The 288,358-nt window shown below is 34.8% G+C and overlaps 1 protein-coding gene across 3 annotated transcripts; it reads left to right on the top strand.

Annotated features, from left to right (window-relative positions):
* Window positions 1-161,051: 161,051 nt before the first annotated feature.
* On the top strand, window positions 161,052-285,553 carry RBBP8 (RB binding protein 8, endonuclease). 3 transcript variants are annotated; one of them, XM_051970350.1, is made up of 19 exons: window positions 161,052-161,173; window positions 195,265-195,457; window positions 203,343-203,385; window positions 208,992-209,087; window positions 237,674-237,786; window positions 239,416-239,482; window positions 243,410-243,579; window positions 250,603-250,707; window positions 253,162-253,259; window positions 255,243-255,355; window positions 256,414-257,023; window positions 257,381-257,507; window positions 258,562-258,653; window positions 261,144-261,258; window positions 272,979-273,137; window positions 274,603-274,672; window positions 277,076-277,172; window positions 282,337-282,478; window positions 285,150-285,553. In XM_051970350.1, the coding sequence occupies exons 2-19, from the start codon at window positions 195,349-195,351 to the stop codon at window positions 285,245-285,247; spliced, it is 2,424 nt and encodes an 807-aa protein (XP_051826310.1). In that variant the 5' UTR covers window positions 161,052-161,173; window positions 195,265-195,348; the 3' UTR covers window positions 285,248-285,553. The 3 variants fall into 3 exon arrangements, with proteins under 3 accessions (XP_051826310.1, XP_051826311.1, XP_051826309.1); XM_051970351.1 differs by lacking the exon at window positions 161,052-161,173 and adding an exon at window positions 186,756-187,118 and having other exon boundaries at window positions 243,503-243,579; XM_051970349.1 differs by lacking the exon at window positions 161,052-161,173 and adding an exon at window positions 186,756-187,118.
* Window positions 285,554-288,358: the final 2,805 nt, after the last annotated feature.

Here is a 288,358-nt window from a genome sequence, read left to right as displayed (position 1 = left end):
TGTAAATCATGAGCGCATTTCAACCTTATTTTGATATACAATGTTAGGTATGGGTCAATGCCTAATTTTCTTTATGCTAATTTCCAATTTTACCAACAGTTTTTGACAAAAACTCCTTATCAGCTAGATTTACAAGCTAGATGTCACCTACTACTCCTCAGTCTTTCTCATTGTTCTATATCAATTCAAATAGGTGCCAAATCCTATTGTTTCCACTTTCATCACGTCTCTCATATACTCCAGTCTTTTGGCCACCAATCCTGGTGCAAACCCATTTGTCTCTTTCCACTCTAATCTATTTAAAGTTTCCACTCAGCTGTCAAATTGTTCTTACTAAAGCACAAGTGTGACCATGTTGTACCTTCATTCAATAAACCGCAGTAACTCCCTGTCATTCCCAAAATCAAATGTCCCTTTCTATCCTTTCCCATCTTCTTACACCCATAAACTCTAAATAATTCCTTTGTTGCTTCTCACAAAAGACATTTCACCTCCCAATTACAGGTATTTCTACTGACTCTCTTTCATGCCTGGAGACAACCAGGTAATAGGGAGATAAAATACTTTTTTTCTGACTTTTTTCTCCCTTCAGATCCCAGCATAAGTCCTATCTTCCATAAGAAAACTGAGGGCAATCATGTATTTCTATCATGTATGTGTGTTTACATCAAGTTTAGACGGGTCCTTATAATTCCATTAGGTTATAATCTTGTGAAGAAAGGATACTGGGACTTTGTCTTGTCTTTTCCCAAAGCACTTAGTATAATGTTCCATGAACCTGTCTCTAAATTATGATATTTGTCAATGAAACTGTCCTCTAACTTCAATGAATCTCTCAATGGATTTAATGGTTTAAGCTATATTCACTCGTTACTCACACTTGTGGAATTAAGGAACTTTAGGTAGGGTTCTACCGCTCCCTCAGCAACCCATGAGTAATGAGGAATCAAAAGGAACCTGTGAAATGGGCAGGGCAGGAAACCTGAGGCAACTTGAACAGTCATTGAATTCAAGATATCCTACTCATCTCCAGCCTGCAAATGAATTTGTATTACAAGATTATGAATGTGGAACAAAAAGGAACTGCAGTCACTTCATTTTGCAACTAAGGCCCAATGAATTTGAGTAGCTTCTCAAAGGTCACACTACTAAATATTGGAGAACTAATTCTGTCCTCAGGCATGAATCAGGAATTTAGTGGACAATCCATATAGGAACACAAGTTTTGAAACAGAAATATATGAAACCCAAGGGAAGAATCTTTTCAGGGTAATTAAGAAAATGCTTTCTTGATTCAATAGCTTCAACTGTTAGTTATTTTTAGTCATATTCCACTTTTTTGTGATCTCTTATGGACTTTTGGAGGCAAATATGCTGGAATAGTTTGCTTCTTCAGTTCATTTTACAGATGAGGAAACTGAGGCAAAAAGGGTTAAGTAACTTTCCCAGGATCACACAGTTAGGAAATGCCTGAGGCTGGATTTGAATCCAGGAAGATGATTCTTCCCAATGCTAACCCTAGCTACTGTGCCACCTAACTGTTCTATGGTGTAATATCCAGGACCCAAAGTAACTGGCAAGAAATTTAGCATGGCTTGGGGACAGAGGAAATAAATTAGGGACCTACACTTGGAGGTAAGACTCTAGGAAAGATTGAAGATCCAAGTATATTTGAAAGTAATCAAACCTAAGTTTAAACATCTTCATTTAAGCATCTATTCTAGGAATTCTTATTCTTTTTTATGTCATGAATCCCTTTGGCAGTCTGGTAAAAACCTGTAGCTTCCTTTTCAGAATAATGTTTTTAAAGGTATAAAATAAAATACATACAATTACCAAAGAAACCAATTATATCAAAATAGAATTTTCAAAATATTTTTTAAAATTCATAGACTCTTGATTCAGAATCCCTTATCTAGGCCAACTGAAAAAGTTCTACTCCATAAAGCCATTTCTTGAATGTATAACTTTTTCTCTCATTTAGAAGCAGAGCAGAACATTATTGAGAGATTTGAACCTCAAAACAGAACAAAGATCCAAATTTCAGCTTTGCTGTATACAGGAGATCTGAACATGGGCAAGTCAATCCATTTGCCAGGATGTCATTTTCTTCCTCTGCACAGTGAGGGTGTTGGATTAGATAAATTTCTCTGGTCCCTTCTAGTACAACCCTCCATATGCCTTTTTCCATTTTTAGCACTCTCCTTCAAACAACGTGCTACCATCAAGAGGTCATACTAAAAGAAGTTCCCTTCCAACTCTTTGAATCTTTTTAATCTTTCAACTATTTTCAAATTTTTCAGATGAAATACATTTTATCATCTGGTAATCAATCAGTATATCAGTATATCAGTACATATAGGATATATGGGATGCTCAGGGAAGGCTAGCACCTCTGGTGTGAAGACTCACCAAACCTTTTTCGGGACTGCTTATTTACCTTTGGTGTCTATCTGTTACTCAGCTCTTACCTGTGGCTCCAGAAAGGGGTAGCAATAATAACTACTACATTTCAATTGAACCATCCCAGCAGAAAGACTAAATCCAGTTGAGCTTTAACCAAAAGGTCTCAAAGTAATCCTTGAATTAGTGAGATGTCTACTCCAAGCGTGTAAGGACTTCCCCATCAGAATGGGCAGATTAGAACAATTTGTTCCACTAGCCATGAAGCTGAAGTAGGTGTTGTGGAACATCTGGAGTATCAGGAATCAAAGATGACAAGATTATTTATTGTTTCTCAGACCATTGATAGTCATCTTAATTTTTGTCTTGTCACTAGACTTCAGGGACTGGAAGAGAGAGTCTGAAAACTTTGTGCAACTCTGCCTCACTTAAATCCAATTTACATGCAAGTGAAAACATCATTTTTGATACCACTAGTCCACTTTAAAAATGAAGAATAAAACAGTATACAAGGGAGAACAGTCTGTCTTTGGTGATCCAATAGTACAGCAGCGAGAACAGGGAAATTAGAAGAGCTGAACCAGACGATTAATAGTGTTGGGGCTGGCTATAGACTTTAGTTTTCTATAACCTGGCCGTGTCCTCATATAAACATCCTTTATATTCAAAGCACAAACATATCCAGCTCTTAATAATCTACTTTAAAATGAATGGGGGAAAGAACAGAATGAATCCAAAACCAAGCAAACAGCAATAAAGATACCTTGAAAATCAAAAGTCCTTTTTAAATGTCTCTATTAGTATGGACAGCAGGGTAAAACTAGCTCCAAAAACTTGTTAGAGGGCATGAAAAGAGAAAAATAACAGTAGGAGGATGAATCCATTGCACACTACAAGAGAGTAGAACTAAAAGTTTTAGGATGATGAGGAAAGGAAGAAGTCGGACCAGGTTAATAATAATACCTGAAGATAGGTAAGAGTTGACCATCAACTCCACAAGAGTCAAGAAAACAAAATGTCTAAAGACAGAGACACCACAACTTGTTCTACGGGTGGGAAAAGGGAGGAGTTGGTATATTAAATATAGGAAAGACGGAGGGAAAGAGATTGAACCAGTAATGAAATTTTAAGACAGCAGACAAATATGATTAATTTGTAGGCAGTTTTTAAAAAGAGGAAACAAGGTATAATGGAACTATTACAGGATTCAGAATCTAGGTATCTATTTCATTATCTGAAAAATTAGGAGTGGTCAACTTCAACTCTAAATTTTATGATCCCAGTCTTTTTGGATATTTTATGTTTGGCTGCACAATTTTGGTGATTGCACTTTTTTGCTTAGTTTTCAAAGAGAGACAATACTGTCTCCCAAGGCATTGCGGCCCAAAGAAACAAACCTTCTTATATTTACTCTTTTTCCCTTCTCAATAAAAGAAGATCATCTGTTCTTAGGAAAATTGAAAAACCAGAAGAAGAAGATTCCAGAAATCACATTTGCAGTCAGCATAGGAAGGAGTCTAACAAAAGATTATTTTATCCAATCTCATCTGTCTTTTTCTTTCCTAGTTAATTTATCACCCTCCCAACAGCATCTTAAATTTTATGTTTAATTATGGAATAAAACAAGTATTTCCATAAAATAGTACATTAAAAAGATGATCTGATTGTACATGAAAATGCAATACATTATGCACAACTTACTATTCCTTTCAATTATACAATAAAATTATCAAGTAAATTTCTTTTTTTCTCTCCCCTCACTCTAGAGATGGTTACCACTAAACACAAATAGGTACATATGTATGTTTTACATATACATGTATACATGTATGTATATGTAAAATTATTCTATATATCCTTCTATTTGTCAGTTCTTTCTCTGATTGGAAACAGCTTCTTTATATGTCTTTTACAATTCATTTCAGTAGTTATAACAATCAAAATGACTTATTTGTTCAAAGTTGTTCTGAAAATAATCTTGTTGCCACTATATAAAATGTTCTCTTATTTTGCTCTTCATTATTTCATGCAAGTCTTTCCATGTTTTTCTAAAATCACTGAGTTCATCATTTCTTATAGCATAGTAGTATTCTATCACAACCAGCCATTTCCCCAATTGATGGGCATCCCTGAAATTCCAATTCTTGCCACCACAAAGAGAGTTACTATAAACATTTTAAAAATATAGTTTCTTTTCATTTTTCCCTAGTCATTCTTGGAAATAGACCAACTAATGTATTTCTGGGTCGAAGGGTATAGATAGTTTAATAACTTTTTGGGTATAATTCCAGCTTGCTCTCTAAATGGTTGGATCTTTTCACAATCCTACCAACGATGAATTAGTGTTCCAATTTTTCTATATGCTCTCTAACATTTGTCACTTTCCCCTTCTATCATTCTATCATATTTATCATATCCCCTTCTATCTTCCTCCTCTCTCAACAAGGAATTCCTCCTTCTTTACTGAAGAAGTTGGGGATCTACTCATTTCTACACCTCAAATGCCCTCAACATTATCATCTATTCTGCCTTCCTTTGTTACAATTTCAGAGGAAGAGGGTCTTTTCTTGCCTATACCAACTTTTAAATTGTCTTCTCCTAAGATTGTTCATTTGATCATCCTCTTTTCCTCCTATCTTCAGTCTCTCTAATCTTCAATTCCTCCAGTCCTACAGACTATAAACATGCCCACAGCTTCACCAGCTTTAAAAAATTTTACCTGGGAAACTGAGTGGCTGCTCATCAGTTGGAGAATGGCTGATAAGTATATGAATGTAATGGAATACTAGTGATCAGCAGGATGATTTCAGAGAGATCTTGAGAGACTTACAGGAACTGATGCTAAGTGAAGTGAAGAGAACCAGGAGAACATTGCACATGGCAACAGCAAGATTATACAATGATCAACTCTGATAGCTATGGCTCTCTTCGACGAGATGATTTAGACCAGTTCTAATGATCTTGTGATGAAGAGAGCCATCTACACCTAGAGAGAGGATTGTGGGGACTGAGAGTGGATCACAACATAGCCTTTTGTTTGCATTTTGATTTTGTTCTCATTTTTTTCTTTTTTGATCTGATTTTTCTTGTGCAGCAACTTATTTTGTATTCAGATATTCAATTTTAACATATATTTTTGTAACATGTTTAACATATATTGAATGACCATCTAGGGGAAGGAGTGGGGATATATCAAACATTTACTGATAATAAATCATATAAAAATTTATTTTAAAACTTTATTTTAAAATTTATTTTAAATAAATATTTTAATATTTTCATAATAATAATAAATTAAATAAAAATTTATTTTAAAAATTCTTGGTATTTATATAATTTTACCATTTACTAAAGATGAAAACAAATTCACATACTAATGAAATGAATGTAATTATTTATTTTTATATAAAGAATTAAATCTTGGGGAAATATTTGATAACTTTTACTGTTGCTAAATTTTTCACTTACCCCCATATTCAGTCAGGACTCATAATTTAAGAAACTTTGGTCTACTGCTCCACATGGGCTGTTCCCCAATAATTGGAGGGCTCCCTCTTCACTCCCACTTCTCAGAATCTTTCTACCTCCATTCAAATCTCAACTCAAGTGATAAATTCTTTACAGGGTACTCAAGGTCGTTAGTGTTTCCCAAGTACTACCATTTTAAAAAATGCTTTGTATTTATTTTGCATACATTTTGTGATGCATAATGATTGCATATATTTAACTGGAAAATGTAATTTCCACTCAAAATATCTTTAAATGTGTTAAAAATTTGTCTTCACATATTGAAAACATAAAATAATATTTTAAAAATATTTTTGAAATTAATTTTAAATTAATGTGTTTTCCACTTCCATCCTCAAAAGAATATAAATTCTAAGAGCAGGAACTGATTTGAAGTTGATTCATTGGTTGCTTTTAATTTGATTTCTGTATGACTAGCACCTCAAATAATGCCAGGCTGAAATTTGATAAAGGCCAGTTGAATGAAATTGAGAAAAATGAGCTCATAGTTGTCTTAGGAAAATGACCACCAAAGAAAGACAATCCCTTCAGAGGCTACTGCAAAAAGTCATAAATCTGAAGTAAATATTCCATGAATCTCTAGAGGAGGCAATTGTTAAAAGGAAAGGATACACAAACCCAACTAAGAAACATGTCCTAAGTTAGGATGGTAGACAAAACTGGCACTTTTTCCCCTTCCCATAAAGCCCCCTTTGCTTTAAGCAATCCTAGCATCACTCTCCTTTCCATCACTCAGGACTTAAAAATAATTATAATGATAGTAGCTGTTATTTATATAATACTTTGAAGTTTAGGAAGCATTTTACACATTTGATCTTGACAACGAACCTGGAAGGTATATGTATGTTATTATTATCCCCATTGCACAGATAAAGAAATTGAGACTCAGAGAGGTTAATTGCTTTGCCTAGAGATACAACACTAGTATCTTTGGAATTGAGATCTTCCTGACTTTATCTGGTTATTCAGAACTTTATAGTAGAAAATATTTCTTTGAAAGAAAATGAAAAACTTCAGAGATAAAGATGGACTTTAGACACAAATATATTGTATATTTGTGCGACATCTAACAATTGGTAAAGATTCCTTAGAACTGAGATATGCATGCTCCTCCCCCATACTCATTAGTGTGATCTGAATCAGATTAAAATATAATTGGAAAATATTTAACAAAATAAATTAAAATACAATAGAACATATATTATCTTAATAGACAGGTAGGCTAATAGGCAGGTAAGTGACACAGTGGAGGTCCAAGTCTCATCTTCCTGAATTCAAATCTTGCCTCAGATACTTCCTCTCTGTGTGACTCTGGGCAAGTCACTTAATATTGTTTGCCTCAGTTTCTTCGTTTGTAAAATGAAGTACAGAAGGAAATGGCAAATCATTCCAGTATCTTTGGAAAACTCCAAATGAGGTCATGGTGATTTGAAGATGACTGAAATGACTCAACAATAACAATGTTAATATTTCATTTTCTAAGTCAATATGCAGCTTGTGGGGATCCCTTATGTATAGTCTAGTGGCCCCTCATTTCTATTTGAATTTGAGACCAGAATTTTAAAGCAAGAGTTCTTTATCTTTCTTTGGCAATCTAGTGAAGCCTGTGGATCCCAACTCAAAATATTGTAAATGCATTAAATAAAACACATAAGAAACAAATTATCTTAAAATGCAGTTAACAGAATTTATTTTTGATTCATAGAAACAAAGCTTAAGAATACTTGCTTCCAATCCTCTTAATTCATATTTTAATTTGTTTTGAATACCCATCTTGAAGAACACAGAAGCATAGTGGCAAATGTCCACTAGAGGGAGACTTAAGCCTATTTTTCCCCCTCTTTTGGGTTATCCCAATTTGGTTTTAGAGCATTTCAAGTCCTGTCCCAAAATTCATGGAATAAAAAAACCTTGATAAGTTGCAGTACCACAAAATCAGGAAATCCAAGAGAGAGGAGAATTTTGTGAGGAAGAAGATCAAGAGGTAGGAGGGAAAAGGCAGTCTTGTTGGGTTTTTTGGTTTGTTTTTTTTGGTTTGTTTTGTTTAGTAATATCTGACTCTTCATGACTACATTTGGGATTTTCTTGACAAAAATACTGGAATGATTTGTCATTTCCTTCTCCAGCTCATTTTACAGGTGAGGGAAATGAAGCAAACAGGTTTTAGTGACTTGCTAATATCTGTCCAGATCTGAACTCAGGAAGATAGATCTTCTGACTCCTGGCATTCTATCCACTGCACCACCTAACTACTCCAGTAAGGATGCAGAAAAGTCCAAATAAGAATGGAAAGGGGCAGAAGGGTAGGGGAAAGACAATCATAAACTCTTGAACTATGCCTGAATTATATTAATACTCTTCTGGGTCATGCTTAATGTCTCTATTTTCCTGTAAATAAAGAGAAAAAAATAACTTCAGTGGTTTGCACAATTCATAAGATCCATACATGTAGAACTGGAAGGGACATTCAACTCTCTCTCATTTTATAGATGAAGAAAATGGGAACCCAAGAGATGGGGTGACTTGCCCTGCTACTGTCTAAGAGACTCAGTTTCTGGGTCTTCCATAATCTAACATATTGTCATCATAGATTTTGAAATAAATATGTTTTTCAACAGCCCCTTTGGGACACGCAGAATCCAACATTCAGTACATATGACTGAACACATAAGGAATTGTAAATGTCCTAAGAGGACCACCTAGAATTTGACCTTGGAGAATTTCATGACGTTCAGCAAAATTAAGTGATGGGGAATAGAGATAGGGGAGGAATGGAGAACTGAATTCCTTAGACGTCTTCATTCAGCCATCACTATAGCAATTATCACACTGGACTTCCAGTTAGGAGAAATCTGGATTCAAATCTTTCCTAAATATTTACTAGCTATATGATCACTTAAGCTTTCTAACTCCATTTCCTCATCTATAAAATATAGTCATAAATGCCATTCTTATCTTATAGAGTTATTATGCCATCACATGTAATACTTTATCTCCCATCTCCATATCTTTACCTTGGCTGGTTCAATTGCTAAAACGCTCTGTCTCCTCACCTTTTCCTCTCAGAATCTAGAGATTCCTTCAAGATTAAGATCAAGTTCTACCTTCTCCACAAGGCCTTTCTCAAACCTCCCTAATTCATTATCATCTGTGCAGGTTGTCTCCCCCATAAGATGCTTAAAGGCAGAGACTTTGTATCCCCAATACCCAACATAGAGCTAGGCAGAGTCAAGCACTTAATACTTATTGCCTGATTGCTATATGCATGAAAATTGCTATTTACAGATCAGCTAGTTCAAGGCACTCAATTTGGTGCAAAAACCTTCTTCTAAAGCTCAGGTCCAGTGCCATATCTTTTATAAAGTCTATGCTGATCACCAGTTGCTAGTACACTCTCCGCCCAATTCTTTTGTATTTTTTAGAGCTTGATCAGACACTGAAGACAATTAAGTGATCCACTATATCCTGGTCATTGCCAGTCATCTTGACTTTTGTCCTGTCATTGGACTTAGATGACTTGGAAAGAGTGAGACTGAAGACTTTGTGCTTCACTTAAACCCAAATCACTTGAAAGTCAAGACATCACCCATGACATTAAGGGTCCTCTTCAAAAACAAAAGACAAACAACAATTTCTTACTCTGAATACATGTTGTTCCTCCCATCCCAAGAGGGCAAGACCTGTTTTGGTTTTCTCTTTGTATTCCCTGGCACAAAGCTTGCCATATGGAAGGCTCTTAATAAATACTTTTTGAAGGAATCTTAAGTGAATAAGACTTACTGACCACTGAAGCTTAAGTAATGCTTCAAGAGGGACATAGTGACCTTGCAGCTTATCTTTTTTTGTTGTTTTTCAATAAATCAGACACATACAAGTCTGGAACAGTTTTCAAATCTGAACCTTTCATATGAAGGCCCTCTAGCTTGAGTTTGGGTCTGATATTGGTTGGACTCAGCAGCCTCTCAGGTTCCTTTCAATTTTGACATTTTAAAATTTTTCTGCTTGCCTTAAAATTAGATCTTGAAATAAATACAAATACAACTTCAGTTTCACTTTTAGAGAGCAAGTATTAATGCCTGATTGTAAAGTCCAATGGTCTTCCTTCTATCTATGGTTTTTTGTTTTTTGTTTTGCTGAGGTAAGTGGGGTTAACTGACTTCCCAGGGTTAAATGTCTGAGGTCAAATTTGAACTCAGTTCCTCCTGATTTCAGGGCTGGTGCTCTATCCACTACACCAACTAACTGGTCCCTATCTATAGCTTTTTTAAAAATATTTTTTCTATCTACTAATTGGGGATATTGGTATAGTAGAGTAATAATAAGGATAACAAAAACAACCAACAATAATAGCTAATACTCATATAGTACTTTAAGCTTTACAAATCCTTTTACAAATGGCATCTCATTTGAATCTTAAAACAACCCTATAAAATAGGTGCTATTATTATCTCCATTTTACAGATGAGAAACTGAGGCTGGGGTCTAAGCTTAAACTTTCTTTTCAGACAATTTTGAAAAAAAAATTCTTTTGCTATTCAGTCAACTCTTTCTCTTCATGATCCCATTTAAAGTTTTCTTAACAAAGATATTGGAGTAGTTTGCCATTTCCTTCTTCAGTTCATTTTATAGAAGAAGAAACTGAGGCAAACAGGGTTACACAACTAGTAAGTGTCTGCAGCCAGATTTAAACTCAGGAAGATGAATCTTCCTGACTCTAAGCCCAGCACTCTATCTGCTGTGCCATCTATGTTTGAAAAATTATAGAAATTCAAAAGCTCACTGACCCCCAGTCAATCACCGGATCAATTCTTTTATCAATAAGCTTGCCACATATAAAGAGGATCAAACTTCTTCGTGGTGAACTTTCTCAGAAAAACCTCTACTAATTTTGTAGGAAACAAAAGACCCAGTTCTCAAGTATCCATCTGTTTTACAACTAATAAAGGGAAAGTACTAAAATAAACATATCCTTTTGAAAACCAATTCCAGCTCATTTTTGGACAAGAGCTTATCTCTAATGAGATATCTTTCCCTATGCACTAACTGGAATTAGGGTCATAACATTGCAAATCATATTACACTCTGGTGAAATTAACCCAACTCAACATAGTCATTTCCCCAATGGGAAATTCCTAGACTATCCTGGAACATTTGATCTGGTGTTTTGGAATGGCCTTAAACTTCAGGGTTCTGAAAGTGATTAAAGCAATAAGAGTCTTCATCCAATACTCAAAAAAAGCCATCACTGGGATTCAAATTGCCAGCTGGCGTGGCTTGAGAAAATAGTCTTATATCCAATCTAAGGACATATCTTCAGCTTTCTCTCTCAAATTCATTACAGAGAAATGAAAAATGGCCCTTCTCAGAGTAATGTTTGGCTCTACAAACTTGTATGGTGAGAATCTGTGCATGGGCAGGAGCAGTTGCCACTTTATCAGTTTCTGATATGAACAAAGCAGATCAGGGAGCTTTCAAAGCATGAAAAAGCTTTATGCCCTGACTCAGAGGATCATAGTTTAGAAGTATGAGACCTCAGAAATCATCTAACCTGATGAGGAAATTAAGGAAACTGAGGAAATAGAATTACATGACTGATGTCACACATGCAATAGTTCTTTTTTAAGTTCTAGACCTGTGATTTTATCATTGTAGGTAGCTTCCACCAAGGAAATTCCCTCTATCAATGAAAATCTTCATTTCTGCAACTTAGAATGTTGCCTGGAGAATTGGGTAGTTAAGTGACTCTTCCAAGGTCACATTGCCAACAGGGACCTGAGAGATCATTTGAAATAATGAAACTGGGGCCTAGAAAAAGTAAGTGACTTGCTCAATGTCACAAAGGCAGGAAAAAGATCTGCTGATCGTTTCAGTGTTCTGTCTGCCCCATTCCTTTACTATCCCTCGATTTTATTTCTTAGAGATACCACTTCTCTATGCCCCACTTAGTTTTTCCAATCTTCCCTGGGCCAGAATCTACATACTTAATTTCTGCCATACTTGAATGTACCACTAATGTACAGTATCCAGACTCATCCTTCACTGTTCCGTTGATATTTGTATTCCCTCTTCCTTTAACCCGTGATTCTCACTGCTTCTGATATTTTTTGTCCTATACCCATTAAAGCTTAAATGAACTATGTCCCATCCACCTTAGGCTGAGTTGTCTATGACTTCCAAGATGACAATCTGATAAACTAATATATATATTAATGTGCAAATGGTTAGATTCTACAGGATGGATCTCTCTCCTCTGTCTCTCTGTCTCTCTGTCTCTCTGTCTCTCTGTCTCTCTGTCTCTCTCTCTCTCTCTCTCTTTCTCTCTTTCTCTCTCCCTCTCCCTTCTTTTCTCTCTCTCTCTCCCTCTTTCTCTCTGTGCACTTTTCCTCTAGCCTTCTAGAGATAATATTCCCTCCTTTATCATCTAGTCCATAAGAAGGACACTGGATTATAAGAGTTTAAGATGGAGGAGTTCACTGCCCTGGTAGGATGGAGAGCATTTGGGATTAGACAGTGCTGCCCTTTCAATCCTAAATGCCCCTCACATAACACCATGAAAACCATCAGGTACTTTACCTAATCCAGGAGCCAGGACTGGTCACAATAACTATCAAGTTTAATGTCACATAACTAGAAAAGTCTCATTTAATTTTCCTCCAAATCCACATCATTAACTCATCTGTGAACAAATAATCCATCAGAAGAGGAGTTCATCCATAGGCAAGAAAAAGAAGAAATTTGAATTAAGGAGAAACATGAGAATTCAAGATCAAAGACAATAAATATTCATTTTGTAGCTTGGAGGAGAATTTGTATCAAAAAAATTCAAAGTCCATCCTTTCCTTCCCCCTTTTTGCTCACACTGAAGAATTGGGGGGAGGGAAGCGGGAGCCCATAATGTTATCTCATCCATGTGAATTTCCATAAGAATAAACAGTCCTTTCTGTGTTATTACTATCGCTATTGTTGTTGCCCGACATTTATCGAAAGCCAGATAGGGTCTGGGTGCCCTGGCAAATACAACAACCACCCAGACCCCTTCCCAGGGCAGGAAGCCCAGAGCCATGCTTGGCGTGAGCGTCTGGGAGTCGGGAGACTGAGGTGTGGTTCCCAACTCTGGCAGAATCAATATGTCACCATGTCCCTATCATTGAGCCTCTCTGCTCTCATTTTCCTACTTCCTCTGCCTCTTAGGGACATCAGGGGACTGTTAAGATAATCAAATGTACATAAATCGAGGAGACAAAGTGCACATTACTGCATCTGAGTTTGACTCTGCCTAGGACAGCCTCCCTTTCATTGTGAAAACAGGACTCTTTCTTTGCCATCGGGAAGATTTTTAGGAGGTCCTGTGGATTTTCCTTGGCACAAAATTATAAAGCCAGTGTGTTTCTGCAAAGAGATGTATAAATTACTCTTTGCTAGTATGAAATCATTTCTGAAATGCACTAAAAGAATTCAAAATTTAAGGAAATCCTGTATTGAGAACTTGTCCTATCTGAATTTAATCCCCTTTTGCTTTCTATTTTGGAAACTTGAATTTGCAGACAGGTCTTTGAAATGGTGTCTACATAGAGACAGGATGATCTTGCCCCGGCCATGGTTTTGTTGTTTTGTTTTGTTTGGAGGGAGGCAGGATGGAGGTAAAAAGTGGGGGACACTGAGCAGATATGTAATCTCTAATCTGAATAGTGACTCCATGAAGTTTCTTTAGTGAGAGCTAGAAAGGGCAGCTGTGAGTCTTAAAAACACCTAAATTGGTATGCACACAAATCAGTCCCTAATATGAGGCCATAGGCGGCACAGTGTATAGAACATTGACTTGAACTCAACTGTGATAGAACTGGTTCTCAGCAATGTGTTGATTCAAGACAATTCCAATAGGCTTTGGATCAAAAATGTATCCACATCCAGAGAGAGAACTATGAAGACTTAACTGTGGATCAAAGCATGGTATTTTTACCTTTGTATGTTTGCTTTTTCTTTTTTGTGCTTTTTGGTCCGAATTTTTTTGCACAATCTGACAAATATGGAAATGTGTTTAAAAGGATCGTTTTTGTTAATTTATATCAAATTGCTTGATGTCTTAGGAAGGTGGGACATGGGAGGGTGGAGGGAGAAAAATTTGTAACACAAAGTCTTACAAAAATGAACAGTAGAAACTATCTTTATGTGCATTTGGAAAAATAAAAACTATTGGGGGGGGAAGCAAAACAGAAAACCATTAGGGAGATCCTGTTCATATCAGTTTCCCCTTAGCTTGATTAAAAAACCTTTGCCAGCATTTATGTATTCTATAATGAACTATCACCTAATCTTTCTTAAGTTATGTGGATGTTTTACTAAGTGATACAAAAGGCCTTCTTTAAACCAAAGATAGTAGATAAAAGTTTAATCTCCCTCTATTTTGTATGTACACTTGGTTTTTCTAGTTACAGATGAAAATAGAAGAAAAAAGATGGTAATAGGAGAGAACTATAAGAAAATTTGTTGGAAAATATGGAACAAGAATAAGGAATGAGATTGCAAAGACTTGCAGACTCCACAAAAGCATTTTTTTAAAGATTTTTTTAGATTTTTTTTCCTGTTTAAAATCCTGTTTAGATTATCAGGAAGTACTTTGTCCCAGAAAAGAGTTAAATGTTAGCACCAAATATCATTAGAAAAACACTAAATTGATTCTTTTTTAACAGACAGGAAATGACTCATTACTGATTTGCCTGTTATTTCTGAATCAGTTTGTGTGCAGAATCATAAAACAAAAATCAAAATTAATACAGGGGTAGAAGAATAAAAATGAGAAAAAATGTATGATGTACAATTAAAACTAAACAAGTTACTAATTGCTTTAAATGGGAAATGAAAAGCAAATAGACATGAATTACAATAATTTATTGCAAAAATTGTCCTTTGTCCATTACTATAATAAGGATAACAAAAGAACTTTAAAAATACTTTTGTCAGCAAATTCTTGACTTGTTTGGCAAGTAGAGAGCTATAATATCTAAAGCCAATACTAGTTTGAAATATAACCTCATTTTTAAAAAATTTTATGAAAGAATGATCAAAAATTGTAATCAGTTTTGTTTCATAAAGCAATGAAAAATGGTAGAAGATAAAACTAGATTAAAGAAAGTTTTGCAGGAGACCCAATTAAGCCAAGTAATTACAAGGATATTTAGGGGAAAAAATTGAGGAGGTCAACAAACAGGAGAAAAATAGAAAAGATCTGTAAAAATGTTTTAACAACATTTTTCAATATTTAGAACAACACTTTTCTTCTATCATCCTAGATCCAGATGTGATCATAGAGGAGAATTAAACATGGTAGTAAAAAGAATAAAGGGAGGAAAAGCAGCTCAATTAAACTCCATATATATAGAAAAGACTCATTTTAGAGACAACATAATTGAAGGACCAAAAGGCATCTGAAAAAAAAGCTATCCAAAGACATAGAAAAAAATCTTTGACTAGACCTAAGGAACCATTTGTTTATAGTATGTCTGGCAGCCAAGACATCACGATTGGAAAGCAAGAGAGCAATTTAATTAGAAACTATTCCATATTCACAAGGAAATTTGGTAGTCATCTCTTTTAAGTTTCAGTTCACTTTTCCTAGAGTCCAAGTAGATATGTAAAAAGTGTGAGCAAGTTTAAGATATAAACACGATCTTCCTAGTACTTCAAGCTCACAACCTAGGAACTGTGGTGTATTCCTCATTGTCTATCCCACTCCCCACCCCATGCCCCATATCCTCAGGTTTTCAAAATCCCACTTACACACCCCCTTCTCTCCTCTGACACTGCCATCATTGTAGTGTAAGCCCTCACCACCTCATGCCTTGAGTACAACAGCCTGTTGAAGGGTCAGCCTTCTTCAAGTCTCTCCACTCCAATCCACCAAATTCAGCCACCAAAGTAATTTCCCTCAAGTCTGACCATATTACCCTTCTACTCAATATATTCCAAAGGCGTTCAGAGCCTCAAGATTAAATTCAAAATGCTCTATTTAGCATTCAGCTTCAGCACTCTCCTACTTTTCCAGTCTTCTTACACCATACTCCTCAATATATATTTTTAATCCAGTGACATTGGCCCCCATGTTCCACAAATGAGGCACTCTATCTCTTGGCTCCTGGTATTTTTTCTGGCTGTCCCCCAATCCTGGAAGCTCTCATTTTTGAATTCTATCTACTGACTTTTCTGGCTTCCTTTCAATTCCAACTAACATCCCATCATCTACCAGAAATCTTTCCCAAAACCTTTTAATTTCAGAGTTTTCTCTCTGTTAGCTATTTTCTATTTCTCTTATATATAGCAAGATTAGATTGTGAAGTCCTTAAAGGCAGAGACTGTCTTTTGTCTCTTTTTATATACTCAGCACAGAGCCCAGCACATAATAAGGGCTTAATACATATGTATTGTCTGATTGATTTAATGATTAAGTCAGTTTGCCTTTGGAGAATTGCAAATTTCTCTTAATGACCTCGAACTTCTCCCAGAAACACATTTTAATAACTATATTCTATGAGTATTTTTATATAACTACAATTTATGAAATGGTGGAATCTCCAAAGAATCACTCAGAGGACACTAGAGAAGGGCATAATGAGTATGAGCTACACAAAATAAATTAGAAACTACAAAGAAGAAAGGTAATAAAGCAGAATTTCTTAAATTTTTTCTACTCCCAACCCCTTTTTGCCCAAGGAAGTTTTACATGACTTGGAATATAAAATATACAATAGATATGCAATCAAACACTGACTGATAAGAAATCATAATTTCATAACCCCCACATTCAATTATGAGAGCCCACACAGGGTTGTGAACCACAGCTTAAGAAGCTGGAGGATTAAGGATATCATTAAAGAAATGTATGACCAAAAAAAGAAGACAGGCTCATTGATAGAAGCAGAAGAAGCAGAAGCAGAAGCAGAAGCAGCAGCAGCAGCAGCAGCAGCAGCAGCAGCAGCAGCAGCAGAAGAAGAAGAAGAAGAAGAAGAAGAAGAAGAAGAAGAAGAAGAAGAAGAAGAAGAAGAAGAAGAAGAAGAGGAAGGAGAGGAAGAGGAAAGAAGAAGAAGGAGAGGAAGAGGAAAGAAGAAGGAGGAGGAGGAGGAGGAGGAGGAGGAGGAGGAGGAGGAGGAGGAGGAGGAGGAGGAGGAGGAGGAGGAGGAGGAGGAAGGAAGAAGAAGAAGAAGGAGGAGGAGGAGGAGGAGGAGGAGGAGGTAGTGTGGCCAGTGGATAATTATATGCTCAACTGGTATCCTCATGATTTCAGAAAAAAGCAAGGAAGACCTTGTACACATTGAGTGGACCCTTTGTAGGAAACCTGTAAAAACAATGAAAAAGACATATGAAATGGTCAGATACGGATGGGTTATGACCTGTCTTATTGAAGGAAATAGGTATGTTGACAAGATTACAGATTCCCTGGAGCATTAGAATATATCCAAATGAGAAAGACCGATCCAATAGGGTTTCTTAGAAAAACTGATCTATGAATAGAAAAAATGTTTTAAATTTACATTGCCTACTGGGGATTTCCTCCTCACAACACTAACCACACTAAATAAGTTGATGGTAGATAGTCAGAAGCAAGTCCTTAAGGATTCGATAGTAGGGCGGCAATCCCTGTCTCACTATTTTTGAAGTCGGGGAGGCTACAGCGCCCAACATGAATGAAATCTACTGATCTGGAACAGAACCAGTCCTGGCGGAAACTGGACTCAGAGGAGCAGTTTTCAGAGTAAGACAGTCTTCCTTAAAGAGCTGTACATGCTCAGGCAAGAGGAGAAAATGGCAAAGCATAGACAGCTGCAGCAGAAAGCAAGCACATTAATTCATTGTCTGTCAAGAAAGAGCCACGCGGTGAAATTGCTGCCAGAACCAACTATTTACTCCTCTGATGTGATAAGAGACTCTTGTCAAAGGAAGAGGAGAGGAGACTAGCCCTGAGGTTTGGGGCTATTTTTCTTCGACAGGGACCTGTGATTCCACGGTATAGGGAACTGTTTCTGCCGATACAATTCTGTATCTGCAATGTATATTCTTAGAGAATTGCCCAGGCACTCAGTAGTTAATTGACTTATCCAAAGTCAAGCTGAGCTAAGTCAATGAGCATTTTTTTAATGTTATTCTATTATTAGCATTATTAGCATATAGCAAAATGAGCATTTCCATAACATAGTAAAATAGAAAAAAAAAGATTACATATGAAATTGTAAAACTATTATATACAACTTGCTATTTCTCTTTTAAAAATATACTAAAGTTATCATGTAACCAACAAGCATTTATTAATCACTTACTATGTGCTAAAACTAGGAATAACCCCTCCCAAAAAATTTAAGGCAAAAATATGAGCCCTACCCTCAGGGATTTCATAATCTAATTGAGCATAATGAAATGAAAAAATGGCCCTATATTTGGACACCACCTGTTATTTAGAAGCTTCTGTGGTCTCGGGCAAGCTGTTTCACCTGCGAGTGCTCTATTAAAAGGGGGTAATTCCTGCTCTGCCTACTGCTACAGGTTTGTTACGAAGAATAACTAGTAATGTATATAAAGCACTTAGTAATAAAAGTACTTTGTAAAAGTGAAATATTTAACAAATGCATAAGTGTGCTACCTATGCCCTCATTCACATAGCCAGTACCCATCAGAGGCAAGACCTGAGACCATACCCAATGTCTATTCATTAGGTTATCAGATGCCTATCCCTGAGTTAATGGTTCATCAGTTAGAAGCTCAATGGTAAACTGAGCTGATTATTTATGCAGTGGTAACAGAAAAGAGATTCTTTTCATATTTTCTTCTTGCCACGGGCAAATTTAAAATAAATGGAGGGAACTGCTTGGAAATTAGAAAAAGAGCATTAATTAATCAAGAAAATTAAAGATTTCATTTTAAAATGTTAAGAGACCTGATCTACTAATTAGCAGCTTCACAAAATTAAACATATAAATTAACGTAACATATAAATCTATAGGTTATCTTTATGGACCTGGATTCAGATCCTGACTCCACCATTTATAACCCATGAAACTTTGAACTAATTTCAATATCCTCAGTTTCTCATTTATAAAGCAAAGGAAATAGACTAGAGGTAGCTTCTTTTCCAGCTATAAATCTGGGCCATGATCCCACATCTTTATGAAGTCTCAGTTTCAACATCATATTTAAGCATTCTCAAAAATAAGTTAATAAGACTTAACTCTTCTCAGCAAAACAATGACCTATGATAGTTCCTAACGACTCATAAGGGAAAAGTCTATCCACAGCCAGAGAAAGAATTGATGGAGTTTGAATATAGATCAAAGTATACTATTTTTACTTTGGGGGTTTTTTCCCATGTTTTTTCCTTCTGTTCCATTTCTTCTTTCATAATATGACTAATGTAGAAATAAGTTAATTCTTCATCAGCCTTTGTCCTGATCCAGTCCAACTGTTTGTTTATTCTGTATGCAGCATATAGAGCTATCTTCATACACCTAGAAGCTTGAATCCTAGATTTTTTTAGTTGATTAGCTGTTTTTCAGTGGTATCTGACTTTTCATGAACCCATTTGGAGTTTTCTTGGCAAAGATACTGGAGTAGTTTGTCATTTCCTTCTCCAGGTTATTTTACAAATGAGGAAACTGAGGTAAGTAAACAGGGTTAAGTGACTTATCCAGGTATATATGACTAGAAAATGTTTGAATTCAGGGAGATGAGTCTTCCTGACTCCAGGGCTGGTACAGTATCTGACCTCCTGGATTTTTACAAATTAGTAAAAATACACCCAAGCCTGTGCACTCTACCTTACCCTTGCCTTGGTCCCTTTTTCCCCTAGAGGGTAGCATTGCCCATGAGCACTCTCACTGACTGAAGGATTGAATTACAGGGTCATCTATCTTCAAATACCTAGGGCTGATCAATAACTTCCAGCTTCTCTTTCTAGAAGGTTGGATCCCAAAATCTCATATAGGGAAGCTGTCAAAGAAGCCACCTAAAGGCTAGTATTAGCAAAGAAATTCCCCCTTTAAGACTCAGTAGCAAGTTAGGGTTTAGCCATTCAAACTCCAAAACTCAGGAGACACATTTTCTTCCTCCCAAAGTTTCCATGTCTCAAGCTAAGGAGTTCTGCCTTTCTAAGACTGGGCCAGAAATTTGGGGTCTAGGAACTTTCTTCCCAGGCTGGGTCAGAGAGAGTATCTCTAACTACCATGGGTAGCTAGGAATACTCAGATCTTTCTAACTTTCTGACCCTAAACCAAATAGCCTAGAGGGTCCTAGAGGGACTCAGTCAAAACCCCAAACTAAGGCTCAACTTCTTTTGAGGTAGTTAAATGGCGCAGTGGATAAAGCGCCAGGAAAAGTCAGAAAGACAAGCTCAAATTAGCTGTGTTATCCTGGGTGAGTCACTTAATTTTTGTGCTTCAGTTACCTCTTCAACATAAAGGACATTTCTGTCTCAGTCTCCCAATGGCACCTTAAATTCAATAATAATCAGTAGTATTTATGAATGCATTTTAAGGCAGGCAAAGCACTCTAACACCACCCAGCACCCTCTATTCAGGTTAGACGATGGGACAAAATTAGATACTTGCAAATCATTAAACATTTACAAAAGGGGGTGGTATTTTGCCTTTTGTAGCAAGGATAGAATATGATAACTCCATACAAAGTCCCTTTCCACACCCATACCCCAGTTTCTCCAATTGGGAACACATCTAGTAAAAAACATTATTAGTTCTATTTCCAAAGATAATTAGGGGAAAAGGAAAAGAACATATTTATGTCCAATAGTAGCCATTTCTAGGGTTGGGGGAAAAAAGGAGAAAAAAAAGAAATGTATTTTATATTTAAATTTATTTATTATGGAAATTTATTACAATTTGTTATAGAAATTATATTATACATATTTAAAAGGATAGCAAGTTATATATAATTTACAGTTTCATGTGTAATCATTTTATTATATTATGTTATAGAAATTGTTTCATTCTATAATAATAAAATAAAATAAAATAAAAAGAGTTCATCAGATTATGATGGCTTGCTTGGTATTAGGTATCCACCAAGTCTGAGAGGCTTAGACTTTATGTGGTTGGGACTTTATATACCACTAGATGATCATGACATTCCATTAAAACCAATCAGGGCTTATTAGGGAAATTATTAGGGAAAAAATCCCCATGTTGTGGGTGGGTTTGGAAAGAAGCTGCATCAAGGAAATACTGGTCCTATCACATCCTTATATATATTATATATTTGATCTTTACTACAACCCTGTGAAGTGGGCGATGTTATTAATCTTCATTTTATAAATAAGGAAACTGTGACTGAGAAAGGTCAAGTAATTTACGGTCACACAGACTGTAAATAGGTGAGACAGGATTGTCTCGGGTCTTTATACCATCTGACCTCATTTTCTCCTAAAGCTGTTCCTCCTTGTGTTTCCCTGTTTCTAGCAAGGGTAGCACTTCTCAGCAGGTTTCCCACATTTGTAAAAACTCAGTGTCTTCACTCCTCACATTCACTGCAGTTGTGACTATCACCAGTTGTCTTGACTTATGTCTTGTCATTCTACTCCAATGAGGCTTGGAGGAGAATTAAGTTGATGACTTTGCACAGCTCTGTCTCATTTAAACTAACTATTCACAGGTCAAGATATCACCCTCCTGATCTCATTGGTCCTCAAAGGATGAGCAACATCAACAATAAAACAATTACCTCATCAATTCCATCTTCTACATTTATTAAGGGCCTACTATGTACCAAACCCTGAGGATACAAAGAAAAGCAAAAAATACTCTCTCCCCAAGGGAGTTCATATTCATTACCCTCATTACCAGTCATTTGGACTATTCCAACAGTCTCCTTATAGGTCTTCCCACCCATTTTCCCATCCTTTCTTCATACAATTGCTTGAATTATCCTTCCTACTTTGGAACTATGGTCATTTCACTCTTCTCTTCACTTATTCCATTCTAGTCCCTTCTAGCCTAATTCTATATTATTTCCCTTCACCTGCTTAACATTCCAACTAAACTATTTTTGGCTCAGCTACATACTGCTGTTCACTGAACTCAACGTGCCATCACCTACTTTCATGCATAAGTAGTCTCACATACCTGGAGTGCCCTTCCTCTTCATCTCTGCCTTTTAAGAATTTTTAAAGAATTTTTTCTTCCTTCAGTGCTCAGGTTAAGTGTCACCTCCCACCAAAAAGACTTCTTCAAGGTCACCCGCCATTCAGTTATTAGAGCACATAATAATTGTAGGTTTTTTTTTTATCATGAAATGATAAATTTATTACATCTTCAAACCAGGTGCTTAATAAATGTTTGCTGGCCACTTTCTTCCCTTCCCAGATATTCCTACAAGTTTTGGTCTAATTTCTTTTCTCCCACCCCACTACCTCAACTTTTGTTCCATCTTTTTAATATTCTTATCTCCACAATAGCAAATCCCCCTTCACAACAGACAATAAATTTGAGGGCAGGACTTTTTATTTTTGTCCTTGTTTCTTTGTTGTTATTGTTAAGTAGTTTCAGGCTACAAATTCCATTTGGGGTTTTTTTTTTAGCAAAGACTCTGGAAAGGTTTTCCATTTTGTTCTCCCCTTCATTTCATAGATGAGGAAACTGAGGCAAAAGAGGTAAAGTATCTTGCCTGGGGTCAAACAGCTAATAAAGTGTCTGAGGCCAGATTTGAACTCAACAAATTGAGTCTTTATGACTCCAGAACTGGCACTCCATCCACTGCACCCTCCAACTACATAGAGTTAATAGAACTTGATGACTGATTGAATGTGAAAGGTGAGAGAAAGGGAAGAGCCAAGAGCAAATATTCCAACATGGGTGATTAAAGAAAGAGTGATGCTACTAACAAAAGTACAGCAGTAAGCTCAGGAGCCTATTAGGAGTAGGGATGGGGGGCGCTATCAATATGAATATGTTGCTATATCAGCAAGTGGAGAGCTCCTGTGTTCAAAAGATCTAGAGATTTAAAAAGAAGTCAGGGTCAGAGCTACAGATTCCAGGCTTCTGCATAGAACTGTTGCTGCTATGGAAATGAAGAAGTGGAAGATTTTATCAGCTCACAGTACACTGGATTTGATGTCTTAGACTCCTGGGCCCTGAAACTTAATACCTGTGTCACTTTGAACAAATTTACTTACTCTCATAGATAAAACTAGAAAGACTGGAATAAAAATGGAGGGAGAAGAATTGGTTGTATTATTAGATAACCTATAAATTCTCTTCCAATTTGGTAAACATTTATTAAGTACTTACTAGGCATAGTGCTAAGCATTGGGGATACAACCAGGAAAAGGGACAGTCCCTGCCCTCAAGGACCTCACAGTCTAACAGAGGAAGGTACCCAAAAGAAAGCTAAAATCAGGAGGTAAAAAATGGGGTATGTTGCAGAATCCAGCTTATGAAAAACTGAGTTACCAGGAAGGTTGTGAGCCCTCCATAAAAGAAGGCTTTGGGTCGAATTTGGTTCTGTGCCTACCAGCCTTTCCCTCTGAGGGGAAAAAAACTGAGCATGAATTGAGAAAGTGTTTTTCTTACAGAAGAAAATTGCAGATGATTTGTTTATCCTGGGGGTAGAGGTAGGGGGCAGAAAGGTATATTGTTTCCTGGAGTTGAAACCAAGCAGAGGAGCTGATGAAAAAAGCTTCCAGTTGTAAATCTTCGATTCTATGATACTGTGGTCCCTTTCAGTCATTCGTTGACTTTGGCTCCTTCCAGCCTGTTTAGTTCTAAGAACCTATTATTTAAGTGTGAGGCAGCTTTTCAAAGGTTATAACTTCTGTAAACAAAAATGAAGTGGAATCTTGAGTGAATATTTGTGAATTAAGGCCACAGATTAAAAACAGATCATTCCTGCCACTAATAATTTTATCTTCTCCCCATCACAGTGGGATTTTTTTTTCCAATCTAATTCTCCATATAGTCATCTCTATTTGTTCATATACATGGAAATTAAAATAGTGTTGATCCATCATCAAAGAAGACATCTGGATCAGATAATTAAATAGAAAAGCAGGAGAACCTGCTTGTTACTTGTTACTAAAGAGTTCAAAAAACTAGCTGTTGAAATTCTTCATCTCTTACCTAGCTATCCTGGAGATGGTGCTTTAATGTGATGGAGCAGATCATACCCTGGAAGATTTAGTTCACTTCATGAGTGAGCAGTTTACACCCACAGGGGATAGTTTATAATCATAAGTGCCTCTGTCCCTTTTACTCCACTCCCAGACAATTTGAGCTAAATTGATTACATATTCTGCTGTGAAATTATGCTTGGTTGCCTGTCCTAACTGGACCAGGCATCTCACCTGTAGAAAACTTGACTTCATTCTGCTAGTTATGTTTGAGGTCAGAGAGCTCCTCAATCTAATGAAGCATGGATAATTAATGGTGTAATGGAGAATTGCTACAAAAGTTTTAGCCACCAAGCTAACTCATCTCTAAGAGATAATCACAACTCATCAGGTAGTTGTGGTCTCCTGATCTGCTGATTACTGGTCTCCTAAAAAAAATCACATCTATGGGAGGTTGACTCCCTATAGACATAACATTAACTTGTCATTTCTCTGGATTTTTCAGTCTCAGTTTTTCTTTATAGAAGCCAGCAGAAAGTTCAAGTTGAAATCACCAACCTGGTCATATGAATCAATTCAATTCAATTCAATTCAATCAAATAAACACATCTTGTGTCATCTATGGTGAAAAAGGCTCTTTAATAGATGATGGGAAAAAAAATGGGATTTAGAGTTAAATGGCCTGGCTCTGTGGCTTACTAGCTATGTGACCTTAATCAACCCCATGAATCTCAGTTTCTTCATCTCAGACAGGAGGTCAATACATACTTATTAAGCCTTTACTACACTACCTGGCACTGTACTAAAAAGAGGCAAAAGCCCACTGCTGTCCTCAAGGAATTTACAATCTAAAGGGAGGAGACAACAAGCTAACAATTAGATACAAACAAGCTATATACAGAATAAATAGGAAATAATTAAAAGAGAGAAGATACTAGAATTAAGAGGGACTGAGATCTATAACAGGAGATACTGTAATACTAGGTCTTGAAATAATGCATGTGAAGAACTTTGTAACCATAAAGCAAGACATGAATGTGAATTATTTTTACTTCCATGATACTAGAAAAGACTTATGATTTTATTAGCACCAAGACAGAACATAAGCCCTTTATGTTTTTGTAGTTGTTTTCTAGATTTGATAAATATGATCTCAAAGGTCCTTTTCAGATCTGAATCAGAGCTGGATTATAGCACAGTAGATGGATCCAATCTCAGACACTTCTTAGATAACTGACTTGATGCAAATTATTTTACTTCTCTTTGCTTCAGTTTCCCCATTTGTAAAATGGGGATCATAATAGCATCTACCTAGAAGGATTGGTATGAAGGTCAAATGAGATTATAAATATTTATATTTATAATAAAAAACCAAAACAAAATAGCACAGCACCTGACGCATAGTAGGATCTATCTAAAAGCTTATTTTCTTCCTTCCTGACTTCCATTCCCCTTATGATTTTGAAATAAAGATCTATCTCCAGTTCAGGGAAGGGTTGGGGCCCCAGAAAGGACTTGGGTTATAATAAGCACTGTGTAAAGCTCTCAGATTGTTAGATATAATTGTTGAATTGTAGGGTGAGTCATTAAAGCATCTGGAATCTGAGAAAAGGATTAGGCATTTGGTAATTTAGGGAATTACTCTTCCTCTTTTCAAAGTATTATGCAGAAGTATCTGTAGCATAGTACAGTGAGGGGGAAATTAAAGGACTTCAGTTCAAATTCTGATCGTCTTACTGTGACTTTGGGTTGTATAGAGATTTAGAAACTTCTTATGTGTAAAACAAGTAAGTTGGCCTACATAGTTTCTAAAGTGATCCTTTCTATCTCTAAATCTATGATCCAATGGGACCAAAAAAAAGCCCAACCCCTAATTATCTAGTGGCCACACACCTTTTTATATTTAGCTACACTGGTCTTTGGAAAGCAGACAAATATTCCATCATTTAGAACCTTAACTTGGTAGGACCTGCCTGAGCTCACATGCCATTGATAAATACTTTTAAAAACAGAGGGCTACCTTTATACCACAAAGAAGCATCAAAATAGGGCTTTAGTGGGGAATCAACTGCTTTCCAAAGCTCTTCCCCAATGATCCTACATCTGAAGCTATGCCAAATGGACCACAGACTCTGAAAAGACCTATCTGATGTAGATCTGTTGTCTGAAGATCAATTCAGCTAGAGTGGATGTCTTTCACCAGTTGGCTACCAGATGATGAATTTCTTAGCCCCAGAAACCCTTGCAGGCTGGCTCTTAATTCACAGAGGGATTCTATCCTTGTAAAGAGAGCAACTACACAAAGAAAAATATAAAACAAAACAAAACCAAAGACCTTAGAAATGCTGATGAAACATTTTGCAAAGTCAAAGGACATAGCACACTTTCCATCATTCCTAATTGTTTCTCTGAGCAAAATACATTCTAAGACTCATCAACTCTTCTTACCCCAAAGGAGTAGCTCAATAGCAAGTCTTACCGTTTTAAGCTTAAGTGCAATGCTGGAGTGTTGGACTTGAAGGCAGAGATTCATACTCTTCCTGAGTTCAAATCTGACCTCAGCTACTACCCAGCTCTGTGACTGTGATTTTTTGCCTCAGTGTTCTCATCTGAAAAATGAGCTAGAGAAGAAAATGACAAACCACTCCTGGAACCTTTGCCAAGAAAACCCTAAACAGGGTCACAAAGAATTAGACTGTAAAGACTGAACAACAAAAAACAAATGCTTAATATGTGCCAGCCAGTGCTAAGTACAAGGGATAAGAAAAGTAAAAAGGCAGTCCTTGTTCCTCATGAGCTTACAGCCGAACAGGAAGGAAATGCTTAATTGCTTTGTCCAGTGAAGTGGACAATGAATTGTAGTTGCTACTACTCACAAGAAACTTTGGCCACCACACTGAAAGTGAATATTTTTCCCTTTCTTCCTAACTCCTAAATTGGCCATACCAGTCACTCCCTCCTACTTAGACACAAATAACGAAATAACACTGAAAAGGGAAAATGTCCTTTAAAGTAATAGTGATTTAATTGTGCTTCCTTTCTAGATTCTTGCCACTGGAAATATACCTAACCTTGCTAAGAATACAAATTTCACAGATACCTCTTAAGCACTACATATTATTCATCCTAAGTAAAATTTCGACCCTATGCAGGTTTGGGAGTAAGAAAGAGAAAATATGTATTTTATTCAACAGCCAAAAATGTTTTTTTCTTAGAAGAGGTATTGAATAGAGGGAGCTGATGCAACTTATTTGGTCTAAAAGTCTATGTGGTAATTTAAGAACAATGACTTGGTAGATTTCCTAATCCACACCTCTCACTCTGGAAGCTATCACTCCATTAATCTGCTTTCTGCACCACCCTAGGGTTACCTATAGGAAGGCAAAGTGAAGTAGAAAATGAACATTATCTGATTAATTAATCTATGGAGCCTGATGTGTTTTGGACTGGGGAAAACTCGACATTTTTCTTTCCTCAGCATTAGCTTTTTGCAGAACTGAATTTTCTGGCTAAAAGCCTCCACTCTCTGCCAGTCAGACTAACACTCACCTTTCCTACCTAGACTCAGAGTTGGGCTCAGAAAGGGACGTTTTCCTTGCCAGATTTGAGCTTGTTCAGGTTTTTTCAAGACACACACGCACACAACACACCCTAGAGCCAGGAAAAAGGCATTAAGGAAATAGGAGGTGGGGTGGTGACCAAAGGATGGAAATACCAACAGCCCAGAAAGCCATTTGACAATGGGCCTCTGCTTAAACCAGTTTGTAGGATGTGAGGTTCTCTTGCTGGCTGCCCAGCTCCCCTTCCTTCATATTCTGCCCTGAGCAGTGCTTGTATGAGCTTGTAGGTTGGGAAGTTTTTCCTCCTGAAATCTTCCATCTCTGAATAACCCTGACATCTCTTTTTTTCCCCTGGGGCCTCTGCTTTACCTTTACCCTTCATTATTTTTATTTCCCTGTTTGACAGCTTCCCCTAGATTCAAGACCAAGTCTTTGCAAGAAGATAACCCTTTGTCTTTCCTTTTTCCCAACATGCTCCCTAAAGGGAACAGGGAACTTCAGGGTGAGGGGTTCTTCTCTTCAGCTAGGGAAGGCCTGTCCCCAAAGAAAGCAGAAACCTATCCAATGATAAAGCAGGAGCCAAGGCAGGGAAATCCATTTCTCCCTAGAATAAGCTGCCTCTAAACTCAGAGCTTAAATTGTGTTCAGAAGAGAACTTGCTGACATTATGCTCATTGTCTTAGTGTTCTAAGAGGAAAATAAACCTGAATATCAATAGATAAATTTTAAATATATGCAGAAAAGAAGAGGGTATTGGCTGCTGGGAGAGCCAGGATAGGTCTTTTGCAGGAGATATCATTTGAACTGAATCTCAAGGTAAAAGAGAGAGATGCAGAGACAAATTGAGGAGGAAATGCATTACAGAAATGAGGTTACAAATAGCACAAAGCTGGTATTTTAAAAATAATAATAATATATTTTGAAAAACAAAAAATTATTAAAATATATGCAAAGATAGTTTTCAAAATTAACCTTTGCAAAACATTATGTTCCAAATTTTTCTCCCTCTCCTCTCCTGCCCTCCTCAGCAAGACAGCAAGCAATCAGATATAGGTTAAACACATACAATTCTTCTAAGTGTATTTCTATATACATTATGCTGCACAAAGAAAATTAGATTAAAAAGGAAAAAATACAAGAAAGGGAAAGAAAACAAGCAAACCACAGCAACAAAAAGTGAAAATACTATGCTTTGATCCTCATTCAGTCTTTATAGTTCTCTCTCTGGATCCAGATGGCACTTTCCATCACAAGTGCATTGGAACTGGCCTGAATCATCTTATTGTTGAAAAGAGCCCAGTCCATCAGAATCACATAACATTCTTGTTACTGTGAACAGTGTTCTCTTGATTCTACTCACTTCACTTAGCATAAATTCATGAAAATCTATCCAGCCTTCTCTGAAATCATCCCGCTGGTTGTTTCTTATAGGATAGTAGTATAACATAACATTCATATGTCATAATTTATTCAACCATTCTCCAACTGATGGGCCTTCTCCACTTCTGCTGCTCCTGAGGCTGCTACTACTAGATCCTACTCTTACTGCTAACAACAATATTTACATAATACTTCATTTCCCAGGGGCAGCTAGATAACACAGAGGATGTCAGCCCTGACGTCAGGAGCACATGAGTTCAAATGTGACCCTGAGCAAGACACTTAACTCCGATTGCCTCAGGGAAAAAAATGAAACTTCACTTCCTTTCATCTTCACAGTAATCCTCCAAAAAAAAAGCATACTATTGTTATTCTCATTTTATGGTTATAGAAACTGAGCCTGAGAGAGTTTGAGTCTCCCAAGAAAAAAGAGACCAGCTAAATTATCAAAGAATATGAAGACAATTCTCAGATGAAAAAATTCAAGCCATTTCTAGTCATATAAAAATGCTTTAATCACTATTGATCAGAGAAATGCAAATTAAGACAACTCTGAGATACCACTACACACCTGTCAGATTGGCTAAAATGAGATGAAAAGGTAATGATAAATATTGGAGAGGACTGAGAAAACTGGGACACTAATGCATTGTTGGTGGATTGTCAACTGATTCAACCATTCTGGAGAGCAATTTGGAACTACGCCCAAAGGGCTATCAAACTGTGCATACCCTTTGATCCAGCAGTGTTTCTACTGGCTTATACCCCAAAGAGATACTAATGGAGGGAAACAGACCCCCATGTGCCAAAATGTTTGTGGCCGCCCTCTTTGTAGTGGCAAGAAACTGGAAATTGAATGGATGCCCATCAATTGGAGAATGGCTGGGTAAATTGTGGTATATCAATGTTATGGAATATTATTGTTCTGTAAGAAATGACCAGCAGGAGGATTTCAGAGAGGCTTGAAGAGACCTACATAAACTGATGCTGTGTGAGATGAGAAAAACCAGAAGATCATTGTACACAGCAATAGCAAGGTCATATGATGATCAATTCTGATGGACGTGGCTCTCTTCAACAATGAGATGATTCAGGCCATTTCCAATGGTCTTGTGATGAAGAGAGAGCCATCTGCACCCAGAGACAGAACCATGGGAACTGAATATGGAGCACAACATAGTATTTTAATGCTTTTTGTTGTTGTTTGATTGCATTTTGTTTTCTTTCTCATTTTTTCCTTTTTGATGTGATTTTTCTTGTACAGCATGATATTTGTGGAAATATGTATAGAAGAATTGCTCATGTTTAACATATATTTGGATTACTTGCTACCTGAAGGAAGGGGTGGGGGGAAGAGAGTGAAAAAACTGGAACACAAGGTTTTGCAGAGGTGAATGTTGAAATGTATCCTTGCATATATTTTGAAAATAAAAAGCTTTAATAAAAAAAAGAAATCCATATTGCAAAATGTTTTGCTACAGCCTGACAGAATTATCTAGTAGTTAATATAGTGAGTGCCTTGTCCATCTTAGATGCTTTTTATTTGTTAATTGTATTGTACACCCTAATGGGAGAACAAAAATGTGTCTCAAGATCTCTTTAAATTCTAATGGTCAGATTATTCCCTATGGTCTGTGTTCCATGCCTATGGGTTGAAAAGAGCCAAGAAGTCATCTATAGACCCAATTACTTCTCCCTGGCACTACTACCAAATTTACAAGTTATTAGGGGCAAAGAAAGCTTAATAAGAAACAGAATTTAAAATCAAACTACTGGGAAAATGATTCTTCCATAAAAGCAAGATTAGGACTACTTGCGGATGTCAATTCTGCAATTTTGGCTAAATTATCTGATTAATCCAGTCCAATAAGCATTTTATCTCATTTCTTTTTCCATTAAACTGAGTTTGGAGCTATATTAACAAAATTTAAGTGATAGAGGCAGCTGTTACCTCAAAGAGTTGGCCAGATGACTAGCCCCAGAAGATCAAGTCTGTGTTCTGGGAACTTGCAAGAAATACTGAGTGTTACCCAAAATCCACTAAGGAGAATTCACAGGCATCTCACTGAGGAATTTGACATCAAAGGTCTTTCTGGTGCGACCATTTCTCTCTTTGGCATGGGCAGTGGGAAAACAGGGATTTTGTGGATGCTCTGGCTTCTCTCTCTCTGACTCCACATTGAATTATACCTCTGTTCTCTTCCCAGACAGATGCTTCCAGCCAGGCAGGTGGCCCTGATCTGGTTATCCATGCTTCTCCCAGTCATCAGGTTCCTAGAAAAATAGTTTGATTTCTTTTTTCCCCAAGGAGGAATATTGCAAGCGAGTTATTCATCCCTCATCTACCTACCACTATCAGTGTCAGGTCAGATGCTTCTCTCCTGGACTCTATGGCACAAACCCAAGAAAAGGCTTGCCATGTCCAAGCCTAAAGTGGAGAGTGCTCTGTCCTGATTTCTCTAACAAATGTCTGGGAAATAAACCTCCTCCCTGTCACCCAGCCAATTCACAAACTTGGAGCAAAGGAAGCTCTCTTCCCCCACCCCATCACAGGCATGTAGAAGGACAGGCTGATTGGAAACCTGCAGGCGCTTCCTTAGCTCACTGACAATCCTTTTGGCTAAGATATCTGCCTCCACCCCATACCTAATTTATATAGTGCCCTGATGCCATAGGTGGAAGTTGTTGCAATCCACTTTTCCCCTTTGACAATTTATTTCAATGGCTCCCACACACAGTTAAGGCTCTGAGTCACTGTCTGATTCTTTTTTCCATTGCATAACCCCAGGGAAGGACCTTGCCTCCGCCTGTTAGGAGATTTGGCTTTTTTGCCTTCAAAGCATTTTTGCACCTTGGCTGGACAGTGCTAGAACACTGCTGGAAGGCATGACTTTTTAACTGGGCACCTCACCCATCCAGTCCTTTCTGTGTACAGCTCTGGGGTTTAACACCAGGCTCCTTTTTTGTCCTGTTTTTGGCTCTGTGTTCCTCTGACACATATTTTTTTTCTTTATTGTTCCCATGCTCATGGAACTCTTCTCTGATGGAGAAGTGACAAGAAAACATAAAATAATGTCTCCTGTCCAAAGCTTCTATTAGAGGCTGAATAGCTTCCAATTGAAGAAGTAAGGCTGGTCCAGCCTGTTTCTATGAGAAAACTCTTACTTTGAGAGTGTTGTAAAATTAGCAAAGTTCTCCCTCTGGGTTCACTCTCCCAAGTTGCACCCGTACTGGTAGGTTGGGGTCCTCAGAAGACAATGACTAAAGGTTTTTAAGCATAACCCTTAAGGATTGTGACCTTAATCCTGTTATTCCTGAGATTCCTTTGACATACTCCCCATCTTCAATCAGAATCAATGAATCTCCTTAGTTTTTAGAAAGAAAGGATATATTAAGAAGGAATAATAAGAATAATAGTTACAAAAATCTTATTTCCAAACTGGGAGCATATGCTCCTCTTTACGAACAAATTCCTTGGAGAAAGTTACTCAGATTTAAAGCAATTATGCTAGCATTAGCTAGTGAGGCTTTTATGTAGAGAGAACATGTGGCTGAGAAATACCTTTTGATTCCCAACTTTGGAAATCCTTTTTTTTTTCCTATTTGAAGTTCATGAAGTTCTCATGAAGTTCATCGTGAACTCTTATGAAATCCTCATAATAAATAGCCTTATGCTGGGTTCCAAGAATCAGTGCTTCTGTTGCAGTGGTACCCTGATAAAAGGTTTTTAAAAATGGCTCTCTTAAAACAGAGGACACATTTTAAAGATTATCGGCATTGATAACATTTTCTCCACCACTTCTTAAGTTAATCAGCAAAAAAGTAAATCAAACATTATTTGTAGTTTTTGCCAATTTCCAAGGAATAAATGCTTATACTGAGATTTTAGTATGGGCACTTAGAAACCAGTTTGAAATGTCTCCAGCACACTTTTGCTGTGTTGAATCCACAATAGGTACTTCTTCTCTTTGCTAGAAGAGGTCTCAATTCCTGAAGCTTCTCCATCTTGACTATCTTTTCACTTCTAAAGTCCTCTGTCATCTTCCACTAATGTTCTGGGAACCACAGCTACCACCTCAAGTTGTCATGAGACTTTTGATGGAATCTCTGGATCACTAAAACCAGGTTATCTGGGTCCTCCCATCTCAGGGAAATTAGGAAACAGAGGTTCTATGTCCTCGTGTACACATCCCTCAGGTGGGAGATATGGCAACTTTCTTTCCCAGTGGCCAACAGTTCAAAGCCACAAAGGAAAAAGACAGAAATAGGTAGGTCACATTTTTTGCAACCCAATCCATTCTAGGTCCAAGAAACTCTTGAAGCATCAGTCTTCTGACTCCACAGTCAGAAATGCTTTTGTTATCCCATAGTATCAACCCTTAAGTCACTCATTCAATATTCAGTAGATATTTATTAAGCACCTATTAGTTGTCAGGCATTGTGCTAAAGGTTCTTATTGTTTGTTAAATCAGTTTTAGTTGTGTCCAACTCTTTGTGATCCCATTTGAGGTACTATTGGCCAAGATATTGGAATGATTAGCCATTTCCTTTTTCAGCTCATTTTACAGATGGGGAAAGTGAGGCAAGATTAAGTGACTTGCTCATGTTCAGCTCAAAACTGTTAAGTGACTATAGGTCTAGCACTCTATCCCCTGAGTCACCTAGCTGATAAGGATAGAGGGATACAAATTTAAAAAATTAAAAAAATTAAAAAAAAAAAACAATCGTTGATCTCAAGGAGTTGACAGTCTAATAGAGGAAGACAATACACAAAAGGAAGCTAAAAAGGGAGTGAACAGAGGAGATGAGGATCTTGTTTCCTGGCATTGAAACTAAGCAGAGCTGCAAATAGGAAGAAGAATTTCTATCCTCTATAAAGGAAGATTTCTGGAGGAGTTTGGTACTTTACTCTCCAGTCCTCCAACCAGAAGTAGGTTCATCAAAATTTCAACCTAGTTGGATTGAAACAGGCAAAGAGTATAAATGTGATCCCTAAAGACTAGACCCTCAATAACCACTCCTCAGTACATAGGGATCAATATCCCTACAGAGTAAAAAAAATATTTATTAAGGCCATAGAAGTGGATAGCTGCAAGTGAGCCCAGAGATAACTTATTACATGCCTGGTTTCATCCCATGTCCCTACTGACACTAGTATACCTCATTTAAACCGCTTTCTATTAATTTTTCACATATTTGGTATATATCTTATTTGTGTAGATGTTAGCCGCCTTATTAAAATGTTAGCTCCCTGAAAACAGGGACTGTTAACTTTTTGTCTTTGAATCCTTAACACAACCTGGCTTCCAACTTCATTTTCAACTGAAATTGTTATCTCCAAAAATTTTTAATTGCCAAAAAGAATGACCTTTTCTCAGTAATTCTTTTTTTTTTTACCTCTCTATAGACTGTAACGCTATTGATCAGTCTCTTCTTGATACTTATTCTCTGCTTTAGATTTTTGTGACACTACTGTTTTCTGGTACTTCTCTAACCTATCTGATCACTCTTTCTCTCTCCTTTATTGGGGCTTCATTCAGAACTGCTAGATGAATGTCTCATAGGCTCTGTCTTGGGCTCTCTTTGCTTTTCCCTTTATATTATTGATGTCTTTTGCTTTTATATCACCATAGTTTCTCCCAGTATCCCTCTTCCTCCCCTTCCTAGGCAGCTATCCTATATAAAAAATATATAAATATAAATATATATATATATATTATATATAAATATTTATATTTATATTTATAAATTTTATTTATAAAAATATTTTTAAAAAATATTTATAAATATATATATATATATAAATATATAAAAAAGACCCTTATCCTTTTGCAAAGATGGGAGTCTTTTTTTCCATATCTCTTCTTACAAACAATACTTGTTCCTTATAATCTTGATTCACTTTTGATTTGTATGTGTACAGGGAATTGTTTTTTCTGTTTACATTATTGTAATCATTGTATTTATGATTTTCTTTGCTTTGCTTATTTTAATCTGTATCATTTCATGCAGATCTTTCCATGATTAATCTATAAATATGTATTCATCACTTCCATGATTTCTTATACCACAGTAATATTTCATCACATTAATATGCCACAATTTGTTTAGCCATTCTATTTTGTTTTCAATTCTTTGCTATCACAAAAAAGTTGCTATAAATATTTTGACGTATATGGGGACATTCTTCTTGTCAATGGCCTCCCTGGAGTAAAAGTCCAATAGTGGAATTTCTGCATCAAAGGGTGCCTAAATTCTGACAACCTCTTCAACATTGAGGATCCCCATATTTTGCTATCTTTGCCAATTTGCAAAATTCTCATTTACATTTTTCTTATTGATAGTGATTTGGTCATTCTTTTGATTGACTATACAGTGTTTTGATTTCTTTATTAGAAAAAATGCTTTTCCATATCCTTTACCATTTTTATCAGTTGGGTAGATGGCCCTTTTTCATGTAATTGTTTATAGTTTGTACCCTCTATATTATTTCATTTGGTGACCTCATTGGATTCCATAGATACAAGTATTATCTCTACTCTGATGATTCTCAGATCTACACATACAACTCTGACCTCATTATGGGCCTTCTTTTGCCAATCTCCACCTACCTATTTGACAACTCAAACTCATGTCCCACAGATATCTTAAACTCAACATATCCAAAAACAAATTCATTACCTTCCCCCCAATTCCTTCCTTCTTTTCTAACTCAACTTCCTGGTTGAATATACCATTATCCATATCCTATTTATATGTCATCCTTAACTCTACTCTTTCTCATTCCTCAGATCCAGTCTGTGTCAAGGTCTGTCAATTTTACCTTTGTATCCTGTACATGTGCTTCTGACCTTGCCACCGTCCTGGTGCAAACCTTCCATCATCTCATATCTGAATTATTTTCATAGCCTACTGGTTGACCTCCCTGCTATAAATCTCTCTCCATTTCAATCTACCCTCTACTCAGCTGTCAAAGTGATCTTCCTAAAGCCCTGACCCTGTTACTTCCCTAATTCAGTAAACTCCAATGTCCCTCAATCACTTCTATATATAAAATTTTCTGTTTGGTATTAAGAGTCTTTCATTTACTAATATTGTTATGCTTTACATCCTCCAAATTCTCTCATGTTCTGCTATCCAGTGTCACTGGCCTTCCTGCTGGTTCTCCAACAAGACACTCCAGCTTCCAACTTTGAATATTTTCACTGGCTGTCTTATCTGACTGGAATGCTGTCCCTCCTCATCTCCCTCTTTTGGTTTCTCTATTTCCTTCACATTCCAACTAAAATCCCACTTTCTACAGGAAGCTTTTCCCTAAACCCTTTAATTCTGGTGCCTTCTCTTTGCTTATTATTTCCAACATATGCTATATCTAGCTTGTTTATACATACTTGTGTGCATAGTGTCTCCCCATTAGACTTTAAGCTCCTTTGTATTTCCAGGGCTTAACACAAAACCTGGCACAGGGCGGATACTTAATGTTTATTGACCTATTGAATCAGTACCATTAGATTCTGAACAAATGTTTGTTGATTGAGAGAATGAATGAGAGTGAGTGAATGGTTGAAGGACAACTTCTATCTGATTCCCAGAACTGTCACCAATATCCTCTTCTCCTACCTTTGCCCTTCCTTTTTACCATCTCTTACCTACTACTCCCCATTATCTCTTCTTTCTTGGAAGCAAGAAGGAAAACACATTCTTGCTCTTCCTTCTTCATAATCCCATATGAAATCTTCCCCATTCTTAAATAATATTTTTTTGGCAGGTGAGACATGGAGACTCCTAAGATATAAATGGGTCTGTGGACCAGGGCTCAAAGAATATGATTTCTTCTTTCTCTCTCCTTCTGCTTTGTCATTTTAACTCAGACTTCTACATGGCCTGTTTCCCTTCTTTTTGCCACTGAGAATGAATGATCATGAAGAAGAAAAAAAGAAAAGGGAAAGTTCACTGTAAAGCCTTCATGAGATGGTATGAAATCATGGGAAAAGTAAAGAGAACATGAGCATGTCAGAGGGAAAATGAATAATTCATATAAACCACTATAGATAGGTAAGTAGATAAATAGATATCTATCTATTTACATACACATATATACATGTATATAAGGTGTGTTTTATATATACATACACATTTATATGTAAAGATAGGGTTACAATGTATAACATACATGAAAATATAAATACATTTTTATATCTAATACATGCACACATACAAAGAGAAAAAGTCAAAGTTATACATGAGATGGGGTCCCCAAATTTAACAGTATTTATGACTATATTCCCCATCACCTCTATATTCCAATTTTAATTCAAATACATAGTTATTTTCCATGAATCCTTAGCACACCACTTTCTTACTTACAACAATTGCCATATCTCTCTCTAGACTGATCATAAAATCTTCTTTTTCTCTGTTTCATTGTAATTGCATAGACAAGGTATTCAGTGAATATAGGAAGGGATATGGTTCTTATCTGGGGGTATCATACAGATCTGACTCAGTTTGGCCACCTAGGTACCTGGAAGAGATAATTTAATAAAGAATCACAGAATTTGAATTAAAAAGAATCTCAGAAATCATTTTATCTAGCCCATACCTACACAGTAGTCCTCTTCCCTGCAGACTTAACATGTGGCAATCCAGATCCTACTTGAAAAATTCCAGTGATGTGGCTGTCCCTTCTCATCTTTTTTTTTAATCTCTTTTTTCTCGTTTGCTCTGATTTTTCTCTCCCAGCATGACTCATAAAGCAATGGATATTAAAAATACATAAACAATACATAAACTTCTGTCTGGGTTTCCTATTATCATAGATTTTAAAACTAAAAGGGACCACAAAAGTCATTAAGACCAAGTCTCTTATTTTACTTATAAGGACACTGAGGACCAGGGAAGCTTAGAGTATTGGGCTAGGAATCAGGAAAATTCATCTTCCTAAATTCAAACCCAGCCTCAGAGATACTGATTAGCTGTGTGACCCTGGACAAGTCATTTAACTCTGTTTGCTTCAGTTTCCCCTTCTGTAAAATGAGCTCAGGAAAGAAATGGCAAAGCACTCCAATGTCTTTGCCAAGAGAGCCCCAAATGAATCACAAAGAGTTGTACACAACAGAAAAAAACAACTCCAAGAGCTTGAGACCCAAGTGTGGTAAGTGGCTTCCCCATCATATAGCTAGTGTCTTAGGTGAACCTGGGTCTTCCTGACTCTAAGTCTAGTGTTCTAACTACCATAGCACACTGTCCTTGGAAGACAAAATCTAATCTCTATTGACAGCTCTTGGAATTCTTGAAGACAACTATCATATCCTTCCTCCTCTAGGCTAAACATCCCCTCAGCTAATCATGGTATGGGCTCTAGTCTCCCCACCATCCTGGTTGCTTTCTTCTAAATATTCTCCAATTTGATAATGTCTTTCCTAAAATGCGACACCTCAAACTGAATAGAATTTTATGTGATATGAAGGAAATGAAGAGTTTATTAAAATAAAGTTGAACTCTGAATAATTAAAAAGTCAATGAAAGTTTTCTAGAGGAGATTATAACATGTATTCTCCTCCTCATAGCAGAGAGACAGAGACAAAACAAAATGTTTTATACATTGATAGATGTGGTCACTGTGTGGAATATTTTTGCTTAGTTGTTTTTGTTTTTTATCACAAAGGAGGATTCTGCATGAGAAATGTCCTAGAATTGGCTATGTCTGAAAGATGAAAAGCATTGATAAAATGTCTTTTTTTATTGTAGTAAGTTTATGTATTTTTAATATACATTTGCTTTATTAGTCATGTTGGGAGAGAAAAATCAGAGCGAAAGGGAAAAAAGAGATTTAAAAAAAACAGGAAAAAATAAACATAGCATGTATTGGTTTATATTCAGTCTCCTTGAATATTTTTCTGGAAGCAGATCGTATTTTCTGTCCAAAATCTATTGGGATTGCTTCAAATCACTGAACTACTGAGAAGAACCAAGTTTTTCATAGTTAATCATCGCACATTCTTGATATTATTGTGTACAACATATTCCTGGTTCTGCTTGTTTCACTCAGCATCAGTTTATGTAAATCTTTCCATGCCTTTCTATAACCAGCTTGTTCATCATAAAATGTATTTTTAAAAATAGAAATAAATGTGGTTAGGAAACCTCACATTAAAGACATACATAATTTAACATTGTCAAGGTGGCCAGAAAACATATTAATAAAAATAACATTACCAGTAGATTATTAGCTCCTTTGTAGTTAGGAATGAAGGAATCACTCCCTTGGAAGTGAGGCAAAAATAGAAGAATCTGTCAAAGAAAAAACAAGGCTGTTTTGGGTGGGAAAAATTAAGAACTGTGACTAGGCTGGAATGTTTAGTCTTACAATGGTGTTAGGAATGTTAAAGTAGAATTTGGTTATAAAGTCTTGATGATGTGAGTATAAAATTTGATTGGTTGAAGCATTGATGCATATAGTACACCTGTATATACAGAAGTTATTCTCTTCTCCCCTCTTTTTTATTTCTCTTGAATAAACATCACAATTCCTTAGCAACAGAGTAGACATCAAACAAAGACATTAATCCAGGTTAATGAATGGCTTAGGAATGTCATTAAAAGAGCAGTGAGTCACCAAGGAACCTGAAAATAACCACACAATCCAACATTATGACAACTTGCCTTAATAGGTATCTGGTTGAAGATTTCCAGCTTGAGCCAAGGAAATCCCCAAGATTTTTTAAAGGTCAAATGTCAGTATCATTATAAGATATCACTACTATCCTGGGTTATTCATGAAGTACCTATTTGGGCTGGTGTTTGAGATCTTATACCCTTAGATCACTTTAAAGTAAAAGTGTTCTTGGACCATACTGATATAAATGTAGAGTCTAAAATAGTAATAGCAAAGGAAAACTAGTCAGATTGCTCTGGAATGTTGTGTTGTGTTGATTTGGAGGTTGACACTTTTTAGAAAGGAAAAGTGTGTCCAAAACAGACTAAATCAAAACCATGTCGGAGGAAGCTCACTTGAAGTAATTGGGGATGTGGAGAAATTAAACAAATATTAATATCATACATAGAAATGTGGAATCTTAGAGCTGGAAGGGATGATTTCAGAGTTCATCTATTCAACTTTAATGGCACAGTCAGTAGTTGAGAATAGTCAGGAAAAGAAGAATTCAAATCTGACTTCAGCTTTTTAATAATTTGTGTGGTCTTGCGTCCTTTAAAAAAGTCATTTAGTCTATCTTTGCCTCAGTTTCTTTACAGAATTATTGTGCAGATCAAATGAAATCTTATCTATAAAGTACTTAACACAGTGGCAGCCACATAGTGACTACATAATAAATGTTTGCTTCTTCCCTCCCCATCCCTAACGTTTTGATCCTATAGCCTTTATCTGACCCTCTCAGGGTCAGAGAGTTCTAATCTCACAGGGAAACACATTCCACTTTTTTTGATAGCTCCTCTGGTAGGGAACTCTCTACCTTAAAAGAAATTATATTTTATTCTTTAGCAGTTCTAAACAGTAACAAGTTCTTTATGTCCAGCCAAGTAGAATAAGTCTAATCTTTCTTTGACATGATAGCTCATAAAATAATTTAATATATGTGCCTCTAAAATCTACTCTTCTCCCTTATGAACATCCCAATTCCTTCAAATGAACTTCCTATGGCCAAGTTTTGAGTAACTCTCCTTTAGACATACTTGAATTTATGAATTCCCTTTCTAAAATGTTGCATTCCCAAATCAAACACAATATTCTAGAAGCAATCTGGCCAGTTTTCCTTTGCTATTACCATTTTGTTCACTATATTTCTATCAATTTGGCCCAAGAATATATTCTCTTTTGAGGAAGTCATCCACACTGTTGACTCAAATTGAGCTTACAATAAATTAAACCCCCTTGATCTTTTTCATATATATTATCTAGTCTTGCCTTTGGGACAGCTAGGAGGGACAGTAGATAGAGTACCTGGCCTGAAATAAGGAAGATTCAATATCTTTCTAAGTTTAAATCTTATCTTGAACACTTAGTAACTGTATGACCCTAGGCAAGTCATTTAAGCCTATTTGTCTCAGCTTTCTCATTTATAAAATGAGCTGGGAAAGTAAATGTCACATCACTCCAGTATCTCTGCCAAGAAAACCCCAAATGGGATCACAGAGAGTTAGCCGCAATTGGAAAACTACTGAGCAACAGCAAAGTCTTGTCTTCTCTATTATCTATTTGTGTGTTTGATTTTTTTGAACCTATTTAAAACTTTTCAATTTATTTCTATTAAAAATATATTAGAGAAAGCTATATGACTTCAGTGGATAGAGGACTGCTTCTGGAGGAAGATTCATCTTCCTAAATTCAAATCCAGCCTCAAAGAATTATTAGCTATGTGATCCTGATTGCCTCAAAAAAAAAAAAGTCACATTTTCTTTAGGGAAAATAAAAGTTTTTTGTATCATATAACATGTAAAATCTGAATATCTAGGTTTCCTTATTACTTCATCTGAAACAAATAAGCTGGAGTCAAGTGGTTCATTAAAAGTCAAAGCTTGAAAGCTTAGCTTTTCTCATCATTCCATCCATTCAGTCAGTCCAGGTATTTCCCAGCTAAATGGGTGACATGGAAATGGATTACAGTTGTACAAAAAAGTTCAACCATGAACTGCTTGTCCACTTATACCCATTCCAAATAAATCTGTCCTAGGAATCCACTGTGGAAACTTAAGGAATTTGGCCTAAAATATTTAGCCTATCTGCATGAATTGAATTTATCCTTTCACCCCACTGTACTTTGTCCTTTGTGCATAAAACTCATAGGTTTTCTTCTTTATTTGGGATTTTGACTTTGTTCTGGTTTGGTTTGGTTTTTCCCATAGTTCAAAATTTTAGACAGCCTTTCAGAATATGGATTCCCAGAGAGTTAATTGACACTGTTACCAGAGAGCTCTCCTTTTCTTTAAATGACTTGTTATTCTCCTGTTTCCAAGAAGCCTTGCTCTCTATGTGTCTAATATAACATTTCCAAGCCCTATACACCATTTTAAAACACATATTGATGTTCAGTTGTTGAATTATTTTTAAATCAAGTCTATGATCACATATGAGGTTTTTTTGATAAAGATACTAGAATAGTTTGCCATTTTCTTCTCCAGCTCATTTGACAGATGAGGAAAATGAGGCAATCAGGGTTGAATGATTTGCAGAGGATCACACAGCTAGTATCTGAGGCCAGATTTGAACTCTCAAAGATGAGTCTTCTTGACTTCAGACGAGGCATTCTATCCATTGAACCACCCAGCTGTTTTAACATGCATACTACTGGTAAAATTTTAAAGTATTAAAAACTGGATAGCCCCCAGAAACTTGAAGTATCATATAGGAGAATATCCTTCATTTCCATTATCATGGCATCTCTTTGGGGAAATGTTTTTACTGGGCTTATATCCTAAAGAAATCGTAAAGAAGGGAAAGAGTCCCACATGTGCCAAAATGTTTGTGGCAGCCCTGTTTGTAGTGGCCAGAAACTGGAAATTGAATGGATGCCCATCAATTGGAGAATGGCTGAATAAGTTATTGTAGAGGGCTGAAACTCTTGAGTCCTCGCACTGAGGTCAGTTCAAGCACTTGAGGCTACCTACTGATTGACAATACTCTATGGGCATATGCTTGGAAAATGGCCCTTCCCACTATCTTGTGCTGGCTTAATGATTGGTGTATAGAGGATTGTAGGACGGACTAGGGGGTGTAGTAAGATTAGCCAGGGTCACTTTGGTAGTGGACTAGGGAGAAAAAAAGTTGGGGAGATTCTGTTTCCATCTAATTCAAACCTACCTCTAAAGACCAAGAATAAAGACTAAGGACTTTTGCTTGTCCTGACTCTGGCTGATTCTAAGATATCCTGGGTGCTAATGTAGTCGTCACAATTGTGGTATATGAATGTTATGGAATATTATTGTTCTGTAAGAAAGGACCAGCAGGATGAATACAGAGAGGCTTAGAGAGACTTACATGAACTGATGCTGAGTGAAATGAACAGAACCAGTAGATCATTATATGCAGCAACAAGAAGACTATACGATGATCAATTCTGATGGACGTGGCTCTCTTCAACAATGAAAGGATTCAAACCAATTCCACTTGTTCAGTGATAAAGAAAGTCATATACATCCAGAGAAAGAACCATGGGAACTGAATGTGGAACACAACATAACATTTTCATGCTTTCTGTTGTTAGCTTGCATTTTTGTTTTCTTTCTCAGGTTTTTTTCTTTCTAGATCTGATTTTTCTTGTGCAGCAAGATAAATGTATAGATATGTGTGTGTGTATATATATATATATATATTGGATTTTAACATATATTTTAACATATTTAACACTTATTGGACTACCTGCCATCTAGGGGAGGGGGAAGGAGGGAAGGAGGGAAAAATTTGGAACAGAAAGTTTTGCAAGAGTCAATATTAAAAAAATTACTCATGCATGTTTTGTAAATGAAAAGCTTTAATAAAAGAAAAGAAAGAAGGAAAGAAAGAAAGAAGGAAGGAAAGAAAGAAAGAAAGAAAGAAAGAAAGAAAGAAAGAAAGAAAGAAAGAAAGAAAGAAAGAAAGAAAGAAAGAAAGAAAGAAAGAAAGAAAGAAAGAAAAAGAAAAACTGCTGGATCAAAGGATATGCATAATTTGATAGCTCTTTGGGAATAGTTCCAAAATGCTCTCCAGAAGAGCTGAATCAGTTCAGAACTCCACTAACAATGTATTAGTGTTTCAGTTTTTCCATATTCCCTCCAACATTTATCATTTTTTTCTTGTCATCCTACTCAATCTGAGAGGCGTGTAGGAGTACCTCACAGTTATCTTAATTTGCATTTCTTTAATCAATAGTAATTTAGAGCATTTTTTCATATGACTAAAAATGATTTCAATTTCTTCAACTGAAAATTGTCTGTTTGACCATTTATCGATTAATCCAGGTTAGTTTTTTCAGCAATCCAAATTTTGTAATCCAAAAATGGTAGAACTAAGATTGAGATAAATTATAAGCCTAATTTATTTTACTCCAATATCAATACCCTGGAAAAGGAAGTGGCAAAACACCCTAGCATCTTTGTCTAAAAAATGCTACAGACATTATTGGTTTACCAAGCCATGAAGAGTGGGACACAGCTGAAGGTCTGAACACCATCATCCATCAACATCATCAAAATGATGCTGGAGGATTCTTCTTGATATATCTTTGAAATAATTATTCCTTTGTAAAAGCTCCCTGATATTATTAGGTTAAATGGAACTGGAACTCTAGTAATTGTTAACAATGAGGGAAATACAGCTGGTAAGAGCTTGAGCCAATAGCAGCAGAAGAAAAAAAATGCCACTTTAAGCCCTGAGGGTTCTCTAAACCCTGAGGGGGAAATATCCTCTCCCCAACATCCTAACAAAGGTATCCTTCTAAGGAGAACAGAGGCTCAAGGTGATGGCGAAAACAAGCCCTGAACAAAGATGACTTTGTAAATAATAGTCTGCATAAGACAGAGCCAGATACAAGAGGTTTGACTCTACCCTGTGCCAAAGTAAATGAGTAGGAACAGTACAGTATCTTCTGTGTATGTGCCAGTCACATAAAGGATAGCTGCCTAAAGCTGGTCTAACTTGTGTATTTGACTTGTCTGAAATTGTTCAGAGTTCTTCATTCTTGGATCAGCATTTTTGGTTTGAACCCCAGTGCCAGCAATACCTTTAATTTTGTGGTTTCCATTCATATACTGTTCATTTGGTTGTAGGTGTAGCTTTATCTGGAGAATAAAATACTCCCCAGTTCTGATGGGGTAAATCCAGGTGAAAATCCCTGTGTTGTTGAACTCTGTACTAGTAGTCTCTACTATCCAAAGTTGGCTTAGCCCAAAATAGACTATAATGAAATCTGTAAGATTTCAGAGTGGTCCAAAGTTAGCCTGTTACAAAAGGGCTGTGGTATACTAGGAATCACCCCAAAAGTAGGAATCCTCAAGTTCTATTCCTGCCTGCTGGTGACTCATGGACAGCTAGTTAATGTCTTCAGGACTCCATTTTTCAGGAGATATTAAAATCCTTCCATTGGAGTTCTTCAGTACTTCTCCCAATATGGAGATGAACTTAGGTTTCTGAAGTCTAGGTCAGCAGAATGGAAGATTTTGCAAATCCTAATAAAAGAGAAAGTGTGCAAGTATAGATAATAGACTCTTTGTTTATTATATAGAAATGAGTCTTGCTAAATTCAGAAAATGTCTTCAGCCAAAGGTTGGCTAATAGATAATGAATTTTGATACCAGGTGGTGAATTCTTTTAGCCATAACTATCCACAGACTCTCTAGAAAGGTGAGGAGGAGGTGACTACCTACCAAGGAAGGAGTTGAAGACCTATACTGATAGAATCATGGATCTTTGAAAATTTATTTATCTCTTATTTGACTATGTATAAGAGCCTTTGTCAGTGATGATGTAGGTTTGTTGTCAAACTAAGGGGAGAGAATATTTATATAATATCCACTATATACCAGGAACTTGCTGCTAAATACCTTTTACAACTATTATCTCATTTCATCCTCATAAGACTTCTGTGAGTTAAGTGCTATAGGCTATATTGATTGAAGAGTCTTGACTGAATTAGAAAAGATCAGTCACTATTGGAAAGGTTATGGAAAGATAGGCACATTAATGGAGAGTGGGTAGAGTTATGGATGAGTTCAATCATTCTAGAAAGCGATTTGTAATTATTTAAAGAAAGTGAAAAACATAGTCCATGATTTGACATGAGATTATGTTGCTCTGCAGAGAGCCCTAAGAGATCAATCACAAAAAGAAAGGCTTCATATATATACCAAAATAGTTATAGCAGCACTTTTTGTAGAATCAAAGAACAGAAAACAAAATAGATGTCCATTAACTGGAGAATGGTTAAACAAGTCATGGTACATGGATTTAAAAGAAAATTTACGTTTTGTAAGATATGATGAATATGAGGCTTATAGAGAAGCCTGGGAACTGAATATTCACAACTATGACAATGGAAATGGAAAAAAAATGACAAGAATACAATAAATACTGAATACTCTGAAATTATAATGACTTTTGTTATTTTTGTTATTCAATTACATCTGATTTCATGATCACATTTGGGGTTTTCTTGGCAGAGATAATAGCGTAGTTTGCCATTTCCTTTTCCAGCTCTTTTTACAGATGAGGAAACTGAGGCAAACAGAATTAAATAATTTGTCCAGAGTCCCATAGCCAGTAAGTGTTGGAGGTCAAGCTTAAACTCTGGAAGATGAGTCTTCCTGATTCCAGGCCAGAACTATCCACTGTGTTACCTAGGTGACCTATAATGACTTATGTCGGTCCTAAACAAGATATATGAAAAGGCACTTTTCCTACTTTTTTTTTCAAAAGTAGGGAACTAGAGGTGAAGAACAGTACAGATAATGTTAGATCTTTTGGGTTAGTTTTTCTGACCTGATTTTTTTCTTTTTTAAAAATAGCATTTTATTTTTCCAAATACATGCAAAGATCGTTTTCAATATTCACCTTTGCAAAACCTTGTGTTCCAGATTTTTCTCCCTCTCTCCTCCCCTCCCAATTCCCCAAGACAGGATGCAATCTGATATTGGTTAAACATATAATTATTCTAAATATATTTCCATATTCATCATGCTGCACAAGAAAAATCAGATCACAAGGGGAAAAACACAAGAAAAAAATGAACAACAAACGTGAAAATACTGTTTTGATCCACAGTTCTCTCTCTACATTCAAATGACATTTTCCATCCCAAGTCTATTAGAATTTCCTTGAATCATCTCATTGTTAAAAAGAGCCAAGTCCATCAGAGTTGACCATCGAATAATCTCATTATATATGATGTTCTCTTGGTTCTGAAGGCTTCATTTAGCATCACTTGATTTATCATCTTTGAACTGTTTTTTTTTATTTCTTTTTGTTCTTAGTTTTGGGGGAATGGTTCTCTGAGAGCAGATGGGAACCAGGATACATGGGTAAATATAGATTGTTACAAAACCAAAATACATCAACAATTTTTTTAAAGATCCTTGCCTGTATCAAGGAAGTAAGTTGTCATCATTGGTCTTGTTTGATCCTATCCTTATATACTATCCTTTCAAATTAAAGTCAATTTTTTTTCCAATACTGATTGACAATGTAATAACAAGAGCATTGGACAGAGAAGCAAGAGAGCAGAATTCTAGTCCTAGTTCTTTGCTCTTAAACTTAGTTTTCATTGACTGGCCAATAATAGGTCCCAGGCCAAGCCCTAGTTGGTCATGGTTTGAGTTCAGATTGACTGAATAGTATTTGTTTCAATTTTGGCCAGAAACCCTGAGTGACTTCCCATCCCAAACTGATATTTTTTGTCTGGGTAAAAAAGGCCCTTTTTACCTCATTTCTTACCTAGTCTTAATACCTGAATGTCCATTGCCCCAGACCTGGGGAAAGACCTTTCCTTAAAAAGGCCAAGATTTCCCATTGTATCCAGGGCCATTGCCAGTCATTTTGATCTATTTCCTGCTACAGATGGCTATGGAAGAGAAATTGAGGTGACTTTGCACAGTCCACCCTCATTTAAATCCAATTCCATTGCATGTCATGGCTTCACCTCCCCAGGGTCATGGTCCTGTTCCAGAAGAAAGACAAACAACAACAATCTTGTTGGGCAAGCCTTACCAAACCTCTTCATCTCATTGGAACTCAATATTCTTAGCTAGCAGTCCTGTTAATCTCTGAGGTTCTTTCCAACTCTTAAAAAACAAACAAACAAAAACATGATAAAATGGGAAAACTGCTATTCTTTATATTGCTGAATCATTTTCTAAGGAAATATGTAAACATTTTTAAGGAGAAATATTTTTTGATTTAATTTAATACTTCTCTAAAATAAGCATTAATGTTTAATCAGAAAAAAAAATTCCTAAGACAGTATGGTATGGTAGAAAGAACACAACATTGAGAGTGAGAAAACCTGATTTACAGTCTTACACCCACTAAATTGCTGTGAAACCTTTCGGGTAGGTGCTCAGTCGCCTAATCTATGAGAATATTAGGTTCTATGACTTCTTAGGTCTCTTTCAGATGGAAATCCTATGATTCCTTCAATTCATCTCTATGCAAATTGAAAAACTAAAATTAAAGATGACCACAAGATGGTGCCATCAGTACTGATTTGGGCAATTGGAAGTCAAAAAAAAGACATTTGTTCCTCTAGGTGCTTCTGCTACTCTAAAGAACTAATCTAGTTTGGAACCTCTTCCCAAAGAGTCTGGATCAAGTCAGGTTATAGAATAAACAGTCCAGTTCTTGGACTTTGGTCTTTCTCTTGATTCCATATTCAGTTCCATGCTAGGTAGCACAGTAGATAGAGCATTGAAATAACCATACAAAAAATTTCAATTCAAATTTTGCCTCACTAGCTAAATGATCCTAGTAAGTTTCTTAATTTCTCTTTGTCTCAATTTTCTTATCTGTAAAATGGTGATAATAATAATAAAGCATACTTCCCAGGTTTGTTGTGAGGTTCAAATGAGATATGTATAAAATGCTGTGCAAACCTTTTTTTTTAACTTCTTGAATAAAATTGAATCAATTATTTTTTCAGTTGTCATAGAAAAATTGCAAGGTGAGTTTTGCATAGGACATTGACTGAAAGATAAATTTGATAATCCCAGTTTCTGGTATGTTCCCCTTCCTCATCTTCGAATTTTAGCATCCTGGGCTTTCTTCAAGAATCAAGCTCAAAGCTTTTTTCTGCTATAGTTCTTATCCAGTCTTCCCTGCTGTTCTGCTCCAAGGATGATCAACCATTAAATCTGTATGTATTTGATTTGTGCCTGATTATTTATACATCTCCATTCCCCCATAACCTCTTGAGGTCAATATTTGTTTTTAATTTGCTTTCTAACTCCAGCCTTCAGTAGTTTAACAACCACATGTGTTGTTGGTGATCAGTCATGTCTGACACTCTGTGACCTTGTTTGAAGTTTTATTGGCAAAGATACTGTAATGATTTGAAATTTCCCTCTCCAGCTCATTTTACAGATGAGGAAACTGAGGCAAACAGGCTTAAGTGACTTGCAAGGGTCATACAACTGGGAAGTGGCTGAGACCTTATTATCGTAATCTTTTCAGTAACATCTGACTTTTTGAGGCTTTCTAGACAAAGATGCTGGAGTGGTTTGACCACTTCCTTCTCCAGTTCATTTTACAAATGAGAAAACTGAGGGAAACAGGGTTAAGTGATTTGCCAAGTTCACACAGCTAGTGTCGAGACCAGATCTGAACTCATGAAGATGAAACTTCTTGATTCTAAGCCCAGATCTGAATTCAAGTTTTCCTGAGCAAGGCCTGGCCTTCTATCCACTGTGCCATCTAGCTGCCTCTTTCCACATTTAGTAAGCGTTCAATAAATATCATTAGATGACTACTTAATCAAGGACTTATGACACAGAAGAAGCTATTACATTGTGATGTAACAGAAATAGGGGTAGATTTGGCTATCAAATGATGATGATTATGATGATGATGATGATGATAACAATAATAGTTATATAGCAAGGCACTTTATATATTTCTCCTCCTTTCTTAGCTAGTTGCACAACTTTGGACGTTTATGAATTATCTGTCTTTTCCATCATGCCCAGCATCAATGAACTATTCTTATCTTCCTCTCCCCCCTCCCCTTTACAGCTTTTTTTTTTTATATTTTGTCTTTCCCCATCAAATTGCAAACTCCTTGAGATCAAGGACTATCTTTTTTTTTAAATTTGTTTCTCCAGTGTTTAGCACAATGCCTGCATACAGTAAGCACTTAATAAATGTTTATAGAGTGATTGATTGATTGACAGATATGTTATCTCCTTTGATTCAAAAATATAAATTTGTATCCCTGATACTTGCTATCTTATGGTTTGTGATAAGTCTTGCCATCTCTTCAAGCCTCATTTTCCTCACCTATAAATTGGAGACGTTAAATTAAATAATCTGTAAGTGCCTTTTCATTATCTCTGATGTGCCTTGAATCTAAGAGCTGCAGAATCATGTCTGTGTATTTCTTCTTTTTAACAAATGATCTTAAATAACATTAATTATAAAATATGGGACAAGACAATTTATTTTTAAAAAGAAAAAATATGCTATGAAAAAAGCCATGTAAAGTGCTTTGATAATATTTGACAATAAAAATATAATTATAATTTTATAATCAAAAGAGAATTCCTTTTAAATAGTTTATACATTATAACTAGTAAAATTCTCCTACATTATATGTATGTATGTATAATTTTTTTCAATGTATTTTTCTCTAGATTGGAATAACATACTGCCTTGAAAAACCATCAATCTTGAAATACTATATGAATGCACTTTTGCATATCTTTCTGTGTATATTTCAAAACTTCATGATTTCATCCCTGAGGATACTTTTACCAGGACAGATCATAACCCATCTATGGCTTAGTAAACAGTAAAATGACACACTCATAGAATTTCAAAGTTAGAAGGAATATCTGAGATCACTCAGTCCAACAAAAATGCTGTCCTGAAAAGTAATCACTGCTTACCTTTCTAAGTGTTCACTTAACATCCATTTGTAAGAGAGAGGCTATTGATGTAAAAAGGAGATCCCCATGTAATATGGTCTATCCCTCTTCTGTAACATAGAAGTGTCATTGTATGATTTGAGAAAGACAGAAAAACATCCTCAGCCTTTTCCCTTCTCAGCACCCCTCTCCCTACTTATCCAGGAGAAATTTGTTCTTGTCAGGAGGAAAGCAGGAGTTTGGAACTGGAGACTATAACTGTGGTCTTCTCAAATAGAGAAAGTATTAGGCTAGAAGCATATCTATTTACTCTCTTAAATATTATTGTTCACTCATTTCAATCATGTCCAACTCTTCTTTGACCCTAGTTGGGGTTTTCTGGGCAAAGATATTAGAGTAGTTTGCCATGTCTTCTCCAGCTCTTCTTACAAAAAAAGAAATTGAGGGAAACAGAATTAAATGACTTATTCAGGGTCACAAGCTAGGAGACACTGAGACTGGATTTGAACTCAGGAAGATCAGTTTTCCTGACTCCAGACCTGATGCTTTATCTACTTTGTCCCTACATATTCTTAATCTAGGGAATATATCAGCTAACTTCTGATAGCTTTGTCATTCGAGAGGAAAAGCTTTCTATCCAAGGCTTTACCCCTTTACCAATTACCAATTATAAAATGAATACATGAGTAAGTAGCAAAGAAAACCATTTATCTAAATTGGTAGCAAAATAAAAATCAGAGAAGGTATACAGAGGAGAATATATACTAGACCAAAGCTTCTTAAACATTTCCCATTCATGATGCCTTTAAACCTAAGAATATTTTTATGTGACCCTGGGTATATAGGTATATAAAATAGGTACATAAATCAAACATTCACTGACAATAATAAGCCATAAAGAAATTTATTTTAAAACAATTCTTTGGTTATATGTAATTTTATCACTTTATTAAAGATGAAAGCAATTTTTTATATTAATGAAATGGATGTACTTGTTTATTTTTACATAAAGAACCAAATTTTGCTGGAATATTTGATGCCTTTTGCAATTGCCAAATTTTTCAAGACTTCCGCAATCAGTCTTGATCCATAATTTAAGAAGCCTCATTTTACTCAATACAAAATGAAGGAGCTCTCTTATTGAGAATAAGACAACTTGGCTCAGCTAAGAGAAAAAGTTCTACAGCTCAGCCAAGGGGAACTCCCCAAAATTTGTACTGCAGCTAACTAAAATAGGGACATGATAGAGACTGTCAGGGTTTCTCGTATCGTCCCAGAGTGTTTTCCTTCAGCAGCCAAACATGGGTTTGGCCTCTTTCATCTTCCTTTTTGAAGCTAGAAGACAGAAGTGCTGGGTTCTTGGAGATTGGATGAGAACTGAAAATCTCTCCAGTTTTCACACTCTTGACAACTCTATTCCATTCCTCATGCAGGGCAGAGGCTTTATCTCCATCAATGAGGAGAGAGTCCCACACGGAGGAACTTTGGGACAGGGGTTACACTCTTAATGATACATTTTATAATCTTGTTAAAAATCAGTTATTTTTTAAATTGAATTGTAAGATCCTATATGAGCCAACAGGGTGCAGACCCTATTCTTTTCTGAAAACCATTTGTTTATATTCTTCTAGTTTTATAACACCTCTTCTGTTTTTTACAGTCACTAATAGTGATTCAATGATCACATCTACTTATTCTACTATTGGATAGCTTATCTGATTTTTTTAATTCACTGAAGGTACTTGGGTATTGTCCTATTATCTCCTCACCTGTGTTCTAAGTCATTTTTCATCATATTACTTCTATTCTTCCAAGTCCAATGATAGCTCTCTTTAGAAATTGAAAAGTTCTTTCTCTCTTTTATCACATTCATCCTGAACTGTGATCCTATTCCTTCTCTGTTTTCCTCTTGCTCACAGATAAGCAAGAACTCTGCTCTTTTCATTCAAGAATTCAAGAACTACTATTTTTTCTAGTTAGAAACAAAAGTTAAGCTAGCTGGTACCCAAATCTTTAGGGACAAATCTCATTGATCTCACCATGTCCATATGCAGAGCCTTTCTACATTGCTAAGACCTGCTAAAACTTGGGATTCTAATGTCATAGCTTTCAAGACTCCATGGTTATGTCCAAACTTCAATAATGGATCAGATTGGATTTAGTGAACGTTTTAAACACATTTAGGGTCATCCAGGTGGCACAATGGATAGAGCACTGGGCCTAGAGTCAAGAAGATCTGATTTCAAATCCTAGCCCAGATATTTGCTAACCATGTGACCCTATGCAAGTCATTTCACCTCTATCTTTCCTTAGACCTTACAAAGAACTTCACTAAGAAGGCATCATGGTAGATCAGTTTCAGAATTAGAAGAGATCCAGATTAAGATTCTGCTTCTGACATTTAATATACTGTGACTATGGGCAAGCTACTCAGTTTCTTTGAACCTCAGTTGCCTCATCTATAATATGGAGATAATAATATTTGCATTTTCTCCTTCATAACTGACATGAGTAAAATAAATAATTTTCGCAATATAAATCTTAAAGTACTTTATTAAGGTCATCTTTTACCACTATTTAGAAGTGTCTCTCTAAGGCACTTGTCATATCTATTTTGTATTATTATTTCATTATTATTGCAAATTAAAATAGTAGCTAGCATTTATGTGGCACTTTGCAAAGCACTATACCAATATCATCTCATTTTGTCCTCACGAGCTATTAATAAATGCTTGTTCACTTACTGACTTAAAATCAAAAGAATTCTGAGCTTCTTACCTCATACCCATCAATTTGACAATGACAAAAGATTAGTCATAATCAAACAGTTAACCTTTTTGAAGCACTTACTGTAAAGTGCTTTACAATTGTTAGCTCATTTGATGGTCACAATAATCCTGGCAGGTAAGTAATGTTATATAATTCCTCTTTTACATTTGAGGAAACTGAGCCTCATAAAAGCTAAAGTCACAACAATTCATTGAGTTTCAGAAGCAGATTTGATTTTGAGTGTCCTGATTCCAAGCCTACTATATTATACTACCTCTTTAATAACATTCTTGGTAGGAGCAAGGGAAAAAAGAACCTTATCATCCATCTGAGAGAAAGAAAGCTATCAAACCATAATTACCTGCTTTAAGTTCTTTTTAAGTAGCATATGATTTGCTTGAAGAAACATCCTGAAGCAGGTAGAAAGTCAACTGTGGAGCTAGAAAAGTGTGGCTTCAAGTCATGTCCCTGGCCCAAGTGGCAACAACTGGGCAAGTCCCTCAGCACTCAAGCTCTCAGCTCTCCAGCTACTGTTACATGTCATGCTCTGTGCTAGGTGCTGAAGATACAAAGACAAAAGTGGATTCCTCCCTACCCATGAAGAGATCATAGTCTACTCAGGGAAAACAAGATGTACCAATAAAAACATATACAAAATGGATATGACACAGTTTGGGGGAAAGTATTAACAGCTGTAGGATCAGGAAAGATTCCATGTATAAGATCGGCTCTTGAGGGAAAGGGAAGGAAGGAAGGAAGGAAGGAAGGAAGGAAGGAAGGAAGGAAGGAAGGAAGGAAGGAAGGAAGGAAGGAAGGAAGGAAGGAAGAAAAGAAGGAAAAAAGGAAGGAATATGAGGAGAGGAGAGGAGAGAGGTGGAAAGATGGAAAAATGGAAAGAAGGGGAAAAGGGAGGAAAGAAGGGAGAGAGGCAAGGAGGAAAAGAGGTGCTATGCTAAAATGCTGGCTACACAAATACATAAAAAATAAAGTTAGTTCCTTCTTTCAAGTAACTTATATTTCAAGGCGGGGAGGACAACATAAAAAAGGGGAGCTAAAGGGGATTTGAGGGATGAAGGCACCTGGTAGTTTAGAAGGAAATGAACAGAGCTGGAAGGGGTATGACAAAGGCAGACCAGCCTAGTATCTTTCACAAAATGGATATTCCAGAAAGACTTAACCAATAGAAGCAGAGAGCAGACTTTGTAGAGAGATAGATGTTCCATTGATGGAACAGGGTGGAGGTGCTGAGAAAAGTTCCAAAATGAGACAATAGTAGAAGTGTGATTTTTAAGTTTAAAAGGTCAAGAATAGGGCCAAGAGAGAAACTGAGCTGAGCCCTGAAGGAAAAGACAAGCAAACGCTGAGGAAGAAATGTTTTGTAGGTATGTGAGACACAGAGCAGTAGCCTATCTGCACTGTGAGATCCTTAACAGATAGTCACTGTACCAATGAAATCACAGGTCTGAACCCCTCCCCCACTCCCAAAAATACTTCAATTGATAGTTTTCCTTAATAGCTAAAATTGAATGTCTGATCATCAAAATCCATATTGGGGTAGAGTAATCACCTTCTTAATTAGATTTCCTTTTAACTAAATTATCCAACTTATTTTTATTCATATCCATGAATAGAATGATGTTTAGAAACTAACTTGTTATTAAAAATCTGTTATGTAGTATTATCAAATTTCATAATTCATTAGAAGATAATTAATGTCAATTAATTCTGAATTTCCAGTTACCAGATATATAATTCTAATCACTATTTTCATCACAAATAATCCAATTCTACTTCTCAGCTGGCTAACAGTTTTTAAGAGAATCATTTTTTAATCATGTAAAGCATATTTCTGTATTAGCTATGCTGTGAAAGAAAAAAAGACCAAAAGGAAAAAAAAACATGAAAAATAAGAGTGAAAATAGTATGCTTCAATCTACATTCAAATTATCAGTTCTACCTCTGGATGTGGGTAACATTTTTCATCATGGGTCCTTTGGAATTGTCTTCAATCATTGTACTGCTATTTATTGTCCTGATGACCACAGGCAAGCTTCTCGCCTCAATTTCCTAATCTTTCAAATAAAAGGGATAGAAGCAGTATTGGAGAGTGAAAATGGTTCTGGATTTGAAGGATGCAGACTGATTCAAATCCTGGCTCTGCCCCTTATTTTCTAAACAGGCTTGGAAAAGGCACTAAACTTGGGAAAATTTTAATTTTTTCATCTTTTAAATGAAAACTCTAAATCTAAGATGCTATAATTCTTCCAAAGGCAGGTAGGTAGATAGAGTACCAGTCCTAGAGTCACAAAGAATCATCTTTCTGAGTTCAAATCCAGTCGCAAACACTTCTTAGCTGTGTGACCCTAGACAAATCACTTTATCCTGATTGCCTCAGTTTTCTCATCTGTAAAATGAGCTGGAGAAGGAAATCCACTATCTTTGCCAAGAAAACCTCAAATAGCTTCATGAAGAGTAGGACACAACTGAACAACAGATAATCCTTTCATTTCTTAATCTCTGATTTCTTTTGCATTACCAATTTCAGAGAGATGTTAGAATAAAATAAGATAATTTACTATGTACAATGCATTGTAGACATAAGAGGCTATATAAACACCAGCTGTTATTTTTTGAAATTAAGGAATACAGCTTTCTTTGCAGGTACATATGTAGAAAAGATGTGTAGAAGCCAGTCCTATCTAGTCAGTCTTTCCTCACATTTCCTGAAGGAAAGACTACATGATTCAGAAGTCTGAGCTAATTTATATGTAAGCCTTTAGGGGATGGATTGTGTCTTCTTCCAGGCATATTGTCAGCATTCAACTAATTGGAAGTAAAAACTATGGAAAAAATATATCAGATGATTTAGCCTGTGGCCCTTGGCACTTTGGGGTCTCATCAGAATTCCTGAAATTGTGTTTGGTCTCTAGCCAAGAAAGAGTTGGAGATGAAAGAAGATACATAGGGAGAGAAATGAGAAGGAAAAAAAATAATACCTTGATTATACCTCAGAGGCATTTACATATAATTTACATAAATTGTGTAGTCAACTCCCAAATAGCTTAAATTAAAACTTTATCACTGCTACCATTAAAGTTGAAAATGGCTTCTCTTTCTTCTCATTACCCTGATCATAATTGACCTGTATTTGCTTTATCTGAAAAATATCACGAATGAACCTAAATGATGTCTGGTGACTTTATCCTTACAAGAGGACCGGCTGGGGAAAAAAGCAAAGAGTCCAAATTAAGTTCCAATAAACTTAAAGTCAAAATGGTATACATGAAAATGGTTACTTGCCATGGACAGAAGCAGCTACACCCAAAGAAAGAATACTGGGAAATGAATGTAAACTGTTTGCATTTTTCTTTTTCTTCCCAGGTTATTTCTTACCTTCCGAATCCAATTCTTCCTGTGCAACAAGAGAACTGTTAGGTTCTGCACACACATATTGTATCTAGGATATACGGTGACATATTCATCATGTATAGGACTGCTTGCCATCTCGGGGATGGGGTGAAGGGAGGGAGGGAAAAAGTTGGAACAGAAGTGAGTGCAAGGGATAATGTTGTAAAAAAAAAAATTACCCAGGCATGGGTTCTGTCAATAAAAAGTTATAATAAAAAAAAAATAAAAAAGGGTTACTTGCCTTATATAATCCACTTTCCTACAATTAGGGATTTTTAAGCAGCTAGTATTAAAAAAATTGCTATTTTACTTATTTATTTATTTTGCTGAGGCGATTGGGGTTAAGTGACTTGCCCAGGGTCCCACAGTTAGGAAGTGTTAAATGTCTGAGGTCAGATTTGAACACAGATCCTTTTGACTTTAGGGCTGGTACTCTATCCACTGTGTCATCTAGCTGCCCCCAGTTTCCTAATTCTTAAAATGGGAATAATAACAACTCTTATCTCCCAAGATGGTTGTGAGAAACAAATAAGACAATATATGTAAAATTATTTGCAAATCTTTAAGTGATATGTAAATGCTAGCTATCATCATTATAATGATCAGGATTATTATTTATATCAACACCATATAAACCATGGGTCTAACTTGTTCCAACATGTCACAGGGGCATAGATCAGGTCCACTGTGCCCCTTCCTGATTCTATCACTTTGGTATTACTGAGACTCGGATTTAGTTATAGAAAAATAGTAGTCTGGTCTTTTCCCCAATGAGCAACTTTTCAAATCATTTTCCAAAAACATTTGGCCTATTTTTGCAATGCTATTTCACTGTTAGTCACCCACACTTCCTTACAATAATCTCAATGCCATTTGGCCAAAAACATACAACACAGTTCATATACATGAACATACATATACCAATGTAACAGTCCTCAAGGGCCCTTTCCCAACTCTCAGTAACACTGGCAGGTTGGGTGCCCAGAGGGTATATTGTCCCTTACTCATCCCTTCTCTCCAATGAAATAAAAGAGAAAATTATTCCAACAAGGACAAATTATTCTCCTCATGTACGTTTTTGATAGTACAGTCTAAAATAATCCTGATAAGGGATTTCAATAAAAAAGAAAAGACATCTAAAAACAAGATGAGAGATAAATAAAGACAGATTTTAAAACAATTGTATGGAAGAACATCACAAATTGACATGTAAATGTGCTACAAACAAGGGTTTGAAAACTGAGATCCTAGAATTTGTATAGTTCAGAAGTTACTAGGGTGATAGTTTCATTGTGGGGTAAATAATGATTTTTTTAAAAATCATTCATTTCAAGGCTGAAAGGAAAATAGATACCCCCTCCTTAAAGGCTATCTCAAAAAAAGAAAATATAGGAACTCTCCGATGGGGTCTCTTTCAATAAGAAGTATACCTAGATAGATAGATACATGCATCTGTGTTTTTTGCCCCCTTCAATAAAATGTATGCTGATCTGTCTAGCAAAGTGTGAGCAGGATTTTTTTCACATCAGAGGAAAAAGACCAGTGGTGAAGACCATTCATTAACAGGAGGCAATATCCTGAAAAAGAGACAGAATAAAAACTATGGACTTAAATGCTTATCCACAAAAGTGAAAAGTATGAGTAGTAAATGAGATAAACCAGGAACCTTAACACAAGGAGTGAATCTTTCTTCATTTTATGGAATAGTAACAAAGTACTTATTTCACAAGTTTCCATCCTAGGCTCATCCTCCCTAATCCTTTTCCTCCCCACTCCAATACTCTCTAACCAGTCCCTTAATCTGGTTTAGCCCATCTGCCAAGAGGGTTTTGCCCAGGGTGATGGTATTGCATGTGTTACAGCTTCTGGAAGCCACCGGTGAGTTTTGGGTGAAGATGGACACCAAAGGTAGAATGGCAGCCCTGAATAGGGCTCCACAAGCCCTCACCCCAAAGATGCCAGTCCTTCCCGAACACCATCTCAGGCTGCATTAAGAGACAAAATTTTCAAAATAAGGAGGGTGGTGGCCCTGCTAAATTCTGCCCTGGTCAGATCCCATTTGTAGTATTAAGTTCAGATCTAGCTGCCAGACTTTAAAGTAAGGAAATTGATAATCTGCAGATGATCTAAAGGGAAGCAACCAAAATAATGAAATGACTCATAATCATGTTATCTGACTATCAGTTAAAGGAAATTAGAAATCCTTATTCTGGAAAAGAGAAGGCCTTGAGGGGACATAATGCCTGCCTTCAAGGGTTTGGAAAAGGAAATAGAATTGTTTCACTTAGCCCCAGAGGGCTGAATGAGGAGTCATGGGTGGTAGATTTAGGCATGATGTCAGGAAAACTTCCTCAGTGCTGGAGCTATCCCAAAGTGAAAAGTGTTGTTGGACAGGTTCTTCCTCATGGGAGATCTCCCAAAAATAGCTGGGGACCACTTATGGAGCTGGGGTTCTTACCTGGAGTCCATGAACTTGAGGTTTCAACATATATTTTGATAGTTTTGATTTCCTTTGTAATTCTATGTATAAAAATTTTTTTTTTTCCTGAGAAGTCATTAAACTTTACCAAGATCTTTTTTATCTCTCTTATCAAAGAATCTGTGAAGGGAAGAGGAAAGGGAAAAACCCAACCAAACAAATACTTATTAAGTTTTTGCTTTGCAGTAGGCTGGATAAGCTGGAGTAGGAAATGGTAAACTATTTCAGTATCTTTGCCCAAAAAACCCTCAACTGGGGGGGGTCACAAAGAGTTGGACCCTACTGAAATAGCTCAACAACAACATGTGCCTTAGCAATCTTCTAAGTACTTTACAAATCTTATCACTTTTTTTCTCACAACAATCCTGGGCAATAAGTGCTATTTTTTTCCCCATTTTGGATTTGAAGAAACTGAGGCAGACAAAGGTTAAGTTACTTGCTCATGCTCACACAGCTAGTAAGTGACTGAGTCCAGATTTGACAAACAGAAAAGAAGATATTGTTGGGTTTTCTTCATGCTTTGTTCTCTAAGGAGATCAATGATATCAGGAAGTTGATGTCTTTACTTGCAAGTGAATTGGAGTTAAGTGAGACAGAATTGTGAGAAATCATCAGCCTTCCTCTGGACATTGGTTGGAGTAAATGGGCTTCGAAATCCCCCCTAAATGTGAGCTGCTTTAACTCTGAATCTATGGACAGGAAACCAAAGGCGTAACCATGCTCCAAATCATACCATATGAAGATCAGTTGAAAGAAATGAGGATTGGGGAGGAAAAATATCTTTCTGGAACTATAGGGAGGATTATCATGGAATACATGTTACATTTGTTTTTCTTGGCTCCAGAGCATAGAACTAATAATAATGAGTAGAAAGTGCACATAGTACAAATAAGCAGCAATTAGAGCCCAAATTGGGAAATTAATTGTTGAAGTAGAGTGAAGGGGATAGAAACAAAAAATGTTAGGGAGATGGAATTAATAAAACTTGACAACTGCTTCATCCCTCTCTTGGCTGCACACCTGAATCCCCCAGATTTTGTCTAACATGCCTCAGAAACCTCTTCACTCTAGACACTGTCCCCACTCCTGGAAAGTAAACATTGGGGAAAAAACTTTCTGTTTCTACCATCTCTCCTTTGGATTGGCTGATTCCTCCCAGAATTTAACTTTTTAAAGTGGCCCAGACAACCACAGTTTCATTCCTCTCCAGGAGGCATTCCCTCAGACTTTCTCTATATACTCCCAAGCTGGCTACCTTTTTTTTCCTGCACACCCTCCCTCTCCCCATCCCACCCCCCCCAGTTTTTAGGTGTTATTTCCCCCCTGTAATAGTTCTCTAAATACAGGAGTTTTCTTTCTTTCATCTTGTATTTGTATTCCTGATGCTCAGCACAGTGCCTGGAAGATCATAAGTACTTAATAACTTCTCATTTACTTTACTTGACTTGGCTGGATATGGGATTTAAAGAAGATGGAAAACTTGAAAATGACTTCAAAGTAGTGAGCCTGATAGTTTATCCATCAGAATGTTGGAGGAAAGGTGGTTTAAAAGGAGAGAGGCTGAATTCCATTCCATTTTAATCATGTAGCTAGAAGTTTCAGCAAACAATATAATCCTAGGTCTTGATGATTATGATGGTGATGATAACTGTATTTTATATAACATCTTAAAGTTAGTAACAACTCTGTGAGACAGGTGCTATTATTACCCACATTTTCAGATGTGGAAACTGAGGAAGACAGGTTAAGTGATTATACAGGATTATACAGCTTGTAAGGCAAAATTCAAACTCAAGTCTTCCTAATTTCAAGGTTTGTCTTTATATGTAGATATAAAAACACAGAGATGATCATTGAATCCATTGGACCTTAAAGGATCATCAACAGGAAGACAGGAGAGACCGAAGAGCAGGGACGAGTTTAGGGGGACTCCCGTGGTTAATCTCCAGTAAAAGAGATTAAAAAAAATTAATCAGGAGGACTAGGAGAAAGAAGTGCCATGAAAGCTGAGGAAAGGGAAAATAGTGTGAATAACAAATCTCCTCAAGAAATCACATTCTTTGAATTTGTTCTTTATATTTCCATTGGTCTAGAACCAATCACCATTATTTTATCTAAACTATAACTTTGAATAATGTGAATTCAAATACATATGACCACTTCATGGGATTAATTACTCTTACTCATCAGGATCTAGTTATATCAAGGTGATGGTTAATAGTTTCAAAAGCTGCAGCAATGCCATCACATTTAATGTTTATGAGATTGTCAGAAACTTCTTGCCTAGCCTAGAGGGTTTTGTTTTAGTGGTAGGGTCAGAAATTTCTTTACCCTTTTCACTCGAAAATTGATTAATATATGATGAAGATGCATTGAGTCTAGAGAGCTTTTTCAAGGAGTTTGATTAGAATAAGAAGGAAAGACATAGGATAATAGAAATAGATGATAGAGAATAGATAATAGATAGATATTGAGGTCAGTCCCTCTTTTGACTGGGAAATAGACTTCCCTGACTCTCCCTGTTGTGTTTTACATAATTTTTTATAATTCAGTAAGGCCTTGCTTGTTACCTTATCTTCATATTGTTGTCAGTAACCTCTTGATTAATTAATCCAACAACACACAAGAGAAATTTATTGCAACATGGATCTTCTCCCACCACCACCAAAAAAAAAGAAAGAAAGAAAGAAAAAGAAAGAAAGAAAGAAAGAAAGAAAAAAAGAAAGAAAGAAAGAAAGAAAGAAAGAAAGAAAGAAAGAAGGAAGGAAGGAAGGAAGGAAGGAAGGAAGGAAGGAAGGAAGGAAGAAGGAAGGAAGGAAGAAGGAAGGAAGAAGGAAGGAAGAAAGAAAGAGAAAGAAAGAAAGAAAGAGAAAGAAAGAAAGAAAGAAAGAAAGAAAGAAAGAAAGAAAGAAAGAAAGAAAGAAAGAAAGAAAGAAAGAAAGAAAGAAAGAAAGGAAGGAAGGAAGGAAGGAAGAAGAAGGAAGGAAGGAAGAAGAAAGAAAGAAAGAAAGAAAGAAAGAAAGAAAGAAAGAAGAAAGAAAGAAAGAAAGAAAGAAAGAAAGAAAGAAAGAAAGAAAGAAAGAAAGAAACTCAAGAAAAATAAACTTTAAAAAGTATTGATGAGATCTAGGTTTCAGGATTCTCAGTCAGGGAACTAAATGATGAGATTAGATTCAGAGAACCAAAATGATAAGATTAAGGTTCCTGGTGGTCAGGGAGTTAAATGATGAGGTTAGTGACAAGTTTGGGGTTTAGGGAACCAAATGAAGAGGTTTGGCTCTCCTAAATCCCCTTGGGATTCCTGCAAGGTGGAGAGTTGTAGGAACTCCCTTCTGGAAGCTCAGAGGTCCTTCATAAAGGAATTTACAAACCCGAAAAGTTAGATTGATAAAAAGAAGCTTATTATTGGCATTGGGAAGTCAGCCTTTGTTATGCATGAATCAAAAAGCTGACTTTCTTAGTGGCAAGGTCTGGACAGAGAGATATAAAGTCTTGTTAGGGAACTAGGTGAGGGAGATAAAGAGAGGGTAACGCTGAAAGAGAATATTATTTTGGCGGGCTGAGGTTTTCTTGGCATAGCATAGCATGGCATGGTATGTTAGGTCCTTTGCAAGGACTGAGCTTAAAATTGCCATTTTTATAAGTAAATCTGAGACAGAAGTTTCAACCCAATGAGATTCCCTCAATGCTGTCACTGCCCCCAGGCCTAGATGAGATCACTTACTGGGAATGATTTTGAGCCAACAATAGGGGTCAATAAAAATCTAGATCTCCAGCTAAATGAGATTACTTCAACTAGTCCCACCAAGATAAACCACTTTATCTTGGTTCTTTGGGGTAGGTCTCACAGAGGGTTCAAGGAGAATTTCTCATTAAAGGAATTTTCAGAGAGTTTCTGGGATCCCCCTTCAGTTTCAGGCTCTCCTCTTCAGTATGTTTCAACATGTATTCAGAACCAATCAGTTCTTTCACTAGTTATAAATAGCATTTTTCATCATAAGTGCTCCAGAGTCATCTTAAATCATTGTATTGCTGAGAAAGGCAAAGTCATTCACAGATGATCATCTTACAATATTGCTATTACATTGGACACAGTACATTTCACTTTCCATGAGTTCATGGAAGTCTTTCCAGGTTTTTCTGAGAGCATTCACTCATCATTTCTTATAGAACAATCATATTCCATCATAACAACATATCATAATTTATTTAGTCATTCCCCAATTGATGGGCATTCTCTCAATTTCCAATTCTTTGCCCTGAGAAAAGAGTTTTTACAAATATTTCTTTTACATATAAGTTCTTTTTCTTTTAAAAAAAAATCTCTTTTGGGATACATGCCCAAAAGTATATTATTAGGTCAAAGGGCATGCATGACTTTATAGTCCTTTGGAGATGGTTCCAGATTGCTCTACAGAATGGTTGAATCAGTTCACAATTCTACCAAGAATGCATTAATGTCTCATTTTTCCCACATTCCCTTTAAAAATTTGTCATTTTCTCTTTCTGTACTATTAGCTAATCTAATAGGTATGAGGTAGTACTTCAGAATTGTTTTAATTTGCATTTCTCCAAAAAATAGTGAAAGTATTTTTCTTATATGACTATAAATAATTTGATTAGGTCATTTGAAAACTGTTGGAATCCTAGTGTTAACTCAATGGAATTGATACAATGCTTGTGTTCACACCTTTAGAGAGCTCAGATAAGCAAGAAGTATTTAAGTACTCATTGGAGTTCAAGGGTTGGGAGATTTCAGGGTTTAGTATGAGATATCCAAATTCACACCTCCCATAATCCCTCCTCCGGAGGAGTCAACCTTTGGGAGATCACACATATTGAAGCTCTTAGAGCTTCAACTGAGTTACTTTGGAATATTCCCAAGGGTCGGAGAGGAGCACTCTGGGAGGAAGCCTACAAGCCCTCTCTCAAGAGTCAAGAGAGATCCATTCCATTTTCCACCTTTTTGCTGGCTGGAGGCTGAAGGACAAACCTTTGGATTTGGAGACATTCGGAAGGAGCTCTTGGAACCAAGCAGAAAGATAGGCCTCTAAGAAAAACTAACCGGGCTATGTGGAGACAATAAAAGATCAGAACTTTTAGCACCTGGCTGCATTTGGGTGATTATTACTTTTAACTGAAACTAAGGCTACCTCCAGAAAACCTCCCCAAGAAACCTGCTCCCAAAGAGAACCATTATATTATTATAAAGAAGAAAAACACCACAGAAAACTGTTCATGTCTTTTAATCATTTATCAATTAGGGAATGGCTCTTTTTTTAAAAAATAAATTTGACTGTTTCTATATATTTGAGATATTTACTCCAAAATTCTTTTCACAATTACAATTGCTGACTGTATTTACCCCCATTTATTCTATTCTCTTTCTCTCCTTCCTGTCCCTCCTAAAAAGTGTTTTGCTTCTGATTACCTCCCCATATGACCTCCCATTTATCTTCCTTCTCCTTTCCCCCCTTTTCCTTTTTGTATTCCTTTCCCCCTTCTTGTATTCCCTTTCTCCTACTACTTTCTTGCAGGGTAAGATAGATTTTTATATCCATATTGAGTGTGTGTGTGTGTGTGTATGTGTGTGTGTGTGTGTATGTGTATAATTTCCTTTTTGAGCTAATTCTGATGAGAGTAAGATTTACTCACTCCCTTTCCCTTCCTCCTCCTTCCCTTCACTGTAAAAGCTTTTTCGTGAGTCTTTTATGACAGATAATTTATGCCATTCCACCTCTCCCTTTCCCTTTCTCCTAGTACATTCTATTCCTCCTTCATCCCTTAATTTTATTTTTTTAGATATTATCCCTTCATATTTAACTCATATTGATGTGAATGAATTAAAATTATGTAAAATCACAACAACCATATCCCCTTTGATCTGCAAAAACACCCAGACTCCAAATGCTTTCACATCCTTTTAGAGTGAGATAAGGAAAACTATTCAAAGACAAATAAAACTCCTATTGATCTTTTAAGAAATTACATTCTCAGAAAAAAATTCAGATTCCATTGAGAAATCCTAGACTTATCCATCAAATAGGTCTTTTCTTAAACAATTCTTTGCAGATTTCTCCATTGAGAATAGACCCACTAAGAGAATGCCTTTTGGTGTATAATAAATAAAATCTCCTACTTTTTGTCACAACTTCTGGGGTTAGCAAATTCTTTCTGAACCTGCCCTCTCAGAACAAAAGAAATCGCACTCATTCACACACTTTATCAATGTCAGTGTCCTCTATCTAAAAATATTCCTTCTAATTATCCACAAAAACATTTTAGTACATTCCATGTTTAATGTAATGAAAAAGAGAGAGAGAGAGATCAGTCTCTAAGCATACAAAATAACAGATAACAAATAGGCTTATATTTAGATCTGAGTTTTTGTACCTATATTTTTATAAATGTAAGTTCAGTGTCTTAGGGATTATGAAGAAGAAATTATGAAATGACAAACATTGGGAAAGACCTGATTTAGATAGTCAGTGTTAAAAAGTGGGTGAAGGCCAGAATTTCGTTTCAGAGGAGTTTGTGTTTTGAGTATGAGTTCTGACACTTGCCAGCTTGTGGATTCTAGACTAGTGCTTTAACTCTTTGAGCATCAACATCATTTGTAACACTGAAATTATTATATAGGAAGAGAAGAAGAAAAAATAAACATTTACATAGTGCCTACTATGTACCAGGTACTGCACTGAGCACTTTACAATTATTATCTTAATAAATTCCTCATAACAACCCTGGGAGATAGATGCTATTATTGTCCTTGTTTTCCATATGAGGAAACTAAAGTTAAATGATCTTCTAACAATCACATAGTTAAGCAGCTGAGGTCAGATTTGATCTCAGACCTTCTTGATTCCAAGACCAGTGTTCTGCCATCTCCATCACATGTACCACCATTGTACACATGCTGCAGTCTATCTTCACTCACCATACCTCTCTCTATTGCTCTTTGGGTCACCAATGATTCTGATCCTTCAGAGATTGTGATGGTCCATAATGCATGGCCATTCATAAAGAATGTTATTGCTTTTAAAAAAAATGATCTCTTCTTCTGGTCCAATCTTGTACACAATGCTTAGCATATAGTAGGTAATTAATAAATATATATTGGTTAATTCAATATATCAATATACTAATTCAGGGATCTGCCCATATAACTACATGTTATATAGTTTGGATCCGTTGTCCATTTGTTTTTCCTATATATAAGGTTAGGCCAAACTTTTTTTCCCCCTGAGGCAATTGGGGTTAAGTGATTTGCCCAGGGTTACACAGTAGGAAGCATCTGAGATCAAATTTGAACTCAGGTCATTCTGACTTCAGGGCTGGTGCTCTATCCACTACACCACCTGGCTGCCCCAGGCCAAACTTTTTTGGGTGGATGTAGATCTCAGCTTCTATAGGAAGTCTTGGGGCTTGAACCAATCTGCCCATTGTCATCTACAAAGGGATAAAGCTGATGAATCTCATCTTCTTTACTGGGTCATCATCAGTAGTCTTAAATTTTGAATTGCTATTGTCCATGATCCTGAAGGAGAGGCAGATGACTTAATTCAATGACCCTCTTCAAGAACAAAAGATGAACAATAATCTGTGAGTAGCATTAACTGTCACTTTAAGTTAGGTAGTACTGCTATTTCTTTTCCTTCTCCTTCTCCTTTCTCTCCTCCTCCTCCTCCTCCTCCTCCTCTTCTTTCTCCTATTCCTCCTTCTACTTCTTTCTTTTCTTCTTTCACCACATCTAGTCTCTGTTCACATAGAGAGTCACACTCCTTTATGTAAGTGCTCTGTCCAAAGAAATATAATTTTTGCGACTTATATGTTGTAAAATATCTTGGATTATGGGGGCTAGTTTTTTTTTTCCCAATATCCTATTCATTCATTTTATCACTATTTCTACACACACACACACACACACACACACACACACACACACAAAGAAAACTGGGACATTGTCTTGCAGTTTTCATTTTTGATTTCTTGAAATATAGGTCTTAAAAAACAGGCTTTGAAATGACCATTGTGATTCAAATGGAGCTTATTTGACTATCCCTTTAAACCCAAATTACTCTGGCTTTCATTGAATGGCTAATAGTCTTAGTCTAAGCCTCTCTTACTCACTGTTTGGGTTTTGATGGCTCAAAGTGAGCATAAATAGCAATTGTTTTCTGTAATGTCCAGTAACTCTTGAAGGTCTTCCCCTCCTAGACTGATTATTTTGTGATGGCAGTCTAGGCCATCTTGTGTCTCAGTTCTTACCTCGCTCTTAATCGTTGGATGAGTATTGCCTCAGACAAACTAAGACCTGGGAAAAACTTTAATTTAAAAAGGCCAAGCTCATCCAATTGCATCCTGGACCATCACCCAATCCTCTTGACTTTTGTCTTGCAATAGAACTCAGATGGCTCTGGAGGAGAGAGTCAAGCTGGTGACTTTACACAGTTCTGCCTCACTTAAATCCAATTCATTTGCAAGCCAAGACATTACTTCCATGAGATCATTAGTCCTCTTTGAGAATGAGGTTCAAGCAACAACAATAACACCTTCTATGGGGAGCCACTGTTAAGGGTGAGCTTGCATAGAATTTTCTGATTGACAGGGGTAAAACATCCCTTGCCAAGAGCTATGGTATACTTACTAATATCAAAGCTGGATATCAACCTAGGGACCAACATTGATATTACACATTTAAGGAAGACTTGATTAAAAAAGGTAAGAGAAGGGACTTTTCTATACAGAGGTATAGAGTTATCTGTGGTCATGAGTGTGGAGTTTCATATCCTTACACTGTTTAAAAAAAAAACACAACAGAAAATTATCTACTTTATGTAAGGTGTTAAAGATAAATTAAGCGGATCCCATTAGAACCACTCTAGTGTGGAGTTCTTCCCTGATCCTGACATTCCTGTGGTAGGATGAAATGTTCAGTCCATTGGTGTGTGTCCTAAAGGGAATACTTAAGTTTATATGTATTCACCTATCACAACCAATATATCTGATGTGGGCACTTGATACCTCAGGAAGATGGTGTAGTAAAGACAGGGAATTACCTAAGTTCTTTCCAAACCTCTCCAAATATCTTTAAATAATGATTCCAAGAGCAGTTAGATGGCCTAATGGATAGAGCACTGGCTCTGAAGTCAAAAGGACCTGAATCCTGGGCAAGTCATTTAACCCCAATTGCCTCAGCAAAATAATAATAACAATGATGATGATGATGATGATGATGATGATGATGATGATGATGATGATGATGATTCTAAACAAATCCCAGCATGGCAGAACCCACAAAAAGATGGAGTGAAATAATTTTCCAGGCCAAGACAACTTAGAAGGTTGGCAGGAAAGATCTGTTTCACAGTGCATTGTAGGGGTGCCAATGTAAACAAGACCTCAGCAAACCAGGAGCAAGCCTCTGGTCAACTGAATCAGTGGCGGCAGCAGCAATTTCCAGACCCTCAGCTCAGTAAAGGGGTAATAAGGGGATCAGACAAGAGCTCAGAAGGAGATTTATAGGGGTCCCTTTGGCAACAATGGCAGGACCTTATTGCATTGCTTATACAAGGACCTAAGTTGTAGTTCTGCATCTTGGTCCCAGGACAAGGAGGAGCACTAGCACAACAGAGTTTGTGGCCCCAGGGAGAAGGGACCATGGTCACAGTTTCAGGGTTGAAAAGTGTGGAGTTGGTCACTCACAAATTCTTGTACAACACAGGAGAGTAGTAAACACATCTCTCCCTATCATATTACCTTGGAAAACCAAAAACATACAAGTCCTCGGAATCATCCCTGAAAATAACTACACACAAAAAAAACCCCTGAATCCTGGGATAGTGCCCCTTCCATTTGAGAAGCAGAGCCCTACTTTAGTGTAGAGTTAAAAGTCAAGAAATGGGTTGGAAAATGAGCAAACACCAGAACAAAATTCTAATCATAGAAAGTTACTATGGTGACAAAACATACACTCAGAAGAAGACAACAAAGTAAAAATTCCTGTATCCAAAGGCTCAAAGAAAAATATGAATTTGTCTCAGGCCATGGAAGAACTCAAAAAAGAATTTAAAAATCAAGTAAGAGAGGTAGAGGGGGAAATTAGAAAGAGAAATGAGAATGACACAAGAGAATTATTTTGAAAAAAAGAGTCAACAGCTAACTTACTTTTGTTGAAGTTGTATAGTGATTCAAGCATTCTGAAGAGCAATTTGGAACCATGCCCAAAGGGCTACAAAATAATGCATACCCTGTGACCAAGCAATACCACTACTAAGTCTGTATCCCAAAGAGATAAAAAATAAAAAAGGAAAAGGACGTGTTTACAAAAATATTTATAGCAATTCTTTTAATAGTGTCAATGAATTAGAAATTGAGGGGATATTCATCATTGAAGAATGACTGAACAAGTTGTTATTTATGATTGTGATGGAATACTAAGAAAAATGAGCAGGATGCCCTCAAAAAAACATGGAAAGACTTAGGTAAACTGAGATAAAGGGAAATGATCAGAACCAGGAGAACATTGTACACATAAAAGTAGTATTATATGGTGATCTACTCTGAATAACTTGGGTATTCTCAGCAATATAATGATTCACTACAATTCTGAAGAACTTAGGATGAAAGGTGCTGTCTGTCTCCAGAGAAGGAAATGGTAAAGCCTGAATGTAGTTCAAAGATACTTTTGCATGACTACACACATATAAACCTATGTCAAATTGCTTGCTTCTTCAATGGGGAAGAGAGGAGGAGATAGAGATAATTTGGAACTCAAAATTGGGGGGAGAAAGAATTCTAAATTTGTCTTTACATGTAAATGTTAAAAAAAAATAAAAGAAAAAAAAGGAAATATCTGAATGAGCATTTAGAAGAACTTGTTAAGGAAGAAATAATTGGAAATTTCCTTCCTGTATGAAAGTCCTTGCATCTATAAATGACTGCAAAACATGGTTTTCATTCATAAAGTGCCTAGTTTTCCAGGTTCTATGAGGATTAAAAATTTCCATGTCTGCAAGGTAATTCACAAAACCAAAACTGGTTTATCAAGCATAACCAGAAGTCATTTCTCTCACCCAGAATGGATATATAAATTTCTCCAGCTACACTAATGGTTTCTTTAAAAAAAAGGATCTCTCAGCTACTCTTAAAACCTAGCACCATGCTTTGCACAGAATAAGTACTCAACATACTAGGCAGGATTCAATGTACCAAGTCATAAGATTCAATACATTATCTTCAACACTTTATTTTGTTATTTTTGTTCAGTTGTTTTCAGTATTGACTGATTCTTCATGGCCTCATTTGGGCTTTTCTTGGCAAAAATACTGAAATGGAAATGCATTTCTTTCTCCACATGATTTTACAGCTGACAAAACTGAGGCAAACAGTTAAATGTCTTGGTCAGGGTCACACAGCTAGATTTGAACTCAGAAAGATGAGTCTTCCTCACTTCAGGCCCAGTACTCTATCCACTGTGCCACCTATTGCTCCAATACTTTATAAGCATAGCATATGTATTCAATTTGATTTCTGATACTCCATGACCCTGTCCCAAAGCTTCTAGAAACTAGGCTACAGGACTTTCAGTCTGCTTTTTGCCCTACATATAAAATTTCACCTGTTAAAATTACTCTGCTAGAAACTATATGGCAGGCATTTGGGGTATTTTGTTTATAAATCAGTGATCCAGCTAGAACATCAGTTCCATCAAAAAAGCAGAGGCTACCTGACTCTTTGCTTGACCTCATACTTTCCACTCTTTTCTTTTCCAGAATATCAGAGCCAGCACCTACATGACAGCCTCAAATAACACCGGCTATATGGGGCTTCAGAACTGTACAACCCCCCTTTACTCCCCCCCCCCACCTTTTCTATTTCTACTGGGCTCTTGGCAAGGAGCACCTCGGAGTCCTAGTGTTAAGGAATGCACTTTGAGCCTCTGCCGGCACGGGCATGTCACAGTGATGCTCCTAAAACAAACCAGAGCTTGACTTCATTTCAAGTCTTCACTTGCTTGCAGAGGAAGGCGTGCTGGCAGCTGTGGTCATCATTAGCCTTGTGGCAATGTTTTTTTTCCTTAAGTGTCTTCTGTCTCGAATGAAAGCTTAAAGCTCATTAAACAGGGAGGGACTTTGGATGATGTGCCAATATCAAACAGTGAAGTTTTTCTCTTGCAGCAAACCTTTGGGAGGTTTGGATTTCCAAATCCTTGTCCCCTGCCTCATATAATATTTTAATTTAGATAATGGAGAGCAAACAGGAGAGTCTCCATTCTTTCTCCTTTCTTCTTCACGATCTCCAGCCATCCCCCCTCAGATGTCATCTGACATTTCGAGACTCCAGTGTGTCTTCATTTTATTCCATTACGAGATTATGAGCTCCATGAGAGTAAGGATCCTGTCTTGTCTCCATGTATAGCCCTCCCAGCATTAAACATAGTATGCTCTGAACATATCAAATGCAAGTGTCTATTGAAGGTTAAATGGAAGATGTAAGGTCTTTAGTCACTTGGATTTGGAGAGGTTCCTTGATTGCCTGGGTGGAGTAAGCTATCTCCTCCAGGGTTCTGTAACCTTAGAGAATTTAGGTACCAACAACTACACATTTATCCAACACCAGCATTTTCTGATACAAGTACTTAACATATGATGGCACATTTAGAAGGATGAGATTTTTTTTTAAAGAAATTTGTGTCACTGCCTAATATGGGGAACAACCCCCCAAGTTGCTAATATAATTATGACACAAGAGTTTTTGTTCTTAAGATACATGGTTTTCCATTGTGAAGATTATCAGTTCCCAGATCCCCCCAAATCATTCACACCCTAAAAACTGGTTTACCAAGTCTAGACAGGGGTCACTTGCTTCATTTCCAAAAAACAGAAGCCTTTGGGGGAAGAAGCAGTAGCTGTTTAATAGGTGAACTCCAGCACCAAGCAACAGGTTGGGACAGGAAGCAAAAAATAGCAAATCTAGTTGAATTTGAAAAGGGGATAGAGAGAGGCAAAGCACATTTATCAGACTTGGAATTTAGCCAGGATAATGAGGAAAACACCAATTATACTTTGATTACATGAAGTGTCATATAAATATAATTTAACTGACTTTTTATCTCTTTTGGGAATTCTGAAGACCTGGAAAAAAGGATAAGACATGTCACTAGCTAACAAATTCCCATTGCTGTTGTTGTTATTTAATTTTTTTATTTAGTGTCTCATCCAAGCAAAAAGACTTCTTAATGTAACTGAATTTGTACTGAGGTGGAGTTGAAATCAGTATTTCCAGAAATGGAACCTATCTGGCACTTTAAACCAAACTGAGTGGCTCTCCTGAAAAGTAGATTGAAAGCCTTAGATTTCTCAGGGGAGCAGTGTTCAAAGAGACTGGTGTCAATAAAATGGAAGCTTTCCTCTGATAGATAGTCTAAGAAAGTTAAAGGATGGAACTTGACTGACCTGAAGGTGGGAGAATAAATCAAGTAACTTTCTATGATGATCTTTTCTATTACTTTGATTTTTGGAATCTGGACATTGGGCTTTCCTTCAGTTTTAATGCAGAGGTCTTGACCACAAGAAATGATGGAATGAATTGCATTATTTTGCTAAACCCTAAACTGAAGTGAATCCAAATAATAGGGTTTACTGAACCACAAACAAGTTAAAATTGTTTTAAATGCTTGTGTAAATAGTTGTTAAAACTGGTAACTAAATGTGCATTTTCCCCCACTAAAACCACTGGACTGCAATAAGTAAGAAGAAAAAAATATTCTCTGAAACGTACTAGTAGTTTGTTCGTTTTGAATCTATCAATCTAAACAAAAAAAATCTGATTCATTTATTATTGTTGTTATTTTGTTACTGCCTTAATTTTAATGAGTCTGTTGCCTTCAGGCTACTGGGCACCAAGTCAAAAACATTCATGTGCAAGAGTTCGATTAAAATCCTGCTCCAGCTCCACGCCTCATTTTTTAAAAAGCCAGAATATTTTCTCGACTGTAGTCAGATGCCCTAGAGAGTTCTTTTTTACTCTGGAAAAATAATGAAAAGAGGTTCTAGGGGATTCAGAGGGACAGGAATTCTAAAGATAAATATCTTAAAGAAAAATGAATGTATTAGAAAATAAGACCAACAGAGTCATGGGACATTCCTAACTACATATAATGTGTACTATAAATATATAATGTATACATATATAGTATGTATCTACTAATCTATGAATCTATCTAACTTTATCTCATTTATGCCATTGTTGTTCAATCATTTCTAATTCTTTGTGACCCCATTTGGGCTTTTCTTGGCACATATATTAGAGTGGTTTTCTATTTCCTTCTCCAGTTTCTTTTACAGATAAGAAAACTGAGGCAAACAGTGATTTGGTCAGGGTCACATAGCTAGTAAGTCTTTCAGGACAGATTTGAACTCAGGGAAGATGTCTTTCTGATCCCAGACCTAGCAACTCTATCCATTGTGTCAGCTTGCTGCCCTAATTATCAATATTATTATACCTATTTTATAGATGAGAAAACTGACACTTGGTGAAATTAAGTGAATTCCCTGAAAAGTATCTGAAACAAAATTCAGGATTTGAACCTGAGACAAAGTTCAGCACTTTTGCTATGACATCTTGAAGAGAGAAACTTGGATTCATGGAGTTAACATGTAGCAAAACTTTTCTGGCCATATACACATATCATACCAATGGTCCTGGTGTTAGTCATCTTTCTTCCACCTTGCTCTCTGTCCCACCTCCTGAGCCAGGAATAAAAGCTGACAAGAGGCACCTATCCAGAAAGACGCTATACAAGGAGTATTACTTGGGATGCTTTTTAATATTAGTGCTTTATAAGTGTCCACATCATTATTATTATTTAGGATTCTTGTTTTTAATCCCACTTCCATTTTATTGGAGAGTTCATCCCATTCCCATTCATAGTAATGATTACCAATTATTTCTCTCTATCCTATTTTCTCCCCTGTATATAATTTTTTTTCTTTCCACCCTGTCCCTCCTTAGTAGTGTTTTGTTTTTGACCAATCCTGCCCTCAACCTACCCTCCTTTCTATCAACCCTCCTCTCTTCTCTTACCTTAGTATTTCTCTTAGTGTTTCTTCCCTCCCTTCTATCTAACCCCTCCCTTTTTTATCCCTTTCTTCTCCTACTTTCCTATATGGTAAGATAAATTTCTATACTCAACTGAGTTAATGTTATTATTACCTCTGAGCCAAACCTGATGAAATTAAGCTTCAGACAATGCTCATCCCTTGCCTCCCTTCTTTCTCTTTATTATAATAGGTCTTCTGTGACTCTTTATGTCATCTAATTTATCCCATTTAACCTCCCCTTTCCTCTTTTCCCAGTACAATCCTTTTTTTTTTCAATCTCTTAATATTTTTTTATATAGAGAGTCAATTTATACCCACACTCTCTCTCTACATATGCTTTCTCTAATTGCCTAATAAAAGATACAGTTCTCAAGAGTTACAAGTATCATTTTCCCATCTGAGGATGCAAACAATTTAATTTTTTAAAAATTTTCTTTCCTGTTTATCTTTCTACATTTCTCTTGAGTCCAGTGTTTATAGATCAAATTTTCTGATTTTCTGGTCTTTTCAATAGAAATGATTGAAAATCCCTTAGTTCATTGAAGAGCCACCTCCTCCCCTGAAAGATGATGCTCAATCTCACTGGGTAGTAAATTCTTGGTTGTAATCCCAGGTCCTTTGTCTTCCAGAATATGGTATTCCAGATCTTCTGATTCTTTATTGTAGAAGCTGCCAAATCCTGGGTAATCCCAAGTGTGGCTCCTAGAAACTTAAATTGTTTTTTTCTGGCAGCCTGCAGTATTTTTTTTCCTTGAAATTATAGTTCTGGAGTTTGGCAACAATGTTTCTGGAGGTTTTCCTTGTGGGATCTCTTTCCTTAGGTAATGAATTCTTTCAATGACTATTTTGCCCTCTGGTTCTAGTATACCAAGGCAGTTTTCCTTGATGATCTCTTGAAGAGTGGTATCCAGGCTTTTTTTTTGTATGGCCTTCAGGTGAACCAATAATTTTTAAATTATCTTATCATAAATAAAATCTATTTTCCAGATCAACTGTTTTTCCATTGAGGCATTTTCTTCCATTTTTTTCCCATTCTTTTTAGTTTGTTTGACTGATTCTTGATGTCTCATAGAGTCATTAGCTTTTATTTGCCTGGTTCTAGTTTTAGGTATGATTTTCTTCAGTTAGCTTTTGTATCTCTTTTTCCATTTGATTAATTCTACTTTTAAAAGTATTGTTTTCTTCAGCTGATTTTTTGGGGGGGTTACATTTAGTCAATTGTATTTTGGGGGGAATTATTTTCTTTAATCAATTTTTGCCCTTCCTTTTCCAAGTATTAACTCTGTCTTGCACACATCTTATTTCTTTCCCCAATTTTCTTCTACCTCTCTTATTTGAGTTTTTAAAATCCTTTATGATCACTTCTAAGAAAGCGCTTGGGCTTGAGATCAATTAATTCCTCAATACGATTTGAGTTGGACCGAGAACCCCTTTCACCCCTTTACTGACCTTTTTTAAAGTCCTTCCAATCTTGAGCTGGAGAATAATTTCATCCTGTCTTTATAGGCTCTGTCATTCCAGACTCTGTTCAGAGGCTTTATTTCATATGGTTTTCAAGAGAAACGAAAAGCTCAAGCAGCTTCCTGGTTTCATTCTACCATCTTGACTGGTGTCTCCAGTTTCTCAAGTGTCCATATTATTAATGCCTAAAAAATTACATGTTAAAGGTCCTAAATCTTTTGTGGATACAACACATAAGAGGGACGATTTTAAAATTCTACAACAGGACACATGAATTATTTGTCCCACATCTGTTCACACAAATGTATGGAGATGATCTTATATATCCTTTGAAAGAGGGTAGGATAGAATTCAAGCAGTTAGCTATGTTTCAAAATCTTTAAATTATATAATTGTGAAGTGCTGCTTTGGTCATGTCTAATGGAGGAATCTTAAAGGCACTCTATATGCTAGACATGGCTGCCTGACATTCATGACTATTCCATTGGTCTCACAACTCAACTGTTTTGAATCTGCTATATTCTACCATAATATAGTCCACATCTCCATATTTTTCATAAAAAGAGCATGATTTTACCAAATAATTTGTTTAATTTTAGGAAAACCATACCTGGAATACTTTATGTTTAACAACTTAGTGATCCAGTTCCTCCTCCTCTCTCCCCCCCCCCCCAAAAAAAAAGGAAATAAGAATAACCTAGTATAACATACTATTGATAAAACCAGGCTGGTTTTTTGTGTGCATTATTATAATTTCTAAATGTTCCTTAGTAATACCTTAAAGAATTTTGCCAGAAACATAAGTAAAAGTTACTATTCTATAGTTTGCAAATTCAATTCTTTTCTGTTCTTTAAAAATGATAGCTAAATTTTAATCCCACTTCCAATAACCAATCAAAGATTAGTTCTTCAATAACATCTGCCAGGATCTTCTAGTATCTAAACTATGTGCATCTTTTCCTGATGACACCCAGGACAGATAGACAGGTTTTGTTTTTTTTTTTTTTAAGATATCTCAAGTCATCTTGGGCACCAACTCTCTACATTAGCAATTTTTGTTCTACCCTTTCCAGGTCAAAGATAATTCTTCCTGCAAAGAAAATGCATCCTATTCCTCCCAAGGAGGTAACTGGATTATGCTATGGATAAATTTCTGGATGTGGAGTTGGAGAGAGCCAAGTTCAAATCCAGTCTTGGACAGCTAGTAAGCAAGTCACTTAATTTCTATCTATTTCATTTTCCTCAAATGTCATAATGGGAATTAAAAAGTACCTACCTTCTAAGGTCCTTGTAAGAATCAAAAGAGATAATTGTAAAATGCTTAGCATAATGCATAGCACATAGTAGGTGCTTATTCTCTTTCCTTCTTTCTCTCCCTAAGCACACCAACTCATAGTCCTATCATTTCTTCCATCCTCCTTTTCCCCAATATAGCTTTTAAAATCTCACTCCTTTTTGTTATCATTAGCTTTCCTAACAGCATTTGTTCATTGTGATCTTTATGACTCCTAATGCTATTCCTACAATATAAATAATAATTTCCCACAGCATCTTGTTGCATTTCTGTCAATTATTTGCTTTTGCTTCCAACTTTTATACCTAACCTTTTAAAAATGTGGTTGATAATTTCCCTATACAATTATATCAATATCTTTAAACAAAATCTTTCTTATTGTTTACAGTCATTCCCATCTCTTCATGATCCCATTTTGTGTTTTCTTGACAAAAATACTGGAGTGGTTTACCATTTCCTTCTCCAGCTCATTTAACAGATGAGGAAATTGAGGCAAATAGGGTGAAGTAACTTATCCAGATAAGTCACTTATCTGGTAAGTATCTGAGACCAGATTTGAACTCAGGAAGATGAATCTTCCTGCCTCCAGACCTAGAATTCTATCCATTGTACATCTAAATCCCCAAACAAAAAATATTTCTCTTCAACAAAATTATTTTTCTTTGTGACTCCTTTTGTCAAGAATTTCATTCTTGAGAGATTTATATAACTTAACACTGACTTTCTCTCAAGAAATTTAATCCTTGAGACCTTATATCCCCTTCCTCTGAATACTTTTAAACATGTTTTTCCCCAAATCTAGGGTATGTGTGATTATGCTCAGCTTTCCACTCCCCTTTTATCACAAATTCTAAATTGGAATGGTCACTCTTCACCAGGCTTCCCAGTAGTTCTACCCTAATAAAAACCTCCTTCATGTTGGTAAGCTCTTTGAAAATTTGCAATATTAATTTCAATAGTTTCATAGGTTTTTTTTTAATTTGCAATGTTATAGTTATTATGTATTTGTTTTTTGGTTCCACTTTGCATCAGCTCATGTGAGTTTTTCCACACTTTTCTATATTCATCATATTTAATATCTCTTTCAGTTTGTTAATAATTCATATGTACTAGTTTGTTTAATCATTTCCCATTAATAAGAATATACTCTGCCTCCATTTCCTTACCACTATCAAGAGTACTGACATAAATATATTGGCATATATGGAGCCTTTCTTTTGTCATTAATATTCTTCAGACATATATCTATCAATTGAATTTCTAAGTCAAGGAGTCTGGGCATTTTAACCACTTTATTTACATAATTACAAATTATTTTCTACAGTCAATTAGTACAGCTATTCTGGAAAGTATTTGGAATTATACAAATAAAGTTGCTTAAATGCCTAGCTTATTGATTATTGATTATATAGATTAGATATGGTTTCTCTATTTAGATAAAGTTATCAATCATATAGATGAAATGTAAAATGCTAATACTACTTGCTGAATTGGGAACAAGATCCAATTTGCATAAGTAAAAGGTATGGCACTAGCTACCATATCAGAGAGAAGGAGATTTGACTCAGGATGGAGTAGCACCAGCAATCAGAAAGCAATACATTAGCTGAGCAGAGGCAAGTCAGGTAGACAGGTTTTAAAAGTAAGATCAGTTCTCAATGATTTAAAAAAAACATGCATGAAATAATGAAGCGCAAAATAAAAGGAACCAAGAAAACATTATATATAAACAATATTGTTTTAAGAACTACGTTGACCAAATAAGTTATTTTGGCTATTATAAATATCCAAACTAACTATGAAGTTCATACAAAGAAAGACTATCTGTATCCAGAGAAAGAAATGATAAATAGAAGTATGTGTAGAACAATTATATATATGTATATATACATATATGTATGTGTATATATATATATATATATATATATAGAGAGAGAGAGAGAGAGAGAGAGAAAATAGATAGATAGATAGAGAGATAGATAGATAGATATTTGTGTCTAATGTTAGCCTTCTCCAGGCAGGGTGAGAAGGTGAAGGGGAAAAAAAGACATTTATTGTTGCATTTTAGAAAGAAATATAGCAAGTTGTGAAGAGGGGAGAAGTAAGAGGAGTTTTGAAAATTTATCTGAGTGGATAAGAATTGTCCAGCAAATAGTAAAATTTTTTGTCCAGTAAAACCATAGAGTAGGGAGAAGCCTGTCTAGAGTAGACCCTAAATTTGAACTTTGAAGATAAAATTTTACTTCGAAGATAAAAGGCAGCAAGGAAAAAAAGAGTTTTATTTGAATAGAACAAAAAATAGAACTAAAAAGTTAAATAAGGCGTAGCATCACCTTTAAAAGCCTGAATTTTATATGAAACTAAGTTCATAGAATAAAATCATTATACAAGATGCCTATAATCTGCCTATTTGTAAAAATCCAGCATGAGACAAAATGATGTAGAGAAATGTATACTTATATTATATTTAATTTATACTTTAACATATTTAACATGTATTGGTCAACCTGCCATCTGGAGGAGGAGGGGGGGAAGGAGGGGGAAAATTGGAACAAAAGGTTTGGCAATTATCAATGCTGTAAAATTACCCATGCATATATCTTGTAAATAAAAAGCTATAATTTAAAAATAATAATAATGTAGAGGATTAAAAAGACAGCTTGGATTAGAAACATCTCTGTTTTAGTCCTAATACATACTAGCCTGGTGGCCATGACTCAGTCATTTAGTTTCTCTGTATCCTTAGATAACTCTCTTAAATTACAAAGGCATAGGGTACTGGGTGTAAGAGGATCTGGGTTCAAATTCTGATTCTGATAGGTCACTAATGGGTGATTCTGTGCAAGCCATCCTTCCTGGTTCTCAGTTTCCTTTTCTATCAAATAAGGGGTCTGAATTCCACGGCCTCTAAGGTGTATTCCAGCTCTAGTCCTAAATTTTAGTGATTAAATAATAGATTAGTTGCCCATTTGCATCAATGGAAGGAGCTTCTACATAAGTACTGATGAAATCACATGTCCAGATGAAAAAGAATTTATTAATTTCTTAGAATGTTCCAAGCTGTGTGCTTAGAAATAAGGATACAAATAAGAAAATGAAAAGTGCTTTCTTTAAAGGTACTTGCCTTCTCATGAAGAAGACAAGACATCTTAGACAGGAAGAGATATTTGGGGAATGTATAGGAATGATGAGCAAAGCTACAGTGATTAGTTTGTGACATCCTTTTCAGGATTGATAGAACTAATTGACTTGATTGTGGTTCCAGAACTGGAGCAAGGAAAGGAAGAAAAGTGTGGAGTAGGGATATTGTGGCAAGATGATCAGGAAACAAAAGGAAAGATACCTGGAGCCAAGGCTAGATATCAGTAGTTAAAGTGAGACAGGCAGAACAATGGGATGCCCTTGGGTCAGAGTTCCATGGCAGAAATGATAAAAGGATTACTCCAGGGAATAGTTTGTGACCTAGTAGGTAAAATTATTGGCAAAAAGATGGCTGGGAAATGACATCTCTGTCTATTTGGCAAATTGAGATAGAGAGGGAGAGGGAAAGGAAAAAGGAAAGAGAGGGGAAGAAAAAGAAACAGAAACAGAAACACAGAGAAAAACATGGAGGGAGGTGGAAAGAAGAGGGGAAGAGAGAGAGAAAAAAGAGAGGGAGAAAGATAGAATAAGGGGAAAGAAAGACAGGAAGAATGAATGAGAAAAACAGTGAGAGAGAAAGAAAGACACAGAGACAAAGACAGAGGGTGAGGGAAGGAGAGAAGAGAGGGAGGGACGGATGGAGAGGGGAAGAAAGAGAGAAAAGGAAAGAGGAAGAGAAATAGAGAGAAAGCAAATGAGAATGAAAAAGACAGGAAAGAGAATGAGAGAGGAGAGGGTGAGAGAGAGAGAGAGATCAATCTATCTATCTTTGGATACAGGTTATATGTGTAAATATGTGAGTTATAGTGTTTATGTACATGTATAAATAAGTCGTGTGTGTGTGTGTGTGTATGTGTGTAATATGACATCCTTTCCAGGATTGATAGAACTAATTGATTTGATTGTGACTCAAGAACTGGGGCAGGGAAGGGAAAAAGAGAGACCCAGAGACAGAGATAGAAGGAGAAAGAGGAGAGGAAGAGGGGAAGAGAGCATTAAAGGGAGAAAAAAAGGGAGGGAGAAGAAAGTAGAGAGAGTGAGGGGAAAGAAAGGCAGCTTGTACTGAGTTGCATATATGCATATATCAGACCTAGCTAGGTAGTGCAGTGGCTAAAAAGCTAGTTTTGGAGTCAAAAAGACTTCAGTTCAAATCCAGCTTCTGATGCTTATCCACTGTATGATTCTAGACAACCTACTTTACCTCTGTTTGCCTCAGTTTCCTCATCAATAAAAGGGGGATAATAAAATCACTTTTTCAAATCATTCATTTGTTGTTTTTTTCAATGAAATATTTGTTGAGCAATGAATTGATTCAGACCAATTGTTCAGTAATGAAGAGAGCCATCTACACCCCGAGAGAGGACTATGGGAACTGAGTGTGGACCACAACATAGCATTTTCATGCTTTCTTGTTGATGTTTGCTTACATTTTTGTTTTCCTTCTCAGGGTTTTTTTTTTTTTTCTCTTTCAAGATCCGATTTTTCTTGTGCAGCAAGATCACTGTGTGGATATGTATGCATATATTGGATTTAACATATATTTTAACATGTATTGGAAAACCTGATATCTAGGAATACTTACATGCATGTCTTTTGTAAATAAAAAGCTATAACAATGAATATATTTGTTGAGTAATTTATTCATTTATTTCATGACCACGGGAGAAGGAAGATGACATTTCCTGTAACTTTGTCAAGCCAAGTAACACATCAAATAGAGAACTGGAGTTTTGGAGCAAGGGCGAGTGGCAGAGCCAGAGCCTTCAGGGTCCCCTGCCAGACAAGATGACATTACTGTGCAGCAGAACACTGGCAGGAGAACAGCACCACAAGCATTCTGCCCACACTTCCCCAGCTTTCCAATGTTTCTGTTGCTGCAAGCCCTTACATTCCTTTAGCCTACAGCTGTCTTGGGCAGGCCAGATTGATGGCTGGATTTGCCTAGGCGTGAATCAATGCATCCTGAAATTTGCAGTGGAGGAGCTAGGTTTGAAAGGAGCTGATTGTACATCTTGTCCCACATCCCACTGGAGTTGTTCAGGGGACATATGGTGGTGACAGAGCCCATGGTGCACACTCCATTTGGCTAGATTGCTTGGAGTAATTTGGCAATGAAATCAGATTCATCAGCCTTCACACAAGAGGTCTTCTCAAGTCCTTCTTGAAGAAGGTGCCCTAGGGACTAAAACTGAAAGAATAACATTGTCAGAGTCACACTGGCATCAATTGTTTGGAATATCCACTTCCTTGGGGGAGTAGATGGGGTGACTAACAATCATATTTTTAACTACAGGTAATTTCCATTTCCAGAAAGCAGAAATCTGTTAGGAAAGCAATGCCTAAATCCTACTTATTTTCATTTCCTTCAACACTTCTGAAGTAACTGACTATATAGAAAGGGGAAGGTGTTTCTTTATGCTTTTTTGTTGCTGTTGTTTTGATGAGATTACCTGTGACTGAACTGAAAAGATTTCCTTATGTGAGCCCATTTTTCCTTTGGAAGAAAGCCTCAATATTAAAGTATAATAGCTTTGAGGTAGAGGTCTCCTGATGAAAATATCATTGCTTGGTCATAAAGATGATGATGACATGTTTGAAATGGTCAGCATTTATAAGAAACTTGAATCAATCAGTCAATTATTGAGCATTTATTAGACCTACTGTGTGCAAGGCACTATATATATATATATATATACTATATATATGTATATTCTATATATTTCAGAAAGCTGTATTATATACAGTAGGGGTATGGCAATTAGCAATTAAGGGTTTTGAGGAGAGATCTAGATAACATTTTCTGAAGGAAAGAAACTTTATTTTAGCTTTGAAGAAAGCTAGGGATTCCAAGAAGTGGCAATAAAGAGGGATTGGAAGATGGAGGTCAAAGAACTGTTGTAGAGTTGTCTTCAGTCATATCTGATTCTTTATAACCGCATTTTGGGTTTTCTTGGCTAAGATACTGGAGTGGTTTGCCTATTCCCTCTCCAACTCATTTTATAGATGAGAAAATAGAGTCAAACAGATTTAAGTGGCTTGTCCAGCCTTAATAATCACACCTTATCAATACCTTCTGCTACTCTTGATTGTAGGGCAGGGCATGAGCTCCAAATCTTCCATTTGGGGAGAAGGCACAGGACAGGCATCTATTTCCCACCTAGATGTACTTTTGATTTACCATCATACCCTTGCACCAGGTACCTTCTTTTTCCTACCCCCCACCTTCAGCTTCCTACTTGTATCCCCAGCACTTCGTACACTACTGGCACATGGTAGTCACTTAATATTTATTGACTGACTGATCTGATGGATCATCTGGAGTTGAGGACATAAATGTGTAATGTGGGACAGATAGAATTTGTGAAGATTTTTATCTACAGCCCAATACAAAAATGATATATTTGTTTTTCGGAATAGAACTCACAAAATGCTTGCAGCTCTTTTAAGCAACCTGATCATATCAGCATTTACTTAGTCAATCTTAATGAACAAGACTATGACAATGACATTGTCAAGGCAAAAGTTTCTATCACAATCCACCCTCCCCCCCCAAACTCTTTTTATTTTTTCATCTCACTGTCATTTATTAATCATTTCAGTATTATTTAACTCTTCCAGATCCCCCTTTTAGAGCTTTCTTGGCAGAAATAATAGAGTAATTTGCCATTTCCTTCTCCAGTTCATTTTATAGAAGAGGAAACTGAGGCAAAGTCATTTAACTATGACTTGCTCAGAGTCATACACCTAGTAAGTGTCTCAGGCTGAATTTGAACTAAGGAAGACTAGTCTTCTTGATTCCAGGCCTGGATCTCTATCCACTCAGCCACCTCAGGAATGAGCTTTTTATCTTGTTCCACTATTATATATCTTTGTCTCTAGTGCCTTAGTAGCAATGAAGAAAAAACATTATATTTACAATTGTGCCAGGCTAATTCTGATCCATTAAAAGCAGCTACCATCCAATACAAACCTTCATTACCACCCACATTCATTATTTCAACAGTCCTCTAACCAATAGGCAGCTCTAATCACAGAATCTCAGTATGAGGCTATCTAGTTCAATCCATACCTGAACAAAAACCACAATGAGAAACCCATCTCAATACCCAACCAATGGTTATCTAAGAAAAACTCCAGGAAGGGGAAATAATTCTCTCTTGAGGAGTCCCTTCCATTTTTGGATAACTCTAATTTATAGAATCTGAATAGGACTTCAGAAATCAGAGGTCATATAACCATTTCATTTTTCCAAAGTTAAACATTTCCAATTCCTTCAACCAGTATTCATGTGGAATGACTTCAAGGTCCTAGTAGCCTCTGGTTTCCTTTCTCTGGATGTTTTCCAGCTCTGATGCCCAGAATTTAAATATATATATATATGTATATATATATTCCAGATATTATTATACTTGGACAGACTACATCAGGATGATGATCTCCCTTATTCAAAATGCTATAATTCTCTAAATATAGCTACTATCACATTGCTGTTCTTGCCCTCCAAATCACAATTTTGCCTCAAACTGATCGTGTAGTCTACTACAGGGGCAGCTAGGTGGTGCAGAGGATAGAGCACTGAGCTTCAAATCAGGAAGACTCATTTTCATAACCTCAAATCCTCAAACACTTCCCAGCTGTGTGATCATGAACAAGTCACATAACCACATTTCTCTTAGTACCTATTGTACAAAATGAGCTAAAGAAGAAAATCCCAAATAGGCTCAGAAATTGTTGGATACAAATGAAAAACAACTAAATAAAAATGTATTTATTAAAGAACTCAGGTCTTTTTTTCAAATAAACTGTCATTTAGTCACACCTCCATCATCTTGTATTTTGTAAAGTTGATTTTTTTAAAACAAAGTACAAGACTACATTTTCCCCTATAAAATTTTATTTTACTACAGTATTCTACACTGACAAAAATCTATTTGCACTAGGCTTTCATCACAGTGGGTTGGCTATTCTATTCAGTTTTGTGTCATCTACAAACTTGATAGCCATGCCATGTAGTCCTTTATCCAAATCATTTATTAAAATATTAGACAACAGAAGGACCAGTACACATATTACTAGGATTATGCCACAATATTTTACGAAACTATTAGTGACTTTTCCTCATATCTTGCTTTTCAACCAGTTCTAAATGTATCCAACTTACATCATCATTTATAGTCCATGTCTCTTCATGGGAATAGTATGAAAAACTTTACCAATATTCAGATAAAATCTAAGTAAACTACATCTACAGAATTTGCTTTATATACTTGCCTAGTAACCTTATCAATAAAAAGAAAATGATCTTATTCTGGTGTGGCCTCTTCATGATGAAGCCATGTTACATCATTGTGGTCACTGTTCTGACAATTATAACTTTCTAACTTTCTAACCTTGCTCAATAACAAGGTTATTATATTATTATTATATATTATTACATATTGTTATTATATAATATTCAGATAGCATTTTAAGTCTTGAAAAGTGCTTTCAACATATTATCTCATTTTATTTTCATAACAATCCTCAGAAGTACTACTTTTTCCTATTTTACAAGTAAGGAATCTGAGATGGAGTTTGAATGATTTGCCCAGGGTCACACACCTAATTAAGTCTTTGAAGCAGGATTTTAACTCAGTTCTTCCTAATTCCAGATCCAGTACCTTGTCCACTATTCCACATACTCTAACAATACTATAGCCCACTTCTGTCAAAATCTTCTCTAAGAGAGAGAATAAATAGAGGAAAGTGACCTGGATGGTTAAGAGCTTTAAGTTTATTCATTCTGCACGTGTAACAGTTGAGAGACCTGGAAATATTTAGCCTAGAGAAAAAAATTGGAGAGGTAAGCAGGAGATGGTAAATCTTCATTTACTTGAAAGGTTGTCATATGAAAGAGGAACTAGTTTTGCAATTAGTTTTGTTCTGTTTTGCCCCTAGCAGCAGGTGGTAAAAGTTTCAAAGAGACAAATTTAGATTTGATGTAAGGAAAATCTTCTTATGAATTAAAATTTTTCAAAAATAAAATGGGCTACTTTAAAATCTGGTGATATTCGTTCAATGAATGTCTTCAAGCAGAAGCTTCATGATCACTAGTCAGTTTGTGGTGGTCTTTTTCAGGATATAGGTTGGACTACATGACTGATGATGTCCTTTTCTTTGATTCTTTTCCCTATCCCTTGTACATGGCTCTTGTGTTCCAATTTCCGTACTTTTCTGATGCCATTCCCTGAGCTTAGGATGCCTTCTCCTCCATTTTTCAAATATTACCTCTTCCACGATCCCATCAGTCACTAATGATATTGCTTTCCTCTGCCCTCCTATAACATTTTGCACCTCTCTTGTGGTCTCATCCTGTGTACTAAAACTCTTGTGCAATTACTGTAGATAGTATAGAAAACTTCCTCCACAAAATTCCTCTTCTAGTGCCTCATCATGTCACCATGGTGACCCTGGGTTTTCAATAGTTATGTCAAAAGAAAGCCAGCTCAGGCAAGTTCAACAAAATTGGGAAGGCTTTGAATTTGGTCTCAGGGAAAAACTATTGAGAGTCCATCTGGAACACTGGATAAAGTGTTAGTGTTGCATCAGGATATCTGCATCTTCCTGCATTTGGTTTCTATACCTGCATCTTCCTGCATTTGGTTTGCACACTTGCTCTAGGAGCTTGTGCAAATCTTTAACCTAGTTATTGTCTCAATTTCCTCATAAGTAAATGGAAGTAAGAATATTTTTACTCCCTATATGGGGTTATTGTGAAGAAAACACTTTGGTCTAGTGCCACAGTTCTTAACCTGAGATTTACAGAACACAGCAATTGATAGATGTTAGCGAATCCATCAAATTGGATGGGACCAGGGGATGGGGAAGGAGAAGATACCGATTTTATTTTCACTAACTACTGAATGAAATTTTGCTTTAAATGTAGGTAATGCACCACAATATAATTAGACCTCACTAGACTTGCATGACACAAAAAACCCAAAGAACCCCTGGCCTGATATTAGCTATCCAGCATGATATCCCTGCCATACTCAGATTTAGGGAGAACTCAGTTCAAAATCTAATTATGATGATAATTGTTATCCCTTCAAGTTCAAAAAGGACCAAAATGACATCGATATATTAGGATCAAGGTACAGTGTATCCAATTATGGGTGATCAGTTCAATAAGAGCTCAGAAGTCTCCCCCACAGGTCACTCAGAAATAGTCTATATGAATATTTGGGGTGGAGATGTCTCTAAATATATGCACCTCTTGTTTCTTTGGAACTACTGCAATTCTGCCTTTTTTTTTAACAGAGGATAGAGTCTTTTTTGATGTGGGCACACCATGCTGGGTGGTCTTATGCCAGTGTCTCCCATGTCTCACAGTTGATTCCAAAGTTCTTCAGTAAGAACTCAAATGATATTTACTGGCACGGTGACTCTAGGAAAAACACTGACTTGGTTCTCGAAATGAAAAAGTAAATTAGATAGCTTCTGAGGTCCCTCTCAATTTAAATCTATGATTCTACTATCCTTAAGGAACCTTATAAATGCCAATTATTATTATGTCTCTGCTCTCTGAGGACCAGTTTGGAGAATGATTAGGCACCAGGACAATATTTTGGTCACAGTGATTAGTGAAATTGACAAAATCACAAAATTCCCTTTGTCTTTTTAGAGACATCAAGAATCTCTACAAGTTATTTGTCATTTCCCTTGCCTCCTATTAGCAAGAATTTTTAATAATATTTATTTATTTTTCAATTAATAAGCATTTAATTTCTCTTTCACTACTCCCTGCCATCTCTATTGTAAAAAAAAAAAGAAAGAAAATGTTTTAACAAATTGCATCATCAAGCAAAACAAATTTACACATTAGCTATGTCTAAAAATGTGCCTCATTCTGTATTTTTAGTTTATTACCTTTCCATCAAAGGTGGAAAACATGCTTCATCAGTTATTGGGAACTATGGTCATTGCATTTATCAAAGTTCTTAAGTCTTTCAAAATTGTTTTAAAAATATTGTTATTGTATAAATTGCTATTCTGATGCTCTTTCCTTCACTTAGTATCAGTTCATGCAAGTTTACCCAGGTTTTTCTGGAAATGTTCTTTCCATAAATTTTTCCACAATAGTATTCCATTATATTTTAATTTGTTCAACCATGTCCCAATTATTGGTCATGCTTCTGAGGAAAAAAAAAAAGAGCTGTTATACATATTTTTGGTATGTATTAGTCTTTTTCCTCTTTTTAAAATTTCTTTGGAGGTATAGGTTTAATAATGGTAATGCTATATCAAAGGATATGTGACTTTGAAGCCATAATTCCAAATGAATCTCTAGCAAATGAGGTTCCTTTCTATTCTTCAGGCACAAAATGAGCACTATTCTTCCCAGAGTGAAAGTAGTAGAGTATCAAGAAAGGGAAATGTAAGTGAAGAATCACACTGCTCTTAGACCACAAAGATTTCCTTAACTTATTACTTTAAGGTATCATCTTTATCCTTTAACAGTGAGTTTTTACACTACTGGAGGAAGCACACCCTGAATGACATTCTCATTATGAAAACAAACAGAAAACATGAAGAAGATGCAGCTGGGGAAGGATGTTTCTCAGGTGTTCCCCTAATAGGTCAATAAGTGAGTTGTCCTGTTTCCTCCACCATAGTCAGTGTCCAGGGTAGTGGAGAACCTAGCTCTTGAGTCCAGGGAAAGTATCCAGACAGTAACTGTAAGGAGAAATAAGGTATGTAGAGATATAAGGACAATTAGCTAATGCTTTATATCCTTGTATCTTAAATGTTTCTAGCTTGTGTGCTTGTCCAGTTTTTTTCTTTTTTATTTGCTTCTATCAGATAAATAAATTAAGGCTTCTTCTCTTCTCTCTTCTCCTCCTGGGTCCCACATATAGGAAGCCCAGTTTCAGAGAAAATAAAAGAATATGGACAAGAGCAACAAAGTGATTGAAATAAATAGATCTTAATGGATAAATGGATTTCATCAAATAATTACATCTCAACAAGTGATAGTATTTCATCTTTTACATATTCTGATTTGTCTGTTTTTGTTCTCAAAATAGATTAAGCCTCAAACACGAGGAAGAATAAAATCTGTCTTTTAAGGAAATAAAGGGAAATATTGGGAGACTGGCAGCAACATAAAACAAAGTAGATGGATCTCATTAAAACATGGGGTTTAATCTTCTGCCTAGTGTTTTGAGCAATTGTGCCTTACCTGAGGCTTAAATTAAGCCTTGACCTTTATATGTGAATATAGAGTTTAGTGGCCAAAGAAGCAAATACATCTCTCTAGTATGATGAAACAAGATAAGCATATTGCGGATTCACATTTTCTTTAAGAAGTTTGCTCTAGCAATTAAGAACAAGGATAAGCAAATTAGATAATAAAAGGAGGCATTTTGTTTCAAGTGAGCATGGAAGACAAGGAGAATTTTCCAATTATTGTCAAAGAGCATTGCTGTTTGTTTTTTTCTACTGATATATAACACCTATACATGTTCAATGTTCACGCTAGCCTATTTATAGAGATATATGTGAAAGGATTGAAGAAATAATATCTACTTTCCAGATCATCAGGGAGAATGAAGTGTTCCATGAAAGAATGAAAGGAAAAAAACAAAGAAGAAAATGGATTTAAGTGAACAGAGCAGAATTCCCATCTGTCTAGAGATGGGAGGGCAAAATAAGGTAAGCCAGAAAAAGAAGAGAATTCAATCCACTGAAACTCTAGGGCTATAAAAAGCATAAAAATTTGTGGTATAAAAAATTATGGTGAAAAGAAATAATGGAAGAAACCTTACATCTTTGGAGGAAGCAGTTTATTGTTCTCCAAGGCATGATGAGGCAGATCCAAAAGTATTTTCAGGTGAAAGGTCATCCATTAATGGAGAAAGGAAAAAAAAAGATAAATGGCATCAGTTGTTGATTCATTGTTTAAGGATAGTAATGCAGCAAATTTTAAACAATTTATTAATCAACAAGCATTTATTAAATGTCTATTATGGTGTTATGCACTGGGAAGATAAAAACAAAAATGAAACAATTCCTGAGTTCAAAAATTAACAGTTTATCAAGAAAAACAGCATGTACAAATACACACACACACACCACATATAGACATATAGACACACCACATATGGACCAATCTGTAGTTAAGTCCATCAGAATGAGGAAAAATAGCCACAGGAGTCAGGTGGTGTCTAAGCAGCAACCTTGAAACGGATATGTTTAGACAGCTTCATTGAATCAATCCAAAATATAAATTAGTTAAAGAAAAGTTCTTAATCAGTTTGAGTAGAATAAAGTGCTTTGATCCCTGGACAAAAATGAATGATACCATATAGAAATCATATTGTAATTGGGGAAACCCTGGAAAATGCTCCTGGACCAGTATATAGAGTCACTCTGAAGGAGTATAGTTGAATGCCAGGGAAAACTAGTAGTAGAACTCTAGCCAAGTCCCTAAATGGGAATTGCCTGGCTCTGTGTCTCTGTGTCTATCTGTTTGTCACCTGTCTGTATGTATTTCTCTTTTTGTTCGCTTATATCTATTTTTGTCTCTATCTCTCTCTCTTTTTCTCTGTCCCTTTCTTTCTCTGGTTTCCTCTCCTTTATTCATCTCTGATGCTATCTGTCTCTGTCTCTACCTTTACTTATTTGACCCATCCCATGCCAGATGATCATTCCACACCAGGAGTCCTAATAGTGACCAGTCTGTAGTTAAGTCCACCAGAACGAGGAACAATAGCCACAGGAATCAGGCAGTGTGTAAGCAGATATGTTTAGACAGGGACATTGCATAATCTGGAGAGATTATATGTGAATAAAAATAAGGAGAGAATGTCAGAAGTCATAGAGAAATAGTTTAGCATGGCAGCGTTCACTGATTGATTCTAGCAGATAACCTAACCTAACAGATGACTTGTCAGGAAAGTGACAAGGGAATTGTTGTTCCCTTTTGATGATAATAAAGTCTCTATTAAGGGACTAGATTTCCAATAACCAGGAATTGTGAGTTATCATACTTTTGCCACCTGAATTCTCTACATATGTCTCATTATTGATATGGTTTTGTGGAAGAATATAACCTCAGACTTTGTGAAGGGAAGGGAAATGGTTTGGTAACTATACCTTCTCAGTAATGGGGGCTCTTAAGCAACAGTGTGAGAAGTCACAATCTCTCAGAACTCTGAAAGAAGATGTGTTAGTTCTAAGGAACCCAATCCATGAGTGAAAAATGAGAAACTGTTCCAGAGGGGGTACTACATGAAATAAATACAAATAGAGAGAGGTCACTAGAAGATGAGGGGAACAAGAAAGATTTCATATAGAAGGTGGAATTTCAGTTGAGTTGAAAACAAAACAAAACATTCTAAGAAGTAGAGATGAAGAGTGATTGTATCATAGACCTGAGGGACAGTACAAAGATACAGATAGAGGAAATAGAGGGTAACGTAGGAGGAAGAGCAGGAAAGTCAGTGCTATAATTCTTGGGCCAATATCTGAGACATGGCAAAGTCTACACAAAGTTGTCAACTACTGATAGCTGATATGGACAAGTGAATAAATAATGTGGAAATGTGGACAACTGATCCCACAAGAAGAAAACTATAATAAATTGCTAAGAAGGTGGCAGAGCAGGGCAGCAGACCAGTTGAACTCTCCCAACATTACCCTCCAAACAACTTTAAAATAATGCCTTAAATCAGATTTGTAGCAGTAAAACCAACAAAAGTTTGAGATGAGATAATTTTCAATCCAATGATAACTTAGCAGATCAACACATAAGTCTGTGACATTGGGGTGAGAGTTTGCCAAAAATGTGTGTGGAAGGCAACACTAGCAGTACCACCAGTGACTTTTCAGGATAGGAAAGAGAGCAGGGGTTCTGGTCACAGTTCCAAGACAAAGATATGCATCACAGTTTAGGGCTGCAGAAAATCAGGGAACTTGGTCACATTTCCAGGGATAAGAGAAGTACTAGTACTTTCAGCTGCAGGGGAGTGGGGGATCCTTCCTGAATAAAGACCAGAGTACAGATAAGAACAATCATAATATCTTCCCATGGGTCATATCACCTTGGAAATACTAAAAAATTACAGATTTTCAGAACTACCTCTGAAAACATTAGCTCACACACACACACACACTAAACACAAGACTCAAGAGAAGCATAAAAAAGCAGGCATAACAGAGAATCCATGAGGGACTCAATAAAATTGATCTGTTTCTATTCCTTAAAAAGTAAATTGATAAATTGTGAAGGATTACAAAGTTCAAAATGAACATACACCACACAAATGGTATATTCACCACTATTACTGAATAGAAAGATAACTTGGGAAAGTAAACCATCAGCTAAGAAGATAATGGATTATGAACAGTATTTTCATTTTTTAACTTAAAATATTGATGGGGAGGGTTGTAGGCCAGTGACACACTATATTAACAAGGGACATTAAAAGGATGCCCTCAGTGAAAGAATGAAGAAATAATATAAAATTGTCCATAACAACTCACTTATAAAACAAATGGCTGAGAGGTACAAAAATGATTATATTAAATTTATGTAGTGTTTAAGATTTATAAATCACATTGTATTCTATCTCATTTCATCTTTATATCAACCTTGTAAGGTAGATTTCTTTGCTATTTTAATTTTTAAAGTACACATGAATCAGTACAGCAAAAAGCAGCCTTAAAGGTCCTTCTCAAAGGGGAGAGAGTAATTATATCATTCCCTTAATTAAAATTATAATAAAACTTTATGAAATTTGCTATATAAAATGCCCTCTGTAAGTACAAGCAAAGCTTCTCATATTGATCGTGAGAGGTTACTCAAAGATAATTGTACTTGTTACATCAAACCCTAAAATGTCACAAAAACCATCTCAATGAAATCCATGCTTATTCTGATTAGCCAAACTGGAAAAATTAAGGAGATAAAAAATTCCTACTGCCTAGACTATGATATGCCTATCCAGGCAGCTTGTTGAGTTAATCTACCCATAGAGCTCTATCTAGGACAGTTGATAAATTGGATAATTAACCAGATCCAGAATGAAGTAGGAGGGCATGAGGTGGTCTCACATTTGGGATACTATACAGCACTTCCAATTATATCAAGCTGTTTATGGCTACAAAAGGGCACCTCTTTAGCATTCATATTCTCTCTGTAATATCTTAGTAAGAAATGATAAAATAAAAATTGAAATTTCAAGTCACCCAAAGGATAAGTGAAAGATTTGTGTTGAAAGTAAATAGATTACAGAGCTCTTTCAGCAATGATTTATATTCCAGAAGTGATATAATTTGGATTACATGTGACTGGAAGAGGAGTGTGCTGGTTATGAATAGTGAAAAGAGCACTGTCCTTGCTATTAAGAAATCTAGGTTCAAAACCTGGGTTTGACATTTACAATTGATACAATTATAGACAAATTACCTGACCTCTTTACACCTCATTGAAGACAATTATGTAGTATTTGAGATGAATTTACATTTTGCAAATATTAAGTAGTATGTTGATATTGTATTATTACTATGTAGTAAGAGAGGCAACAAATAAAATAGTGAATTGATAATTCCAAGATATAAAGGAGAAAAAACCTCCAAAGTGTTGGGTACATTATATATGAAGTTTTAAGGAAAGATATGGCTTTGAATCACCAGAAAATATATCTTTAATGATTTTTATTTGTTTTGATGAAGGGAATAGCCATATGAATTGAATCATAAATCTAACCAAGTAAGTTGTATGTTTGTGAATTGTCATATTATCTTTACAATGATTCCCTCCTCTGTACTCTAAAGTGTATGAGGATAAGGACTATCTTTCTTAATTTTATTTGTAACTTCTCCATTATCTAGTATGATATTTTGTGCATGTTAGACATTTTAAAATTTCTTTAACAAATGAACACATTCCTCATTAGATTAGCCATTAAAGTGGAAAAATTCAATCATTTCTATAATCTAATATATTAAATGACAATCATTCCTTTGACAAAACACAGTTGCTTAAGTTTACTACTGAGTTTAGAAACTAATTATAATATAATATAGGTTTCAATATAAATAACCAACATTTATGTAATTCTTCAACGTTTATAAAATATTTTGTAATGCTGATTTTATTATCTCCATTTTGTAGATGAGGATTCTGAGGCTCAAAGAGGTTAAATTACTGAATCATTGACAAAATGGTTTAATTAGTTTGGAGTTATGACATAGGTCTAATTTTCTCTTTCTAAACTCAGTGTGCTTTATGCCATACTACATTGTCCCTAAATATTACAAGGGATCCCCAAATTGTTATTAGTCTATTTACTTTTTTCAAAATTCTAACAAGCCTTTAAACAATATTTAATGAGATCAAGCCTAAATTTAGTTGACAGTGAAGCCAGGCAAGGAATACAATTTAGCTAGAGATTGAGGAGTAAGTATATTAGAATCTCCTGACTAGTTTTTGTAAAATTCTCATGAAAAAGAAATAGTGGTCAGCATTCACAAGAATCAGTGGGGCATCTGAATAAATTTCCAAACCTTAAGTATTGGAGATTAAATAATTAAATAACAGGGTTTAATTTGCTGGATGATAGAGTTTAATTTATTGACAGCCCCATTTATTAGCAAAAGACCAACTTCTTCTGACAACTGCATTCTTTATCACTATAACTAAGGTTTGTTTTGTCCTCTTAGATTTAACAAAGAGAAACTTGTTATTAATAAAATTATTATAATGCCTTCTCAGCACTGAAAATAACCCTTGATAGAGACGATTCTAAATAGTATCTCACCATCTAGAAGTGGTGCCTGCAAGGAAGAAGGTGTTGACAGGGATTACAGTAAGGAAGCCTTGACAACATCACTGTCGTTAACTCAAAAACAGCCTCCGGTGATCCTCTGCCATAGGTTTCTTTCTCTGCCTAGGAAAACTCAGAAAGTTTGTGGCTCAGCAGTAAATGTTAGGCAGATGTTCCACAAGTTTCCTGGCAAGAATGTTAAGTTCTTAGTGGGTGGGCTCATCAAATAGAAGTAATAGCAAACCGAGATTCAATGTTTAACCAGACTATCTATCCTTGTTTTTGGTAACATTGGTCCTTATAATGTTTTCAAGAAAGACCAGCAATGAAATCTCATTGAAGATAATGGAAATATCATTGTATAGAATAAAATAAAAATTTTAATGATTGCATTTCTGTCTGTTTCATATAAGAAAACAGATATACAGTGTCAGAATAATGGATAGCCTATTTGGAAAAACTTGTAGACAAGGGTTTAATCTGTGTTTGATATAGTGGGAAAGGTTGTATCTATTTCCTGGCAAAGATCTCAGAACATCTAACTTATATGAAAAAAGGAAAACTTCTTACGAGCCATGCCAAGCCATAATCATTTCATTTAGCCCCTCAGGTGCTTGACACCAGGTTTTAATTGTCATCTCAATGTACAAACGTTCAAAAGAAAAAAATTCTTCAAGGTGTGTCCATATTCCCTACTTTATTTAGGCAAATCCTGATGAGATGGCAAAAAAAAAAAGATAAGTTGAAATCAAAGTTATTCAAATAATCAACCTAGTGTTTAATTTCTATATGCAAAAGTGCTGTTATCCTTGACTAGTTTCCATTGATTTATTTGTTTATAGGCATATTTCTAAGGTTACAATCACCATAGCGTCTCTGCACCAAATAAAAATTTAAGAATGAAAACAAAACATCATACCACCCAGAAGAGTACCAGTCTCTGTCAGCTTTTCTTAGCTGCCAATCTGTAAGCCAATCAAATGATCATTGATAAAAGTGAACTTTATAACATGTTCTGCAATTGCCAAATTATGAAAATAACAAAGTGGTTTGGGGATTTTGAAATTGGAATCTTCCCTTGGACCAAATGGAAAATCGAATGCTTCAATGAATACACCACTGAATACTCCCAATTGGAGGCAGGCTATTTGTTGTAATTACATATGCGATATCTCAACACTTCCTGATGAAGGAATGGAAGACTCTCACTTTCAATATCCCTTGTGTTTTGACACTGTGTTCAGGATTGTGGAGATATAGGACTTTGATATAGGACTTTGCTTGGTTGGGCAAAATTCCCACTAAAAAGCTAAATAATTTAATTGTCAAGTACTAATCAAATCAATCAGAAGATACAGAGTTGAAGGCTATGTCAGCCCACATTCTTATCTCTTTCATAAAGATGGAGTATTTTCTGTGAGGAACAGCAAAAGGGCAGGGTCACTTGATTGTAAAGTATGTGGAGTAGAATAATATGTTAGAAGACTGGAAAACTCTACAGAAAGCTTGATCTGAGACTCTACCAAGCTATATAATCACAAGAGCATTATTAGATGTAACTGGAAGGAGGATAAGGAGATAGAAAATAAAAAATAATTTGCCTACATTTCTATAATGATTTATTTAGTGAAGATAACAGATCTGCACCCTAATTCTCTAGAAAGCTATTCAAGAAAGATGAAATTGGTCATTAAGAAGACCATATCAGGAAGAACAGATGGACCAGACCAAGTCCATGACAGAAGCAATACAACCTTAAAAAACTTGAGGAAATAAGTTTACAAGAGAAAAATATCAAAGGAATTAAAAAAGCCATGGATGAAATTATTACCTAGAAAAGGTGAATGAGAGATTGATACTCTCTTGCTATTGATAATAATTGTCAATTCTTATATCTTTTTCAGGCTTATAAACTCTTTATATATATGATCTATACATGCATTCAGCATATACCTATAAAAATATGTAAAGGAAATAGGCATATTTTTGTAAAAAAAAATTTCAGTAGTTGACTACATTTTTATAGTCATACAATTAAAAGAATAAGAGATTGCACTACATTTATCAGTTACAAAATAGTTACCAAAAATACACTTACAAGGAACTGGAAACTGAGTAGATGTCCATCAGTTGGGGAATGGCTGAACAAGTTATGGTATATGAATATAATGGAATATTATTATTCTATAAGAAATGATCAGCAAGATAATTTCAGAAAGTCTGGAGAGACTTATATGAACCTGTGCTTAGTGAAGCGAATAGAACCAAGAGAACATTGTCTATAGCAACAACAAGATCATGTGATGATTAATTCCAATGAATATGCCTCTTTTCAACAATGAGATGATTCAGACCAATTCCAATAGACTTGCAATGGAAAGAGCCATCTACATCCAGAAAGAGGACTACAAGGACTGAATATGGATGAGAACATAATATTTTCACCTTTTTGTTGTTGTTTGCTTACTTTTTAAATTTCTCTTCTTTTTCTTTTTTGATCTGATTTGTTTTATGCAGCATGATAAATGTGGAAATGCATGTGTTTAATTTATATTGGATTACTTGCTGTCTAGAGGAGGTGATGGTGGGAAGGCAGTGAGAAAAATTTGGAACACAAGGTTTTACAAGGTTGAATATTGAAATATCTTTTCATGTATTTTGGAAATAAAAAGCTGTTCTTTTTAAAAAGCACAATAAAATTTTTTTAATTAAAAAAATAACCACTTAATCTGGTAGAGCAAAATGCAGTCTTACAGCCTTTCTCCTACAAAAAAATCTCTTATGCATGCAAAAATCATAGACTATTACTTGATAAATATACCATCAGATAGGAAAGATGTGTATATGGGGCATATGTGTGTTTATGTATGTATATATCTCTATATGTATACATAAATATAATTTTTCTTTACTGTAGCCTGCTTGGGGTTGGGGGGAGAGATAAATGGGGAAAAAATAAAGTAAAAAAGGTGAACAATAGAGAACAGAAGAACAATTTACAAGAAAATAAGGAAAAGACAAACACTCATGAATGTAATTTCTACTAATATATATACTTTCTTAAACTGGCATTTGTTGTTATATATTTTGAATTCTCCCTGATGTTCTGCTGGGTATATGATAATGTTCTCTTTTATTTTGTTTCATATTGATTTTCTGTTTTTTTTTTCTTATTCTGTTTCTTCAAATAAAATAAATTTGGAAAATTTAAAAAATGACTACACTCTCAATTAAGGCATAGAAAAGAGAGATACATGGTCACCAAACTGCTATGGCAAAGACTATATAATAATCAATTTCTTAAAGATACCCATTCTCCCACTGAAATTATAAGAATGGAATTCTTATTGTCCTATAATTTCTGATGAGTCAAAGTTGCTAGTAGCCCAAAAGACAATGGAGAAAATGATGCTGGTGGTCCCAAAAAGTGATAGCATGCTTCCCCCAATGACCTATCTGCAAGAAGTTGCATAAAGGATATCTCCGACTCAGGTAGTCAGTCAATAAGCTTTTGTTAAGTGGTACTTCTGTGTCAAGCACTGTGCTAAGTTCTGGCTATACAAAGAGGAACAAAAGAAGTCCCTGCTTTCAAGGTACTTACAGTCTATTGGGGAAAACAACGAGCAAAAAGCTATGTAAAAACAAGTTGCAGATAGAATAAATTAGAGACAATCAATATAGAGAAGGTACAAGCATCAGAAATCAAGAAAAGCATTTTGTAGAAGATAAACTGTTAGTTAAGACCTGAAGAAAGGCAGGGAAACTAGGAAGCAGAAATGAGGAGGGAGAGTATTCCAGGCATTAGGAAGTCAATGAAAGTGTCCAGAGTCTAGAGATAGATTGTCTTTTTCAAGAAATAGCAAGAAGTCCTGCATCCCTGGATCAAAAACTAGTTTGTGGGGCAGGAGGGAGGAGCTAAGGAGACTTATTCTCCGAAAAATAGGTGGAATGATTCTATAGCAAGAGAAGATCATCCATGGACTACTCAAGGGTTGTACCCTAAAAAAACCTTCAGCATCGTGGGTTGAATCTCTGCAATCTATAGAAATCTCTGCAATTTATAGAAAAATCCTTAACAAGTATCGCAGATGTTGGCATTTTGGATAGATTATAATATGCACTGTTGGGAAATATCCACATAATGAAATCACAAATCTATTGATGTATGAGTCCTTAATATTATATTAAGAATCTAGAGTGAAAAATCAGAAAACTGTTTTGAAGTTTTCAATATAGCATTTCCCTTCCAACCCTAAGTATCAAGGATAGCCTCTGTATCATTTACAAAGACCTATAAAAATATAAGCAGAAATGCTGAAGAAGCATGTTCTTTTTTTTTTCAAAGTGAAATTGCAAGGCTACATGGAAAAATATACAGAGCATTACTGTTTCATATTTCATAATTAAGTTCAGACAGTTCCATATGCTAAATTGTTTGAACAGGTTATATCTTACAGGAAGAAGCAACAATGCACACATTGTGAATGTGATGTATTTTTTTTTTATATCAGCAAAGCATTAAGCAGATAGCTGCATTTTTTTAAAATCACTGTCACTAGAGAAAATGGAGAATGCCGACTCATATCATGTGATGAAGATACTTTTTTTTTATTGGTGATTTTTCCCCACAGAGTGGATAACAATCCTCCATGAGACCAAAACGAGAATGTCCACATTGCTTGTCATAAAAGCCATTAGACTAATGAACCATTGAAATGGCTTCTGCATTTTACCTGATCTTTTACTTAAGTGAATTCCAACCACAATAAACTAGAGAAAATGGGGATTAAACAAGAAACCTAGAGAATCTGAGTATAAAACATAGAAACTTCATTAACATACAAGTCAAGAAAGGAGATACTTTGATGCAAAGTTACATCAATTACTCTTCTATGAACTGAAGAGATGAAAACTTTAAGCAAATGCACCCTTTTTGTTTTTCCTTCTCAGATTATAGGTTGCTCCATATACTCTTAGCTCTCTCCAGAGAATAGAAAGAAAGTGATAGTTTGGAACATAAAATGAGGGTTCATGACCTTGCACTTGGTAAAGCAGAGCCAGTCCCCTGACCCTCCGTATCAAGCCTTCATGCTTTAGGAATGCCAGTGTTTCGCCTTCTCCCCGCCCCCACAGCCCCACTCAGGAAAGAGTATCCTGCTGTACATTCTTTCTGGGGCTGTAGTCAGTTTCATCACACCTCGGGGAGTCGAATCCACATGAGTGTTTCTGTGCTTTCCAGCGAGAGGTGGGAATCAAGCATCCCAGGGATCAGGGGTAGCCACTTCGGAGAAAGGCAAATTGACCCAGAAAGATACTCAAAACAAAACAAAACAAAACAAGAACACAGGAAAAAAATTTGACTTTGACCTTGACCTGAAGGTGCCCTCGATTGTGGAATGGAGCAGTGCTACCAAGGCATAGGTTATTCGATTATGGGTCAGCCATTCCCAAGTTATGGATGTAAATGTGTAAGCAAAAGTTAGTGAAAGGTGATACAGTTGCTTTGGGAATCAAATAACTTGCCAGTAAGGGGAAGGGGGGAGGCAGAAATGGTGGCTACATAACAGGGACTCACCCACGCTGAAACTGTCTCATGAAAAGCTCAAAGATGGTTCTGGTTGGGGACAGCAGAGGAACACACACACACACACACACACACACACACACACACCCTAAGCTCTCCAGTATTCACATGTACCATGCATTTATTTTCAAACAAAGAACAGATAAAGCTCAAGCTGTGGGAGGGGAAGTCTGTTTTTCAGAGAAAATATGGACACCTGTAAGAAACACAAAGGGCATTGTGCTCAGGAATGAAACATGTGATCTAGGGAAATGCCAGTTTATCCAAGCCTTGGCTGCTTTGTTGTGAGAAGGGACATATTTTTGAGACAACTGTGATTAACTGGAGCTTAATGTGCCTTTTTTGGTAATTACCTATAATTTTAAAAGATTACATTGTAGCTTGCAATTCTCATTAAAGAACAAATCAGGTGATCTTTTCAAAATCGGAGCTCTAACTGTTGTCATTTTCCCTTTCTTCCAAGAGGGACAAAAATCTAAGTTCTGAGAATGAAGAGAGATTGTAAAAAAAAAAAAAAAAAAAAAAAAAAAAAAAACCTGGCTCCATTTAATTTCCCAGAGACCACATAGAGCAGTTCATTTTCTCACAAGGTCAGGACAATTCTGAAAGTTGAAGGTAATCACACTAATTACCTAAAACATCTACCCCCGCACAAGAGTAATTTCCCATTAGCTTATGTCCACCTACTTTTCTTAGTTTGAAGTGTAGGAGGTAAAAGAATTTTTCCTTTACCCTCTAAAAGCTCATGATAGTCATTTGCTCCCCCCCTCCATGAACTATGTGAGTCACATAAATTAGTATATGAAATAAAATTAAATGATTTAGATTTTGTATTTGGAGATAGATGGAAAGAGTAGTTGAGGGGGATTTGGGGAAAGGGGAGGGCAGAAGTTAGTGTCAGATCCACCAAAGTGAAGTTATAGCACTTTAATCAAAAAGTGCTGCAAAAGAATTTCTGTCTTGATATGATACTAAATTTCTAGTATTGTTAGTTGGTCTTTGTGTCATTACTAAACAGAGATCATTGTAGAAGTTTGTGGGGGGGGGAGGGGAAAATGTGCTACTATTTCTGCCTCAGCTAATTAGAATTAAAATATTTCTTTTTTTCTCTTTATAATGGGGGCATATGGATATTTGATTTCTATGTTGCAAATAGTCCAGTTAACAAAAAAAGCAGAAAAGAGGTGCAGTTCAGTCATATGTTACCAGCAAATATTTCTCCCAAGATGTTCTCTAGTCATTGGATCTTAGACTTCATTCACTTTCAATACTAGTTGTATGAGGATTGTTGCATATTTAGGAAGATTAAAAGGAATAAATAAATTAAACGAGTGAAAGGATATTTTAAAATTACATCTATCTTAAGCATACTTACAATAGCAGAATTGTCTAATGTGAAAACACAGATTTGTGTGTAGGCCAAATGGTCATATGGGTTATGCTGTGTCAGATCTCACCTATGAAAAGGACTAAGACTAACTTTGTTAGTGATTAAATCAAATTCCAGAGGATAGGCTAATCTCCCTGGGAGAGAAGATCACAATTCAAATTAATGTCCAATCTTTTATAAGCCAAAAGATCAGGGTAAGTTAGGAACCTTGTTTCATCAAAGTACAAAAAAGGAAAGCTGAAATAGAAAAAGAAAACTGTTTAGAAAAAAATTCAGGCTGAGAGTTCAGTTAAAAGACAAAATACAGGGACAGTTTGGTTTACTCAATTTGGCAACCAAATCTTTGGCTTTTTATAGCAACTACTTGTGTTCCTTTTCTGTGAATTCAAGATACATATTATGTGAAGGAGTGAGACCACCAAGACTTTGCAGTCCCTGTGGCTGTCCACAATGTACAATGTCACACATTATCTCCTATAGGAAGATCTAATATGGTTAGATTTAGAGTAAGCAGGTCTTTTATAGGCTAAGTGTGGTAGCCCAAAGTAATGGAGTCTCAAGGAAATAGGAAACTGCTAATGGATAGAAGGATCATAATAAAGCAAAAGAAAACAAGTTAAATCCAGGTATTTTGCCAATGCATGACTCTAGTTTGTGACATGGAGACACTTTCAAACTGCAAAATTAGAAAGTTATTACTGGGGCAGCTAGATAGCAGAGTGGATAGAATACTGAGCCAGGGGTCCCGAATTCAAATATGGTCTCAGACACTTGACATTTATTAGTGTGTGATCCTAGGCAAAGTCACTTAACCCCAATTGCCACACACAAAAAAAGTCACTGTTTCAATTTTCTCTCATATGGGTTTTTAAATTGAAAATAATTTTAATACAAATCCCCTTAAAGGGGTCTATGAATAGATTTTGAAGGACTATGAACATGGAGAGGGAAAATGAATTAATTTTCACTAGCTTCTAATTAGAATTTAACATTTCATTCAAACCTGAGCATATGAAACAAACCACAGTAGTATTAGACAGCTATGTAGCACAATGGAGAGAACAATTATCAAAACCTGAGTTCAAATTCTGCCTTAGACACTTATTGGCTATGTGACCTTGTACTAATACCAATCTCTGTTTCCTTCAGTTTACTCATATATAAAATGGGGATTATAATAGCAACTATGTCCTAAAGTTGTTTTAAGGATCAAATGAGATAATATTTGTAAAACATTTTGCAAACCTATATAAATTAAATATAAAACTATATAAATGCTGGCTATTATTATTATCAACTTCTCCAGATTGCCAAGGGGTTCATGCACAAAAAAGGTTAAGAATCCTTGTTCTAATTTTAGACTGATTTTAGAAAGGCCTGGAAAGATTTACATGAACTGATGCTGACTGAAACAAGCAGAACCAAGAAAACATTGTACACAGCAACAGCATGATTGTACAATGATCAGCAGTTGAATGCTCCAAGGCAACGCCAAGAAACTTTGTATAGAAAATGTCATCTGCATCCAGAGAGAGAACTATGGAGAGTAAATGTAAATCAACATATGCTATATTCACTTTTTTTCCCTTTTGTTCTGATTTTTCTCTCCCAACATGATTCCTATGAAAACATATAAAAAATGAATGTAATGTATGGGGATAAACTAGAATCATTCCCAATAAGATTAGAAGTGAAACAAGGTTGCCCTCTATCACCATTACTATTGTAATTAGAAATTGTATTATTGTATTAGAAATGCTAGCTTTGGCAATAAGAGCTGAGAAAGTAATTAAAGGAATTAGAGTAGGTAATGAGGAAACCAAATTATCACTCTTTGCTGATGATATGATGGTATACTTAGAGAACCCCAGAGATTCTACTAAAAAGCTATTAGAAATAATTCACACCTTTAGCAAATTTGCAGGACATAAAATAAATGCACATAAGTCATCAGCACATCGTTATATATCACTAACAAAATCTAACAGTTAGAGTTACAAAGAGAAATTTCATTTGAAGTAACTACTGACAATATAAAATATTTAGGAATCTATCTGCCAAGGGAAAATCAAAAATTATATGAGCAAAACTACAAAACTCTTTCCACACAAATAAAGTCAGATCTAACTAATTGGAAAAATATTAAATGCTCTTGGATTGGATTGGGTGAGCAAATATAATAAAGATGATAATACTACCTAAACTAATCTATTTATTTAGCGCTATACTAATCAGACTCCCAGAAAACTATTTTAATGACTAGAAAAAATAACAACAAAGTTCATATGGAAAAACAAAAGGTCAAGAATTTCAAGGGAATTAATGAAAAAAAAAAATCAAATGAAGGTGGCCTAGCTGTACCAAAACTAAAATTATATTATAAAGCAGCAATTACCAAAACCATTTGGTATTGGCTAAGAAATAGACTAGTTGATCAGTGGAATAGGTTAGATTCAAAGGACAAAACAACCAATAACTTTAATAATCTATTGTTTGACAAACCCAAAGGCCCCAGATTTTGGGATAAGAACTCACTGTTTGACAAAAATTGCCGAGAAAATTAGAAATTAGTATGGCCGAAACTAGGCATTGATCCACACTTAACACCGTACACCAAGATAAGGTCAAAATGGGTTCATGACCTAGGCATAAAGAATGAGATTATAAATAAATTGGAAGAGCATAGGATAGTTTACCTTTCAGACCTGTGGAAGAGGAAAGAATTTATGACCAAAGAAGAACTAAAGATCATTATTGATCACAAAATAGAAAAATTTGATTATATTAAATTGAAATGTTTTTATACAAACAAAACTAATGCAGACAATATTAGAAGGGAAGCAATAAACTGGGGATGTGGGAAAGCTGAGACATTGATACATTGTTGGTGGAATTGTGAATACATTCAGCCATTCTGGAGAGCAATTTGGAACTATGCTCAAAAAGCTATCAAACTGTGCATACCCTTTGACCCAGCAGTGTTACTACTGTAACAAATAACATGAATCAACCTGAAAATTTATACATGTCCATAAATCCTAGAAATAGTCCAAAAGGATTCCATTGTCCATTAGTTCATATGCCAGGAATCCAATAGTTCCTGTAAGCTCTGAAGTACTACAAAAGTCTCATCAACAATTTTTTCATCTTAAGGAATCCAATGATTCTTGCTGGTTTTTTTCAAGAACTAAGACAGTTTCATCTTGTGTTAGGAAATCCAATGATTCCTGAAGATTTTAAAAGTCTTTTTAACAGTCTCATTGTCAGCCATCTGTGGAAATATAAGCAGATCCTCTTCCCCAAGCAGTTAACCTAATTCCCTTCTATTTACCAAATTTGGGATTTCTCCTCATCATCTGGTAAATACACTGGAGCTGTTTGCACTGGATATTGCCTTGTTGTCTTAAAAGGCCTGTATTCTTCCCAACTGTAATCCTGATTGCTTTTCTGTTGGTTAATGACATCAGAGTCCTGAATTTCTAAAGTCTCTCTGGGTGTAACCTCAGCTGCTATCATGCCCCACCTGTCCTTTGATTGATACTTTGGAGCTGGGCCCTGCCTCTCATTCCTCTGAGTCAATATACATTTAGAGGTCCAGTGAAAGCCTCGATTACATTTTGGACATGGGGTTTTGGGTTTTCTCTCACCCTATCTTCTCACTTTATCTCCATTTCTACATTGGGCTCTTAGATGTCCAATTTTTCCATACTGAAAACATCAAAGAGTTGGGATATAAAACCCAAAGAGATTTTAAAGAAGGAAAAGGGTCCTATATGTGCAAGAATGTTTGTGGCAGCCCTCTTTGTAGTGGCCAGAAACTGGAAACTGAGTAGATGCCCATCAATTGAAGAATGGCTGAATAAATTGTGGTATGTGAATATTATTGTTCTGTAAAAAATGACCAGCAGGAGGATTTCAGAAAGACCTGGAGAGACTTACATTAACTGATGCTGAGTGAAATGAGCAGGACCAGGAGATCATTATATACTTCAACAACAAAACTATATGATGATCAATTCTGAAGATGAACCAAATCAGTTCCAATAGAACAATAATGAACTGAACCAGCTACACCCAGGGAAAGAACTCTGGGAGATGACTATGAACCACTACATAGAATTCCCAATCCCTCTATTTTTGTCTGCCTGAATTTTTTATTTCCTTCACAGACTAATTGTACACTATTTCAAAGTCTGACTCTTTTTATACAGCAAATTAACTGTTTGGACGTGTATACATATATTGTATTTAACATACTTTATCACATTTAACATGTGTTGGTCAACCTGCCATCTGGGGGAAGGGGTGGGGAGAAAGAGGGAAAAAGCTGGGACAAAAGGATTTGCAGCTGTCAATGCTGAAAAATTACCTATGCATATATATTGTAAATAAAAAGCTATAAAAAAAGAATGCACACGTATAACCAAAAAATGTCATTTTACATGTAACTGGGGAAAATAAAAATTAAAAAAATAATATTTGTTCTAGAATATGCTGTGGGTTATGAGTTTTAAGAAAGAAAATATTCAGCACTGTATTCCATTCATTCATCTTCTATGGTAATATGATATCATAGGGAAGAGAATTACTTTAACTAATTCCAAAGTATCAACCATGAGACTAAAGCTATCAGAAAGGGTAAATGGCCTAAATTACATAAAGAGGAGACTATAGGATCAGTGCATCAGAATCTAAACGATGTCATTTGGTAATTTGTGAATATCTGTTAAGATACTTTTCACAAACAAATATAAAACTCTCATGACACAATTTGGTGCGAAAAAGAGGAGGAAGGGAAGAGTAAAAGCACTGTTATCCAGTTGTTTTTCAGTTTCTGTGATTCATCTGGGGTTTTCTTGGCAAAGATACTGAAGTGGTTTGCTATTTTCTTCTCCAGCTCATTTTGCAGATGAGGAAACTGAGGCAAATAGGGTTAAATGACTTGCTCAGGGTCACACAATTAGTAAGTACCTCAGGCCTTTAAGGTCTTTGTGACTCCAAGCTGGCACACTACGTACTATGCCACTTAGATGCCCTAAAAAAACATTAATAAATGTTTAAAGTACCTACTATGTTCCAGTTACTGTGCTAAGTGCTTAACAGATATTTTCTTATTTGACCCTCATAACCATCCTGAGAGATCAGTGCTATTATGATCTCCATTTTATAGTTGAGGTAACTAGCGCAGACAGGGGTTAAGATACTTGCCCAAAGTCACAAAGCCAGTAAGTATCTGAGACTGAATTCGAACTCAGGTCTTCCTGAATCCCGGCCACACTTCCCATCTGCACCACTTAGTTGCCCCAGGCTAATTGTAACAAATGAGGCACTGGCAGCTCTCCATGGTTCTGAGATTGCAAGGAAATAATTACGTTTCCATAGCACAATCTTTCTGAGTAGCATTAATCCTGCCAGACCAAAACTGTGAATATGGGTTTATAAATTGTCACTATTTGTGTTTTTCATTCCAAACAAGTGACAGAATTGACATACATACTCTTAAGTGAAAAGGATTTCAGGATCGCCTGACAAAGCATACATTATCCCATTCTCTTTAAAGATTCTAACCAGGGTACCTTGTCATCTTTCCACTGACTTATGCAGTCAGTACTGTTTGGTTTAGTAAGATACATGTTTTGCCTATAGTTGATTATTGAAAGCAAATTTGAGTAGCACAGTACTAATATTCCCTCCTCTTCCAATTTCAGCCAAGCATTGGAATGGTTTTACTAGTGTTAAGTTTCTTATTTCCCTATTCTTCATCTTTATTTCCCTGCTCTCCATTCCTCCCTCCTTATTAGGTAATTTAGAAAATACTTTCATCTTACTGGACTTATGGAAAACAGAGTTGTCTTTCATTATTATTCTATTGGCTCTTTGTCTCAAATGACATATACAATCAAGTCTTGACAATCTCTGAAACATCCTGGAGCATGGATAAGTTCCTTTTCCCTCCCACTGTGGGCATGGAGGCCATACACTGAAACTATCATAGCAAGAAGTTATTTTCTTCTCTTATGAGTAGCAAAAGAGTTTGTTAAGGCTGACTCTGTGGAATGGTGCTTTTCATTTGGATCCTCATGAACTACATCTATTAAAAAATCTATCTAGGCTCAGCTTCAAGATTTATGTATAAATCTTAATTTGTGCATCGAAATCTCTCTAATTACCTTAGATGAGAATGACTTTTCTCTCCTTCATTTTTGCTGCTCAGATGAACCAATTAAATGTCACTCATCACATATTTCTTTGTATTATAAATATCGACTGTGTGTCTTCCATCTCCTACTAAATTCTAAACTAAATTAAGACTGTCTTAGTAACTATCTTCTTGTTTGTCGCAGAACCTACCATAAGCTTAGTAAATTATTGGCCTCAGTAAATATTTGGTTAATGAGAAGAAATCTGTAACTAGCTTGCAAGATGCAATCAACAATTAGTCTTTCCAGAAGCTTGGTCAAATGGGTTTGGGAAAAGCCACTACTTGTCAAAGAACCCTGTTTGTCTGTAAACAATGTACCAGTCACAGGGTAACACATGAAGCTAGGGTTAAAAATCTTACTCTCAAAAGAAAATTTAAAAAGATTTTTGGAATTATGAATTGAGTTGGGACCTAGAAGATCATTTTGCCTGACCCCCAAATAAATTTCCATACTATCTACCACATCATTGACAAGTCTCTACCTCATTAACTCCAGTGATCAGCCAATAAAAATTATATTCCATGCGTATAATGTACCAGGAGAAAAGCAACATATTCTAGTGAATAGAAAACTGACTCTGAAATCAGGAAAATCTAAGTTCAAGTCTCATCTTTGATGCACACTGGCTGTGTGATCCTTGGCAGGTCACTTAACTTCTTAGTGAGAGTGTCCTAGAAATTTATTTAAGATTATAAATTACAGATAAGGTGCTATCTTGAATTAATATAGGGAGTTTCCTTACCAGAGAAGTTTCTCATATCATTAAAATCATGGAACTCAGTCCCCATCCTAAGCTCTGCAAATAGAAAGACGAAAATAAAACAGTTCTTTTTAAGGGAGTTCATTATCTCCCAGCTTGTCAATGTCTCTTCTGAAAAACAACTTAAAACTGGATTGGATACTCTAGTTATGATATGACCATGAGAGAATACAGCTGGATTATTATTTCATTCAACCTTGATGTTATTTTTTTTAATTTAACAGTATGAAAGTACTAGGTTTTGGATTATCATAGCTTGCTCCTACTGACAAATTTTTAGTTTATAATCAACTAAAATCCCAAAGTATTTTTCACATGAATACTTTTCATTCTCCCCAAACTATTTGTATGTTCAAATTAAAAAAAAAAAAACTATGTGGGGGCAGTTGGTGTGGTGGGAAGAGCATCAGCCCTGAAGTCAGAAGGACCTGAGTTCAAATATGACCTCAGACACATAACACTTCCTGGTTATGTGGCCCAGCCAAGTCACTTAACCCCAATTTCCCCAGTAAAAAATAAAAATTATGTAAATGATTTTTAAATGAACCACTATTAAATTTCACCTTATTAGCTTCAGTCTATTATTGGGAAAGATATTTTGGACTCCTCATTCTGTCATCCAATTTGTTATGAGATTGAATGATAAGAATTCACTCTCACAAATCAGATTACTGAATTCTGGAATTGCAAGATAAAAAGGGATATCTAAGGCATTTTAGTCATCATTGTTTGCACTCAAATGAGATAATAAATGTAAACTATTTTGCAAATCTTAAATGTAAATACTAACTATTGTTTTTTATTGCACTGTTGAAATAAAACAAATTGCTAGTGGCAAAAATTTTCTGTGGAGTCTAGAGCCTAATACTAGGAATAACAGTCTGGAAATGAAATCTAAAGGTATTGTATGCTGTAATCTACAATCATCAAACAAAGATCAAATAAATGAATGAACATAAAAAAGCATTTATTAAACACTTACTATATGCAAGGCACTGTGCTAAGCACTAGGGACACAAATGGAAAAGTAAAACTGTGTCTGCTTTCAAGATGCTCACATCCTAACGAGAGAGATAATAAATTCATATGGAAGGTTTCAACTGCAAGACATATGGAAAGATCCCATGGTCCTTAAACTATAGCAGCAAAACAGATGCCCCTTCTTTAATGTCATTTCCATTGATAACAAGATGTTTCATATGATAATATGATTGAATCATTTGTCAGTACTAAGGACTCTGGTAATGAGGATTTTCTTTTTAATTCATCATTAGCTGCAACTAAAGAATTTCTAAGCACTAGCTTGGAGACATTCTCAAAACCATTGGATTCAGGGTCTTGGGCTGTCTTCAATAGGAGTAGTCAAGATGGTGCCTTCAATAGATAGTCTTCAATAGGTAGTCAAGATGGTGGTTTGGTTTGACAGACTATTTCCTCTCTCTCCCTCAGAGTGCCTTGCTCCTTCAGTTAGACTGGTGTACCTATGCTGTGAATGACAATTAAATAGCTATTGGTAGTGATAGATTTTCTCTTCTCCACAAGTGTTGGTTCTCTGGATAATGAGTTTAAGGGATGTGTTGGTAAAAGGACCAGTGGTCTGAGAAGTATTGTCATTCCCAAGACTCCTGTGTTCATTTTCCTGTTGGTGGCAGTATTCAAATGATTGTTTGGGGAACAGTTTGTTCAATAAAAACCCATCAAACCAGTGGAAGACTCTTTTCTCCAATTACCCAACCTGACCTTCACATATCCACAGCTCACCACTAGATAATGGAGTGCACCAGACTAGAATAGAACCTCTTTCTCTCAAGTTGCCAGACTAACTCCAGACCACCTGGATTTCTCATTCCTAAGGGTCTGAGTCTGGGTTTCTTTGCTATTGGATTGACATAGCTATTTTTATGCAATTCCTTTAATGAGCAGGAAGAAATCAAATATAATCCTTTCAATGAGGTGAAGGTCACTAAATTTTACAATCTCTTCCATCAGATCTTAAGAACCAATAGGTCTTATTATCTATCCTGCTGCTGTGCCCAAGATCTACTAGACCCCGTCACTTGCCTTTCTGTTGTAACCTAAGGTCCACTAAGCTTTTCAATCTGCCCTGCAGGTGAACTATCTCATGTGTGTTATCTTCTCACATAACTCTTAGAGAGTAGGTACAGCCTCACTTTTCTATCTGTATTCCAAGTGTTTACCTTTGTACTTAATACATAGTAAATGTTTGATAAATACTCTTGCATTCCTTTCCATCATCCATACTCATACAAAGAATTAGTAGCAGCACCAAAATTAGAATCCATGGATTTTTCCTTGTGATCTAATGTTCTTTCTTCTACACCTGCCTGACTTATCAAGGTATACTAGAATCAATTTGAATCAGCTCAGGAAGAGCAATTGTTACATTTTCATTGTGAACATATATACCTCAGAAGCCAGCAAACTCTACAAATTAGGACTTCATTATTCATCATTTTGTAGATTGTATAGACAAGAAAGTGATGGAGAAAATTGTAAAAATTAAGAATAAACTGATGTGCATGTCTTGTTTTTAGGTAGCAGCATTTTATTTGAATAACAGAGCAGTAAAGAGTAACAGAATAGAAAAGATGAGCTCTATCTAAAAGTTGTGCCCCAAGTCAAAAGCTTGTCCTGTGCCATATGCTAAGTTACTATTGATTAGGTAATGGTAAATTGAAATAACTCTGAGGTACCACCTCACATCTAACAGATTGGCTAATATGGCAAAAATGAAAATGATAAATGTTGGAGAAGATGTGGGAAAATTGGGTCCCTAATGGATTGGTGGTGGAATTATGAACTGCTCAAACCATTTTAGAGAACAATTTGGAATTATGCCCAAAGATAATGAAACTGTGCATACTCTTTGATCCAGCAATGAAACTATATCCCAAAGAGATCATTAAAAAAGGGAAAATGACCCACATGTACAAAAATATTTATAGCAGTCTTTTTTGTGGATACAAAGAATTGGATGTGAGGGGATGGCCATCAATTGGGGAATGGCTGAACAAGTTGTGGTATGTGAATGTAATGGAATACTATTGTGCTCAAGAAAGAATGAATAGGCAGATTTCAGAAAAACCTGGAAAATTTTACATGAACTGAACTAAATGAAGTGAGAAGAACCAGAAGAATATTGTACATGGTAACAGTAATACTTTATGATGACCACTTTTGATAGACTTAGCTCTTCTGAGAAACACAATGATCAAAGACAATTTCAAAACACTCATTATGGAAAATGTTATCCACATCCAGAGAAAGAACTGATGGATTCTGAATGCAAATTGAAGTATAACTTCCCTATTCCTATGGTCTAAAGTCCAAACACAAAAATTCTAATATGAGAGTTTTGCTGACCATGGGAAGAGATGAGTCAATCTGGTAAAAGGATGTTTACTCATCATGGGACTTTCCAATGGATGTCAGCCATGGAATGTTAGTCCACCTGATGAGGAATATTAAAATAACGAAATGTGAGATAATGTAAATAGAACTAACTAATCAGGAGTAACATTCATCAGTATAATCATTTTGTAAATGCTACAAAAAGATTGCTTTGATTCAGATGGATCCTGTCTACTGAATGGTCTTGTGCCTCATTTATTGATATTTTCTAGCTACGTTAGTAAATTAATAATGCTTGAACTTTATGTCTTAATTTCTCTTTGTTGCAGATTTTTATCATTAGAAAAGACAGTTTGGCTTTGTAAGATTAGTTTTATTCCTTCTGGCAAGATAAACTGCCCAGTGGACAAAGCAGTACTTGGGTTCAAATCCTAACTCTGAAACTTACTATATGTGTCACCGCATATAAATCATGTCACCTTTCTGGCAATTTCTTCATCTGCAAAAAGAAAGGGTATTGAAATAGTTGAGCCCTTTGGTCTCTTCTTGCTTTAAATCTATGATCCTATGTCAGAGAAAGCTCCTCAGCCTTTTGTGTTAATTTAATATACAGCATACTTAGTGTAAAATCTTCTTTTTATTATCTCTTACATTTTCTTTTCTTTCTTTTATTTGAAAAATAGAGTAAGAAAAAAGGAAAAACAGAAATGGAATATAAAATAAAACAAAAAAGAATATTGTCATGTGCCCAGCAGAACATCATGAAAGATTCAAAATATGTAACAACAAATTACCAGATCAAGAAAATATATATACATATATGTTGGTAGAATAAATTATATTCATGAATGTCCATTTTTTTCTTTACTTTCTTGTAAATTGTTCCTTGGTTCTTTGTTGCACACCCTAATTACTTTATTCTTTTTCCCTTCCCATTATCCACCCCCCGACTCCCAAGCAAGCTACAATTAAGAAAAAATATATTTAAGCATACATATGTAATAGATACACACACACACACACACACACACACACACACACCACATACACACATATGGCTTTCCTATTCCTAGTTATTCTTTAATTAAATTCTGCTACATAACTTACCTTGCTTATACTTAACCTCCCCAACTAAAGAATCTCTCCCTTGTCTTCTTCATTTACCCATTGCTTCCTCATCTACTCATTCCTTCCCCTTTATGTTTTTATAAATTTTGAAGGGTGCTATACCCTTCGTGATACATATGTATTGTTGCCTATTGAATCCATTCCTGATGTAAGTTTTCAGAACTACAAGCTTTTCTCCCCCCTTTAATGCCTATGTGTCTATTGTTCCTCTGCACATCATTTGTATAACATGATTTTATTTTTACCTTAATTCCAATACTCATTCTTTTGAGCTATCCTATTGTTGATGTGAATCTTAAACATATAATATACATTTCCTATATAAAAAACAATTTGTCCATGTTTAAACAGTTTGTCCATGTTGAGTTCCTTAAAATTGATCTTTGATATTGGCTCTTACATGTTTAATTTTATATTAAGTTCAAGTTTGGTTGATAGAAAGTCCTAAAAATCTGCAAATTCATTGAATATTCATTTTTTCTCATTTAAAATTATAGATAATTTTACTGGATATGATACTTTTGGCTGCAAGCCTAGTTCTTTTGATTGTCAGTCCTTTATTGTGGCTGCTGATAAGTCTTGTACAAGTCTAATTGTAGCTCCAATGTATTTGAATTGGTTTTTTCCTGTTTCTTCCAAATTTTCTCTTTGATCTGGGTGCTTCAAAATTTACTAATAATATTCCTGTGTGTTTTCCACAAAGAATCTCTTTGAGTTAGTGATCGATGGATCACTACCGGTCTATTTCTACTTTCTATTTCTACTTTCACTTCATGTTCTATCATTCCAGGACAATTTCCTTAAATTATTTCCTGCATTATTGTGTCAAGATTCTCTTTTTGGTAACAATTTTCTGGAAGTTCAATTATTCTTATATTTTTCTCTTCTTGATCTGTTCTCCAGATCTGTCATTTTTCTTATGTTTCACATTCTGTTCTATTTTCTTATTATTTATAATCTATTTTGTTATTTCTTGATCTCGCATAGTTTCACTAACTTCCCCTTGCCTGATTCTAATATTCAAAGCATTATTTTCATTTTTGAAACCCTGTGTCTCCTTTTCTACTTGGTTAACTTTTTTTCATAATCTAGTTTTTCTTGGATGGTTTTTATTTTTTTTATTTTGTAGTTTTTCCTCAGTGTCTCTCATTTGATTTTTAATTTTTTTTTTAGTTCTTCTAAAAACTTTCTCTATGCCATTCCACATTACTCTGGTTTATTAAAGTGTCCTCCTCTGAAGATGAGCCTCAGTCTTCCCTGTTCCCATAATACATTTCATTGGTGGGATTTTTTCTTCTTTGCCCATCTGGACCTGCTCACAGGAAGAATGGTACCAGCCCGAGTACTGATCTTGGGTGAAGAATGCTAAAGTGTAACTCATGAGGATGGTCAAACAGGAGTTAATTTATTCAAAATGTCCTCAGCCTAATATTCCCTATACTTTTGTAACACACATAACTATAAATGCCTTAACTATTATAAGATACTGCATATGTGGGGCCACATAAACAACTTGCTATTGGGTGCAGATGCTTCTTTGCCATGTCAGCATAACTGCTTCAAGTACAACACAAGTTATTGTTTCTTAGGAAGGCCCCTAGGGAAAATGGGGAGCCAAAGCAGACATGTAAGCAGAGTTCCACAATTCCCCATTATCTGTGGCCCTCTACATTTGCCAGTTCATTATTTTTTTAAATAAGAGGTATTTTTAAAATAAAAGGAAAATACACAGGAATATTATTGGTAAAGTTTGAAGCCCTCAGATCAAAGAGAAAATTTAGAAGAAAGAAGGAAAAAAAAAAAAAACAATTCACATACATGGGAGTTAAAATTAGAATTGTACAAGATTTATCAATCCTAATCATAGGATGGGAGAATGGTGCCTCAGGCTTCCATTCAGCTCTCCCCTCTGACCAGGAACCCCAAAGTAAGAGCTTCCCCTTCCTGCAAGTGCCCACAACTAGCAGAGTCCCTGCCCCATTGCCTCTACACTCAGTGGGTGCTGGTTCCTTCTTACCCAGGACCATGTTTCAGCAACACGCCTGGGCCTGGTATTCTGAGATTCACTCAATCCTCCCAGACTCACACCCCAACTAGACAAATAATCTGGGAGGTGAAAGTCTCTATGGTTCCTGTAGAGGTTCCAGCCACACCCATCTAGCCCGAGGGGTCCCCATTTGGTATTTCTGTGGAGTCAGCCTGGAGGTGTTTGCATTTCAGACAGGTTAATCCTTAGCCCTGGGTCTTTCTTTAGATCTTGGTTGTATCCGGAGGATACCAGTTCCGTTCCAAGTCTTCTTGATTTTTTACCAGTTTATGTTGGCACTGAGGTGTTCTATTTGTTCTATTTGTGGGGGAAATTGGGAGAGCTTGAAATTTACCAATCTACTCCACAATCTTCCCAGAATCCTTCCCGTCTCTTATATTTTCACTGTAGAAGTAGCTTGGCATAATTAATAGTCAAATTCAAAACCAGAAACACATGAATTCAAATATTGTCTATGAGATACTGGCTATGTGACCCTCAGTTAAGTAACATAATGGCTCAATGCCCTAGGCATCTTTAAGTCTATAAATTGCTGACCTGCTTTGAGACAGGAAGTTTCATTCTTTAGAAGAGTTCCCCATACCAATGTACAATGTTCACACAGGATCTTTTCTTTTTCTATCCTCTGCAATATTCCTTTTGAGATTCTTGGAAGTTACATATCTAGGTCAATGATTTGCACATTTTTTTGAGTCTCAGGACCCCTTTACATTCTTGAAAATTATTGAGGAGCCCCTCCAAAATTTTTCATTTGTGTTGGTTATAACCATCAACATTTATATGTAAAGCATCTTAGTAATATTATGAAAATAGTTTCAGTCTTATAGGCCAATCTTCTAAAAGGGTCTTGGGAACTCTCAGGTGTGCCTGCATCACACTCTTAAAATTTCTAGTCTAAAATTACAAGTCATTGACAAAGTCCATTGCAGTAGATATTTCCTAAATATACATTTACCTCAACAATTTTTTGTTTCTCAAAATTTCATAAAAAATGAAAAAAAACTATTATCTTTGGATAAGAAATTACTATGGGGTCTCTATGTAAATATATTGGGTTTTGCATACCTTTTTGTTTGTGAGGAAGTAGGCTAGGGAGGAACAAATTGATCACAAAAGTATTTGTAGGATCATTAAGTTTCCTTTTTCTTCTGTTTTAAGTTTGAGGTCCTAGGTAAAATGGGCCAGACAGCTTGCCTAGTTCCAGGTTATTCATCTATTGTTTTTCTTCAAGAATAAAGAAGCACTGGAATGTCAAATAAAAACACAAATGTGCCACATATTATGCCTTCTGAACAAGGATGCTAATTCATTAGCTATATCCACAATTTACTTTAGGCCAAGGTCTATCACAGAAAGCCATGAAAAGGTAAATGGCAGACAAAGAAAAAAACTGGTCAAGGGGAGAAAGGATGCTAGAAAGAAATCTGAACTAGATCTTCTCCCCCATCCTTCATCTGAATCATTGGTAAACAAATAGATGCTGTCCACTGTTCCTTCCAGTTAATCTCTTGTCTAGCATGTAGGCCTCAAAATATTTTCATATATGCACATGTGTGTATATATATATATATCTTACAATATTACAGAATCTCAGATTTGGAAGGGACTTTAGAATTTAAGTCCAACCATGTTTCATTTCGTTTAACACATTTAATCAGAATTTCCTGAGAAGACATCCCCAACAAGTAGTACTAATGGAAAAAATGAGTTATAGCCCAAGAAAAATTCTTTAACAAGATTAATTGAATTTCTAGAAAGATAGCTCATCTTGGACTATGAAACATTTTCTTAAAAAATTTAGTTGTTACTGCAAAGAAGATTAGTACTTCCCCACTTCTTAAAATGGAAAAATCATGAAAATTATAGAAGAAAAAAATATCCAAATGAATGTGGTTTTAGAAAATTTGTGTTGTATGCCAAATAAAAAGAAATGGATCTCTGCTTGAACACAAAAAGTAAAAGATGTTTTCTTAGCTTGATATTGTTAAGGCAACCCCTGGATTTCTCATCAAGTTCAGTCCTGTAGAAATGTAGGGCAACTATGCTCTTTCCTAAATCTGGCCTAACATACAAATGGTTCTTTTATTAGAGAGCTCATTTATGGCTTATTCAATTTTTTTCTAAGGTAGGGTTATTTAAATATTGTATATCTTCATCTGTTAACTTGAGCAATTTTTTTAACACTTTATTTTTCCCAGTTACATGTAAAATAATTCTTTTTACATTTTAAAACTTTGAGTTCCAGATTCTCTTATTTCCTTCCTCCTCACCCCACCCCCATTGAGAAGGCATCTGTGAAATCATGCAAAATATTTCCATTATGTTATGAAATAAATAAAACATAGATCTCTTCCCCTCAAAAAAAATCCTAAGGAAAAATAAAGGTTTTTTGGTTTTTGGGGGTTTTTTTCTTTAGCTATCTTCAATCTACATACAGATTCAAAAGGTTTTATGTGCTTTAGGCATAGATCATATTTGTCGATCATTTATCAATTGGGGAATAGCTCTTTTTTATATGTAAATTTGACACTGTTCCCTCTATTTTTGAGAAATGAGGCCTTCATCAAAAAAACTTGCTTCTAATTTTTTTTCCTAATTACTATTGCTAACTGTATTCCCTACCACCACACCCCTTTATTCTATTCTTTCTCTGATTTAACCCTGTCCTTCCTCAAAAATGTTTTGCTTGTATCTCTACCAAATCTGTATCCCAAAGAGATCACAAAAAGTGGAAAGAATCCATATGTGCAAAAATGTTTGTAACAGTTCTTTTTGTAGTGGCAAGGAACTGGAAACTGACAGATGCCCATTAGTTGGAGAATGGCTGAATACATTATGGTATATGAATGTTATGGAATGTCCTATAAGACATTATATGGTTATGTCCTATGAGAAACAATCAGCAGAGATGATTTCAGAGAGGCCTGGAGAGACTTACATGAACTGATGCTAAATGAAATGAGCAGAACTTTCAGTTTTATAAATCTCTTCTTTACTTTTCAGGATTTCAATTTCAGTGTTTAATTAGAGATTTTTAATTTATTCTTTTTCTAGTTCTTTTAGGTCCTTATTTAGTTCATTGATCTGTGTGTTCTCTCTTTTATTGATATAACTGTTTAATGATATAAATTTCCCTTTAAATACTGCTTTGACTATATTTCACATATTTTGGTATAGTCTCATTTTTTATGAAATTATTATTTCTATAATTTATTCTTTGATTTACTTATTCCTTAGGATAATATTAAGTTCTCATTAATTCTTAGTCTGTACTTGCTATAACCTTTAGTGAATTTAATTTCTATTGCATTATGATCCAAAAATGATACATTTACTATTTCTGCTTTCCTATTTTTATATATGATGTCCTTGTTTGTTCTTTACGTATTTGTGACCTTTACATGTTAAGTTTTTTGTGAGAGAAAAATATATACTCCTTTCTATTCCTATTCAATATTCTCAAGATTAACTTCTAAAATTATATTCATTCCTTAACTTATTATTTTGTGATTAAATCTGTCTAAGTCTAAGAGGGGTATATGGAGATTGTTCACTAGTACAGTTATACTATTTCCTCCTATAACTCATTTATCTTTTCTTTCAAGAACTTGCATGCTCTGCCATTTGGTATAAATATAAATATACACATATATGTATGTATGTGTGTTTATATATGTATGTATGTGCATGTGTGTGTATGTGCATGTTCCATATTAATAGTACTTCATTGTCTAAAGAACATTTTAATGAAATGATGTTTCCTTATCTCTTTTATTTAATCTATTTTGCTTTTTCTACGTCTAATTTTTCCAGTTTAAATGTATTTATTTTGTTTTTGCTATCCTCATATTCACATATGGACTGATAAATTATGTTTGCTAAAATGAACTTATATTTATGAAAAAGTCTTTGTAACAGTTTTAGCACATTTTATCACCTTAAAATTTCACACTATATAGTACATGATTAGGAACCTCTCTTTTTTTATTTCAATTGAAACATAATAGATTCTTCTTCAATCCCTTATTTTGATTCTATATGTGTTTTTCTTTTTCAAGTGGGTCTCTTGTAAATAATATATTATTGGATTATTGTTTCTAGTCCATTCTACTATCTACTTCCATTTTATGGGTGAGTGAATCCCATTCACATTCACAGTTATGACTGTGAACTATGAATTTTCTCCCTGTTTAATTCTCTTCTGTTACACTTCTCTTTTTTTTTTACCCTCTCCCCTCCTCAAACATCTATTTAGCTTTTGATCATTATCTCCCTAAATCTTTCCTCCCTCTTAACACCTTCTTAATTTTCTTAGTCCCACAACTCCTTCTCTCTACCCTAAAACTGAAACCTTGAATTGGATATTTGGCTACAGAACTGCCAAATGTTCCTGCTCCTACATCCAATGAAGACCCATTGAAGTCTCCTGGTATCTCTTTCTGACCAGAGCCTCCAAGACCACAATTCATGCTTCTTCTATTGCTACCTGCAAATTGTACCCCAGCCAGCCACTAATCTGGTGTCCATAAACTTCTCTTTCTATATATCTCTTTCTATATATCTGACTAGAATAATGACTCACTCTGACTTTGTGTTGGCTTTTCTTGCTCAGAATTAGATTTGGTATTTTCTATGGTCATTTTATAGGAAAAATTTTGAGGAAGTTTTGGCAGTTGAAAGCCTTCACTCCTCATCTTGATTCTACCCCTCAACACAATTATCTTTTTAAAAAAATTTAAATAATAGCCTTTTATTTTCAAAATACATGCCAAGATAGATTTCAATATTCACCCTTGCAAAACCTTTGTGTTCCAAATATTTCTCCCTTCCTTCTTTCCATCCTCCTTCCCTAAACAGCAAGTAATCCAATATAGGTAAAACATAACACATTTTTAAACTATTAAATAACATCTAACTATCTGACATGTTCTTGATACCAAAGACTGTAGAGGGCTGAAACTCCAAAAAGGTATGCTTGAATCAGACAGCAGAACATTTAAGACTAATTACCTATTTGATGTGAGATAATGACTCTATACACATATTTAGATGAGATGGTGATGTGATGGCTCTCCTTACCATTGGTGCTTGTTGAATGTTTGGTGGTGAGATAATTGTAAGCAAGGATTGGAGGGCGGGGTGACAGAAATCAGAGAGACTTGGCTGCAGGATAAAAAGGAGAGAGGCTGGAGACTCTGGACTCCAGAATCAAGGATACATCTTTGACAAGATGTGTGGCAGCTTGCCTGTCTCCTTCACTCCTCTCCCTAAAGACCAACAACTTTGATTAATCCTAACTCTGACTGATCCTGAGGCCCTCCAGGGAGCTAGTCTGGACATTACATTTGCACCCCGACATGGACTAAATACCATAATTTCAATGAAGAAGTCCCTGTGACCAGGAAATAGGGTGAGTATTAAAATAGACAAATAGGAAACTTTGTTAAAGGCTAAACTAGTAACTTTCATTTTCTAGCTGAAATGGGGCAGATATTAGGAAAAGATTCTCTCCCATCCCCACCCCCACCCTCACCCCGAGGGAGGTCTATAGAAAGCATACTTAGACTAATAAAGAAGCAAAGTTGGCTTGTAAATTGGGAGCAGATTGGACTCTTGGAAACATTAGAATGCACGTTCCCTTGGTTCTCCAAGGCATTAAAAATAGAGGCAGATAATTGGAAACTAGTAGGAGACCAACTATGTGAATATTACAATGATAATGGTCCTGATTCAATTTCTAAGGAAATATTCTATATATACAACATAATACAATTGTCCTTTAAATATCCCACAAATTCTAGAAAAAAGAAAAGTTTTAAGGAGAATAGCCAGACAAGAAAGTGGAGAAAGAGGAAGAGAAGGAAGAGGGTAATGAAAATATCACAGAAAGCCATGGGGAGTTAAGTGAACTTAAAGGGTGTAGTGATTCTCACTCTCACAGCCCAGCTTCACCTTTGCCTATCCCCGAGCAAGCTCTTGACCCTCCCCATCAACTTTACCTTCCTGGGTAGAGGGAGGAGGAGGAGTGTAAGGGCAGTGATATCACCAGCACCTCCTCCCCCAGCAACTACCCTTCTCCCATGACTCGATTGCAAAAGGCACTACTTAAAGCCAGAGAGGAAGGGCAAAATACAGCTGATTTGAGAACAGAAATTTATTCTGTGATTGAACAGCTTAACTCTTCAGGTCAAGAAAGAAGAAGATATACTCCTTTAAATCTAGAAATTATCAAAGATCTGAAAAAGGCTTGCACTCTTTATGGGTCTACATCATCCTATGTTACGATGTTATTATAGAATTTGGCTTATGAAAGTTTAACCCTTAGTGAACTGGAAATCTATAGCTTAGAACCTAGACAAAACTTGCAGCTTTCTGAATATAGTGAACTCTGTAGGATACAAGCCCAATGAAATAGGAAACCTGGAGTTAATACGCCAATCACCTGTGACCAACTAACAGGTGTAGGTTCTTATGCAGACATTTCAGCACAGATTAATTACCCCATAGCAGCATTTGAGCAAATTGCTTCTGCTACTTTTTAATCAAGGGACATCCTCCCAGAAAGGCAAGATAGAGGGGAAGCCTTCACGAAAATAGAGCAAGGTCCAAATGAACCTTTTGCTGATTTTGTGGGATGTCTGCAGACAGCTGTAGTAGGAACTATTGGTGAAAATGAAGCAACAGAAATTATGATAAGACAACTTGCTAAAGAAAATGCTAATGAGGTTTGCCAAAGAATTATACTAGGACTACACAAGGATGCTCCTTTAGAGAAGATCATAAGACATTATGCCACAGTGGGCACAAATACCTTTTTTAGCCAGGCTATGATGCAGACTTCCCAAGATCCCAACATAGGAAGACAGGGTCCCTTTTGACAAGGGGCTTCCAGAGAGACTCATCAATGCTTTCAATGTGGTAAAGTAGGGCATTTGAAAGTTTAATGTCATGTGATAAAGTAGGGCATTTGAAAGTTTAATGTTGTTATAAAGACAGAGTGAGAAAACAGAGTGGGAGAACAAGACCCAAAATCCCATGTCCAAAATGCAACAGAGGCTTCCACTGGGCATCAGAATGTAGATTGATTCAGGGAAATGGGATGGGGGGCCCAAGGCAAAAAACACTTGGGGCATGATGGCAGTTGATGCTACACTCAGAGAGTCTTTAGAAGTTCAATACTCAAACATGACCAATCAGCCAAGAAATAATCTGATGAGAGAATGGGATTACAATTGGGGAGAATAGAGTTGTATGCAGCTGGGACTACTGAGATACCCCCTGGAGCTATCTATTCCTCTACAGACTATGGATCCCTTACCTACAGGCACAATAGGCTTGACCATCTCATCTCCTGAGAGTCCTTACAGTGTTTGTCCATACACTGATGTGGGAAACTGGGGAATATGTAGATAATATCCCAGTCAGTAATACAGATAAACAATGTATGACTTATCACCCAGGAGAAGTAATAGCATCAGGTTTACTGATACAGACTCCTAATAAGCAATCTGGTGATAGTTGCCCAGATTCTGACTCCAAGCAATAGAATCCAGGAATATTCTGGACAGCAATTGTGATAGCTGACCATCCTATGCTCACTATCTATATGAATAACATACCATTAGAAGGATTGGTAGACACAGGTGCAGATCATAGAGTTATTAGAGGTGCCAGCTGACCCAATCACTGGCCAAAGATTAAGGCAGACATCTACATGTCTGGTGTAGAAGGATGGATAGCAGCTGAAGTTAGTGCTATCCCTTTGAGATGAACATTTGAAGGCAAAACAGGAGTTTTTACTCCTTTTATTGCTGAAAAAATCTCCATCAGTATGTGGGGAAGAGACATTTTACAGTAATTAGGAGTACAAATGAGTATTTTGGTTTTTTAGGCAGGGTTGTTGTTGAAGGCCTGTCAATACTTTCACCTGTTCCTATTCAATGAAAAACTGACACACCAGTGTGGATAGAATAGTGACCTTTAGCCGGTGATAAAATTCAGGCCTTATCCAGATATAGTACAGGAGCAACGTGACCAAGGACACTTACAACCTTCTGTAAGTCCTTGAAATTCCCCTGTATTTATTGTAAGAAATAAATCTGGAAAATGGAGGATGTTGACTAATTTAAGAAAAGTAAATGAACAGATGGAAACTATGGGAACTCTTCAGCCTGGACTTCCATCTCCTACTCAATTGCCTAGAGAATGGCCTCTTTGGGTTATAGACATTAAGGATTGTTTCTATTCTATCCCTCTAGATAAGGATATAAAAAGATTTACCTTTTCAGTGCCCAGATTAACTTAGCTGAGCCTTATAAAAGACATGAATGAACAGTTTTGCCACAGGGAATGAAAAACAGCCCTACTATGTGTCAAATGTATGTTGCTGCTGCTCTTACTCCAATAAGAAAAGTATTTCTAAATGTTATGTTATTACATTACATGGATGATATACTGGGATGTGCACTTGAAGAGCAAATGTTAGAAGCATGTCTACAAAAGACCATAGAAACACTAAAAAACTAAAAATTGCATATAACTCCAGGAAAAATTCAAAGACATGCTCCTTTTCAATATTTAGGATATGAAGTATACCCTAAGGTGCTTACAGTACAAAAACTTTCCTTAAGAACAGAGAAGCTATACACCTTAAATAACTTTCAGAAATTGATAGGAGATATCCAATGGATGCATCCAGTGTTAAGCTTGACTATCTATCAATTGCAACCATTGTATGACATTTTAAGGGGAGACAGTGCTTTAAATTTACCACGCCAGCTTACAAAAGAAACTCAAGAGGCTTTGAGAGAAGTTGAACTGTCTTTATCCAATGTGGGTGAAAGAGTCACTCAAAAACCCTTGGAAATATCAGTTTTTACTATAAAAGAGGCACCCACAGCAGTCCATCAAGGAGCCAGTGTGATAGAGTGGGTGAACCTCCCAGCACAACCAGAACAAAACCTTATTCCTTACCCAGTGCTTGTGGCTAGAATTTTATTAAAGGCCATTAAGTGAGCAGTACAATTATCTGGGATAAGACCTGACAAGATATACACCTTTTATACCAGTGCACAAATTAATGTATGCTGTGAAACCATCCCAGAGTAGCAAATTTTATTGGCCACAACTCCAAATTTTACACACGGGTCTCCATTAAAGATAACCCAACTATTACATAATTGGCAATGGATTTTTGAAGAAAAGGTTTCTAAAGTTCCTCTTAAAGGACCAATTATCTTTATAGATGCATCCAAATATAACATTTGTGCTGTATACTCTCATGACAACTCTAAAGAGAGTAGTCAGAACTCTTTTTCAGTTCACTCAGCAGAATGAATAGTATGCAATCATTCTCGCTTTTACTTATTGTCCAGGAGATATAAATATAATATCTGATTTGGCCTATTCAGTAGGTGTGGTACAAAGAATTACCACAGCCCAAATAAAATTTGTAGCTTTTAATATATATCAGCTCTTTAAGGAACTTCAAGAGGAAGTGAGAAAGCAAACAGGTAAGATTTATATCATGCATGTCCACTCTCATAGTGGATTTCCAGGTCCTATTTTTGATAGTAATTTAAAGGCAGATAGCCTTCTAACCATGTTAGCCAATACTCCTTTATTTCAGGCAGCCCAAGAATCTCATTCTAAATATCATCAGCCTGCTTGAGCTTTACATTTAGTTTGGAATAACAAAAGAGGAAACTAGGAGCATAGTAAAAGCCTGTACAGCTTGCCTTCCTTTCCATGCTCCTACGCTCCCTTCAGGGAAGAACCCTCATAGTTTGAGACTCAATGAAATTTGGCAAATGGATGTGACCCAATCTTTCAGTCATTTGTCTTTTATCCATGTTGTGGTCACCTTTTCAGTATTCATTTTTGCAATACCAGCAGCAAAAGAGACAGCCTGAGTGGTCATTGAATTCCTTATACAATCATTTGCAATTATGGGTATGTCACAAGGAATAAAAATAGATAATGGACCTGCATATTCTTCTAAATATTTTGCACACTTTTGTGCACGGTATCAGATTTTACACACCACTGGCATACCTTTCACAGGCAATAATAGAGAGGAGAAATAGAGACATCAAGATTCTCCTCCAAAAACAAAAGAAAGGGGGTGCCACAGGCAACCCTAGAAAACTTCTAAATTTAGCTCTTTATACTATTAACTTCTTGATTTTTGATAAAGATGCACTGGCTCTAGGAGACAGGTTTTATAACCCATTGGAAAGGCAGTGTCCCGTGCAAGCAGCTCCACTATCTTTAGATAATCGCCAGGTGATGTGGAAAGATCTAGAAAGTGTTGAATAGAAGGGACTAGATGGGTTAACTGCTTGAGGGAGAGGGTTTGCTTGTATCTCTACAGATGGAGAAGGAATCAGATGGATGCCAACGAACCATATCTACCTTGCCCATCAGAGAGAGATGGAGAAGACCCTTGAAATGAAGGAAAAGACCCAAGAAATATTGGGTGGTTCCATTGCTGACTGTACCCACCACTGAAAGAGCATGGAAGTTATGGAAATTGACTCATGGACATCAAAAATTGTTAATGAGATTGATACAGGACTTCAAAACCCTCAGGAATCATTGGATTCCCTAATACATAATAAGACTGTTGCAGGACTTCAAAAACTTGCAGGGATCATTGGATTCCCTAACACATAAAGTAATGGACAATAGATTGATTTTGGACTATCTCTTGGCTGCTGAAGGAGATGTATGTGTGATTATTATTTACATACCCTCCTTCTAGGATTTCTGGAAATCTTTTACAACACCATGTTGATTCATATTGTTTGTTATATCATGACTTGCATATACAATTCATGTTTGTTACACCACATTGAGCCTACACCGACTACGGGGAGAGTCACCACTAATAGCCTGTGCTATTGCTATGTGCTTGTGTAATACCTCCCATGCTGATGAGTTTGTGTATACCTGTTTCTAGTAAGACCCTTCAGCCCAGAAATCCACTAACAATATCTGGCTTGACTCCAGCTTCCCTGTGGTGTTTTTCATCTCTCTTTCTGAGAAGTCAGAGAGGGCGTGACCACCTGTGTTCTAAAAAAACAACAACAATCAAACAAAAAAAAGCGGGAGATGTAGAGGGCTGAACTGAAAAGGTCTGCTTGAGTCATTAAGGCTAATTACTTATTCAATGAGAAATAATGGCTCTATATACATATTTAGATGAGATGGTGATGTGATGGCTCTCCTCACCATTGGTACTTGCTGAATGTTTGGTGGTGAGATAATTGTAGGCAAGGATTGGAGGTCGGGGTAGGAGAAGTCAGAGAGACTTGGCTGCAGAATGAAGAGGAGAGAGGCTGGAGACTCTAGACTCCAGAATCGAGGATACATCTTTGGCAAGATGTGTGGCAACTTGCCTGTCTCCTTCGCTTCTCCCCCTAAAGACCAAGGACTTTGATTAATCCTGACTCTGACTGATGCTGAGGCCCTCCAGGGAGCTAGTCCGGACATTACAAAAGACCATATGACCTTTTGAAAGAATCATAATTTGCACTCCTGAGGCAATCTAGCATATTGTAGGCATTTAACAAATATTTATTGATCAAGTTTTGATGTTATTTCCCTTTTACTTCCATTTTATTCAAATTGATGGCCTAAAGGAATTTTTAAAGTAAAGAATACAGTCCTGTGATTTCAATGGTATAGGTAACTCTCTTGTTGGAAAACTCCCTCTATCAATGTAAGTCATCATATTTTCCACAGCTGATAACCTTACAAAATTTCCTAGAGCATTGTTAAGTGACTTGCCCAGAGTAAAACAGCAAGTCCAAGACAGGATTTGAGCTAGCTCTTTATTCAATGCCAAGTTGCCTCTCAACCCAATAAATTTAAATGTATTTATTTTGTTTTTTCTATCCTCATATGCTGACATGGGCTGATAAATTATTTCTTTACTCAAGTGAACTTATATTTATGAAAAAGTCTTTGTAACAATTTTAGCACACTTTATCATCTTAAAATTTCACATTATATAGTACAAACTATACAGTGATTTATACAAATCGCCAAAAGCAAATTGAAGGTGATTTGCACTGTAAGAGAATAGACTTTATTGACCAAGTACCTCTTATTTCATAACTAGCTAGCTATATTTGTAGTTGTAGAATAAAACTGAAATAAGGACGTTCAGCATTAACTATTAACAGAGATCACAGTATATTTTCTAAATTACAAAGGTCAGTCCCTATGTGCATTTTACATAGCAATAAATCAACCAAAAATCTTTGAATGATTGTGTACTAGCTCTAGGTCATTTACTGTGGAGGACATGGAAGATCAATATAATTCAAGTTAAACATTTCTTAATGTTTTCAAGTTTGGTAGCAGGACATAGTGGATAGAATGTTGGTCTTGGAATTAGAAAGGCATGATTTTAACTGCTGCCTCTGCTATTAAGTCATTAATTCTGTGATTATAAGTCCTTTCTGTGACAACTGCCTAAAAATTATTTGTAAAATATTTCTAAAGTGAAGTTTCTACATTCTTGATATGGTATGATCCACAGTGTTGTGTGAATAATCAATGATACAGTGGGTACCCTCTTTATGATAAATATTTTGACAGCTTATCTCTAATACAACGTTACATTACTCCCCTATTCCTCCTTCTGCTACTGTATAACCTCCCAATCTGTCCCCTTCTGTATTAAATGTCAAGCCATAACCAACTTGTGATGCAGGCAACTGTATCAGTGGCTCATATATCATTTAGAAAATCTCATTCTCTGCTCTCCATTATCTCATGGTTATGGCAGGTAAACTACAACAGATTCTAGGCTCCTAGGGCAATAACTAAAAAGCAAGAGTCCTCTTGCCTTTCAATTTTGGTGGAAGTAAAGCCCAGGAAAGCAAGCATGAATGGATTGAGATCTTCATCAGAGATCCCAATATCTTTTCCCCCAAATCAATTACTCTTCCGAGCTTCCCTGTTTTCTGTAAAGATTAGCACTAACTTTCCACTTAATTATGTTTTAAATCTTGGTGTCATCCTCAACTCCTTACTCTCACTAACCCCATATATTCAATCTTTTTTCTACATTTACACTATTTTTCAAACTTATTCTTTCCTCTCTACACATACATCTGTCACCCTAGCATAGGCTGTAATGGTCTCTTGTTTGAACTATTGCAATCACTTCCTAAATTATTTCCCTCTCTCAAATATCTCCCCTCTCTAGTCCATCCTCCACACAGCCACCAAGATGGTTTTCCTAAAGTGCAAGTCTAACATGTTACTCCCCACTCTATAAGCTTCAATAACTTCAATTAGCTCTAAGTGCTAAATATGAATTCATTTGTTTTCCTTTAAAAACTCTTCAAACTCTGACCTCAAATCACTTTTTCAGTTTTACTATAAATTACTCCCTTTTTTGCACTGCACAGTCTAGTCAAACAGGTGATCTTGTTTCTCCATTCCTTTTCCCATCCCTATTGCCATAACTAGAATCCACTCTCTCCTCCTCTACCTCCTGAAATTGCTTATTTCCTTCAAGACTCAGCTCAACCCCTACTTTCTACATGAAAACTATATTGATTATCCATCCCCTGTCCTTGGTTCCTGGTAATATATTTATTATGTGTCCTTCATATGCTTATTTATGTATATATTGTCTCCCCTGTCCCCAAAAAAGAATATAACTTCTTTGATGGTAGGAATTATTTTCATTTTGTTCTTTGCATCTTTATAGCCTAACAGTGCATGGCACATAGTAGATGCTTAATAAATAATTAATGCTTATTTATTGACTGGTCGATTTTTGGAAGGAATTTCCAAATTGATCAAATAAGAGCTCCATTTGGATATTTGAGATTTTGAGAGGTACACTTATTTCATTTCAATATCTAATTAGCCAAATCCCCAGATCTATTCAGCAAATCAGAGGAAGAATAAATATGTATGGGGAGGAGGGTTGCTTGTTTTTTATGTTTTCCAGCTTAGATTTTTTTATTTTCCCAATTACATGCAAAAACAATTTTAACATTGTAAAATTTTGATGTTTCTAATGCTTGTGTTATGATTGTAATGGGCTGAGGCTTGAGTTGATGCACTGAGGTCCCAAGCACATGAGGCTAAATAGTAATTGGACCATACTCTATTAATATATAAGCTTAGAGAAAGAATGGCCCCCGCCCACTCTTTGTGCAAGTCCTGATGTGTTGTATAGGAAATGACAATTTTGGTGGGTGGAGGCAGGGGAGTGGAAAAGGAAGGGGAGGGAGAGACTGCTGGCTGGTGTCTTGTCACAGCTGCTTACATTGCTATTGGGACCGCCCTTCACCTCCCATCCCCCTCTGCTAGCTGGCTTCCTGTCGCAGCTGCCCATATTGCTATCGCAATCCCTTTTCACCTCTATTGAGAATAAAGATTGAAGATTTTTTTCTTAACCTGAATTCCTGACTCTGGCTGATTTTAGATACGCGGTCATCACATTTGACGCCCAACGTGGGGCTCTGGTGTCCCCAGATTCAGCAACACTATGTATCCAGCTCTTCTCTTTCTGCTACTTGCCTTCTCCTCCATCCCAGGAAAGACACAATATGCAGCCTTCACTTCTGCACCTCTCCAAGACGAAATCTGAGAACTAGAATGTGGTCGACCTCTTCGCCAGGACCGCGTTGTGGGCAGCTCTGATGCACCTCTTGCAAAGTGGCCTTGGCACGTAAGTGTCAACAGACATGGAAGGCAAATATGTGGCGGCACCCTCATCTCCAAGTCCTGGGTTGTCTCTGCAGCTCATTGTTTCGTATTCAGATGCAATTTCTTTCCCATTCCACCAAAGCAATTTAATGTTGCTGTGAGTGTGTACTCTCAACTGTCTTTAATGCTAAACCCAAAGTTATCAGCTGGCATGCATCAGATAGTGAAAGTGCCAGATATTCTGGTTCATGAGAATTACTTCAGAGTTGACCATGGAAATGACATTGCTTTATTGGGTCTTGCTGAGTCTGTCAACTTCATAGAGTATGTGCAGCCCATTTGTTTGCCCCGAGCCAATCACAGTTTCCCCTCCTGGAGCTTCCTGCTGGACCACAGGTTGGGGAAATGTCCAAGAGAGAGTACCGGAATCCCTCCAGTCAGGCTTGATACTCCAGCAACTGGAACTGAAGATCATTGGACCCAAAGAATGTCAGTGTCTCTACAACTCCAATGGTCCCTATAATTTTACTGAGAAAATGTTACCTACTATGCTCTGTGCTGGCTACAAGGAAGGGAAAAGAGGTCCCTGCCAAGGGGACTCTGGAGGCCCACTTGTCTGTGAGGAACAAGGCCTCCTGGCTTTTGGCCATGGCTGTGTAAGGAGGAACCAGGGGTCTTTGCAAATGTGGTGGCCTTTGACGACTGGATCAGGGATCGAGTGGAACGTGCAGCTTTCCCTGAGCAACATAAACCTATCCCAAGGCCTTTGGTAGAAGACTCTGACAATTGTACTATTGCCTCGCCAGACACCTGGTGACTGGCCCTGGAAAGCTGTAATAATTACTCCAGCATCTACGCCCTGCCATGGGGTGTTGGTGGCAGAGAAATGGGTTCTTGCACCAGGCAGCTGCTTTCTGGGCCTAAAAGACAGCAGTAGTTGGCATGTGATGCTTCCACTGAAGGCACAAAGGATACCTATCCTCAGTGTACAATTAAATGTCAACTTCACATACGATTATGAGTATGACCTGGCCCTCTTGGAGCTAGTAGTACCAGTGTCTTTTACTGAGGATACAAGGGCCGTGTGTTTACCCCGTCTGCCTCACTACTTTTTGCCCAATAGCCAGTGCCGTCTGATCCAATGGGGCCGGGGAAAGCCAACCCTGGATTCCCCAGCCCTGTTGGAAGCTGAAATGACATCTAACTGGTGGTGTTATTGTGTATGTGATTCGAAGATGGACGTGGTATCCGACCCCTTGGAGAATCCCAGGATCCTGTGTGCTGAATACCATGAAGAGGAGAAAAATGGCTGTTGGATGGGAAGCCGCTGGGGCCTCCTGTGCAAGGAATCGGGATCCTGGTTTCTGGCAGGTATTTCAAAGCCTCCAGAAGATTGTCTTCGGCCTCGGGTCTTCTCCCCTCTACAATTTCAAAGCTATTGGATCAAGCGTACAGCCCTTTCCTCCTACATGGAGGATCAGCTCAATTGGGACTTTACGGCTGTGAGGACTTTATCATTCTGTCCCTCCAAAACCACTTTTGGAGCTTGTGACATTCAGTCATACAAAGATAGTAACCCATGGCCCTGGGTGGCAGAGGTGCACAATGCTAGGGATGAAGTTTGCATGGCCAGTCTAGTGAGTCCTGGTTGGGTCCTAACAGACACTCATTGTGTGGCCAGTCATGGCTCCATAGTATCTTGTCTACAGGTTAAACTGGGTAGAACATGCTTTTGTATCCCAGACCAGGTGTCAAGATGCCAGCCAGAAGTCTCTCTTTCTGCTTCCCTTTCCACTCCCCTGCCTCCACCCACCAAAATCGTCATTTTCTATACAACACATCAGGACTTGCACAAAGAGTGGGTGGGGGCCATTCTTTCTCCAAGTATACATATTAATAGAGTATGGTCCAATTACTATTTAGCCTCATGTGCTTGGGACCTCAGTGCATCAACTCAAGCCTCAGCCCATTACAATGATAATACAAGATTCCTTGATAAATACAACTAGAGAAATCATTATTCAAAAATCTGACAATTGTTTTTAGAAATCAAATGAAGTAAAAAAGGGAAATATGTATACTTGCCAAAAGTATTTCATTGTCATGGAAGAGTCTTATTTATGGATGACATGATATTGTGTCTAGCCACAAAATATTTCAGTTTCCTCAACCAGATTTATGATTAATAATAATGGTTAATATGAGCCTAACTATCCACATAGGAAAAACTTTCCCACTAAGGTTGGAAAATACCTGTTATCCAGACTATGATATGCAATATCATAGCTGGTCCTTTATTACATACATTTGGGACAGATACTGCTCATGGTCAGAAGAAAAAAGGAGCAATTATATTTGGGAAATGGAATAGTACTTTCATAGGATCACAGAATTAGAACTGAAAAGAACCTGAAAAGGTCACATAGCTAGTAATTGTATCATAAGCGCTTGAATTCTAGGTCTTCTCTTTGAAGTCTTTGTCACAAAAATTATTAAAGTAAATCTGTACATTCTCTACAATGACATATTGATTTTGTTGTGAGTCTCTGAGAAGCAGAAAAGAGGTCATCTTGTCTAAGCTCCATAATTTAACAAGAATGAAGAAATAGAAGCTAATAATAACAACAATGGTTAGTATTTATATAGTGTCTACTATGTGCCCGACACTGGTCTGTGCTTTACAACAACCCTGGGAGGTAGGTACAATTATTATCTCCATTTAATAGATGAGGAAACAGAGGGTCACAGAGCTAGTAGTATCTGAGGCTAGATTGGACTTCAAGATGAATCTTTGTGATCCCTGACCCAGCATTCTTATCCACTGTGGCACCACCCAGCCGCCTCAAATATCAGTGACTTGTTCAAGGTCTTGTAGGTCAGAAATAGCAAAATAGAAGTCAGGCCCTTTGACTTCACATCCAGTTTACTCTTTACCCTGAGTCTCACTGCCTTTCAATGGCCCCAAGCTTGGCCCTGTCGTGATTTCTTTAGTGTTGATATTCTTCCAGTAGTGCTAATGAAATACCACAATCCCCAAAGAAATAAAACTGCAAGGGTAGCCAAAGGACAATAAAGACATGCATGGGACATGTAAATAGACTGTAGTGTATTAGTAGAGATAAATGGCATGGAAAAAATTACATAAAACGTAAGAAAGACATAAGTTCACAGATTTAATCATACACAGGGTCTCAGAGGTAATTTAATTCAATTTCTTCAGTTTAGAGATGAGGAAAATGAGTTTTCAAGAATGTCCCTTAAAAATAATTATTCACAGCAACATATAGGACTTACAATAATAGCTAGCATTTATGTAGCCCTTAGTATATTCCAGGCATTATGCAAATTGCTTTGCAATTATTAACTCATTGGATCCTGAGTAGGTGTTATTATTATTCCCATTTAACAGATGAGGAAACTAAGGCAAAGAGAGTGACTTGTCTGGAGGTCCCACAGCTAGTATCTGAAGTCCACATTTGAACTCGAGTCTTTGCAATGTTCAGGATAGCTTTCTGGAGGACCTTGGAATCAGCCCGAGTCCTTGGTCTTAGTGAAGAAGTGATGAAGGCAGGACAGCCACCACCAGACTGGTCAAAGATGGAATGTCACATTTCCAGTCCTTCTCAGCCCTTATATACCTTAGTACAATTATATTCTTACAGCATACTGAATATGTGTGAACTAGAGAACCATTACATCACCATGCTAAGTACTAAGTACATATGTGAACTAGAAAATCATCCATCTCATCAATTCCACTGAGTTAATGCCTTGTTTCAAGTATACTTCTCTAGATTTCCGGCCCTCTACGGGTCTTTCTGACTCCAGATCCAGTGCTCTATTTACTGTGACACCTACTTACAACGGTATTATCAGCAAATGTTTTTTCAAGCTTGGAAATTGTCAAATTTCAGCAAAAGAAGGTCATTGTATAGAGCCACAATTAGTTCTATTATTTTAAGTTGGAAATTTTCAGGTAGATCAATTATGTTGAAATAAGTGCTTGAATTCTAGGTCTTCTCTTTGAAGTCTTTGCCACAAAATTATTAAAGTAAATCTGTATATTCTCTGCAATGATATATTGATTTTGGTGTGTCTGAAAAACAGAAAAGTATTCTAATTTGCTTTTGCCAATTCAATTTGTAATCACTTTAATTTAGTTTCAAATTATTTTTTCTCTGAAAAAAAAAAAGCAAGCAAGAAACTGATGTGACTTTTTTCAATTTGATATTAAATGCTTGAGAAGTGATATGTAATGTCAAATATGAATGTCAGGTGTCCAAGGCACAGAACCACTCAGGTTTTAGCCATCATAATGAAAAGTTATACTGTATTTCTCACTTCATAAAGCTATCCTAGCACATTCACTTGGTTCAACAGTCACATTACACAATAATGACAGCCAATTGTTGTTTTAAATATTTTAATAGATCTTTAAACTAGTGCCTTTGTAATTCTTTTTTTTTCCTAAAGAGGTCAATGCATTCTATGTATTACATTGTTCAGTCACCAGGAAGACACAAACACAAGTTTTAATACATCAATAATATACAATAAACTTAAGTAGTAGTCAAGCAAAGTTGATCCATTTTTTTAAAAATAGGGTAATTAAAGTTCCAGAGGTGTATAGAGTTTTCAAAGAAGACTAGCATCTCTAGGATGGGGCTTGGTGATCCTTTTTCAAGGGTAAAACCATATTGGCAAATGGGCTAAAACAGGTTGAGGGTAACCAAAAGACCTCAAAACTATGTGAGTTAAGGGATGTCTACAACAAGCACATGAAGACTTTCCCTAATGGAATGGACAAATAAGCACAATTTGTTCCAACAGTTATGAAGGCAACTGAAGCAGGTGCTGTGGAGCACTTAGAATCTGGTCAGACATCAAAGATACTAAAGTCATCTAACACATCCTGGTTCATCACCAGTCATTTTGACTTTTGTCTTACCCCTAGACTTAAATAACTCTGAAAGGGAGGATGAGGTTGATGATGTATAACTCTGCCTCACTTAAATCCAATTCATGCACAACCCAAGTTATTACCTATAATGTCATTGGTTCTCTTCAAAAATAAGGGGAAAATAGAGCAATAATGAATTGAACCAGCTATACCCAGAGAAAGAACTCTGGGAATGTTAACATAACATGTCCCTTTATGGGACATAAAAAATGAAAACAAGTAAATTAGCATTTATTCAATACAATTTAATTTCCTACTAATGTTAATATTTCTTATGTATACTTGTGAAATAAACTGCTAGTTTCAGTTCATTTCCATAATTTATAGGGAAGTAGTCATGAAAAAATAAACAATGTAGAAAAAAAAATAACACAAACCATGATTTTCATGCAATCTGCATGGAGGAGCAGGGAATAAACATTTAAAGAGCATTTAATGAACATTTGTTTTTCTTTTTCAAAGGGAGAGGGAAGAAAGGAGGGAGAAAATGCATTTTTTTTTTATTTATTTAATTATTATTATAGCTTTTTATTGACAAAACATATGCATGGGTAATTTTTCAACATTGACCCCTGCAAACACTTCTGTTCCAACTTTTCCTCTCCTTCCCTCCACTCCCTCTCCTAGATGGCAGGTAGTCCCATACATGTCAAACATGTTAAAGTACATCTTAAATACAATATATGTGTACATATTTATACAATTGTCTTGTTATACAAGAAAAATTGAATTTAGAAAGAAGGTAAAAATAACCTGGGAAGAAAAACAAAAATGCAAGCAAACAATAACAGAAAGAGTATAAATGCTACACTGTGGTCCACACTCATTTGCCAGTGTTCTTTCACTGGGTGCAGCTGGTTCTGTTCATCACTGATCAATTGGAACTGAATTGGATCCTCTTATTGCTGAAGGTAGCCACTTCCATCAGAGTTGATCCTCATATAGAAATACATTTTTCTTAATAAACCCTTTTTAAAACAAACAAAAAAATTACTGAGAACATACTTTTGAGATAATAGATAATATACTATACTAGAAGTCAGGAAAATTAAATTGAAATATTGGCCCACACACTTACAATGATACAACTTTTGTGGCTTCAAGCACTTACTAGCTCTGTGACCTTTACTGAGTCACCTAAACTCTCTCAGCCTCAGTTTTCTCATTTGTAAAATGTGGTTGCTAATAATAATGGCTTTTGTGAGAATATATATGCTTTTTGCAAACCTTCAAGCACAATCTCATCAATACCAATTAATTAATTTAATATTATTACTATTGACATAGAAGGAATTGTGTCACTTTAATCTCCCAATTTGGGACATTTTCACTGGTTGTCATCTATGCCTAAAATTCTCTCTCTCATTTCATCTCTAACCCGCTGACTTCGCTGGCTTCTTTCAAGTTCCAGATAATATTACACCTTCTAAAAAAAACTTTGTAAATCCCCCTTAATTCTAGAACCTTCCCTATATATATATATATATAAAATATATTATTATATATATTCCCTGTATATATTTTTATTTGTAAGACTTATTTTGATAATGAACAAGACTTTCCTTCTATCTAACAGAAAACAATCTAGTAGGGTGGGAATAAGACATGCTCACTAATAAATAGGATAGCATGGGTCAAGACGCATAATAGAAATATCACCAAAACTATGAGCATTCAGTAAAATTATGCTACATCTGGCAGAAATCTAAACTCATTTTGAGAATACTTGTGACCATGGGGAGGAATCCCTTGATTTCCTAAAGATCTCACTGGGTTATTTGTGTGGAAAGTGCTTTGCAATCTTTTAAATGCTATTTAGATGGAAGTTGTTATTTTTATAATGAGGTCAGATTTCATCAGTGTAGGGAATTCTCAATGCGTAAACTCACTGTTCTACAATTTATTTTTACTGTTATGTTGCTCAATCATTTCATTTGTGTTCCACTCTTCATGACCCCATTTGAAGTTTTCTTGGCAAAGATAATGCAGTGGTTTGCCATTGCTTTCTCCAGGTTATTTTTCAGATAAACAAACTGAGGCAAACAGATTTAAGTGACTTGCCCTGGGTCACATAGCTAATAAGTGTCTGAGGCCAGGTTTGAACTGTTTTTCTGACTCTGGGTCTGGTGGTTCATCCATTGTGCTACTTAGCTATCCCTCTACAAACTACAGTCTTAGAGAAATTAAATGACTTGGCCAGGATCCCACCGCCAGTATAGATCAGAGGAAGAACCATGTTTTCCTAACTTGCTTTCTTAACTGTTATGATTACCACCAGAAAGTCCTGTATAAAGTCCTAATCCACAGGTCTGCTATGTCATCCTCCTACTTAATGACTTCCACTGACTTTCAGTTGTTTGCAGGATTAAATTTGGCATTCAAAGTCCCTCATAGGCAGACTTCCGGCCAAGATGGCGGAGAGGAGGCGCACAGCTGTGTAAGCTCCGCATTTTCTCTCAGAATCCATTTCATTACAAGCCTCTGAATTAATGCTTGACTGAAAAAAACCCCACAAATAGTTACCAAGAGAAGACAGCCTTGAAATTCACCAGGAAAGGTCTGTTTTTGCTCAAGGGTGGGGACGGTTTTAGATCGGGCACAGGCTGAGAGCAGGCAGTGGCAGCAAGACCACAGGAGCAGTCACAGCCAAGCAGACCAGAGTGGGGTGGGGTGTGATCTCAGCTGTCTCTGCAGGGGGAGCTTTGCTACAGGATTGGATACTTTGTCCTGGCAGCAAGTCAGCAGCCCAGCAGAGAAGCTAAAAACACCAGGGGTAAAGAATACAACCCCGAACAGCTGGAGTCTCTTGGACCTGGCCATCCCTCCCCAACAGTGTCTCAGCACACTCTCGGATCTCAGAGCACAGGCGCAGCACAGTCCTGCTAGTTACTCGCTGCTGCCCCGCCGCAGTCTGTAGAGGAAGCTCGGTAACACCACCCAGCCCCTCCCCCCAAAAAATCAGACTCCATTTAGGGTTTTTTCTTTTTTTTCTTTTTGCTAGTTTGTCTTCGATTCTTCTCTGACAAAATGAGCAAAAAATTGAAAAGGACCTTAACCCTTGAAGCTTCTATACGGATAGAGAGCAGACTCTAAACCCTGAGGAGACTAAAAACAGACTGTCTCCAGGTGAATCCCCAAAGGAAGAGATCATCTGTTCCTCAGCACAGATGAACCTCATAGAAGTGATTAAAAAGTCTCTCACAAGAGAGCTAGAAGAAAAATGGGAAAAGGAGAGGGAAGTTTGGCAAGAGACTCTGGAGAAGTCATTGCACTCATTTAAAGACAGAGTGGATAAAGAAATCAAATCCTTGAAAAATAGGATTAGTGAACTGGAAACAGAAAATAGCTCTCTAAAAAATAAAATTGGCAAAATGGAAAAAAATTCCATAGAACAAAAGAACTCAATTGGACAATTAGAAAAAAATATTTAAAAAGTGAGTGAAGAAAATACTTCATTGAAAATCAGAATCAAACAAATGGAATTGAATGACTCGAGGAGACAAGAAGAATCAGTCAAGCAAATCCAAAAAAATCAAACAATGGAAAAGAATGTGAAATACCTTCTTGGGAAAACAACAGACTTGGAAAATAGACCAGGAGAGACAATCTGAGAATTATTGGACTCCCAGAAAAGTATGATGAAAAAAAGAGCCTGGACACTATTTCCCAGGAAATTATCAAAGAGAACTGCCCAGAAGTCATAGAAAGAAAGGGTAAAATAGACATTGAAAGAATTCATTGATCACCTACTGAAAGGTATCCTAAAATCAAAACACCAAGAAATATAGTGGCCAAATGCCAGAACCCTCAGATGAAGGAAAAAATACTGCAAGTGGCTAGAAAAACCCAATTCAAGTATCGAGGAGCCACAATAAGGATCACCCAGAATCTAGCAGCATCCACATTAAAGGATCAAAGGGCCTGGAATATGATATTCCGAAAGGCTAAGGAACTTGGTATGCAACCAAAAATAACTTACCCAGCTAGAATGAGCATCTTTTTCCAGGGAAGAAGATGGACATTCAACGAAGAAAGCGAATTTCACCGATTTTTGATGAAAAACCCAGAACTTAACAAAAAGTTTGATCTACAAATATAGAACTTAAGAGAAATCTAAAAAGGTAAAAGATTAATCTTGGGAACTATATTTCTGCTATAAAGATGTATGAAGAATACATGTATACCTTGTTCTAGAAACTAAATATGGAAAGGACATTGTACCAGAAAAAGGGTAAAGTGGGGTACTACATCTCATGAAGAGGCAAAGAAAACCTAGTATATCTGAGAGAAAGAATGGAGAGGGATGAATATAGTGAGTATTTTACTGCTTTCAGAATTGGCATTAAGAGAAAAATTTTAGACATATTCAATCTATGGTGTAACTTCTCCCACCTCATTGAAAAGTGAGAAGGGAAAAGTGAAAAGGGAAGGAATAAGCTAAGCAGAAGGGAATACGGAAACTGGGAGGGAAAGGGGTAAGATAGGGGGAGGAGCTCTAAGGCGGGGGGAAGGGATACTAAAAAGGGAAGGCTGTGAGAAGCAAGTGGTGCTCACAAGCTTAATACTGGGAAGGAGGGTAAGGGGGAAAGAAGGGAGAAAAGCATAAACAGGGGTTAACAAGATGGCAAGTAATACAGAATTGGTCATTTTAACCATAAATGTGAATGGGGTAAACTCCCCCATAAAGAGGAAGCAATTAGCAGAATGGATAAAAAGCCAGAATCCTACAATATGTTGTTTACAGGAAACACACCTGAAGCAGGGAGATACATGCAGGTTAAAAGTAAAAGGCTGGAGCAAAACCTACTATGCTTCAAGTGAAGTCAAAAAAGCAGGGGTAGCCATCTTGATCTCAGATCAAGCTAAAGCAAAAATTGATCTAATTAAAAGAGATAAGGAAGGACACTATATCTTGCTAAAGGGTAGCATGGATAATGAAGCAATATCAATATTAAACATATATGCACCAAGTGGTGTAGCATTTAAATTCTTAAAAGAGAAATTAAGAGAGCTGCAAGAAGAAATAGACAGCAAAACTATAATGGTGGGAGATCTCAACCTTGCACTCTCAGAATTAGATAAATCAAACCACAAAATAAATAAGAAAGAAGTCAAAGAGGTAAATAGAATACTAGAAAAATTAGATATGATAGATCTCTGGAGAAAATGTAATGAAGACAGAAAGTAGTACATTTTCTTTTCAGCAGTTCATGGAACCTATACAAAAATTGACCATATATCAGGACATAAAAACCTCAAACTCAAATGCAGTAAGGCAGAAATAGTAAATGTATCCTTTTCAGACCACAATGCAATGAAAATTACATTCAACAAAAAGCCAGGGGAAAGTAGACCAAAAAATAATTGGAAATTAAATAATCTCATATTAAAGAATGATTGGGTGAAACAGCAAATCATAGACATAATTAATAACTTCACCCAAGAAAACGATAATAATGAGACATCATACCAAAATATATGGGATGCAGCCAAAGCAATAATAAGGGGAAATTTCATATCTCTAGAAGCCTATTTGCATAAAATAGAGAAAGAGAAGGTCAATGAATTGGGCTTGCAACTAAAAATGCTAGGAAAGGAACAAACCCCCCCACCCAGTCAAACACTAAACTTGAAATTCTAAAAATAAAAAGAGAGATCAATAAAATTGAAAGTAAAAAAACTATTGAATTAATTAATAAAACTAAGAGTTGGTTCTATGAAAAAACCAACAAAATAGACAAACCCTTAGTAAATCTGATTAAAAAAAGGAAAGAGGAAAATCAAATTGTTAGTCTTAAAAATGAAAAGGGAGAACTCACCACTAACGAAGAGGAAATTAGTGCAATAATTAAGAGTTACTTTGCCCAATTTTATGCCAATAAATTCGACAACTTAAATGAAATAGAAGAATACCTCCAAAAATATAGCTTGCCCAAACTAACAGAGGAAGAAGTAAATATCCTAAACAGTCCCATCTCAGAAAGAGAAATAGAACAAACTATCAACCAACTCCCTAAGAAAAAATCCCCAGGACCAGATGAATTTACATGTGAATTCTACCAAACATTTAAAGAACAATTAACTCCAATGCTAAATAAACTATTTGAAAACATAGGGATTGAAGGAGTTCTACCAAACTCCTTTTATGACACAGACATGGTACTGATACCTAAACCAGAGGCTGAAAACAGAGAAAGAAAATTATAGACCAATCTCCTTAATGAATATTGATGCTAAAATCTTAAATAAAATATTAGCAAAAAGATTATAGAAAATCATCCCCAGGATAATACAGTATGACCAAGTAGGATTTATACCAGGAATGCAGGGCTGGTTCAATATTAGGAAAACTATTAGCATAATTGACTACATCAATAACCAACCAAACAAAAACCACATGATCATCTCAATAGATGCAGAAAAAGCATTTGATAAAATCCAACATCCATTCCTAATAAAAACACTTGAGAGCATAGGAATAAATGGACTTTTCCTTAAAAGAGTCAGGAGCATATATTTAAAACCGTTAGTAAGCATCATATGCAATGGGGAAAACTGGAACCTTTCCCAGTAAGATCTGGAGTGAAGAAAGGTTGCCCACTATCACCATTATTATTCAATATTGTATTAGAAATACTAGCCTCTGCAATAAGAGTCGAGAAAGAGATTAAAGGAATTAGAGTAGGCAATGAGGAAACCAAACTATCACTCTTTGCAGATGATATGATGGTATACCTAGAGAACCCCAGAGATTCTACTAAAAAGCTATTAGAAATAATTCATAATTTTAGCAAAGTAGCAGGATACAAAATAAATCCCCATAAATCCTCAGCATTTTTATACATCACCAACAAAATCCAACAGCAAAAGATACAAAGAGAAATTCCATTCAAAATAACTGTTGATAGCATAAAATATTTGGGAATCTATCTACCAAAGGAAAGTCAGGAATTATATGAGCAAAATTACAAAAAAAGTTTCCACACAAATAAAGTCAGACTTAAATAATTGGAAAAATATTAAGTGCTCTTGGATAGGCCGAGAGAATATAATAAAGATGACAATACTCCCTAAACTAATCTATTTATTTAGTGCTATACCAATCAGACTTCCAAGAAAATATTTTAATGATCTAGAAAAAATAACAACAAAATTCATATGGAACAATAAAAAGTCGAGAATCTCAAGGGAATTAATGAAAAAAAAACCAAATGAAGGTGGCCTAGCTGTACCTGGTCTAAAATTGTATTATAAAGCAGCAGTCACCAAAACCATTTGGTATTGGCTAAGAAATAAATTAGTTGATCAGTGGAAAAGGTAAGGTTCACAAGACAGAATAGTCAACTCTAGCAATCTGGTGTTTGACAAACCCAAAGATCCTAACTTTTGGGATAAGAATTCATTATTTGATAAAAACTGCTGGGATAACTGGAAATCAGTATGGCAGAAATTAGGCATGGACCCACACTTAACACCATATACCAAGATAAGATCAAAATGGGTCCATGATCTAGGCATAAAGAACGAGATTATAAATAAATTAGAGGAACATAGGATAGTTTATCTCTCAGACTTGTGGAGGAGAAAGAAATTTGTGACCAAAGATGAACTAGAGACCATTACTGATCACAAAATAGAAAATTTTGATCATATCAAATTAAAAAGCCTTTGTACAAACAAAACTAATGCAAACAAGATTAGAAGGGAAGCAACAAACTGGGAAAACATCTTCACAGTTAACGGTTCTGATAAAGGCCTCATTTCCAAAATATATAGAGAACTGACTCAAATTTATAAGAAATCAAGCCATTCTCCAATTGATATATGGTCAAAGGATATGAATAGACAATTTTCAGATGATAAAATCGAAACTATTACCACTCCTATGAAAGAGTGTTCCAAATCACTACTGATCAGAGAAATGCAAATTAAGACAACTCTGAGATACCACTACACACCTGTCAGATTGGCTAAGATGACAGGAAAAAATAATGATGAATGTTGGAGGGGATGCGGGAAAACTGGGACACTGATGCATTGTTGGTGGAGTTGTGAACGAATCCAACCATTCTGGAGAGCAATCTGGAATTATGCCCAAAAAGTTATCAAACTGTGCATACCCTTTGATCCAGCAGTGTTATTTCTGGGCTTATATCCCAAAGAAATACTAAAGAAGGGAAAGGAACCTGTATGTGCCAAAATGTTTGTGGCAGCCCTATTTGTAGTGGCTAGAAACTGGAAATTGAATGGATGCCCATCAATTGGAGAATGGCTGGGTAACTTGTGGTATATGAATGTTATGGAATATTATTGTTCTGAAAGAAATGATCAGCAGGCTGAATACAGAGAGGCTTGGAGGGACTAACATGAACTGATGCTAAATGAAATGAGCAGAACCAGGAGATCATTATACACTTCAACAACGATATTGTATGAGGATGTATTCTGATGGAAGTGGATTTCTTTGACAAAGAGACCTAATTCAGTTTCAACTGATAAATAAGGACAGAAGCAGCTACATCCAAAGAAAGAACACTAGGAAATGAATGTGAACTATTTGCATTTTTGTTTTTCTTCCCGGGTTATTTTTACCTTCTGAATCCAATTCTCCCTGTGCAACAAGAGAACAGTTCAGTTCTGCAAACATATATTGTATCTAGGATATACTGCAACAAATTTAACATATATAGGACTGCTTGCCATCTAGGGGAGGGGGTGAAGGGAGGGAGGGGAAAAATCGGAACAGAAACGAGTGCAAGAGATAATGTTGTAAAAAAAAATTACCCTGGCATGGATTCTGTCAATAAAAAGTCATTATAAAAGAAAAAAAAGAAAGTCAAAGTCCCTCATAATTCAGCCCCTAGCTATTTTTCCAGTCTTCTTACACCTTATTCCTTTCCAAGTACTCTTTCATCCAATGACATTTGGCCTCCTTGCTGTCCTATGAAATAGAGCTCTTTCAACCCCAGAGATTTTTCCTTCTCCTTTTCTCCCTTCTCCTCTTCCTCTTCCTTTCCTTCTTTCTTCTTCTCTGTCTTCTAATCAGGGTTAAGTAATTTGCCCAAAGTCATATAACTAGTGAGTGTCTGAGGCTTTATTTGAACTCAGATCCTCTTAACTCCAGGGTCAGAACTCTATCCCCTCCATCATCTAGCTGCCCTCTTTCTTCTTCTTCTTCTTCTTTTTTTAACACAGAAAGTGAAAATTTTTTATTTAACTTAAATTTGCTTAAATTTATATTTAGGATAAGTAAGTATAAGTCCCAGTTAATCAATTCATTAGGCTGGTCAAGGCAAGACACTTGAGCTCTTGTAATCACAAAAATGGCATTGTACTCTGGACATCCCTATTTTTTCATAATCTATTATTTTTAATTTGCAATTTTTTGAAAACCATAAAAATAGGACATAACCAAATTAAGGATATTTGGCAGACTTTTTTGAAATCCTTGGGAATGCCAGCTATTTTCCAAAACAACCATTTTAAACTACAAAAAGAACATAAATTCATATAACATGACAATGGATATGACATTTTTCAAGTAAAAAAGATCAGATCTTTCAATTTGCTACTTCCCTAGCCCTCAAACATGACTAAAAATAAAGTTACCAAGTAGTTATGCTTGCAATTTTAAAAACAATTAATGGGAGGAATTAACCCTTTAATTCCCGAATATATAGTATTCCAAAACATGCCAACATTGAAAGACTGTCTTGCATCAAGGTTTTCTAAGAAGTTCAATGAGGCTGTAAATAAAGCATCTGGTCTATATTAACAGCACGCTGTCTTCAATTCAGGTGTTCATTGGTGCCTATCACACTGCTCTTTAGCCTCAACTCTAACTACATCACTAGGTTTCTCAGCTTTCTGCAAATCCCAACTAAAATTCCAGCTTTTACAGGAAGCTTTTATCAGTCCCTCTTAATTTTATTGATTATTAATTACCTAATTGATCCTTCTGCTAATTATTTCCTTTTTATCCCATATATAGCTTTCATTGTATATATTTGTTTCCTTGTTGTCTGCCCCATTAAATTATAAACTCCTTGAACGCAATGACTACCTTTTGCCTCTTTTTGTATCCCTACTATTTAGCACAGTGCCTGGTATATAGTAGGCATTTAATAAATGTTTATTGATAAGATATTCTGATAATATCCTGAAAGTTGTGTTTTGAGGATTTATACTTCAGATATTTCCTTTACATAAAACTAGTTCCCCTTGGTGATCATTTTGTATCCTACTTTGCAACATTCTTTTTTTGTCCATTTTATCTTCAGGGTGAGATATTTTTAAAGAATTTGGAGAGATTGGGCCCATTATCTTAATTTATTAGTTAGAATGCTGATCAGCTTTTAATGACCCTAGAGAGGTATGTTGCAAACCTTCTGCTATGAATACTTATAGATAGGAATGTTTGTTCAGTTTTTCTGCAAAAGCAAGCCTGTACTTGCACCAAATGGATTGCTTTCTACATGTGCTCAATGCTTCTTTCTGATGTTTCTTCCTGATGGGAATTGTCTGCTAATGTTGACTAAATTGGCAGTGATTTCTAACTACACACTAGCAGTTTACTTCAATCAGATTCTGAAAAAATTAACCAAAATTAGCTTTTTTGGTTAAGCTATGAAACTAGAAGTATTCCAATAGACAGCCCTAAAGGAGAATATAAACTCCTAGAGGACAAGAATTGGGTAGGGTTTTTAAAATATTTGTTTCTAGCGTAATAACTTGTATATAGTAGATTCTCAATAAATGCTTGTTAAATTAATTGATTCTAGCTCACACATTGGGTAAAACTTTTATTTTTCATCAAACCCTTGAATTCAATTGTGTATAAAACTCCAGAGAAGTGGACTCCCAATGCCAAAGCAGATCTATTGGGAAACTGAATATAATTAGACCATAGTCACATGCCAACATATAAGAGGGGCAGGATTTGAACTCTGATCTTCCTGCCAAGAGGGCTCAAACTGATCCATTTGCTCACATTGCCTCTCAAAACCCTAAAAAGTCATCAGATAAGTTTTGAACTTTTTAAATTATCACAATCAAAGCAAATTTGTAAAGTGAAAAAGATATATTAATAATTGTGTTTGAGGACAGGCTAATAATAAAGAGAAATAAATGCAATATGGACCACTTAAAAATAAGAAAATGTCTTTAAATATATTGAATACTTTAAAAATATTTATTACTTTCTCATTTCTCATTTTTTTTCTTTTTGATCTGATTTTTCTTGTGCAGGATATTTGTGGAAATATGTACAGAAGATTTGCACATGTTTAACATATATTGGATTACTTGCTGTCTGGGGTGGGAAAGAGGAGGAAAAATTAGAGCATGAGGTTTTGTAAGGATGAATGTTGATTCATATATCCATGTACATATTTTAAAAATAAAACCTTTAATTAAAAAATAAAATAAAATATTTATTACATTTCCTCCAAATTAGCTTGAAAATTTATATAAATTATAGTATAGAAGACACATTGTAAATTCTCTTTTCAAGATTTCTAATATTTTCTTAAACCATGTTTTTCTTTCTGCCTCTCAGCAGCAATCTCTATTTTTGCCAAGTTCTGTGGAATGTAGTTATTTGTAGACTTCTAGAGTGATAGCATGGTACTAAACAATGTCAATTCTATCTAGTTTAGTTTTTACTGCTTGATGGACTAACTGTAGCACTACAATGAGGTATAGAAGCAATTGCTAAAAATAAGATTAAATAAGAGCAGAGGCAATATGAGACTAGAAGCAGCTAGATTTGAAAATACTTGATGTTTCTAGAAATTATAGATATGATTAAGAAAATCTTTAAGGATCCAAATATTTTGTAATTTTCTCAGAATTATGTGTCAGAGTCCAACTAGTCTCTGATCTGAGCCATCTTCTCCTTCTATTATACTGATCTCTTCAGCTCCCATGGATCTTATCATCTCTGTTTTGATGATTCTTAAATTGACTTATCTGTCACTTTTGCCACATCTCTTAAATATGCCCCCTTCTGTCTTCTGCCACCACTCTAAAGGAAATCCTTATCATCTCCTTATATTAGTATACTGCTGATGAGTCTGCCTACCCACCAGACTACACCAAAGGAATCTCCTCTCCAATCCATTTTCCATTCAACTGTCAAAATGATTTTCCTAAACACATGTTACTCCCATACTCAGGAAACTGCAGTGATTCCCTAACCCCTTCAGTTTTAAGCACAAAGACTCTGTTTGATATTCCAAGTCCTTTATAATCTAATTAATCCCTCCCCTCCATCCTTCCAGTCTTCCTACACCTTATTCTCCATTATGTATTCTTCTGTCCAGTGACTTTGGATGTCCCATGAACAAAATACTCTATCTCTCTGGGCATTTTCTTTGATATATTCCTTGCTGGAAATGTTCTCCTTCCTGGTCCCAAGTCCCAAATGAAATCTCAACTTCAATAGGAAGCTTTCCCCAATTTTTCTTAATCCCAGTGCCTTCCCTTTCTTATTTTCTATTTATTTTATATATACCTTGTTATATATAGCTTCTTTGTACATATGTGTTTGCTTATTGTCTCTCCTATTAGGTGATAAATTTGTGAAGCACAGAGATTGTCTTTTGCTTTTGTTTGTATCTCCAGCATGTAGCACAATCCTGGCTCAGGATAAGTGTTTAATAAACATTTATTGACTAATTGACTGAAATAAATTGACCCTGGTCCTTTGTGCCACAGAGTACAGAAGAAAGAGCACTAGTTCTAGATTGAGAAGATCTAGATTGAAATCCTGCTCCTGACCCTCCCTGAGAATAATCTTAGGGAAGTAACAACCTCAAAGAGCCTCCTTTTCCTCATCCAAAAAATGAAATTCTGGTCCTATTATTGTGCTTTAGTCATTTTAATATACACTATTTGAAATCAACCTTTTGTCTTTATTGACTCAGCTTTGTTCTGTTCTGTGACTGAAATTTAAAAGTCCCAGATGTTAATCCTAGTGTTTCCACTTCTTAGCTATGTGACTATGAGAAAGCCATTTAGTTTCTTTGGGTTTTAATTTCCTCTTGTATAAAAATCCCAGAATCTAAGATCTAAAAAAGCCCTCAGAAAGCATCTAGTTCTGTGGCATCAAGTTCAAATAGAAAACAGGACCGATAAACAAACACATAAGGATGCCTACTGGCAAGATATTAACTTAGTTTAAAATGTAAGTTTATCTATGTTTAATTGTATTTTTATTTATTTCGAGCAATACTTCTCACATTTTAATCTGGTTCTGGCCACAGAGAGTTTGCTGGCTAAGTGTTTATTGACACTTCTGATTTAAATCAAGTTCAAGAATTCTTTTGTAGAACTTATAATTCTTTTGTGTATCCTGATAAGTCTTCATCCAGCTGTTGATTGTACCTCCAGGGAGAGGTCTTCTCTAAGAGACTTCCCAAATCACTTTCAGATACATCTCTTAAGAAGATTTTCCTTAAATAAAGTTGAAATTTTTCTTTTTCCTATTTCTATCTACTGCTCCTAATTCTGCTCTTTTCCATCTGGCAGCCTTCAAATACTAGAAGGCAACTATTAGATTCCCTTGGAATCATCTGGCTAAATGTCCCAAATTCCTTCAAAAATCTTGATACAGCATGTTGTCCTGTCCTTTCATCATTCTGTTTACTCTCTTCTAAAATTTTGCAAATTGTCAATATCATTGAATCAATATCATGAATTTCCATTCATGAGCCCATTTCACTAGAGAAAATTTTACATGACACCAGGTATATAGGTATAGAAAATAGATATACAAATCAAACACTGATAATAAATCATAATTTCACATTTCTCACATTCAATTATGAAACCCATATGGGGTAGTGAATCACAGTTTAAGATCTAGCCTGAGCAGAGCACAATAAAGCCGAATTATTACCTCCCTTGTACTGGAAATGATGTATCTCAAATCTAGATAATATCCTTTTTGTCAGCAGATTCATATTGAACTAGCAGTCCAATATTTTCCCCATAATTTTTTCATAGGAAGCTGTCTAGCCATATTTGCCTTATTTGTGATGATAATTTTTAATCATGTGTGTCAAATTATGCATTTATCCCTATCAAGTTTCTTAATACTTGATTTATCTTGTTGAAATGAGAGCTTGCTCAAATTACATACTTAGCATCTCATAATTCTTAGTCATGACCCTTCTCTTTCTGCTTCCATTATAGGTTGTATGAATAGTGGAAGTCAACAATTTACTCACAGGTTATGCTGTTAGAGGCTGTAATTTGTTGGAAACATAATACTTCTTCCCCACTGAAACAATGATTTGGTCTTCAAACCATGCTACAAAAGCTTATTTAATATATAATGTACACAAAATATAGAGATGTGCTGCTAGGAAGGAGACATTAGCTATTTAGCTCCATCCCAGAGAAAGGGATGGAGGCTACCATCAGATAAGAAATTTAATGAGACTAGGATCTTCCTTCAGGAGAAAATCTCTTAATAACTTCTTCTTGTAAATGGTCAATTTTTTAAAAAATTTCCCTTCAGCTTCTTTTTCAATTCTTTCTATCTCTTTCTTGCAACCAGTGATCACCTATTCATTCCACAAGTATTTATTAACTACATATAATATGCCTGGCACTGTACTAGTGCTAAGCATATAAAGATATGCGTATAAAGTCCTTACCCTTAAGAAGATGGATTCCCAGTCATGGGAAGTGCTGGGGAAGGGGAGAGAAGGGAGGGGAGACAACATATATGGAGTAAATTTAATAAATGAATGGAGAAACATTTCTTCAGTTCCTACTCTATTCCAGGTTCAATATAGGCAAAGTAGTTTAAGGGTTGGAGTATATATTTGCAACTGGGGAATCAGGATAAACTTCCTGTAGAAAGTGACACGATCTAAAAATAGAAAGAAGTTGAGGATTCTACAAGGTAGAAGTGAGGAAAAAGTGTATACCAGGCACTGAAGGAAAGTCTATGGAAAGGCATAGGAATAGAAGAAGGAATGTCATATACAGGCTAATTTGGCTGGAATGTTAGAATGAAGTAAAGAGCATAGTGCAGTAAACCTGAAAATATATTCTGTAGCTGGGTTGTGAAGGATTTTAAAAGCTAAAGAGAAGAGTTTATATTCCAACTTAGAGACAACAAAGAGCCACTGGAGCTTCCTGAGCCAATGACTTGCCTTTGTGGTTTAGGAATATCAATGTAGCAGTTTTGTGGAAGATGGACTGAAGAAGGGAGATTGAGGCATGAGGCAGAGAAACCAAGAAGCTATTGTAATAGTTATAGGAAAAGGTTATGAGAGACTGAACTAAAGTTATGGTAGAGTATGACTAAAGAAAAAGGGGTAGATTTATTCCATAGTGTGACAAGACTTAGCAACTTATTGGAGGTGAGAGATAAGGAAGGGTCAGATGGTCACTAAAGCAATATAAAAGGAAGAATAGTTATGTTTTCAACAATAATAGGAAAAATAAAAGGAGTGCTAGGAGAAAAAAATAATGAATTCTGGCTTAGATGTGTTTAAGATGCCTATAGGATGGATCATCGTCAGCTGAAAGTGTACAAAGTACTGGTGATGCAGTATTGGATGGAATTCAGAAGGGAAACTCAAGATGGGTATATAAATCTTGTAATCTTTACATAAAAGTGATTATTGAACCTATGGGAGCTGATGAGATCACTGATTTAGTGTGGAGAGAGAAGAGATCTGGGTCCAAGACAAAGACCTGGGGCATATTCCCACAGAGACAGAAAGAAACAAGGATGGTGAACTCCCAAGAAAGACCAAGGAATGGCTAAAGAAGACAATAACCAGGAGGCATATCACAAAAATACAAAAAAGAGAGACTAGTCAGGAGTAAAGAGTGTTCAACAGCATGAAATAAAAGAGGTCAAGTAGGCTGAAAATAAAATCATATTTGGCAGTTAAGATAGCTGCAGTATGTTTGCAGAGAGCAGTTTTTCAGTTGAATGAAAGTCACAAGTCAGGCTGCAAGAGGTTGAGAATTATGAGGTAAGAAAGTAAAGACAATGAGTATAGAGGATTTCTACTTCTAGACACTTGAAAATGTCTGATTTTGAACTCAATTGTTGGTTTTATATACCAAAGGCTACGAATGAGTATTATTATTTCAAAGTTTTATTCCACATGTATAACAATACAATAAACTGATGGTAGAGAAAGTTTCTCCTACAATCACAAAACATTCACTTGAAAGCTCCTCTTCAGGGGGAAAAAAAGGCTCTTTAACTCCACATCACCCTTCAGCTTTATCTTGATTTTAATTTTTTTTTTTAATACAAGAAGAATTTGATGAGTCAGTCATCTGAATTTCAATCTGGGTTCTTCACCTCTTTATTAAAAGACAGAGAGAATACATTGTGATGAAAGTGTTGCTCTGTAAGCATTTAGATAAGATGAAGAAAACCCATGATATTTCTTTTTTTTAAATCCAATCTTACAATAAAGGTATTTATCAGTTAGTAAGCAAGAAGTGAATAAAGATTCAAAGTGGTAATTTGCTTTTTCTTCTAATTGATAGATGCTTACAGATCTATCTGTAAACATACATATAAATAAAAACATACAGATAAATATAAAGCAAGTGGGTTTTAAAACCTCCTCAAGTTTTTAGAGTGAGCATTTTTTTATTTTATAACTAATTACTAAAGTGGGACTATGTCAATAAAATTCTAACCAGTAAATTCAATGTAATTTTTTTTGGCATTTGATTTATTCATTTAATATTGCCCACAGTTACATTTTGAGCCATGATTTTTTATTTAATTTTTTAAATTTCTGAATTCTAGGTTCTCTCCCTTATCTCACCCCCCAATGCAATGCATCTTTAAAGAAGTTCTTTGTCCTTAGTATTTGAGAGGAATTGAAATAGTGTTTTCACTATTCCTCTGGGATGAAGGAATTCTTTATAGCAAAATAAGGTTGCATGTCCTCTTCAATGTAAAAATCACTCTAATTTATTAAAAAGCATAAATAGTTATTATCAATATCAGCTCCTTTTCAGACCTTTTACAGTAAATTCATAAGTACAATTCTCAAGTATAGAAACAGGAATGTCAGACATCTAAATACAAAATGTTCAAATTTTTTGTCTGCTTTAAAAATACCAATTTTTTGTCTGCTTTAAAAGCACCAAAATAGGGGTAACTAGGTGGTGCAGTGGATAGAGTACCAACCCTGAAGTCAGGAGGACAAGAGTTCAAATCTGATCTCAAATACTTAACAATTCCTAGTTGTGTGACTCTGGGCAAATCACTTAATCCAATTAATGTAACCAAAAAAAGTAAAAGTATCAAAATAGAATTCACAAACATAAATCTAATAATAGTTGACAAAATTGATATTTATTTTTTTTTAAAAACAGCAATTTATTATTAAACTATTACAAAAAATGACCAAAATGCACCAAATTTTTAAATAAAAATAGTCAGAATTTTAATTTACTAACATATATATTTAATGTCATATAGTTAAAACTACCATGTATCAAAAAAAAATCAAAACATAAAATACCTTGAAACCTAAATTGCACAGTCTAGGTGGTCCTCAAAATGTAGTCCAAAGAATTGTTGGGGTCTCTGAAACCCTTTCAGAGGGTCTACAAATTCAAAATAATTTTTTATTTCTAATATAGTAAATAGCTATAAATATAGCCCATGTGAACAGAAACTCTTTGAACAGATCCTCAATAGTTTTTAACAACATGAAGATACTGAAAACAAAAGTTTGAGAACTACTGGTCTAGGAATACAAGCTTTAGGATTAAAAAAATATAAAGTATTACTAACAGGTTATGCTATTAGAGGCTGCAATTTGTTGGGGGAAAAAAAGTTTGTACCCAGCACTTTGTTGAGAAAAACTGCTTGTTCAACTCTTGATTTGTAAAAAAAAAAAAATTTCTGGAATTTAAGCAATTAGCAAAATCTTTATTATATATGGCAGAAATCTGTTTTTTCCTATTTTGTTCTACCTCTGCTTAAGAATGTATTTCTCCAGATCTTTGATCAATTCAGTCAACTATCTGATCTGACATAATCTGAAACTTGTCCTGTCAATACCATAGTGGTCAGATTCTATACAGTTTGGGATCTATATCTATCACAATGCCAGCTCCTAACTTCAGGTGGTTTCCCAATATGTCTTGAGTTTTTAAATAATTTCCAGTATACCTCCTCTGATATGTCATTTTACATCAACTAATAGCAATCATTTTCCTCCTATTTGTGATTAACTAGGTTTTTCTTACATAATGTTTTTGATTAATAGGCTTTATTCATATGTATTTAATTTCCTTGTCTAGACTCTCTGAAATTAGGTAGGGATATGAAACAGCCCACTTCTATATAAATTTGTATAATTTATACAAAATGGTTTATAATTTGTATAAACATATTTGTATATATATACTTTGCACATATATGCATATATGCTTCTGTATATATTATATATGTGTTTGTGTGTATGTATTGGTGGGGGGGAAGAGATAGGGATTGTAAACCCGGAATTTCATTTCCATAGTGAGCTCTGGGATGAGGAAACTCTTTGTAGTAGAATAAGGTTGCATGTCTCTTCTGTAAAGGGCAGCAACTTTGAAAAGGTATACTTAAAGCTCAGTATGATTGATTTAATCCAACAACAAGATATTAACTCAGTAGAATTAAGATAATGATTCTCTAGTTTACATGTACTTACTACTTAGTATAATTCTATAAATTGACACCTATGGTGATGTACTTATAACAGAGGACATAAGAGTCAACAAGAACTGGAAGAGACATTCTATCTCCCACCATCCTGGTGGCTCTCCTGCCTCCTGCATTCCTCCACTGAGACCAAGACCCATCTGATGGCCCTCCAGAAAGCTAACCAGCACATTACACTCTTCAATGTAAAAAATATTCAAAGGCTAGGAGACTTGCTCAGGATCACATGGTCTCTCTAAATCAGAAGAGGGAATGAATCCAAAGTTTTTCTGGCTTCCGGACCAGTCCTTTATTCACTATGCCATGAAAAATAAATACAATGGAACTTCCAGAGATAGAGCCAAGATGGCAGAGTAAAGCCAGGAAGCTGCTCAAGTTCTCCCAGTTTCCCTCGAAAACCACATGAAACCAAGCCTCTGACCACAGTTGGATGGAATGAAATCACTCTCCCCTCAAGATAGACTGAAAAAACTTCAAGAAAGGTGAGTCTTACTGGAATTAAAAACTCAGACAGACCCTGGGAAAGCTGGTGAAAGAGTTTTAATCACAGCAAAGAGGCAACTAAAACCTCAGTCCTGGTTCAGTAGAGAAGCAGACCAGGAGAGCAGTCTCCAGTCTCAGCTCAGAAGGCAAACTCTGGGAAACCAGGCTGTTTCCTGAAAAGAGCAGACAAAGCTACCTCTGTAAACACAAGGGGCCCCTGTGTTCAAAGCCAAGGCTCAGAGCTGCACAGAGCCTCCTTTGCCAGAGAAGCAGAGCTCAATCATAAAAGCAAAAAATTATCAAGAAACAGAAAAGAACCTTGACCATAGAAAGCTACTATGGTGACAGGACAGACCAAAACATCAACTCAGAGGACAAAATGTCTACAAAGAAAATCTCCAAGAGTGATATGAATGATAAACCCAAAGAGGCTTCTTGGGAGTACTCATAAAAGACTTTAAAAGGCATATAAGAGAAGTAAAAGAAAAAAGGAAAAAGGAAATGAGAAGTATGCATGAGAGAGTCAACATATTGGAAAAGGAAAGAAAATTAAATGCAATATAATTTCCAAGAGGAGCTAATAGCAAGTAAAAGAATGATGAAAGACTTTATGTTGGAGATGGTATTTAAGCTGAACACTAAAATAAATTCAAGCTCTTAAGAAGCAGAAGTCAGCAAGCATACCTTCCAGGAAGACAGACTGTTGATATGAAGGTGAAAAATGATAGTCTAGTGTGAAGAACAGCAAAAAAAAAAAACCCTATTTGGATAGACTTTTAGGGTGTTTGAATGAAAGTACTGCATTATCTAATTTGGACAAAAATATAGTTTCAAGTTGCTTTGTAAATGTCAAAGAGGAGTTTATGTTCGATCCTAGAAGTAACAGGGAACCACTGGAAGTTTACTGAATAGGGAAATCACATGGCCAAACTCCTATACATTCTGATATTTTAATTGTATGTATTTAGTTTCTATTTTTCAACATTTCTAAGTCTAAGTACAAGGGGTATAATGGATTACCCAGACAGCCACTAAACTGCTTTCTTCTACAAAGGACAAGTACAATTATCATATATGCATCCTAGATTTTCCATGCAGGCTCTATTTAAAGAAAGTTAATTCCACAAAAAGCCTTTGAAAAAGTGACAACCTTCCTTCAGAACATGTTTAGCTATGTTCTCTCCAAAGGTAAGCTATGAGTAATCAGTAATTAGGTATTGAATATAAGGTTAAATTTAGAAGTTTGTCAAAATGGAAATTTGATAGGTAGCCTCTATGGGGAAGAATCTTAATTTCTTTAATTCAAAGATATTAAAGCAGTACTCCCAAATGGCCTCCTATACTGTTAATTAAAGGATAGTTCCTAGCTTTGGAATCACTACTTCCTAAAGGCAACTTTTCTTTCTATCAACATTAGTATCAAGCTAATAGCTTAGCCCACCCCAGCTAAATGCTACTGAAATGGACAGACACGAGATAGACAGCTCAGACCAGATTATTTAATGTAAAGCATCCTTTAATAGCTGGCCGGCCAGGATTGACCTCCACTAGAGAGGCTAGAAGGCTAGAAGGCTAGAAGAGATCAGCCCAGAACCTTTAGTGAGGTACACTTTTAAGCGCATTTATCACATGTGGGTACAGCCTTGTCGTTACAGATTTGGGAAATCACTGATATAGTTTCTCATTTACCATAGGGAAATGTCTGGATGGGAGTGAGCACATAACGGAACCTGTCGACATGTTTTGCAATATTGTCCTGACTCTGTTAGGCACACACTTCTCAGAAAGTCTGGGACTTCAACCATTTTTCGGAAAATCTAGGGTCTTATGTGTAATGGGCTGAGGCTTGAGTTGATGCACTGAGGTTCCAAGCACATGAGGCTAAATAGTAATTGGACCATACTCTAGTAATATATAATCTTGGAGAAAGAATGGCCCCCGCCCACTCTTTGTGCAAGTCCTGATGTGTTGACAGGAAATGATGATTTTGATGGGTGGAGGTAGGGGAGTGGAAAAGGAAGGGGAAGGTGAGACTTTTGGGATTGCCATTGCCACGGTTGGCTCAGCTCACATCTCTCTCGGTTAGCTGTTTGTTTCTCTTCTTTTTGCTTTTTGCTCTACCCACTGCTTTTTGCTGAGGCAGTTGGGGTTAAGTGACTTGCCCATGGTCATACAACTAGGAATTGTTAAGTGTCTGAGGCTGGATTTGAACTCAGGTCCTCTTGACTTCAAGGCTGGTGCTCTACCCACTGAGCCATCTCCTCCCCTTGAGCCCAGAAACCTGCTAGCAACCCCTACTTCCCTTTGGTGCTTTTCACCTCCCTTCCTGAGAAGTCAGGGGGGTCGTGATCACCTCCTTTTTGGTGCTTTCACCTCCTTTCCTGAGAAGTCAGGGAGGATGTGATCACCTCCCCTTGGGGGCTCTGACCTCCCTGAGGAGTCAGGGATGGCATGATCACCTGTGTTCTAAAACAAAAGAAAGCGGGAGATGTAATGGGCTGAGGCTTGAGTTGATGCACTGAGGTCTCAAGCACATGAGGCTAAATAGTAATTGGACCATACTCTATTAATATATAATCTTGGAGAAAGAATGGCCCCTGCCCACTCTTTGTGCAAGTCCTGATGTGTTGTATAGGAAATGACGATTTTGGTGGGTGGAGGCAGGGGAGTGGAAAAGGAAGGGGAGGGAGAGACTTTTGGGATTGCCATTGCCACGGTTGGCTCAGCTCACATCTCTCTCGATTAGCTGATTTCCTGTTGCAGCTGCCCATATTGCTATCGCAATCTTTCTTGCCTATATTTGCTATCGCAATCTTTATTAACCTCTTCACTTGAATAAAGACTGAAGATTTTCCCCTTAACCTGAGTTCCTGACTCCGGCTGATTTTAAATACGCGATCATTACACTCATGAACTGGGGGATGGGGCCCCAATTGAACATAACACTTCCCTTAATTTAGTTTGAACAACGTCTGCCTATAAGCTTGAGGCCCCTTGACTCAGGGGTGAGGGAGCCCAGTCTTTTGTCCATTTCACTATCAGTCTAGTGATAATGATATCATATAGAATTGATGTCTGCAGGCAAAGGGAAGAGTCACTCAGCCTTACCACAGGACTGATTTGCCTTTTTCAAGTTACCTTCTGCTTTCCAAATCTTTCTGTATCTGGAACCCAAAGCATTAAGGATAATTTTGTAGGACAGTTTCTATAGATTATGTTATCATTAAGTTTGGTTCCAAACAAAAAATAGCTATGAAGATTTAAGAAATCTTGGTACTGGACTAACTTTATTTGTGAGGACTGTATATAAATGCAATTCTATTTAGTTTAATGAATATTTAAGCTTGAATACCTGGGTGTATATACCATCTCTGTTGTTTAATCTGTGTCACCTTGGGCAAATTACTTCATTTTCATCTATAAAATGGGGGGGGGGGGAAGTAAATGGTTATCCTAGGCTTGTTTCCTAGATTCTTCCAGTTACAAATAAATGTTTACATGATTGTCCCTGTTCCCGTAGTTTCCATTATTAAAGAGACAGAACCTAATGACATAAATTTATAGATACATTTTATTGGATGCTTGTTATTTTATTTCTTGAGAAATTTTAAGAGATGAAGAAGATAGAAAGAAGAAAGAAAATCAAATAGATAAACAAAAGAATAATTAAAAAAGGAAGTATAAATACAATAGGGGTTAGAATTAGATCATGTAATTCTCTTGGTATAGGAAATGCTCAGTAAGGGAATTTGCAAGGCAAATTCTCTGCATCTTCTCTGCAAAATAGTTATCCCTTCCACACAATGACTTTCCCCATTGCCGTTTTAATATATGACAGGTTGGCTAAAGAAATTAAATGGGATTGGGAGGGGGGGAGTTTTGTGGAAGCCACAGATGACATATAAAGGTCAGAAGAAAGTACAGAAAAAGTTTTAGAAACTCAAATGCATAAAATAGAAAAAAGAAAAAATTCAGGTTTCTTTTCTGGTATAAAGAGAGGGCCAAAACATTTTATGTGGATTTTCCAGATTGCAGGGAGTACTATGCCCCAAATTCCTGCAATGTGGAGGGGATAACTATAGAATCTTAAGAGAGTTGCCAAAGTTTTACTTAACAGTTAAGCAAACAGCATCACACAGGTGGTATATACCATTAGCTCCACAGCTCCATTTGAACCCAGTTGTTTCTGGCTTCAAGGTCAGTTTGCTATTCATAGTATGTGCACACACACACACACACACACACACACACACACACACACCTGTGTAATATGCCAGGATAAAAGCTAGATTTGAAGTGGACTTCATTGTTCTTCATTTCTTATATATTAATGTTCTAACACCCCATTATTTTACTGTTTTCCAGTATCCACATGTATCATTAGTGAAGTCAGCAGGGCACTTCCTTTGAGTTTAACAGATTAAAAAAGACCCATGAAACATGTATTAATTCAGAACAGGGCAGTCACTTCACCACAAACCCCTTGCTAATGATTATTGTTTTAAGTCCCCCAAAGCCTATGGACCTGGTAAGTGAAGGTGATGGTTATACATTGATATTTTCCAGAAATATTATTTTCTTTTCTAGTCTTTTTTCCTGATTAATATTTTATTTTCCCAAATACATGCAAAAAATAGTTTCCAACATTCATTTTTGTAAAACTTTTGTATTCCAAATTTTTTCGCTCTCTCCCTTACATCCCCCCTCCTCAAAACAGCAAGCAATCTGATATAGGTTAAATATGTACAATTCTTTTAAACATATTTCTATATTTATCATATTATGCAAGAAAAATCAGATCAAAGGGGGAAAATCCATGAGAAAGGAAAAAAACACACACACACAAGTAAACAAACTACTAAAAAAAAAAGTGAAAATAACATGCCAGAAGTAGTATTCTCTAGTTATATTCTTTATGAACTTTCCACTAATGAAATGCCTGCCAAGTTATGAAGATGACCTGGAATAGAGGTTATTAATGTGGAACTTATGAACTTATATTTTGATAATATTTCAATATGTTGGTTTGTTTTGTAATCCTATAGATTTTATTTCAGGCATTTAAGAATATTGTACTAAGGAGCAGTTCATAGACAGGGATATACTGGTAAATGTTTAACAACCACTTGGAACAGGGGGGAATGTAAAAAGCACTTTAAAGTTTCACCAGCCTTATTAACATTTCTTTTACTTTGTTTGAATCTAGAAAACATCTAGAAAATAACAAAACAATAAATCAATTTGCAATTTTTGAGGTGTAAATGCTCACACTAAAAATTTTAATTAATAATTGCTCTCTTCCAGTTTAATTAAGCTTCAGTACATCTCTATATTTACCACACTAACTTAGATTCCCTTAAGAACCTCAAATGGATTCTTGGGTGTCTATGCCAGCAGAGAATATGGTCTCATGACCTGTCATGTTGAGTTGGGACAACTTCAAGTAAGAGTCTGACAAATAGGATCTGTTCAAGTAGATAGCCCTGGTAATTTTCAGCCTAACTAAAATTTCAAAGGCTCGTCATCAGAAAGCTGGCCACCAGGTAATAGACATTTTTGGGACATTCTGCATGTGTTTTATATGGAATATCTTGTGGAATATATATACACGATACCCACAACCATTATACACATAGGATACCCACAACCATTATACACATAGGGTGTTCCATTAGGTTTATGTGCAATTTTAAGTGTTAAATTCTTTCCTAGTATGCAAAAATTTTGCCATTATGGATCTGATATGACATGAAGGTCAAGTCAAAAGACAATAAATATTACACACACACACACACACACACACACACACACACAAACACACGCACGCACACCCACATGCACACACACAAAAACGGTTGGATCACTTGGAACTCCATTCCACATTTCCTGCTTCTAGATCATGTAGATACTGGAGACTTTGGGAATTAAATACATTTAAGCTTTCTCATGTATATTGGGGTGGGAATGGGGTTTGGTTTGATTTCGAAACTTCACATTTCTATCTCAGAGAAATCCCAAATAGAAGCCAGCTGCGAGGAGGAGGAAGAATGAATGAAGATTCTTGAGCTGGCTCAGATCTCTCAGAGTCCCTAAAAACTGATCCAGATCTCTCCCTACAAAACTGGTCTAAAATCAAATACAGCATATGGGGAATGAGGATGGAGGCAAGGAATTAATAGTCATTCATTTTACTGAAATTTTTTTCCCCTATAAATTTTGGAATACCTATTTCTGTGGACCTAATCACCGGGGAGCTACAGCCTATTTTAAAATGTCATCTAGCCTAGAGGCTATAGACCACTTGCTTTAACTAAAAATAAAAGTTTACAACAATGGGATATTGCGGTACTTGACACAGCTCTATCCCACTCCCCCTTTTTCTTTGTGAATTATTTTGCTGGAGGCTACAACATTCTAGTTGAGGAGTTTGTTGGGAGTGGACTGGGAGGCGTGAATAATTCACCATCTATGAAGTTGAGCTGAGCTGAGCCGCTGCAGCATGTTGGGCTAGCCTTTGATGCAAACTGGTTGAACAGGTTCCGGATCTACTGAAGAACCAGTTTGACTGGCCTGTTATGCCAACAAATTCTGGTATGAGTCCATGTTCCGCAGACTGTAGAAACCTGCCCAGCCAGTTAAATGAAAGGCATATTAGGTTATCCATTGCAAACTGAATATATCTTAGATGCAGGAGACCTCCTGTGCACAGCAGTAGTTTCTCAGCAATCTCTAGTGTGGTCCAGAGTGGTGGCTTCCTCCACTGATTTTATGTTTGAAGTTTATAGCTTCAGGGGAAGTCAACAGTAAAGCATTCTCTACCCTTGACCAAGAACAGAAATTTTCTAAATAAAAACTGAAGGGTAAGTAATTTTTCTATATTTATTTTCTGTGTATTCATAAAAGCCTATAAAATTATATTTAAACATAATGTTTGATAAAATGCACTAATTTTTCCTTTAACTTTATGCAAGTTAAATATTAACATTTTTATTAGAAAAATAGTAGATCTTGTATCTATGTATTGATTTACTTAAAGTAAGGCTATCTGGTATAGAATAGACTTTTGGTTTTTTCTTATAATCTTACAAAACTGTCATTTATTGCTCTGGAGAGAATAAGTTCATTAATATTCATCATCTTAATATCTAACTTTAAGAAGTTACCCATTTCTCTGATAAGGACATATAAATATGTCTATATGATATATGCATAGATATATTCCTATTAAATCCAAGCTATGATAGAAATAACTTCAGAAAATGCTTACAATGGGGGAAAAAAATCTTGATTTACTTCGAATCATAAGCATACCTAGAACAGTTGTTCCTATTTAAAAAATTAAAGAGTGTGAAAAACAAAGGCTATGGAATCTGGTAACTGATTAACTATTAGAACGCAAAAGCACTTGCTGAGCTGAATAGAAAGGAATGAAGACAGGTTTTGTCATGCCTGTTAAGTCTGAAAAACTTTAGATTAAAAAAAAATCTTCCCATCAACTCTATTAGTTAAAATTTATTCTGTTCCCTCTTCCCTTTTATAGCAACCAGTTTGTTTAGCAGATGTCACAATTCAGTAAACTAACAATCACCATCCCTTACATTATTTTGATTTAGTAAATTAGAGTTCTTCCCCCTTCTAGCCACTTATATGAAACAGGATTGAATATCTTCAATGGTTTATGTAGCGATCTGAGAATTTGAAGTCCTACAAAATGTAGTATTTAAACTAAATAATGTCTAAATGTGAACTAAACAGTTACCTACCAAGTATGTTTTGCAGGACCTTAACTCAAATTGAATAAAACCATTCTTGTTCTATCTATATAGAAAGGATGCTCTCTACTCATTAAGGGAACATAAACAGATTTAATTTGTAAGATCAGAAAAATGAAATAGTTTTCAGTGTGAGATACTTCCACTTCTGCATATAAAACTTTTGGTAACCTTTAAGTCTTCTAATTCTTTATGACTTTTAAGAAACTAATTTCTCAAAAGACATGCTTTATCTACAAAATGTCAAATAAATTGGTGGATCCAGTTAACAAAAACAAGCAATAACAACAAAAAAAATCCGTTCAATGAAAACACTGCATTGAAACTTTGGTCATGATGAATTTTGGTCACTAGATGAAAATCTCTAGTTAATGGAGTTTCTCACTTTAGTAACATTTGTGTATATGTGTGGGTCACCACAGAGTATCCTGGTTTGGATACTTTTTATAGAAAGTAATTTGATTCTTTAGAATAAGCTCTTCTAAGCAACATGGTATCTAAGATACTTAGAATATAATAGATTTCAAACTGAATAAGATCTTGCAAATCTTTTACTTAAGAAGTCATCTTCCATAAGGGGAAATCAAGGCCCAGGAAAGTAAAGTGATTTATCCAAGGATACAAAATAGTAAATAACAGAATACTGAATCTAGGTCTCTGGCCCAGAGAATATTGCCTTCTTCATTCAGGACTTCCACTTTATTCCATTTTTCATGTTTATGATCTAAGGAATATTTGAGAATTAATTTAGTTTATATTGTTATCTCAGGTTGAATTTAGAGCCCAAATCTCAAATCTTAAATACCATAACTCTAAATTCTCTGTAGTTTTTTGTTTTTGTTTTTGTGGCATATTTCAAATAAACTATGCTATTTAAAATATCTATTAGAAATAGCTTGTTTAATGGTTCCTTTTATTAGTTATTTTAGAGCATTTAAAATAAAATTGATATATTTTTTAAAAGCTAGGACTATAAGATTTCTGAATGAATCCATTGTATATGAATAACTATGTATATATATATAAATATATATATGTATCTGTGTATGTATATAGACATATGTATATAAAAAGATACACACACATACACTCTCTCTCTCTCTCTCTCTCTCTCTCTCTCTCTCTCTCTCTCTCTCTCCCCAAAATGTCTCTGCCTAGACAATTTCCCAGATGGAAATTTTATTTTTCTTCAACAGTTCTCCATATCTTGAAAAACTGCATTCTCCCTAACTCGTGATTAGGTTATTAATTTTTCTTCTAAAATGATTTAGAATTTAAGCACCACAATGCTGAAAGACACCTTAGAGATTAACTTCTACTTCAATACTCTTGTTTTATATATGAGAAAATGATAATCACTGATTTATATAGTATTCCATAGTTTACAAAGTACTTCTTTCCCAACAGCACTATGAAGTAAGATGGGCAAGTATGATTCTCTCCATTTTGCATATAAAGAAACTGAGGATTGTAAAATTAGTCTTGAAATCCAAGTCTTCAATTCACAGTCCAATAGTTTCTCAATAGCATCAAACAAGCCCTTAGAGGGCTTCCCACTTTGCCCCCCTTACTAATTGTTATAATGGAACTCCAACTTAAGTAATTAATGATATTTCCATTAGAGTAAAATGTATTGTCTTCATTACCCATTAGAGTAAAATATATCATCTTCATTGTACTTTGTAAGATAGTTGATCAATTTGTAATTGGTTCTAAGTTATATCTGCTACTTTGTTTCCATTGATGTGGCAAAAAAATTATACTTAAAATACAGTGTTTTTCAATTATATAGCATGTATATAACTGTATTTTTGTTGAGTCATTTTGCAGTCATGTTCAAATCTTCTTGACCCCACCTGGGATTTTCTTGGCAGAGATACTGGAGTAATTTGCCTTTTCTTTTTTCTTTCTTTTTTTTTTTTTGGATCATTTTGCATATGAAGAAACTAAGGGGAAAAGGGTTAAGTGACTTGCCCAGGGTCACACAGATACTAGTATCTGAGGCCAAATTTGAACTCAGGTCTTCTTGACTATAGGTCTGGTACTATATCCACTATAACACCTAGCTGCCCCAGTATGTATAACTGGTATTCAAAAGAACGCTATACAATACAACAGATTCTCTATTGTAAATATAATAAAACTGAAGCTCAGAGAATTATGAGACTTTCTAAGGACACAGAACTAGTTAAGAGGTAGCAGAGTCTGGACTAGAACCCATGTCTTCTCATTCTAGATTGAAGGTATTTTCTACTATTGCTTCCTTGCCTTCCTGGTTCCTCTGTATAATATTTCCAGTTAACTTTCTTGGGGCTTTTTACTTTTCATTATCTAAATTTCTAATGCTCTCATAAAATTTTTCTACATTAGCAAAGTCTATCTGCTGGCATTGTTTTTCTTGATTATGTAATGGAGTCAAAAGAGTGAGCACCCCATAATTTGTAAGACTTTAGGCTATTTGAAGTGAGCCATCTGTTGTGTAGATCAGGGACAATGGAAGGGAAGATTCACTTGTTTGCCATTATAATAGGGATAAAGAGAGAGACTGGACCTGCAATGTCATTAGACTGAGAACTCCAGGGAGAGCAAATTCTTTTTACCAAGGCTGGTCAACAGGGTCATCCTCAATTCTTTCCTCTAAATTATCTCACATATGTAATCAGATGCCAATTCTTGTCATTTCTATTTCTACAGCATTATTTGCATACATGCTTTTTTTTTTCTTTTTTCCCCAACCCACAGTTTTAGTGCAGGACCTTACCATATTTTTCTAGTTGATCTTCCTGCATCAGATCTCTCCTTATTCCAATGCTTCCTAGCAACAGTAACCAAACAGGTTTTCTTTTCTTTCTTTTTTTTTTTCAAAGTGGCTTTTCTAATGCAAAATTCTGACCATCTCAATCCTTACTCAATTCCAGCAAAACTCTATAGCATGTGCAGTGGCCACATCCCAGTATAACTATCTCAACAGACAGGCCAAACCAGATGGAAGGTCACTAACAAGCCCCAAACCCACTGGTGAGGTAAGAGATGTCCGCCCCAAGCAGGTGAAAATTTCTCTTGGTGAATGGGTAGATGAGAACAATTTGTCCCAGCAGTCAGGAAGGCAGCTGAAGCAGGTAGTGTGGAGGGCTTAGAGCTTGGTCAGACATCAAAGATGCCAAGATCATCATCATCAGACCATTCCAAGTCATCTTCAGTTTTGTCTTGCCTGTGATGTGATCTCCTGTGATGTCATTGGTTCTCTTTGAAAATAAAGGAAGAACAATAACAAAATATAAATCCCTCTGACATTGAGAGAAGTCAAAACTTGACCCCCTTTTATTTTTGCAGCATTATTACACATTATTCCCCTCCACACATTTTATGTTTGTCCCTCTATTACTCTCACATTCCATCTTCTGTCTCCATACCTTTGCAGTGGCTGTCCTTCACAAATGGAATGTACCCTATGGTCTCTACCTATTGAAATCTCTGTTTTCCTTCAAAATGGCTCAAGTGCCACCATTTACCTAAGACTTTTCCTGCTCTCTTCTAACTCCTATGCTCCCCCCTTATCTTATGCTCACCAATTAGGTGATCTATATATATATAGGCATGAGTGTCTATCTAGTTGAGATGGTTTCAAGTATATTCCAAGAAAACTATCTTGGAGATATTATTACACACTATTTGATTTGACTCACTTTGTTTATATAAAATATGGGCTTAAAATTTGAAAAGATCTTGGAGACCATGTAATCATCCATTACTTTACTAAAGAGAAGACTGAGATACACAGAAAGAGAATGAGACTTGTCCACAGTAACATTGATTGATGGAAAATAGAAGAAGTACCAAAGTCTTCTGTTCCACTGTTTTTCCTATCATGCCTCAAAGCTATCTAATTAATAATTTGAAATAAAAAAAAGCCAAACACTAAAAATGACTTAAACTTTGATTTCTTCATTTTTTATGGAAATATAAGTACAATCTCTAAAATGGTTGATGTATTCCTATTTGCATTATTTGAAGTAACAATTATGTAAAGTGTGGTAGTTGGTTTCAGTGCAATGGAAATATGCAAGACAAATTCAAATAATGCGACCATTTCAAAAGATTTATTATCTGTACTTATCTGAAACCTAGCTGTATTAAAATAACTACTACATTATGTATTTAGTAATGAAATTGAATGACTGCTTAATGAATAGCTAATCATGAAAAGATTTCATCATAGAACACATCTTTGACTTCAACAAATTTGTAACTAGAAAAAATATCCAAATCTCTTTTTCACTCTCCAAATTTGATAAATAAATGAGAAAATTTAAATCAAAGAATCTCTTGCTAAGGTTGTACTCAAGGATTAGAATTTTATAGATTCAGAAACAATTTATAAATCATTATTTTAAACAAATACTATTTTCTAATTTATTCTAAATCTCAGAAATACTTTTAAGAATTCCCTTTTTGAACTACCTTTTTGAAGTGCTCAGATGTGTCCTATTAAAGAGAAAACATGTATTCAAAATAGATATAACTATGCAATTTTTTAATATGAAGCTAAATAATTTTAAAACAAACTTAGATATTTATTAGATATAACTCAAAGAAATGATAATCTATCCTATACACATGTGTATCTTACATTGTACTAGAAAAAGCAAATACAAAACTCAGTTTCTTACTTATCTCCCTAATTTATTATATGATTCAGGCAAGTCACATCTTTTCTGGGTCTCACTTTCATAGACTCATATATATTTGGAACTGGAAAGTACCTTTGAGAGGGAGTTGGACTAGATTATTTCTAAGACTCCATACTATAATATTCTATGTTTCTAGAGTGAATAAATAGGTATTTTCAACTTGAGTACTAATGATATATAAATTTAGGATAAATGAAAATATGATTTTAAGGCATAAATTATATTATTTGTAAGTCTATAAGACCCTACTCTAATGTCTTAATATGGTATAATGTGGACACTACTTTTTCAAAAGTATGCCAGTAAAATACAAGGTCTTGACTGTCAGACTGGAAAATCTTTGAATGCGGGTCTGATAGTAAACTATATGTCTACTCTTTAAGAAGCTATCTAGTTTTAGTATGAAAAGGCTTGTCACAAGAAGGTTGAAAAGGTTCTCTGCTGGGTAAGTTTTTGGTAGGAAATGCCCTGTACAGTTCATGAAGATCATATGCAAACATATTACAGATAATATAAATGACCAAAAATGTATAGTCCTATGGAAAGAGCAGTACCTATATGTAAGGAGATGGTGCCCAAGTGAAAAGAGGTACCACATGTCATGAGGGAAAAAGAAGAGGAACAAGGGAAAAAGAAGAAAGAGGTACAGGTGAAACAGAACAAAGAGGAGGAGGAGGAAGAAAAGGAAAAAAGAAGCAGAAGATGAAGAAAAAAAGAAGAAATGACATTTCCCAACTTCTGCTCCAGTTGGCAATTTGGGTCCCCAGAGAACTGTTACTAACTATTCTCAGGGTGTAGAGGTAACTGTAGGGTTTTTTTTTTTCCTCCTGGGGCAGGTGGGGGTGGGGTGGGGCGAGTTAGATTTTTGTAGTGAGTTCAAATGTTGGAGTTCTTGTTCTTCTCAAAACGCAGCTGGTTTAGCTTAGGGCCCTCCGAATATCTCCAAATCCAAAGGTTCTGTCCGTTAGCCTCTGCCTCTGCTTCAGCCTCCAACCAGCACAAAGATGGAATGAATCTCTTTGTTCCTTCTCTTGGGGCTCGGCTAGCTTTCTGGTGAGTCTTTCAGACCAGCTTGGTCTCAGTGGGGGGCATGCAGGAGCCCAGCCACCTACCACAGTGGTGTGAGATGAAGATGAATCTGGTTGTCCACTGAACTCTCACTCGTAGCTTTATCCTTTGAAAACTCTTCGTCTGCCAACAGCCAGCCAAGTGGAATATATTCTGCCTTGCCTCGGAGAGAGGGCTTCTGGCGTAATTCCGCAAAGTGCTCTCTGTCTACACCAGAGTCGCTCCTCTTTAGTCCAGCTGAACTCTCCTCTGCGACCAGCCAGCCAAGTGGAAAATGTATTCTGTAATAGCTTTCTCTCCTCATTGGCCTTATATCTGAATCTTCTGAGAGAATGGGATTATGGATTTTCTCCCATAGTGCTCTCTGGCCCAAAGAGCTTTAAGGGAGGTGTGAACTCCCTTGAAGTTAGAAAGTTTACTTTGTGAAACTGGCATACTTGTGAACTCCAATGAGTAAAGGTGTGAACACAAGCCTTGTATTAATTAGTTCTACTTAGTACCTTGTTTCAGATTCTGCCCAAAACATCTTCTTGTAAGATTAGATCAACTCTAATGAGTTAGCAATTTGTAAAGATTCCAACAGATTTTAAACAGTTTTTAAAATTTTATTTATTTTTTAAAAAGCTGGAAGTTTACTTTTTGTCCTAGGCTTCTTTCATTTATGATTTCTTGAAATATAGACATGAAAAAGCAGTCTTTTAAAAGGACCATTTTGTTTCAAATTGAGCTACTTAACTACTCTTCAAACTCAAATCACTTGGCTTTCATTAAACGGCCAAAAACAGCTCCCAACTCAAGAGTTTGTGGTTCACAGTTTAAGTTCTGAAGTCTCAGAACAAGTGTAAATAGCAGTTTTCTTTTCTGGCCAAAAACTTTTGAGAGTCTTCTTCTTCTTGATTGATATTTTTTATAAAAGTAAATTAGGCCATCTTTTGTCTCAATGCTTTTCTAGCTCTTAGGCATTGAATGGGATTGCCTCAGACAATCTGAGCCCTCATAAAACCTTAATTTAGAAAGGGAAAGGTTACCGACAATATCCCAAGCATCACTAGTATCTTGCATTTTGTCTTGTCACTGGACTTCAATGACTCTGGAAGAGAGAGTGAGATTGAAAAATTTGCACAGTTCTGCCTCTCATGTCTAAGTCAAATGAAACTTAAAACATCACCTTGTGATATCATGGTCCTCTTCAAGAACAAAGGAGGACAACAACAATAATCAAAAAGTTTTTGTGTATCTAAATGGAGTACAACACCTAGAAAAATATGATCCTTAAAGTATTAAAGACAATATATTAAAGGTAAATATTCACCCAATTAACCCAGTACCATATCTGTGAAACCTCAATTTCATTTTGCATTATATATAGAGACAGCTTAATACTAGCAAGCCAGTAAAGGATGGCATTTTTATTTTTAAATGCATGCATGTATTAAAGTCAGAATCTTTTTATTTTGAAATCCTTAAGGGCTTTTTGAAGTGAAAAAGACTTGACAAAAAGATTTTCCCTAGAAATCAGTTCCAGAAAGGTCATTCTTCATATACACCTTACCACAATATTTAAGCTCAACTTAGATCTACTGAAACTCACTACTTTGGGGAGATAAAACAGAATTCAAGTCTAGACATCATTTAATGATATCAATAATTTAGCTATAATACCTATATCTTAAGTTCTCATAAGGCCTAGAGCTAGAAGGGATCTTAAATATTATCTGATTCCAAATTCTCCCACTAAAGAGGAGCAGTTTACAGGATTTGGCTAAGACCATATAGGTAGTGTGTTGTTTTTTGTCCTTGTTTTTTGAAGAGGACCAGTGATCTCATGGGATGATGTCTTGACTTGCTCATGAATTGGATTTAGGTAAGGCAAAGGTGTACAAAGTCATCAGCCTTACTTTACACCTTTCTGAGTCATCAAAATCTAGTGGCAGGACAAGAGTTGAGAAGACTGGCGATGGCCTAGGATGCAGAGGATGATTTGGTGTCTTTGGTGTCTGACAGAGCAATAAGTCCCTCACAGTGTTTGTTTTAACTGTCTTCATGGCCAGTGGAACAAATTGTTCTCATCCACTCATTCAGATAATAAGTTTTTTCATGCTTAAGGTAGACCTCTCCAAACTCACCAACAGATTTGAGGCCTGGGTGATCTGGAAGACAGCACCTCTGGTGTGAGGGCTTACCAAACCCTTTTCAGGGCTGCTCATCAATGTTTGGTGTCCATGAGATTCACTCTGGCTCTCATTGATTGGCTAACAATAGGTCCCAAGCCAAGTCTTAGTTGGTTATTGTTTTGGCCCTAATTGACTCAATTCTGGTCCTTTGACACCAAATAAAGTGTTTTGCTTCTGTGTCCTATTCATTTCCCTGTGAAGAGACAAAGGTTATGCATCTTCCACAAATATACTTGGTGTCCATGAGAAAAATGGGAAGAAAGCTTTTGTATTAAAAAATAGGTCAGTAGTGCGTAGAGAGGGAACACATGCAAACAAGACAATTCATACTTCTTGTATTAAAAGACCTCAGTGGTCTTTCCAGTTCTTGTGATATTAAAAAAACTTCCCTTTATACTAGACTATTTCTTTCATACTCTGTTCTTACTGCCTTTATAGAAACCTGATTCCCTCTGGAAGATATTACATTGTTGACCATCCTCTTCAGTAGTGTATGCTTTTGTCATGCTCTTCAAAACACTAGGGAAGGAGGGCCTTTTTCCTTTCATGTTCATTGTAACTATATCTTCCTTTCTAGATCCTTGCCAACCTAAAGATCACTCTTTCTCTTTGCTTTTTTTGGATTCATGTGATCAACTATTAAGTGCCAACCCTGCACCAGCTAGCATGCCTGACAACAGATATATGAATATAAAAAAAGAAACAATCCCTACTTGCAAGAAGTTTATATTCTAAAAAGGAAGACAAGAAGAATCTACAAATTATGTATAAGGCCATGTAGTAGAATAAGTACATCCTGATCTTGTAAAAATAGTGCCAGGAATGCTAAAATTAAAGAAGATGAGAAGATTTTTTTTAAGTTACAATGGGAGGAAAAGGAAGATCAAAAAAAGGATAGGAGTTTTGCTTAGAATAAATGGAAAAATGATGATAAACAACAGAGAGAAGACAGATGGTCATTGGTCATTTCTTACTTGGTTTTGTTTTCTCTGTAAAGAAAAAGGCATTACATTTAATACAACAGAACAAAAATGTTTAAGAGGAAATTAATACTTAAGACACGTAATGAAATATAGCTGAGGGTAGGGGGTTTTCACTTGGTTGCTTTGATGAATTCAAGACATCTGGCCATGATCTTGAAAGAATTTTCAGGTAAGTGGTGGCTGAAATATGAAAGATCACTGAAAATGGGAGTATTTGTAGTATGAAGTATGGAGAATGGAGAAATGTCCTCATTTCCCCAAAAAGAAAGAAATTGGAGTCTGCCAATTCTAAGTTCTAGATCTAATTCTAAGCCTAACTTCAATTCTAGGAAAACTTAGAACAGTTAAAGGGAGTGGTTGGCAAAAATTTAAATAGGGGAGAGGTGCATAAAAAGAAGTAGCATAACTGTCAAGAATAAGTCATAGAAGACCAATCTCATTTCCTTCTTTGATAGGGTTACTAAATTAGTAAATAAGGAGAAAATTATAGATTTAGTTTTCTTAGGTACTAGCAAAGATTTTGATAAAATATTTCATACTGTTATTGTGCAAAATAGAGACAAACATTAGATTATGATATAATCAGATGGATTAAAAAATGGTTGAATAACTAACTGGACTCAAAGAATAGCTGCAATGGTTCAATGACAATGTGGCAGAAGGTTTCCAATGGTGTGTCCCAGAAATCTCTTCTTAGTCTTATGCCATTTAAAATTTTTAGCATTATCTTGGACAAAGGCATAGATGACACGCTCATCAAATTTGCAGATGACATAAAGCTAGAAAGGACAACTAATACAAAGCTGACAGAGTCAAGATCCAAAATCATCTTCACAGGTTAGAACCTTAAATTGAAACAATTAGATGAAATTCAATGGGGATTAATATATAGTCTTTCATGGAGATAAAAAAAATCAAATATTAAATTCTCAAGCATAAAATGAGAAAGGTAGGATTAAATAGTAGTTATTTTGAAAGAGACGTGGGAGTCACTTGGTAGCCTACAAGCTCAGTATGAGTCGAGTATGACAAAACAGCTAAAAAAAAAAAAGCAATTGAGATTATGGGCTACATTAAGAAGGACCAAATTTCCAGAATGGATAGATGATGATTCCATTGTACTCTTTTCTCATCAGACTTCATCTAAAGAATTGTGTTCATTCTCTGGCACTACAGTTTAAGGGCCTTAAGAAATTAGAAGGTCCAGAGGAGGGCAATCAGGTTGGTGAAGGGCTTTGAAGTTCTTGTCGTTACAGAATCAGTTGAAGAACTGAACATGTTTAGCCTGGAGAAGAGCAGGGAGGGATAAGGCAGTTATTTTCATGTATTTGAAGAGCTGTCTTTGGGGAGGAACTAGATTTGTAGTGTTTGACCTCAAAGAACAGAACCAGAAGCAACAGATAGAAGTTATAAAGAGGGAAATTAGACAATGTTAAGAAAAAAATTAATGACTTTAATAATTAGATATTAGATTTAATAATTAAGAGTTATGCAAAATTGGAACAAGCTCCTTCCAGAGGTAGTCGATTTCCATTCCTTAGAAGTCTTTAAGTAGAATCTAGCTGATAACTTGCCAAGTATGTCACATGGTTTGGACTAGATGGCCTTTGATTTGAGGTACCTTCCGATTCTCTAATTCTGTGATTCTATTTAGCAAATGCTTTATAAACCTGACAATTCTATATGAATATTAGCTATAAAATATAATATCATCTAAATTTAGAAAGGAAAATTGATTGAATTTTAAAAAGATACAGATAGTAACAATAATTATATAACACCCATATATATATATATATATCTCAGAGTTGGTAAAATATAATAGAAAGAAAAACAAAAAGTAAAATAAAAAAGGAAATAGAGGATTGGTAAGATTGCTGAAAAATTAGGGTGGAAAGACTTATAGCATCTATTCCTATTCAAAACAGGAACATTAAGGAATATACTTTTTTTTTCAGCAACACATGGCCCAACTTTGCAAAAAACACAGCACATACACAGGGCTCAGAGAAATGATAAATAAATAATAAAAAAACAAACCTTAAACACATTCTATAAGCTTTAACACAAATAAAATGATAATTCATGCAATAAAAATAAACATTAGAGACCTAATGGAGATTTCATAGTGACATAAGAATCAATGACTAGATCAGAAAAAACAAATCAAAGAAAAATAAATACTATGGGACAAAATATGATAATGATTAGAAAATAAACCAAAATTTGGGGAATGTAGCTAATGCAGACCTCAGAAGAAAAAAGTGTGCCTCTGATTATATACATGAAGAAAAGAAAAAGGGATGACTATTACAATTTAATATTTACAATTTAAATAGTAGAAAATCAATAAACCCCAAAAAGCACAAACAACTTCTTGAAAATTAGAAGGAAAATAGCTAAAATTTTAAAAAAAAGCTTTAGAATTGATAAACAAAAATTTTTAGCTAGTCTGATTAAAAAGAGGATTAAATTAACAAAAGAAAAATAAATAAGGCAAAATCACAACACTGAAGTATATATATCAGGACATAAGTCAATAAAAAAGAATTTAAAAGAAAATGGGAAGTTTATTTACCCCACACTGGAGTTCTTAAATCACCCAGTTTCAGAAAAAGAAACTAAACTAGCCATAAAGGAACTACCAAAGAAAAATACCATGGTCTAGATGGATTCACAGGAGAATTAACTGATTTAGAGAAGAATTCAATCGCTTTTTAAAAACCATTAATATATGATGTCACACAAATTATACTAATCATTAAAAAGAAATTCATTACCCATCACTTTTTTGTAGGTTTTAATCCCTAAATCAGGAAAAGGTGAAATGAAGAGAACTACCCAACTTTATTAATGAATAGACATTCAAAAATCGTAAATAAATCCTTGCCCCCCCCCCAAAAAAAAAAAAAAAAAAACTATGGAAATAGATCTATCTAAGAACAATTGTTCACTATGCCAAGTGAGATTTACATCAGGTATATAAAGGGTTCAGGAGCAACTAAGTGGCAGAGTGGATGGTGTGCTGACCCAAAGATAGGAAGACTTATACTTCCCAAACTAAAATTTAATCTTAAAACACTTACTAGCTCTATGACCTGGGGCAAATCACTTAAGCATGTTTGTCTTTTCTTCATCTGCAAAATGAGCTGGAAAAGGAAATGGCAAACAATTCTATTATCTTTGCCAAGAAAACCTCAAATAGGATCACAAAGAAGGCATGATGAAAATGATTGAACACACACACAAACACACACATACAACAAGGAAGATTCAATATTAGGAAATTAAAATAATCATATCAAAAATAAAAATACCTTGGGGGGGGCGGGGTAGGCGAATAAGAACCACAATTATTTCATGACAGATTAATAGCATAGAAATTCCCCAACCAACTGATGGCCTAATAGTGGAAAGTAAGTAAAAGTAAAAGTGTAACAAAATATTTAAAGTAGAAAGTCTCATTCTTTGTTCTAAAAGCTATCCGTTGTTGTCCTTGGATAATAGACACCTGTAGCCTTGCCTCAACCCTGAAGTTTTGTCTAAAAGAACTTCTTTCACAGTTGTAAAAATATTTGGTCACCTCATCTAATCTCTTGCCCTTGAACAGAGAATGTCTTATTATGATAACAAATCCTGCCAGCTGCAAAGTAAATATGAAAGGACCCAGAAGTCCCTCTTTTCTTCCTTAAATGATTTTCTCTTTCTATACCGTCGTTTCTCCTTTGAAAGTTTACTACAGAATTCTGCTGATTGACTATGTACTCTAAATGAACCTGAAGGATTATAAAAACTATTAGCTGTACCTTAGGAAACTGAAGCTGCTATCCAGCTGTTTTTCTTAGCATGAAAATACATTTGTTTTTAGTTTGAACTCCTCGCTGATTCAAAAACCCTGAACACCCCTTCTAAGAGGGCTCATCCTCGGTTGAAAGAACTCCCTAACAACCTTAATATCAATAGCTTCAGAAGGGGAAAAAAGCCTTTGACAAAATACATGCTCATTTATGTTTAAAATCTTGTAAAATATGAACATGAGTGCAACAATTTTTAATATAATAAAAAGTATTTACCTAAAGGGAAAAGTCAGGATTTTTTGAAATGGTAAAACACAAATATTTAACTTAAGAAATATTCAAACAGTATCAAATCAAATTTGGATTGCCCAGATTTTACTTTCTGATATGAGAGCTATTTAAACAATGCATTTGCATTTCATTTGACTATTTCATGTCACATGGAAGACTATCCTAGATTGTGACTAATAGACAAATGTTCAAGATTCTTAGTTCCTGTTCAATAATGCCAGTATTTTTCCTCCCCCACCCCCACCACTTTTCTTTTGGAAGTGTGGTAGATGTTTACATCTTCTAATGGAAGTGTGGTAGATGTTTATATCTTCTATATGAATGACATGTTCTAGTTCTACCAGTAAAGTTTAAATGGAAACGATTAACAAAATTTTCAGTAGTTTCTTAAAATCATAACTTAGATTTTAATATTCGAGCTAGGACCAAAAGCTAGTATTTCCTCAGGGGAAGAGCCAAGTGACTATGAAAAGACAAGAAGATATTAGAGGAAGATTTCCCTTTTATCAGATGCTCCTGATTGTGGCATGTCATCTCATTGGGTTAAAAACAGCATTACTAAAACCGAGGTTTATTTTATAGGTAGGCTTGTTTCAATCCATCCCATAACCACAGGCTATCCTCTTAAATCTCCAGTATACCATTGATCAGAAAATAAACAAGAAAGAATTGTGGGTATCCTAATGCAAATCCATCACCAGTAGTGGAAAACAACTGGAAACACAGTTCAACTGATAGTATTAATAAGGTCATTTTTATTTACAAATGATAGCATACTATTAATATAACTTTTCAGTCCATACAAAAGTACATTTCAAGTTTAGTTTTCAAATGTTAAGTGTCTGAGACCACATTTGAACTCAGGTCCTACTGACTTCAGAGCTGGTGCTTTATCCATTGTACCATCTAGTTGCCCGAGATACTTTTTTAAAAAGTCATTTTTATTGATGTCTTTTGTTATCATATTAGAGATAATTTTTGATATTTTCCATTTTCTTTTTAAAATTTTTCAATAGCATTTTATTTTTCCAAATCCATGTAAAGATAGTTTTCAACATTTGTTTTTGTAATACTTTGTGTTCTAAATTTTTCTGTCTCTCTCCCTTACTTTCTCCCCTCCCCAAGATAATAAGTAATCCAATAGAGAGGTTAAATGTGTATAATTCCTTTAAACAGATTTCCATATTTGTCATGTTATGCAAGAAAAATCATACCAAAAGGAGAAAAAATCATGAGGAACAAATAAATAAAAAAGTGAAAATACTATGTTTTGATCCATATATAGTCTCTATAATTCTCTCTCTGGATGCAGATGATATTTTTCCATTCCAAGTCTATTGAAATTGCCTTGAATCACAACATTGTTAAAAAGAGTTAAATCCATCACAGTTGATTTTCACATAATCTTTTTGTTACTTTTCACAATGTTCTCTTGGTTCTGCTAGCTTCATTCAACATTAGTTCATGTGACTCTTTCCAAGCTTTTCTGAAATCAGTCTGCTTATCATTTCTTATAGAACAATTATATTTCATTACATTCATATACCATGATTTATTCAGCCATTCCCCAACTGATGGGCTCCACTCAATTTCCCTATCTTTGTCACTACAAAAAGAGCTGCTACAAACATGTTTGCACATGTGGGCTCTTTTCCCTCTTTTCTGATAAGAGGGACAATGGAGTTTAGATTTCTAGGAAGGACTCTAAATCCATGACTTTGGATGTCACTTGAACTTCTTTTCATCTCATATGGCATTAATATCATCAATTACTTTGATCTATTTTCTAATCGACAACTTATCTCTGAATTTTAACTTATTAGCTACATTGTCAAAACAGATTTTTCAAGACATTAGGCAATTTTACAATTTTAAAGCTCAGTTTTAAAAGTCTTTTTGTGTACAACTATAAAAACCTGCCTTTGCTTGCTAGATTTGATCCATTCCCACAAAACCTGAGAGGCACTGAAACTTGATCATCTGTGAGAAAGTTCTTTTCTGATGTGATCTACCATTCACAACAAATAATCACCTCCTAAGCTTGTTTGCTGATTGTTAAGGAGCTGAGCCATAGCATATTACATTAGGGAACATATATTCTAAAAATACAGTTATTTCTAAAACTGGTCTCTGTGGTTTTTATTTACTTATAAAGGAAATGCAACTGAAATGAAAATAAATTGACTCCATTGAAGCTTCTTGGATTAAGTCTAAGGACATTTAGCTAAAATCTCAGAAAAGTTATTTGTACCATGAGTAACATAGCCTAATAAGATCATATTAAAAACCATGCACAAGTAGTTAGGCAAAAAATAGAAAAATTGAAAATGCTGTTCTTTATATATATACATACATATGTATATATATATATGTATCATAGATATACATATGTATAGCTGTTCTTTATGTTTTTATTTAAGTAATTATCATATTTACTCACAAAATTGATGTTACTTTTAAGAAGATGATCACAAAAATCTATATTAAGCCACAATTTCTTTAATTATTTAAAGTGATGTTAAAAATAAGTTCTCTAAAAATCATAATCTCTTATAAATATTTATGAATGGATAAAGGAAAAGACATAGGGTACAGGATTACTACAAGTAAGTCCTATAAGGCATATTTCATTATACAGTGATAGACATTTAGAACCCACTCTTGCAAAGAAATAAACATCACAAGTTTTAATCAATTTCCCCTTTACTTTTAAAATCCAAATCAGATTCCTGCTAGTAGTATAGGCCTTGTCTTTTACATTAGGAGTTAAGTATTCCAGAATATAGTTATATAAATGATTTTTAACTACTTAGAACAACCTGAAACAAATGAACATATAATATGTGTTTCTCTCAGCTTGAGGATGAAGGGTTTTAGATCAGAGAGCCTTTCTTAAAAGTCCTGAGGATTAGCCAGATCACAGAACCTAAACTCAAAAAAGAACACTATCTAACTTTTAGATCAATACTCTTGGCAGTAGACCACACTGGAAGATTCCAGAGGGCTCTAAGCTGAGCCAGCCAGAATTGAGAATTCTAGAGCCTAAAAACAAGTCATAAACTCCACTTCCTAGAAGGCTTCTGCTCTAATAATATCAGCTAGTCTACCAATCTACTGAATCCAAGACTCACTGTGGCAGAGTCAACAAACTGATGTTGCTTAGCAGACTTAGTTCACTCTTTTTAAACTTTCTGGCCTCTTAACTTGTTCCTTTCCTCCTCCCTTCAACCTCCCACAACCCCATATACTCCCCCTCTTCATCACCCCCTCGATTTCCTGCCATACTTCAAGTACCACCACTTGCCAGAAGCCTTTTCCTCAATGCTAGTGCCTTACTTCTTACAGAAGGACAAGGCACTAACATTAGCGACTTCTTCCACTTTCAGGGCACCTAGGTAGCATAATGGATAGAGTAAGGGACCCTAGAGTCAGGATGACTCCTCTTCCTCCATTCAAATCTGGCTTCAGATACTTACTAGCTATGTGCAAATAACTGAGCAAGTCACTTAAACCCTATTTACCTCAGTTTTCTCATCTGTAAAATGAGCTGGGAAAGTAAATAGTAAACTTTTGTCAAGATCTAGTCATAAAGAGTCATAGGGTCATAAAGACTAAAATAACTGACTAAAATAACTGAACAAAAACATTTCCAATTTATCCTTTATATATAGTGTATGCAAAGTTGTTTGTTAGACAGTTTCTTTCCCCTTAGAATATGACCTCTTTGAAGACAGGGATATTTTCTGCCTTTCTATTATATATCTCCATTGCTTAGCAAAATGGTTAGCACATTATAAGCACTAAACATGGACTTGTTGATTTGAACTGTTAATTGTGGAGACACTAGTGTTTGTTGTTAGTTTGTACTCAGTTATCAAATGTAACTTGAATTCCTTTGAAGGAGAGAAAAGGAGTTCAGGAAAAAAACAGCTTCAATTTTTTTTCCTTTTTACCATTATTATAAGTGTATACACATTTATATCTATAAAAATTTAAATTTTCATATTAACAAGCCCAGTAGAGTAAGCATCCAAGATTAGTTCAAATTACATACAGAGATACCCATGAAAGCATCCAGATAGAACTCTGTTAATGCCCCCAGCCAGACTAAGAGAACTCTATTCAGTTTTGTACTTAATCAAAATGGGGCCTCTGAAATCAGAATAACATCCAAGGGGCTGATTAATTATGTCTTACCATGTAAATATTTCTGTAATGTGTAAGCAAATGGAGGCCATAGATAAACATGCTTCTGGTTAGTAATCACTTTCAGTTATTCATTTTTCACCTACTTAAGAGATTCTTCCTGATGACACATCTCAAACTAATTGTTAAAATGAAATAGAAACTGAAATGGTACATTAAACTTGCAAAAAGGCTTCTTTGTGTATTTATAAGATCTACCTCCTGTAAAAATCAAACATGAAGGGTATTCCACTGTAAGTGATGTCTGCAAGGGACAAGCTAGAGAAATAATATCATTGTTTCATAAATATTTCATATTTGCTCAATCATCAGATATTTACTGAGTTTTGAATATTAAAGCAATATTAAGACTCTATACTTGATAAAGCAGCACAGAATATAACCAGTACATGTCTTATTGCACTGTCTCCATTTGTAGTATATGACAGTCAACAAGCATTTTTAAGTCATATTTTTTAGTATGTGTCAGTCAACAGGCAATTTTTGAACACCTAGTATGTGCCTGACATTGTGCTAAGTACCTAGTAGGCAAGGAAAAGAAATAAGTATTTAAAGTACCTTCTATATGTCAGACATCATGCTAGGTATTATGATCCCCTGTAAGTCTACCAACTTCACAAAGTAGACACTTTTATTACTCTTTTTATTGTTGAGGAAAGCTCAGTTGAGGAAACCAGGCAAACAGAAGCTAAGTGACTTATTCACATAAGTAAGAACCCGAGGCTAGATTTAAAGTCAGGTTTTCTTGATTCCAGGTTTAGTGCTCTATCCACTATCTAGCCACCAAGTATCTTCAGTACCCTGCCTTTTTATATAAAGAAAGGCAAACATAATCTTTGGTTTCAAGGACCTCACAGTCAAATGAGGGAGACAATATGCAAATAATTCTGTATAAACAATATACCTCAAAGGTATATTGGGGATAATCAATAGAGAGAAAGCACTAGCATTGAGGGAAACTAGGGGCAAAGGCCTCTTGCAAAAAGTGGGATTTTACCTGAGACTTGAAAGGAAATCCAGAAGATGGAGATGAAGAAAACACCTAGACCTGGGGGAAAGTCAGTTTTACCATAGTAGACAAAAGGACTGTCTTATTTTAGGAAGTTCAAATAAGCCACTGGTACTGGATTAAAAAGTATATGGAGGGAAGTAAAATATAAGATTTGAAAGATGGGGAGAGACCAGGTTACAAAGGAACAGAAGATTTTATATATGATTCTGGAGATAATAGGGAGGCACTGGTATTTAGGAGGTGACTTACACTTACAGTTTATAAATATCACTTTGATAGCAGAATGAAAAATGAAGTGGAGTGAGGAAAAACACAAGGCAGGGAGAACAACTGGAAGGCTATTTCAATATTCTAGGTGTGAAGATGATAAGGGTCTACACCAAGATGTTGGTGGTGTCAGAAGAGAGAAGAGAATGTATACAAAAGAAATGAAATCAACAGGTCTTGGTAAAAGATTGATATGGAGACTTAAGTGTGAGGAATAGAGAGAGGATAACAATTAGATTGCAAGCCCTATTCAGTAATAGGCAAGCTAAGAAGAAGGGAGAAATTTAGAGGAAAATAATGAAGTCAGTTTTAGATAATGTTGAATTTAAGATGTTCATTCATTAGGCAGTTGGAGATCCAAGACTTGAGGTCAGAAGAAAGGTTAGGACTGGATAATTAAACATGAATATTATCTGTATAGAGATGATAATTGAATCCAGATGTTACCTAAATTCACATAACTCTTATGGAGATAAACATTTCAGGTTACAAAAGAAGAGTTTTAGAGCTTCTTATTTTATTAATCTAATATCTTCCAGAAAGATAGAAGGATTTAGATACCATCTTACAGATCATTAATTTTGTTAATTAGCAAGCATTAATTTTCTCCTCTTCCCCTCTCTCTCCAAGTACAAAGAAAAAATTCTTATAAGAGAAAAAAACCTAATCCTTGTAACAAATAAGCATAGTCAAGAAAACCAAATTCCCACATTCTTCATGTTCAAAAAATGTACGTTTCATTCCATAACTTGAATTCATAATCTATCTTATCATCTGTCCTTTGGTATCATGATTTGACATGATTGCATCAATCAGAGTTCTCAAATCTTTCAGATTTGTAGTAATTTTTCCCCCTGATTTTTCAAGTCTAGTTTTCTACTAAAAGACCATGGTAACAATGTTATTTTTAAGAGTCCACAAAGAACAAGATACACATTAAAAAATATGAATGGGAATATGATTTAATTTCATCATTCAGTATTGAGCAATTGTACTAGTATGGCAGCTAAGAATTGAAACAAGTAAATAAAACCCAGGAAGTATTTTGATTGAATTTTGATCCCAAAATATGCTAGGAATGACAATAACACATTGTTTCCTTAACCTTTCAGCCTGAATAATTTAATCAGAAAAAGCAAAGGACCAATTTTTGAAACCAGGGTATAATTTTTCTTAGTTCTTTAGAACGGGTTGAGAGAGCAAGAAATCTGTGAATATTTCCTATAATGCATATGGAATACAAATTTTGTGTGTGTGTGTGTGTGTGTGTGTGTGTGTGTAAAACTTTAAGTTCTAAGTCAACTATGAAAAATAACAATTAGCAAGTAACAACATTGCTTTTTAAAATTATTACTTCAATATTTTAAGGACTCATGATTTCATATTTGAGATTGTTCTCATTCCACCATCATAGATACAACTATTCTATATCTTTATAGCTGTGTTACTGTAAATTAAAAATTAATTATTGATCTGATAATGATGAAACTATCTACATAAAATTAATTATTGATCTGATAGTAATGAAACAATCTACATTTAACTAGGCAGCTATGCTAGTCCTCTGAAAATAGTTTACCACTCAATTGAAATTCTCGAAGTCTTTTCAGCTTAGTGAACTTGTTTAGAATTCATATTTGATGATGGTGTGGCTTTTGAGAACTCATGGTTATTTCCGTGCCACAATAGAATTCAAGCAGAATGTTAGTAAAGTTTAAATGATCATCTTAAAAAAAAAAAAACTACATTAAAAAAGAACTGAACCTTGAAATAATGTGCTCTTGTGACTGACAATTTTAATAACAGAATTTGAGAATTAGAAGAGACCTCCAAACATGAAGCAATCTTATCTCATTCCCAACAAGTTGTTGTCCTGAAACCAACTTAATTTGTCTTATTGAATTGCCATATTTTCCAATAATAGTAGACTTGAGGTATGTAGGAGGTTCTGAACAAATCAAGGATGAAGCCCCACCCCCGCCTCAGCTAAACATCATTTATTATTTCTTCTCCCATGTGACTGTCCAGTCTGTTTAATAGAAGCCTCTAAAGAAGCTTGAAGTCTTCTTGAAGCAAAACTTTTTGAACAGCTCACACTATACTGAGAACCTAGTGTCAACAATTTATTCCTCTAGTTCATCCTTCAATATTCTACTCCTTATCCTCTATACACTATTGCAAACATTGTTTATGTAGCTTCTGTTATAACATTACATCCTGAAAGATAGTGTTCATGAGTATAGGAAAAATATAGGAAGTGGGAGTCAGAAAAACTGAATTTGAATCTTCACTTGTTATAGAACAGTTATGTGACAATGGGTCTCAGTTTTCTCATCTGTAAAATGAGTAGTTAGTCTACATGATCTCTATCTGCTTCAGAGTCATCATCCTAGAAACTATTTCTAGTTTCTTCTCACTGCCTCAAGTAATCATCCTCTTGTCTTCAATAGTGACTGCAATAGTGAAATTGTCCTAGTGTATAACTCACTTTAGGACTAATAGTTTTGTCAGGAGATAAAAAGCATTCATTAGTTTCTCTTATCTTGCCCTTAGGTCATAGTCTCTTAGATACCTGATTTAAAATATGAAACAAAACCCTTGTAATCTAGTAGCTCCTCCACTGAAGTCCTACTCTAATGCTTCATCATGTTCTGGATGGCATCCTGAGTTCTCAAAGGCTATGAAAGCAGAATACAAGTTCTGGCAGATTTCTTCAAGCTGGAAAAGCTTTAAATCTGGCAGATGACAGACCATAATCTATGGTGGATCAACTAGCTAGGCCAAGTTTGAAGGCGAACTTTTTACCAGACTAGCCAGAAAGTAATTAATTTTTTTTTTTTTTTGCCTATAACACTTAAAGACCATCTATGAAGTTAAAGAGGGATGCAGTCTAATAATAATGATGATGATAACTAGTATTTATATAGTTCCTACTATATGCTAGACACCCTGTCAAGCTTTTTATAAATAATTATCTCGTTTGATCCTCACAACCAACCCTGAATAGTTTAGTTGATTCAGTCATGTCTGGTTTTTTATAACCCCATTTGGGATTTTCTTGGTAAAGATACTGAGGTAGATAGAGGATATTATTCCCAATTTACATTTGAGGAAATTAAGGCAAACCAAGATTGTGGTTTATCCAGCATCCCAGAGATAGTTAAGTGCCTGAGGCCATATTTGAATTTCAATCTTCTAGACTTCAGGTCTAACCCTCCTCTGTACTACTTCAATGCCTCAGTCTGCTTTAAAGGGTGGGGAAAGTTGGGGTGGAGAATAGGATGGGGCAAAATCATGAATTGAAGTTAATACAGTGTGGTAAAGTGATTATTCAAAATTAATTTATTATAAGGACATAAATTTACCCGGTGCAATCTGAATTCAGAATAGTTAGTATCTTCTGTATATGTATATGTTCATATAGACATACGTATGTATTTATTTATTTAAATGTATGCACATTTATAAGTATATGTATTGTTTATTTTAAGCACTAGGTATTAGATCTAACTGCTTAAATAAGGCTTTTTCACTATACCAGTAACTCCCAACTCTTCTCTGTCCCCAAGAGAACAATTGCCTATACATGTACCTCCTAAATGATAAAGGGGGATATTGTATACTTTTATTTTGGGGGAGAAGGGGGTAAAAAAGAAGACAAGAATTAGTTATAATTATACAAAAGGAAAATTCATAAAGCTGAAGAACTTTAGCTATCATTCTCAAGTTCTGAGTTTTAATGAAAATTCACCAAATTTGCATATTACCTAATCTATCTGTATCTTAATACTTTTGTTCTATTTTCCCAAAAAGATTACTGATATATGTGAATACATACAGAGTTATCTTTATTTCTTTAATTAGTACTTCATTTGTTCATACAAATACTTTATAGTCATTTAATGTGGTGGTTAAGCTATAAAGCATCCTTTTGAGAGAAGCTCAGAGGCAAGTTATTTAATCTATTTACCCTAAACTGGCTGTAATTATAATTCACATCTAAATTCACTGAAATTTTGGAGTCTATACCAGTGACCTGTAAGTTACTTTCACTCTTGAAAAGTTAAGAAACTTCTTACAATGAATTCTCAAACTCCTTTTTTTTTTCTGACTGTGAAAAGTCATAAAGAATTTAGTCCAAGTTAGATGACATGACAAGCCATCTTACAGAAGATGCATAACATTTCTGTTAGAGTATCTGCTAGATAAATGTACTTGAGCTTTATGTTGCTATCCAAGCTAAGAAAGAAATTATTTCCCTCTCCCTCAGGAGATAAAGACTCTCAACTCTGCTATATAACATATAACTCAATTGATAAAAACTTTGCTTTCTGGATGTATTTTATTCCAGGCCTCAAAAGCACTTAAGGTTTTGATGCTTTTCAATTTTGCTTAAGTTTAGCAAAAATAAGTTTTCCATAAAGAACAAAATAAATAGTATTTAGTCAATATTCCTTGACTTAAGTTTTGTTATTCTTAAAGACAGAAACTACTTTCTCCATATATAAGGTGGATGGAAAACATTAAAATACTTTAAGTTTTGCCAAAAGTGAATGAATATTTTGGATCATGGCATAGGATTATAGTTCTATAGCTAAAATTTTTTAGCTTTTCAATACAATATCAATTTCCTTAAGATTCTCCAGTTTTCCTCAAATTATTTATTTTGTTTTTAGCAAAATTTCTTAGGTTTAGAGATGCTGAAATTCTACTGAGTTCTGGTTTTTTAAACAACTTAATTCTTCTCTGATTTTTAAGTGTAATAGTTCCAGATAATGAAAATTAAAAAAAAAACCCTCAAAATTAAGACAATTGTGTCCAGTAACATATAGTGATTATTTCTTAAATTTCTACTTAGTATTAAGCTCATTTTCTCTATATTTATGTAAAGCGATATATTGAATTTAGTCAGATTATTTTCTAAAAGAATTCAAACATCTTTAGGGCTAAAGTTCAAGCAAACAGTGTATCGTAGTGAAAAAAAAAAATGAATGTAAAACTCTTTTAAAATTAGGCTCCAAACTGCTTTTTGATTTAGCTAGTAATCACTTTTACACTACAAATTGACCATCTTGCTCTTCCTCACACAAGAAAGAATTTCTACAAATTGTCCCCCCAAAGCCTGGAACAATTCTCTCTTTACCTCGACCTTATAGAATGCCTAGTTTCTTCTCATACTCACGCCAGATTATGGTAGCAAGAGGTTTTTCCTGACAACCACCCTACCCCCTTTTTATTACTTTATAGGTTTGTGTATATTTTGTACTATAATAATGTACTATAAATGTTATTATATATACCTATTTATGTATTTACACACATACATTCACATTACACACAAATTCCTTGAGGGTAGAGACTGGTTTTGTTATTTTGAAATTTGTTATCCTCAGGATTTATCAGAATGCCTGATACCTAATTTATTTAATTTGGAATCAAAACACCTGGGATCACAATCTCATTCTTCAATTTCCTCAATTGTAAAAAGCATTTACTTCACAGGGTTATTATAGGAAATCAAATAAGATAACGTATGTGCATAAAGCACTTAAACCCTAAATCTTCTATCAAAATATCATTTTTACACATAAACTTAAAAAACTTCTTTCAGCTCTAAGACTCTACAATTCTCCTCAAGCAAGGGTTCTTGATCTTTGTGTGTGTGTGCTACAGATCTCTTACGGAAGTTTGGTGAAGCCCATGCATCCCTCCTCAGAATGACTCCGGTTTAAAAAAAAAAAAGTTTAATTCATAACTGTAGGAAATGCTAAATTTCAGTTTAACGGTTAGTCAACGCGAAAATGTTAAGCTTTTTGGGAGTTTAATTTTTTTCTAATCCAAATTCATGTACTACCAGAGAGCTTTCTACAGATTCCGCATGAAATTCTCCTGTTATGAGGAGTTATAAAAAGCATTTAACAAAATGCTTCTGCCATGCCCTGCTTCTGAGCGAGCTACTAAGCCCCACAGCCAAACCGTTAGCATTAAGACAAAACACTGCATGCCGAGAACTAGCTCGACTGGGAGTCTCCCTGCAAGCCACGCCCTTTTATAGAGGGCCAAGAGGCGGGGCCTGGCGCGAGCTCAGGGAACTAAGCCACGATGGGTGTACAAGGGAAGCCCAACCTCGTGACGTCTCGCGGCGTCCCCAATGAGGGGGCGGGGCCGGCTCTGGCCGGCTTTTAGCAGCTTGTACCGGCAGTCTTTCCCTCCGCCTCTTCCCCTCCCCTTCCCCTCCCCCCCCCAAAAGCGCGGGCTGGCCCCAGGGCCGAAGTTCTGCTGGCCGGGCTCGGACGCCGGGGGAGGGGGGGGGGCAGTGAAGAGAACGGACGTCTCACTCCAGCGCCCGGAGGGGCTCTCCTCCTTTATTGGGACTCCTTCCTAGTCTGGCAGGCGCCCAAAGATTTTTGCGTAAAGTCCGGCTGCCTCGCGTGTCCCCGGTGTTTCGATCCCTTTTTCCCGGAATTCCCTCCACTTCCGGTCGGGCTGTGAGCTATCCTTCCCTCCTAACTTCCCCCCCATCTCCCCAAGAGCGCGCGAAGGGGTAAGTTTTGAGTCAGGATTGGGAGTGAGCGGGAGCGTGCTGGGGGGGAAAGGCTGGCGAGTGCTGTAATGGTTGAAAACAACCACATAGAATCCACCCTCTGCTCCTATGCCTTGGTTTTCCAGTTTAAGGAAACTGAGGCCTGGAGAGGGGCAGGGCCTGGCCCCGCCCCCTGGCTGTGTAGTCTCCTTATGTGAGAGAACTTAACGTTCCTCGGGTCCCTTTTTCTCCGCTTGTAGCTGAGCGCTGGGGCGCCGAAACCCGCTTATACCTCACTGGGACTAGCAGCTAGCGGGCCACCTCTTCGGGGAAGGGAGCGACTTGTACCGATTAAGCTCTGAAGTGTCCCAGGAATCAGACCCGGGGTCCCACGCTTGCATGCAATCCCTGTCTTTGCGTGCTCTCGCGCCTGGTGCCAGCCTGAGTGCGGAAAATGCAAAGTTTAGGATAAAGATAATCTATCGAGACCGTTTTCCATACAGAATTACTTTCTTTCCCTTCTATTTTTGACTTTGTTTTCCTGTGTAAAGATTCATTTCTCTTTTTCTTTCCTTTCTCTTCACTTCTCTCTTTTATTCCCCTTCCTTCTCTTCCTCTTCTCCTTGCCCCATCTTTTTTCTTCCCTCTTATTCTTTTCCCTTCCCACTTCTTTTCTATCTCTTCTCTACTCTTCCTCTACGCTTCCCTTCCCTCTTTCTCTTTTCTCCCTTTCCTCTTCTCTTTCTCTTCCATCCCTTTTCTCTACTTTTCCTCTTCCCTTCTCTTTCTCTTCTTCCTCCTTCCCCATCTCTTCTTTTTCTTTTCTTCCTCCTTCCCTCTTTCATCCCTTCTCTTCTTTAATATTCCCCTTCTCTTCCCTTTCTTGTTTTCTTTCGCTTCTCTCTTCTCTTCTCCCTTCTTACATTTCTTCCATTCTTTCTCTTCTCCTTCTCTTCCTTCTCCCTTTCTTTCTCCTCCTTCTCCCTTCTCTTCCTTTTTCCCCTTCTCACTTTTCTTCCATTCTTTTGTCTACTTCCCCCTCTTTTCTTTCTCTTCTTTCTCTGCTCTCCATCCTTTCTCTTCTTCTGTTCCCTTCTCCTTCTGTCTCCCTTTCTTTCTCCTTTCCTCTTCTTCCTCCTTTTCACTTTTCTTCCATTCCCTTCTTTACTCTTCTCCTCTTCTCTTTTCTTTCTCTTCCTTCTCTCCTTTCCTTTCTCTCTCTTTTCTCCCTCTCCCTCTTCCAGTAGCACAGTTTCAATTCAGTAACTTAAGTCCCCTATCTATATCCAGCTCTACATTTTTGCCCTGAGTCTAGTTCTATGCAGGCTCTTCCAAAAAACCTTATTTGTAGTTTTAAATTAAACTGAAAAGACTTTTGCAAAAATATTTTCAGTTCTGGTGGATGTCTTTAACGCCTAAATTTCAATATGTTCTAAACTGATCTCCAGATCCTGACTCTTAGAACTGCTTTTTCTAATTAGTTGCCAAGTCTTATAGATAATGCCTTAAGCAGTATCTCCAAGAATAGTTCTCTCTAACCACACAAATTGCTACTGCCTTAGTTCAATGCCACCCTTCCCCCTCCTTTATCTGTCTTAATTAATCTACCTGCCTTTAGTCTGTCACTTCTTTAATATAGCCATATATTTGCTAAAATGACCTTCCTCATGCATTGATCTGATTTTGTCATTCTCCTTTTGCTTGTAGACACAATACAAACTAATTTACCTATTATTTAAAGAATTTAATTCAAGAATCTGATTCCAAATTAACTTTCCTACTTTATTTCATTCTATTCCCATTTACTCAAGTTTAAATGCCCCAACCAGCTATAGGCATAAACTTCCTCCCCATGTCTAGAATACAAGAATTTATAGATTTCTTGTTCACATCTTTCAAGATTCATTTGACTCAGGTGGCACATCTGTGAAGATTTCTTTACCTAGGAGACCCAGAACTCAAAAGTGATCCATCTACAATTTTTTTTAGCATTTTCTTGAGAGCTTCCATATGAGATTTAGTATTTTAAAAGATCTTGAAGATTTAGTTCAATTCTTATTTTTAAAATTATTAAGTCTAGACCTGGAAAAAGAAACAGCTCTGAATATACATAGCTACTAACCAACAGAGCTGAAATTTCAAATTTTATTTTGTGTATATGTGTGTGTATGTGTATAATATGTGTGTGTGTATATGTATATGGTTTATCAAGTACTATATATGTGTGTTAATATATACTCATATAATTTATAAAGTCCTTTATCAAAAACAACCCTACAAGGTAATTAACTATTTACAGCAGAAATAATGCTGTATCAGTCAGAGAAGATGAATTTCAAATGCTGTGTGATCTTGAATATATTACTTTTTTGAGTTTTATTGTCTTCAGTAATTACATGAGGGTGTTAGATTAGATAACCTCAAAGATCCCATCCGTCCCCAATTCTATGAAACTCGGATCCTCATTTTATAGATAAGTTCATTGACCCAGCTAGTAAAATGTTGGAGCTGAAATAGAACACAGCTCTCCTAACTCCAAGCATTAGCAACTCTTCATCATATCATGCTTGCCTCTTGAGTGTAAGGCAAGGGGTAAATATCATGTACACAAATTGTTATTCTCTATTGTCTTATCCATCACATTAGATTTTAAGTTCCTCAAGGACTGAGACTTTCTTTCATCTTTGCCGCCTAGTGGGTCATAACATGTAGGCTAAATTGATAAAGTTCATAATTAATTTTAATCTCAAGGTAATAGCTTAGCACAGTGCTAGGAAATATAAGTATTAGACACAATATTTGTCCCATGAGGAACTTAAAATTTAGTTGGGAAAGAGGCATCACATGTTATCTGCCTACAATAATTTGATTAGGTAAATGCTATAGAAATTCAGAATAGGAATCATAGATTTTAGAGCTGGAAGGGAATATATGGGGCTTTAAAGTATTTTAGAATTTTGTGAAAATAAAATAAGTTACGTTGGAGAGAAGAGCACATAATTATGTTTTCTCTGTAGGGTTCTTATAAAATAAATAACTCTCTTAGGGTCTCCTATCTATTTTAGGCTACTACAGTAAAGTTTTATCTCTCATGATGATTTCTCCTTTTTGAAAGCCCAAGGCTTTATCAAAGTGTATTGTCTCACAGTTTATCTTTTCAGTTCTCTTACCTTAAAGATATGTTGTATCTTTTAGAGATACATTGTAAATATTAGTCTATCAAATGCCTAGTACAGACATTGTGTTGTAGAGAATGGGATTTGATGGCCTATTTAGTGTTTTGGTATACATCTTGGTTTTTTTTTTTTCCTGTTGAGATTATCAGGTTTTTTTCTATTTTTTCTTGCCTTTGAATATTTTACAGAATCCACATTTTAGTTGCTATATCTTGATTATTCTCCCAGGTTATGCTCCCCTACTTTCTTGGCTAGTTTGGTGCCTGGTTCGTAATATTAATTTCCTAGGGGCAGCTAGATGTCAAAGTAGAGTACAGGTTCTGGAATGGGAAGGACTTGAGTTCAAATCCAGATTTAGACACTTGACACTAGCTATGTGGCCTTAGGCAAGTCAGTTTGATTGCTTTGCCAAAAAAATCCCAAATTCTTTTCTTTCCCAACTCTTCTTATACTAGGGGATTTGAATAATCATTCTCTCATTTCTTCACTTCTTTACCTCAGTCACATATAGGGATGAATCACAAACTAGAACTTACTTTTATGCTTATATAGTCCACTTCCTGAATTAGAACCTTTGACATTATCCTTTCTGACCATACTCCATATATCTCCATCCTTCTTAAATGTATTCACCTTTAAGATATCCAAATTATTCTCCTTCAGTACTTCCATCCCTCAATATTTTCTTAGGCTGTTTATTCTGGTTTCATTTTTCTCCCTTTGTAATCTTTATCCAATAGTTAAATCATATATTGTTCCCTGTTTTTGATTGCCCTTGACCCTTTACCTAGTCCTATTGCCAATCACCCTTGCCTTCCCTTTGTTCTGTTGCTCCTCATCTTGACAGACATTAGCCCTGTATTCTTCCTGTCATCTAGCTCTTCTGTTTCCATTGAGGAGGTGCTGAATACCAGTCTAGAAATTTTCACCTATGCTGACTATATTATATTAATTATCATTAACCTCAACTGGACCCTCACTGTAACAAGGCAGACTTTTATTCCTTCTTAATTGATTCCTTTTTTCATTATACACAGTAACTATTTCAAACTTTTCCCTTTCTCAAGCCTTTTATATCTTCCCCTCTTTCTCAACTAAGGACTTTTTTTTTTCATTAAGAAAATAGAGACTGTTAACTTGAACTCTTGTTTCTCCCATTACTTAATCTTAAAATCCTTTGATATCACCTCCCATTCTCTCTTCCTTTCCTTTCCCCTCAGTTTCTGGCAGAGAGATGGCCCTTATTGCCAATACTTAAGTATTCATCTACCTGTGCACTTGATCCCATCTCTTCTCTTATAGTAGATATCCTTAATCTCCAGTGTCTCCTCTATTTCTACTTAATTCTTCCTTACCATCTTCAAACATTCTAAAGAATCATCCTGAAAAAAGTCTTCACGATACACTTCTTTTCCCCTCAAACTTTTATTCTGTACCTTACCTGCCATCTTCACCTAAACTCCTTGTAAAAATTGTCCTCTTTCTCTTTTTATCTCCACTTTCCACTTATTTTTTCTCCTCTTACACCTCAACTCTTTTCTTCACAACCCTTCACTCAATTGAAATTGCTCTCTAAAGTTTCCATTGAGCTCTTACTCACCAAATCTGGTATTCCTTTCTTAGTCCTTATCCTTCTTTACCTCTGTTGTATTTGACAGTAATGCAAATACATTACTTAAGGTTCTTTTCTTTTTGGTTTTTCTTTGCGTCTTCAATGCTTGGCTCAGTGGTTAGGACAATCTGCTTAAGTTTGTTAACTGACCTGTCTGACCATTCCTCTGTCTCTTTTGCTGGGTCATAATTCTTATCATGCCTGCTACGGTGGATATTCTCTAAGGTTCTGTCCTAAATTCCTTTGTTTTTTCCTCTACACTCTCAGTAACCATGAGTTTAATGATCATTTCTTTACACGTGATCTTCATGTCCATACAAAATCAGTCTCTATGTCTCCTCTGATTTTTAATCCCATGTCACCTTTTGGATGTTTCAGACTGGATGCCCCCAGAGACATCTTCAATTGACCATATCTAAAACTGAATTCATCTTTCCCCTTAAACCCTGCCCTCTTCTACATTTCCCTGTATCTGCCCCAAGGTATTAATGTCTTTCCAGTCTCACAGATTTAGAACTTTGGCACTACCTTGAACTTTTCATTCTCCCTTAACTAATACATTCAAACAACATCTCTCATATCCAACCCCTTCTCACCACTCACACAGCCATCATCGTAGTCTAGGCTCTCCTTACCTTTTGTCCCACAAAGGCTTGTACCTTTTCGTACCCTTTTAATGCACTCCATCAAACAGAATACTTCTCTTGTTCAGGCACTTTCTTCTTTCATGAAGCTCTTCTAATTAACCCAGTTTTTTCTGTCTTCCTTCCCAAACTACTTTGCATATATTTGTATTTATTCGCTTTATATTTAGGCTATATATATATTTATAGGTGTACTTGTTTTCTTCTTTCAAATGGAAACTTTGCTTAAATTCCTTGATTGGACATCTAACTTTATTATTATTTTTTTAAATAACTTTTTATTGATAGAACGCATGCCAGGGTAATTTTTTACAGCATTATCCCTTGCATTCACTTCTGTTCCGATTTTTCCCCTCCTTCCCTCCACCCCTTCCCCCAGATGGCAAGCAGTCCTTTACATGTTGAATGGGTTGTAGTATGCTGGTCATTCCTTACAGAATAATAATATTCCATAACATTCATATACCACAATTTACTCAACCATTCTCCAATTGATGGACATCCTTTCATTTTCCAGCTTCTAGCCACTACAAACAGGGCTGCCACAAACATTTTGGCACATACAGGTCCCTTTCCCTTCTTTAGTATCTCTTTGGGGTATAAGCCCAGTAGAAACACTGCTGGATCAAAGGGTATGCACAGTTTGATAACTTTTTGAGCATAGTTCCAAATTGCTCTCCAGAATGGCTGGATGTGTTCACAATTCCACCAACAATGTATCAGTGTCCCTGTTTTCCCACATCCCCTCCAACATTCCCCATTATCTTTCCCTGTCATTCTAGCCAATCTGACAGGTGTGTAGTGGTATCTCAGAGTTGTCTTAATTTGCATATTTTCATATGTCTATAAATAGTTTCAATTTCTTCATCTGAGAATTGTCTGTTCATATCCTTTGACCATTATCAATTGGAGAATGGTTTGATTTCTTATAGATTAGAGTCAATTCTCTATATATTTTGGAAATGAGGCCTTTATCAGAACCTTTGATTGTAAAAATGTTTTCCCAGTTTATTGTTTCCCTTCTAATCTTGTTTGCATTTGTTTTGTTTGTACAAAAACTTTTCAATTTGATATAATCAAAATTTTCTATGTTGTGGTCAATAGTGATCTCTAGTTCTTCTTTGGTCATAAATTCCTCCCTCTTTCACAGGTCTGCGAGGTAAACTATCCTATGCTCTTCCAATTTATTTTTCATCTCATTCTTTATGCCTAGGTCATGAATCCATTTTGACCTTATCTTGGTGTACGGTGTTAAGTGTGGGTCAATGTCTAGTTTCTGCCATACTGATTTCCAATTTTCCCAGCAATTTTTGTCAAATAATGCATTCTTATCCCAGAAACTGGTGTCTTTGGGTTTGTCAAACACTATATTATTAAAGTTATTGTCTGGTTTTGGACATCTAACTTTATGGGAAGATTTCATCTCAGTTAATTTGAGCCAGTTAATGACTGAAATCAGTTTCTTGTTCACCTATGGTAAGGGGTTTCTTATAGGGGATGATGTTGAAACACTAAAATGAGAGTTGGCAAATTATCAGTAGGTTTCTTATGTATGTAATGTTTTAATGGTGACTCATTCATCGTGTTCCTAGTATTTATTTGATTTACTTGATTATCTTTTCCAACTTGGTAACTGATAATTCAAAATATTTATTAGTCTTGACAAAGAAAAATAACTTTACTGTTCCTCTAAACATTACCATCTTTAAAATTCTTTGTTAATATACTTATTTGGATAGTCCTTCATTGTTTCATATATCTTTGATCCCTGTATAGTCAGTTTCTGTCTCTTGTCTTCTCCTGTTTTATGAACAGAAAAGGCAATCATAACTGAAGTGACCATATAACTTTAACTTAGGAACAGTTTCTCTATCTGGTCTGATGACTTTTTATAGTCAGAAAGATCTGAATGTAAAAGCTGTGTCTGATACTTGGTAACTGTGTGACACTTGGAAGTGTCTTTACTGAGTACAGGTTTCCTTATCGGTAAAACTGAAAATAGTATAGGAATCTTCCTCTCTAGCTTTTTGTAAAGCTAGACAAAAAGACAAAGCTCTTTGTAAACCTTAAACGTACTATTTTTAAAAGTTAGTATTCTGTGTGGATGTGTGTTTGTTTTTGAGCGTGTATATATATGTATCTATATGTAAATATTGATATAGATATATATCTACATATATATCTTTATGTTAAGATGACTATCCTCCTAATTCAGTTTTTTCTTAGGATGTGTCCCGATTTTTATCCAATGTTTTGTTAATTAATATATCAATCCTGAATGTGAAAATAGTCACTTTCTTTGTACTAAGAAAAATCAATTGGATAAGATTAAAAAAAAAATAGAAGAATATAATCAAATGTATATTGATCATTTGTGGCTTATAATCTTTTACTCAAAATGTCTTTGATTTAGCATAACTTCTACAAAAGTTCTTTTCTTATGAAAAGAAATTGATGATTACCTGAAAACAATTTAAATTTAATTCAAGATTAAATTCCTGGAGTTGTGGTGTCATCCCACATATATCCCTCTTCCCTCACTTACAGGGTGATCATTTGTACATAAATTTAACAAACATTCAAACATGGGTTTTGACCCATGTAATTATTTTTCATCCATAACTGCAAGTCACACATTTGTAAAGCGTTATAATGACATTACCAATTTTGACGTGTTGTAATGACATTATCAATTTTGTTGTGTCTCACCACAGCTGTCCCAACTCTCTTCACAGAAACAACTTCATAACTATGTAATGTAACAGCAAGGTGAGGAGAGAACATCAGGTAAGCAGAAGATTGGGACCAAAGAGAGCAAGATGAATGTTCCTGCAAGTAGTTGTGGTAGTCCCAATTCTGCAGAAATAGGCAGTGATTTTAAAGACCTCTGGACAAAACTGAAGGAATGTCATGACAAGGAAGTACAAAGTAAGTTTTTTTTTTTTTTTTCAGTTTTGTCTTTCCTTTTTTAAGCAATGTTGTTATAAAGATACATATAAGATAAAGAGAAATGAATGTTGCCTGAATCAAGCCCTTACTTTTTGAATGCTACAGAGATATGATCACTTTGAAGATCACTTTTTCGGTTGACCATTTGTACTCCATAAGTTAGCTTTGGTCTACAAACAACCACAAGTGTATTAATGAATGTTTGTTAATAGTGTAACTAGACTACATTGTCCCATCTAACTCTAAATTCTTAGATTATAATGCATTTAGTAGTGGAATAGCATTAAAAACTGAGTCATTATAATATGGAATTCATTATAAAATCAATAAATTTTAGAGCCTGTCCAAAGTCATTTAGTTATTTTAAGGACCTCATGATGGCATACCTCCAACCGTAAAATAACTTGATGAGATGCTAAGGCTACTGTTATTGCAAGCTCCAACATTATTCTTAAATTATTTTTAACTTGGATTTTTCAGTGAATTTTAGTTTCATTGGAATTACTTTTTATTGGAAAATGTTTCATGAGAAATGTATTATCACTCTAAATAGTGACTTTTAAAATTGTTAATTTGCCTTTAAAAGTTAAATTTCACTTTTTTACTTCCCAAATGAATGTATATAATTAGAATTCTGTATTTTATTAGATTTCATAATTCCTTTGAAATTTTGAGTAATATCAATAACAACAGGCTAAATAAAATTGAAGAGAGGCATTGATATTATTTTGCTTCCTTTTTAAAAAATTGACTTGCCATATTACCTTGACAGTTAATGAATTAGCTTTAAATAGTTTTTATGCATCTGAAATGAAAGTCATGCCTTTCTTGGCTTTAGTGAATAATGTAAGATATTTGAGATTGAGGAATGCATTAGTTAAAAGTTTTTAGAGATCTGGAAGATCAGTGAAAGAAAATTATGGAGAAGCTGCAGGAGAGAGAGAGAGAGGGAGAGAGAGTGAGTAGAGTGTGTGTGTGTGTGTGTGTGTGTGTGTGTGTGTGTGTGAAAATATTTTTCATTTTAAGTTTAGGCTAAACAGACATTAAGTAAGGCTATTAACATAAAAAAGTAACTTTCAGATCTACCAAACAACTGTACCCACCTCCCAACCTCTACCTCCCTTCCATTCTTTTTTTTTTTTTTTTAATAGCTTTTTATTGACAAAACATATGCATGGGTAATTTTTTAACATTGACCCTTGCAAAAACTTCTGTTCCAACTTTTCCCTTTCTTCCCTCCACCCCCTCCCCTAGAGATGGCAGGTAGTCCCATACATGTTAAATATGTTAAAGTCTATGTTAAGTACAGTATATGTATACATATTTACACAGTTATTTTGCTGCACAAGAAAGATTGGATTTAGAAAGAAGGTAAAAATAACCTGGGAAGAAAAACAAAAATTCAAGCAAACAATAACAGAAAGAATGTAAATGCTATGTTGTGGTCCATACTCATTTCCCAGTGTTCTTTTGCTGGGTGTAGCTGGTTCTGTTCAGTAATGATCAGTTGGAACTGATTTGGATTCTCTTATTGCTGAAGGTAGCCATTCCATCAGAGTTGATCCTCATATAGTATAGTTATTGAAGTATATAATAATCCTCCCTTCCATTCTTGAGAAGCTTTTCTAGAGTATGATTAATTGTGGCTACAATTAAGTGTGAGTAAATGAAGTAGAGCAGCATCAAATTTAAACTACAGTAGTAATAATATATATTTTTAAAACTTAGTATTCCTTTGTGATCTCAAAGTGAAACAAAGATAACCTCTTAAATTATATAGCATGGTTTAGAACAGTCAGAAAGTCAAAAAGACTCAGATCTAGCCTTAGTTATTAGCTGGGTGACCCTAGGCAAATTAGTTTCCACAACTATAAAATGGGGATAATAATTGTATCTACCTCCCAAGATTGTTGGGAAGATCAGATGGGTTAATTTCTGTAAAGCACAGTGCCTGGCACATAGCTGCTTAATAAATGCTTATTTCCTTTTCTTCCTTCATTAATGACACTAAATATTTTAAGTAATCTTATGTTTCCATGAACATCTTTTAAAGAAAAATTAGCATTTTACCAAACAATAGTATATTTTGAAATATTCATCAATTAATCTTACCTTTATAGCTTAACTAGCTTTGAGAACTTTGTATTACCTATTAGAGACCCTGTGGCATTTGGTACATTTTCTCAAATAATTTGCTGTTTTTTTTTGTTTATTTTTTAATGTCCATTAGAAACTAACAAACCTAAGGATACTTTATCTAGATAGAATAGATAACTTTTACTTAAAACTAAGACTTTTCATATTCTTGACACTTGATGTTTATAATTTTTCAATAGCATTGCTTTATTATTTTTTTAATCACATCCTTTTGGATTCCTTAAATTCTAAGAACTTCCCTTTTAAGAAATGTGAGAGTCTCATGGGGGGAAAATAGCAGTATAATTCTTTATAATATAGCCTGCTTTTTTTGTATCTGAGTGGTAATAAATTACATAATTGCTACAAATATGCTCTAATCAGCCATAGTACCATCATTAATTGAGTTTATACAGAAAATTTCCAAGGGAGAGCAATTTGGCAATTCGTCGTTTGTTTGCCTATTATATATAATAAAGAGAAGGGGAAAAATTTTGCAGTTAATGTACGAAATATCCTTTTCCCATTTATTTGATGGCATTTAAAATTTTTTTAATGATAACTTAAAGGTCACTTAAAATCATTCTTTGGGTGGATTCAGGCACATTTGCCAGTAGGCAGACTTTTTTTTCTCGTGTTCAGTGTTTCCCTTTTAATTTTTGTGTAAAATTAGATCCTCTCTCTATGTGATAACATCAAAGTCATGCCTGAAGGATAGTTAATTTTTTAAGAAGGTGGGGATCCTCTTATAGAACCAGTATATGAGACTATTTGAGAGACATCAAACATGGACTTGCCTGGACTATATTTGTTTGAGGTTTAGAAATAGAGATGAAAATTGACTCATTTCTTTTAAATCTGGGTGTCAGCAAAAACCAAGTTTTTATGAATGGTGGTACCTGAAGAAAAATGCATTTTCACTTGAATATTCTATTCACAGATAAATATTTACATGTACCCAAACATCTTACCATATGTATCCAAAGGCAAAATTTGGTTAAGCATTGTAATGTGTTATTTTAATGTACCATTTCACAGTGTAATTATGGTTGAAGCTTTTCTCTTAAAGATTGTTTTTAATCCCATATATGTTCATAGGAACTGAAAACAGGTTTTCATTAGTTATTGTTTTAGGATCTTCAGATAAATTATTTCATACTAAAAAAAAATACCAGTGTGTTTTATAATTTTATTCAATCAGATATCATGCAAGTGTAAACACAATGTTTTAGAAAAGCCTCATGAAGATTTTAATTTGTTCAGAGTTGATAGAAATTATGTTTAAAGTTTCCTTATTTTTCTTGATGAATAATCTTTCAGAAATCTTGAATTGATTCTGCTTCCTTTCTATATTATTCTTATTTTTCTAATTACTTTCAGGTATAAGATACATTAATGATGAATTAGAATTAGAAAATTTTATTTCCCAGATTCATTATTGTTAAAAATATATATCTTGTGGGTGCTCAATTCAGTTGTGGTTTTATATCTCAGCAAAGGTATTTTCCACAGCTTGCAAGTATGTTCAAATATTTTATATCATGTTATTGAACCTATTCGCTTTAAAATGAAAATAGGACTATATAGACATGATACACTTAGTTTTGATTCACAGTTCACATAGATGAAACACAATTATTTGTAATTAAAATATAAATTCATGTGATAAATATGGGTAAATAATATGGATTAAAAATTTTAACTTTGAAATTTCTGTCCACCAAAGAAACATTAGCAACAGTGTTAATATTCAAAGTTTAAGGAGATGATCTGCTCTACATTAATCTGTTATTAAAAGGAGTGATTTTATGCACTTGTTTGATATTTGGGGAAGCGTCGATCTTTTTAAATGTCCCAGGTATGTATGTATATATATATATATATATATATATATATATATATATATACCTATCTTGTAATCAAGGGATTTTAATTTATTCAAATCACTTAAATTTTGGGGCAGTATAGGGAGAATGAAAATATGAATTAGGGTCAAATTCTTACCACTTTTCTTTTTTGAATGACAATTCCTGCTACATTGCTAGATTTTTATTTAAATTTAATTTGTATTTTAAGTATACATATATTTACCTAATACAATCAGTTCAGTTGCTCCTAAGTTCAGATGCAAGTGAGGATAGTGTTACTTGTAGTATGATGTTTGGCCTTTTAAGCAATGCCTCTTGAACTGATGGCTCAGGTTGCCACTGTTACAATTCCAAATACTTGGCTGAACAGAATGCCTGTTCATACAAGAGCTGCATTGTTGTACAGCCTCATTCCTTCCGATGGGTGTGGAGCAGGATTAAAGTACACTTTATAGGGGTTCTAATTGCAGATGCCTAATTGACTTGATGAATAGTGTGCACTTTAAAAAAAAAAAAAAAAAAAACACAAACCTCTGTTTCTCCACTGATCTGCATGACAGAACAAATGTCTCACAGGTGTTGAGTGCTTATAAGATAAAAGAGTAGTCTTTCTATATTTCCCAAGAATTTTCTTTTGAAGTCTATACAGATTTTTGTATTTCATTGTTACCTTCTTTTTTGAAATGGTCCGTGGCATGAATCCATTTTATCTTTGGCTCCACCTTCCTTTTTTAAATGCAAGCCTGAATTTCAGAGGGTCAGCCAAAACAAAAAGCCAAGGAAATCTTGTCAACAAGTAAACTTTCATGTTATCATTCTTTGGAAGAGAAAAAGTGAGAAAAAAAATTTAACTCAAATATTGTTCTAACAAGGTCTTGTGTTGTTCGTGGTTTTTTGAGATTAAATGAGTTAGTTGTAAAGCCCCTTATTTGAATGGCTTAATGAGTTTCTCATTATTACTTAATTAAAAAGAAAAAATATCTCTTAATTCATAAAATTTTTCTTCTTCATGGAGAACAAACAAAAAAATGTAAAAGAGATGTGTATTATCTCTGAATGGTAATTCAATCTACCTTCTGAAAGAGTATTATAGCCAAGAGTATACCATTAATCTTGTTTTCAAGGATGTTATTTTTCCACAAGATTAAATTTCACAATTTAACAATAAAATTTTAGTGGCAGCTAGGTGGAAGAGTGAATACAGCACAGGCCTTGGAGTTCAAATCTGGTTTCAGAACTTGACACTGTGTGACCCTGGGCAAGTCACTTAACTCCATTGCCTCCTCCCCCAAAAAAATGAAGAAAAAAGGATAAATTGTTGATATTCTGGACCACCAAAGAAATGTAGAGAAACCTCTAGATTAGTGTCTCTGTGAAATATACTTTATTTCCATACTATTACCAAGGTGAAAAATAGGTTAAAAGGGTTAAAAAAATACTCATTTGTCCTTTTTTCTCTAAGAGGACCATGATTTTGTGGAACTGATGCCATGACATGCAATTGAATTGGATTTAAGTGAAGGAGGGCTGTGCAAAGTCACCTGCCTCACTTTCCCCTTCAAAACCACCTGGGTCCAGTGGCAAGATATAGATCATGATGATGGCTCTGTGTACAGTGAGAGACCTTAGCCTTTTTAAGCTAAAGACCTGTTAAGGTCTCAGTTTGACTGAGGCAATATCCAGTTAATGATTAAGACTAATTAAGAAATGAGGCAGAGAACGGTCTCTTTTTAAAAATCCATCTAGGTTTCTGGCCCAAACAGAAACAATTGCTATTTATTTACATTCACTCTAAGCCTATGAGGGCCCAAATAATCACCAAGTGGGGCTTGGCTTTGGACCTATTGTTGTCCAATCAGTTGGCCAACAATATAAAATTACTAAGGCAAGAAAGAAGAGTTTGGATACAAATAGAAAGTGGGGATCAGCTAGGTATGCACACCTACAATGGTTAGAGTTGTTGGTGAGAATAATGAGGTTGGTGAATTGCTTGAGTTTAGAAGTTCTATGCAGCAGTAGGACTAAGGTTAATTGGTTTATCTACACTAAGTCTGTCATCAATAGAGTATATACTCTTTGGAATAGGGATCTACTATACTATACTGTTCAAGAGTCAGAAAACAAGTCTAAGTTTCCATGATAATCAGTATTGGGATAGGCTTGTGACCACTTTGCTTCAAGCCTGGATGAGAATTAGATGTGGTCTCCAAAAAACCTAAAACAAACAAAAACTCCATTTATGTTCTTGACTATACTATTTTAACATCAGTCAGTGATGGGAGTGGCAGTGGGAAACCTTATTTCTAAGATAAAGAATTTAAAAGGTTGAATAGCTAATTTTTGTTAGCTGTATTGATGATGCTATTTTAAATAAATGCGCATTCATGCCATGAAAAGCTTTTCTAAAGTAATAATTTAAGTAGAATCATAAAGGCAGAAGAGACCTGAGAGATCATTTAGTCTGATCCCATCACCCATTCATGCCTAAATGGTAACTTTTTTTTTTAAAACACAGCAATCACAATATGTGCCTAGTTATTCAGCCTCTTTGTGAAGACCTTTAACAAGGGCAAACTCATTATTCCTTGAGGCAATATGTTTCATTTTTTAATAGCCATAGCTGTTAGAAAGTATTTCCTTATATAATAAAGGAAAACTGCTTCCTTATAGTTCCATCCATTGGTGCTAATTCTACCTTTTGAGGGCAAACAGTATATGAAAACCATTTTTAAAAAAAGGAAAATTATATATTAAAAAAAGTTACACAGTTGGAATTAGGAAACTTAATAGTTTTGTTTTTCCCTTCAATCCTTCTTGCCATCAACATAATTCATTCTTAAAAGCTACAACCAGACTATTTGTTGTTTGTCCTTCATTCTGGAAGAGGACCATGACATCAGGGAGGTGATGCCATGATATGCAAGGGAATTGAATTTAAGTGAAGCGGGATTGTGCAAGGTCATCTACCTCACTTTCCCTTCCAGAACTATCTGGATCCAGTGGCCAGATTTAGATCAGGATGACTAGAGATGGCTCTGGATGCAATGGGAGACCTTGGCCTTTTTAAGTTACGGTCTTCACTAATTAAGGGTAGGTAGCCAATTGAAACAAAGAATCTCCTCTTTCATCTAGTCAAAAAAAAAAAAATCTAAATAAATAAATAAATAAACCTGGGAGGGGAAGAGCCTCAGGATTTCTGGTCAAAGCAGATCTCATATACCAAACTATGTATTCACTTCAATTCTTATTAATAAAATTATAAATACAGAAGCTTATAAAGATATTAGTCTTAAGATAAAAGAACTTGATTAAATAACTTTGTGTTGAAAAAATGAAAAATAGAATTTGTAGATCCTGGAGTTGATGCTGTGAGAGAAATCATGTCTTAACACAAATGATTCATATAACATAGACATATGTATGCATATGTACACGCGTACACAAAACTTAAAATCATTAAGCCTGAAACTTCTACTAAGAGTAAATTTCTCACTTAAGGAGGCCTTTTTTTTTTTTTAACCATAAAATTTTCATATCATGTACTGAAAGCAAAAATTTACTCAGTGACCTCAGTATCATACACATTAGTATAATATAAGATTGTTTGCCTTCTCAATGAGAGAGCAAAGGAGAGAGGAAAAGAATTTATGAAATTATAATTATAAAAAATAAATGTTGAAAATTTTTACATGTAATTGGGGAAAAAATAAAATATCATTCCCTTTAAAAAGCAAGCATAATAAATTTTAGAGGAAATGTATTTCTTTCTAATTAACATTATGGTTATTCAACTACCAGATGGAAGTTGTGAACTATATCAGTAAATTACAGTTGTTCTTTTTTTTCCCTACTTTTTTCAGCCTTACAGATCAAAGTAACCAAGCTAAAAAAGGAACGGATTTTGTAAGTATCTGTAATATAACATCAATATTTTCTGTATAAAAAGAAAATGGTATTTTATTTTTCTTATTATTGCCTATAATTTTTGAGCAGGAAAAAAATTGTCTGATCCAATTTCTTCATCTTACATATGAGGAAAATTAGGCACAGAATGTTACCTACCCATGATCATCATATGACTAGTTTGTAGCAGAAGTGGCATTAAGATACCTGTCTTGTGACTTTTGGTACAATGTTCTTTCACTTATTTACAAATATAATGAATAAGTTTTTTGGAAATTAATTTTTTTCTTCTCAAATTTTGCTTTGTTTTCTTACTAATCATTTTAGATTTTAATATAATTATGCAATCCTTAAAATTATAAACAGCTACTGAGTAAACAAAGTAGCTAAGTGACTCAGTGGATAAAGCTTTGGGCCTGGAGTCAGGAAGACCTGAGTTCAAATCTGTCTGTAAATACTTACTAGCTGTATGAGTTTGAGCAAGTCACTGAGCTTGTGTTTGCCTTAATCCACTGGAAAAAGAAATGGCAAATCAGTATCTTTGCCAAGAAAACCCCATGAACAGTAGTCTTAAAACTGTTTAAGTTTTAAACAAACAAAAGTTTAAACAAAAACAACTGAACAACTGTATAAATGTTTTACAGTTTCCAGATTTTATCCCTGTTGAATGCCCCTGCTATCATCTAATATCTTAATATGCATTATAATCATTCTGTAGGCTGGTGTGAGTTTAGTATCAGCACTTAATACTATTCCCTAATGGTGAGATCATTTGACCCTGTGGTTATTAGTTTTCTACTATATTTTGTGTCAAGTAGCTTGAACTCCTTTCCTTTCAAACAATCAAGTACGGGATGAAAAGCTAGAATAGTTAAATACATACCTAGGAACACTTAAGTTTTTACCTTTTTTTATTCTAATCTGAAAATGAATTGAAAGAAAGCACTTTGGTATAGCTTCTTTTTCACAATTTATCCTAAAGTTTTGACTAGCCTACAATTTACAAGTAATATGCTAAACATGAAATTCTGTAAAGTCAAATACTGTACCATGTAAACAATATGGATTGGGCTGATTGTCTCACATTTACAGTTGGAATTTCAAATCAGTTTTTATTAGAGTATGACTAAAAATAGGTTTTATAGTTGCTCTGGAACAAATTATTTAACTTATATATCCTATTTCTTTATGACCTTCTACTCCAGGAAAAAATCCCCTAGTGCCATTGTTTATAGAGAAGCTTCCAACATGTTTTTTTTCTTCTGGAGGGAAAAAAAAGATGGGGTTTACAAGGCACATTTTTGCAACTCTGAGTTTTGGGATAGTTCAGTGAATACCTATAGTACTTCTTACACAATGGCTCCCACTCATAAACTGAATTCTCAGTATGTTCACAGTATAAAGAGAATATAAATTTACAGCTCTTTTTGTGGACAGTTACAATTTTCTTCATTCCTATAATGGAAAGAAGCTACAATGAACTTGTTTATAGCCAGATGTTGTTGTTCAATTATTTTCAAAAATGTCTGACAATATGGTCCCATTTGGGGTTTTCTTGACAAATAATAGAGTGAGCTTTCTTTTTTTTCTGATGAAATGAGGAAGCTTGAGACAAATAATAAAATGATTTATCCAGAGTCACAAAACCTGTGTGTTTAAGATTTTAGCTCAGGAAAATGAAACTTCCTGACTCCAGGCTCAGCAAACTATACACTGTCTGTCTTTATACTTTAGAGTTATTTGCATGATTATGGGATTTGGATTTCTTAAAAAGTCAGTCAAAGGATAAAATCAAGTAACATTCATTTTTGATGGCATCATTAAAATTCCTTACCACTTATTTATTCCCTATTTTATGAGATTTAACATATTTTTGTCCATTGAAAATCACAAGGTAAAATATATGATTTGTTTTCAAAAAAAAGATAAGCATTTTTGTTAATGGTGAAGATTTTTTTCTGAAGTGTTTTTAGAGAGAAGGGAATTATGAAGTTTATTATGTTATTAATTTCATACTTGGAGTAACCTGAATAGTTAATACCTTTGGTATAATTGCTATATAATTTTTTAATCATTTGTAGAAGATGAGTATTGTCACTAGCATACTGTTTTGTGACTTAATACATAACAAATTAAATAGCTAAATTATTGTTTGCTGGAGTCGTTCTACAAGCCTTTCATTGTATATATAATAGCCTTATATAGGAGTTCTTGTTCCTTCTGACTCCTGAATACCTATGGTTTAATATTTCAGAGTTGATAACTAGTTGAACAATAAGTCCCTTATGCTGTAGTTTCATTCAACTTTGAAGCTAATGATCTTGTAAATGCTGGGTCATGGACCATTCATTAGGAATACTACCTTTAGATCCAAAATGTCAGTCATTTTGGTCAAGAAGTATTTGAATGTGTAAGGTGATTGTAAGTTTTAAGTTATATTCACTACTAAAATGTTTTTCAGAGGAAGCTCAAGTTTTACAGCAAAGGACAAAATAAGCCTAGCAATAATGTATTTATTTTACTTAAAGAAGTAAATGTTTAAAACAATAATTCCATGAACTCGTAATATTAATAATAAATATTTAATTTTGATATTGTTATAATCATAGAACTGTGGAATCTTGCAGTTGGAAGGGGTGGCAGTCTAGTCCATCTAGTCCAACTCTTATTTGATCAATGATTCTCCTCCACAATACACCCTACAAGTGATTGATTGGTCTTTCAGCCTTTGCTTGAAGACCTCAAATTAGGGAGGACTTACTACCTTTCAAAGCAATCTAGGTGCACTTTTGGATAATTCTTATTGTTAAAAAGTTTTTATTTTTATTAGGCCTACATTTGCCTTTTCACAACTTTTACTCGGTGCTTCTAGTTCTGATGAAAAGCAGAACAAATCTGTTTTCTCTTCCACATGACAGTCTTTCATGTTCTTGAAAGACTGCTTTTGAGTTCCCCTTAATTCTCTTTTTCAGGTTAAATATTCCCATTTCCAACATTAGTTGTTATATATCATGACCTCAAGTCCCTTTACCCTTCTGGTTCTTTTTCCCCTGCAGTCTCTAGCTAATTGATGTCTTACCTAAATTATAGCACCTACAAATGTATAAAATATTTCAGATGTCTTCTGATTAGGGCAGAGTAAAATTAGACTATTACCTCTTGATTCCTGGGTATTAGATCCTTCAGGGCAGCCTAAGATCGTTTTGAACTCCAAATACACTAAAATTCCCATATATTTTGGACACACTTATCTTCTCTATCTTGAACTTGTGAAATTAACTTTTTAAATGTAAGAATACATTTATTCCTAATGAATTTCATTTTATCGAGCATTTTAATCCCCTGAATTTTCCCAGTCTTGTCTCCCAGCTTTGTGTTACCTGCAGATATAATTTGTGACTTTATCCAGATTGACTAAATAAAAAAATTAAATAATAAAAGGCCAAATAAAAAATTGCCTCTGAAGACTACCTTCTTACTTCCTATTTCTTACCACTTTATCAAAATGAAATTATTTTCATTTGCATTTTATAGATGCTCATAATAAAATTTTATGTAATAAAAAATTACATAACTAAAATTTTTGAATTTTATAACCAAAATACAAATGTGAATTTTCCCTGACAATGGAAATCTGTGCTCAAATACTCCTTTTTTATTGAATTGAGACAAAAAGTTCCATATGTGACACTATATGACTTACTTAAAATATTATGAAGTCTATGAATAACATACCAGGTATGAAAACAAACTGGTTATATAATAATGTCATATAAGTACTGTGTAGCTATGCACAGATAGTGGTATACCTCAGGTACCCTTAAGTGTCATATACCTAGCAAAGTAAGTGGCTATTTTAAGAAATAAGAGAATTATTAAGATTTTACTCTTCACAGGGCAAATTAAAACTTTGCTTTCAAACCAGAGACTGGATTTCTCCTGATTTTAGTCTATTTTATTTTTTTCCCCTTCACTGTCAAATGCCATTGTGACAAGAGCATTCATAGCTTTTTGTTTCCAGAGACTTCTTGTCCTTAGGAATCCCTCCTTGAGATAGAGACATGACACGTGGTATCATCATTAAATCTTCCCAAACATATGTTTTGATCATAAACCATGCTGACTTGCAGTTGCACACATTTTTGTTTATTAGGATTTGTTCCATTTTTGTCTTTGTATCATTAACACCTAGCATAGTACTTGGCATATGGAGGTGCTTACAAATATTTGTTGGCTTAGTTTTTTTAATAAACTCATGGCTACTTTTGTTGGGGAGAGATGAAAGTTTTTGAGACTGTAATTCTAATCTTTTTGGGAGCACTTAATCATTTATCATCTGTCCTAGTTAAATAATGAAAGAGGCCATCCTATTTGCTATGTTAAGTGACAGGATGACGTTTATCTTCCTGAATCTTAGTGGTTTAGTTTCTTTATAACTATATTGATTTTATTTCATGTTCTGAAATTTATACCATAACTGCCCATTTTGCATTTGCAAATCTCCTTTGCAAGGAATTTTCAAGAAAATCCCTTCTTTTTTTGCTAAATGTTTAAAGTTATAAACTAAAATTCTGAATAAATAAAAACATTTAAGGACTTTTTTTCTGTCTTAAGATGCCATCTGATGAAAAAGAATTTTGACCTTTTCATCATTTCTATCATAGATGATAATTTCCTTATGATAAATCAGATTCATAAGGATTTAACTGCTTTCTACCTGTTTTTATTCAGAGTAGTTGCTTTTCTTGACCTAGTAAAGTAATGAAACAACTGTGTTTTGGCTTGTTGAATCACTCTTGCTATACTTTAAAGTCATGTACATAGAATGTTGCACATAGGATTATCAGTTGTTTACAACATTTTACATATGACTAGTACATTTATTATATAACAAATTACAAAATACACACACATATAGCTATAGATATAAAATTGTATATAATGGCATTTTTAAGACCAGTTAGATTTAATGCTATATTTAAGGAAGTGATGTTATCTAGTAGCACAGAAGCTAAAGGCTGGTCCTGGATATGAATTTAATTCTGTTCTAAAACTTTGATTAAGTTGTTGATTTTGATGGGCTTTACCTAAAATTACAAATTGGCTTCTCAATTATTTATTGCTCATGAACTAAATTTCTGAGTATGTATATGCGTAAATGTACTTTTTAGAAAATATGTGGTCATTCTGCTGAACTAGAAACAACAATTTTAAAGAATCAATTATATTATGAGTTTTTAATGTATTTTAAAGTGCGCTGTGCATGTTTATAGTTGAAACTATAGCAGTTAGAAGTAATTTGTTAGTATCTCAAAGTCATTTATATTATATACCTTTTATGCCCTTAATATTAATAAATGTTTCTCAACTACTTAACCTTTTGGAGAAAACTAAGAAGTCATTATAATTGAAGGTAATTATCATTCTTATCCCAGTACAATTAAAACGCTATACAATTTTGTTTTTAAGCTCTGTCAGATTATGTTCTTTCAGACAGTTTAGAGCAGCAAAATACTAATAAAATGAGAGGGGATTGAAACAATTTCTTGTAATTCCAGAGTAACAATAGTTGACCTCTTCTTTCTTTCTTTTTTTTTTTTCTTAAGAGATGCACAAAGATTGGAAGAGTTTTTTACCAAAAATCAACAATTGAGAGAGCAACAGAAGGCCCTTCATGACACTATTAAAGTTTTGGAAGATCGGTGAGTTTGTACATGATTGTAAAGCATATTTTGAAATAGAGGTAAAATTTTTATGTAACTACATTAAATTTAGTTTTTAATCATATTTGTAATTAAAAGTTGATATCATCTTCCATTTATAAATTCTGAAAAAAGAATTGCCCCCTAATAAGGAAAGAGTATCATAGCTTTACTATCAAAGATTGAGAGAGTATTTCTTGCTTCTGCCCTTCATTCCATCAGGCTGGAAATAATCTCTTCTGTTTTCACATCATTTGTGCATTTCTCATAGCACTGACCTACTTCTGTTGTTGAAACAGAAAAGCTATTAAACATAAAATTCCTTTTTTTCTTCCACCCCACTTCTAGTCCCTTGCTTTACATGAATAATTTATATTTTAAAGATTTTTTTTTTAAGTTCCAAATATCCTCTCCCCCTCTTTTATCACTGAGAAAACAAGGAAGATAAAATCTATTACAAATATGTACAAACATAGAAAGAAATTTCCACATTAGCCATATTAAAAGGAAAAAAACTATTGCCATTTTTATTATATTAATTTAGCCTACAGAAAATAGCTGTTCTATTTCTGCAATTATCAGATTTGTCTTTTTGAGTGAGTGTGAAGAATTTTATGTTCATATAGTTTCTCAGTGTGTCTTGGAAGATAAACTCCCAAGTATTTTATATCATCTGTAATTATTTTAAAAGTAATTTCTCTTTCTAGTTATCCCTTCTGTGTTTTGTTGAGAATACATACATAATTATATGTACATACATGTATGTATATATATATGTGTTTATGGAAATGCTGATACTTTTGTGTGAGTCTGTTTTGTATCCTGTAACTTTGCTGAAGTTAATTATTTTGATTAGATTTTTAGTTTACTCTTTAGTATTCTTTATGTAAACCATTAAAAAACAAATAGTAAAAATGATCACTAGATTTGTTTTTCATCATTTATATTCCTTCGTATTTTTTTCTTTTCTACAATAGTGACTAATAATACTTCAACCCTTATCTTATTTTTGAAAAGTTTCTGGCTTTTTCCTCAATACAGATAAGGCTTGTTCTTGGTTATAGATTGGTAATGCTTACCATTTTAAGAAATGCTCCATTTATTACTGTAATTTCTAGGGTTGGGTTTTTGTTTTTGTTTATTTTTTGTTGAGGCAATTGGAGTTAAATGACTTGATCAGAATCACACAGTGAGGGAAATATTAAGTATCTGAGATCAGATTAGAATTTAGGTCCTCCTCATTTCAGGGCCAATGCTCTATCCACTGTACCATCTAGCTGCCTCATTGTTTTTTTGTTTTGTTTTGTTTTGTTTTTAGCAAGAATGTTGAATTTTGTCAAAAGCTTTTTCTGCCTCTATTATAGCAAATTTGTGATTTCTGTTGGCTTTGTTGTTAATGTGGTCAATTGTGCTGCTAGGTTTCCTAATATTGAACTGACTTTGCTTTCTTCACAGAAATTCACACTGGTAACTGTACTTTTTGTTGTATTATTATATTGGTTTAATTTCCTTGTTGGTATTTCATTTAAAATTTTTGTATCAATTGAGGAAATTGGCCCTTAGTTATCTTTTTCTGTTTTGTCTATCTCTATTATAGATGTGCTCCCTTGTGATTTGTTTTATTTCTTTTTCTAAAATAAGATTATTTAAGTGTTTTGTTTTATTTTATTTTATTTTATTTTTTTTGCTGAGGCAATTTGGGTCAAGTGACTTGCCTATCTGAGGCCAGATTTGAACTTGGATCCTCCTGACTTCAAGGGTGGTACTCTATCCAATGCTCCACCTAGTTGCCCCTATTTAAGAATTTTTAGTATTCTGTTCTTTTAATCTGTGTAATTTATATTTTGTAAATATTCATCTTTTGATTGTTGGTTTTATTGACATATAGTTGGATAAAAAAAGCTCCTAATAATTGCTTTTATTTCCCCTTCATTGTTGGTTATTAGCTCACCTTTTTCATTTGTTGTTACTGGAAATTTTATTTTCTTTCATTAAAAAAAATCATTAAGTCCATTAAAATTCAATTCATTAAAATCAATTAGCCAGTAGTTATTTTAAAAAAAAAAAAAACTCCTGATTTGTTTGTTTTCTTTACTTGCTTTTTTGTTAATGTATCAGGATCTCAATTTTGGTGGTTAATTGGGGGATATTAATGTGTTGATTTTTTTTTAATTGCATGCCTACCTCATTGATTTGCTCTGTTTCTCTCTCATTGATTTGTTTCAAGTTGCACATTTTCCCTTAAGTACTTTTTAGCTTTATCCTACAAATTCTGATATGTCATCATCTTCTTATCATTACTTTTAATAAAATTATCTAGTATTTCTATAATTTGTTTTTTGATCCACCCATTGTTTAGGATTAAATATATACTTTCTAATTGTTTTCTCTATGCTTTAAACATCTTTTATTGAATGTAATATTTTTTCTATTATGGTAAAAAATAATTGTTGAATATTTCTGCTTTTCTCTATTTGCTTGTGAGATCTTTATTCTCTAATACATAGTAAACTTTTGTGAAGTTGACAGACTCAGTTGAGAAACACATATACAGAGAGTTGTTGCTTTAAGTAAATTTGCCTTACATAAATTCAATTCCTGGACAGACAAACTCCATGCTAGCAACAGTGCCTGTGTACTCTGTAGCCTTGTGCCAGGGGTTCTCCACATTAGTGTTCTGACACCAGGCTGCAGAGGGTACAGGGCTACACTCTTGTGAGAGAAGAAAGAAGTGTACAGAACAATCCACTAAAATACATTAAGTGAGAACTAGCTGTACTCCTTTTTATTCCCTTATTATAATCTCTAGAAGTCTGTCATGTCTAATTTCTCTAATTCTTTTCATCTCTTTAATTTTCTCATTTATTTTATTACTAATTTTAAGTTTGAGAGGTCAAATTGAGATCCCCCCATTATAGTTTTTAAAAAGCTTTTTATTTTCAAAACATGCAAAGGTAGTTTTCAACATTCACCCTTGTGTTCCAAATTTATTTCCTTCCCCTTCCTCCCCCGCCTTTCCTAGATGGCAAATAATCCAATATATGTTAAACATGTACAGTTCCTCTATACATACATATTTCCACAATTATCATGTTGCACAAGAAAAATCAGATCAAAAAGGAAAAAAATTGAGAAAGAAAATAAAATCCAAGGAAACAACAACAACAAAAAAGTGAAAACGCTATGTTGTGGTCCACATTCATTCCCCACAGTTCTCTTTCTGGATGTAGATGGCCCTCTCCATCACAAGACCATTGGAACTAGCCTGAATCACCTTGATGTTGAAAAGAGCCACATCCATCAGAATTGATCGTTGTATAATTTTTGTGACTGTGTATAATGTTCTCTTGGTTCTAATCACTTCACTTAGCATCAGTTCATATAAGTCTCTCCAGGCCTCTCTGAAATCATCCTGCTGATCATTTGTTATAGAACAATAACATTCCATAACATTCATATACTATAACTTATTCAGCCATTCTTCAGTTGATGGGCATCCATTCAGTTTCCAGTTCCTTGCCACTACAAAAAAGACTGCTACAAACATTTTTGCACAGGAGGGTTCTTTCCCCTTTTTTATGATGTCTTTGGGATATAGTCCCAGTAGAGCCACTGCTGGATGGATCAAAGGGTATGCAGAGTTTGATAGCTCTTTGGGTGTAGTTCCATAATGCCACCTTCATTTACATTTTTTCAATAATTCCCTTGAAATCCTTGATCTTTTGTTCTAGATGCATTTTGTTGTTATTTTTTCTAACTCTGTAAAATAATTTCTTGGGAGTTTTGATTGGGATGGCACTGAATAGATTAATTTAAGTAAGTAGAGTTGTCATTTTTATATTAGCTTGGCCTATCTGTGAGTACTTGATGTTTTTCCAATTGATTAGATCTGACTTTAATTGTATGGAAAGTGTTTTGTAATTTTTTTCATCTAGTTCCTGATTTTTTCTTAGAAGGATCCCAAACATTTTATATTATCTACAGTAATTTTAAATGGGATTTCTTTTTGTATCTCTTGCTGCTGGACTTTGTTGATAACACATAGAAATGCTGATGATTTACATGGACTTATTTTGTATCCTATAACTTTGCTGAAGTTGTGAATTGTTTCTAGTAGTTTGTTAGTTAATTCTCTAGGATTCTTTAAGTATACCATCATATCATTTGCAGAGAGTGATAATTTGGTTTCCTCATTAACTATTCTAATTTCTTTTTTTTTTCTTTCTTTCTTTCTTTCTTTTTGTTAATATTTCCAATACAATATTTAATAGTAATGGTGATAGTGGGCAACTATTATAGTTTTATTCTTTATTTCTTCCTATGACTTATTTAGCTGTTTGAGATATATATATATATTTAGTGTTGATATTAATTCATTGTCTATGGTACCTTTTAGGAAAATGTAGTTTTCCTCTTTATTTCTTTTAATTAGTTCTATTTTTATTTCTTTGTTGGATATCATGATTGCCAATCCTTGCCTTTTTTTTTTTTTTTTACTTCAGCCTCTTCTTTTTTTAACTCTGTGTGTTTTTGTTTCAAATATGTTTCTTGTAAACAACATATGTTTAGAGTCTGATTTCTAATCCATTCTTATAGCCTCTTCTGTTTTATAGGTGAATTTGTTCCATTTACATTTATACTTCATGATAGCTAACTGGATTTGCTTTCACCCTGTTTTCTTATACTTCATTTTATTCTCTCCTCTCTTTGAATCCATTTTGTTTCCAACCACTGCCTCTCTTGTTCTACCCTTCACTTTATTCTTCTCCTTTTCCTTCCCCAGTCTCCTGACTCCTTTCCTTCCTTCTTCCCTATTGCATAAGATGAATTTTTGTACCCAACTGTGTATATGTGTATTTTTCCTAACTTGAACAAGTTTAGATGAGAGTAAGATTCAAGTCTATTCCATCTCACTGCTCCTTCCCTTCTATAAACTCTTTCTTACACATCCCATTTATGTGAGATAATTTTCTCATTTAGTCCTCATTCCTTTTCCATTTTTTCCACCATTCTTATTTTTAAAAATCATTTTTACTCCACTCTTTCTTACCTCTTTAGCACTTTCTTTTTTCTTGTGAGTATATCCAGTCTGTGTTTTCCTTTAAGCCTGTTTTTTGATGTTTTTAAGTCATTGTTTTCTTCTTTGTCACTTGAACTTAGCTATTTATAGTTGGGTTCTTTTTTTGTCTGTTCATTCTTCTATCCTACTTCTTAGTTTTGGACTTTATACTAATGTAGATGTCTGCTCATTTGAGGTAAGCTTCTGCTATGTTCATAGCTTAGTCTGGGAGCCTGCAAGTTTTTAGTGTTTCCAGAATTGAGAGAAGTCTTGTTCATTTCCCTCCTGGTGTTGAGTTCTACACGTTCTTGACTCATATTTCAGTCTGTTGCCTTTTGTGTAATGAAATTATACAAAGTTAATTAAATTAATTATTAGCCTGCAGGGACATTCTTGAACTTGAGAGTGACTGAATTTTTGTGTTCCTTTTGGGCTTGGTCTTCCCTGGTTATTCCACTGTAGGCATAAAACTAGAACTGAGTTACCTCTTTGCTGCTGTGCTCATAGTTACACAGCTAAGTTTCAGGAATTTGTTTTATGTTCACACCATGCAGCCAGGTTAGTGCAAGACTCCTATATCTGTCTCCTAGAACTAGGTATTAGATTGCAGAGCTTGCCAGGTAGCACCTAATTCTTCTCCCAGGGCTAGCTAAGGGGGCCCCTGGGATCTCTTTCTGGTGCTTCCTACCCTGGTGATCTGTTTTGGTTCCCTTTCCATTTCTATGTCCCTGGATGATTCTGTTTCTACCCCTGCTGCCACTGCCACTGTGCCATGCTCTTTCCCAGTTCCCACTCTATTGTCTTCAGACCTCTGTGTCTGCTTCCTAAGTTGGCCTGGGAAAATGACTTACTGTGATTTTATTGTTTTCCCAACCAGGATTTGGTCTGGCTAATTTTCTAAGTTATTTTGGAGGTATGTGGGGAGATATAGGCAAAAATGGTGTCTCTCAAAACAGCATTTTGAATTCACTTCACATGAATGCCTCATCCATCTCATTGACTTTACTTGACCTAAAAGCCCAGAAGACTTTGTTAGTTTTTATACTTAGGACTTATAAAATCCACTCTTCAGTTTTTCCTTGTTGTCTTTAGAATAAAACTATTCACAATTTATCTAAAATATATCCAGTTTTTCTTAACATAGTTTAATTACATATAACTATTTGCCATGTATACTATGTTCTAATAAAACTGGCTACTTTGTGTTCCATGTACATTATACATCACTCTCCCTCACACCAAGTTGCTTTCAAACAGTGTCTCTTACACTTTAAAGGCTGTCACTTCTCCCCTCTGCCTTTTAAAATCATTGTTTTCCCTCCAGACTCATTTTAAGTTAGTGCCTTCTCCTTCCAGAGAATTTCCTGTATTTCTTAGTTGTCAGTACTACTTCTGCCTCCAAATCAATGTATTTATTTTGTATATGTATTGTATTTCCTTTTTTTTTTTCTTTATTAAAGTTTTTTATTTTTAAAAACATGCATGGATAATTCTTCAATATTAATCCTTGCAATTTTTCCTCTCCTTCCTCCACCCCCTCCCCTAGATGGCAGGTAATCCAGTATATGTTAAACATGGCAGTTTTGTGTGTTAACTCCAATATATGCATAAACATATTCATATTTCTGCATGTTTATAGTTATCTTGCTTCACAATAAAAATCGAAACATAAAAAATGAGAAAATAAAGCACAAGTAAAGAACAACAAAAAGACTGAAAATGCTATGTTGTGCTCCATACTCAGTCCCCACAGTCCTCTCTCTGGGTACAGATGGCTATCTTTATCACAAGACCATTGGAACTGGTCTGAATCATCTCATTGTTGAAGAAAGCTGTATCCATCAGAATTGATCATCATATAATCTTGTTTTGCCATATACAGTGATCTTCTAGTTCTGCTGATTTCACTTAGTATCATTTCATATAAGTCTCTCCAGGCCTCTCTGAAATTGTTCTGTTTATCTAAGTTTCTTACAGAACAATAATATTCCATAATGTTCTTATATCATAATTTATTCAGCCATTCTCTAACTGATGGGTATCCATTCAGTTTCTAGTTTCTTGCCACTACAAAAAGGATTGCCACAAACTTTTTTGCACATGTGGGTCCCTTTCCCTCCTTTAAGATCTCTTTGGGATATAAGCCCAGTAGAATCACTGCTGGATCAAAGGGTATGCAGAGTTTGATAACTCTTTGGGCATAGTTCCAAATTCCTCTCCAGAATGATTGGATTCATTCACAATTCCACCAGTAATGTATTAGTGTCCCAGTTTTCCCACATCCCCTCCAACATTCGTCATTCTTTTTCTGTCTTCTTAGCCATATATTGTATTTCCAAATCAATGAACATGTTGTACCATAGTAATAAAATGTATTTCCCTTGAGGACAGAGATAACTTCATTTTTATATTTGTATTCCCAGGGACTAACACATGAGTGCTTAATAAATATTAATGGAGTTTGCATTTGATAATCCTTTCATCTTCAGGAAAGTAGAATTTATGACCAATATAACTTTGAGGGAGAACAATGATAGATTCTTCATAAACATGTTCTTCTCTTCATGTAAAGTTCTTTTATTCTTGCTTATTGGCAATACAGTCCTTCAAGTCTTCTCCCATGAAGCTTTCCTTAACTAATACTAATTTTTTAGATAGTGCTCTAAGGTTTACGAAGATAATCCCTCATAATTACTCTCTGTTGATAGAGTAATTGATATTACCCCTGTTTTATACAATAGAAAGCCAAGGGTCAGAGAGGGTAACACATATGCAGGATCATACAAATTTCATGTATTGTCAGATTAAGATTGAACTTCCCATTCTAATGATCTTTCCACTATACCCTGATGCAATTCCTCTTTTGTATAGTCTGTAGCAACTTGTCTGAAGTTTCCTGAAATGTTAAATCAGGATTGCTCATTGTTTTACCTGTGTTCTGCCTATTCAACTTGATTGTCATTTCCCTTAATAGAAAGATTGAAATTTTGTGATTCTGACTTTAGCATTTGTCTATTACTATGTTTTATACTCAATAAAAGACACATAAATACTTGTTGAATGAATAATATTAGCTTTAAAGGCATAATAATATAAAATTATTGGTTAGAGAGACAATATTTTCTCACAAAACTTTATTCACACCTATTATGGGAATCATCACTGGGTAGGATAGATGGATATAGTTTCCTTTAAAGCTCAGGTAGCCTTTCTATGGGAAGCCTTTATTTCCTTACTTGCTAAATCCTCCCCCAATTCTTCCCATAAAAAAATTATCTTGTTCTGTTATCTAGGTTATATATTTATGTGAGGTAGCATGACATAGTGGAGAGCTGTTCTTGGAGTCAAAAAGTCTTAGTTCATTTCCCACCTCTGATACAGTGTGACCCTGGACAAGTAATTTATGTTGGGGCTGAATTCCTTATTGAGAGCTCCCTGTTTTGAAGAAATCATAGGTACAATCCAAAAAAAAAAATTGTGGTGATTATGAGGATTCACATATAAATAGACATACATACATACAACACACACACACATACACACACACACGTCTTCACCAATAGAAGATTCAGTCCTTTGGTGTAGGAACTGTTTCATTTCTGTTTTACTGTCCCTGGTACCTAGCACATTTTGTTATATAGTCATTTTTTAGTCATATCTGACTCATTTGTGGGTTCTTCTTGGCAAAAATGTTGGAGGGGTTTGCTATTGCCTCTTCCAATTCATTTTACAGGTGAAGAAACTGAAGCAAATAGAATGAAGGGACTTGCCCAGAGTCCCACAGGGAGTAAATGTCTGAGGTTGGATTTAAATTCAGGAAGATGAGTCTTTCTGATTCCAGGCCTGATATGTCACATACCTGCCCATATCTAGCTGCCCATACCTAGTATATAATTGGTCCCTGATCAATACTTGCAAAATCTCTCTGATCCTCCAGCTATTCTCTATCCTCTTTGATCCTCTGGTTATTCTCCAAGACCTCTAATATGTTAAAAATAAGTTATATTCTACCTCAGGGGAAGCAATTACCCTACTTGACAAAATCACAAAACTTTGCCATATGATAATATAATGGCTGATGGCTTTATTAAGTTATTAAGTTCAACTGTCTTCATTTTGTTAGGGGAAAAAATTCCCACTCAAAAAAGAACTTCAAGAGCTTTAGAGTAGATGATTTAATGTTTAGTTAAATTGTGCTTTAGTTAACTTGTTTAATCTTTTAGAGTAAGCATAAGTCATTAAAGTTTTATGGAGTGTTTAAGAGTATAATAAAGTAAGCTTATAAAGGCAATACAGTTATTATGCCAAGGTCTTTAAAAGGTTATTCAAGCCCAACACAGTTATGTGTAGTTTTGCTAAACATCTTAATATTTATTACAAAATTTGTTACTATTCTTGTGATACTGTTTTGCTAGGATTCCAGCATTAGATAGAAAATCAAAAATCTTAGTCTTGGCTCTGCCATTTGCTATCTTTGTGAGCTTGGACAAGTCATTTAACTTCTTAGGTTATAATTAACTTTAAAAGAGATGAATAAAATGACCTTTACAGGTCAGTTGTAAAATTCTGTGATTTTTATTGAAATCTTTGACTGAAAGGCAAGTCACTAACTCATGTAGACAGAATCTTCTTTTCTGTATGAGAATAATACCTGTGTGCTCTTTAAGGACATGAAATCAAATTTTGAATGTGTACAGTAGATCAGCTGCTGTTGTTATCTTATTATCATTGATATTTCCATGAAAGAATTCCAAATACTTTACAAAATCTTTTTTAAAGAAAATGATAAAGAAAGAAAAAATACAGTATTAATAAGCTATCCAAAGATTGAAGCTTTAGGGGCCAGTGATTTCATTGAAGATAGGGTATTTCCTCCAATAGTGCAGATAACAACTTATCTTTGCCATGATTATATGGTTTTTGTAAATTGTTGTGGTTGGAAAGTATTAATTACTAATGGCCTAATTTCAATTGGTAAACCTTTCTGAGTTTAGCCAGACTGTCTCTTAAATGACAAACATGCAGAATGTTAATAAGTCTATCCTTGATGTCTTTTCAGCTTGGTAGGTAACTTGTACTTTCATGCCAATTGTAGTAAACCATTTAGATATATAAATGAACTGCAGTTTCTTAATATGTGTGTGTGTGTGTTTATACATACGACATGTATTTTTATTGATTCTTGGAAGTTTTGTTTGCAGTTAATCATGTCAGGTAAGTGATTTTATGCTATGTATTTCCTCCTCCCTCTGAAGTAGAACAAGTAGTCAAGAGAACTCTTTTGGGTTGTAGCTTTTAATGTAAAATGTTTACTAGCTAAGGGTAGTTTTAATTCCAAAGAAATTTCTTGACCCTCATCCCTAGGATCAAACTTCCATGAAAGAAAATAGATGATTTTCTTTTCCAAATCAGTGTGATAACTCTTTTCTCAGTCCCATCCCTTCAACCTGCTCCTGTTCCTTTTATCTTCTACTTTCAGCTGGCTGGGTGGTACAGTGGATCGAGCTCTGGGCTGGAGCCAGGAAGATTTGAGTTCAGTTCCAGCCTCAAACACTTACTAGTTGTGTGACCTCAGACAAGTCACTTAACCCTTTTTTATCTCAATTTCTCTTCTGTAAAATGAGCTGGAGAAGGAAATGGCAAAACATTCTAGTGTCTTTGCCAAGAAAATCACAAAAAAATTGGACACCACTGAAACAACTGGACAACAAACAGTTCTCAGGTAGCCATAGTAGGAATGAGTGGTATTTAAGAATGTAAGCATTTAAGCCTTTCTTATATGAACAGGAAAAATAATATACTTATATTGATTTATATTTGAATTCCAAGATCTATGGTAGCAGTATAGTAAGTATGCCCTAGCACAATGTCAAGGGTTTTTTTTCCACTTGTTTTGACCAAAAATACCTTTTCTAAAAGTTGTTTCCTTTGGATTTTTCTAATTAATTCTTTGTATAGAAACAGGTTAACTTTATGTTAACACATTGCATTTTCATATTCTTTTTAACTGCTCTATACTTTTTGATGAAAGTTATTTAGAAAACAGTGGGATTCTATTGAAAAACAAGCTACTCACTTTTTAGAAGCAAATTAACCAGACAACAGGATATTGTTTAATACCCAGAATTATAGCATTTAGTTAAATTATTATTGAATGTCTCAAAAGGCTTCTTTGTCTACTAGTTTATTTCTAGCCGTGGCTTTTATTCATCTAGATAAAGTCTATTATTCTTCTTATTGCATTAATCCCAAGTTATCAACTGTTGGAAAAATTCTGATGCTAAAGATTTAATGAAAATACTAAGTCTGTTAGAAAAATGCTTCAAATGGTCCATCTTTCAGCAGACAGTTTTACAGTATCTTGGTTGAAGATTAGTAAAGATATACTAGAATCTTATATTTATTTTGGAATTTTAAATGTAAATATAAACATTAAGAATAGCCCCAACATTTAATGTAATTAAAGGGCAGAAATGATTTGCTTGAGGGATAAGAATATGCATGTCCTTTATTGTAGTTTAAGCTTATGTTTTATTTAGCTTGCCAAAATTTTTAATTTTAATTTAGTACCATATTGAGATGAAAAATCTGTACAGTGTAGCCATTTTTTTTTGGTACACTATATTTAAAAAATGTAAATTCAAACTGATCTGAAAGACAGACTTTACTATTTCCTTACTTCAGTACCTTGCATTAAAATGATGACAAACCAAACATTTCCAATCTATTATATTCTGGAATGAGATTATATTTTTATGTTTTCTATTTATAAATTTTCCCCAGTAGAGCAGCTCTGAAAAACATTGTTTCATATGTGTGATTAGTTTTTTTTTTTTTAAATCATGCATTATTATATGACTTTCAGTGGGTCTCTTAAAATCATTGACTTAGAATTTTAAATGCATTGTTGTGGAAATCTATGCAAATTCAATTCAGTGGCCATTGTTTACCAGGTACTAGGCATTGTTCTTGATAACAGAGCTTTAAAGGGTTTTTTCAAGAGATAAAAGTTCCTTTGCTCAAGAAGCTTGTGTTCTATAATAGAATATGGCATGAAAGAAATAATGCATATGCGCAAATAAGTACCATGCAAGAAAAATTGAGGTAAAAGAACAAAAATAATCAAGTGGCAGGGGATCAAGGAATGCTTCATTGGAAAAAGAAACACCTGAATTGAATCTTGAAGAAGAAGGAAGATAAGGATTTTGTGTAATGTTCTCCTCTAAAGTGTAATCAAGCAGATTTCTTGGGGGGCTTCTGGAGGCACCCTTAGTTTCAGTTCAGAGTAATAATCAGATTTTTTTAATTTAGAAGAATAATGATAACTAAGATTTACAAAGCACTTTAATGTTATGATATGGGAGCCACTTGCCAGTGGCTGCTGGACATCTAACTCAGACCTGTAGAATGGATCTCTTCATGTGAGAGGAGGAGGAGGATTCTACAAGGAGACTAAGAATCAGTTGCTGTTCTCTGACCTCTCTCCTCTTCACTCTTCACTCTTGCCTCCAGTTTATTTCATTTCCAATCCACAAGGAACATCTATGTTAGGAAAGGCTGCTTTGCAACTCCTTCAAGTGTTATGATTCACAGCTATGGAGGCTCTAGGAAAATTAACCTGCCCCTTCACTTAGGCATGGTCCTTAACACTTTAAGACTTCCAAAGGACTTTATACACACCATGTCATTTAATCGTCAACACCACTTAGTAATATAACTACTATTATTATAACTAATAATGTTTGTTTTGCAGGGTAGGATACAGATTCAGAGACATTAGACGAATTGTGGAATATCAAGAGACAGGATTTGGAGCTCAGATCTGATCCCCAGGTCTTCCGTTCTTTCTATTTTGCTACGATCTCCTGACCAGAAATTACATTAATTTTAGTTGCAAATATACCCACATGCCCATTTCCCCTTCCTTAAAAAGTTAATCAAGAACAAGTAATTAATCAACAAAGATTTATCAAGTGCTTACTGTATGCCTAGGATTTGTGCTACACCTTTGGAATATATAGAAAAAACAAAAATAGTTCTTGCCTTAAATTAGTTGCCTCTTGAAACTTTTCTTGGTCAGTTTTTGCTCTTAGTTCCTTAACATTTCCCCCCCCCCCCTTTTTTTTTTCAGTCATTTGAATTTGTTCTTAATATTTCCTGATATCTTGTGAAGTCATTAGTTTCTGTTTGGTCTATTCTAATTTTCAAGAAATTTTTTTTTGGATTTTTTTTTAACCTCTTATTTCAAGCTGTTAATTTTCTTTTCATATCTCCTTCCCCCCCCCCCAACTCCCCCAGCTCTTATCTCTTTTCTTATTTTTTTCCTATACCATTCTTGGTTTGTTTTTTTTTTGTTTGTTTGTTTTTTTTGTTTTTAAAGAATTCTGGTTGATTTGTTGGATGGATGCCAGATATGTTATGATTTGAGATTCAAGTACAGTACCCATCATAGAGATGACAGGCAATACATTAGGGCTTGAAAGCCATCAGTTTAACCTATCTGCCTGAGGGTCTCATCTGGCAGACATTTATCAGTTATTTATTTCATCACTTAATTCATTATTTATATATTTATTAAAGGTATTAGGGTAGAAGCCTACAATTGGTTGAGAAAAAGAGGTAGAATGCTGTCCTTACATGTTACTTAGAATTGATCACTTACTTTGTAGTCAAGAGATAATCACATCACCTTAGGCAGTCAATGGCTCCCATTTTGTTCTAGAGAATTAGAATTTTAATTTTTTGAAAATTTTTAAACTTGTGATTATCTGTTTTTCCAGACTTTAATACAGCAAGCCAAACAATACAGTTATCTCTTCTATATCATAGGGATTGGGGGTGCAGCACCTTACAATATAGAAAACACATAAAATATTTTGACCCTCCCTTCATACCAGAGAAGGTTTGATATTAAACAACACTACATACACACACACATACATACACTCTCTTTATGCAGTTCTGAGTTTCTAAATGTTTTCTTTGCCATCTACTTAAAAAAAAACTTAAAATTTCATTAAGATCCTTGGGATGCTCTGTATTAATTGTTTTAACATCATTGTATTAGTGATCTATTTTTAAATATAAAAAAGTCTTCTGTGTGGATTTCAGATGCATTTGTGTTAATACTATGCTTGCTTCTATTTATATATTTGTAATACATGGATAAGTTATGTGTATAGAACTGAGTTGGATGCTTCTAGTATCTCAATAATGGCATGGTAACTGCTACATTGTTTTCAGGTAATTTGTTCAATTCTTACAAAATTGATTATAACAATCATATAACAATTGTAACAAAAATATGCATTGGGAGAAGAGTTTTTTTTTTTTTTCAGTGATTTCCTTTGCTAGACTTTGTCGAAGATTAATTATGATCATTTTCTTTTACAAGTATTAGACCTTAATTTTGAGGGAATTTTTTTTATAATAACTTTTTGTTGACAGAACCCATGCCAGGGTAATTTTTTTACATTATTCCTTGCACTCACTTCTGTTCTGATTTTTCCACTCCCTCCCCCAGATGGCAAGCAGTCCTATATATGTTAAATATGTCGCAGTATAACCTAGATACAATATATGTTTGCAGAACCGAACAGTTCTCTCGTTGCACAGGAAGAATTGGATTCAGAAGGTAGAAATAACCCGGCAAGAAAAACAAAAATGCAAACAGTTTACATTCATTTCCCAATGTCCTTTCTTTGAGTGTAGCTGCTTCTGTCCATCTTTGATCAGTTGGAATTGAGTTAGATCTCTTTGTCAAAGAAATCCACTTCCATCAGAATACATCCTCATACTGTATCATTGTTGAAGTATATAATGATGTCCTGGTTCTGCCCATTTCACTTAGCATCAATTCATCTAAGTCTCTCCACGCCTCTCTGTATCCATCCTGCTGGTCATTTCTTACAGAGCAATAATATTCCATAACATTCATATACCACAATTTACCCAACCATTCTCCAGTTGATGGGCATCCATTCATTTTCCAGCTTCTAGCCACTACAAACAGGGCTGCCACAAACATTTTGGCACATACAGGTCCCTTTCCCTTCTTTAGTATCTCTTTGGGATATAAACCCAGTAGTAGCACTGCTGGATCAAAGAGTATGCACAGTTTGATAACTTTTGGGGCATAATTCCAGATTGCTCTTTTGAGGGAATTTTTAAAGAGTAGCTAGAAAATTGGAATAATATCATTTTAGTAATAAAAGAGACTTTAATAATCTGGTTCAAAATCTCATTTTACGAATAGGAAATTAAACTTCTTGAATAGCAGTGTTAGAATTAGAATATAGGTCTAGTGCCTATCTGTAGCATACCACATTTGTTCAGAGAGAGGCAGCATGGTTTAATAAAATAATCATCAATTGTTGTCAACATTCACAATAATAATAATAATGCCTGGAGGCAAATCTCAGTAGTTACAGGCAAGGGCTTTATGCTGCTTTTAAAGAATCAATAATATCCTCCAATTAAACATCAATTTTTACAGATGATATGGAGTACTTGTAAGAGATAACATCATCTGGAATGGAGCCAAGATTGTAAAGAATAAACAAAACTTTGAGCTCTTCTGGCTTCCTTCAGAATCAATACTAGATCAAGCTTCTCAACAGATTTTGGGGTGACAGAGTCCACAAATATTTGGAGTGTAATAATTTTCCAGTTTAAGATATCTTGGAAGGACTTCAGGAAAAGTTTGTCCTAATTGGGGGGGAGAGGAGCAGCGGGGAGAGAAGGAGGAGGGGAATGTGGCCCAGTTGCAGGTGTGGCACAGCAAAGCTCAGGGCAGAGAGGTCCCATACAGGTAATTTAGTGGGAGGCTCTTAGCCAAATACTGCAGCATTGACTACTCTGGCCTGGTTCAGAAGGCCAATGAATTGGCAGACTATCTGGGATATGTCTGTTACAACTAACAGAAGATAAATGGTGAACCTGAAAACCCCAGCATAACAGGCAGGCCTTGGCCAGGCTCACCCAATTCAGTGGGGAAGCCTATAGCACCACAGGCCCCAGCATGGGCAGTGAGAAGCCTCTGTAAACTCTTGACAATCTTCCTCGATGCCCTAGGAGCAGACCTCAGTCTTTAAAAGTAAGCAAAAAAAACAAAAAGAACTCTGACCATACAGAGCTACTATGGAGACAAGGGAAGCACAGAGTGCAAATCCAGAAAAGACCCCAAAGGCAAAATGCCTTCAGGTTAAACCTCAAAGTGGCATATGAATGGATCTCAAGCTCAAAAAGCTTACTTGGAAGAATTTAAAAAGGATTTTTAAAAGAGAGTTAGAAGAAAAATAGGGAAAAGAAATGAAAGTTTTGTAAAAAAGTTTGGAAAAGGAAACACAGAAATTGAAGAAAACTCCTTAAAAAATTTTTTGGTGAAATGTAAAGAAAGCAACTCATTGAAAAATAGAATTGATGGAGTAGGAAAAAAATTCAATGAATAAAACAACTTCTTTTAAAGTACAATTGGCCAAATGCAAAAAGAGGTTAAAAAGCTCATTGAAGAAATGGTTCACTAAAAATTAGAACTGGACAAATGGAAATGAACAACTCAATGAGACATCAAGAATCAAAGTAAGAAAAAAAAAAAGAAGAAATAGAAGTAAATGTGAAAAACCTCTTTGGAAAAACAAGTGATCTGGAAAACAGATCCAGGAGAGAAAATATAAGAATTATTAGACTGCCTGAAAACCACAATGGGGGGTGGGGAAGGGAAGAGTCTGGACAACATCTTTCAAAAATAAAGAAAAATGCCTTGATATTCTGGAAGCAGGGTGAAAAATAATCATTGAAAAAATCCACCAATCACTTCTTTCTTTTTTTTTTTTAATTATAACTTTATTGACAATACATATGCATGGGTAATTTTTTACAACATTATCCCTTGCACTTACTTCTGTTTCGATTTTTCCCTTCTCTCCCTCCACCCCCTCCCCTAGATGGGAGGCAGTCTTATACATGTTAAATATGTTATAGTATATCCTAGATACAATATATGTGTGCAGAACTGAACAGTTGTCTTGTTGCACAGGAAGAATTGGATTCAGAAGGTAAAAAATAACCTGGGAAGAAAAACAAAAATGCAGTTTACACTCATTTCTCAGTGTTCCTTCTCTGGGTGTAGCTGATTCTGTCCATCATTGATCAATTGGAGCTGAATTAGATCTTCTCTTTATCGAAGAGATCCACTTCCATCAGGATACATCCTCATACAGTATTGTTGTTGAAGTATATAATGATCTCCTGGTTCTGCTCATTTCACTCAGCATCAGTTCATGTAAGTCTTTCCAAGCCTCTCTGTATTCATCCTGCTGTTCATTTCTTACAGAACAGTAATATTCCATAACATTCATATACCATAATTTACCCAACTATTCTCCAATTAATGGGCATCCATTCATTTTCCAGCTTCTAGCCACTACAAAAAGGGCTGCCACAAACATTTTGGCACATGCAGATCCCTTTCTCTTCTTTAGTATCTCTTTGGGATATAAGTCCAGTAGAAACACTGCTGGATCAAAGGGTATGCACAGTTTGGGCATAATCCCAAATTGTTCTCGGGAATGGTTGGATTTGTTCACATCTCCACCAACATTGCATCAATATCCCCAAAAAGAAGGTGATCATGCCTTCCCTCAAAAAAGAAGTGAAAACACAATAAAAAGAAGGTATTCACACCCTCCCTGACATCTCAGGAAGGGAGATGAAACTACCAAAGGAACTAGGAAATCAAATCAGATTAGCGGGTTTCCAAAGGGGCTCACTTGAAACAGGTATACATAAATCCATCAATATGGGAGGCATTGCACATAATTTACATAAGCACATAGCAATATAACAAGCCTAGTAGTGATGTAACAAATAACATTAATCAACATACAGAATTATACATGTCCATAAGTCCTAGAAATAGTCCAAAAGGAATCCATTATCCATTAGTTCATGTGCCAGAAATCCAATAATTCCCGTAAGCTTTGAAGTACTACAATAGTCTCATCAACAATTTTTCATCTCAAGGAAACCAGTGATTCCTGCTGGTTTTTGTTCATCTTGTGTTAGGGAATCCAATGATTCCTGAAGATTTTAAAGTTATTTTAATAGTCTCATTGTCAGCCATGCTCTTTCAGTGTCAGATGTTTCTTAAATCTTCTCCTTTGTTTTGAAGTTTTTCTGCTTTTCTCTGATGGACAAGGCGAATACAGCTCTTTGGCACCCATCTGATTCCTTCTCCATCTGTATCCTTCTCTATCTGTAAAAATACAAGCAAACCCTCTCTCCCAGGCAATTAACCTATCTAATTCCCTTCTATTTACCATTTTGGGGATTTTTCCTCATTATCTGGCGATTTATATTGCAACTGTTTGCCCTGGACACTGCCCTGTTGGGTTAAAAGGCCTGTATTCTCCCCAACTATAATCTCTTCCTGCCATGTGATTATTTTTAGGCTGATTGATCACATCAGAGTCCTGACCTTCTAAAGACTCTCTGGTTGTAAGTTCAGCTGCCATCATGCCCCACCTATCTTTTGATTGATACCTTGGAGCTGGGCCCTGCCTCTCATTTCTCTGGGTCAGTTTACATTCAGAGGTCCAGTGAAAGCCTCGGTTGCATTTTGGACATTGGGTTTGGGGTTTTCTCTCACCCTGTCTTCTCATTCTATCTCCATATCTACAATGTGCTCTCAATTGTCCAACTTTTCCCACACTGAAAACATCTACGAGTTTCTCTAGAAGTCCCTTGCCAAGAGGGACCTTGTCTTCCCATGTTCATCATAGTTTGGATATACTAAGCATTTGTGCCCACTATGGCACAGCATCTTATGATCTCCTCTAAAGAAGCATCTTTGTCTAGTCTCCATATAATTCTTGGCATTTTTCTTAGCCAGTTGTCTGGTCATTATTTCTGTATCTGCATTATCTCCAATGGTTCTTATGACAGATCCCCTCCAACATTCATCATTATTTTTTCCTATCATCTTAGCCACAAAAATCCACAAAAGGTTCATTGGGACCTTGCTCTATTTTTGTGAAGGCTTTACATCCATCTTTCTGTCTGGGGAGAGAACCCCAAGCTTTTATTGCAGGCTTAGAAATTTGCTCATACACTGGTATGGGATAATAAAACTGTTCTGAATTCTCTGCATACTGACCTTCACCAGCTAGTTGGTCAAAAGCGATTTGTCCAATAGTTCCTCTTTGTCTATTGCATTGGGCTTGAATCCTACATAATTCATGAAACTCTGAAAGCCATAATAAATTTTGTCCCGGTTCTAGACATGTCTTATCTGTGGATTTCCAATCATTTGGGGTTAAGATTTCATAAGACAAATTATCTAGTAACATCTTCATGTAAGAGGATGTAGCCCCATAAAGAGTGCAACCCTTTTTCAAATCTTTAATTTTTTCCAAATTAAAAGGAGTGTATCTTCTCCCTTTTTGACCTGAAGAATCAAGCTCTTGTATTATAGGATATGCATTTATAAAATCAGATATATCTTCTCCTTCATTTTTTGCCTTAATTAATGCCTTTTCTAATCTTGTCATATTCTGCTTCATAGGAGATGCTGATTGTGTTTTTGCCTCTCTCCCTCCCCCTTCTTCCTCCACCCATGAAGGGTTAATTGAGGGGGGTAGGGTCATGAGATGTGGAATGATCTAATTTCTCCTGCTGTGAAGTATCACACTCAGAATTGTACTTACCTCCATTCTTATCTGATTCTTCCTCCTTTTCACCTAGTTTAGTTGGCACCTCTGCTTCCTGCTCTTTCTTCTTTTTCCTTATTTTAACACTTATAAAATTTCCTAAAGCCAGTTGTATTAAATTATATGTATTAAGTGTGTCTTTGGAAATTGAGTCCCTGTCCGGGCACCAAAATGTGGTGTTCTCTTCTTTAAAATATTGTAATAGTTCTCTCTGAGAACAGGTTTCTTGGGGAGGTTTTCGGGAGGCAGTCTTAGTTTCAGTTCAGAGTAATAATCACTCCAAATACAGCCAACTGATAAAATCCAAATGTTTATTTTCTCCTTCCTTGGGCTCCAGTAGCTTTCTTAGAAGCCTCAGCTTTCCTTGGTTCCGAGAGTCTCATTGCTAGTCTTTGCCTCTAGCTCAACTCTGAATGTCGCCAGCCAGCACCAAGGTGAAAGTTGGAATGAATCTGCCTCTTGTCTCTGAGAGAGGGCTTCTGGCTCTCAATCTCCCAGAGTGCTCTGTGTCTGTCCCAGAGTGCTTTTTGGCCCCAAGAGCTTCTTGCTTATATGAGCTCTCTAAAGGTGTGATCACAAGCATTGTTTTTATCAGTTCCACTTAGTACCTTGTTTCAAGTTCTGGCCCATAACATCTCCTTGTAAGATCAGATCAATCATACTGAGCCATGCTAAATTAAACAATTTTCTATCTAGAATTCTATCAATTCTAATGATGACAGCTTATAAGGATTCTAAAACCGCATCCCCTCCAACATTCATCGTTATTTTTTCCTATCCTCTTAGCCAATCAGACAGGTGTGTAGTGGTACCTCAGAGTCACCAATCACCTCATGAAGGAAACTCCAAAATGAAAAACTCCAAGGAATATTGTAGCTAAATTCCAGAATTATCCGTTCAAGGAGAAAATACTGCAAGCAACCAGAAAGAAACAATTCAAATATTGAGGAGCCATAATCAGGATTACTCAGGACCTAGCAACTTGCACTTTAAAGTATCGAAGGGCCTGGGATATATTTTGTACGGCAGAGGAAGTTAGACTACAACAAAGAATCAATCACCTGCAAAACTTAAGAATTATCTTTTAGGGGAAAAAATGGATATTCAGTGAAATAGGGGATTTTCTAACTGTTTGAACATGTATACATATATTGTATTTAACTTATACTTCAACATATTTAATATATATTGGTCAACCTGCCATCTGGGGGAAGGGGTGGAGATAAGGAGGGGAAAAGTTGGAACAAAAAGTTTTGTAATTGTCAATGCTGAAGAAATACCCATGCATATATCATGTAAATAAAAAGCTATAATATTAAAAAAAAAAAAAAAAGAACAAGAAATAGGGGGTTTTCAATCATTTTTAAGAGAAAGAGCAGAACCAAACAGAAAATTTGATCTTCAAGAGAAGGATAAAAAAGTTAAGAAAGGAAGGTAGGGAAAAACTTTTAAAGGTTAAAATATTTATATTGCTACATGAAAAAATATGTGTAACTTTTGAGAACTGTGTCTCTGTCAGGGTGGTTAAAAAGAATATATTTAGATAGTGTAGATGTAAATTGACTTTAATATGATGATATAAAAAAGAAATTAGGGGTAGAAAAGGGATTTTAGTGGGAGAAGAAGAAAGGGGAGGTTAAGTAGGGTAAATTATATCATATGAATTACAAAAACCCTTTTACAGTTGAGAGAAAGAAGAGGGGTGAGCATTGTTTGAAACTTAATCTCATCACATATGTTTATTTATTTATTTTTTTAGATTGATAAAAGAGGTTTATTATTAGGTGAAGATAGAGATAAGGAGGGCACTGGACAAAGGGTCCAGTGGACAGAGAATGAAAGGAAAGGGGGAAGCTAATAGAAAGAAGGGCAGAAGTAGAAGGGAAAGGGGATAAGAAAACTCCATTTTTTTGTGGGGACTGAAAAAAGGGAAGGCAGATTGAGGGAGGTAGTGGTCAGTAGCAAAACAGGAAGTTGAGGTGAATAGAATTTTAGAAAAGTTAAATATGATAGTACTTTGGAGAAAATTGAATAAAGGTAGAAAGGAATATACTTTTTCTCAGCAATACAAGGTACCTACACCAAAATTGACCTTGTATTTAAGATATAAAAACCTTACAATCATATGCAGAGAGGCAAAAATAGTAAATGCATTCTTTTCAGATCATGATGAGATAAAAATTACATTAATCATCACCATTTAAATATATTAATGACAATTCTTATTAGCAAGATTTAGAAAGAGAAATCTCTGTAAAAATAACTATAGGTAATATAAAGTATTTGGGAGTCTACTTGCTAAAACAAAGCCAGAAACTATATAAACACAATTAGAAAATACTTTTCATATAAATAAAATTAGATCTAAACAATTGGAACAATATCAAGTGATCATAGGTAAACTGAGCTAATATAATAAAAATGACAATTCAGCCTAAATTAACCTGCTTATTCCATGCTTTACCAAACTGTCAAGAAATTGCTTTTCAGAAGAAGAAAAATAACAAAGCTTGTCTGGAAGAAGAAAATGTCAAGAATTTCAAGAGAATTGATGAAAAAAAATGCAATTAAAGATGGTCTAGCTGTACCAGGCCTAAGACTATATTTTAAAGCAGTGGTCATCAAAACCTTTTGCTACTGGCTAAGAAATGTCAGTGGAATAGGTTAAGTTCACAAGACACAATAATCAATGACAATAGTAATCTAGTGTTTGATAGACCTAAAGTCTCCAGCTTCTGGGACAACAACTCATTCTTTGACAAAAATTACTGGGAAAACTGTAAAATAACAACCTATATCAAGATAAGGTTGAAATAGGTTCATGATTTAGCATAAAGGGTGATAATATAAGCAAATTTCAAGAACAAGGGATATCTACCTTTCAGATCTGTGAGAAGGGAGGAATTTATGGTCAAATAACTACTAGAGCACATTATGAAATACAAAATGGATAATTTTGATTATATTAAATTTAAAAAGTTTTGTACAAACAAAACCAGTGCAACAAGAGTAGATGGGGAGCAGAAAATTGGGTAAAAAATTTTACATCCAACGTTTCTGATAAAGCCCTTATTTCTTAAATATAGAGAACTGACTCAAATTTATAAGAATACAAGCCATTCTACAATTGGTAGATGGACAAAAGATATGAATAGATTCTTTTCAGATGAAAAAAAATAAAAAGCCTAAGCTTCTAGTCATATGAAAAAAAATGCTCTAAATCACTATTGATTGGAGACAACTGTAGTACCACTGTAAACTTCTCAGATTGGCTAAGATGATAGGAAAATATAATGATAAATATTGGAGGGGATGTGGGTACACTGGGATATTAATATGTTGTTGGTGGAATTTTGAACTGATCATTGTGGGAAGCAATTTGGAATTATGCCTAAAGGGCTATGAAACTGCATGTCCTTTGATCCAGCAGTGTCTTTACTGGATCTGTATCCCAAAGAAGTCATGAAAAAGGGAAAAGAACCCATATGTAAAAAAATGTTTGTAGCAGCCCTTTTCTTTAATGGCAAGGAATTGGAAAAGAATGGCTGAATAAGTTATGGTAAATGTAGCATAATACTGTTTTTCTATAAGAAATAATGAGCAGGTTAAAAAAATTTCAGTTAAAAGACTGAAATTTTAGAGAATATTTAGTACACTGCAACAACAAAATCATGTGATGACCAACTGTGATGGACTTGGTGCTTTTCAACAGTGATTCAAAACAACTCCAAGAGACTTTTTTTTTTTTTACATTAACTTTTTTGAATACACGACTTTTTTTTTTTTTTTTTTTTTTTTATGAATGGTGTTGGAAGAGAAAAATCAGAACAAAAGGGAAAAACTGTGAAAAGAAAAAAAAAAGTTAACATAGCATGTGTTGATTTACATTCAATGTCCATAGTTCTCTTTTTGGATGCAGATAGCCTTTTTTTCCCAAAATTTATTGGGATTGCCTTGGGTCACTCACTGAACCACTAAAAAGAACCAAGTCTTAAATAGTTGATCATTGCACAATCTTGCTGTTAATGTATTCCTTATTCTGCTTGTTTTGCACAGCATTAGTTGTTGTAAATCTTTCCAGGCCTTTCTAAAATTAGCTTGTCCATCTTTTTTTGCAGAACAAGAATATTCTATAACTTTCAAATACTATAACTTATTCAATAAATCCCTAATTCCCGTAGACTGTTGATAGAAAAAGTCATTTATCCAGAGAGAGAACTGTGGAGATTGAATGTGAATCAAAGCATAGTATTTTCATTTTTTTTGTTGTTGCTGTTGTTTGTTTTTCTTTGTCATGTTTTTTTCCCTTTTGATCTGATTTTTCTTGCATAGCACAACAAATATGAAAATATATTAGAAGAGTGTCACATGTTTAACCTATAATTGATTACAGAGAGGGAGGAAGAAACATTTGCAATACCAGGTTTTGCAAGAGTGAATGTTTAAAACTATCTTTGCATTTTTTTTAAAAAATAAAAAGCTATTATATTTTAAAAGGGGGAAGAAGAAGAAATAACATCATTACCAAGCCCATATTAGATGAAATTGACATTGAGAAGTTAGTATACCTGAAAAGGAAAATGTTGAAACACATAACAAGAATCACTGAATATCTTGATTTAATATGAATTCCATAAATTCTGGTAAAAAATGGTTGAATGCTTGATTAAAATATCATTTTGAGACTAGTGGACTAAATAATTTTTAAGAGAAGATAGGCATAGTTACTGGAAATTTGAATATCTTTTTTTGTTTGACAGCACAAAATTGGTATCACACCAATTATGCCAAAAGAGCAATTTTTAAAGATTTGACCTTTGGTACATCCAAATTATTTAAAAATTTCAAAACTTGCACACAAAAATATAATGTGACAGCAGTTACCTTAGAGTTATAAAGGAGGAAAGGTAGAGTTAAGGTTAAAGAATACTTAAACTGAAGTCAGTTAAGCTATTTTAGCAGGAGTGTCCTAAGGAAGAACTTTGGAAGATTGAATCATTATCAAATTGATGTTTCATTTCACATAATAAAAGGTAACCCACACCATAGAATTTTGAAAGGGAATTCCAGAAGTCTTGAATAGAATCTAGAAAACAAAAGTGTGTTAGAAGTTCTAGATTCCCATCATAAACGATTTAAAGATCAAAATTGTGAGACAACACAAGGACTCAGGATGATGCAAAGAAGAAAATCACCAGTTCAGCATCTATCAAAAACTTTATTTCAGGAGTCATTGAAATTACAAGAGAGAGAACTCTCTGAAGAAGCATAATATTGAAAATTTCCTGGCATCTAAATGTTTGTAAGAAGTCCAACATGACAAAAACTCAAATTGGATCAAATAAAATAAAATGCACACATTCTAATGAATCAGAAAGCAGCTTACATAAATGAAACTAGCTTCTCTACAAAACTAAAGCACAATAATTAAAATATTTAATTGTTAGCTCAGATATTATCTCATGGCCCATGAATTTCTGGCAAAGCATTGCAGTCTAACGCCACTTTTAAAAAAATTATAAAGATGACGACAATTGGAGGAGTTATGGAAAAATAGGCACGTTAATGCACTGTTCATAAAGATATGCTGGTGCAACCACTCTGAGCAACTCTGCCCAAAATTGTGGCAAAGACTTGGAAATTAAGGGAATAGACTCATCAATTGGGGAGATAAACAATTGGGGAAGTTGTTGTATGTGATTGTAATGAATTATAATTGTGCTTTAAGAAAGGATGAATAGGAAGATTTTAGAAAAACCTAAGAAATCCTATATGAATTGATACAAAGTAAAGTGAGCAGAACTAGGAGAACATTGAATAGAGTAAGAGCATTTTCTCATGTAATCCATATATATTTAGTCCATTGCCATATTTCAGCATTTCTTAGTTCAAATCCTTGTCACCTCTTCTATGGACTATTGTAGTAGCTTTCTAATTATTCTCTCTAATTCTAACCTTTCCCTCTCCAATCCATCCTCCATTAAGGTATTGAAGTGGCTTGTTCTTTTCTTCTTCAGTGATTAAGATAAACAGAGGTTAAATGATTTGCCTAGGATTACACAGCTAGCAAGTGTCTGAAATTGAATTAGAATTTACATCTTTCTGACTGTAGGCCCCAAATTCTATCTATTAAATCAGAGGTCCTCAAACTTTTTAAATAGGGGGCCAGTTCACTGTCCCTCAGACTGTTAGAAGGCCAGACTATAGTAAAAACAAAAACTTTGTTTTGTGGGCCTTTAAATAAAGAAACTTCATAGCCCTGGGTGAAGGGGATAATCGTCTTCAGCTGCTGCATCTGGCCTCAGGCCATAGTTTGAGGACCCCTGCATTAAATCATCTACTGCCTCTGGTCTTGCCTTGCACTAAACTTATTTTAACCCTCTAGTCTAAATTGACCTGAATGATCCTCAAGCTTATAAAGAAGTTTACTAAACCATGACTGCACTGAAAAACATATTAAACAAATCCTTCATCTCTTGGGAGCTTTCTTTTATGGCATAAAATTGTTTGGATTTAAAATATAACATTTTAAATATATACTGAGGAAAACAGAAAGTGAAGGCTTTTACCTTGAATCATAAGATTGAATTTAATCACATTATGAAAGCAGTTTTGTATTTGTAAATACCTTGGTCTTCTTATAAGCCTGTTAAGAAAAAGTTGTGTCTATGTTAAGAAACTTAGCTATTAAATCAAAACTCAAAAGGATAAACCGATTTAAAGCAATAACAGTTTTAATATATTGGCCAAGCTTAAAATGGAAAATGAAATTTTGTAAGTATTTTAACAAAAAAACAATAAAATATTGAATATCATCCCTTTACCCTACAGCTATATATAGAAAGATTAATACTTCCTCATTTAAAAAAAGTAAAAGGATTCAATCAATCAGCCAACTTTAAGCTCCAGTTCTATACTATATTTTGCTATGGCAGGGGATTTAAAAACAACAGGAATTAATTTCCAAATGGTAGAGCAACATTTGTGTAAGTAACTGTATAAAGAATAAACACAAAATAAAAAGTTTACAGAGCTTAGAGTATTAGTGTTTGAACTGAACCTTAACACAGAGACAGCTCATTTGTGAAGAACAGAAAAAAAAGCTTCTAACATGAATCACATTATTCAGATTTGCATTACATATTTTCTTTGGACATGACCAATGATTTTATATAACTATATATTTTACATATTATGCTGTTACATATAACTACATATTTCATATAAATATAACTATAAGTTTAAATATATAAATACATGTGACCTCTTCAAAGGATTCATTATTTGCAGTTGTCAAAGATTTAGCTGTACCATAAAGTGAATAGGAAAACTAGAAAAATAATTGGGATCAGATCAAAAAGAGAGCTTTAACAGCTAAATTGAATTTTTATATTTCATCATAGAGTCTGCAGGGACCAGTGAATTTTATACTGTAGGAAAGTATGAAATTAGATCTATTTGAAGAAAAGTAACATTGACATCAATATGAAGGATGGATTGGAATGGGAAGAGACTTAAGGTACAAGACTTCTAATTAAGGGGGCCATTATGAGAGGTGATAAGTGTCTGAATTTGGGTATTGTCTATATTAAAGTAGTGAGAAGGTTATGGATCTAAGATATGGAGGATTGATTATCAGAACACATAAAAATATCTTTAGAACTTTTGAAAATACTTTTGTGAATTTTGAGCAGTTAATAAAGTCTAACAACAGGTATTTGACTCTATATCAGTCGAACGTAGCCAAAAAAAGTAGAGCCTATGCAGTGGCTAAGTTCTAAAAATCACTGTGGGTAACATCTATATGAATATCTGCCCTATAGCTAAACTTTATTTTATGTGTTGTCACTTTCAATTAGAGTTGGAGCTTCTTGGAAGTATACAAGCATTTAGCAGAGTTCTTGATACAAGCACATGGAATGGAAGCACTTAATAAATGCTCATTAATTCATTCAGTAAAGAAGTATCAAGCAAATGACCAGGCATGATCTATTTATTTAATTTTTTTTTTTTTAAAGAAGAGCTTATCATGGTAGTTCAGTATATGGCCATTGGAATTAGGAGATCAAACTTAGTGACCAATACAGAATATGCAGACCAAAACCCAGATGCTTTTTCTGTGGGATCAAAACACAGGTGCTTATTAGTGACTTGATAATGGCAAAGATTTATTCTCATTCTTCCTAATAAAAATTTATTTGATGATAAAGATAGTAAGTTTGTTTTTTAGGCAGCTGATACTTTGATAATATGATGGGTACTGAAAACATAGGGGTAAAACCTCTCCTTAAATTCTTAAATTTTGATATTATGTGTTGTAGTCTCGCTGTAATATTGGACTTGGAATTTGCCATAAAAGCAACCTCCAAAATAAGATGTTTTTATTCCGTGTGTAAAACCTCTTGGTACCAGGCTCAGAACAAAATTTATTCAAAATTCAAGGTCCTAACATATTTGGAAGATATTCAGAAACTTTTTTTGTTAATATTGTGCTAGATCTGTGATTTCATTGGTGTGGCAAACTACTTCCGCCATAGAATTTAACTAATATGTAACTTAGAGTCTTGGAGGGTTGCTTGAGGCATTAAGAGATTAAGTGATTTATCCATATTCACAACTGCTTGCATGAGTTGAAGGCAGGCCATTTAGTGATGCTGCCTTTTACATAAATAAGAAACTATGAAACATTTTCAATTTATCCAGTGTCTTTGACTTTATATTTAACATATTTGTGAATACTTAGAGCTTATGAATTAAAAAAACCATAAAATTTAAATGTAAGTGTTTTTACAATGGAAAGTTTTATTTCTGTTCCATAGGTTAAGAGCAGGTTTATGTGACCGTTGTGCAGTGACTGAAGAGCACATGAGGAAAAAACAACAGGAATTTGAAAATATCCGGCAACAGAATCTTAAACTTATCACTGAACTTAGTGAGTTTTTCTTTGTTTAAAATTTTAATATCCAGCATGATATAATATAGTTTTAAAATTTGTTAATAAATTGGTAATAGTATTAACTATTGACCTTTTAAATACATTTGTGAGAGTCTGTATAAATATATCAGATGGGAGAAGGAAGAAATCCTTTACATAGAAATAGGAGAGACAGAGATACAGAGAGATATTGAGGTAGTAGTGGAGACACATGCTATTCAGAGGGAGGGTTGAAATTGTCAAGTAGGTTTGTTATATACTTCAGGCATTTTCATTTGAATCCAGCTCTTTTAGACCCTTTTGAGTTTTTCTTGGCAAAGATTCGAATGATTAGCCATTTTCTTTACTCTTCAAATATAATAGGCAGTTGTCTGGGATTTGGATGCTCCAAAGCTGTATCCTTATACATTGTAGTGCTCTGTACCCAACATTTTTAACTCATCTCTTATATAGAACAAGCCAGTCAAGTTGGCAAAGAATGAAATGATATGTAGTCATTCAAATGTATTTTTCCAGAGACATTACTAAATGTAGCAGTTGAGATCATATTAATATTGTACTTCTAGGACGTTCATTTAAATGTATAGTGGATTAAAATTGGTCTTTCTGGACCACCCTGAGAACTTGTCCACTATTTATATTATTATTTTGCTGACAGGAAAATATAATCCAACTTTCAAACCATTGCTTAATAAACTTTTGAAATAGCCTATTCTTAAAGCTTGTATTGTTGGTATTTACTAATTTAACTTTTTCTACATTAGCAGTTTCATGAGAAAAGCAGAGGTAAGTATTGTTAAATATTCTTGCTGAATATAGCAGAAAATTATAGCTCCAAGATAGATCATTGTTTCATCATTGGATAATGGTTGCAAAGTATATTCAGTGAGACAGTTCTGAAAGTAGTTAGTTCTTTGGTGTATATACAGTTTATTTAAAATTATTATTTATATTCATAAACACAGAGAAGAGATCATTTTCAAGAAATAACATTTAACTTCTCTCTATCGTTTTCTAATTTCAGTTATATTTAGTGTTACTTTCTCTGACCAGATTTAGTCTCACAGTTTTCATCAAAGAATCTCAGAAGTGAAAAGGATTTCAGAGGCTAATGCATCTGATGGTTTATCCATATTGGAACAGAAAGTTCTTTTACTTTATCCCTGATAATTGAAATATGTATCTAATTTTATCTATAAATCACTAAAATTTATATTTATAATATATTTTATCTGAAGAGGTAAAGCATTTGGAAATTAAATGGAATGAGTAACCAAATGGAATGCTTTCCATTTCCCTCTTATCCTCAGCATGAATAATGATATACTCCTTTGCACATTAAGTACTTTTTTCTTTTTGGTTCACAAGCATTACATAAAATCATCAGTTAATCAGTTACATGGCAGCCATGAAACCTCAGGTATAATAATCAGTGCCTAGTAACAAATTAATTTTGCACAGTATAATTAATAAACTTAACTGACATTACTCTGGCTCAAGAGTTAGGAAAAGCCTAGCATAAATCAATAAACAACAATTATCTAGTAATGCATGTTTTCCCATCATTGCCATTTAATTTTGTTAAATTTCAATTTCTTATATGACTTTTTCCCCCAAATATTTCAGTGAATGATAAGAATGCCTTACAAGAAGAAAACAAAAAACTTTCAGAGCAACTGCAAAAGAAAATTGAGTGAGTAACTGTACTACATTTCTTTTATAATACCTTTTGCATTTTTGAATATTTGCATACTGTTATAACTTATAGGGAGTTTATCTATTTGACTTATTAAACTATTTCAAAAATATTTTTATTTGGGGGGAAGTTGCATTTAATTTGTCTAATTTTGGTTCTCTCATCATTCTAATAGGGAGATAAAAATAATCTTTGCAATGTCTCACTAACTTAAGACATTTTATTTATAATTCTTGAAACATTTTAAGTCCTCCTTCTCTTAGAACTTTCAGCAATAATCATTAAGCTTTGGATACAAATAGGTTTTTCATGGTCTTTAAAGGGATTTCTTTTGTGAGTTCTTGTGATAAAATATATTATTCATATATAATTCTTGTGATAGTTCTTGTGATAAAATATATTATTCATATATATTCAATAAAATATTCATGTATAATTCATCCAGTCAGAATTTCTTAGGTACTGTGTTCAAAGTCTCATGACTCTCATCAAAGTCTGTACCAGTTTTTTTCTTAGATCACTAGTAATGGTAGAATTTTGAATTTTCCCAATTTTATGAATATTAGGCCATCATTTATTTACTTTATCATCATGCAACTAAAAGTATTGAGTAGAAATTAAAGGTAGAGACTTGTTAATATTAGATAAAGGAGGTAGTAGTGGAGACACATGCTATTCAGAGGGAGGGCTGAAATTGTCAAGTAAGTTTGTTATATACTTCAGGCATTTTCATTTGAATCCAGCTCTTTTTAGACCCTTTTGAGTTTTTCTTGGCAAAGATTAGAGTGATTAGCCATTCTCTCCAGCTTATTTTACAGATGAGGAAACTGAGGCAAACAGGATTAAGTGACTTCATTATAGCTAAATGAATTCAAGAAGATGGTTCTTCCTGAATTAAGGCCAACATTTTATCCATTACACCACTTAGCTGCCCTTCATCTAGGTATAGATGGTGAAATTAGCACTTTGTAAATCTCTTTCCATTGATCTGTGAAGTTTGGTAGGGAACCTTACCACCTATATCTGTGATTGTTTTACAGCGTGTAGTTAGTGGTAAGCATAAGGGACAAGTGGAAGTTACATATGAATATGGTGGGTGAAAATGTGATTGGTATTAAGAACAAAATTAAAATTTAACTCAAGTTTAAATCTGAGTGGAAATGCATTGAAAATGTCTGATGACATTTGTTTACAGGTTACATAAAAACCTTTCTTTTATTTTCAGTCTCAACTCACAATCTTTTAAAAATTGATTTTCCATTGTAATAAAGACACTGGGAGTTTGGATTTGTGATCAGCATAAATTGAATGAACTTAATGCAAAATTCTTTTTTTTTTTTTTTTAACCTAGGATATCAGCAGGGTAGGAGGTTAATCCTTCTTTGTCAGTTTTTGAGTCATTTAATGATCCATCCATCCATCATTTATCAAAGTTAGTTGTCTTTTCCACTTCCCTTTTTATTCACTTTATATCAGAAGGACAAAGAAGGACAAAGCTAGCAAGTTGTTTGTTTGGTTTAGAAATCTCTGGTTAGAGCTAGCTTTTTCCTTCTGAGAGCTCTGCCACTTCTAGACTGGCCTTGTCAGGGAATTGTTTTTTCCTCGTGACTCATTCATGATTCAGGTAGAATTTTATGACTAACAGGCAAGAAGACTGGATTGTGATCAGTTTAAAGCTAGGTCAGTTAGACTTCATGCTTCAGTAATCTATAAGCCTTTCTCATGTGATTTGTCTTATTTTGATGTGGGCTAGATTTGGGGAAGAGGGTACTAAGACAATATAATTATGGGGAAGTTATTAAAATTTGAGAGATTTAAAGATGTTGGCACTTAAAAGAATTCCTGGAAAGCTCAAAACTCTGAAAAACAGAATTGATTGTACAATTCAGAGATGAATTTTTTACTAGAAGGAAAAAACCTTTTTTAGGCAATTTAGTATATCTCTTAAGAAATTTTAGTCTGTACTTTTCTATAGATTTAAAAATTTAGACTTTTAGGAAAGTGAAATAAAATTCAAATGCTGTTTTATATGAAACAATATTAATAACATATACAGAAGTGAGGATTCTCAATATTTTAGAAAATATTTTAACATTAGTGTGAGCTAAAATAGAGATTGGTTTTATTATTATTAAACCTGAATAAACTAGCCAATCTTAGTTCTTTGGAAATTAATGTTAGATCTACTTGTGGGCCTAGTTATCTCCTTTCTATGGCCATATATACTTCAGTCTGAACTCAGTTCTACTATCATTCACTTATGTGTTACTGAATACAGGATGGACCTATATATATGTTTAATTGGATCAGCATAAATTTTCACTGTTAGCCAGAAAAATATGCCTGCAAGGTGAGCCCTTGGAATCTTTATGCATTTAGGACAATGTATTAGCTGCTAGATTATAAACTGTATAATGGAAAGGGCTATGTCTTAATTATCTTTATTGATCATTTATTGAATGCTTACTATGTACTGGGCTCTATGGCAAAGCTATAAGGTTTGGTCTGTTACCTCATCCCAGGAATAGACTCCTTCCTCATCACTTTCTCTAAAAGTTCCTTCCCCTTTTTAAGGCTAAGCTGAGCTGTTTCCTCTTCATTTGCATTTGTCCTAACCTCTAAATGAAAGTCATCTCTCTCTTTTTAAAAAAAAAAAAATCTTAAAGTATTTTTCTTGGACCTTTTATATTTATTTTAAAGAACTTGAAAAGGGGACTAGGAAAATATAGCATGGAGTCTGGGGAGAGAATGGCATACCATGAATAACTGGGAGAATCAGAAATTGGCCAAAAGAAGGTGGCACAGGAATGAAACCTTGAAGGAAGTTAGAGGATGTAAGAGGAAAAGGTAAAGAGAGACAGCATTGCAAGTATGGGAGACAGTCCATTCATAGACATGGAGATGAGCAATGATAACATTTAGTGTTTGTATTATTTTAAAGTTTGCATAACACTTTCAATATACTCTCTTCTCATTTGATCCTCACAACCACTCTATGAGGGAGCCACTGTTGTTATCCCTAAATTTTTTTTAACAGACAAAGAAACTGAGGCTAAAGTTAAGTGATTTGCCCAGGATCATTAAACCCAATTTTTCATGAATCTAATTCTGGTTCTCTATTTATTGTGGTTAGCCACTTCTAATATAATATCTGTCATTTATATAACATTTTAAGGTCTATATAAGTGTAATTTCTTTTGATCCTTACAACAGTTTTATGAGGAAGGTACTGTTTTCTCCTATTTATAGATGAGGAAACTGACACAGAAGTTTAGTGCTAGTCTTACTGAGGATCACCCAGCGAGTAAGTGTCCAAGATGGCGTTCTTACTCTGGTCTTCCTTACCCCCCATTCCAACTTTCCTGTTTGCTATTTCAGGGAAAAAACTGGGCTCAGAGCATCATGGGATATGGACATAGGCACAGAGGCAAGACATGCTGAGATAAAAAATGGACACAGAGAATAGTCCAGTTTGACTGGGAAGTGTATATTACATGAAGGGAAGTAACATGAGATAAGGTTAGAAAGATAAAGATAGGCTTGACTAGCTTGCAGAAGGATTCAAATGCCAGAATTAGAATTTCCTGCTTTGTTTGATAGGTAGTTAAAATCTTTCAAAGATTTATGAGTAGAGGGAATGATGGGTCCAGTGAAAATTACTGAGGTACTCTCTGAGGGCTGAATCAGAGAGGGAATAGATTGAAGGGAGGAAAACAAAATAGTATGTGATTATAGTATGCTAAATGTGAAAAATCAAGAGAAATGACTGACTTACTAGAATGATGGTAGTGTTAACAATAGAAATCAACCTGTGAAAGCAAATGGATGCAATGGACAGAGAGAAGAGGCATTATTAGATATTCTGAAATAGTTTTCTTTATATTGATTTCATACCTTGATGATCACTGTCCCTGATTCCATCAGGAAGAAACAGCATAAAGCTGTAGAGCCTGAGGAAGAAGTTATCCCTGATTCTCCTATATTGACTTTTTCATTTCCTGGACTTAATCGATTAAGAAGAAAGAAGGAGAACCTACATGTCCGATATATAGAGCAAACACATACTGATTTGGAGCACCCTCTAAGTACCAATGGTAAGGATTTATTTAATATTTTGTGAAAATTAGTCACTTAAATTATAACATATCACATATTATATCACATAGAATGTTTTATGTTGAAACAATAGAATGTCTTCATTATTTGGTTAACCTATGTGATAGCATAATTGATATCAAACTCAAATAGAAATGGACCCATCTGGACCATATTGTCAATATGTATTGACTCAGAAAAGTTCACATCAGCATTATCTGTATTGCATTATATTTTTATTTATTTTGTTAAAGGTTCCCAATTACAATTTAATATGGTTTGAACACCACCTGGAGTTTTGTGGTCTAACAATTTGATATCTCTGCTATAGCTGAATTTGTTAGTTTATTAGATTTGAGATCAAGTATGTTGAGTCTAAAGTTTTGCTCAAGAGTTCTATTTGTAACCTTGGAAAGTGATTTGAAATATATTCTATAAGACATTCTCCAAAAAAGTCCCATTCTGATGTTGCTTTCTACTGTGGAATGAAATGGGAATATGAAGCTGAAATGAAGAGCCTTTTGAAAGCTATGCCAGCATAATCAGCTTTTCTACTAAAAGATTCTGCTAAACTGGTGAAACTTCAACTTTATGCCCACTGACATCTTAATAATCTTATGCCTAACAACCTAGGATCATGGATTTTGATCTGGAAAATCTTAGAAATCACCTAGACCAATTTCCTCATTTTGCAGATCAGGAAATTGAGGTGTTGAAACATGAAGGGACTTAAAATAACTGACATTTATATAAAACACATTAAGCTTTATAAAATTCTTCCTCTAGATTATCTCATTTGAGCCATATAGCAACCCAGAGAACTAGATACTATAAGCATCCCCAATTACAGATAAGGAAATTAAGCTTTTGTTGAAATGACTTGATTGCTTGTAATCATATAGCCAGTACATGTTGATGACAAGATTTGAACAAAGGTCATTCATCCCCAGTTTGACTCCTTCCACTAAACCAAAACTGTCTCTGTGAAGTACTAATTTAAAAATCATAAAGTTAGTTCATAGAAAAGCTGTGACCTTTAGTTTCAAACCTGCTATTATTTAAAGGCTCATTATCAAAAGTTGGTCAGCAGATGATTAATTTTTTTAGCTTAGATGATCTGGGAAAAAATATATATATACATATATATATATATACATATATATTTACTAGTTTTCAGTCCAGAGTGTGAGACATTTAGATCTATTCAGTGATGATAGATTAATAGTGGAAAAGAGGACAGGGAAATGCTAAAAATAATACTATCTAATTTTTTGAAACTCTTAGTGTGCTCTTTATCAAATAACCAGTGAATTAATGCTGTAGTTGATATTAATTCACAACTCTGGCTTTCTCCACCCTAAATCTTAGCTTCTGTAAAAGACTTTTCTTGTTTCCCAGTCAATACTGGTCCCTTCCCTTTGAGAATATCTTCCAGCTATTCTGTGTATATCTTGTATGTATATAGTTGTTTGCCTGTTGTCTGTCTCCCCTCCCTCTCTCCCTTCCTCTCTCTCTCTTTCTCTCTCTCTCTTTCTCTCTCTCTCTCTCTCTCTCTGTCTCTCTCTGTCTCCCAGGTGCTAAATAAATGTTTTGTTATTTATATCCATAAGCATATTCTTCATATAAATAAAACAAAACCTAAGAAGTTACAGTTATTTGGAAGGACAGCTTGTGGGTTCTCTAAGCAACAAATCAGGAAACTGGCAGAGTTCATTTTATCCTATAACCACAATACAAATTATTATTTCAGTGGTCAGTTGTTTCATTGGTTAGGTAGCTAGTTGGCATAGTGGAGAGAGCACTGGACATCCAACTTCAGACACTTCCTAACTGTGTGAGTTTGGACAAATCACTTCACTCTGCCTTAGTTTTTAAGAGTTGCTGTTCTGGAGTGTCAATTCCAATAGACTCTCTTCAGTGACTATACAGAAAGGAGAAAATAAGGATGAATTATGCTAATAGCTTTACAAATATTTCATTTGATCCCCACAAGAATCCTGTGAAGTTGGTGCTATTATTATCATTCCCCATTTTACAATTGAAGAAAACGAGGCAAACAGGGACTTGCCCAGGGTCATACAGCTGGTGTCAGAAATTGGATTTTAATTCAGATCTTCTTGATGCGAGGCCCAATTTTCCACATACTGTATGACCTGGTGTGATCTAGCTTCATTAAGTGAAGTTATGTGATTGTGAATCCTGGAACAGCACAGTCTTGTGGAATCAAAATTATACATGATTCAAACAACAGTGGTACATATACATCTATGGTAGACATATGGTAGACACTCCCTCATTCCCAGAGGTGACTTCATTGTGAAAAAATAGAATAGAAAAGACATTATTTAAAGATATAAAGACAGCTGAATCTTTGTGGAAAAATTCAAAATTCAAATACTATCTTGTTACTATCAAAGTATGAAAAGATCCATAAGAAGAGCATTAATACAATAGCCAATACAATTTTCTCTAAATAATTTATGTAAGATGCCTAATAATAACAAAGATTTAGACAGATTTAAGAGATTAAATTCTGTAGATCAAGAAGGAGGGAAATGATCCACACTGGCGAAATTAACAGATTCGTCTATCTGTTTATGTTGTATATGGATGTGTACATTTAATCTGTAATTTTTTATATAATGGACATTTTATAATATCACATTGTGTGGGGAAGTGTCTAAATTTTACTAAAACTATTACTTTTCATATTGTAGCAGGTGATGCTAAAACATAAATCTCACTATTATCTGCTTTATATATTGTTCATGTCATTTTTAGTATTTGTCCCCTTGTCTTCTCTAAGATGCTCATATCCATAGGGAGGGTTGTCTCCCATGTTTTCTTATATGTTATGGAAAGCTGCTTTGTGATGTAGTTATAAAAAGCACTGGATTTAGAATAAAAAAACAACAACTCAGTTTCAAATTCCAACTCTGTAACAGCCATTTGACATTGGGAAAGCCGATCTGAGTTTCATTTTTCTTTTCTTTGAGTTCTAGACCATAACAAATAAGATTATGGATAGGGAAAGTGCTTTGCAAAGTCTAAAGAAAGATATGAATGTGATTTTTACTATTAGACTGAAACCCAACGTAATCAGGAAAGTCTCTTGGGTAAAAGATATAGTAATGCATTTCAGAGTGATATGTAAATTGTTTTTTAGTTTTTAGTTATCTACAGCATATCTTATACTCATGCAAATAAACAAATATAATTGGAGTTGTTTTTAAAAGATTATGATTCAGTAGTAAGAACATAATAGGCATAGTAGGCAATGAGGAAACCAAACTATCACTCTTTGCAGATGATATGATGGTATACCTAGAGAACCCCAGAGATTCTACTAAAAAGCTATTGGAAATAATTCATAATTTTAGCAAATTAGCTGGCTACAAAATAAATCCCCCTAAATCCTCAGCATTTTTATACATCACCAACAAAACCCAACAGCAAGAGATACAAAGAGAAATTCCATTCAGAATAACTGTTGATACCATAAAATATTTGGGAATCTATCTACCAAAGGAAAGTCAGGAATTATATGAGCAAAATTATAAAAAAGTCTCCACACAAATAAAGTCAGACTTAAATAATTGGAAAAATATTAAGTGCTCTTGGATCGGCCGAGCGAACATAATAAAGATGACAATACTCCCTAAACTAATCTATTTATTTAGTGCTATACCAATCAGACTTCCAAGAAAATATTTTAATGATCTAGAAAAAACAACAACAAAATTCATATGGAACAATAAAAAGTCGAGACTCTCAAGGGAATTAATGAAAAAAAAATCAAATGAAGGTGGCCTAGCTGTACCTGATCTAAAATTATATTATAAAGCAGCAGTCACCAAAACCATTTGGTATTGGCTAAGAAATAAATTAGTGGATCAGTGGAAAAGGCTAGGTTCACAAGACAGAATAGTCAACTATAGCAATCTAGTGTTTAACAAACCCAAAGCCCGTAACTTCTGGGAAAAGAATTCATTATTTGATAAAAACTGCTGGGATAATTGGAAATTAGTATGGCAGAAATTAGGCATGGACCCACACTTAACACCATATACCAAGATAAGATCAAAATGGGTCCATGACCTAGGCATAAAGAACGAGATTATAAATAAATTAGAGGAACATAGAATAGTTTATCTCTCAGACTTGTGGAGGAGAAAGAAATTTGTGACCAAAGATGAACTAGAGACCATTACTGATCACAAAATAGAAAATTTTGATTACATCAAATTAAAAAGCCTTTGTACAAACAAAACTAATGCAAACAAGATTAGAAGGGAAGCAACAAACTGGGAAAACATCTTCACAGTTAAAGGTTCTGATAAAGGCCTCATTTCCAAAATATATAGAGAACTGACTCAAATTTATAAGAAATCAAGCCATTCTCCAATTGATAAATGGTCAAAGGATATGAACAGACAATTTTCAGAGGATGAAATTGAAACTATTACCACTCATATGAAAGGGTGTTCCAAATCAGTATTGATCAGAGAAATGCAAATTAAGACAACTCTGAGATACCACTATACACCTGTCAGATTGGCTAAGATGACAGGAAAAAATAATGATGAATGTTGGAGGGGATGCGGGAAAACTGGGACACTGATGCATTGTTGGTGGAGTTGTGAACGAATCCAACCATTCTGGAGAGCAATCTGGAATTATGCCCAAAAAATTATCAAATTGTGCATACCCTTTGATCCAGCAGTGTTTCTATTGGGCTTATATCCCAAGGAAATACTAAAGAAGGGAAAGGGACCTGTATGTGCCAAAATGTTTGTAGCAGCCCTTTTTGTAGTGGCTAGAAACTGGAAAATGAATGGATGCCCATCAATTGGAGAATGGCTGGGTAAATTGTGGTATATGAATGTTATGGAATATTATTGTTCTGTAAGAAATGACCAGCAGGATGAATACAGAAAGGACTGGTGAGACTTACATGAATTGATGCTAAGTGAAATGAGCAGAACCAGGAGATCATTATACACTTCGACAACGATATTGTATGAGGACATATTTTGATGGAAGTGGATTTCTTTGACAAAGAGACCTAACTGAGTTTCAATTGATAAATGACGGACAAAAGCAGCTACACCCAAAGAAAGAACACTGGGAAACGAATGTGAACTGTCTGCATTTTTGTTTTTCTTCCCAGGTTATTTATACCTTCTGAATCCAATTCTCCCTATGCAACAAGAGAACTGTTCGGTTCTGCAAACATATATTGTACCTAGGATATACTGCAACATATCCAACATATAAAGGACTGCTTGCCATCTAGGGGAGGGGGTGGAGGGAGGGAGGGGAAAAAAATTGGAACAGAAACGAGTGCAAAGGATAATGTTGTAAAAAAAAAAAAAATTACCCTGGCATGGATTCTGTCAATATAAAGTAATTATTAAATAAAAATTAAAAAAAAGAAAAAAAAAGATTATGACTCAGTAGTAAGAACATAATAGATATTATGTTGAAAAATAGCCAATTTCAATAGGCTTTCTTCGGTGACTATGGGGAAGGTAACATGGATCTTTCTTTTAAAAATGAAGAAACTTAAAAAGTTGTTTTTTCTATTCCTTGCACTTTTGTCACCATCTAGTGGAAGACGGATAAATCACTATCCTGCACTCTTAGAAAGTATTGTGATTTCTTGTGTATAGCGATGCCTTTATGTGGAAGCTGATCATTTCTTTAACGCCTTAATAAGTCATTTAAGGAGTTGCTTTGGTCAAAAATGTCATCAGCTTTTGGGGTGCCCAACCTTCTGGTCATGAACTTCTTCAGCATGATTTATCTAGATAGATCTTTTAGAGCCACATTCTTAATCTGGGCATCCATGAACAGATTTCTGGGAATATATGGACCTAGATTTGGAAGTGGGGGAAGAATTACATCTTTATTTCCTCTAACTTCCAACTCAAAATTCTAAAGTTCCAACCTTCAGTTATTTAAAAACATTCTGAGAAGTAGAACATAGTCTTCCTTAGACTTGACAGAGGAATTTGTGACAACAAAGGTTAACCCCTGTTGTAGACCACAAACATAATAGTCCATCAGCAGACTAATTCATAAAGATTGTCAGTTGATAAAACTTTCTAGTGCTTTCACACTGCCAGTTAGATGCTAAATTAAAAACCAAAGATATCACTTTTTGAAGTTATCAGTTTTTCTTCTTAATACCAGGAGAGGCTGTACTTAAGCTATTTTAAACTGAGCTGAATATATTAGGACCATCTTAAATGTACATGAACATGCAGTAAAGTAGATTATACCATTTTCTTTTGTTAGAAAAGCAATTCATTTGTATGTATAATAAATTCCTCTGGTTCATTTTTCCATTATTGTTGATTATCATGTAATTTTTAAAAATTGTATACATTCCTCCTCTTCTGGACATTCATTTCACTATTACTATGAATCTAAAACATTTTGTTGCAAAGAATATTGTAAACATTGTAAGCCAGCTAAATTATTTGAATGAGATTAACTATTCAGTTTATTAAGCACTTGGTGTATATCTTCAGTGAATCTATGTTGATTTATTTGTAAGTTTGTTAATGTTTTATTCTTTCAGTGATGCTGCATTTTTATAGGATCAGCTATCATTTTAAAGTTGCTTTTTAGTTATCAGGAAAGTTTCCTCCAATCCCTTAAAAAATTACTACAGATTTTGCTGTTTTCTAGACTATGTGTCCTATTAAATGAAGTAAGATTTAGGTCCTCTTAACATATAGTAATATATAAAACATCACAATAAGTATTTCTGATAAGACAAAATTAGGCATGCAGATGAAATAGTAATCTATAAGTCTTAGTAAGTCTATGAATTCAAGCAATGGTTTATGCTTTCACTGAGCCACCTCACAGTTTTTATTATTGGTAATGAAATTAAGATACTGAATTTTTATAGGTTTATGAAAATTTCTGAAATGAGACCAAATTTTTACAAATTTGATTTCTTTATTTTTTTTTAATAAAAAAGTTTTATGTCTTTTTTTTTATTTTTCCAGAATTAGCAAAAAGTCTGAAGTCTTCAACTCAAGTACAGCAAAACCACTATGAAAGTGAAATTCTTGTAGCAGATACTTGTGATCAAACATTATCGCCTATGACCAGTAAGAGTAACATTGGATTATTTAATAATACAAGTGGTTTTTTTTTTGAAGAAATTTCTTTAAATTAGAAGAAGCCATGTCTATTTTATGTATTAGCCTAATTATACAGGTAATATTCAACTAACTGAAATATTTAGAGAATGGGATGTTTTATAGTTATTTGATGAATTGAAATTTGATCTGTTAAGCACTGTAAACCTTTTCTTTTCCAGCCATTGTTATAAAGCCTAGCCAAAAATATGTTTGTATATTCTCTTTCCTCACTGAGTATAGTATACAGAATATTATTTAAAATTTCTATTTTATTTTTATTTTCTATTATTATCCTGAAGGTATTTCAGAGACAGCAATACAAGAAGAAAAAAAAAATCCTTACCTTTTAGATTTGATGCATTTTGGGGGAGAGAGAGAAGAAATTTTTTTTTTGAGTGACATGACTTAAGCATCAGTAATAACTATTAAATAGCTTATAAAGTCAAGACATGCAAAAGATTCGTATGAATTTGTACTGGGCTCTGAAAGCTGCTTTAAAAAAAATAAATCTCTGATAACTTATTATCCTTCTAAAATTAGCATGCTCTTTTTCTTTCTTTTTTTTTTTTTTTTGCTAAAGCAGTTGGGATTAAGTGACTTGTCCAAGGTCACACAGCTGGGCCGTGTTAAGTATCTGAGTCCAGATTTGAATTTAGGTCCTCCTCACTTCAGGGCTGGTCTCTGCACCACCTAGCTGTCTCTAGAATGCATTTTTTTTTTATTCAAATTCATTGTTTTTTAGTTTATTGTAATTATTAGATCAGGTTGTTTTATGCAACCAGGAGATTTAAAGTACTTGGAAATCGTAATTTAAATATTTCTCTTGATGTCTTATTTATATTCTCAGGTTATTTAGTAATCTTTTTTAAAATAACAAAAACAAACTTCAAACCAATTCATTTCTAAATCATTCTAAATTAGTAGTCTGTATTAATGAGGTTTGACTTTCTCCAGAAGTCTCTAAAGTATATGCTTGTAACTACTTGGGGGAAAGGAGAAAACATGACCTAATTTGAAGGGTAAGCCAGATAGAAAGTTGGAAAACAAATTGTATCCGGTTGTTGCTATGATATCCAAACATGAATCTTGTCTCCAATGAAACCATGTCCACCCTATCCCCATATAGTTCTCTCTTCTTTCTTCTCCTGTCCACCCTCCCAATATCTTTTCTTAAGCAAATTGTTGGCCCCATGGGTCTGTTATAACCTAAACTAATTAGGCACATCTTCATATACCTAAAGGAGAATCTGGACTTTTCTTTTACTTCTCAGATCACCTTATGACTGAGAGAGGAGTCCATTAGAAGGTAATCTTTGGGGGCAATAACCAGTAAAATCATTCTTCCTTGTTTTCATTTTGAGAGTGGAACAGATTTAGTCACTCAAGATGAGCAAATAAATTACATTATTTTTCCTCTCAACCTCACAGATCTTCCAAACAAGATTCTCTGTTATTGTCAAGGACTTTTAAAGAATAACTTATAAAACATACCAATGTATAGAATAAAGCAGCTATATTATTTGAATATCCTTTACTACTCTGTTGACTACATACATTCTATAAAAGCTTACCATAAAAGGAATTTCTGTATGTTCTCTTTTCCCTTGTCTTCATTATAATCATAGATTTATTCCAAATGGAGTTGAAAGCCTTTCCTGAATAAAAAGCTAATAGAATACTAAGGCCTATTTTATGCTAGATAGTCTAATACCACAATTGCTTTTGCAGGATGTTCAGGAATGTACTCTGCCTTACTGATTCTCAGATCTCTTCCCTGCTGTTGTCAACAATCCTTACTTTGCCTTTCTCTAAACCCTAAGAATTTCTTCAATTCCCAAAGGGTTAGTTCTATAGTTCTAGAAGCTTATTCTTCTCTTCATGTTCCTAAGTATTTATAAGAAATAATAAAGCCAGTTTAAAATGTTTAAAGAATGTATATAATGCTTATATTTTAAATTTAATATTATACTTTCCTAATAATACTTATTATGAAAAATGTTTGTTGTAAGATTTAAAGATTTACAAAATGAATTCTTTCCCCACTTGTCAAATATGGTAGGCTTATCTAGTATAAACTATATAATCTCACTTTAAGATAATTTTGCATTAAGTATCAACTCCTTCCCCCTCTACTTTTTTCTTTTTTCTTTTCTTTTCTTTTTTTTTTTTTTTTTGCTGAGTCAATTGGGGTTAAGTGACTTGCCCAAGGTCACACAGCTAGGAAGCATTAAGTGTCTGAGGTTGGATTTAAACTTAGGTCCTCCTAACTTCAGGGCTTTTTAAAAAACAAACTATATGCCATTTTATCAACTGCCATCTTGTGCATAGTAATCCTCATTAGTAAACTTCTCTACCAGATGTGCTCTATTTTTATAAGACAATAGTTGAATATTCACTTGCATATGACTTTCTTAAACTTAGATATTCAAGATACCAACAGTTATCCCATTGAGAAATCATCTTTTAACTTAGCTGCAGTTGTTGCTGAAACACTTGGACTTGGTGTTCAAGAAGAATCTGTAAGTAATATATCTCTCTTGATAAATATGATAACTAAATTGAACTTAGAGAAAAATATTTTTTCAAGTCCTAAGACCTTCATGTGCAGAATCAAGAGACTCAGCCATCACCAAGGATTAACCAGGCCCAAATCTTTGATCCAGAAACACAGTGGTGAGGTCCTACACCAAGATGGTAGCAATATCAGAAGAAAAAGGAATGTGTAGGAAAGAAATGAGGACGGTGAAAACATTAGTAATATAAAATTGATAGGACATGATGGCTAATTGGATATCAAGGTGATTGACTTAGTTAAAGGCTGCAGAGAAGTCAAGAAAGATGAGGATTGAGAAAACACCATTAAATTTGGAAATTAAGAGATCATTGGTTATTTTATAGAGTGCAGTTTTAGCTGAATTGTTACAAATCACACTTCAGAGAGTGAAAAGAAAATGAGAGGAGAGTAAGTGGAGGCACCTATTGTAGATGGTCTTTTCAAGAAATTTAGTCATAAAAGGGAAGAGAGATGGAAGATGATAGAGTTAAAGGATGATGAGGGATGGATGGATCAATGAAGGTTTTTTGAAAATAGGGGAAATGTGTTTATTTTTGTATTCAATAGAGAAATAGCCAGCAGTCAGGGGAGAGATTGAAGATAGGAATGAGAGATGGGCCAAGGGGCAATCTGTTGGATCAAATCAAATGGATTGGGATCACTTGGGCATGTAGAGCTTTGGTAATGAGAAGGGCCACCTCTTCATTTAATAAAAATGAAATCTGAGAGGTACACACAAGCGGTATTTCATTTACAATGTGGTGGAAAAGATAATATCAGAAGGCATAGAGATTATGTACCATAAAGTTTTCGTGAATTTAGTCAACTTAGTGTCATGATTTTCTCCAACTTTATTCAGTGTATGGTTATAGAAGTAAAAGCAGCTGACAGTGAGTGTAATCCAAGATTGAAGTTTGGCATGGCAAGATATTAAAAAGATCCATCTGAAAGAAGACAGACTAGAGTTGAATTGTTTCATCAATGGGTAAAGATGTGCAAGTATAGGCATTTCAAGGATCATCAATGACCTGGGAAAGGACTGAAGGGTAGTGGGATTGGGGAGTTTTCAATGAGATAAAAAAACAAGATTTGGAGCAAAGAAGAGATAGAGGCAAATTAACAACAGGTTATGATCAGATAAAAGAATGCTCACGGGTGATATCAGGTTTGATCATCTTTGTGTGTAGAGAGGATAAGTAAATTGAAGAATTGGCAATTTACAGGTCAATATATTCATTAAAGTTCCTTCATGAGGAGCAGAAGTTGAGAAGGAAAGAGTTTGAACTTGGAGGAAGAAAGGATAAGTGTTCTACAGGTTGCTATACATCAGCCAACAGAATCTTGATGAGTGATAATTCTGAATTGCATGAACTTCAAAGGAGGAGAGATTACTGAGTGACAGCAGGAGTGCCTGGAAGAGGCATATGAATAAGGGATAGTCTAGTCATTGAAATAGAGATGCAAGTGAAAGTGCTATCTGTACTAAAGAGTAGCCAGGGAAACTGTCAGCAGAACAGAACCAAGTATCATTGAGTAGTGGAAGATAAGTGAATGAGAAAGAAAAGGTGTCAATTGAAAGTTAATTTGTTTCCTGTGGAAAAGGCATTCCAGAGAACTTGGTAGAAAATAGTTAATAACTTTAGAGTTGGATGTTGGGGGGTGGGCTTTTGTTTGAAGTAGCTAAGCAACAAAGGAGTGGAAAGTGAAGAATGAAGAATATGGTATGAAAGCTGGCATTTAGAAGTTCAGAATCACTGGAATGGGAAGTATGAAGTTATGTTATTCACTGAGGAATGAGTTCAGGCAGGTTATCACCATTCATAGGAGTTATAGAAGGCCAAAGAGGATTTCTAGAATGCAAGGAATGGTTTTTTCTGTGAAGCAGGTGAAGGCAAAACAAATACTGTGGACCTGAGTTTTCAATCTCATGTGCATTTTTCTACTAAAGGAGCTTCAAAGTGCTTCGAATCCTCTCAATGAAGATCTGCACCATCAACAGGAAGTAGAACCAAAGAAACAACCCTTTCAGGAATCCGCAAAAAATAATGAAGATGGTTTGAGGTAATTTGGGGAGGACTTTTTTTTAAAGCTCCAAAAATAAAATGCTTTTAAAACATACATTTCAGGATCATGGATTTAGAGCTAGAATGGTTCTTATGTATCATCTGGTAGAACCCTAATTTCATAAATGTGAAAAGTTCAATGTAGCAGTTTTTTGTAAATTTTGTTAAAATGAATTTTTGCAATGGCTCTTTTCTCCTTTTTTTTTTTTTTTTTTTTAAATATTGTTGTTTTTGCATTCTACAAGGAGTGAGAGAGGTTTAAGTAATGAATTTACTTCCATCATTACTTGGAATTCACTATTCCTAAGTAGCTTTTACCTTCTTTTAAAGAATTCAATCTATCCTGTCAGAAAACCTTCAAATAATGTGCCAAAACTGAATAATCTACCCACTTCAAATTTTGCCATATTACTTTATAACTACATTTTCAGTGATAACTTTTCTTGTTGTTATATTTATATATTTATACATATTTATACATTCTACTAATTCTAATGAGAAACAAAGACTATATTTTATGTTTCTTATTATTCCCTACTTTACTTGCTTTGCATCTAAAAAGTACTAACATGTTTGTTAGATAAATGAAAGTGGAGTCATGTCTTGAAATTACAAGCTTTATGAAATCATGAATAAGCAGCTTATTCTTGTAGCCTTTGTTTACTCTTCTGCAAAATGAGATACATTAATTTCTAGAGTTTGGGGGGGAACTGGATGAGTTAAATTCATGTAAAATGCTTTGCAAGGCTCAAAGCTCTCAATAAATTATTATTATTAATACACTTAATTGGGCATGGAGTGATATTGGTATTTTTCTCTTTTACCTGATAGAAAGTAGCTAGCCATTTGCTGCATTCCTCCTACTCTTAGCATCCTGGTCTACTAGTAGGTAAACAAGACATCATTGTCATAATTTGGGGGTTGACAGAGCTTTTTGATATGCTATTGGTCAGTGTCATTTAAGCAGGATTTTAGCATTTGTTTCTCTCTCTCTGGATTATTTCTTATTTCCCCAGTAACAGACAAGTTTATTTTACTACTTTTATTTATATTTAGATTTTCAGATTCTTCTCCAAGGACTCCACCAGAAATTGACTGGGCTGCAAGGGCATCTTCTCCTGTTTTTGGGGCTGTTTCTAATGTGAAAAATGGTTTAGGCTTGAATACAAGCTTGTCCCCTTCTCTTTTAGAGGCTGGAAAAAAGCCTCATCTCAAAACAAATTCCCTAAGTATTGTTTCTAATTCTAAACCACAGAAAACTAGATCAAAATCTGAAGACACTAGCCTTGTTACGTGCCTTAATTTTGGTTCTCAACCAAGCACTGTCATTGATCATTCTTCTTCCATTAAGCAAATGCTTGTGAGAAAGAATATAAGTGAATCAATAAGTACACAGGTTGAGACTGATAATGCAAAAGATGAAACTACTGAAAAAAATGATCTTTTTGTGCCATTGAAACCACTGGGAAGCAGAGGAACCAAAAGGAAGAAGACTGAAGAAGAAAGTGAACATTGCCCCCAAACTTCTTTTGATAAAGAAAATGCTTTTCCTTTTCGAGGGGATATTCCTCAATCTGTCAATGGAGAGTCTGTAATGGATAAACCCCTGGATCTATCTGATCGATTTTCAGCTATCTATCGAAAAGAAAAAAGTCAAGGAAATGAGGTGTGTAAAAACTGGTTTAGGCAAATAACTCTTGATGTTGCTTTGAAATTCCTTCCTAAGAGCTCTTTCTCTAGGCACACAAATTTAAATGGGAGCTGCATAACAAGCAGAGACTCCCAAGAGGATCTCTGTTTCCAGGAATACATCATCCTGTCCCATAATAAATCATCCCTAGATAAAAAAAAATATAGCTACAAATGAAAGAAGAAAATCCTTCCTTCAAAATCCCTCTACTGCCACATAGAAGTTTGGATTCAAAATATCTTTTGGATGGCCTGAAGGCATATTGTTGTGCTAGGTGTTCAGGGATTTGTTTGTAAATTTCTTTCAAGTACTAATACTGTCATCTATTCTTAGATTACTGGTGGTTATGAGCCAATAAAAATGAAAGGCAGGATGGGACATGGAGATTGTGAACTTGCCTCAGTTCTTCAGTTAAATCCTTGTAGACTAACTAAAGCACAAGCTCTACAAGATAATCAAGGTATATATCTGTTCTCTACAGTATATTTTCAGATTGTTTTTTAAAAAGTCATTAAAATAAATGTAAATGTCAACTAAAATAGCAGTTCTTATTCATTATATTAGTTGAATTATAAGAAATTTTTATTTATTGCATTTTTCATCTTATTTCTTTCATTTGAAAATGTTAGTTTTTAATGACATTTTGTTTTAATAGAAGATCCTTTCTTTAAAAAAATCCATCATTGAGAAAATACTGAAGCAAAATTGCCTAATAAATAGCTTCATGAAATGTTACTTTGAATACCTATTCATTTTTATCATTGTCATCCTTTCCGTGACATTCCTGTTCTTTTCTTGTATTTTCTCAATTGAGCAACAAGCAGTTTTTGAGCACTTACTGAGTACCTCATTAGGAACAGAATAGTTCCCAACCTGAGGAAGCTTATATTCCGTTCAGAAAAAGAGAATGCATACTACTGACTGAGTAAATACAAAATAAATATAGAGACTTAGGAGGGAGAGCACTAATAGCCAGGGGATTCCAGTTAGATGTTCTCTATGAGCTGGCACTTGATGAAGAGGTAGTGCATTCTAGTCATGGGGGACAGCCTTCATAAAGTCATGAGAGTAGAAGGCTGGAATGTTGTTTGGGGAAAACAACAAAAAGGCCGGTTCAGCCAGAATGTATATGAAGTAGAGTTAGACTGGAGCCAAACTTTGAAGAGCCATAAAAGCCAAACAAAAGAGTTTGTATTTTATTTTAGAGGCAAAAAGGAGTTGTTGGAAGTTTCTTGACAGTACAAAGAAATGAGTAGACCTATGATTTTAGTCTATGTCAAATCTTTTTTTTGAGAGACCTAATTTTAGTAATTTCTTTTAGTAAGAAAGAGGTTGAACTAGAATCATCACAAGACATCAAGATGGATTCTAGCTTTACCAAATCCACATTATAGTTTAGCTCTTTAAAGTAAGATTAATATGTTACCAACTTTAGACATTTATTAAATAATCGGGTGTTAAAATGATATAAATTCATAATTCAAATTCTAATTATGAGGTTTTTTTTCTCTAAGATAAATCATCCTTAGAAAATATCCAGTGGAGCATAGATCCAGCAGCAGATCTTTCTCAATATAAAATGGATATTACTGTAATAGATACAAAGGTAAGTTAATGAAATGAAGGCATATTTGCTTCTTTCTGGTTGATTGAAAAGAATATTCATCTGTACAACTACAATTCTTCTGATTGACTATATGTATAAACTCAGTTCTTCATTCCCAGACCCTCTGCTTTTCTGTTTGTACCTGTTCTTGTGATCTCATTATATTATATCAATTCCCAAGGGTTCAGTTATCATCTCTATGTATAAGATAAGTATCTCTCTGTCTATATATCCAGTACTAATTTGTTTTTTCAGCTACAATCCCATGTATCTAGATTATTATCACAAACATTTCTAAAAGGGAGTTGATTTCTTTGTTTCTCTTGGGAGTACTATAGTCACCTATTTTTTTGTAAAATTTGGGTTCATCCTTGATTCTTCCCTTTCCCACTTCCCAAATCCCACAGATTTCATCAATTCTACTTCTCACACACAGTTCTACACAATATCTCTTATCTCCATCTCTTTTTCTCCATAATGTAGTTCATTATTCTAATACATTATTCTAAAAGTCTCTTAGCTGAATTCCTTGCTTAGTTTTTGTTCCTTTCATCCCAAATGGTAGTTGTTGGGCAATAAGAAAATAATAAAAATAGCCTACTTTTAGACCCAAATAGTTTTCTGATATTAACCCTTAAGAATTTTTAATGGATTTTGTTTCTTTAATAAAACAGCTTTCATAAAATAAAAACTATTCTATTTGACATTTAAGTTCTTTATAATCTGATTCCAGCCTTCACTTTTAGAGTAAGGAAGTCTATATGGTATAATGGAAAGACTACTTCTCTGGAGTCAGGAGATCTAGGTTCATATCCTTCCTTTGAGGATTACCTGTATCACCTTGCACAAACCACTTAATAGCCTTGGGCTTCCCTTCCCATATCTGTAAAATGAAATTCACTAACCCAAGAGGAATCTCTCATCTATAGATGTTTGATCCCCAAACTTATTTTTGCTTCACTATCTTTCGGGTACTCTGTAACCAAACATGCTTATTTGACACTTTGGGACCTTAGAACTGAAACAGAGAAATTAAGGGCTGAGAACTGAATCCAGATCTTCTGACTTCAAGCCTATCAGCTTCCTCTATTGCAAAATGCTGTGTTTGAAACTCAATATTGCTTTTGTACAAGTTGTCTCTAATTACTGTAATGCATTCCTTAAACTGCTTCTTAAAATCTTTTTTTTTCCTTTAAGACTCAATTCACTGTCATCACTTGTGTGAAAATTTTATTGGTTACCCTAGTTCAGGGGTTCTTAACCTGGGTCCATGAACTTTTTAGACTTTTTGATAACTGCCTTTCACTATAATTCTTTTGAAATCCTATTTTATTTTATGTATTGAAAAATATTAATCTGAAAAGGACTTCATCAATTTCACCAGTCAACCAAAGAGACCTATTGATACAGCAAAGTTAAAAATCCCTACCTTTATTATTAATGCTTCCTCCTCAAATTCTCTCCTACTTAATGTGAGTTCATGTTACCTTCTTCAGTAGAGTATATGCTCTTTGAATGATCAGAGATCAATTTTCATTTTTTGACTTTATATTTTCATCATCTAATATGTGGAAAAAATTTAATAAATATTTGTTCATTGATTGAATTTCTAAAAAAAGGAAAAATAAGAGTTATGTGACTGATTCTCATGCTGTTTCCATGAGTTAAATTGGGTAATTTGTGAAAGAACAATTTACAATGTGTTAAGAATCCCTGTGTTGAAAAAGCATCAAATGTAACCTTGAAGATAAAAAATATTAGCATAGAATGCTAGAGTTGTAGTCAAGAACTGTGGCCTTATATCTCACTTAAGACATTAGCTGTGTCACTTTTGGGAAGAAACTATGCCACTTTGGGGAAGATCAAGGCATTTGAACCTTGGTCTTCTGATTCCAAATCCAGTGTTTTTCATGCAATAGCTACTTTACAGGATTGTTACAAGTTAAAAACTTTATAAAACTTTCAATGACATGTAAGTGAACCATTATTATTAGGTCATGAAGCAGCTATTTTAGAAAAATGACTTTCATTAGTTTGCAAAATAATAGTATTTTAATTCTTTTAGTTGACCAGTGTTAAAACTGCAAATGCAAAAGCTTAAAATAAAAATAAAGAATGAAAATTTTCATTATTTTGTTTTATACTTGGGGTTCATGTCATTTAAGAAATTAATTTGTAAGAGTGTTTATGATTATTTTAGTTACTAGAGAAATTGTGGGGTTTTAAAAATAGGCTATTTTTATTATTTTCTTACTGCCCAATAACTACCGGATTTTGAGGTAAATGAGAAAGGATAAGGTAGGAGAATCTTAGGTTTTACCAGTAAAAAGCATCTTTTAAATTATAAGTTACCTATTACTCATGAAACCCCTAAGGGGTTTTATTCTCTTTTGAGTCAATACACATTTCCATCATAAATGTAAGTGATGTATATATTTCACAAGTTTTAAAGGGATTGGTGAAAATGTCAATTCTTTTATATTTATTCAGGATGGTAGTCAATCAAGATTAGGAGGCGAGACTATGGACATGGATTGTACATTGATTAGTGAAACTGTGCTTTTAAAAATCAAGAAGCAGGAGCAGAAGGAAGAGAAAAGTCCAAGTAAGGTTTGATTTTTTTTCCTTTTCCTTTTGAGGGTAGAAGAGAGTTGTATATTTGCATTCATGTTGTTTAATTATAAGATGATAGGATTTGAGCTGAAAGGATCTATAAAGATCATTGTGTCCAGTCAGCTCATTTAACAAATAAAAAAAATTGACCATATCACTATAAACCTTTTTTTAAAATTTTCTTCGGATTTATGTATTTATTATCTCAGTCATATCCAGAAGGAAGTTTTTGGGAAATTTCATCAAAGAAACCTATTTAAACCTTAAATTGTTGTGGTTCTTTTTAAGAAATTAGAGCCTCTTAAATATTTTAAAAAGGGGTGTAAAACTGACAGCATATATGAGAAGCATGTGCTTTTGTAGATTCAAGCAATATTATAAAATTCCTTTTTTAAAAAATCTGATAGGGAAAGGAACAAACATTTATTAAGCAACTACTACGTGAGGTAGAGGCAAAATGACCTAACAACTTGTAAATGTCTAAGACCCAGATTTAACCTAAAGTCTTCCTAACTCCAAGCCAAACACTCTATCCACTGTACCATTTGCAAGTAAGCCAATATTCTAAGGAAGGTGCTGCATTTTTTGGATTTTCTCTAGTTACATTTTCCTACTTCTCTAGAAAACAACTTGGCCAAATTAGAGGTCTCCAAACTCTGATGTGAAGCTAGTTAACTCCTCATCTTAAACTATTGGTTTTGACGAGATAGGAAGAATAGTGATTACTGCACTTTTCCCATACATCACTGTCATTACAGCAAATGAATCATTAAGACAGTATGGTCTGCTACTACCACCACCACCAAAGCTTCTCCCACTCAAGGACTCCCAGACATCTCAAACTGAAGCACAAAAGAGTTGCATTGCTTAAAATTATATTTAAGCCCTCCTTTCATATGATGGTGAGGAATAGAAAGGGATACCTCTTAGTAGTATTATTGAACTGTTATCAACTTGTTGGGTGATTCTGAAACTAAATCAGATTACTCCCTCTTTACATCTTCTACTTCAAGCAAAAAAAAACAAGCAACTAGAATTTTGCTTAGACTCCATGTTTCTTTATCTGTCACTCATTATCTCCCCAAACCATATACCTGAGTAAGTCAGAATGTTTAAGTTTATAAAATTTGCTTATGTCTACAACTCTATATCTCCTGCTGGAGAATAGCCAGATACATACAGTATCTGATATCTGGCCACCTAGAGCAGAAGGCCAAGTGACTGTATAAAAATTTTGAATTAAAAATTGATTATATAATCAAAGAAGCAGAGAACTTTCAGAATATTTCGGGTTGCAAATGCTTGTGTCATACAAAAACACTAGTAACTGTACTATGTAACTGAAAGAAGATGAATTCTACATCTGATAAATGGAAGCTTCAAAGAGGCAAATCTTGATGTGACAGAAGGGAAAATTTTTTAGCCACAGTTGTCCGGCAGCCAAAAATAGAAGTCTTAAATTTCCACCATTGGACATGTATAAGAAGGTAATAAGGTGTAATATAAATAGGCAATTTTTACTTGTTTTGTTTTGTTTTGTTTTGTTTTTGTGCTTTCAGGGTCAGTGCTGTATCCACTACCCCACTTATTTGCCCAGAAATCCTAGTATTTGGTGAAAAGTTGACTTCAGTCATCACTAAGATGTCTTTTAATAATAAGATTTAATAATTATATTACTTGATCGTGAGAATGTGAATGCATGTTTAAACAACATCATTCTTCATGATTTCATATATCAAACATCGCTTTAAGACAAAAATATATCTAATTTTTTTTTTTAGTAATAGCTTTTTATTTTCAAAACACATGCAAAGATAATTTTAACATTTACCTTTGCAAATATTTGTGTTCCAAATTTTTCTCCTTTCCCTCCCCCCTCCTCCCCTAGACAGCCAGTAATTCAATACAGGTTAAACATGTGCAATTCTTCTAAACATATTTCCACATTTATCATGTTGCATAAGAAAAATCAGATCAAAAAGGAAAAAAAAGAAAGAAAAAAGCATGTAACAAACAACAACAAAGGTAAAAAATTCTATATTGTGATCCACACTGAGTCCCCACAGTCCCCTCTGTGGGAGCAGATTTCTTTCCATCACAAGACCAGTGGAACTGGCCCAAATCACCTCATTGCTGAAATGAGTCAAATCTATCACAGTTGATGGTCACATAATCTTGTTGATGTTGTATACAACATCTTGGTTCTACTCACTTCTCTTAGCATCAGTTCATGTAAGTCTCCCCAGGACCCTATAAAATCATCTTGCGGATCATTTTTTTTTTAAATATATATATTTTATTTTATTTTATAATAACTTTATATTGACAGAATCCATGCCAGGGTAATTTTTTTACAACATTATCTCTTGCACTCGCTTCTGTTCCGATTTTTCCCCTCCCTCCCTCCACCCCTTCCCTAGATGGCAAGCAGTCCTATATATGTTAAATATGTTGCAGTATATCCTAGATACAATATATGTTTGCAGAACATATTCTCTTGTTCTCTTGTTGCACAAGGAGAATTGGATTCAGAAGGTATAAATAACCTGGGAAGAAAAACAAAAATGCAAATAGTTTACATTCGTTTCCCAGTGTTCTCCCTTTGGGTGTAGCTGCTTCTGTCCATCATTTGTCAATTGAAACTGAGTTAGGTCTCTTTGTCAAAGAAATCCACTTCCATCAGAATACATCCTCATACAATATCTTTGTTGAAGTGTATAATGATCTCCTGGTTCTGCTCATTTCACTTAGCATCAGTTCATGTAAGTCTCTCCAAGCCTCTCTGTATTCATCCTGCTGGTCATTTCTTAAAGAACAATAATATTCCATAACGTTCATATACCACAATTTACCCAGCCATTCTCCAATTGATGGGCATCCATTCAATTTCCATTTTCTAGCCACTACAAATAGGGCTGCCACAAACATTTTGGCAAATACAGGTCCCTTTCCCTTCTTTAGTATTTCTTTGGGATATAAGCCCAGAAGTAACACTGCTGGATCAAAGGGTATGCACATGTTGATAACTTTTTGGGCATAATTCCAGATTGCTCTCCAGAATGGTTGGATTCGTTCACAACTCCACCAACAATGCATCAGTGTCCCAGTTTTCCCGCATCCCCTCCAACATTCATCATTATTTTTTCCTGTCATCTTAGCCAATCTGACAGGTGTGTAGTGGTATCTCAGAGTTGTCTTAATTTGCATTTCTCTGATCAATACTGATTTGGAACACTCTTTCATATGAGTGGTAATAGTTTCAATTTCATCCTCTGAAAATTGTCTGTTCATATCCTTTGACCATTTATCAATTGGAGAATGGCTTGATTTCTTATAATTTTGAGTCAGTTCTCTATATATTTTGGAAATGAGGCCTTTATCAGAACCTTTAACTGTGAAGATGTTTTCCCAGTTTGTTGCTTCCCTTTTAATCTTGTTTGTATTAGTTTTGTTTGTACAAAGGCTTTTTAATTTGATATAATCAAAATTTTCTAAAAAATATATCTAATTTATTTCAAGTTTGTTGTTCATTCACTTCAGCTATGTTTGACTCCTTGTGATGCCATTTGGGATTTTATCATTTCTTTCTCTAGCTCATTTTACAGATGAAGAAATTGAGGATTTTCTTGGGAAAGTTATTGGCGTGATTTGCCATTTTTTTCTCCAGCTCATTTTACAGATGAAGAAACTGAGGCGAACAGGGAGAAAGGATTTGCCTAGCATTTCACAACCAATAAGTGTCAGAGGTCAGATTTGAATTTAGGTCTATTGATTCCAAGCCTGACATTCTATCCACTGTGCCACTTAGCTTCCCTTGTTCAAAGTCAGACCAATTTTTTTTTACTGAGGTAATTGGGTTTAAGTGACTTGCCCAGGGTCACACAGATAGGGAATGCTAAGTGTCTGAGGCCAGATTGGAACTCAGATCCTCCTGACTTCAGGGCTGGTACTCTATCCACTGAACCACCTAGCTGCCCCATGTAGACCAATTCTTATTGTCTACCCAGTGGCATATTTTGCTGCCACTTTTTAGGAAGGATGTTAACATTAGGCATCTACCAGAATTTCCTCTGGCCTACATTCCTTATTGAATTATATCTGGAAATTTCAGTCATGGTTATTTTTTTACTTTTTTCATTGAATAAAGGCTACTTTAGAAATATTATCATGATTCAACATGAAAAAAGAACAAATTGAGCAGTTTTCCATATTTTTTATCATTAAATGTGACTTCCAAAAAAAATCTTGTTTTAATATCTACACTATTTGCATTTAGAATAATTTTTTTTGAGGATGATAAAAATTAATTTTCAAAGAGCATATTTTAAATCAATAATTAGAGAATTGCAAATTGTAATACTGAGGTAGTGTTTATACTTTATATTTTACACTAACATATCAGAAAAGGAAATTGACAAATGCTGGGGGAAATGTAGAAAAGCAGGGACACTAATTTAGCATTGTTGGTGGAATTGTAAACTGGTTCAATCATTTTGTGAGGCATTTGGGTGGTACACGGCACAGAGGGTGCTGGGCCTTAAGTCAGGAAGAGTCATCTTTCTCAGTTTAAATTTGGCCTCAGACATTTATTAGCTTGTGTGACACTGCTCAAGTCTCTTAACTTTGTTTACTTCATTTCTTCATCTGTAAAATGAGTTGGAAAAATAAATAAATAAATAAAATAAAATGAGTTGGAGATGGAAATACTAAACTACTTCACTATCTTTGCCAACAAAATCCCAAATGGGGCCACAGAGTGGGACACAACTAAATAAAAGCAATCAGCCATTTTAGAGAACAATTTGGAATTGTGCCCTAAAGGCTATAAACCTTTGTATTCCTTAGACCCAAAAATAACTACAACTTGTAGTACCAAAGATATAAAAAGAAAAGGCAGCTCTTTTTATGATGGCAAAGAATTGGAAACTAAGGAAATGCCTATCAATTAGCTGAGAATTGTGGCATTCTAATTGTGATGAAATACTATTGAAATGATGAGCAAGATGGTTTCAGAAAACTTGAGATTTCTAGGAATTGATTCAAGGTGAAGTGAATAAAACCAAGAGAACATGGTACTGAGTAATAGCAATGTTATAACAATAATCAACTGTGAAAGATTTAGCTAATCTGATCAATAAATAACAGTTTCAGGGGAATCATAATGAAAAATGCTGTTGACTTCCAGAATGAGGAGTGATGAACTCTGATTCTGCAGATTGAAACGTATTTTCTTTGTTTCAGTCTATACTCAACGTTCATCAGTTCCTTCATTTTTCTTGCTTTTTATTTCTTTTACAGCTTGGAAAAGTAAAAATGTTTCTTGCTTTCTCAGATCGGTGGGAAAGGGGTAAGAAAGAAGTAAAGAATCTGGAAATGAGATTAAGTTTAACCATCCACATGAAAAAAATAAAGGGGATGAAAAGATGTACATTGCCTCAACTCTCACCATTGGCCTTTTTTTTCAGTCAGCATGTGTTTCTTAAACAGAAGTTGAACAGGGAAAATGAGCCAGGTGCATAATTATAAATTTTGAAAAAAGTGAAATAGGATTGCCTTTGGGACACAGTGCTTTCAATGATTCTAAATTGTTTGCTTATAAAAATTAACATCATTAATATTAATAGTAAATGACTACAAATCATGAAATTATCACAGCAATTTAAAAAAAATTAACTTTACAGTTAAACCAGATGACAATACAAATTACACGATTAGCACAGACTAGTATTAGCATAATATCAACAATGTTTTACACACAGAAATTTTCATAAAAAATTTTTATAATTTGAAAAAAATTAGAATGCTAATGTAGCAAAAGTTTTAGACAATAGAGGAGGTAGCTTATTTGATACATTGGATCCCTAAGAAAATAAATGAGCAAGAGAAAATCTTCTAATACTTTGGAGTATTATATGAAAGGTCTCTGGGAAAACACTATAAAAAGGCTTGGAAGGAGTAGCTATCCTCATGAAAATCTCAGATCTGCCAATATGCATCACACATGAACTAACAATTTAAAGCTTGAATACGGCCTTCTGGTGCTAAGATGGTGGAATGAGGAAGGAACTCTCTGAAGCTCTCCTAGATTCCCATCCAAACAATTAAAAAATGACATTAGAATTGATCTGGGAGCAGGAAAACAGCTCATTACCAGGACAAGAAAGCTGCTCACTAACAAGAGGGGAGTAAGGTTCAAGAGCAGCAACAGCAGCCAGCCTCACAATAAAGGTCTTACAGCAAGGTTCCTTGCCTACCAAGGAGACCTTGACTTATTGCTGATCAGTAGTGAAGCACCACACAGAGGCTGGCCAACAATGAGATCCTACTCTTGAGGCCTTCTAGCAGAGAAACTATTTCCATAGCATCTGAGCAGCAGGCTCCACTCCTGGAGCACAATAGTACGACTAATCCTTCTCTAGGGCCAGTCACCAGAAAGAATAACAGGCCAGCACTTAACCTCAGGTACACCCCATTCTCTAGTGCATGCCAGAAGTATAACTTATCCTCCAGTGAGAGCAAGCAGCCAAATCTTGAACCCCAGAGAAAGACAGCAGTAAGATTCCAAGCCACAGAACAAAAAATTTGGGATCATATAGGAGCATAGCCCAAGTCACACATTAAAAATGCTAAATGACCAAAAAAAAAAAAAAAGGTAGAAAAAATAGTAAAAACATAAAAAGAATTTGACTGTGGTGACAAGGAGCATCAAAGCATAAATTTAGAAGAGGATAATGGCATCAAAATGGCTACCTGTGAAGCCTGGGGGGGGGAAAAAATACATATATATATATATATATATATGTATGTATATATGTATATGTATATGTATAAAATTTAGTCTCAGGCCCAAAGAGAATTCCTGGAAGAGCTTAAAAAGGATTTTAATTTTGAAAAGCAAATGAGAGAAATAGAAGAAAAATTGGGGAAAGAAATGAGAGTAATGCAAAAGAATCATGAAAAAAGAGTCACTAGCATGGGAAAAGATACACAACAATTTATTGAAGGAAATAACTCTTTTATTTTATTTTATTTTTTAATTTTATTTTATTTAATAATAACTTTATATTGACAGAATCCATGCCAGGGTAATTTTTTTTACAACATTATCCCTTGCACTCGCTTCTGTTCCGATTTTTCCCCTCCCTCCCTCCACCCCCTCCCCTAGATGGCAAGCAGTTCTATATATGTTAGATATTTTGCAGTATATCCTAGATACAATATATGTTTGCAGAACCAAACAGTTCTCTTCTTGCACAGGGAGAATTGGATTCAGAAGGTAAAAATAACCCGGGAAGAAAAACAAAAATGCAAATAGTTCACATTCGTTTCCCAGTGTTCTTTCTTTGGGTGTAGCTGCTTCTGTCCATCATTTATCAATTGAAACTGAGTTAGGTCTCTTTGTCAAAGAAATCCACTTCCATCAGAATATATCCTCATACAATATCGTTGTCAAAGTGTATAATAATCTCCTGGTTCTGCTCATTTCACTTAGCATCAGTTCATGTAAGTCTCTCCAAGCCTCTCTGTATTCATCCTGCTGTTCGGAAATAACTTTTTTAAAAACTAGAATTGGCCAAATGGAAAACGAAAAACATAAGCTCACTGAAGAAAATAATCCCTTAAAAATTAGAATTAAACCAAGTGGAAGCTAGACTTTTTGGAACATCGAGATAAAGAGATAATATAAGAATTATTAGACTACCTGAAAGTTACAATTTAAAACAAACCAAAAAAGCCTGCTCGATATCTTTCAAAAAAAATTATCAAAGAAAACAGTTCCAGTATATTAGAACCAAAGGACAAAATTGAAATTGAATCAGTTGATCACTACTTGAAAGAGATCCCAAAATGAAAACTCCCAGGAACATCATATCCAAATTCCAGAGTTTACAGATTAAGGAGAAAGTATTTCAAAAAACCAACAAAAAAACAATTAAAATACCATGGAACAACAATTAACATTACATCGAATTTGGCAGCTTCCACATTAAACAAATGTAAGGCTTGGAATATGATATACCAGAAGGCAAAGCAGTTAAGATTACAACCAAGAATTATCTTCCCAGCAAAATTGAATACAATCTTTCAGGGAAAAAATGGATATTTAACAAAGGATTTTCAAGTGTTTCTAATTAAAAGACCAAAGTTGAATAAAAAATTTGACCTCCGGATGTAAAACTCAAAGAAAACATAAAAAGGTAAACAAGAAACCAGAAAAAGAAAACATAAGAAATTCAAGATTAAGCTGTTTATATTTAAATATACAAGATAATATTTATAATTCTTAAGAATTTTATTACTAACAGCACTTATAAGGAATGTATATAGACAGAGGGTGTAGATATAAGTTGACTTTGATGGGATGATAATCCCCCCAAAAAAATAAAATAAAGGGATGAGAAGAAAAATTGAAAAGAGGAGAGGGAAGATTGAATGAGATAAATTATCCCACATAAAAAAGGCATGAAAAAAGTGTTATAATGGAGAGGAAGAAAGGTGGGGTGGGCAAAACTTGAACCTTACTCTCATCAAAATTGTCTCAAAGAGGGAATAACATACACAGTTGGATACAAAAATCTATTTTCTTCTAAAAGGAAGTAAAAAAGGATGGGAATAATAGAAGGGAAAGGGGGACTGATAAAAAGGAGGAGGGCACATTGGAGAAGACTGTAATCAGAAATAAAACATTTGTAAGGATGGAAAGGGTGAGGGTAAGACATGGGAAGAGTAAACAAAGGAATAATAGCATGGAGGGAAAGTACACAGTTACTATAAATATAAACTATAAATTTGAATTGGATATATTCACCCATAAAACCGAAGTGTATAGCAGAATGAATTAAAAATCAGAATCCTACAGTGTGTTGTTTCCAAGAAACACATTTGAAGTAGAGAAATACATGCAGGATAAAGGTAAAGGCCTAGAACAGAATTTATTATGCTTCATTTGAAGCAAAGAAAGCAAGATGGCAATCATGATCTTAGACAAAGTAAAGGCAAGAATAGATCAAATTATAAGAGATATGGAAGGAAATTTGCTGAAAGGTACCACAAACAACCAAATTACTATATATATATATATCTGTATGTACTAAATGGTATCATCTAAATTTTTGAAGAAGTTCAATGAGGAAATAGAATAATAAAACTATATAAATGGGGGACCTCAACTTTCCCCTCTCAGAAGTAGAAAAATCTAACCAAAAAAAAAAAAAAGAAAGAAAAGTCAAGGAAGTGATTAAAATTCTGAAAAAGTTAGATGTGTTAGATCGCGGGAGAAAATCGAATGTATTAGAAAAGAATATACCCTTTTTTTCATTAGTACTTGGCACTTACACAAAAATTGACCAAGTATTAGGACATAGAAACTTCACAACCAAATGCAAAAAACAAAAAACAAAAAATATATCCTTTTTAGGTATTAATGCAAAGAAAATTACATTCAATAATGGACAGTGAAAAGAAAGATTAAAAATTAATTGCAATTTAAATAATCCTAAAAAATAAGTGAGTCAAAGAACAAATCATAGAAACAATTGATGATTTTATTAAAGAAAATGAAAGCGAGACAACATCCCAAAACTTAGGGGGATTGAGCCAAAGCAACACTTAGGGGAGAAATCTATATCTTTAATTGCTTATATCAATAAAATAGAGAAAAGGCAGATCAATTAATTAATCATACAAATTAAAAAAGAAAAATCAAAAATACTCAAACACAATTGAAAATCAAAAGTGATTAAAAAATTGAAAATAATCAAAGGATATGAACAGACAATTCTCAGATGAAGAAATTAAAACTATTTATAGACATATGAAAATATGCTCCAAATCATTATTAATCAGAGAAATGCAAATTAAGACAATTCTGAGATATCACTACATACCTGTCAGATTGGCTAGAGTGACAGGGAAAGATAATGTGGAATGTTGGAGGGGATGTGGGAAAACAGGGACACTGATACATTGTTGGTGGAATTGTGAACACATCCAGCCATTCTGGAGAGCAATTTGGAACTATGCTCAAAAAGTTATAAAACTGTGCATACCCTTTGATCCAGCAGTGTTTCTACTGGGCTTATACCCCAAAGAGATACTAAAGAAAGGAAAGGGACCTGTATGTGCCAAAATGTTTGTGGCAGCCCTGTTTGTAGTGGCTAGAAGCTGGAAAATGAATGGATGCCCATCAATTGGAGCATGGTTGAGTAAATTGTGGTATATGAACGTTATGGAATATTATTGTTCTGTAAGGAATGACCAGCAGGATGAATACAGAGAGGACTGGCGAGACTTACATGAACTGATGCTGAGTGAAATGAGCAGAACCAGGAGATCATTATATACCTCAACAATGACACTGTTTGAGGATGTATTCTGATGGAAGTGGATCTCTTCGATAAAGAGAGCTAATTCAGTTTCAGTTGATCAAAGATGAGCAGAAGCAGCTACACCCAAAGAAAGAACACTGGGAGATGAATATAAACTGCTTGCATTTTTGTTTTTCTTCCCGGATTATTTATATCTCCTGAATTCAATTCTCCCTGTGCAACAAGAAAACTGTTCGGTTCTGCACACGTATATTGTATCCAGGATATACTGTAACCTATTCAACATGTAAAGGATTGCTTGCCATCTGGGGGAGGGGGTGGAGGGAGGGAGGGGAAAAATCGGAACAGAAGTGAATGCAAGGGATAATGTTGTAAAAAATTACCCTGGCATGAGTTCTATCAATAAAAAGTTATTAAAAAAAAAAAAAAAAAGAAGAAGAAGAAAAAAAAATAAAAGATCACTTTTTAACAGTAAAAAAAAAAAAAATTGAAAATAAGAAAACCATTGAACTAATAAAACTTGAAACTAGTTTTATGAAATAAAAACAATAAAATAGATAAGCCTTTGGTTAATGTCGTTTCAAAAAGGAAAGAAGGTTAAAAAATCAAATAAAAAGTTCTGAATTCATCGCCAATGAAGAAGGAAAATAAGACAAGTGTTAGGAAATTTTTTGCCCAGTTACATGCCAATAAATCTCATAGTCTAAATGAAATGTATGAATATCTACCAATCTTTACCAATTTAGATACCAATATCTTTCCTTTTTTTTTCCCCTTTTATTCAAGTCTTCTTGTATAAAATAATATGGCATTGTTTTACATTTAAAAAAAAAAAAAACTTGAATGGGTTTTTGTTCTTTTTCATTTGGAAACTCTCTCCAGTAATACAAATGTTACAAATCTAGAGATGCCCACACTATATGACTCTTCATCATAACCTCCTTTAAGTTTGTCATAAAGAGTCCACCTAACAGGTTGGAGTTCTTTCTTTTATCTAACATCACAAGAATACTTAAGTACTCCTCCTTGTCACTTTTTTGCCCTGAACACACAACCAAATTTTTAGATAATTCCTAAATTACTCCTTTTATTCCTGTTCTTTGTTTCTTCATTGGTTATGTGCTATAGCCCACACCAACCAACCACATGCCTAGTAATTTAAAGACAAAAAAAGTTAAAATCTCAAAAATTTATCCCTATTTTAAAAGTGAAGATAATTTTATTATGGCTATGAGACCTTTTATAGACACATGGTAAAAACTTTAAGTTCTTTTATAAATATTTGATGTAATTCCACAGTATTCAGAGTTTGTGTTCCTTGATTCCTTATATTTATATATGTATGAGTTATTCATTGCCTAAAAACAACTAATCTTTTTCATAGAGAGAGAAAGAAAAGTGAATGATAGCTTATCAGAATTGTTTGATCAGACAACACGTGAAGAATATGAATCCTATTTGACAGATAGTTCACTGTGTGAACCAGAAGAAAATCTCCAAGTAGAATATGAAGAATTATCAGTTGCTGCAAAGAAACTAAATAGTAAGTGTGCTGGTCTTTTAAAGTATAACTCCTCTTTTAATCAACTGTTCATGAAAATTGTAGTGGAACCTTCTGAATCAGAACTAGACTTGTTGGAATCTAATATACTAATTAAATGATCATTCTAATTTTAAAAGGCACATACAGTGGTTCATTAGCTGTTGAGTTCACTTTTCTTATTTGAATTTATTTTAAAATAAATATTTAAAATTTCATGTGAGAATCTTCATAGAGTAGGAAGAGGAATTGGTAGAGATTGAGAAAAAAGCTAAATAATTTAGACCTGTCTTCTCCCATTTCAGATACTCTTAATACTTAAAGTAATTAAGGTTACAAAGAGGTATGGAATTTTTTTCAAGAGACAATTACATAGGTGAAGTAGATATTAAAGGGAGAATTTTATACTTACTTGAAATTATCAGTAAATAGTCTATATTGGAATTTTCTAAGGCAATAAAGCTACAATCTAATATATGGTATCAGATCCAGCTAAATAATTTACAGCTTTTCAGATAAGACTTCTGTTAAGGTTTTCTGCCAAAAATAATCAGAAAGTAATGTGGATACTACTAGGATCATCTTCTTTTTTAAAGAAAAGTTTCACAAGTCAGAATTAATTACTACCCTTTTTGAAATCTTCCTCAGCTTCTCCAATCCATAATATCTCTTCTAAATTTTCATTTCATTTGCAGCTGTATTCTTTACTTAGAATAATGGAACTTTGCCATTGGAAAGGACCCGCAAAATAATTTAATGTAAAGGACCTCATTATATATATATATATATATTTTTAATTTATATTTATTTCCTACCTTATTAGATTGTAATCTCTGAGGATAAAGGCCATGTTTAGATTTATATTTCCCATACCTAATGTGATGATAATGAAGAGAGAAGACTTTTTAAGGAAGGAATGTGACTTTAATAGTAAGCTTTTTAGTCAGGGAACACAAGCTTTGATATTTATTTTTTTAAGCACTTTTCCCTGTGTACCTGATGAAAGTATTAGTTTTTTTCTCCTAAAAATATTTCTATTATATATCTATATATAAAGTATTAGAAAATGGTGATACCTTAAATTTAGAGTTTTAAACCTTTCACAAATACTTTTTGATTTTAACCTCATGAGAGAGTACTGATAGGCACATGTAGTAATAGTCCTATTTTGCAGATGAAAAAGGAACCAAGCCAAGGAATTTGAATTGAGTTGTATTTTGCTTGAGTCTATGCCACCCAATCAAGTAAACAAATGGAAGGAAAAAGCCTGGGTTCAAATGCTGTCTCAGCCATTTAAGTACATTCATGAACTGAGGAATGTCACTTAGTATGTCTGGACCTCTTCAGTAAAATGACGAGATTGAACTCAGTAGTATCATCAGTGTTTTCCAGCTCTGCAGCTATGAATCCTAATTCTTCTAATTTCTACAATCAGTTTATAACATAAACATTGGGATTTTTTTTGCAGGTCATGAAGATATACCTGATAAAGTCAAACAAAAAGCTTTTGTGGAGCCTTATTTTAAAGATGATGAAAGGTAATTCATCTTGATGGACATAGGTTATATTAGAGGATAATTTTAAGAATTGTAAAACTGTCACTCTAAGGAAGAAGGTTGTCTTGAACTACTAAAAGTCATTATTTATAAACAAAGAAAAAAGAATGTCTGGGAAAATTTCCAGGTCAATTCATGGAAGCATTATGAAAAAGGAAGGTCAAGCAGAGAAAAGGAAACAACTTTTTAGGAAAAAAGGTTTGTTATTTTTGGAATTGGCCATAGCGCTCCATTTCATTATGGTACCCAGGCATCTTTTTTTTTTTTTTTAATTTTTTAATAACTTTTTATTGATAGAACGCATGCCAGGGTAATTTTTTACAGCATTATTCCTTGCATTCACTTCTGTTCCAATTTTTCCCCTCCCTCCCTCCACCCCTTCCCCCAGATGGCAAGAGTCCTTTACATGTTGAATGGGTTGCAGTATATCCTAGATACAATATATGTGTGTAGAACCGAACAGTTTTCTTGTTGCACAGGGAGAATTGAATTCAGAAGGTATAAATAACCCGGGAAGAAAAACAAAAATGCAAGCAGTTTATATTCATTTCCCAGTGTTCTTTCTCTGGATGTAGCTGCTTCTGTCCATCTTTGATCAATTAAGGCTCTCTTTATTGAAGAGGTCCACTTCCATCAGAATACATCCTCAAACAGTATCGTTGTTGAGGTATATAATGATCTCCTGGTTCTGCTCATTTCACTCAGCATCAGTTCATGTAAGTCTCGCCAGTCCTCTCTGTATTCATCCTGCTGGTCATTCCTTACAGAACAATAATATTCCATAACGTTCATATACCACAATTTACTCAACCATTCTCCAATTGATGGACATCCTTTCATTTTCCAGCTTCTAGCCACTACAAACAGGGCTGCCACAAACATTTTGGCACATACAGGTCCCTTTCCTTTCTTTAGTATCTCTTTGGGGGATAAGCCCAGTAGAAACACTGCTGGATCAAAGGGTATGCACAGTTTAAAACTTTTTGAGCATAGTTCCAAATTGCTCTCCAGAATGGCTGGATGTGTTCACAATTCCACCAACAATGTATCAGTGTCCCTGTTTTCCACATCCCCTCCAACCCCAGGCATCTTTTATTCGATTGATTTTCAAAGTTGAAATTGTTATTTGTAAGATTATCAAATTATAAGAAAATTTGCCTGATTTTTTTCTCCAGTAATGTATTCTTTTTGGATTAATATTTTACTTTTTAACCTTTAATAACCAGATTATGTGTTCTGATATCTCTGTTCTACCTTTTGGTAAAAATTTAAAATTCTAGTAATCCTTAGTTTGCAGAGTTGATTTAACATACATACATACTACATATATATATAGATAGATAGATAATCATATTTTCTGTCATTCAGTTTGTACACTATTTCTTTTCAGAAATAAAAGAATCTGATATGCATTGTTAAAAAGGAAAGAAGCTTAAATGAATTGTGCTACTAAAAACAATTTTAGCATTTATATTATTGGCAAATTGTCCAGTGAGCAAAGAATTTTAGTCAATTCATTTCTAATTTCAGGAATTTAAAGAGGGTAGTGGCAACTATAGAGTACAGATGCTGGAGGTGGGGCTGAGGGAGTCAGGCTTTGTGCTCTGTTCCTAGATATTCCAGCAAACCCCACTTAGAGGTAGAATGAGATGAGGGAGCAGGAGGAAGACAACAGTCACTGAGGATACAGTTCCAGTTTTGCACACTTTTGTGTTTATGGATTGCTTTTCTTTCCATTATTCCATTACTTCCAAGTAATATACTGCTTTTATCCTTTCATAGTATTCCCCAAATTGTAACACCTTTTTGCAGAAAAGGATATATCTTTTGATATTTGTATTGTTATTTTAAAGAATTTTGAAAAAGGAAGTATTTCCTTCAGCAAAAATGCATATAGTTTAGCCTTAAATTTGTATAGTTTGTATGGATACCTTTTTTGGAAACAGCATTCTCTTATTTGGCCATAATAAGGAACTCCAAATCCAGGTCTTATATTCCTTTTTTTGATGGTGAATGATTATTGTTTACATTCCAATTCTTGCCTTCACTCAAAAGGAAAAATAGGAGAGTTCAGCATTATTAATATTGTTGTTTTTTTTTTCCGTTACAATAATACCTAGAAGGAGAAATGAATTCTTCTTTCAAGCAAAATGATCAAATAAAAGAAGTGCCGGGATTTTCCTAGGATTGTTTTATTTTATTATTCTTATTATCAGATAATATATGTAAAGCATTTTGCAAATCATAAAGTGTTCTAAAAATGGTAATTATTATTTATTTTTATGCATTCTCAAACTAAGGTCTTTGTGGTATCACTCACCACAAACTAACATGTGAAATATGTGTAATGAGTATTATGAATGTCTGATTTTTTTTTTCTTTTAGAAAGACCACATTACAAAATTTCCCTCACATTGAGGTGGTACGAAAAAAGGAAGAGAGGAGAAAGTTACTTGGACATACATGTAAAGAATGTGAAATTGTAAGTAATCCTCTGATAGTTCTAGTAACTGCTCTGTTTTTCTAAAAAATACTTTTATTATCTCCAGTTTGTCACAAAAAAAAAAAAGATATCAATTTTTGTCATATTTGTGTCAGAAAAATTCTGATTTGGTTTAAGCAACTAAATATTGAAAAAAAAGGAAAACTAAAGTACTTGAGACAGTGGTTTCTGGAGTGACAAATGGGTGGAAATACAATCTTTTAAGCCTCAGCCACAGTGAATCTGGAAACTAAAACTTTTATTTCTTGTTATTAGAAATAAGAAATGCATACTTGTTTTAACTTCAGATATAATTATTTTAACATTTGTTTCCTTTTAAACAAATACTTCAGTGACTCCTTACTATTTTGAAATAGTTTGATCTTTCCCCCTCTGAACTAAAAAGGATGTCAGAAACAAATCTTACTCCTTCAATTTTTTAGTGGAATTTTAAAATACAAATTATTTTTACAATTAATAAATATTTGCTTTATCTTCCTCCAACCTTCTCCCCAATTAAAAAAGGCCTTATATTACAGATGAGAAAACTTAAGACCCAGGAAATTTAAATGATTTACCCAGGAACACATAGCCAATAAGTATCTGAGGCAGGATTTAAAGTCCATTCTTCCTGGAATGTATATTTTCATTTTACTCAGTCTTGATAGGGAATTTTATCTTTTTTTTTTTTTAATTATAGCTTTTTATTTAGAAGTCATATGCACAGGTAATTTTATAGCATTGACAATTGCCAAACCTTTTATTTCAATTTTTCTCCTCCTTCTTCCTACCTCCTCCCCCAGATGGCAGGTTGACCAATACATGTTAAATATATTAAAGTATAAATTAAATACAGAATAAATATACATATCCAAACAGTTATTTTGCTCTTCAAAAAGAATTGGACTCTGAAATAGTGTACAATTAGCCTGTGAAGGAAATTAAAAATACAAGTGGACAAAAATAGAGGGATTGGGAATTCTATGTAATGGTTCTTAGTCATTTCCCAGAGTTCTTCGCTAGATGTAGCTGGTTCAATTCATTCCTGTTCCATTGGAACTGACTTAGTTCATCTCATTGCTAAAGATGGCCAGGCCCATCAGAATTGATCATCATGTAGTATTGTTGTTGAAGTATATAATGATCTCCTGGTCCTGCTCATTTCACTCAGCATCAGTTCATGTAAGTCTCCCCAGGCCTTTCTGAAATCATCCCGCTGGTCATTTCTTACTGAACAGTAATACTCCATAATATTCATATACCACAATTTATTCAGCCATTCTCTAGTTGAGGGGCATCCATTCATTTTCCAGTTTCTAGCCACTACAAACAGGGCTGCCACAAATATTCTTGCACATACAGGACCCTTTCCCTTCTTTAAAATCCCTTTGGGATATAAACCCAGTAGTAACACTGCTGGGTCAAAAAGTATGCACAGTTTTTTAACTTTTTGAGCATAGTTCCAAATCATTCTCCAGAATGGCTGGATGTATTCACAACTCCACCAACAATGCATTAGTATCCCTGTTTTCCCACATCCCCTCCAACATTCCACATTATTTTTCCCTGTCATTTTAGCCAGTCTGACAGGTGTGTAGTGGTATCTCAGAGTTGTCTTAATTTGCATTTCTCTGATTAATAATGACTTGGAGCATCTTTTCATATAGCTAGAAAGTTTCAATTTCTTCAACTGAGAATTGTCTGTTCATAAGGGAATTTTATCTTACGAATCAATGCTTTCATCAAGTTAGTAACACATTTGTTTACTCTGTCACATGGAAGAATAGAGCCCTGTAGTCCGAAGATTCCTAAAATCAGAGCCTAGAGAGAACTGTATAATCATAGGCATTTTTCTTTGCCTTAATCTTGAATCTCAAATCTAAAATGGGGATAACAAAAAAAGCCTATTCATTCTGTGTGATCCAGTTAGATAATCTAAGTAATAATGTAATTTACAAACCTTAAAAAAAGTATTTTCTTATTAGAAGAAAATTTAATGCAATAAGCATTTATTAAGTGGGAGTTTATGTGCCAGGAAATAAAGGAGAAAGAGACACCAGAGGCATGGAAAAAAAAATTTGGATATTTTTAATGCAAGAGAGAAGAAAGAAGAAACAGAAGAATAGTTCTATAGATTATACCAATATTATAAAAATAAAATTATTTTGAGGATTTCTATAAATAGATAAAGGATGAAATGAGTAGAACCAGAACAATTTATACGATGATGAAAATATTGTTATGATTGTTTACAAATAACTTTAAAATCTGAGAAGAACCATGATCAATGAAATGAATTTTCAAAATTCTAGAGATCCAATGATGAAACAAGGCAATTGGTAGTGTAGTAAAGTGTCCTAGAGATGGAATCAAGAAAGATGGGAGTTAAAATTCAGCATCAGATGCTTAGTAGCTGAATGACTGCTGAGCAAATTACTTAACTTTTGTTATTGCCCTGTTTTCTTGACTGAATTGAACATAATAATAGCACCTACCTTGCAGGTTTGTTATAAGGCTCAAACAAGATAATATTTATAAAAAGCACTTAGCACAGTGCCATGTGTGTAGTAGGCATTATAAAAATCCATGTTCCCATTCCTGTATAGGTGGAACCACATCACTAAGATGTAATAAATTCAGGATTTGGAATGAGACGTATATTTTTGTATACAACTGTTGAGGGAATTTGTTTCACTTGACCATGCATATTTGTTACAAGAAATTTGTTTTTCTTTTCTTATCATAGGGATAGGAAAAAAAAAAACAGGTTTTTGTTTTTTTAAATGGAGAAGGAAGGGTGTTATAGAAATGAATTATTACATGTTTTCAGATGAAATCACTATTAGTTTTGTCTCTTTGATTACAAGAAACCTCTTATGAAGTGGGAACAATCTGTAAATATTTAAAATGTAACTAGTACATCAATAAAGCTTTTTTTGTTGAGGCAATTGGATTAAGTAACTTGCCTAGGATCATACAGCTAGGAAGTAAGTGCCTGAGGCTGGATTTGAACTCAAGTCCTCCTGACTTCAGGGATGGTACTCTATCCACTATACCAACTACCTGCTCCAATAAAGCTTTTTTTTTTTTTTTTTTTTTTTTTTTTTTTTTTTTTTTTTTTTTTGTAAAGGCATTATTAGGAACAAAAGTGACAAGAGAAGTAATAATTTGTAAAAGTGTATTGCCTTTTTGAACACCACATCAACTGACTGGAGCTTGATTTGGGTCTTCTTTTTAAATTTTTATCAATAAGAAGTAGCTGTCTTTTAAGATTAAATTGTCTAGTACCAATTCAGTTTGGAATATAGTTCAGCACTTACACTGAAAGTCCATTTTGCATCCCATTTGTTTTTGTTAATTTAGCTTGCTTAGAAAATATCATTATCAAAGGATATTCATCTTCATTATCCTGACATTTTTTTCTCTCACAGCCTGTTCTATATAATATTAAATAGTCCATATAAATAGGATCTTGTGTTGATTCCTTATTTTTTTATGGTATGTCAGAACAAAGATTTGTTTTGAAATATAGTCACTATACGCTATGGGGATCTCAATAACATCCAGTACAGTTTGCTATTCCCATAGACAAATTATACATGATTGGATTATGTGGGAATCTGTATTCAGTTTCTTTCCCTCTTTGTAGTCTCTCTTTCAGTAACCTATAGTAGAGCATTTGGATATGTCTCAGAAAGCTTTTTAAAAATTCTACAGCTTTATAATAGCTAAGATGTAATAGGCAATAAAACATTTTAAAGCATACTGTGTACTTACTTATACAAAGGAAGACAGAGTCCTAGTCTTAAGAAGCAGACAATATAATTTGTTCTGTCTTGTCCAACTCTGCATGACCTCATTTGGGGTTTTTTTTAGCATAGATATTGAAGTGGTTTGCTATCTCTTTTTCCAGTTCTTATTGCAAACAAGGAAACTTGAGGCAAATAGATTTAAGCAACTTGCCCAGGGTCTCATACTTTACATCTGAAGCCGGATTTGATTTTAGGAAGATAAATTTTTCTGACTGCACGCCCAGCACGCAATCCACTGAGCCACCATCTAATTGGGGAAGACAACATGCATACAAACAATATACAAATTATATATATATATATATGTGTGTGTGTGTGTGTGTGTGTGTGTGTGTGTGTGTGTGTGTGTGTATGTATATATGTGTATATGTATATATGTGTATATATATATATAGGATAAATAGGAATATAAACAGAATAAGCTCCTTCCAGCTAAAAGAGATTTGATCTTTTAAGTCTTTTTGTTATGATTGTCAGCATTTTATCTTAATCTCTTTCTCACCTTCCCAAATATTTAAAAATTGTACAACTGTCTAGATAAGTTTCTCTCAAACTTCAGTATCACACTTTGTTTACAATGGTATTGTTTTTCTCTCATTCCCATTTAATTTTTTCTTTTATGTAACTATAGTTGCTGTTTGACCTATATTTCTTTTTTTCTCGTCTGTATATTGAGTGAAGTTATGTGTTAAAATCTTATATAAAGAGGACACCAGTCTTGTTGTCTAGTCCTGCCTCTGATTTTCACATTTGTAAAATGAGAGGCTGAAACTAAATGAGTTCCAAGGTCCTTTTCCACTATAAATTTTCTTTTTGGTCATTAGTTTTCTCAAACTATAGAAATGGTTAAGATTTTTAGATGTGAATTTTGAATATTTTGCATATGGTTTTCATACACACACATTTTTGAAGTTTGTTTTCACTGCAGTTTGTCAAAAATAGAGTTTGTCATTGAAAGCTATATAACTTTTGGGAAATAGCATTGTAACTCGGCTCTGAAACTGAACAATTTTAAAAAATAACATTGAACAACACAAAACATTGAGAATGTTGTCCTAATATTGATTCCTGTATCAGGAATCTTTTCCACTTGTGATCCTGTTTCACCTAAGAAATTTTTATGCAACCCTGGGTATTTGGGTATATAAACTAGGTGTATAAATTAGACATTTACTAATAATAAAATCATAATTTCATGAACATTCACATACACAATCTCACATTGGGATATTATACATAGTTTAAGAAGCTTTGTCCTATACCAACGAACCAGTCACCCTTTGAACATTTTGTTTACATACTTAACAGGTATGTTATGGATGCAGAGAAAAACTTATAATCTTGATTATTAGTATTATGCAGATATTCCAGAAGAAGAAAGGGAAAAGAAACTAGCCTCCTGTTCAAGGCACCGTTTCCGCTATATTCCTCCTAACACACCTGAAAATTTTTGGGAAGTTGGGTTTCCTTCAACTCAAACTTGTGTGGACAGAGGTAAGAACACTTTCTTCCATGCTTCAAAAATCTGATTTCACTAATGTAAATGTGTCCTTCTCTCTATTGTTACTAAACTCATTTGTGTCTGACTCTCTGTGACCCCATTTGCTGTTTTCTTGGCAAAGACAGTAATGTGAGTTGCCATTTTCTTCTCCAGTTCATTTTACAGATGAGGAAACTGAAACAAATAGGGTTAAGTGATTTTCCCAGGGTCCCACAGTGTCTGAGGCTAGATTTAAATTCAGTAAGATGAGAATCTTCCAGACTCTAGGCTCTCTGCGTTGTGCCACTTGATGTCTTCCACTAAAATTAAAACACCTCCCTTCTATACATTGTTAGTTTCAAATGTTTCTATAGCCCCCCCCCAAAAAGTAAAAATATCTGGTGCCCATCCCTTAAGAAATACACCTCTCAACTCAGATTGTTCTCCTAAATATGGTTATCTCTTTGCCCATTCTGGAAGCTTTTCCAGCTTGGCCATGATTGTCAGCTTTTTGCCTACTAATATAACCTTTGAAAAAGGAAGTCTTCTCCTGCCTTGGAATAAGATGCTAATGGAAGAAGAGAATATCTGGGAATTATTATAGTTTTATGTCTTTAATTCAAATTTAAATCAAGTGCAACTTTTCCAACATAATCTATAATGATTTTGAAACCTAAGAAAAAAGCCTTCTGCATTAGTATTCTGTAAACTTTAATGTAATTTCATTATGGAAAGTAGCATAAAATGTTTTAGATAAATTTAATTAAATATGTATCCTAGTCTTTAATCACATTTATAGAGAAATTTTTTTAAGGTTTTAGGCACAACAAATGAGTGTAGGGTTTGCACTACCTTAGTCTTACCACTTGGTACTCATTTGTCCTCTGATAGATCACTTAAACTGCTGTGGCCTTAAGGTCTTTTTTAATCTGTAAAATAAGGGGATAAGACTAGACAAATTTTGCAGTCCCATCATCAAAATTCAACATAGGTTGAGTTTGTAAAGTGGGATCTAGACAATCTTCTTAACCAAGACAGAATGTAACCATACATTCTCACATTATGAAATTTATTTGATAAATAATTATCCAGATATTCCTATATTGTCAAAGAAAATAAAAGGCAAATTAAGTTGGAGCTTAGGTAGGGAAGAGCATGCAGAGAACTAAGAGCCAACTAGAAAAGCTAAAATGGATCTGTGTTGAAAGCTAGGGAGTGGAAAGAAAAACAGAAAAAGTTAAAGAAGAGAAGCCTTAAGAAAACCAGGTATTGACAAGGAAATAAAGGTAGTCCGAGTAAATTCTAAGTATACTTATTTTTGTCAGACATAACACTTTTTGGTGGCTGTGGAGATAGTAAGTTATTACCTACCCTTTTACCACATATCCTTTGTAAATTCTAGTTAACTTTTCAATAATAAGCTGCTGTTTATAGCTCCATATAGCATTCTCCGAAGGAGGAAATCATTTTCTCTGCATCAAAACCATAATAGTATTATGTAGTATTTATCCAGGATAATCAGAAATCCTGAGTTTCATTCTGGGTACCACGTTTTAGAAAAGATATCAACATCTGGTAAGAGGTGACCAGAATGTTGATTGAGAGGATGTGAAATCAAGTCATAAGAAAGAAAAAAAATAAGTTGAAAAAACCAGCTTTGCTTATTCTGAAGAAAAAACTTCAAAAAGATAAGGAAGTCATTTTCATATGTTTTAAGAACCGTAATTAATCAGTAAGTGTTTGCTACACAACAAGTACAAAGAATTAAATAATTAACTATTCTCAAGGAGTTTACGTGTGGAAAAAGAATTAAATTTACTTTGTTTCCTGAATGAACAAGCTAGAACCAGCAAATTATTGTAGAGAGGCAGTTAAAATGAAAAATTATTTATCAATTAAAATGAGCATCCTCAGAGGAAAGTGTTGTGATTTCCATCATTGGAGGTTTTCAGCTGAAGCCTAGTGGATATTATATAGAGGGGATTCCTGTTCAGATTAGATTTTATTAGATTAGTTTTGTTGGTACTAGATTACCTATCAAGGCACTTCAAATTCTGAGATTCTTTGACTCGATGGTAATAAAGTTAGGCCAAGCACCTGGTATAGGACATGAACCAGAAGTTCCCCACCCCTGAACTCAGTATTTCATTGTTGTTGTTTTTGTTGTAGGTTGGCTCTTTTTAAAAAAATTATTACTCTTCATTGTTCATAGGGAAATTTAAATAGCTTTAATAAGTGGAAAGTATTTTGTGTTTCAAAATACTTCAGACATCTTAGACTTCATATAACAGATTTGGTACAGACTTGAATTCTTGATTCAAGAGTTTCTATGGCTGAAAAAAATGCATAACTCAGTCTATCTGATCATTTGCTTCTCTGAATTTAAGCCGATCCAGATATACATTGTTACCATACCCATTCTCAAAGCTTTTCTAGCTTAGCTCAAAACCTACCAGAATTTTTGTTATATAGGTAGAGCCTCAGGAAATTAAGAACATCTCTTCTGCATTGAAATTAGGCACAATAAAACATATTTCAGAATGTCGGTATTAAATGTTTATGTTTCCTTTAGCAATTTAGTTGACAAAATGTAAATAGCATAAGATTATCTAGTAGCATGTACCTTTCTTGACAATGAATTATTTTTTTAAAGTCCTGATTTTTTTCTGTTGTATTTTTTCTAAGGGTACATTAAGGAAGATCTTGGTCCTTGTCCACGTCCCAAAAGGCGGCAGCCTTACAATGCTATGTTTTCTCCAAAAGGCAAAGAACAGAAGACATAGATGTTGAGGAAACTGCAAAAGGTGCCAGAACAAAATTCCTCATTTATTTATAGTTAAAGTTGAAATAAAAAACTGATTTCTTCCCCTCTGTCTTCTATAACTTGATCTATATATCATCTAAGTACAATATATCAGGAATTATTATTTAAAATAATTTTAGTACATTTATTGTGCTTATGCATTTTTCTTGATTTTGCACCTTTGAAACAATGAGGTGCTTCCATTTTGCACTGTGTAATTTAAAGGGATGGATTTTATCCTTTGTTTTTTATAATATCTAAATATAATAAAAAAAATTGTGATAGATTTCATTATTAATTTGTTGCTTTCCAAAATAGTCTTTCTAAAGGTTTTCTGTATGCATATCTATTTTCAATTTCAATTTGGAATTACTCACAGTATCTGGCATATAGTAAGTGCCTAATAAATGCTTATTTTCTTACTTTCTATCAGAGTTATGTACAAGCCAAAGTAAGACTGAATAGGTAATACTTAAACTCAGATAACTGTCATATAAATTCTTTTAAAAATTTGGAGATGATAAGGTTGAGAGCAATAACCACAGCTAATTATAAATAATAAGTTTAGATCTCTCAAATGAAGTCTTTAATAGAATAAAAGAATATGCTTAGAAATAGGTCCTAGATTTGGAACTATAGTCCAAAGGGCACTGGACTATATATATATACCCTTTGACCCAATGATACTTATACTAGTTCTGTAAAGAAATCAAAGTATGAGGGAAAAGACTGATAAAAAAACAAAAACAAACAAACAAACAAAAATAGCAGCTCTTTTTGTGGTAGCAAAAACTGGAGATACCAATCATTTGAAAAATGGCTAAGTGAATTGTGTAATATAAATATGATGGAATAATGTATCATAGAAAACAAATAGATATTTCCAGAAAGAATTGGGAAAACTGATTTGTATGAATGATGTAGAGAGACGTTAAAGAACCAGAACAATTTGTACAAAAACATAGAAACAAGTGACTTCAAAGAGTTTAAAAAGTGATTGATGCAATAACCAACCATTACTTTAGAGGAACACATGCTCCTTATCCTCTAGACTTGAAGATAGATTGTGTCAAATATCTTTTGGATATGGTGAAAAACAAGTTATGTTTGATTGGGCTTATTTGTTAAAAAGAGTTTTGGTTCTCACCCCCACCTCCACGGGGGAAGGAGAGAAAATAGATTTTTAATTGAAAGAATAGAATTATATTTTTTTAAAAAAGATATTGTCATCAGAAGAAATGGACAATTTCAGGAAAATCTGGGAAGATTTGAATGAACTGAAGCAGAGCAAAATGGGTGGAACCAAGAGAATATTTTCTCAATAATAATAGCAGCATTATAAAGAAAAACAACTTTGAAAGACTTGAGCATTCTTATCAATGTGCTGACCAATCCCACTTCCAGAGGACCAAAAAAAAAAAAAAATGAAACATGACAGAAGTGATGGACTCATTGTGGAATGAAACATACATTTTAGACACAGCCAGTGAAGGAGTTAACTTGGTATATATTTATTATGAGAATTTCCTCTTTTTAAAAAAAAAAAAATGTTTTTGTTCAAATAGCAGGAGAAGGTATCAAGGTGAGAAAAAGTAAATGCTTGTTAATTGAGAAGATAAAATAATAGGTATCAATCCCACTCAACTGAAGTAAGGTGGGGAAGAGATATGACATGTCAGGTCTCCATATTCCCATAATATAACTTTTTTTTCTTTTCAGTTCACCCTTTATCTAAGTGTACAGACAAATTTTAAAAAGTCATCTAGCTATTTGTCCTTTAGCTTTTACCTCTCACATCTCCTAACTACCTGAAAGCACAGGTTTGAGGAAGGTAACTATTAAGGTACTGTTATAAAATTGGTCTATCTTAGCATGTTTCTGAGCTATATGATTGAGTAGCGGTGTAGAAAAAGGACAGAGAGATAAATAAGATAAGTAGCTTTCTCTTAGAATGTCTCCAAGAAGTCTCCAACTCAATCTTGAGAAATATTCAACTCACTCTAGCAGCAAAATTGCTCTCCAGTTCCCATCCCATTATAGTCTTTTCTTTTCTTACCCTAGGAAGAAATGTAATCCTCAGGACTTTAGCAACTTAGCTCCTTTCCCTAATAAAATCTAGTCCAAGCTTTGCCAGGAAGTTTTTTTTACCAACAAAATAACTGAAGTTTCATCTCATGCTCTGCATATTATCAGATGGTGAAAAAATAGAAACACTAAATATTGAAGGGCCAATGAGAAGATAGGCATTAATTTAAAAAAAAAAAAAGTTGATAGAACTGCAAAATCCAACTGTTTGCATTTCAATTTGGAATTATACCAAAAAAGATCATATATTTAACTCAATAATCCCAAACATTGGACATATACTCCTAAGTAAAGATAGAAAGAAACATATAATATATGCCAAAATATCCATAGTACTGCTTTGGTAATAGAGAACTTGAACAAAGCAGTTACCCAAGAATTATGTATGTTTGTATATCTGTATGAATGTAATAGAAAACTTGTACAGTAAGAATATAAAGAATTCAGAGAAACGTGGGAAGGTTATTCAATAGATGAATAATCAGAACAGAGTTTAAAGTCACACAATTAGCAAGATGATGGATTAGTCATTTTTTATTCAATAGATGCATAGTAAAATAAGCAGAACAGAGTTTAAAGTCACACAATCAGCAAAATAATGGATTAGTCATTTTTTTAGCCCCCAATAATTATTTTTTCATAGTATGAATTATCTACTAGATATTGAGCAGTTAGTTATAGCTGAAACCACAGGACAAAGAAAATAGAAACAAGGTAAGTTTTTCAAAAATTAACTCACTATTAACACTGAAAATCTAATCCTTAAAAGTGCACAGTCATCACCTCTTTTCCATTTGGTTTCCATTGTCTTTCCTAGGACACAGGCTGACCTCTACCTTATGTATTAGAAACTATCAAGCTACTCTTGCCCTCTGCTGCAAAAGCAAACATCCATTCCTCTTTAGCCCACAAAATTTTGCCCACTAATTTTATCCAACCATGAGAAAAGTTAACCAAAAAAGGAAGTGGGGGACGGGCCAGCATGCTTTACTGTGTAAGACTCAAG

Source organism: Antechinus flavipes, chromosome 1, assembly GCF_016432865.1.
Source record: "Antechinus flavipes isolate AdamAnt ecotype Samford, QLD, Australia chromosome 1, AdamAnt_v2, whole genome shotgun sequence".
Taxonomy (NCBI): domain Eukaryota; kingdom Metazoa; phylum Chordata; class Mammalia; order Dasyuromorphia; family Dasyuridae; genus Antechinus; species Antechinus flavipes.
This window is presented reverse-complemented; position numbering and strand designations above follow the sequence as displayed.

Excerpts from the sequence above, each read along its gene's own strand:
- RBBP8 (XM_051970350.1), top strand. The coding sequence starts at position 195,349 with ATGAATGTTCCTGCAAGTAGTTGTGGTAGTCCCAATTCTGCAGAAATA. Across the intron at positions 250,708-253,161 it reads AACATTATCGCCTATGACCA|ATATTCAAGATACCAACAGT; the intron begins GTAAGAGTAACA and ends TCTTAAACTTAG. Across the intron at positions 282,479-285,149 it reads TCAAACTTGTGTGGACAGAG|GGTACATTAAGGAAGATCTT; the intron begins GTAAGAACACTT and ends ATTTTTTCTAAG.